Below are 288,358 nucleotides of genomic sequence, written 5' to 3' on the forward strand. Positions count from 1 at the left end.
GAAGTTCGTGCGGGTTCGGATTCAAAGAAACCGAACCCGCTCATCTCTAATATATTTATGAAGGGGCATTCCCCCGGTGGGCCCTACATGCTCCAGTCCGACACTGGTCACTTATCATTGTATTTGTTAAATGGACAATGCAGTAAGTGGCGTTAAGTCGCCTTTAAATGAAACGAAGACGAAGAAACTGCTCCAAGTAAAATAAAAATCTAAACTGATGTTATAAATACCTTTGAACCTCAAAATGACTTTTAACTATTTTCCAAAGACAAATGACCTCTCAAACTTTATTTTACTTCAGTGAGGGCATTTTAAATCCGCTATTCAAAACAAGGAGAATATTGAGGAAACACCCCAAAACCTGCTGATTCTTAATCAATAATCTATCATTAAAACATATGGTGCTAATTGTAATTTGATATTTACTTATACTTTACACTGTATTCAACCTATTCAACCTATACAGAGTGACGTGTCTCCAAACACACAATGGGGCAGATGTATTAAGCCTGGAGAAGGGATAAAGAAATGATAAGTGCAAGGTGATAACACAATAGCCAATAGCTCCTAACTGTAAATGTACATGTTGGAGCTGATTAGCTGGTGCGTTATCACCTTGCACTTATCACTGCTTTATCACTTCTCCAGGCTTAATACATCTACCACAGGCACTGCCTCCCCTTTCATTAATGATTCAAATAATACAAAGAAGATACTTATGACACAGATTTTGTGTCATAAGTATATTTATATTATTTTAATAATTTTTATCCGTGTTAAAAGTGTTTCGGGGGCACCGCTGTCGGTGCCTCCCGCTGACAATGTAAAAGGGCCGGAAGTGGGGGGCAGGGCCAAGTAGCGGGGAGTAAAATCCCATTAAAAATAAGCCCTGTAAGCGGCACTAGTATAAGTGCCTCTTTAACAGGGGCGTGCTTTCAGCCCATATGAAGGCACGCCCCTGTCACTGTGGAGGAGGTGATTGGGCGCCGATACTGTAGGGGCGCTGCTGAGTCTGTCTACCTCAAAGAGACATCCTTTTACATGGCATTGGTGGCGGCTGTAGGTATATCACCCACAGCCGCTGCTATGCCAGACCACACTTGTGATTCGGAGCGGGGGGGGTTGTAGGCACCGGTAATAGAAATAGCAGCGGTGCACTGCAGTCAGAGACGCGGCATGAGCTATACGCAGAGCTGCTGCTGGGAAGGGGGGCGGCCAGCCCATAGTGACCACTGCTCCCTGCATGTCTGTCCTGACCAGTTGGAGATCTCGACAGGGGTAGTGGTCAGGTGGGCAGTGGCGCTAGATTGGAGTTACCGTACCAGGATAATCTGGTCTGCTACCAGGAAGGTATCCAGCTGCTGTTACAAGCCCTCAAGGGTCTAGGGCATTGCAGATCATGGGGTCCCTGCTACAACTATGATTGCTTGCGAAGTCCCGTCCCGTCTCTAATTCCCCCCCCCTCCGGGCCACATATACATAATACATACCACGATCACCCGGTCCTCCACTCTTTCTCCAATGATGGATTCCTGTTCAGGCTGCTCTTGTCACCGGCGATCCCCGGAGTTAACACCAAAGGAGGAGCAACGCTGCAGTTCCAGGCCCAGGTCCATGTAAGTAAATAGCACTATAATTGTCTTTCACTGCCTGTCCCCATTACCCTTTCCTTCTCTCTTTTACACTCTCACCCACTGCTACTGCTGCTAACCTTTCCCTGGCATCACCCACTCCCTGTCACCCACTAATGTCGCCCTCTCCTTAGTGTCACCCTCTCCCTGTCACCCACTACTGTCACCCTCTTCCTGTCATCACCCTCTCCCTGGCGTCACTCCCTGTCACCCACTGCTGCCACCCTCCCCGTCACCCTTTCCCTGGCATCACCCACTGCTGTCACCCTTTTCCTGGCGTCACGCTCTTCCTGTTACCCTCTCCCTGGTGTCACCCTCTTCCTGTCGTCACCCTCTCCCTGGCGCCCTCTCCCTGTCATCACCCTCTCCCTGGCGTCACTCCCTGTCACCCACTGCTGCCACCCTCTCCCTGGCATCACCCTCCCCATCACCCTCTCCCTGGCATCATCCACTGCTGTCACCCTCTCCCTGGCGTCACGCTCTTCCTGTCACCCTCTCCCTGGCATCACGCTCTTCCTGTCACCGTCTCCCTGGTGTCACCCACTCCCTATCACCCACAGCTGTCAGCCTCTCTCTGGCGTCACCCTCTCCCTGTCACCCACTGCTGGCTATTTTGTTGTCCAGGGCTTCCATTAACTTAATAGCGCCACACCCATGGTGCTATTAAGTTAATAGAAGCCCTGGACAATAAAATTGCATTCATGTTCTCCTCCCACTCCCTCCCCAGTCCCAAACACTAATTTATTTATTTTCTATAAAAATTTACAATATATTAGCCGCCTGCTCATCACAAGTTTAATGGGCAGGCAGGCTGCGGGCATTGGCGGCGGTGGCGGCATCGGACTGAGATGCAAATTAGTGGTGGAGGGCCTGGGCAGTTGATGTGTGGGTGAGTTTGTAAGCCATTGGGGTAGCGGGCATCAGCTCAGGGGTAGTAGCGGGCATTGGCTCAGCGGCGGTAGGGGTCATCGGGGGGATTCGGCGGACATTATGGCTGCAGTGCCTCACCAGCCACTACCCTCACCGCACGCCACTGATCTGCCCCACTACTGTTCTATACGGGTGTGGTATTGAAAGTCGACAGTAACTAGGTCGACCACTATTGGTCGACAGTAACTAGGTCGACAGGGTGTCTAGGTCGACAGGGTCTTTAGGTCGACAGGTCAAAAGGTCGACATGAGTTTTTCATGTTATTTTGGTGTCGTTTTCTTCGTAGAGTGACCGGGAACCCCAATTAGTGCACCGCGTCCCCGCGCATGGCTCGCTTCGCTCGCCATGCTTCGGGCATGGTGCCTTCGCTCCGCTACCGCTTCGCTCGGCACAGATTACCGTTCCAATCGTAGTCCACGTGGATCGTTAAGTATGAAAAGGTTCAAAAAAAGAAAAAAATTGTGAAAAACTCATGTCGACCTTTTGACATGTCGACCTTGAACAGGTCGACCTAAAGACCCTGTCGACCTTGGCACCCTGTCGACCTAGTTACTGTCGACCAATAGTGGGCGACCTAGACATTGTCGACCTAGTTACTGTCGACTTTCAATCCGGATCCCGTTCTATACAGCCCAACACATAAAAAAAACTCATAGAAAGTCACAGAAACCTATGTATGAAATATGATACAAATGACATTATATTAGCAGTCACACAGTATTGTCTCACAGCCAATGGTCTTGTCTTCCATCTCACTGCTGAAATCCTTGCTGGAGACAAGACTAGCCCTTCCCTTTGCACTTGTGAATCCCAGGATGCTCCGCGCTAGAGCAGACCCTGACATTTGTACCATCCACCTGCTATCACATGCATCAATCCTTCGCCCGCCTGACAGTACCGGTCCCAGCGCTGGGCAAAAATTGATACCACACAGCTGTTGTCCGTTTTTGCTTTTTGTTTTGCCAACAGCAGTTTTGTCCTTGAAGTACAGTAATGCCACTGATGTGGAATCGTGTTTGAGTTAGCTAATAATGGCGATAAAGAATAGCTCTTTGAAAAATAAACCTCAAAGGCACAAAAGCATGTATAACATCTAACAATATAAATGATTTCTCGCACAGAAACTCCAGAGAATGTAATGTAGCCACTTGAGTATGGCTTGACTTGAAAGCTCCTCGGATGGCCATGGTATCACATGCAGTTGGCATAGCACCCAGACCTCTGATCTCCGAATCTCTGACTTTGCCCTTTGTTAGCAATTTTACATTCCACCGTGAGCACTAAATAAAAACATTACCCCGTATGTTCAGCCGCTGGTCAAATCGCTGCACAGCAGTTTTTGATTCAGCTCATGTGTATATTAATAGAGCTTAGCCCATCGAAACCCACCAGCTGAAACACAATAAATACATTTTTTTATGCTGTTATTATTATAAACCCCCGTGGTGCTCGTATAACTTGTATTGGAACTAAGAAAACAACCTTGAAGCGATTATATGTCTCAAACTTAATTTTTCTTCGCTGGCTTTTGTTGTTAGAAGTTTAAATTAACTGTCGTATTCTTTTACTGTGGATTAATCCGAGGCTCTTCATAGACTAATGCAGCGCAATCTGATATTTTACAATTGCTTTGTAGTTTTGCACTTGATATAATCCCACAGTTATATAAAGATTGGGGCTAAACAATTTAGCAATCCAGGTCGATTCATCAAAACACAATTTTCATGTGCAGGAGAACGCAAATCACTTGGAATGTCTTTAAATTAAATTATTAATGTATAACTAGGTCTATAATTAATATATATTTGGGGGCTGTAAGGCTGTCAGATTTATATTAGCTGCTGTAGCCTATGGGCAACATAATGCAGAAATCCTCAGGAATCCCCCCGGAAGTGGCTGCCACACATGCCTGGTCAGGAGAATACACATGCGCAGAACGGTTCTGGCTCCCAAACGAATAATTGCACAGAACGGTTCTGGCTCCCAAAGGGATAATTGCTTTTGCAATCATTTCACTTCTTACATATTGCAGGGACGGGCTCCATGTCCCTGCAGCTGATCATTAGTACATCTGGGCAATCAATCATTTATCATTGCTGTGAAGTGTGTAGCAATACGGGAAAAAATATATGGGCGTGAGGGAGAGGTGGCAAGACACAGTTCTAAGGCAGGTCTACTAGAGCGAAACAGAGAACATTTTGATATTTGAGGTGTATGAAGAGGAGGTATGTTGAGGGTTTTGTAGTGAGTAACTTGGGTTGTATTCTTGAGTAAATAGACAATGTGACAGTGCATGTGGAGTGGTGAGAGCGGATATGCAGTATGCACTACTTTCTATACTGTATGTCATACTTGCCTACGCTCCCTCGTTCTGCAGGAGACTCCCTGAAATAAAAGCAATCTCCCTGACTCCCTGAATAGTCCAGTCCCCATTATGTAGCTGTTACATTCTTTTGGGGGGGCGGGGATAAATCACAGATACAGTACATTCAAATGGGAACATCAGTGCCATTTCCCTGCATTGGTTATAAGACACAATTGTCCTTATTTATCAATGAGTGATACATTTCACTGTGAGTGATAAATTGCACCAGCCAATCAGCTCCTAACTACCATTTTTCACACACAGCCTGTGACATGGAAGCTAGGAGCTGATTGGCTGGTGCAATTTATCATTCACAGCGAAATGTATCACTCATTGAGGGTAAAAGGGGTCAGAACAGAGCCTTGTGGGATAACACAGAGTAGAGAGGAGAACAGCATTGATGCTGAAGGAGCAGTTGAATAAATAGAAAGTAAGCAGAGGGGTCCAGGAGGATGAGTACGGAGAGTCATTGCTGTCAAAGTAAAGCACCTCTGTGAGTGTGGTCTCAGTAGGATGTTGGAGTGGAAGCCCATTTTCAGAGAGCGGAGAAGGGAGAGAGAGGAGAGAAAGCGAAATAGATGGTTGTATACAAGTTGCTCGAGAAATTTGACCACTAAATGGCCAATTTTTAATTGATTGCAAATGCAATGTGATCTAGGCGTGATATAGTAGCACAGAGGAACGCATTGCAACATGCAATCATATTGGGTGGATATATTATTCAGCACCCACAGGGACAGAGGCTCCAATAGGAGCCCATCCCTACAATGTGCTGTGAGGTCTGCCGGAGCTTCTGCGCACAAGAAGCACAGAGGCCACTTCTGGAAACCCTCCGCCGGTTACTAACTCAGTGTGTAGCCAAAAGGCTACAATGGGCTACCGCCATCTTCAGATGTGGTAGCTGCAGGGTTCAATATCGGGAGTGCTTAGCAGTCCAGATATTGATACCCTGGCAGCATTGTATCCCCCATAGAAACCTATTGGAGATATCTGCTGCGGCACCTCCTACATACTTAGTATTTTTGGCTAACCCCCGATAGTGTTTTCAGGTAATAATAGGGTCAAATATTATTTGATAATGGGCCCCAAAAAGACGTGAGGAATAATGTCATGGAGAGAGGTGGGTTATTTACGTACATTTTATCTATGTATGTTATGAACAATTGTTGTGAAGAGAATGATGCAGCACAGATTACACCCGCCACTGATTATTTCAATTTAAAACAGCAACTTGGGATGTTTTACTTTTAACATGATTGCCGTTTTAAATTTCAGGGTTAAATGCGTAGAGAAGCGTCAGTTTGCCAAATCTGCTTGTGTGAAAACTGACCCCATTGTCTGTTTGTTCATGTAGCCCTGTTTTATTATGGCGGAATCCCAATTGTAAAGCCCCGTGGAGTGCGCTGACACTGCATAAATATATTTTATTAATAATAATAATAACAATCAAATTCACAGTTCTGCACTTTCACTGTAACATCCTCCCACGCCTTGCTCCTGTCCGCTCACTGCCTCATTTTAGCCACTGTGTAGCTATAACCGGCACAGAATGTACAGTAGCACAGCGATTATAGTATATATATATATTTGTGAAAAGTGTGATGGGGAAATTGTGCAGCCAGAGAGGTTGCAGGGAGGCTGACCCCACAAGTGGGTGCTTCTTGATTGCCGGCCAAGCCCTTGTCAGCTGCAGGAAAGAGCTAAATTGACAATGAACACGTATGGAGCATAGATCATGCGTTCCCCTCCTCTGATGTAACAGAACACTGCACTAGCGGAACAATCAGCCCCCTCCGTCCCATGCAAGCGATTGTTTGATACAGCTAAACATTAGCATGAAATCTAATATTACTTTCCTGCTATTCCAATTATATTCCTCAACCAACGTTTCTTCATTTCCCCTGAAGAATTTGGAGAGTTGCTGCAGTATTTATTTGAAATTGAACAGTTCAAACGAATGTGGTGAATCATGAGAATTGGAGCAGGCAGCCCCGGGTAACCGGTATTTCGGCATGTAAATCTCTCTCATTACATTCCTCCACTTTGTCTTGTATCCAAATGTAATGATAGTGCAGCTTCACTGAGAGAACTGGAATTATTAGGTCAGGATCAGATCTAAATAGAAAGTAGAAATGTACAAATGGTTCAGTGAAAATAAATAAGAGGTCAGACAAAATAATTCACCACAAATCACGTGCCTAAGGGCCTAATCCAGACCTGATCGCAGCAGCAACATTTCTATCTAATTTATTTTATTTATTACCAGTTATTTATAATAGCGCACACATATTCCGCAGCGCTTTACAGAGAGTATTTTGCCCATTCACATGGGCAAAATACCCAGTGGAGCTTACAATCTAATGGGCAAAACCATGTGCACTGCAGGTGGGGCAGATATAACATGTGCAGAGAGAGTTAGATTTGGGTGGGGTGTGTTTAAACTGAAATCTGTATTGCAGTGTACAAATAAAGCAGCCAGTATTTACCCTACACAGAAACAAAATAACCCACCCAATCTAACTCTCTCTGCACATGTTATATCTGCCCCACCTGCAGTGCACATGGTTTGGCCCATTAGAGAAAGATTTTGTTTTTGCAATCAGGTCTGAATTAGGCCCTAAAATCTGTACTTGGTCACTTTTTAATTATTATAAGTATGTGTCGATGTGAGAGCATACAGCATAGATGAAGTTTTCTCTTCATTGCCTTATGCCTGTGAGTGGCTGGTGTTTTATCCTGGAAGGGATAATCTTTGTATGCATTTGGAAGCGGTGCAATATGAGAAATGATAGTAGAAAGACGAGGATGACTCCAGTGATGGAGAAGAAACCATCTGGCTATATGTCTTACTGTAGGAAAGGTTTCTATAAAGTTTAGTGGAAATGTTTTACCTAAGGCCTTCTGAAGAGCATGGCTAAGTCATATCACTGCCAAGTGAAGAAGGTCCATGGTTTATCTAGTGATGGTCATGTTGAGGATCCATGTAGTTTGGGTTATATGGGGTCTATGCAAGATAGGGAAGGCTAGTTATCGTTAGATGCTACTGTACGCCCTGGCCCAAAGACTGGGGGAGCAGGTTGGGAATTCTCCTCATCAAAGTTCTGAAGTGTCCAGATGCCTACAGTACATCATCCTCTTGTAAAACTCTCCAGTAGACACAACCTAGCAAAGTGTCATGTATACAGTTTCCCACTATTCAGGAACAGAGGATAGATCTCCACAGTGTTTAGTACAGTATATACCAACTGAACTGTCCATCACTTGGAGGTATAGTTCCCCTTGTTCTTACATATTCCCTGTCCAACATTTCTCAATATTGATGTGCCAACACTGTATATGGTAAGCTTTGTAGCAGTGCCGTTTATTGCGGCGGGCGAGCCGTGCAACCGCACGGGGCGCCCGCCACGGCACTTTGCGGGTCCTTGTTTCCCCCTCTTCCCGAGTACTCCTGCTCAGGGGGCGGAGTTTCACGGAATGGCACGGTTGCGTCGTGACGTCACAACGCAATCGCATCATTCCGCAAAACTCCGCCCCCCGAGTGGAGTACTGATGACAAGAGGAGGGGGAGCCAATCTATTAGAAGGAGGAGGCGGCCTGCGAGAGGAGGGAGAGGCGGCCCGAGGAGCGGGAAGAACCGCTACAAATGTATGTAGTCTCTCTCTCTCTCTCTCTCTCTCCCACCCTCTCCCTTCCTTCCCCCCCACTTGACACTTGCCTGCCTAATGTATAAAATGGGGACTCTTGCCTGCCGTACTGTGTAAAATGGGGACACTTGCCTGCCGTACTGTGTAAAATGGGGACTCTTGCCTGCCATACTGTGTAAATTGGGGACTCTTGCCTGCCGTACTGTGTAAAATGGGGACTCTTGCCTGCCGCAATGTTTAAAATGGGGACTCTTGCCTGCCGTACTGTGTAAAATGGGGACACTTGCCTGCCGTACTGTGTAAAATGGGGACTCTTGCCTGCCGTACTGTCTCTTGCCTGCCGTACTGTGTAAAATGGGGACTCTAGCCTGCCACAATGTGTAAAATGGGGACTCTAGCCTGCCGCAATGAGTAAAATGGGGGATTCTAGCCTGCTGCAATATGTAAAATGGGGATTTAATGTATCAAGGGCATTGCGGTGTATGGCATAATATATATATATATATATATATATATATAATTATTATTTTTTTCCTGTGGTGGCCGTGATCTGTTGGTGCAAGGTCAAAAACTGGGTTGTAAGGTAGTCTTTTCAGATGAGGCACGCCCATTTTAATGAGACCATGCACATACACTGGGCTCCACAGGGAATGGCATTGGGGTGTAGAGTAGGATCTTGATCCGAGGCACCAACAGGCTAAAAGCTTTGACCTTCTTCCCAGAATGCATAGCGCCGCCTCCTCTATAACCAGCCTCCGTGCACAGGAGCTCAGTTTTTGTTAACCAGTCCAATGCAGTAGCAGTTAAAAGAGACGACAACCGTTAGTAGCCACATACACCATATTCTCTCGACAGGAGAAGGTGTCAGCGGTTAATGCCTTACCAACCCAAAGAAGCTAAGTGCGTCAGGGTGGGCGCCCTGTGGAGCCCAGTGTACCTCGCAGAAAGAGATTTGACAACGGTAAGTTCTTACCATAAATCTTGTTTTCTGCTGCGGGGTACAATGGGCTCCACAGGGAATGACATTGGGGATGTCCTAAAGCAGTTCCTTATGGGAGGGGACGCACTGTAGCGGGCACAAGAACCCGGCGTCCAAAGGAAGCATCCTGGGAGGCGGAAGTATCAAAGGCATAGAACCTTATGAACGTGTTCACTGAGAACCACGTAGCCGCCTTGCACAATTTTTAAAGGATCGCACCACAGCGGGCCGCCCAAGAAGGTCCAACAGACCAAGTAGAATGGGCCTTAATGGTAGCAGGAGCTGGAAGGCCAGCCTGTACATAAGCATGTGCAATCACCATTCTAATCCATCTGGTCAGGGTCTGCTTGTGAGCAGGCCAGCCACGTTTGTGAAAACCAAACAGTACAAAGAGAGAATCAGACTTCTGAAGGGAAGCAGTTCTCTTTACATAGATAAGGAGAGCCCGTACCACAGCCAAAGACCGCTCTTTGGAAGACAAGTCAGGAGAGGCAAAGGCTGGAACCACAATCTCCTGATTAAGGTGGAAAGAAGACACCACCTTAGGTAAATACCCAGGACGTGTTCTAAGAACCGCCCGATCATGGTGAAAAATCAGATATGGTGACCTACAAGACAAGGCACCCAAATCCGATACCCGTCTAGCAGAGGCAATAGCCAGCAGAAACAGTACCTTAAGAGAAAGCCACTTAAGGTCTGCAGATTGTAGAGGCTCAAACGGAGACCCTTGCAACGCCTTCAGAACCACCGACAAGTCCCAAGGAGCCACAGGCGGGACATAAGGAGGTTGAATCCGCAACACACCCTGAGTGAACGTATGCACATCAGGTAAGGTTGCAATTTTTCTGTGGAACCAAACCGACAAGGCAGAAATATGAACCTTGATGGAGGCCAGACGAAGGCCCAAGTCCATGCCCTGTTGTAGAAAGGCCAAAAGTTTGGCCGTACTAAACTTGTAAGCATCATGATTGTTAGATGCGCACCAAGCAAAATAAGAATTCCAGACCCTATGGTAAATCCGAGGAAGAAGCCAGTTTACGGGCCTTCAACATACAGTAGTTTGAATGACTGCCTCAGAAAATCCTTTGGCCCTCAAGACGGAAGCTTCAAGAGCCACGCCGTCTAAGCCAACCGGGCTAAATCCTGATATACACAGGGGCCCTGAACAAGGAGATCTGGGCGCTGTGGAAGTAGAAGGGGACGCTCTATCGAGAGACCCTAAAGGTCTGAGAATCAATGCCGTCTGGGCCATGCGGGAGCGATTAGAAGTAGGAATCCTCCTTCTTTCTTGAACTTCCTTATTACTCTGGGCAGGAGTGACACTGGAGGGAACACCTACGGCAGCTGAAAGTTCCATGGAAATGCCAGTGCGTCCACGAACGCTGCTTGAGGATCTTTTGTCCTTGCTCCAAAGACCAGAACCTTGTGATTGTGTCGACATGCCATCAGGTCCACATCTGGAAGGCTCCACCTGTCCACGAGGAGTTGAAACACTTCTGGATGGAGGCTCCACTCTCTAGCATGTACGTCCTGACGACTGAGAAAGTCCGCTTCCCAGTTTTGGACCCCCGGAATGAACACTGCCGATATGGCTGGCAGATGGCGTTCCGCCCACTAAAGAATCCTTGATACTTCCCTCATTGCCATGCGGCTTCGGATGCCGCCTTGATGATTTATGTACGCCACCGTGGTGGTGTTGTCCGACTGTACTTGAACAGGCCTGTTCTGTATTAAATGCTGGGCCAAGTTCAGAGCATTGAACACTTCCCGCAGTTCCAGAATGTTTATCGGGTGGCCTTCTTGGTCCACTGACCTGAAGGGAGTGTTGCTCCAACACCGCGCCCCAACATCTCAGACTGGCATCCGTTGTCAGAAGGACCCAGTTGGAGATCCAGAAGGGACAACCCCTGCTCAATCGTTGGTCCTGAAGCCACCAGCTCAGCGACAGACGGACCTCCAGAGACAAGGAGATCATTTGAGACCTTATCCGGTGAGGCAGGCCATCCTACTTGGCAAGAATCAGCTTCTGCAGAGGGCGGGAATGGAATTGAGCGTACTCCACCATGTCGAAAGCCGACACCATGAGACCTAGTACTTGCATTGCCGAATGTATCGACACTTGCGGACGAGAAAGGAAGCATCGAATCCTGCCCTGAAGCTTTAGGACCTTCTCCTGAGACAAGAACAACCGCTGATTGTGAGTGTCCAACAACGCCCCCAGGTGCACCATGCTCTGAGCAGGGACTAGGGAAGATTTCTTCCAGTTGATGAGCCACCCGTGGGCTTGCAGAAACCGGATAGTCAGATCCAGATGGCGTAGGAGAATTTCTGGGGAATTTGTCAGGATCAACAAGTCATCCAGATATGGTAGGATCCTGACCCCTTGACGGCGGAGTACAGCCGTCATTACTGCCATGACCTTGGTGAAGACTCGTGGAGCCGTGGTCAAACCAAAAGGTAACACCCGAAATTGTTAATGGAGGTTGCCAACCGCAAACCTCAGGTATTGCTGATGCGACATTGCAATAGGAATATGCAGGTAAGCATCCTGTATGTCCAGGGAGACCATATAATCGCCAGGTTCCAAGGCCAGAACAAAAGAGCGAAGAGTTTCCATACGAAACTTGGAGACCCTCACAAATTTGTTCAAGGACTTGAGGTTGAGAATGGGCCGGGAAGACCCATTCGGTTTCGGGACTAGGAACAGCGGTGAATAGTACCCCTTGCCTCTCTGAGCCAGAGGCACCTGTACTACCACTCCTATGTCCAGGAGGGACTGTACCACCGAATTAAGAGTTTTTGCCTTCACCTGATCCGAATGGACATCTGTCAGGCAAAATCGATGAGGGGGACGATTTTTGAAGGATACAGCGTAACCTCGAGTGACGACTTCTCGTACCCAGGCATTGGAAGTGATCTTCAACCATTCCTGGGTATACCCTAGAAGTCGGCCCCCCACCCTGGGATCCCCCAGAGGAAGGCCCGCCCCGTCATACGGCAGGCTTGTCAGTCTTGGAAGCAGGCTGACGGCAGCCCAGGCCCGTTTGGGTTTGGGCTTATTAGGTTTGGAAGTGTGAATCTGTTTCGGGTACGCCTGACCCTTTGCTTTCCCTGAAGGACGATAGGAGCGAAAGGAAGTACTCTTAGCCTTCGGTACCGAAGGGGCAGTACTAGGTAGACATGCTGTTTTAACAGAAGCTAAGTCAGCCACTATCTTGTTGAGGTCCTCTCCGAAAAGAATGTCTCCCTTAAAAGGGAGCACCTCCAGGCAGGGGCGTTTTAAGAGAGTAGGAGGCCCGTGTGCAGCCTTCTGCTTCAGGGGCCCCCTCCTCTCTGACCGAGGCACAGCATTTAATACTTACCTCTCCTGGGTCCCCCGGCGGTGCCATCCTTCTCCGCAGCGGCAATAGAGTCTGAGACCAAACCCTATTGAGCATGCGCAAACCTCCGGGAACACTGCGCGGCGGCCATTTTCTTGAAGATTTTGCTACTGCGCATGCGCAAAACTCCGGAAAAATGGCCGCTATGCCATCTTTCTGGGGTTTTCAGCAGGCGCAATAGAGTTTGTTCCCCCTAGTGTTCAAACTCTATTGCGCTGCCGAAAAAGGGATGGCTTCGACGGGGGGACTTCAGAGAGGTAAGTATTAAGCAAATGGGTGCAGTGTGTGCGGGGTGGGCCCCCCTGGACCTGGGGGCCCGTGTGCCTCGCACACACTGCACCCATTATAGAAACGCCAATGCCTCCAGGGTTTTCTTAGAGTCCAGATCCACTGACCAGGACAGCAACCAGAGAATCCGGCGAGCCAGTATGGACATAGTAGAGACCTTGACCAGCAGAATACCAGCATCAGAAGCCACCTCCTTAATGTAATGAGAGGCAGTGACAATATACGATAGACATTGTCTAGCATGATCAGAAGCGTTGGAAGACATCTCAGCTTTCAACTCCTGAGCCCACGCTTCAATAGCCTCTGCAGCCCATGTCGCTGCAATAGTGGGTCGATGCACAGCACCTGCTAGGGTGTAGATCGCCTTTAAACAACCCTCCACACGCTTATCTGTCGGTTCTTTCAGAGACGTGATGGTAGTTACAGGCAGAGCAGAGGAAACCACCAGCCGCGTCACCTGCGAATCCACTGGCGCGGGTGTCTCCCAATTTCTACTAAGTTCCGCAGCGAGGGGATAGCGAGCCAGCATCTTCTTGTGAGGTGTGAATTTCTTTCCTGGATTTTCCCAGGATTCCTGACGTATGTCAACTAAATGGTCAGAATGAGGTAGAACTTGTTTAACCACTTTCTGACGTTTAAACCTGTCCGGTTTCTTAGGGGCAGCATCTGGCTCTGGGTCATCAGTAATTTGAAGAATTAGCCTGATAGCCTCCAACAAGTCAGGAACATCCACCTGTGAGACAGATTCCCCATCAGAAGCATCAGGATCAGAATCTGTGGGGTCAGTATATACGCCATCCTCATGAGACGAGGAGTCTGGGATGTTGGTGGATTGTGAGGAAGTAATTGCCCTCTTAGAGGACCCCGTGATCTTGGGCGGGCAAGGGTTAGATTTCTGTTTAGTCAGTGATTGGTTCAATTGCTGTAACTGAGAGGACAGTTGATCTGCCCATGGCGGATTAACCACAGGGACCATAAGCGGTTGTACCGGCACAGGAGGTCCCATAGGGGGTGCAAGTCCAGATACTAGTGTACTCTATAGCGTGGAAAAAGTAGCCCAAGGCGGATTATTTTGAACCCCCGTTGCTACGGTCCCACTGGGGGGTAAGGAACCCCCAGAACCAGAACCCTCAGCTGCTATATACTCCTCAAACGTGTCTGCAGCGTCACCACCATGCAATGTGGGATCAGCCCCAGCTCCGTCGCCCCTTGTAGCTGACATATCTGAAAGCTCAATGTGACGCAATCCAGTACAATATCAGCAGCACAATACCTGACAAGAACCCCCTGTGTAGTGTATTTGCACAAACAGAGAATTCCAGAGGTAAATGGTGACTAAAATTCACAGAGAAAAATACAGAATAAGTATATCTTGTGAAACACCTATATTAGATAATAACCCTGATGCACGTAGCCCCCTCAGGTTATAGAATATAGGGATAGCAATCTGAGTGAGATACACGAAATGGAGGTCACACAGCAGCTATATACACACAAACATAGTCACATTGTACAATGCAGAAATTCTGACATGCAATAAAACTGTACTGGACTAGCAATACAGAGTAATACTAGTAAGTATAGCTATACATTCAATAGATATATCAATGCACAGTAAATACTGGATGTATATCACAGGGTACTTGTACTACATAACCCTGACTAAATGCACTCTTTCTTAACTAAGACTGTCAGCACTGCAGACATGTAGAATACTTAAGTGTCCTGTAAAATGCACAGCGCTGACATGCAGGCGGCTTTACAGGGGAGGATTTGCCCAAACAGTCCCAGGATCAGCTCAGCTTGTCCTTATGGCGCCCAAACGCTGACAGGGAGTGAGGGAGAGAGAGATGCAGCTCCAGGGTGGGAACATTTACTCTAAATGGCGCCCTGGGGCTGGGGGAGGGGCTACAGGTCAAAGCCTTATCCCCCTGCTGGACTTCACCACCGGGTACTGTGGGCTGTATAATAAACGTTTTTTAATAAAACCGACCTGTGCCCTTGCCCTGGTGATCTAGTCGGGTCCCTGTACTGCCACAGTGTCCACGCCAGCACACGCGGCCCGCCTCCCACCAGCCGCGCCAGATCGCGATTTCCCGCGGGTCCCGCCTGGGGGACCCTCTTACCTCCTCCCTGTGTGCGGCCACGCGATCCAGGAGGGCAGCGGTTGTGTGTGTGACTGACAAAGAAGAACCAGAGCATCCGCTGTAGGTACCCGGCAACCAGGGCGCGGGAAAGTACAGCGCCACTCGGGAGGTGATGAAGCTGCAGCAGGAGATATCTGACTGACATCTAACACATACAGTGCCTCTGCTGCAGCCCTTGAAGTCTTCATTTTTCACTTTGAAAAGCTCTTCTCAGGGCTGCTGGAGCAGCCCCCTGTTGTGTGCCTGCACTGCATGGCACCAACTACAAATCTGAGCTCCTGTGCACGGAGGCGGGATTATAGAGGAGGCGGCGCTGTGCATTCTGGGAAGAAGGTCAAAGCTTTTAGCCTGTTGGTGCCTCGGATCAAGATCCTACTCTACACCCCCAATGTCTTTACCTGTGGAGCCCAGTGTACCCCGCAGCAGAAAAAGTACCAACAAATCAGCTCCTAACTCCCATGTTACAGGTTGTGTTTGAAAAATGACAGGAGCTGATTGGTTGGTATTTTATATCTCTCCAAGGCTTAGTACATCTGCCCCTTATTCCTATATAGTAGATACAGTAGAGAGGCTTATGTCAGTGTAGCCAGAAGTCAGAAGTGTCACACTTTTGTCACTTTGAAAGTTGAAATATAGTCCAGTTTACAGTCCCCCAGTGTCCAGTATACAGCCATTTCCTCAGTATCCTTTAATCTCCCTCCTTGACTGACTGCTCCAGTCCACTAGAAAGGGATTGCATGGTCCTTCTCCAGCAGATCTGCTAAATTGAAGATAACGAGCTAACAGTATCTGTCCTGAAAGGGGGAGTATGCTCGGGCGTAGGTGATAATAAAATAACATTTTATGCATTCCTCCCAACTTTTCAATTCCGCTAATAGAGATACATCAGAATGAGGGCACGTCATGTCACATCATTTTAAAGCCTTAAATTCTCACAGGCATTGTACATTCACCAGGGCTGTAAGCTGCCCTATCCGTCAACATTTCAGCAACCAGGATAAAAATGCCAATGGCTGGTTAGACCCCACAAACATACTCTGTCCTGCCTGAACTGGCACAGATGGGAGTTACTGTGGGCGGGATGTATTAAGATACATTGCCGCCCCTCGCCGCTTACCGCAGCGATGTTGATTGCATATGTACTAACATATGCAATCAATATCGCAATGCGGTGACAGAGGCCCCCCGCGATACCTGTGAGGGGGTGTGCGGGGGGTCTCCGTCATGTCCCTCGGCTCTCCAGACTCTCCAGACTGCCTAGCCGCCGGGAAGCAGCAGCAGGCTGCCCCCAGCGCCTCCTCCTCCCCCCTGCAGCCGGAAGGACCTCCAGCTGCGTTGCTAGGGAGAGGAGGAGATTACCTTCCGGGTCCAGGGCAGTCTGGAGGAAGGTATGCCGGGGGGAGGGGGGTCGGCGATACCCTGGACGGCGAAAACACGGCGGTAGGGTCGTTTTCGGGGGTTTTACCGCATTTTTCCTTTAGTACATCCCGTCCACTGTTTTAGGTGTTTGTTCCTTCCAAAGTACTGTACATCTATGGCCCTCCCTACCTTCCATCCCCTCATTCCTCTGGATTTGGTTTCCTTTGTTATAGCTATACAGTAGCTGCCTTTTCTGTTGATATATTTATTGTTCCTCTCTCCCTTATCTGTATTTAGCTCCCTTTCCCCCCTGCTGATAGTCCGGTGCTGCGCAACATGTGGTGCTATATTAATGCACGATGATGATGATGAGTTGATGATGAGGACAATGATGATGATAAACTGCATATTTGGCTAGCTGTGCAGGGGTTAAACAGCATTACCTGCCTGGAGAGGAAGCAGTAGAACACTGACTACTGTACATTGCAAACCGACAAATTATTTGTGACAAGCTGTTATTTTCCTGCAGAAGAGATTAGGCATTTCCAGCAGCCAGGAACGGAGCGAGTGTTTCATGCATTGTTTTAGGTTTATGAAGCACCTCGTTACTGTGCGGGAGCTGTGTGTTATTCCTGTGACTTCTGTTCATGCAAAGGGAGCGCAGCAGCAAGTATTGCCATCGGCAGTCTGTGAGTCTATGTAAATGACCTACACGCTCCTTCTATTGTCTACATCCGTGCGGCCGAATGTGCAATGGCTGAGACGCCTGCGAACACTGTAATACCGATTGCTGCGTCTTTATACATCACCATCGGTCACACCATGGAAATTTACACATGTCCTATGGCTGGTGCAGTGTCTCTGTCTGACAGCGGCCTCCTATGCCTGTGTCATTGCGTCTGGGAATGCTGCCGCTTGCAGTGACACTCCTGCGTCACTCCCATAACACGCCCACTGAACGGAACATGTTTGTGTGCACTAGTCACCGCCCAGCAGCGCCCATCACTTTTCTTCCACCTTTTTGTTACTGTCTGTCCCAAATTGCAGCAGCACCCACTGTATGTGCGTACACTTATAATAATCAAATAATCGCCCAACTACGTGAATTTGGGCGCTGCGTGCTCCCCAGAATAGACCCTATGGGCGGTAGTCAAATGATATATCACGCTGAATCTCCTTTCTAAAGTTATCCCCGTTATCGTGCATATAATAATCAGGTTTAACTGCGTAAAGGGTTAGGGTGCTGAAGTGATGATACCACGCCCGTCAGCAGAAACAGAACGGGGGTGGAAAGAATTGAATACCGCCCAATGTGTCTAGATGTATATGTGTAGTTTTTTGGCACATCACATCTGACTTCTGCTATGTGACAGTGGTCAGTGCTATGCTATCACCTGGACTGAAATAAAGGTGTTGGGGGCTTTCAGTCTGAAATGCGGAACAATAAGTGGAATTATACAGTAATTAACGCACTCATTTGCTGTTCAAAGTTCTATTTATTATGCCCAAAGTATCCCCTGAAACTATGGCGGTTCCCGCTTGCCATACGCCACATTGTTTTCTGAAACTAAAAGTTTTTCATGCAACGTTCAGCAGTGGAGGACTCATTGCTGCTTTCAGCAACCTTGCTTTTCTAGCAATTATGGAACTACATGTTGCAGCAGGCGGTTCCAGTCAGTGAATGCCATTGCTTGTAGTTCTTCACTAACTATATTATACAACTTAAGGTACCCCACTCCGTCCGTCCACACCAGCCAGCTCCTACATATGGTGCCCAGCAGCAGGAACCATGCTGCAGCCGCGGCCCTGCTCACCACCCCCCGCCGCCGGCTCCTTCATAAAGGGTGCCCGGCTGCAGGGAACATGCTGCAGCCACAGCCACGCTCAGTGATTACATTCAGTGTGCGCTCCCCCCTCCGCAGAGATTACAGCAAGTGTGGCTCCGCCCATAGTCCAGCCGTTTAGCACAGTGGCTGCCCGGCTGCGTAGATCGCTCTGCAGCTGCTGACCCCCTACCCCTGCTGCACAAGCTGCCATGTAAAGGGCAAATTGTGAAGAGATTTGGAAGTTGTTCACCATCTCAGAATGGCGAAAAGTTTTACAGTCAGCTCCGTAAAAAATGCTTTTCCGGAGTTTGATGAATGTCACAATTTCTACATCTCCTGCGGAGTGCAGAAATTGTGACATTTAAGTGATAATGAATACGCTCCCATAACAAAACACAATACCACGTAATGTAAAATAAAAGCCCAGATTTACCAAGCCTGGAGAGTGATAAATTGCACAGTGATAAAGCACCAGACAACCAGCTCCTAACTGTCATTTTTCAAACACAGCCTATAACATGGCAGTTAGGAGCTGATTGGTTGGTACGTTATCACTGTGCAATTCATCACTCTCCAAAGGTTGATAAATGGGGGCCATAGCCTGTAACATGGCAGCAGGGCCGGTTCTAGACCTCGTGGCGCCCAGGGCACGCGTCAAAAATTGGGGCGTGGTTTCATAGGGAAGCGGCGTGGCCACAGTTGCGCCCCCTGTAGTTGTGCCCCCAGTAGATTTGCCCCCAGCAGTGGCGGAACTAGCGAGCAGTGGGCCCAGGTGCGACAAAATGCTTTGCCGACGCCCCCCCCCCCCCCCCCTCATCCCTTCCAAGTCCACCCCCTCACCCCTGGAGAGGATCTGGTGAGGGGGACCTGCTCAGGGCCAGAAAAATGGATACCTAGCTACAGTGCCGTAACTAGACATTTTAGCACTGTGTGCAAGAAACGGCATCGGAGCCCCACCCCTGCATGCAAAACAGGGGCAGTGCGCCCGTAGGCGCGCGCAAAAATACATAGGGGCGTTGCTTTGTGGGGAAGGGGTGTGGCCACAAAATAATACCAATTCATAAAACGGTGCACAGTAGTCTCCATTATTCAAATTATGCCGCCCAGTGGTGCTACTGGGCGGCATAATTTGCCGCCCAGTAGCACCAAGTAGAGACCCTTTTACACCTTACGGTGGACAGATTCCCCTTTTTACACATTACGGCAGACAGCATCCCCTTTTTACACATTACGGCAGACAGCGTTCCCTTTTTACACATAACGGCAGACAGCATGCCCTTTTTTTACACATAACGGCAGACAGCGTCCCCCTTTATACACATAACGGCAGACAGCGTCCCCCTTTTTACACATAACGGCAGATAGTGTGCCCTTGTTGCACATAGCGGCAAACAGCGTGCACTTTTTACACATAACGGCAGACAGCGTCCCCTTTTTACACATAACGGCAGACAGCGTGCCCTTTTTACACATTACAGCAGACAGCGTCCCCCTTTTTACACATAACGGCAGACAGCATGCCCTTTTTACACATAACGGCAGACAGCGTCCCCTTTTTACACATAACGGCAGACAGCGTGCCCTTGTTACACATAGCAGCAGACAGCGTCCCCTTTTTACACATAACGGCAGACAGCGTTCCCTTTTTACACATAACGGCAGACAGCGTGCCCTTTTTACACATAACGGCAGATAGCGTGCCCTTCTTAAACATTTTTACACATAACGGCAGACAGCGTGCCCTTCTTACACATTACGGCAGACAGTGTGCCCATCTTACACATTACGGCAGACAGCGTGCCCTTGTTACACATTAAGGCAGACAGCATCCCCTTTTTACACATTACGGCAGGCAGATTCCCCCTTTTTACACATTACGACAGACAGCGTCCCCTTTTTACACATTACGGCAGGCAGATTCCCCCTTTTTACACATTACGACAGACAGCGTCCCCTTTTTACACATTATGGCAGGCAGATTCCCCCTTTTTACACATTACGTCAGACAGCGTCCCCTTTTTACACATTACGGCAGGCAGATTCCCCCTTTTTACACATTACGGCAGACAGCGCCCCTCTTTTTACACATTACGGCAGACAGTCCCCCTTTTTGCACAGAAAGAAAGAAAGAAAGAAAGAAAGAAAGAAAGAAAGAAAGAAAGAAAGAAAGAAAGAATTATACTTACTCTCTCCGCTGGCTCAGGCTTCTCGGTGCAGCTTCTGGCAGAGATCCCGAGCAGGAGAGAAGGAGGAGGAGGGAGGTGGAGGAGGGAGCCGCAGCAGCGCTGTGTTATTGGTGGAGGCGCTGTTGCTGCTGTCCCTCTGCTTCACTATAGGCTGTTCTCCGCCGCTGTGAATGCTAGGATGCGCTTCACTCCTCCACCTCCCTCCTCCTTCTTCCACCCGCACCCCCCCCTGTGCCGCTGCGCTCCTCTCCGGGCGGCTGTGTGCTGCGGGCAGCGGTTGCCCGCAGCACACAGCGGCATGTAATGAGTTAGTTTAACTCATTACATTCTTTGGGCCCCTGGACAGTGGCGGGCCCCAGTGCAACGCACTGGTTGCACTGGCGGTAGTTCCGCCTCTGGCCCCCAGTAGTTGTGCCCCCTGTAGTTGTGTCCCCAGTAGATTTGCCCCCAGTAGGTGTGCCCCCTGTAGTTGTGCCTCCAGTAGATTTGCCCCCAGTAGTTGTGCCCCCAGTAGATTTGCCCCCAGTAGTTGTGCCCCTTGTAGATGTTCCCCTGTAGTTATGCCCCCTAGTAGTGCCGCTCACAAACACACACAAAAGAAAATAACCAATACTCACCAGCTCTGCTCCTGCTTCCCAACTGCTGCAGCCCTCCGTCTCTGGCCGCCCGCTCCTCTCTATGGGAAAGACGTCATGATGTCTCTCCCATAGCGCCGCACAGACACTAAAGGTCAATTATGACCTCTAGCGTCTGACAATGGTGCCGGCTGCAGCGGGCGCCCACACAGCCCACGGTGCCTGTTGCAGCCGGTGTGTGAGCGGGCGTCGGGTGCCTGTGGGCTGACTGCGCCCGCAGGCCGCAGCTCCCCGGGCCCCGCCCGGCTTGCCCGTGCCTAGATCCGCTCCTGCATGGCAGTTAGGAGTTGGTTGGTACTTTATCACTGTGCAATTTATCACTATCCAAGGCTTAATAAATGTGGGCAAAAATATTCTATCTTCTCCTCTCTTCTATCTAGTTATTGAAAATGCATTTCTTTGTAACTGGTACATAAATATATATGGGGAAGTAACTGTAACCATATAATACCTGCTCTGTTATCTTGGGAGGCGTTCACGAGACCACCTGTCGGGATCCCAGCTGTCACAATGCCAATGCCGGAATCCCGACAGGCGGTGAAATCCCGCCACAGGGATACCAGGCTTCATAGGCTTTTCTCCCTCTATGGGTGTCCACCGTGCCCGCAGCATGGTGAGCGCAACTAGCCCGCGAGGCCCGCTGCTGGCATACTGGGATCCCGCTGTCAGGATCATAACAGCCGAGTTACCCGACCGCCAGTAAAACATATGTATTCCGTTATCTCCATTGCTGCCTTTTCAGGGTGATGACAAAAAAATGCATAAAAAATGCTTTATGATCAGATTTATTTATTTATTTATTGTTTGAATATATATTTTACACGTTTTTTTCACTTTTAAAATTAATGTAATCTCTTTTAGACAATTTTTTGGGAATTCAAGCCAAATCTGTAGAAACTGGCACAGTGCAGCGAACAGGCCACAGATGGATGGAGATAAAGTACCAAAAATTACAGGAGCTGGGTGGCTGATACTTTTGGGTCTATTCATAAAGCAGTGAAAAGAGTGGGGCAGTGAGCCTGTGGAGAAGTTGCCCATGGCAACCAATCAGTTGCTGGTATGCAAATTATAAATGTTACTTCAATGCTGATTGGTTGCCATGGGCAACTTCTCCACTGGCTCACTTCTCCACACTTTTCACTGCTTCATAAATAAACTCTTATCTCTCTCCACTTTATCACTCTCCAGGGCTTTGTATGTCTGCCTTATGTAATAAAACTAAGAAATAACTATAAGATGGGCTGCATGCTCCTTTTACCTTCTTCTCCAGGCTAGATTACTTTCCTGTATAAAATAGGTACTGCCAGCCACAAGCTAGTCACTGCAGGGCTGGAGCCAATATATGGAGGGGCCACGAAAGCCTAACCCACCTCGCCTCTACTTTCTCAGAGGCTACGAGCCCAAACTGAAAGGCCCTTGGGCTCTTCCTGACTCTCTGGGCTGTGGAGCCAGGTAAATTAACTTGTTTTGGAGCCGCTGATTATTATACCAATGGAGTAAAAATTAAAAACACACATGATCATTAAATAAATATATTATTAAATAGTTGGCTTCGCAAGCCCTGGTCCACCACTGTATGGAAGTAATGTGATTTAAACCTGGAAAAAGATAATCTCCCACCCACTATGAGATGAGTGATCACCACAAATAGGGTTGGCCATCAACCATCGATGGATCCCAACTATTAATGATCTGATGGCGATGTTGAGTGCTTTCACCATAAATGGGAGGCCATTGATGATAAACTTTGGTGGCTGACCTTTGATACTGAGTGACAAGCCCACAGGCGCCATCGGCATAGACTGTCTGGGATGGGCGGTTTTGGCTGGACAGAAGCCATAGGGTATGAGGACATCGTTACCTGTTTAGGTCATTGCTTCTCTGTCCTTGCTACTGAAAGTAAGATGAAAACATTTTATTTTGTGAACAAGGAATAAGGAGCAATTTATGCATTTAAAGATTACTTTGAATATCATATTGTGTGTGTGTCTTATGCTTTTGACATCAGGGACAGGGGTTTTATGCCACCCCGTCAATTATACTGGTTCCAGCCTGGGACTGGTATCCACTGTAGCAGGGGCACCAGACGAATCTAGTTCCCCAATGTTAGTGGAAAACAGTCCAGGCTCTCTAGCACTGTGCCTCCCCGAGGATTTGGGAAGGAGCACGCTGCCCGCTTTTTTTTTAAAAGGAAAAAGTGCACCGAAACCATCAAACACATTACATCATATAATACTGGAATAATATTTACACAATACATACCCATAACACATTACAATAATCATCACACTTTTCAAGTTGCTATGGATCAAAGATTGATAGCAAGGCACAAACTACAGCGGTGCATTGTGCGCCCAGTGGAGGCGCCGCACTTTGCCGCTTGTCAGATAAGTGACAGCAGGACACAAGGACGAATCGGTCTCAGGGAGCCATTGAGATCTGATCGTAGATGTGCTAAATTAGCACAGTTACTCAGACATGTGGGGGGGGGGGGGTCGCCCAGCACAGGGCTAGTGCACCCTGCATGTCTGGCCCTCACCCCTCACCCCCCACGGGTACGAAAGCATAGCACGGCAGCGATTCTTTTGCACCTGCCGAGTATCTCCTTACCTGAGCGGCCTAGCTGCGTTGGCAGGCGGCTACCCGTGTCGTCACGCAGCCGCCGCAGCCTGCCCCTGCAACGGTCCGGACACGCCTGCATTCTAATACCATTGGCACGCCCCCTCCTGGCCCACAACCGCCTCTGCCTGTCAAGCAGGCAGAGGCGATGGCAGCCCTTAGATGCTTTTAGCGTGCGCATTCCACAAAGGGCTTCAGACTGCAGCGATCCAGTCTAAATGACCCCCGTTGTCCCTTACAGCAGAGGGGTTCTTGCTGCAATCAGGATAGTGAGCCTGATTTGGAGATAGTTACAGAGTCTGGCGATTATTGCTGGACTGCGAATGCATTCTGGCGGCGCTGTGCACGTGACAAGGTACCTCTGTGATGCCGCCCGCAGTGAGGTTTTATTTGCATAGTGATTGACAGTCAGGGACCGTTTGGGGGAGGTATCAAGCTGCAAAAGCGTATCCTGAATGTAGAAAACATGGCGCTGACGGCTCATTTCCCACACCCAGTCTGAGCGAGAACGTAGGGTTACTCCGGGAATCGATTATCCAAGGATCTGCGACCACCGCTCTGCATTTGTTCCTAATTGCTTGGATGTGCAAAGCCACTGGTGGGCGTCTCAATACTACAGCACTAGCGTATGTTCAGGCCCCAGTGGCCGGAGGACGTACAGTATCTGCATCTGCAATAATCTCTCCGTCTCCTCCAGGCTTTATCTTCGCTAAGTATTCTCTTTGGCAATCTTTGAATTTGGAAACGATCCAACAGCGTTCATTCTAGAAAACTTTGTTTTGTCAACAAGGATATTGTTCAAGCACGCTAGCAGTCTTGGCTTATAATGGGATAATTGGGGGGAGAAAGGGAATATAGGCGTGCTCTGCAAAACGCTGGATAACATCAGCATAGCCTGAGACCATCATTACTATGACAATAGAACCTGGCTCTGTATATAACTATTTGTCTATCCAAACACATGATGCTCATTGGAATTTTTATTATTTTTATTCCTTATAATAATAATAATAATAATAATAATAAAAAAAAAAGATAGTAATATAAACTAATATCAGCTAGTTTACCTGCCAGCCAGGAATGTCTGTGTGTGTATATACTGTATATTGCCTCTGGCACAGAGAGCCGGTGCAGAAAGATCTGTGACTGCAGGTGTTAGTCCTCCCTCCGTAGCGAGCAGATGTTTCTGTAGCCGGGTGATGTCATTATTTTCAGGGTACTCTTTTGAAGCTAAAAGCAACGCTTGGGATACATGATAATGTGACGTGTGATTTTTCACCACCTGTACAATTACGGTTTGGTGTGTGTTTTGCTGTCGTGCTGCTGAGTAATGTCATTTACCAACAGTTCTGGATTGCTGACAAACTTTTCCTCCATTTCTGTTTTATAAATGTCTCCTATTAAAGAATGTCTCCGCTCTATTTTTGGATCAGAATAACTCTGAAATTTGTATATAGGAAACTACACCCCAACATGACCTGACCCCTGCACATGATCATAATACACTTCTATTACACTCTATACAGAGTCAGACATAGGACACTACACCCCAACATGACCTGACCCCTGCACATGATCATAATACACATCTATTACACTCTATACAGACAGAGGACACTACACCCCAACATGACCTGACCCCTGCACATGATCATAATACACATCTATTACACTCTATACAGACAGAGGACACTACACCCCAACATGACCTGACCCCTGCACATGATCATAATACACATCTATTACACTCTATGCAGACATAGAACACTATACCCCAACATGACCTGACCACTGCACATGATCATAATACACTTCTATTACACCCTATACAGACATAGGACACTACACCCCAACATGACCTGACCCCTGCACATGATCATAATACACTTCTATTACACCCTATACAGACATAGGACACTACACCCCAACATGACCTGACCACAGCACATGATCATAATACACTTCTATTACACTCTATACAGAGTCAGACATAGGACACTACACCCCAACATGACCTGTCCCCTGCACATGATCATAATACACATCTATTACACTCTATACAGACAGAGGACACTACACCCCAACATGACCTGACCCCTGCACATGATCATAATACACTTCTATTACACTCTATGCAGACATAAGACACTATACCCCAACATGACCTGACCCCTGCACATGATCATAATACACATCTATTACACTCTATGCAGACATAAGACACTATACCCCAACATGACCTGACCCCTGCACATGATCATAATACACATCTATTACACTCTATGCAGACATAAGACACTATACCCCAACATGACCTGACCCCTGCACATGATCATAATACACTTCTATTACACCATATACAGACATAGGACACTACACCCCAACATGCCCTGACCCCTGCACATGATCATAATACACTTCTATTACACTCTATAAAGACATAGGACACTACACCCCAACATGACCTGACCACTGCACATGATCATAATACACTTCTATTACACTCTATACAGACATAGGACACTACACCTCAACATGCCCTGACCACTGCACATGATCATAATACACTTCTATTACACCCTATACAGACATAGGACACTACACCCCAACATGACCTGACCACTGCACATGTCCATAATACACTTCTATTACACCCTATACAGACATAGGACACTACACCCCCAACATGACCTGACCACTGCACATGATCATAATACACTTCTATTACACCCTGTACAGACATAGGACACTATACCCCAACATGACCTGACCCCTGCACATGATCATAATACACTTCTATTCCACCCTATACAGACATAGGACACTACACCCCAACATGACCTGACCACTGCACATGATCATAATACACTTCTATTACACTCTATACAGACATAGGACACTACACCCCCAACATGACCTGACCACTGCACATGATCATAAATACACTTCTATTACACTCTATACAGACATAGGACACTACACCCCAACATGACCTGACCACTGCACATGAACATAATACACGTCTATTACACCCTATACAGACATAGGACACTATACCCCAACATGCCCTGACCCCTGCACATGATCATAATACACTTCTATTACACTCTATACAGACATAGGACACTACACCCCAACATGCCCTGACCCCTGCACATGATCATAATACACTTCTATTACACCCTATACAGACATAGGACACTACACCCCAACATGACCTGACCACTGCACATGATCATAATACACTTCTATTACACCCTATACAGACATAGGACACTATACCCCAACATGCCCTGACCCCTGCACATGATCATAATACACTTCTATTACACTCTATACAGACATAGGACACTACACCCCAACATGCCCTGACCCCTGCACATGATCATAATACACTTCTATTACACCCTATACAGACATAGGACACTACACCCCAACATGACCTGACCCCTGCACATGATCATAATACACTTCTATTACACCCTATGCAGACATAGGACACTATACCCCAACATGCCCTGACCACTGCACATGATCATAATACACTTCTATTACACCCTATGCAGACATAGGACACTACACCTCAACATGACCTGACCCCTGCACATGATCATAATACACTTCTATTACACCCTGTACAGACATAGGACACTACACCCCCAACATGACCTGACCACTGCACATGACCATAATACACTTCTATTACACCCTATACAGACATAGGACTCTACACCCCAACATGACCTGACCCCTGCACATGATCATAATACACTTCTATTACACCATGTACAGACATAGGACACTACACCCCAACATGACCTGACCCCTGCACATGATCATAATACACTTCTATTACACCCTATACAGACATGATAGGACACTATACCCCAACATGCCCTGACCACTGCACATGATCATAATACACTTCTATTACACCCTATGCAGACATAGGACACTACACCTCAACATGACCTGACCCCTGCACATGATCATAATACACTTCTATTACACCCTGTACAGACATAGGACTCTACACCCCAACATGACCTGACCACTGCACATGATCATAATACACTTCTATTACACCCTGTACAGACATAGGACTCTACACCCCAACATGACCTGACCACTGCACATGATCATAATACACTTCTATTACACCCTATACAGACATAGGACACTATACCCCAACATGCCCTGACCACTGCACATGATCATAATACACTTCTATTACACCCTATGCAGACATAGGACACTACACCTCAACATGACCTGACCCCTGCACATGATCATAATACACTTCTATTACACCCTATACAGACATAGGACACTACACCCCAACATGACCTGACCACTGCACATGATCATAATACACTTCTATTACACTCTATACAGACATAGGACACTATGCCCCAACATGCCCTGACCACTGCACATGACCATAATACACTTCTATTACACCCTATACAGACATAGGACACTACACCCCAACATGACCTGACCCCTGCACATGATCATAATACACTTCTATTACACCCTATACAGACATAGGACACTATACCCCAACATGACCTGACCACTGCACATGATCATAATACACTTCTATTACACCCTATACAGACATAGGACACTACACCCCAACATGACCTGACCCCTGCACATGATCATAATACACTTCTATTACACTCTATAAAGACATAGGACACTATACCCCAACATGACCTGACCACTGCACATGATCATAATACACTTCTATTACACTCTATACAGACATAGGACACTACACCTCAACATGCCCTGACCACTGCACATGATCACAATACACTTCTATTACACCCTATACAGACATAGGACACTACACCCCAACATGACCTGACCACTGCACATGATCATAAATACACTTCTATTACACCCTATACAGACATAGGACACTACACCCCAACATGACCTGACCACTGCACATGAACATAATACACTTCTATTACACCCTATACAGACATAGGACACTATACCCCAACATGCCCTGACCCCTGCACATGATCATAATACACTTCTATTACACTCTATACAGACATAGGACACTACACCTCAACATGCCCTGACCACTGCACATGATCATAATACACTTCTATTACACCCTATACAGACATAGGACACTACACCCCAACATGACCTGACCACTGCACATGTCCATAATACACTTCTATTACACCCTATACAGACATAGGACACTACACCCCCAACATGACCTGACCACTGCACATGATCATAATACACTTCTATTACACCCTATACAGACATAGGACACTACACCCCAACATGACCTGACCACTGCACATGATCATAATACACTTCTATTACACCCTGTACAGACATAGGACACTATACCCCAACATGACCTGACCCCTGCACATGATCATAATACACTTCTATTCCACCCTATACAGACATAGGACACTACACCCCAACATGACCTGACCACTGCACATGATCATAATACACTTCTATTACACTCTATACAGACATAGGACACTACACCCCCAACATGACCTGACCACTGCACATGATCATAAATACACTTCTATTACACTCTATACAGACATAGGACACTACACCCCAACATGACCTGACCACTGCACATGATCATAATACACTTCTATTACACCCTGTACAGACATAGGACTCTACACCCCAACATGACCTGACCACTGCACATGATCATAATACACTTCTATTACACCCTATACAGACATAGGACACTATACCCCAACATGCCCTGACCACTGCACATGATCATAATACACTTCTATTACACCCTATGCAGACATAGGACACTACACCTCAACATGACCTGACCCCTGCACATGATCATAATACACTTCTATTACACCCTATACAGACATAGGACACTACACCCCAACATGACCTGACCACTGCACATGATCATAATACACTTCTATTACACTCTATACAGACATAGGACACTATGCCCCAACATGCCCTGACCACTGCACATGACCATAATACACTTCTATTACACCCTATACAGACATAGGACACTACACCCCAACATGACCTGACCCCTGCACATGATCATAATACACTTCTATTACACCCTATACAGACATAGGACACTATACCCCAACATGACCTGACCACTGCACATGATCATAATACACTTCTATTACACCCTATACAGACATAGGACACTACACCCCAACATGACCTGACCCCTGCACATGATCATAATACACTTCTATTACACTCTATAAAGACATAGGACACTATACCCCAACATGACCTGACCACTGCACATGATCATAATACACTTCTATTACACTCTATACAGACATAGGACACTACACCTCAACATGCCCTGACCACTGCACATGATCACAATACACTTCTATTACACCCTATACAGACATAGGACACTACACCCCAACATGACCTGACCACTGCACATGATCATAAATACACTTCTATTACACCCTATACAGACATAGGACACTACACCCCAACATGACCTGACCACTGCACATGAACATAATACACTTCTATTACACCCTATACAGACATAGGACACTATACCCCAACATGCCCTGACCCCTGCACATGATCATAATACACTTCTATTACACTCTATACAGACATAGGACACTACACCTCAACATGCCCTGACCACTGCACATGATCATAATACACTTCTATTACACCCTATACAGACATAGGACACTACACCCCAACATGACCTGACCACTGCACATGTCCATAATACACTTCTATTACACCCTATACAGACATAGGACACTACACCCCCAACATGACCTGACCACTGCACATGATCATAATACACTTCTATTACACCCTATACAGACATAGGACACTACACCCCAACATGACCTGACCACTGCACATGATCATAATACACTTCTATTACACCCTGTACAGACATAGGACACTATACCCCAACATGACCTGACCCCTGCACATGATCATAATACACTTCTATTCCACCCTATACAGACATAGGACACTACACCCCAACATGACCTGACCACTGCACATGATCATAATACACTTCTATTACACTCTATACAGACATAGGACACTACACCCCCAACATGACCTGACCACTGCACATGATCATAAATACACTTCTATTACACTCTATACAGACATAGGACACTACACCCCAACATGACCTGACCACTGCACATTAACATAATACACTTCTGTTACACCCTATACAGACATAGGACACTATACCCCAACATGCCCTGACCCCTGCACATGATCATAATACACTTCTATTACACTCTATACAGACATAGGACACTACACCCCAACATGACCTGACCCCTGCACATGATCATAATACACTTCTATTACACCCTATACAGACATAGGACACTATACCCCAACATGCCCTGACCCCTGCACATGATCATAATACACTTCTATTACACCCTATACAGACATAGGACACTACACCCCAACATGACCTGACCCCTGCACATGATCATAATACACTTCTATTACACCCTATACAGACATAGGACACTACACCCCAACATGCCCTGACCCCTGCACATGATCATAATACACTTCTATTACACCCTATACAGACATAGGACACTACACCCCAACATGACCTGACCCCTGCACATGATCATAATACACTTCTATTACACCCTATACAGACATAGGACACTATACCCCAACATGCCCTGACCACTGCACATGATCATAATACACTTCTATTACACCCTATGCAGACATAGGACACTACACCTCAACATGACCTGACCCCTGCACATGATCATAATACACTTCTATTACACTCTATACAGACATAGGACACTACACCCCAACATGACCTGACCACTGGACATGACCATAATACATCTATTACACCCTATACAGACATAGGACACTACACCCCCAACATGACCTGACCACTGCACATGTCCATAATACACTTCTATTACACCCTGTACAGACATAGGACACTACACCCCCAACATGACCTGACCACTGCACATGACCATAATACACTTCTATTACACCCTATACAGACATAGGACTCTACACCCCAACATGACCTGACCCCTGCACATGATCATAATACACTTCTATTACACCCTATACAGACATAGGACACTATACCCCAACATGCCCTGACCACTGCACATGATCATAATACACTTCTATTACACCCTATGCAGACATAGGACACTACACCTCAACATGACCTGACCCCTGCACATGATCATAATACACTTCTATTACACTCTATACAGACATAGGACACTACACCCCAACATGACCTGACCACTGGACATGACCATAATACATCTATTACACCCTATACAGACATAGGACACTACACCCCCAACATGACCTGACCACTGCACATGTCCATAATACACTTCTATTACACCCTGTACAGACATAGGACACTACACCCCCAACATGACCTGACCACTGCACATGACCATAATACACTTCTATTACACCCTATACAGACATAGGACTCTACACCCCAACATGACCTGACCCCTGCACATGATCATAATACACTTCTATTACACCCTGTACAGACATAGGACACTACACCCCAACATGACCTGACCCCTGCACATGATCATAATACACTTCTATTACACCCTATACAGACATAGGACACTACACCCCAACATGACCTGACCACTGCACATGATCATAATACACTTCTATTACACCCTGTACAGACATAGGACACTATACCCCAACATGACCTGACCCCTGCACATGATCATAATACACTTCTATTCCACCCTATACAGACATAGGACACTACAACCCAACATGACCTGACCACTGCACATGATCATAATACACTTCTATTACACTCTATACAGACATAGGACACTACACCCCCAACATGACCTGACCACTGCACATGACCATAATACACTTCTTTCTCTTACGTCCTACCATGGGGTATAGACGGGTCCACTAGGAGCCACTGGCACTTTAATAGTGTGGGCTGACTCCTCCCTCTATGCCCCTCCTACCAGACTCAGTTTAGAAAATGTGCCCGTAGGAGCCGGTCACAGCTAGGGGAGCTCCTAGAGCTTCTTTATTTTTATTTTTTTCTAAGCGCTAATTAGGCACATGGAGGCTGCAGGCAACAGCCTCCCTGCTTCGTGGGACTAAGGGGAGGAGTAGTGTCTGCCCTGAGGGGTTCGAGCCACTATCTCCGCTGACAGGACACTGAGCTCCTGAGGGTGATGATCGTTAGCCGCCCCAGGCGACCCCTCACTCCCGCAGCATGCCGCCACCCCCTTACAGAGCCAGAAGATTCCAGTGGCGAGTGAGTCACCGGCCCCCCAGGCAAGCGGGGAGCTGGTGTGAAGATGGCGGCAACAGGGTGGGAGCGCAGTACTCTAGCTGCACTCCGGAGGATCAGCGGTACATAGTGCAGCGCTGTGAGAGGCGCCCTGAGCCAGCGCCTATACCCTACACTGGTCACAAGCCTGTCAGAGACCTCGGTTAGGCTACCAGCAACATTCCTCAGGTCAGTATAAAGAAGTGAAGAGCGGGAAGCAGCGCCATGTTCAGGGGGCGGAACTTCTCCCCAGAGCTGACCCAGCAGCATTCAGCGCCATTTTCCTGCCTGCAGATCCAGTACAGAGACGCTGACAGGGAGAGCTGTCCCTCCACGCAACTCCAGCTATCCTGTGCGGTAGCAGAGGGTTGTAGAAGGTGGGGAGACTGTGTAAATAATACTGTGTAGTCTATTAAGGTACACAGTAAGCGCCAGGTAGTTGTATTATATCTACCTAGGGAAGCGCTGTGTGTGGGTTGGCTCCAATCTCTGTGTTTCTCTGTGGCATACTTGGGGGAAAACTGTGTCTGACATTTTCCTGTGTGTGTGTGTGTGTGTGTGTGTGTGTGTGTGTGTGTGTGTTGTTTCTAACATAGCCATGTCTAGGGACTCTGTGTCTTATGCTGCAGAGGACATTTCCTCTCAGAAGGAATCCATTCCATGTGCACAGGAATGTAATGTTTTGTTTCAGATCCCTATTACTGAGCCTGAGTGGTTGACCTCTATTAAGGGAATGATCTCTCAGATCTCTACTAGGGTAGCGCATACTGAGACTGAAACTCAGGTATTAAAGCAGCCTATGGCTCTCATATATTTTGCAGATGCTGCCATTACGCCTTGCAAAAAAAAGACTGTAGGTCTGTAAATTTCATGTTCTCTAAATTCTTATGGGGGGGGGAAGAAACCAAGGATTCCTTATGCTAAACTTCAGATGCCAAGGGTCGGAGGTGGGGCTGGGGATTCCAGACTTGGTGCGTTTAGTAGAGCGGTGATGTTCCGCTATGTCACAGACTGGTTATGGCAGCGTTCTTGTTTTACCAATTATACATTGGAGGAGGAACTGTTTGCCCCCTTCTCTCCCAGCGCCCTCCTTCACACCTCAAGGAACAAGCTGCCAGCATCACTCAAGGCGAATATTATCCTTTCAGATACTCATGGAGCCTGGCACTATTCCAATTCAAAATTACATAGAAACCCGACCTCTTCCCGTTACACAACTTTCTGGGGGAATCCCTGCTTCAGTCCTGGGCTGGAAAATGCTAACTTTAAGCAGTGGCGGGAGCGGGGAATTTCGTCTATTTGAGACGTATTTGACCCTGGTGGAAGGCATATGCTCTCCTTTGAGGAATTAAAGTCCAAATATGGTATAGCAAACTCAAATTTGTATATGTACCTGAGTGCAAGCCCGACATTTTGTCACTACTATGGCTGTCCCTATGACCTCGCCAGACAAACAGGATCCGATAGCCACTCTCCTCACTCTTACGAATGCCTCAGCTTATCGTTTATCTTATTATTATGACCATTTACGGGTGGTACAGGCGGAAAAACTATGGAAACGTACGGTTTCTAATTGGGAGGGGGATGTACCGGACTTCCCGGCGCAACCAATTCTACTGAAATCCTGTCAGTATACATTTAAATATCTACACTCGGCTCAGCTTCAGGAAGTGTACTTTAAGTTATTACACAGGGCTTACATAGCCCCAGCCCAAAGAGTGCATATGATCCCGGATGGGAATAGTGAATGTTTAAAATGCCACATGTCAAGGGCCTCCTTTTTTCATTGTTTTTGGACATGTAGGAAGATTGCCAAGTTTTGGAACAAAGTTATTGTATTTATTAATAGAACTCAATCATTGAGGGTCGCCAGAGACCCCATAGCTTGTTTATGCAACTGTTTTGCGGGTTGACCTCTTGGCCCGGATGGGAAGCGAGTTACGCCCATTCTCACGGTCAGCCTCACGGTGGCTAATAAGGTTATTTTGAACCATTGGACGAAGAAGTCATCTCCCTCTTTAGGGGAATTAAAAAAATGTTCTTTTACGGGTTCTCTATTTCGAGCGCCAAGCCACCTGGCCAGACATTGAGAGGGGAGTCGCTCGCTTTTACTCGAAATGGGAGTCTTACATTGACAGTCTAGACATTGATACACAGGGCCACATTGAAAAGCTCTTTGAAAATACCTCCTGGGTTCTTCACAAACATGTAGATGCTAATTGATATGAGTTAATACCTTGCTATATTGAGGTTGATGGGCACATGGAATGGGGTAATGCATGTATGTATGCCACGCGACTAAGGAGTGAACTGTCTTGTCTTGTCTTGTCCCCCTTCCCTTTTCCCGTCTTGTGTTCTCCCTTATTATTTTATGATGTTTATAAGTGGGTGATGATAGTTTACAGTGTATAAGTATAGGATATGCGAAATTAAGTGGTACGAGTTGCAAGGCACAGAGACACTCGCAGTACTGTTAATGCTGAAATGTATGTATGTATCTTGGCCATTCCTATCTTTTTTCATTTTGACTCACCACTGTATGTAAAATTTTACATTATAAAAATGAAAAAATAAAAACAGTTTTACAAAAAAAAAAAAGCAGCCTATGGCAATTTGGTCAGGTTCTGTACCTATTCCTTCAAAATCCCCTAGCATATTCCCACAAAAACGTGCACTTGCCCATATTATGCAAGATAACACGGATATCGACTCTGACACGGCAGACGGTGATGGGGATGTGCTGAGGGGGGCGGCGTCCCTGGCTAAGGGGTGCAGCTCATGATTGAGGCTATTAGAGATGTGTTAAACATTTCTGACACAACACTAGAGATGAGCGGGTTCGGTTTCTCTGAATCCGAACCCGCCCGAACTTCATGGTTTTTTTCACGGGTCCGAGCAGACTCGGATCCTCCCGCCTTGCTCGGTTAACCCGAGCGCGCCCGAACGTCATCATGACGCTGTCGGATTCTCGCGAGACTCGGATTCTATATAAGGAGCCGCGCGTCGCCGCCATTTTCACACGTGCATTGAGATTGATAGGGAGAGGACGTGGCTGGCGTCCTCTCCATTTAGATTAGAAGAGAGAGAGAGAGAGAGAGATTGACCTGATTTACTGGAGCTTAGGAGTACTGTAGAAGTGTAGAGAGTGCCGAGTTTACTAGTGACTGACCACAGTGACCACCAGACAGTGCAGTTTTATTTAATATATCCGTTCTCTGCCTGAAAAAAACGATACACACAGTGACTCAGTCACATACCATATCTGTGTGCACTGCTCAGCCCAGTGTGCTGCATCATCTATGTATATATATCTGACTGTGCTCAGCTCACACAGCTTATAATTGTGGGGGAGACTGGGGAGCACTGCAGTGCCAGTTATAGGTTATAGCAGGAGCCAGGAGTACATATTATATTAAAATTAAACAGTGCACACTTTTGCTGCAGGAGTGCCACTGCCAGTGTGACTGACCAGTGACCTGACCACACTGACCACCAGTATAGTTAGTAGTATACTATATTGTGATTGCCTGAAAAAGTTAAACACTCGTCGTGTGACTTCACTTGTGTGGTGTTTTTTTTTTTATTCTATAAAAAACTCATTCTGCTGACAGACAGTGTCCAGCAGGTCCGTCATTATATAATATATACCTGTCCGGCTGCAGTAGTGATATATATATATTTTTTATATCATTATTTATCATCCAGTCGCAGCAGACACAGTACGGTAATTCACGGCTGTAGCTACCTCTGTGTCGGCACTCGGCAGTCCATCCATAATTGTATACCACCTACCCGTGGTTTTTTTTTCTTTCTTCTTTATACATACATACTACTACATCTCTTTATCAACCAGTCTATATTAGCAGCAGACACAGTACAGTACGGTAGTCCACGGCTGTAGCTACCTCTGTGTCGGCACTCGGCAGTCCGTCCATAATTGTATACCACCTACCCATGGTTTTTTTTTCTTTCTTCTTTATACATACATACTACTACATCTCTTTATCAACCAGTCTATATTAGCAGCAGACACAGTACAGTACGGTAGTTCACGGCTGTAGCTACCTCTGTGTCGGCACTCGGCAGTCCGTCCATAATTGTATACCACCTACCCGTGGTTTTTTTTTCTTTCTTCTTTATACATACATACTACTACATCTCTTTATCAACCAGTCTATATTAGCAGCAGACACAGTACAGTACGGTAGTCCACGGCTGTAGCTACCTCTGTGTCGGCACTCGGCAGTCCGTCCATAATTGTATACCACCTACCCGTGGTTTTTTTTTCTTTCTTCTTTATACATACATACTACTACATCTCTTTATCAACCAGTCTATATTAGCAGCAGACACAGTACAGTACGGTAGTTCACGGCTGTAGCTACCTCTGTGTCGGCACTTGGCAGTCCGTCCATAATTGTATACCACCTACCCGAGGTTTTTTTTTCTTTCTTCTTTATACATACATACTACTACATCTCTTTATCAACCAGTCTATATTAGCAGCAGACACAGTACAGTACGGTAGTCCACGGCTGTGGCTACCTCTGTGTCGGCACTCGGCAGTCCGTCCATAATTGTATACCACCTACCCGTGGTTTTTTTTTCTTTCTTCTTTATACATACATACTACTACATCTCTTTATCAACCAGTCTATATTAGCAGCAGACACAGTACAGTACGGTAGTTCACGGCTGTAGCTACCTCTGTGTCGGCACTCGGCAGTCCGTCCATAATTGTATACCACCTACCCGTGGTTTTTTTTTCTTTCTTCTTTATACATACATACTACTACATCTCTTTATCAACCAGTCTATATTAGCAGCAGACACAGTACAGTACGGTAGTTCACGGCTGTAGCTACCTCTGTGTCGGCACTCGGCAGTCCGTCCATAATTGTATACCACCTACCCGTGGTTTTTTTTTCTTTCTTCTTTATACATACATACTACTACATCTCTTTATCAACCAGTCTATATTAGCAGCAGACACAGTACAGTACGGTAGTCCACGGCTGTAGCTACCTCTGTGTCGGCACTCGGCAGTCCGTCCATAATTGTTTACCACCTACCCGTGGTTTTTTTTTTTCTTTCTTCTTTATACATACATACTACTACATCTCTTTATCAACCAGTCTATATTAGCAGCAGACACAGTACAGTACGGTAGTTCACGGCTGTAGCTACCTCTGTGTCGGCACTCGGCAGTCCGTCCATAATTGTATACCACCTACCCGTGTTTTTTTTTTCTTTCTTCTTTATACATACATACTACTACATCTCTTTATCAACCAGTCTATATTAGCAGCAGACACAGTACAGTACGGTAGTCCACGGCTGTAGCTACCTTTGTGTCGGCACTCGGCAGTCCGTCCATAATTGTATACCACCTACCCGTGGTTTTTTTTTCTTTCTTCTTTATACATACATACTACTACATCTCTTTATCAACCAGTCTATATTAGCAGCAGACACAGTACAGTACGGTAGTTCACGGCTGTAGCTACCTCTGTGTCGGCACTCGGCAGTCCGTCCATAATTGTATACCACCTACCCGTGGTTTTTTTTTTTTCTTTCTTCTTTATACATACATACTACTACATCTCTTTATCAACCAGTCTATATTAGCAGCAGACACAGTACAGTACGGTAGTTCACGGCTGTAGCTACCTCTGTGTCGGCACTCGGCAGTCCGTCCATAATTGTATACCACCTACCCGTGGTTTTTTTTTCTTTCTTCTTTATACATACATACTACTACATCTCTTTATCAACCAGTCTATATTAGCAGCAGACACAGTACAGTACGGTAGTTCACGGCTGTAGCTACCTCTGTGTCGGCACTCGGCAGTCCGTCCATAATTGTATACTAGTATCCATCCATCTCCATTGTTTACCTGAGGTGCCTTTTAGTTGTGCCTATTAAAATATGGAGAACAAAAATGTTGAGGTTCCAAAATTAGGGAAAGATCAAGATCCACTTCCACCTCGTGCTGAAGCTGCTGCCACTAGTCATGGCCGAGACGATGAAATGCCAGCAACGTCGTCTGCCAAGGCCGATGCCCAATGTCATAGTACAGAGCATGTCAAATCCAAAACACCAAATATCAGTAAAAAAAGGACTCCAAAACCTAAAATAAAATTGTCGGAGGAGAAGCGTAAACTTGCCAATATGCCATTTACCACACGGAGTGGCAAGGAACGGCTGAGGCCCTGGCCTATGTTCATGGCTAGTGGTTCAGCTTCACATGAGGATGGAGGCACTCAGCCTCTCGCTAGAAAAATGAAAAGACTCAAGCTGGCAAAAGCAGTAGCACCGCAAAGAACTGTGCGTTCTTCGAAATCCCAAATCCACAAGGAGAGTCCAATTGTGTCGGTTGCGATGCCTGACCTTCCCAACACTGGACGTGAAGAGCATGCGCCTTCCACCATTTGCACGCCCCCTGCAAGTGCTGGAAGGAGCACCCGCAGTCCAGTTCCTGATAGTCAGATTGAAGATGTCAGTGTTGAAGTACACCAGGATGAGGAGGATATGGGTGTTGCTGGCGCTGGGGAGGAAATTGACCAGGAGGATTCTGATGGTGAGGTGGTTTGTTTAAGTCAGGCACCCGGGGAGACACCTGTTGTCCGTGGGAGGAATATGGCCGTTGACATGCCAGGTGAAAATACCAAAAAAATCAGCTCTTCGGTGTGGAGGTATTTCAACAGAAATGTGGACAACAGGTGTCAAGCCGTGTGTTCCCTTTGTCAAGCTGTAATAAGTAGGGGTAAGGACGTTAACCACCTCGGAACATCCTCCCTTATACGTCACCTGCAGCGCATTCATAATAAGTCAGTGACAAGTTCAAAAACTTTGGGTGACAGCGGAAGCAGTCCACTGACCAGTAAATCCCTTCCTCTTGTAACCAAGCTCACGCAAACCACCCCACCAACTCCCTCAGTGTCAATTTCCTCCATCCCCAGGAATGCCAATAGTCCTGCAGGCCATGTCACTGGCAATTCTGATGATTCCTCTCCTGCCTGGGATTCCTCCGATGCATCCTTGCGTGTAACGCCTACTGCTGCTGGCGCTGCTGTTGTTGCTGCTGGGAGTCGATGGTCATCCCAGAGGGGAAGTCGTAAGACCACTTTTACTACTTCCACCAAGCAATTGACTGTCCAACAGTCCTTTGCGAGGAAGATGAAATATCACAGCAGTCATCCTACTGCAAAGCGGATAACTGAGGCCTTGGCATCCTGGGTGGTGAGAAACGTGGTTCCGGTATCCATCATTACTGCAGAGCCAACTAGAGACTTGTTGGAGGTACTGTGTCCCCGGTACCAAATACCATCTAGGTTCCATTTCTCTAGGCAGGCGATACCGAAAATGTACACAGACCTCAGAAAAAGAGTCACCAGTGTCCTAAAAAATGCAGCTGTACCCAATGTCCACTTAACCACGGACATGTGGACAAGTGGAGCAGGGCAGGGTCAGGACTATATGACTGTGACAGCCCACTGGGTAGATGTATGGACTCCCGCCGCAGCGCATTCATAATAAGTCAGTGACAAGTTCAAAAACTTTGGGTGACAGCGGAAGCAGTCCACTGACCAGTAAATCCCTTCCTCTTGTAACCAAGCTCACGCAAACCACCCCACCAACTCCCTCAGTGTCAATTTCCTCCATCCCCAGGAATGCCAATAGTCCTGCAGGCCATGTCACTGGCAATTCTGATGATTCCTCTCCTGCCTGGGATTCCTCCGATGCATCCTTGCGTGTAACGCCTACTGCTGCTGGCGCTGCTGTTGTTGCTGCTGGGAGTCGATGGTCATCCCAGAGGGGAAGTCGTAAGACCACTTTTACTACTTCCACCAAGCAATTGACTGTCCAACAGTCCTTTGCGAGGAAGATGAAATATCACAGCAGTCATCCTACTGCAAAGCGGATAACTGAGGCCTTGGCATCCTGGGTGGTGAGAAACGTGGTTCCGGTATCCATCATTACTGCAGAGCCAACTAGAGACTTGTTGGAGGTACTGTGTCCCCGGTACCAAATACCATCTAGGTTCCATTTCTCTAGGCAGGCGATACCGAAAATGTACACAGACCTCAGAAAAAGAGTCACCAGTGTCCTAAAAAATGCAGCTGTACCCAATGTCCACTTAACCACGGACATGTGGACAAGTGGAGCAGGGCAGGGTCAGGACTATATGACTGTGACAGCCCACTGGGTAGATGTATGGACTCCCGCCGCAAGAACAGCAGCGGCGGCACCAGTAGCAGCATCTCGCAAACGCCAACTCTTTCCTAGGCAGGCTACGCTTTGTATCACCGCTTTCCAGAATACGCACACAGCTGAAAACCTCTTACGGCAACTGAGGAAGATCATCGCGGAATGGCTTACCCCAATTGGACTCTCCTGTGGATTTGTGGCATCGGACAACGCCAGCAATATTGTGTGTGCATTAAATATGGGCAAATTCCAGCACGTCCCATGTTTTGCACATACCTTGAATTTGGTGGTGCAGAATTATTTAAAAAACGACAGGGGCGTGCAAGAGATGCTGTCGGTGGCCAGAAGAATTGCGGGACACTTTCGGCGTACAGGCACCACGTACAGAAGACTGGAGCACCACCAAAAACTACTGAACCTGCCCTGCCATCATCTGAAGCAAGAAGTGGTAACGAGGTGGAATTCAACCCTCTATATGCTTCAGAGGTTGGAGGAGCAGCAAAAGGCCATTCAAGCCTATACAATTGAGCACGATATAGGAGGTGGAATGCACCTGTCTCAAGCGCAGTGGAGAATGATTTCAACGTTGTGCAAGGTTCTGCTGCCCTTTGAACTTGCCACACGTGAAGTCAGTTCAGACACTGCCAGCCTGAGTCAGGTCATTCCCCTCATCAGGCTTTTGCAGAAGAAGCTGGAGACATTGAAGGAGGAGCTAACACGGAGCAATTCCGCTAGGCATGTGGGACTTGTGGATGGAGCCCTTAATTCGCTTAACAAGGATTCACGGGTGGTCAATCTGTTGAAATCAGAGCACTACATTTTGGCCACCATGCTCGATCCTAGATTTAAAGCCTACCTTGGATCTCTCTTTCCGGCAGACACAAGTCTGCTGGGGTTGAAAGACCTGCTGGTGAGAAAATTGTCAAGTCAAGCGGAACGCGACCTGTCAACATCTCCTCCTTCACATTCTCCCGCAACTGGGGGTGCGAGGAAAAGGCTCAGAATTCCGAGCCCACCCGCTGGCGGTGATGCAGGGCAGTCTGGAGCGACTGCTGATGCTGACATCTGGTCCGGACTGAAGGACCTGACAACGATTACGGACATGTCGTCTACTGTCACTGCATATGATTCTCTCACCATTGAAAGAATGGTGGAGGATTATATGAGTGACCGCATCCAAGTAGGCACGTCACACAGTCAATACTTATACTGGCAGGAAAAAGAGGCAATTTGGAGGCCCTTGCACAAACTGGCTTTATTCTACCTAAGTTGCCCTCCCACAAGTGTGTACTCCGAAAGAGTGTTTAGTGCCGCCGCTCACCTTGTCAGCAATCGGCGTACGAGGTTACATCCAGAAAATGTGGAGAAGATGATGTTCATTAAAATGAATTATAATCAATTCCTCCGCGGAGACATTGACCAGCAGCAATTGCCTCCACAAAGTACACAGGGAGCTGAGATGGTGGATTCCAGTGGGGACGAATTGATAATCTGTGAGGAGGGGGATGTACACGGTGATATATCGGAGGATGATGATGAGGTGGACATCTTGCCTCTGTAGAGCCAGTTTGTGCAAGGAGAGATGAATTGCTTCTTTTTTGGGGGGGGTCCAAACCAACCCGTCATATCAGTCACAGTCGTGTGGCAGACCCTGTCACTGAAATGATGGGTTGGTTAAAGTGTGCATGTCCTGTTTTGTTTATACAACATAAGGGTGGGTGGGAGGGCCCAAGGACAATTCCATCTTGCACCTCTTTTTTCTTTTATTTTTCTTTGCGTCATGTGCTGTTTGGGGAGGGTTTTTTGGAAGGGACATCCTGCGTGACACTGCAGTGCCACTCCTAAATGGGCCCGGTGTTTGTGTCGGCCACTAGGGTCGCTTATCTTACTCACACAGTCAGCTACCTCATTGCGCCTCTTTTTTTCTTTGCGTCATGTGCTGTTTGGGGAGGGTTTTTTGGAAGGGCCATCCTGCGTGACACTGCAGTGCCACTCCTAGATGGGCCCGGTGTTTGTGTCGGCCACTAGGGTCGCTAATCTTACTCACACAGCTACCTCATTGCGCCTCTTTTTTTCTTTGCGTCATGTGCTGTTTGGGGAGGGTTTTTTGGAAGGGACATCCTGCGTGACACTGCAGTGCCACTCCTAAATGGGCCCGGTGTTTGTGTCGGCCACTAGGGTCGCTAATCTTACTCACACAGCTACCTCATTGCGCCTCTTTTTTTCTTTGCGTCATGTGCTGTTTGGGGAGGGTTTTTTGGAAGGGACATCCTGCGTGACACTGCAGTGCCACTCCTAGATGGGCCAGGTGTTTGTGTCGGCCACTAGGGTCGCTTAGCTTAGTCATCCAGCGACCTCGGTGCAAATTTTAGGACTAAAAATAATATTGTGAGGTGTGAGGTATTCAGAATAGACTGAAAATGAGTGGAAATTATGGTTTTTGAGGTTAATAATAATATGGGATCAAAATGACCCCCAAATTCTATGATTTAAGCTGTTTTTTAGGGTTTTTTTAAAAAAACACCCGAATCCAAAACACACCCGAATCCGACAAAAAAAATTCGGTGAGGTTTTGCCAAAACGCGGTCGAACCCAAAACACGGCCGCGGAACCGAACCCAAAAACCAAAACACAAAACCCGAAAAATTTCAGGCGCTCATCACTACACAACACCTGAGTAGGTTGAGGAGGCTTACTTCCCAGATAATAAGAAAGCCTTGCTAACCTTCCCTGCGTCTAAAGAATTAAAGCTTTATTTGAAAAATCCTGGGAAAACCTGGAGAAAAAATTCCAGATTCCCAAAAGGGTTTTGGTTGCCTTTCCCTGCCCTGAGGAGGATAGAAAAAAAAGGGGAAATCAACCCAAAGTCGACGCTTCTGTTTCCAGACTGTCAAAGAAGGTGGTTTTACCTGTCTCTGGATCTACCGCGTTATAAGAACCGGCTGATCATGAGATTGACACTACACTCAAATCCATATACACTGCTTCAGGGGTGGCATTAAGGCCTACTATTGCCTTAGCATGGATTTCAAAAGCTATAATAAAGTGGTCAGGCACATTACTAGAGGACTTGGATACAATGGACAGAAGTGACATTGAACTGTTTTTACGTAACATACAGGATTCTGCGGGATTCATGGTGGAATCCATGAAGGACCTGGGTACGTTGACTGTAAGACTATCTTCCATGTCTGTCTCAGCTCGCCGGGGACTCTGGCTACGCCAATAGTCTGCATACACAAAATCCAGGAGAAGTGTAGAGAACCTACCCTACACAGGTCAGGCTCGATTTGTGGAAGCATGGGATGCGTGGATTTCCATGGCAACCGCGGGTAAGTCACCTTTTTTCCCTCAGCTATGCCTTCTACGAAGAAACCCTTTTCTTCATCTGCTTCGCAGTCCTTTCGGACGGCTAAGACAAAAAAGTCCAAAACTCCTACCACCTTCTTTAGAGGTGGTTGTGCAAAATCCAAAAAATCCTGCACCCGCCGGCTCCCAGGACCAGAAGCCTGCTTTTGCTTCCTCAAAATCCTCAGCATGATGGTGGACCGCGAAGCCTGGAAGACGGACTGGTGGGTGCGAGGCTCAGACATTTCAGCCACGTCTGGGTGTCCTCCGGCCTGGATCCCTGAGTACAGAACATTGTGTCCCAGGGGTACAGACTGGAGTTTCAAGAACTCCCGCCTCACCGATTCTTCAAATCAGGCTTGCCGGCTTTGCTGGCAGACAGGGCCATCCTACAGGAGGACATCCAAAATTAGAAAAGTCAGAGGTCATTGTCCCTGTTCCACCTCATATGCAAAACAAGGGTTACTATTCAAACCTTTTTGTGGTACCGAAACTGGATGGTTCGGTCAGACGGATTTTGAACTTGGAATAGTTAAATCCTTATCTGAGGGAGTTCAAGTTCAAAATGGAGTCTCTGAGAGCGGTGATCTCAGGTCTGGAGGAGTGAGAGTTTCTGGTATCCCTGGATATCAAGGATGCGTACCTCCACATTCCGATTTGGCCGCCGCACCAGGATTATCTCAGATTTGCACTGCTAGACAGTCACTATCAATTTCAGGCACTGCCATTCGGCCTCTCCACAGCACCAAGGGTGTTCACCAAGGTGATGGCAGAGATGATGGTCCTCCTCCGCAGGCAGGGGTTGTACATAATTTCATATCTGGACGATCTGCTGATAAAGGCATAGACCGGAAAAGTTGTTACGGTCGAATGCTCTCACGACTCGTCTGCTCAGGGAACATGGTTGGATCCTGAACATTCCAAAGTCACATTTGGAGCCGACAAGGAGGTTGTCTTTCCTGGGGATGATCCTCGACACGGAAGTGCAGAGGGAGTTTCTACCGAAGGAGAAAGCGTTGGTGATTCAAACTATGGTCCGGGATTTCCTGAAGCCAGCCCGGGTATCGGTTCATCAGTGCATTCGCCTTCTAGGGAAGATGGTTACCTCCTATGAGGCTCTACAGTACGGAAGATTTCATGCTTGATCCTTCCAACTGGATCTCCTGGACAAATTGTCGAGGTCTCATCTACATTTACACCTGAGGATACGTCTGTCGCCGAAAGCAAGGATTTCACTCCTCTAGTGGCTGCAACTGTCTCACCTTCTGGAGGGCCGCATGTTCGGGATTCAGGACTGGATCCTCCTAACCACGGATGCAAGTCTCCGGGGTTGGGGCGCAGTCACTCAAGGGAAAACCTTCCAAGGAAGATGGTCAAGTCTGGAATCCAGTCTTCCAATAAACATTCTGGAACTAAGAGCCGTGTACAACGGTCTTCTTCAGGCGGCTCATCTTCTGCGAAATCGAGCCGGATAATGTAACGACGGTGGCCTACATAAATCGACAGGGCGGAACGAAGAGCAGGGCTGCAATGTCAGAGGTGACAAGAATCATCCTCTGGGCAGAAAAACATGCGTTGGCGCTGTCCGCAATCTTCATTCCGGGTGCAGACAACTGGGAAGCGGATTTCCTCAGCAGACACGATCTCCATCCAGGAAAGTGGGGCCTCCAACCAGAGGTGTTTACGGAGGTGACAGATCTTTGGGGGGTTCCTGAAATCGACATGATGGCCTCCCGCCTCAACAAGAAGCTTCGGAGGTATTGTTCTAGGTCGAGAGACCTGCAAGCAGTGGCGGTGGACACCCTGGTAACTCCGTGGGTGTTCCAGACCATGGGCCTAATTCTGAGTTGATCGCAGCAGCAAGTTTGTTAGCAGCTGGGCAAAACCACTGCAGATGGGGCAGATATAACATGTGCAGAGAGAGTTAGATTTGGGTGGGGTGTATTCAAACCGAAATCTAAATTGCAGTGTAAAAATAAAGCAGCCAGTAATTTACCCTGCACAGAAACAAAAAACCCACCCAAATCTAACTCACTCTGCAAATGTTATATATGCCCCCCTGCAGTGCACATGGTTTTGCCTAACTGCTAACAAACTTGCTGCTGCGATCAACTCAGAATTACTCCCTATGTACGTGTTTCCTCCACTTCCACTAATCCCAAGGGTTCTAAAGCTCATAAGGAAAACAAGAGTTCAGGCAATCCTCATTGCCCCGGACTGGCCAAGAAGGGCTTGGTACGCAGATCTTCTGGATCTACTGCTGGAAGATCCGAGGCCTCTTCCTCTTCGGGAGGACCTGTTACAACAGGGGCCATTCACTTATCAAGACTTACCGTGGCTACGTTTGACGGCATGTAAGTTGAACGCCAGATATTAGCTCGGAAGGGCATTTCGAACAAAGTCATTCCTACTAGAGATGAGCGCCTGAAATTTTTCGGGTTTTGTGTTTTGGTTTTGGGTTCGGTTCCGCGGCCGTGTTTTGGGTTCGAACGCGTTTTGGCAAAACCTCACCGAATTTTTTTTGTCGGATTCGGGTGTGTTTTGGATTCGGGTGTTTTTTTCAAAAAACACTAAAAAACAGCTTAAATCATAGAATTTGGGGGTCATTTTGATCCCAAAGTATTATTAACCTCAAAAACCATAATTTACACTCATTTTCAGTCTATTCTGAATACCTCACACCTCACAATATTATTTTTAGTCCTAAAATTTGCACCGAGGTCGCTGTGTGAGTAAGATAAGCGACCCTAGTGGCCGACACAAACACCGGGCCCATCTAGGAGTGGCACTGCAGTGTCACGCAGGATGGCCCTTCCAAAAAACCCTCCCCAAACAGCACATGACGCAAAGAAAAAAAGAGGCGCAATGAGGTAGCTGTGTGAGTAAGATTAGCGACCCTAGTGGCCGACACAAACACCGGGCCCATCTAGGAGTGGCACTGCAGTGTCACGCAGGATGTCCCTTCCAAAAAACCCTCCCCAAACAGCACATGACGCAAAGAAAAAAAGAGGCGCAATGAGGTAGCTGACTGTGTGAGTAAGATTAGCGACCCTAGTGGCCGACACAAACACCGGGCCCATTTAGGAGTGGCACTGCAGTGTCACGCAGGATGTCCCTTCCAAAAAACCCTCCCCAATCAGCACATGATGCAAAGAAAAAGAAAAGAAAAAAGAGGTGCAAGATGGAATTGTCCTTGGGCCCTCCCACCCACCCTTATGTTGTATAAACAGGACATGCACACTTTAACCAACCCATCATTTCAGTGACAGGGTCTGCCACACGACTGTGACTGATATGACGGGTTGGTTTGGACCCCCCCCAAAAAAGAAGCAATTAATCTCTCCTTGCACAAACTGGCTCTACAGAGGCAAGATGTCCACCTCATCTTCACCCTCCGATATATCACCGTGTACATCCCCCTCCTCACAGATTATCAATTCGTCCCCACTGGAATCCACCATCTCAGCTCCCTGTGTACTTTGTGGAGGCAATTGCTGCTGGTCAATGTCTCCGCGGAGGAATTGATTATAATTCATTTTAATGAACATCATCTTCTCCACATTTTCTGGATGTAACCTCGTACGCCGATTGCTGACAAGGTGAGCGGCGGCACTAAACACTCTTTCGGAGTACACACTTGTGGGAGGGCAACTTAGGTAGAATAAAGCCAGTTTGTGCAAGGGCCTCCAAATTGCCTCTTTTTCCTGCCAGTATAAGTACGGACTGTGTGACGTGCCTACTTGGATGCGGTCACTCATATAATCCTCCACCATTCTATCAATGTTGAGAGAATCATATGCAGTGACAGTAGACGACATGTCCGTAATCGTTGTCAGGTCCTTCAGTCCGGACCAGATGTCAGCATCAGCAGTCGCTCCAGACTGCCCTGCATCACCGCCAGCTGGTGGGCTCGGAATTCTGAGCCTTTTCCTCGCACCCCCAGTTGCGGGAGAATGTGAAGGAGGAGATGTTGACAGGTCGCGTTCCGCTTGACTTGACAATTTTGTCACCAGCAGGTCTTTCAACCCCAGCAGACTTGTGTCTGCCGGAAAGAGAGATCCAAGGTAGGCTTTAAATCTAGGATCGAGCACGGTGGCCAAAATGTAGTGCTCTGATTTCAACAGATTGACCACCCGTGAATCCTTGTTAAGCGAATTAAGGGCTCCATCCACAAGTCCCACATGCCTAGCGGAATCGCTCCGTGTTAGCTCCTCCTTCAATGTCTCCAGCTTCTTCTGCAAAAGCCTGATGAGGGGAATGACCTGACTCAGGCTGGCAGTGTCTGAACTGACTTCACGTGTGGCAAGTTCAAAGGGCATCAGAACCTTGCACAACGTTGAAATCATTCTCCACTGCGCTTGAGACAGGTGCATTCCACCTCCTATATCGTGCTCAATTGTATAGGCTTGAATGGCCTTTTGCTGCTCCTCCAACCTCTGAAGCATATAGAGGGTTGAATTCCACCTCGTTACCACTTCTTGCTTCAGATGATGGCAGGGCAGGTTCAGTAGTTTTTGGTGGTGCTCCAGTCTTCTGTACGTGGTGCCTGTACGCCGAAAGTGTCCCGCAATTCTTCTGGCCACCGACAGCATCTCTTGCACGCCCCTGTCGTTTTTTAAAAAATTCTGCACCACCAAATTCAAGGTATGTGCAAAACATGGGACGTGCTGGAATTTGCCCATATTTAATGCACACACAATATTGCTGGCGTTGTCCGATGCCACAAATCCACAGGAGAGTCCAATTGGGGTAAGCCATTCCGCGATGATCTTCCTCAGTTGCCGTAAGAGGTTTTCAGCTGTGTGCGTATTCTGGAAACCGGTGATACAAAGCGTAGCCTGCCTAGGAAAGAGTTGGCGTTTGCGAGATGCTGCTACTGGTGCCGCCGCTGCTGTTCTTGCGGCGGGAGTCCATACATCTACCCAGTGGGCTGTCACAGTCATATAGTCCTGACCCTGCCCTGCTCCACTTGTCCACATGTCCGTGGTTAAGTGGACATTGGGTACAGCTGCATTTTTTAGGACACTGGTGACTCTTTTTCTGAGGTCTGTGTACATTTTCGGTATCGCCTGCCTAGAGAAATGGAACCTAGATGGTATTTGGTACCGGGGACACAGTACCTCCAACAAGTCTCTAGTTGGCTCTGCAGTAATGATGGATACCGGAACCACGTTTCTCACCACCCAGGATGCCAAGGCCTCAGTTATCCGCTTTGCAGTAGGATGACTGCTGTGATATTTCATCTTCCTCGCAAAGGACTGTTGAACAGTCAATTGCTTACTGGAAGTAGTACAAGTGGGCTTACGACTTCCCCTCTGGGATGACCATTGACTCCCAGCGGCAACAACAGCAGCGCCAGCAGCAGTAGGCGTTACACGCAAGGATGCATCGGAGGAATCCCAGGCAGGAGAGGACTCGTCAGAATTGCCAGTGACATGGCCTGCAGGACTATTGGCATTCCTGGGGAAGGAGGAAATTGACACTGAGGGAGTTGGTGGGGTGGTTTGCGTGAGCTTGGTTACAAGAGGAAGGGATTTACTGGTCAGTGGACTGCTTCCGCTGTCACCCAAAGTTTTTGAACTTGTCACTGACTTATTATGAATGCGCTGCAGGTGACGTATAAGGGAGGATGTTCCGAGTGGTTAACGTCCTTACCCCTACTTATTACAGCTTGACAAAGGGAACACACGGCTTGACACCTGTTGTCCGCATTTCTGGTGAAATACCTCCACACCGAAGAGCTGATTTTTTTGGTATTTTCACCTGGCATGTCAACGGCCATATTCCTCCCACGGACAACAGGTGTCTCCCCGGGTGCCTGACTTAAACAAACCACCTCACCATCAGAATCCTCCTGGTCAATTTCCTCCCCAGCGCCAGCAACACCCATATCCTCCTCATCCTGGTGTACTTCAACACTGACATCTTCAATCTGACTATCAGGAACTGGACTGCGGGTGCTCCTTCCAGCACTTGCAGGGGGCGTGCAAATGGTGGAAGGCGCATGCTCTTCACGTCCAGTGTTGGGAAGGTCAGGCATCGCAACCGACACAATTGGACTCTCCTTGTGGATTTGGGATTTCGAAGAATGCACAGTTCTTTGCTGTGCTGCTTTTGCCAGCTTGAGTCTTTTCATTTTTCTAGCGAGAGGCTGAGTGCTTCCATCCTCATGTGAAGCTGAACCACTAGCCATGAACATAGGCCAGGGCCTCAGCCGTTCCTTGCCACTCCGTGTGGTAAATGGCATATTGGCAAGTTTACGCTTCTCCTCCGACAATTTTATTTTAGGTTTTGGAGTCCTTTTTTTACTGATATTTGGTGTTTTGGATTTGACATGCTCTGTACTATGACATTGGGCATCGGCCTTGGCAGACGACGTTGCTGGCATTTCATCGTCTCGGCCATGACTAGTGGCAGCAGCTTCAGCACGAGGTGGAAGTGGATCTTGATCTTTCCCTAATTTTGGAACCTCAACATTTTTGTTCTCCATATTTTAATAGGCACAACTAAAAGGCACCTCAGGTAAACAATGGAGATGGATGGATTGGATACTAGTATACAATTATGGACGGGCTGCCGAGTGCCGACACAGAGGTAGCCACAGCCGTGAACTACCGCACTGTACTGTGTCTGCTGCTAATATATAGACTGGTTGATAAAGAGATAGTATACTCGTAACTAGTATGTATGTATAAAGAAAGAAAAAAAAACCACGGTTAGGTGGTATATACAATTATGGACGGGCTGCCGAGTGCCGACACAGAGGTAGCCACAGCCGTGAACTACCGCACTGTACTGTGTCTGCTGCTAATATATAGACTGGTTGATAAAGAGATAGTATACTCGTAACTAGTATGTATGTATAAAGAAAGAAAAAAAAACCACGGTTAGGTGGTATATACAATTATGGACGGGCTGCCGAGTGCCGACACAGAGGTAGCCACAGCCGTGAACTACCGCACTGTACTGTGTCTGCTGCTAATATATAGACTGGTTGATAAAGAGATAGTATACTCGTAACTAGTATGTATGTATAAAGAAAGAAAAAAAAACCACGGTTAGGTGGTATATACAATTATGGACGGGCTGCCGAGTGCCGACACAGAGGTAGCCACAGCCGTGAACTACCGCACTGTACTGTGTCTGCTGCTAATATATAGACTGGTTGATAAAGAGATAGTATACTCGTAACTAGTATGTATGTATAAAGAAAGAAAAAAAAACCACGGTTAGGTGGTATATACAATTATGGACGGGCTGCCGAGTGCCGACACAGAGGTAGCCACAGCCGTGAACTACCGCACTGTACTGTGTCTGCTGCTAATATATAGACTGGTTGATAAAGAGATAGTATACTCGTAACTAGTATGTATGTATAAAGAAAGAAAAAAAAACCACGGTTAGGTGGTATATACAATTATGGACGGGCTGCCGAGTGCCGACACAGAGGTAGCCACAGCCGTGAACTACCGCACTGTACTGTGTCTGCTGCTAATATATAGACTGGTTGATAAAGAGATAGTATACTCGTAACTAGTATGTATGTATAAAGAAAGAAAAAAAAACCACGGTTAGGTGGTATATACAATTATGGACGGGCTGCCGAGTGCCGACACAGAGGTAGCCACAGCCGTGAACTACCGCACTGTACTGTGTCTGCTGCTAATATATAGACTGGTTGATAAAGAGATAGTATACTCGTAACTAGTATGTATGTATAAAGAAAGAAAAAAAAACCACGGTTAGGTGGTATATACAATTATGGACGGGCTGCCGAGTGCCGACACAGAGGTAGCCACAGCCGTGAACTACCGCACTGTACTGTGTCTGCTGCTAATATATAGACTGGTTGATAAAGAGATAGTATACTCGTAACTAGTATGTATGTATAAAGAAAGAAAAAAAAACCACGGTTAGGTGGTATATACAATTATGGACGGGCTGCCGAGTGCCGACACAGAGGTAGCCACAGCCGTGAACTACCGCACTGTACTGTGTCTGCTGCTAATATATAGACTGGTTGATAAAGAGATAGTATACTCGTAACTAGTATGTATGTATAAAGAAAGAAAAAAAAACCACGGTTAGGTGGTATATACAATTATGGACGGGCTGCCGAGTGCCGACACAGAGGTAGCCACAGCCGTGAACTACCGCACTGTACTGTGTCTGCTGCTAATATATAGACTGGTTGATAAAGAGATAGTATACTCGTAACTAGTATGTATGTATAAAGAAAGAAAAAAAAACCACGGTTAGGTGGTATATACAATTATGGACGGGCTGCCGAGTGCCGACACAGAGGTAGCCACAGCCGTGAACTACCGCACTGTACTGTGTCTGCTGCTAATATATAGACTGGTTGATAAAGAGATAGTATACTCGTAACTAGTATGTATGTATAAAGAAAGAAAAAAAAAACACGGTTAGGTGGTATATACAATTATGGACGGGCTGCCGAGTGCCGACACAGAGGTAGCCACAGCCGTGAACTACCGCACTGTACTGTGTCTGCTGCTAATATATAGACTGGTTGATAAAGAGATAGTATACTCGTAACTAGTATGTATGTATAAAGAAAGAAAAAAAAACCACGGTTAGGTGGTATATACAATTATGGACGGGCTGCCGAGTGCCGACACAGAGGTAGCCACAGCCGTGAACTACCGCACTGTACTGTGTCTGCTGCTAATATATAGACTGGTTGATAAAGAGATAGTATACTCGTAACTAGTATGTATGTATAAAGAAAGAAAAAAAAACCACGGTTAGGTGGTATATACAATTATGGACGGGCTGCCGAGTGCCGACACAGAGGTAGCCACAGCCGTGAACTACCGCACTGTACTGTGTCTGCTGCTAATATATAGACTGGTTGATAAAGAGATAGTATACTCGTAACTAGTATGTATGTATAAAGAAAGAAAAAAAAACCACGGTTAGGTGGTATATACAATTATGGACGGGCTGCCGAGTGCCGACACAGAGGTAGCCACAGCCGTGAACTACCGCACTGTACTGTGTCTGCTGCTAATATATAGACTGGTTGATAAAGAGATAGTATACTCGTAACTAGTATGTATGTATAAAGAAAGAAAAAAAAACCACGGTTAGGTGGTATATACAATTATGGACGGGCTGCCGAGTGCCGACACAGAGGTAGCCACAGCCGTGAACTACCGCACTGTACTGTGTCTGCTGCTAATATATAGACTGGTTGATAAAGAGATAGTATACTCGTAACTAGTATGTATGTATAAAGAAAGAAAAAAAAACCACGGTTAGGTGGTATATACAATTATGGACGGGCTGCCGAGTGCCGACACAGAGGTAGCCACAGCCGTGATCTACCGCACTGTACTGTGTCTGCTGCTAATATATAGACTGGTTGATAAAGAGATAGTATACTCGTAACTAGTATGTATGTATAAAGAAAGAAAAAAAGAAAAAAAAACCACGGTTAGGTGGTATATACAATTATGGACGGGCTGCCGAGTGCCGACACAGAGGTAGCCACAGCCGTGAACTACCGCACTGTACTGTGTCTGCTGCTAATATATAGACTGGTTGATAAAGAGATAGTATACTCGTAACTAGTATGTATGTATAAAGAAAGAAAAAAAAACCACGGTCAGGTGGTATATACAATTATGGACGGGCTGCCGAGTGCCGACACAGAGGTAGCCACAGCCGTGAACTACCGCACTGTACTGTGTCTGCTGCTAATATATAGACTGGTTGATAAAGAGATAGTATACTCGTAACTAGTATGTATGTATAAAGAAAGAAAAAAAAACCACGGTTAGGTGGTATATACAATTATGGACGGGCTGCCGAGTGCCGACACAGAGGTAGCCACAGCCGTGAACTACCGCACTGTACTGTGTCTGCTGCTAATATATAGACTGGTTGATAAAGAGATAGTATACTCGTAACTAGTATGTATGTATAAAGAAAGAAAAAAAAACCACGGTTAGGTGGTATATACAATTATGGACGGGCTGCCGAGTGCCGACACAGAGGTAGCCACAGCCGTGAACTACCGCACTGTACTGTGTCTGCTGCTAATATATAGACTGGTTGATAAAGAGATAGTATACTCGTAACTAGTATGTATGTATAAAGAAAGAAAAAAAAACCACGGTTAGGTGGTATATACAATTATGGACGGGCTGCCGAGTGCCGACACAGAGGTAGCCACAGCCGTGAACTACCGCACTGTACTGTGTCTGCTGCTAATATATAGACTGGTTGATAAAGAGATAGTATACTCGTAACTAGTATGTATGTATAAAGAAAGAAAAAAAAACCACGGTTAGGTGGTATATACAATTATGGACGGGCTGCCGAGTGCCGACACAGAGGTAGCCACAGCCGTGAACTACCGCACTGTACTGTGTCTGCTGCTAATATATAGACTGGTTGATAAAGAGATAGTATACTCGTAACTAGTATGTATGTATAAAGAAAGAAAAAAAAACCACGGTTAGGTGGTATATACAATTATGGACGGGCTGCCGAGTGCCGACACAGAGGTAGCCACAGCCGTGAACTACCGCACTGTACTGTGTCTGCTGCTAATATAGACTGGTTGTTGATAAAGAGATAGTATACTACTAATATTATATATACTGGTGGTCAGGTCACTGGTCACTAGTCACACTGGCAGTGGCACTCCTGCAGCAAAAGTGTGCACTGTTTAATTTTAATATAATATTATGTACTCCTGGCTCCTGCTATAACCTATAACTGGCACTGCAGTAGTGCTCCCCAGTCTCCCCCACAATTATAAGCTGTGTGAGCTGAGCAGTCAGACAGATATATAATATATATAGATGATGCAGCACACTGGCCTGAGCCTGAGCAGTGCACACAGATATGGTATGTGACTGACTGAGTCACTGTGTGTATCGCTTTTTTCAGGCAGAGAACGGATATATTAAATAAACTGCACTGTGTGTCTGGTGGTCACTCACTATATAATATATTATGTACTCCTGGCTCCTGCTATAACCTATAACTGGCACTGCAGTAGTGCTCCCCAGTCTCCCCCACAATTATAAGCTGTGTGAGCTGAGCAGTCAGACAGATATATATAATATTATTTATATATAGATAATAGATGATGCAGCACACTGGCCTGAGCCTGAGCAGTGCACACAGATATGGTATGTGACTGAGTCACTGTGTGCTGTGTATCGCTTTTTTCAGGCAGAGAACGGATTATAAATAAAACTGGTGGTCACTGGTCACTATCAGCAAAACTCTGCACTGTACTGAGTACTCCTAATGCTCCCCAAAATTAGTAAATCAAGTGTCTCTCTAATCTATTCTAAACGGAGAGGACGCCAGCCACGTCCTCTCCCTATCAATCTCAATGCACGTGTGAAAATGGCGGCGACGCGCGGCTCCTTATATAGAATCCGAGTCTCGCGATAGAATCCGAGCCTCGCGAGAATCCGACAGCGTCATGATGACGTTCGGGCGCGCTCGGGTTAACCGAGCAAGGCGGGAAGATCCGAGTCGCTCGGACCCGTGAAAAAAAACATGAAGTTCTGGCGGGTTCGGATTCAGAGAAACCGAACCCGCTCATCTCTAATTCCTACCCTTATACAGGCTAGGAAAGGAGTAACGTCTAAACATTACCATCGCATTTGGAAAAAGTATGTGTGAATCCAAGAAGTTTCCTACGGCGGAGTTTCAGCTTGGACGGTTTCGCCTCTTCCTGCAAGCAGGTGTGGGCCTGAGGTTGGGGTCCGTAAAGGTCCAGATTTCGGCCTTGTCCATTTTCTTCCAGAAACAGCTGGCTTCCCTCCCTGAGGTTCAGACTTTTTCGAAAGGGGTTCTGCACATCCAGCCTCCCTTTGTGCCGCCTACAGCACCCTGGGATTTTAACGGGGTGTTACAGTTCCTCCAATCGGATTGGTTCGAGCCTCTACCGGAGGTTGAAGTCAAGTTCTCATGTGGAAGGCGGTCACTTTGTTGGCCTTAGCTTTTGCTCGACGTGTGTCGGAGTTGGGGGCTTTGTCTTATAAAAGCCCCTTCTTGATCTTCCATGAAGATAGAGCTGAGCTTCGGACGCGTCAGTAGTTCATTCTGAAGGTTGTGTCGGCTTTTCTTACCAACCAACCTATTGTGGTGCCAGTTGCTACTGACTCCTCAATTCCATCAAAGTCCTTGGATGTTGTAAGGCAGAGCTGGCCAAACCAGTCCTCGAGATCTACCAACAGTTCACATTTTCCAGACCTCCTAGCTGGTGCACAGGTGTAGTAATTACTAATTAAGATGTGCTGCATTCATTCCTAACTGACAATTCTACAGATCTCCAGGAGGCCTGGAAAACATGAACTATTGGTAGATCTCGAGGACCGGTTTGGCCAGCCCTGTTGTAAGGCCTCTAAAAATCTATGTGAAGAGGACTGCTCGTCACAGAAAATAGGACTCTCTGTTTGTCCTGTATGATCCCAAGAAACTTAGGTGTCCTGCTTCTAAGCAGACGATCTCTCGCTGGATCAGGATCTCTATCCAGCATGCATATTCTACGGCAGGACTGTCGTGTCCAAAATCTGTTAAGGCCCACTCTAATCGTAAGGTGGGTTCTTCCTGGGCGGCTGCCCGGGGTGTCTCGGCGTTACAGCTTTTCCAAGCGGCAACTTGGTCTGGATCGAGCACGTTTGCTAAGTTCTACAAGTTCGATAATTTGGCCTCTGAGGACCTTAAGTTTGGTCAATCAATTCTGCAGGAGTCTCTGCACTCTCCCTCCTGTTCTGGGAGCTTTGGTACATCCCCATGGTACTAATGTGGACCCCAGCTTCCTCTAGGACGTAAGAGAAAATAGGATATTAATTACCTACCGGTAAATCCTTTTCTCGTAGTTCGTAGAGGATGCTGTGCACCCGCCCAGCGCTTCATTATCCTGCAGTGGTTACTTGGTTCAGTACTGCTTTGTTCTTTGTTAAGTACTGTGTTATGACTTGATTCAGTCATGTTATTCAGCTGTTGCTGAGTTTCAAGCTTGTTTGCCTTGTTTGTGTGGCTGGTGTAAATCTCGCCACTATCTGTGTAAAATCCTTCTCTCGAAGTTGTCCATCTCCTCGGGCACAGTTTCTAGACTGAGTCTGGTAGGAGGGGCATAGAGGGAGGAGCCAGCCCACACTATTAAACTCTTAAAGTGCCAGTGGCTCCTAGTGGACCCGTCTATACCCCATGGTACTAATGTGGACCCCAGCATCCTCTACGGACTACGAGAAAAGGATTTACCGGTAGGTAATTAAAATCCTATTATTACACCCTATACAGACATAGGACACTAAACCCCCAACATGACCTGACCACTGCATATGACCATAATACACTTCTATTACACCCTATACAGACATAGGACACTACACCCCCAACATGACCTGACCACTGCATATGACCATAATACACTTCTATTACACCCTATGCAGACATAGGACACTACACCCCCAACATGACCTGACCACTGCACATGACCATAATACACTTCTATCACACCCTATACAGACATAGGACACTACACCCTCAACATGACCTGACCACTACACATGATCATAATACACTTCTATTACACCCTATACAGGCATAGGACACTACACCCCCAACATGACCTGACCACTGCACATGATCATAATACACTTCTATTACACCCTATACAGGCATAGGACTCTGCACCTCCAACATGAACTGACCACTGCACATGATCATAATACAACCTATTACACCCTATACAGACATAGGACACTACACCCCAACATGCCCTGACCCCTGCACATGATCATAATACATCTATTACACTCTATACAGACATAGGACACTACACCCCAACATGACCTGACCCCTGCACATGATCATAATACATCTATTACACTCTATACAGACATAGGACACTACACCCCAACATGACCTGACCACTGCACATAATCATAATACACTTCTATTACACCCTATACAGACATAGGACACTACACCCCAACATGACCTGACCCCTGCACATGATCATAATACATCTATTACACTCTATACAGACATAGGACACTACACCCCCAACATGACCTGACCACTGCACATGATCATAATACACTTCTATTACACCCTATACAGGCATAGGACACTACACCCCCAACATGACCTTACCACTGCACATGATCATAATACACTTCTATTACACCCTATACAGGCATAGGACTCTGCACCTCCAACATGAACTGACCACTGCACATGATCATAACACAACCTATTACACCCTATACAGACATAGGACACTACACCCCAACATGCCCTGACCCCTGCACATGATCATAATACATCTATTACACTCTATACAGACATAGGACACTACACCCCAACATGACCTGACCCCTGCACATGATCATAATACATCTATTACACTCTATACAGACATAGGACACTACACCCCAACATGACCTGACCACTGCACATAATCATAATACACTTCTATTACACCCTATACAGACATAGGACACTACACCCCAACATGACCTGACCCCTGCACATGATCATAATACATCTATTACACTCTATACAGACATAGGACACTACACCCCCAACATGACCTGACCACTGCACATGTCCATAATACACTTCTATTACACCCTGTACAGACATGGGACACTACACCCCAACATTACCTGACCACTGCACATGATCATAATACACTTCTATTACACCCTATACAGACATAGGACACTACACCCCAACATGACCTGACCACAGCACATGTCCATAATACACTTCTGTTACACCCTATACAGACATAGGACACTACACCCCAACATGCCCTGACCCCTGCACATGTCCATAATACACTTCTATTACACCCTATACAGACATAGGACACTACACCCCAACATGACCTGACCACTGCACATGATCATAATACACTTCTATTACACCCTGTACAGACATAGGACACTACACCCCCAACATGACCTGACCACTGCACATGTCCATAATACACTTCTATTACACCCTATACAGACATAGGACACTACACCCCAACATGACCGGACCACTGTGCATGACCATAATACACTTCTGTTACACCTTATACATAGGACACTACACCCCAACATGCCCTGACCACTGCACATGTCCATAATACACTTCTATTACACCCTATACAGACATAGGACACTACACCCCAACATGACCTGACCCCTGCACATGTCCATAATACACTTCTATTACACCCTATACAGACATATGACACTACACCCCAACATGACCTGACCACTGCACATAATCATAATACACTTCTATTACACCCTATACAGACATAGGACACTACACCCCAACATGACCTGACCACTGCACATGTCCATAATACACTTCTATTACACCCTATACAGACATAGGACACTACACCCCAACATGACCTGACCACTGTGCATGACCATAATACACTTCTGTTACACCCTGTACAGACATAGTAACATAGTAACATGGTAATTAAGGTTGAAAAGAGGCAATTTGCCCATCGTGTTCAACCTGTATTAAGTTGTGATGAATCTTCATACCCGTTGAGTAATGTTTTATGACTAGTTAACTACTATAACTCATATAACCCCCGGATTAACCATTTTGATATTTTAAATATTATAACCTTGGATATCATTTTCATTCAGAAATGTATCCATTCCTTTTTTAAATCCATTTACAGAGTCCGCCATTACCACCTTCCCTGGCAGGGAATTCCACATCCTAATTGCCCTAACAGTGAAGAACCCTTTCCTCCATTGCGTTCGGAACTTTCTCTCCTCCAGCCGCAGCGAATGCCCACGTGTCCTAAACTGTGTTCTTTTAATAAATAATTCCTCTGATAGCTCTTTGTAATGCCCCTTTACATATTGGAAGATATTAATAATATCCCCTCTTAGACGCCTCTTTTCTAGTGTATACATATGCAACCTATTAAGCCTTTCCTCATAATCCAGTCCCTCTAGGCCATTAATCAATTTAGTAGCTTGCCTTTGAACCCTTTCGAGTTCAACGATATCTTTTTTATACAGTGGTGCCCAAAATTGAACACAATATTCCAGGTGCGGACGTACCAATGCTTTATACAGCGGCAGGATTACATCCGAGTCCCTTGACTCAATTCCCCGTTTTATGCACGCTAGCACCTTACTTGCCTTCATTACCGCGCTTTGACATTGTGTATGGTTATTATTAATGAGTACCCCCAAATCCTTTTCCAAATCTGTTTTACCTAGCCATTCCCCGTTAAGTATGTAGGCTGCAAGTTTGTTTTTAGTCCCAAAATGCATAACCTTGCATTTGTCTGTATTGAACTTCATTTTCCATTTAGACGCCCAGAGTTCAAGTTTAGATAGATCATTCTGTAAGGACTCCACATCCAATTCTGAGTTAATTACCTTACACAGTTTAGTATCATCTGCAAAGATTGACACTGTGCTTTCCAGGCCTATTTCTAGGTCATTGATAAATATGTTGAACAGTAGTGGGCCGAGTACGGACCCTTGTGGTATACCGCTGACTACTGGGGACCAGGTTGAGTACTTCCCGTTGACCACTACTCGCTGTACCCTGCTATCCAACCAGTTGCTTATTCATGTGCAAATAGTTTTTCCTAGGCCAATCTCCTTTAATTTGATGATCAGTCTCCTGTGAGGCACTGTATCGAATGCTTTTGCAAAATCTAGGAAGACTACATCCACTGCTTTTCCCTGATCAAGATTATTGCTCGCCTCCTCATAGAAGCTAATTAAGTTAGTCTGACATAGGACACTACACTCTAACATGACCTGACCACTGTGCATGATCATAATACACAGGGCCGGTTCTTGGCCTTGTGGCGCCCCGGGCAAAGTATAGGGGCGTGGCTTCAAATGGGAGCGTGGTCAGTTACTCCCCCATTTATGCCCCCTGTAGCGACGCTGAAAGAAAAAAATAAAAGAAAAAAAAGTATACTTACCATCCCCGTTCCTGATCCAGACCGCTGCAGACCTCCTCCGCCGGCGGCGCCGCTCTTCTCCTCTCCTCTCCTCTCCTCTCCTCGATCTATGGGAGAGACGTTATTACGTCTCTCCCATAGAACAGCATAGACACTAGAGGTCAATTATGACCCCTAGTGTCTGTGCCACTATGCTGTGCGGTGCGCGATGACGTCATCGCGCACCGCACAGCAAAGGTCCTCTACATGAAGGGAAACTAGACGCTACGCGTCTGGTTCCCTTCAAAGCGGGGGGGGCACAGCGGGGCACTGCAGGGGGCACAGTGGCGGATCTTGCCCTGGTGCGGCGCCCTCCGGATGGCGCCGGCGCCCTCCGGAAGGCGGCGCCCCGGGCAAAAGTACCGCTTGCCCGTGGCAAGATCCGCCACTGATAATACACTTCTATTACACCCTATACATACATAGGACACTACACCCCAACATGCCCTGACCACTGCACATGACCATAATACACTTCTATTACACCCTATGCAGACATAGGACCCTACACCCCAACATGATCTGACCACTGCACATGATCATAATACACTTCTATTACACCCTATACAGACAGAGGACACTACACCCCAACATGACCTGACCACTGCACATGATCATAATACACTTCTATTACACCCTATACAGACATAGGACACTACACCCCAACATGACCTGACCCCTGCACATGATCATAATACACTTCTATTACACCCTATACAGACATAGGACACTACACCCCAACATGACCTGACCCCTGCACATGATCATAATACACTTCTATTACACCCTGTACAGACATAGGACACTACACCCCCAACATGACCTGACCACTGCACATGATCATAATACACTTCTATTACACCCTGTACAGACATAGGACATTACACCCCAACATGCCCTGACCACTGCACATGATCATAATACACTTCTATTACACCCTATACAGACATAGGACACTACACCCCAACATGCGCTGACCACTGTGCATGACCATAATACAATCTATTACACCCTATACAGACATAGGACACTACACCCCAACATGCCCTGACCACTGCACATGATCATAATACACTTCTATTACACCCTGTACAGACATAGGACACTACACCCCAACATGACCTGACCACTGCACATGATCATAATACACTTCTATTACACCCTGTACAGACATAGGACACTACACCCCAACATGACCTGACCCCTGCACATGATCATAATACACTTCTATTACACCCCATACAGGCATAGGACACTACACCCCCAACATGACCTGACCACTGCACATGATCATAATACACTTCTATTACACCCTATACAGACATAGGACACTACACCCCCAACATGCCCTGACCACTGTGCATGACCATAATACACTTCTATTACACCCTATACAGACATAGGACACTACACCCCAACATGCGCTGACCACTGTGCATGACCATAATACAACCTATTACACCCTATACAGACATAGGACACTACACCCCAACATGCCCTGACCACTGCACATGATCATAATACACTTCTATTACACCCTGTACAGACATAGGACACTACACCCCAACATGACCTGACCACTGCACATGATCATAATACACTTCTATTACACCCTGTACAGACATAGAACACTACACCCCAACATGACCTGACCCCTGCACATGATCATAATACACTTCTATTACACCCCATACAGACATAGGACACTACACCCCAACATGACCTGACCCCTGCACATGTCCATAATACACTTCTATTACACCCTGTACAGACATAGGACACTAAACCCCAACATGACCTGACCCCTGCACATGATCATAATACACTTCTATTACACCCCATACAGGCATAGGACACTACACCCCCAACATGACCTGACCACTGCACATGATCATAATACACTTCTATTGCCAGGGTCAGTCTAAACTAAATAGAGCCCAGGGCGAAAAGTTCCTTTGTTGCTCCCCGTAAAAAAATGTATACTGTTTTTTTTGTGGGTACTAAATAAAAATACACCATACCTACATAGTGTTTTTTCTGCAATGGGGAACCTCTGAAGAAACTGTTCTGCACTGGGCAGACAGTATCTGCAATCACATTCACTATTCATGGCCCAGAAATTTGTGTATAGGAATATACTGTAACCATCATCATCATCATCATCATACACCAGAGGTTCAACTAGAATCGTGCCCTGTATCACCTCCTGCCCCATGTGCATTTAGTTCCTGCCCCCTGTGTCTCTCCAGCTTCCTGCCCCCTGTGTTTCTCCAGTTCCCTGCCCCCTGTGACTCTCCAGCTTCCTGCCCCCTGTGTTTCTCCAGTTACCTGCCCCCTGTGACTCTCCAGCTTCCTGCCCCCTGTGACTCTCCAGCTTCCTGCCCCCTGTGTTTCTCCAGTTTCCTGCCCCATGTGTCTCTCCAGCTTCCTGCCCCCTGTGTTTCTCCAGTTCCCTGCCCCCTGTGACTCTCCAGCTTCCTGCCCCCTGTGACTCTCCAGCTTCCTGCCCCCTGTGACTCTCCAACTTCCTGCCCCCTGTGTCTCTCCAGCTTCCTGCCCCCTGTGTCTCTCCAGCTTCCTGCCCCCTGTGTTTCTCCAGTTCCCTGCCCCCTGTGACTCTCCAGCTTCCTGCTCCCTGTGTTTCTCCAGTTCCCTGCCCCCTGTGACTCTCCAGCTTCCTGCCCCCTGTGTCTCTCCAGTTTCCTGCCCCCTGTGTTTCTCCAGTTTCCTGCCCCCTGTGACTTTCCAGCTTCCTGCCCCCTGTGTTTCTCCAGTTTCCTGCCCCGTGTGTCTCTCCAACTTCCTGCCACCTGTGTTTCTCCAGTTTCCTGCCCCCTGTGACTCTCCTGCTTCCTGCCCCCTGTGTCTTTCCAGCTTCCTGCCACCTGTGTCTCTCCAGCCTCGTGCCCAGTATTTCTATTGCCCCATCACTTCAGCCTCCTGTCTTACCTGCCTGCTGCCCAGTGTCATTCCAACCTCCTGCCCCATGTTACTCCAGCCCCATGTGTTTCCAACCTCCTGACCCTGTATCCTGTCACTCCAGCCTCCTGTCCCATCACCCTGTCACAAGGGTGTGATATGAAAAGCCAACACAGGATTTCGGCACCTGTCACCTGACCGTCGGCATATACCCCACCAGGATGCTGACTGCATCCCTGTCACACTACCCCCAGTTTACTCAATTTTACAGATGTTCATTTAAAGATTCAGATTAGAGATTTGTGAAGATGCAGAGAAATGTCAAATGGAGATTTGCTGCAGGACAGGCTATTTTACAGGCATTCAATATCCCACGAGGCAGTCTTTTAGTCCGTTTTGAGTCACCATTTCATGGCATACCATGCCACACATATTTGTATATTCATGTGATACTGCAGTCTAATCCTGAAGTAACCACTTTAGGCTTGTAATCTTTGCTGTGCTACCAGTGGCGTCACTGGACTTGGTGTCACCCAGCGCACTGTACTCACCTTGTCACCCCATGTGCGAATCCTCTCGCGTGCTACAGCAGAGGGACACACAGCGTGGGATCATCCTGCCATAAGAGCAACCAGCCCCAAAAAGTCAATCCAGGGCTCAATTACACTGGGACCCAAAAAACATGGGGGTACCTCTCCTGAGGATCTACTGGCCCTGGGCTAAAAGCCCAGTGCTATTCCCCACACCCCTGGTGGCTGTGGGATTAATGGTTAAAGAATAGATAATATTGGGGTAGATGTAATATAGCGGAACATATCGTGCTGCTATAGCTCTTCCTGCTCTGCCTCTTTATACCGAGGTGAACCAGGAAGATACATCGACTAGGTGTAAGAACATGTCAATGTAGGGAAGTGAAATGTGCGCTGATCCCACTTCTCCCCCATATCGATGCCGCATCCATGTACACCATTGTTCATTACAGGTCCCAGCAAGCCGTTCCCAGCATGCATTAACTTGTGAAACAACATGTGCCGGCATGCCTGGATATTTAGGCCCCACTGGCACCTATAGTCTGTCTATAAGGACTACATTAAAATAACCACAGGGCAGGTACAGTGGCTGTGGTAGTATTTTAAATGAAAAATATTACATACTACCAAAACCCTTGAACGACCTCATCTTTGGCCCAAGTATGCATAAAATAGTCGTGTTGAAATAACAAACTGCAATAAACCCAGCAGGGCATGCAGTGTGCAGTGTGTACAGTGCCTATGCGAAATGACGGGTCACTGGCAGACACTGCCATTGAAATGAATGGGGAAGCGCTGATTAGCATGGGAATGGTTGCTATGGCAGTGACCGCTCTCAGCCAATCAGCCCACATCAGGAGAGATCCAGCCCGGAAATATTAAAATATGCACATCCGCAGTTTGCTACAAATTTCTATTTGCAGATTTATAAGGAGCTGCATCCAATTCAGAACCAGGCCCAGTGTGAAGTGAAGATGTCAGTGTACAGTAGAAATGTTAATACAATCAATAGTTATTGGATTATTTTATGTACATTTGTGGATATGCCATTTTATTAGCGATTCATGGGACGGTACGGATGGTGTAATGGTTAGCATTACTGCCTCACAGCACTGATTCCCACCATGGCCCTAACTGTGTGGAGTTTGTATATTCTCCCTGTACTTGCGTGGGTTTTCTCCGGCTACTCCGGTTTCCTCCCACAATCCAAGAATATACAGGTAGGTTAATTGGCTCCCAACAAAATTAACCCTAGCGTGAATGTGTGTACATGTGGTAAGGAATATAGGCCCTCATTCCGAGTTGTTCGCTCGCAAGCTGCTTTTAGCAGCTTTACACACGCTAAGCCGCCGCCTACTGGGAGTGAATCTTAGCTTCTTAAAATTGCGAACGAAAGATTCTCTAAATTGCGACCACACACCTCTTAGCAATTTCTGAGTAGCTAAAAGGGGGAAGACGTGTAGTCTATAGGGCTGTGCACAGGCTTAGTTGATATATACAGAAAATAGGAAAAAGCAAATTAACATAAAAACCAGCAATAAGAGTCAGATTGGAGAGGCAAAATGCCATTACCCATTTATATTTGGCTGGAGGTGCACCTGTAAGCAATTAAACAATGTCTAAATAGAAAAGAGAGGAAGATGACCATAAGACGGTCATCTGCCAAAGGAGGCTTACTTTGTGGTGCACTCTTTTGTTTCTATCAAATATGAAATGATTATAAAGTTTAAAACTTAACATTTATTAATTATTTTTAATATTGTGGCCAAAAGATGGACATGAACAACATATGACGGTCAGTATCGACCTGTAGGTATATATAAGCATTTTAGGTTTAGCTAGTAAAAATAATAATATTAGGTTAATACCCCTTTAGCAAAAAACCACACCTATATTATAGCTTTAATGAACAATAAGTGAGAATATAAATCAATTATAGCGGGTAGATAAATTAATAACAGTGATATTTCAAAATAGTTTTACCTAGATCTCTATTTAATTACCCGATTTGCGGTCCTCGTTGTCTCAGTAATAGCACTCTTTCTTTAGATAGAAAATGAAAAGTAATGTCCTCTAATTAGGCAAGAGCAGTGGGTATTGATTAAATCACATCATGTGATATTTACCAGCACACCATGAAGCCTTTAGAGTATTGATTGGATTACTGATTTGTAATGCAATATCCCAGATATGAGTCGGGGAAGTAAATGCACCTTAATCATCAGAATAAATTAATATTATTGACACTGTTCTTTTGGCCTGCATGTATTTTAAAACATAATTGGCAAAGCAAACAATTTTCTGTGCAATAGATGTCTTATGGTGGATACAAGTAACCGATAAAAATCAGTATCAATCAGATCATCTGACAATAGTTTTCTTTATAGTAGATGTCTAATGGTAGATACAAATAGCTGATATGGGTCAATATCAATCAGATCATCTAGCAACACAGTAGATGAACAGGTGTCATTATAATAAATGACTGGACGCCAATATACACTGCAAAGAGATAAGGGTTCAGTGTTAAAGGTCGGTGTCAATCAGATCATCTGGCAACACAGTAGACAAACAGGTGTTATTATAACAGGTAGCTATTAGCCAATATGCACAGTAAAAAGATGGGGGTTCCGTGCCAGCAAGATTATCTACACAGGGTAATATCTCCAAAAGGTTTTGAGACATTTAACAGTATAAACCCTGTAATGTTTTGTTTAAACATGCCAGCCTGTGAAATTAAACCTTTTTCCAATCATGCTGTGTCATTCTGTCTAAACGTACCAGATTATGCAAAATATATATAGAGAAACCTTTGTCTAAATCAGGCTGCACTGATACAGTTCAGAGAAGCACATATCCCCAAATCAAAAATCCGTAAAACATTCACATGGATGATACGGTCTATGCAGATGACCATGAATACACACTGCAAGGAGATAGGGGTTCAGTGCTAAAGGTCGGTATCAATCAGATCATCTGGCAACACAGTAGACAAACAGGTGTTATTTATAACAGGTAGCTATTAGCCAATATGCACAGTCAAAAGATGGGGGTTCCGTGCCAGCAAGGTTATCTACACAGGGTAATATCTCCAAAAGGCTTTGAGACATTTAACAGTATAAACCCTGTAATGTTTTGCTGAAATATGCCAGCCTGTGAAATTAAACCTTTTTTCCAATCATGCTGTGTCATTCCGTCTAAACGTACCAGATTATGCAAAATATATATAAGGAAACCTTTGTCTAAATCAGGCTGCACTGGTACAATTCAGAGAAGCACACATCCCCAAATCAAAAATCCGTAAAATATTCACATGGATGTTACGGTCTATGCAGATGACCATAAATGTAGATACATGTCTGAATTTTTCTGAGAAAGGTGCAAGTGTCCCAGCAAATATCGGCCAATCTCCCTATCTACTGTCGTCCCATGTGAATCAAATCAGTGAATGGGAACGATGAGAGTTCAGGTATTACCGTTTACTGGGACAGAAGGAAGAAGTGCGAGTTGCTTCTGCTGTCCTTGAGCTGGACTTCCACTCCCCTGTTGTGTCGCCACAGTGCAGGGGCAGTGGGAGACCTGCCATGGATGAGAGAGCCGCTCTGAGTTACATAGATAGCGGGTATGTCTCGTTAATCGTTAGTGCACGGTGAGTGCAGAAGACCGCTCACGTGACCGGACGCCGGGTCGGGTTTGAAAATTCCACGCTCCCGGAGACAGTGTGCGTCTGGTTAATCAATTGATGACGTACGTTTCACCACAGGCTTGTTCACATCAGTATCTGACAAGTCTGCCAGAATTGTTTAAATAGTAAGGTTTTCAATGACACAGTTTTCAATTATACTGATTGATTGAGCAATAAGATCCTAATATATATGTGTAATGGTCCAATACTATTTCTGGACAAAGAGAGTGCGTTGAGCTTCAGATTAGAAGTTAATTCTATTATTTTTAGTAACAATCATAATTTTGACGGACAGATAAATTGACTAAAAAAATTAACTGGATTAATTAACCTGATTGCAGGGTATGGATACAATCTAGATATAATTTGTATCAGTCAGGGACTTGAATGGTAGTACGGAAAACCATAGTTAGTGCTAATCTACAAGCATATTATACTATATAGAATTGAGAAACATCCTGAGGACCGGTAAACAATTTCAAGGATTAATGATTGTTATAATTGGTATAGATAATAGGCAAAGTCTCTGTGTATTCAGGTGCTGTGTTTGTTAATTGGCCAAATAAAGTAATACTTCTTTTAAAGATTTGTAACCTACGGTATTCTGATATACGGACCTATAGTAAATTAACCGGGTTTTTTTTAAATTACCCAATTTTGGCAAAAAGCAGAAAAAAGGGGGAGCCTAACAAGGGGGAAAGAGAAGAAAAACGCAATGAGAAGATAGGGGAGGAAAGACAGGTAACAATAAGGAACACAGAAATTTTTTAAAATTAAATTGATTTATTATATTCTTTAATAATTATTTTTTATACTTTATGCCTAATGCGAGGTTTAATATGCATTTAATCCATGAGATGAATGCACTGTATGACAATGTCGATCTATCTGATAAACACAGAATCTTTTTAAAAAATATACATGCACATAATATCTACAGGAAAGCGGAACCTTATTGAAACACTTATGCTTATTCTACTCAAACAGATTCATAGACTGGGTTAATAAAGAGTAGAGGGTCAGTCTAGAGAAAGGTGTATTGAGTATTAACCCTACATTATAAGGGGAGATAACATCATCCCCCATGAAGTGAGTTTGAGGCGTGTTCTAGCATTTTAAGTGCAAAATTGGATAGGAAAACGTATTGTTGGTGAGAGAGTGTGCCTAAATGTACAATTATATTGCTGTTTTAGGGTCTAGTCTGCACGATTATATTTGGCTAATGTGACCAATATGCGTAAAGATCTTGAGAATTATATGTCAAAACTTTATTTTGATTAACTTACTGGTACCTGTGTATAGAGATAATAGGTATATGTATATATATGAGTAGTTGCTCCTCCACTGATTAGTGGTTTCTAAACTGCTAAACATATAGCGTAAAAACAGTTTAGAGGGGTACTTAAAACCATGTCCAAAAATACTTGATAGCTTGGATTTGTAATGATGTATTGAGAATCTATTTATGCAGACATTTAAATAGTAAGCTTTGTTCTGTTTTATTCTTGGATTAGTAAACAGAAACAATTACAGAACAGTAGGTATGTAGAGTATTTCACGTTGGTAAAAAGACACTATAATTTATACTCTCATTGAGGCCACCTGGGGCAACCGTATTTAACCTGAAAATCCATTCACTTTCCAATTTTTGCAATTCTCTCTCAGAGTCACCACCTCTAATACCCATTTTCAGTTTGTCCAAGCAGAAGAATTTGAGTCCATCAGTGGATTTGGAGTGCTGGTAATAGAAATGTCTGGCAACTGTCGTTATTTGCCTAAATCTTGCCAGGTCTGATTCTACATTTCTAATATTACCCATATGTTCCATGATCCTCACTTTGACCATTCTTGTGGTCATGCCCACATACAACTTCTTGCAGGGACATTGAATGCAGTAAATCACATTAGATGACTGGCAATTAGTGAACTCCTCTATTTCAATCTTCTTGCCATCCCTATCTCTGATAATAGGACTATTGTCCACATACTCGCACACCTTGCAATTCCTACAGGGATAGGTTCCTTTGATTGTAGGTTTCCGCTTGGGTGTTTGACAAAAGTGACTTCTTACTAATTTGTCCCTGAGATTAGGTGATCTTTTCCAACTCATTGACACTGATGAGTCAAGGTTGGCGGAGAGATCCGGATCATTAAGGAGTATGGGCCAGTGTTTATTAATGGCACCCTTGATCTCACGCCATTCTTGGCAAAAATTACCTACAAACCTAGGTTTGGGTTTGCCACCTTCCTTTTGTTCCTTTCTTCTCCTACTCTCTTGGAAAATTAAAGTATGTCTATCGATGTTTAGGAGCGCCCTGCTGGCTTTTTTGATACAGCGCTGACTGTATCCCCTTTCCTTCAGCCTGGCGGCGAGCTCCTTACTTTGGATTCTGTAGGTGTCATCTTCTGTGCAGTTTCTCCTCAATCTAAGGAATTCTCCTCTTGGTATATTTTGTATTGTGGCTGGGAGGTGAGAACTTGTTTTCAGTAGCAAACTGTTACTAGCTGTTTTCTTTCTAAACAGTTTTGTTGCCACCATATCATTGTCATCTCTGTAGATCCTCAGATCCAGGAAGGAGATTTCATCTTTGTCCATCTCATATGTTAGCCTTAAATTGAGAGCGTTGTTATTCAATTTCTTGATGAAGTCGACTAACTGTTCTTCTTCCCCTTCCCAGATGATAAAAATATCATCTATATATCTCATCCATGAGATGATACATCTGGTGGACTCTTCATTCTCCTCACTGAAAACCACTTCTCGTTCCCACCATCCTAAGTATAGGTTTGCATAAGTAGGTGCGCATGCTGCGCCCATTGCTGTTCCTCGTATTTGTGTGTAAAATACGTCGGCAAATGTGAAACTGTTTTTGTGGAGAACAAAGTGTAATAATTTCAATAGAAAATCATTAAAGTCGCTAGGTCCTTCCATTTCCAGGAAATATCTGACCGCGGAAATGCCCTTTAGATGGTCAATACTGCTGTATAACGATTCGACGTCAAGACTTGCTAGAATATGATTTCGTTCTAGCTTTACGTCATGCAGTTTCATAATCACATCCCCAGTGTCCCGCACATATGATGGTAGACTTGTGACATGTCTACGTAGGTGAGTATCTATAAAAATACTCGCCTTCTCAGAGACTCCCCCGATCCCAGAAACAATAGGTCTACCTGGAGGGGTTTTAAGATTCTTGTGCACTTTGGGTAGCAGGTAGAAGGTGGGGGTCTTTGGGTGTTCCACTCGAAGATATTCGCCCTCTTGTTTCGTTATCACTTCCTCTGCTAAAGCTTTATCGATGATCCGATTTAAAGATAATCTACAGTTGTCTGTTGGGTTGAAGAGAGTTTTATTATAGCATAAAGGGTCATTAAGTTGTCTCTTGGCCTCTTTGATATACATCGCCTTGGGCCAGATGACAACATTGCCCCCTTTATCGGATGGTTTGATCACCACATCCTCCCATTTGCTAATCTCATTGAGTGCTGTCCTCTCTTCACGTGTCAGATTATCCTTATATCTTGTTTTTCGTGCACAGATCTTGTCCAGGTCACGACTTACCATATCTGTGAAAATCTTTACCTCAGGACATATCTGGTCCTGAGGGTAAAAAGTAGATTTCTTTTTACAGATAGTCCTCCCTGTTGTTCTGGTGTCGGCGGCCTTGGTTTCTGATAATTCCTCCAAAATGGAAATCATTTCCTGATCACGTTCATCAAGGCCTATCCTGTTTCCTAGGGACAAAGTGGGACCTGTAACCTCCCTTTCCGTAATAGATTGTGAATACTGGGGTGAGTCATATCTCCCATCTAAATTTCCTTGTGTGTGGTATTTTGTTAATAGCAGTTTGCGTCCAAACAGTTTTATGTCCTTCTCCCATTGGAACCGATTGCAGCTTTTTTGTGGGGCAAATGACAAGCCCTTCTTCAGGACCTCCTCTTGTCCTTTAGTTAAAATATGCTCCGACAGATTGACAACCTTCAATAAGGTGTCCTCTTCTAATATTTCTTTTTGTAGTTCACCTTCCTTTTGGGATATCTGTCTGTCACTGGTGTCTCCCATCTCTGTGTTTCGTATCTTCCTCTTTGACCCCCTCCTCGTCTTTCTTGTGCGGGGAAACCTCTTCCTCCCCGCTTGCCCCCTAAAAAAGGGTCCTGGTCACTATTGATCTGTTTTCTGGGGTCTGGACCTTGGGTGTCGTAAGTCTCCTCTCCTCCTGAGGATTCTATCTCAGAGGATGTATATGATTCCTGATATATCTGTCGTCTGTTAGGGTCCTTGAGTCCTTTATTCCATTTGAAGATTTTATTATTTGAGAAATCTCGCTTGTCACGCATATATTTGTTCCTCTTCCTTTCTATCACAGTATCCTCATATGTTTCTAGTTCTTTTTCCTGTTTTTCAAACGCTTTTTGAAATTGTGTATCTTTTTCCCATATTTCCAATGTTTTGGTAAGTTTCTCCACTTCCTTATCAACCTCCTCCAAAACCAGATTGTCATGTTTCACTAGGACATTCATTAGTTCCTGTGAACATTTGAGGAGACAATTCTCCCATTCTTTGTTCAGGTTCTCAGTAATCAGATCAAAGGCTGGAAATACCCTTGGCCTTAAACCTCGGGGGGAGATCTTTTGTTTTAAATAGTTTTCCAGACTGGTGAGGTCCCAGTTGATGCGTATTTGTTTCTGTAGTAACAGCTTTAATTTCAATAGATCCTGGTCCCATCTGGACTCATTATCTTGTTCGCACGAAGTGTCCGGAAAAATATTACTCAAATCTGTCATTTTTCGTCGCCCGCTTAGGGCATTCTTTACTGAAAAATTTGCCATTATCGATATTACTAATTGTATATTGAATTGGAAAGTAACCTACTTGTTTATATCAATCCTTTGGACTAAAGGTATATATAATGTGCAAGCTACGCCAGTGAATATTAGTTTGCCGTGCAGACTAGCCTGAAACTGAGACTAGGGCTCAGTATATTTAAGATTTCTAAAAGGGGGAAGACGTGTAGTCTATAGGGCTGTGCACAGGCTTTGTTGATATATACAGAAAATAGGAAAAAGCAAATTAACATAAAAACCAGCAATAAGAGTCAGATTGGAGAGGCAAAATGCCATTACCCATTTATATTTGGCTGGAGGTGCACCTGTAAGCAATTAAACAATGTCTAAATAGAAAAGAGAGGAAGATGACCATAAGACGGTCATCTGCCAAAGGAGGCTTACTTTGTGGTGCACTCTTTTGTTTCTATCAAATATGAAATGATTATAAAGTTTAAAACTTAACATTTATTAATTATTTTTAATATTGTGGCCAAAAGATGGACATGAACAACATATGACGGTCAGTATCGACCTGTAGGTATATATAAGCATTTTAGGTTTAGCTAGTAAAAATAATAATATTAGGTTAATACCCCTTTAGCAAAAAACCACACCTATATTATAGCTTTAATGAACAATAAGTGAGAATATAAATCAATTATAGCGGGTAGATAAATTAATAACAGTGATATTTCAAAATAGTTTTACCTAGATCTCTATTTAATTACCCGATTTGCGGTCCTCGTTGTCTCAGTAATAGCACTCTTTCTTTAGATAGAAAATGAAAAGTAATGTCCTCTAATTAGGCAAGAGCAGTGGGTATTGATTAAATCACATCATGTGATATTTACCAGCACACCATGAAGCCTTTAGAGTATTGATTGGATTACTGATTTGTAATGCAATATCCCAGATATGAGTCGGGGAAGTAAATGCACCTTAATCATCAGAATAAATTAATATTATTGACACTGTTCTTTAGGCCCCAAGTAAAGTATAAAAAATAATTATTAAAGAATATAATAAATCAATTTAATTTTAAAAAATTTCTATGTTCCTTATTGTTACCTGTCTTTCCTCCCCTATCTTCTCATTGCGTTTTTCTTCTCTTTCCCCCTTGTTAGGCTCCCCCTTTTTTCTGCTTTTTGCCAAAATTGGGTAATTTAAAAAAAACCCGGTTAATTTACTATAGGTCCGTATATCAGAATACCGTAGGTTACAAATCTTTAAAAGAAGTATTACTTTATTTGGCCAATTAACAAACACAGCACCTGAATACACAGAGACTTTGCCTATTATCTATACCAATTATAACAATCATTAATCCTTGAAATTGTTTACCGGTCCTCAGGATGTTTCTCAATTCTATATAGTATAATATGCTTGTAGATTAGCACTAACTATGGTTTTCCGTACTACCATTCAAGTCCCTGACTGATACAAATTATATCTAGATTGTATCCATACCCTGCAATCAGGTTAATTAATCCAGTTAATTTTTTTAGTCAATTTATCTGTCCGTCAAAATTATGATTGTTACTAAAAATAATAGAATTAACTTCTAATCTGAAGCTCAACGCACTCTCTTTGTCCAGAAATAGTATTGGACCATTACACATATATATTAGGATCTTATTGCTCAATCAATCAGTATAATTGAAAACTGTGTCATTGAAAACCTTACTATTTAAACAATTCTGGCAGACTTGTCAGATACTGATGTGAACAAGCCTGTGGTGAAACGTACGTCATCAATTGATTAACCAGACGCACACTGTCTCCGGGAGCGTGGAATTTTCAAACCCGACCCGGCGTCCGGTCACGTGAGCGGTCTTCTGCACTCACCGTGCACTAACGATTAACGAGACATACCCGCTATCTATGTAACTCAGAGCGGCTCTCTCATCCACGGCAGGTCTCCCACTGCCCCTGCACTGTGGCGACACAACAGGGGAGTGGAAGTCCAGCTCAAGGACAGCAGAAGCAACTCGCACTTCTTCCTTCTGTCCCAGTAAACGGTAATACCTGAACTCTCATCGTTCCCATTCACTGATTTGATTCACATGGGACGACAGTAGATAGGGAGATTGGCCGATATTTGCTGGGACACTTGCACCTTTCTCAGAAAAATTCAGACATGTATCTACATTTATGGTCATCTGCATAGACCGTAACATCCATGTGAATATTTTACGGATTTTTGATTTGGGGATGTGTGCTTCTCTGAATTGTACCAGTGCAGCCTGATTTAGACAAAGGTTTCCTTATATATATTTTGCATAATCTGGTACGTTTAGACGGAATGACACAGCATGATTGGAAAAAAGGTTTAATTTCACAGGCTGGCATATTTCAGCAAAACATTACAGGGTTTATACTGTTAAATGTCTCAAAGCCTTTTGGAGATATTACCCTGTGTAGATAACCTTGCTGGCACGGAACCCCCATCTTTTGACTGTGCATATTGGCTAATAGCTACCTGTTATAAATAACACCTGTTTGTCTACTGTGTTGCCAGATGATCTGATTGATACCGACCTTTAGCACTGAACCCCTATCTCCTTGCAGTGTGTATTCATGGTCATCTGCATAGACCGTATCATCCATGTGAATGTTTTACGGATTTTTGATTTGGGGATATGTGCTTCTCTGAACTGTATCAGTGCAGCCTGATTTAGACAAAGGTTTCTCTATATATATTTTGCATAATCTGGTACGTTTAGACAGAATGACACAGCATGATTGGAAAAAGGTTTAATTTCACAGGCTGGCATGTTTAAACAAAACATTACAGGGTTTATACTGTTAAATGTCTCAAAACCTTTTGGAGATATTACCCTGTGTAGATAATCTTGCTGGCACGGAACCCCCATCTTTTTACTGTGCATATTGGCTAATAGCTACCTGTTATAATAACACCTGTTTGTCTACTGTGTTGCCAGATGATCTGATTGACACCGACCTTTAACACTGAACCCTTATCTCTTTGCAGTGTATATTGGCGTCCAGTCATTTATTATAATGACACCTGTTCATCTACTGTGTTGCTAGATGATCTGATTGATATTGACCCATATCAGCTATTTGTATCTACCATTAGACATCTACTATAAAGAAAACTATTGTCAGATGATCTGATTGATACTGATTTTTATCGGTTACTTGTATCCACCATAAGACATCTATTGCACAGAAAATTGTTTGCTTTGCCAATTATGTTTTAAAATACATGCAGGCCAAAAGAACAGTGTCAATAATATTAATTTATTCTGATGATTAAGGTGCATTTACTTCCCCGACTCATATCTGGGATATTGCATTACAAATCAGTAATCCAATCAATACTCTAAAGGCTTCATGGTGTGCTGGTAAATATCACATGATGTGATTTAATCAATACCCACTGCTCTTGCCTAATTAGAGGACATTACTTTTCATTTTCTATCTAAAGAAAGAGTGCTATTACTGAGACAACGAGGACCGCAAATCGGGTAATTAAATAGAGATCTAGGTAAAACTATTTTGAAATATCACTGTTATTAATTTATCTACCCGCTATAATTGATTTATATTCTCACTTATTGTTCATTAAAGCTATAATATAGGTGTGGTTTTTTGCTAAAGGGGTATTAACCTAATATTATTATTTTTACTAGCTAAACCTAAAATGCTTATATATACCTACAGGTCGATACTGACCGTCATATGTTGTTCATGTCCATCTTTTGGCCACAATATTAAAAATAATTAATAAATGTTAAGTTTTAAACTTTATAATCATTTCATATTTGATAGAAACAAAAGAGTGCACCACAAAGTAAGCCTCCTTTGGCAGATGACCGTCTTATGGTCATCTTCCTCTCTTTTCAATTTCTGAGTAGCTCCAGACTTACTCGGCATCTGCGATCAGTTCAGTGCTTGTCGTTCCTGGTTTGACGTCACAAACACACCCAGCGTTCGGCCAGACACTCCTCCGTTTCTCCAGCCACTCCCGCGTTTTTCCCAGAAACGGTAGCGTTTTTTCGCACACACCCATAAAACGGCCTGTTTCCGCCCAGAAACACCCACTTCCTGTCAATCACACTCCGATCACCAGAACGAAGAAAAAACCTTGTAATGCCGTGAGTAAAATTCCTAACTGCATAGCAAATTTACCTGGCGCAGTCGCACTGCGGACATTGCGCATGCGCATTAGCGACTAATCGCTCCGTTGCGAGAAAAAAATACCGAGCGAACAACTCGGAATGACCCCCATAGATTGTAAGCTCCACTGGGGCAGAGACTGATGTAAGTGGCCAAATATTCTCTGTAAAGCGCTGCGGAATATGTGTGTGCTATATAAATAACTGGTAACAATATACTGTATACTTTTGGTTTTGTTTTGCTTTAAGGCAATGAACAACACTAACATGAGAATAAAACCTGACAAAGGCCCCCATTTATCAGGCCTCGGAGAGTGAAAAATAGCATGTGATAAAGTACCAACCAATCAGCTTCCATGTCACAGGCTGTGTTTAAAAAATGACAGGAGCTGATTGGTTGGCACTTTATCAACGTGCTATTTATCACTCTCCAAGACTTGATAAATCTGGGCCAAAGTGTGATACTGTTGGCTTAAAAGTCACTATCTTTTTTTTAAATATTGCAATCTTTAGGCAGGAGAACATACACAATGGCATAGTAACCATAGAACAATACAGTTGTATGTAGCACAAAGGCCATTAGCCGTAAATAATATACAGCAGGTCAAATGTTTCCGATTAAGATGCTGCATAGTTGTAGATAGAGATGTGCGGCGGGCACTTTTTGTGTTTTGGTTTTGGGTCTTGTTCCATCCTCGTGTTTTGGAGCTGGATTGTTTTTTTTTTTACAAAACCAGCCTTTCGTGTTTTGGTTTTGGATCTGGATGATTTTTTTAAAAAAACCTAAAAACAGCTAAAATCACAGAATTTGGGGGTAATTTTGATCCTACGGTATTATTAACCTCAATAACATTCATTTCCACTCATTTCCAGTCTATTCTGAACACCTCACACCTCACAATATTGTTTTTAGGCCAAAAGGTTGCACAGAGGTGGCTGCATGACTAAGCTAAGCGACACAAATGTGCGACACAAACACCTGGCCCATCTAGGAGTGGCACTGCAGTGGCAGACAGGAGGGCAGATTTAAAAAATAGGCCCAAAACAGCACATCATACAAAGAAGAAAAAGAGGTGCAATGAGGTAGCTGGATGACTAAGATAAGCAACACAAGTGTGCGGTACAAACACATGGCCCATCTAGGAGTGGCACTGCAGTTGCAGACAGGATGGCACTTAAAAAAACTAGGCCCCAAACAGCACATCATGCAAAGAAGTAAAAGAGGTGCAATGAGATAGCTGTAGGACTAAGCTAAGCGACACAAGTGTGCGGCACAAACAACATGGGACGTGCTGGAATTTGCCCAGATGTAATACACGCACAAGGGCCCTCTTTCCGAGTTGATCACTAGCTGCCGTTGTTCGCAGCGCAGCAATCAGACTAAAAATCGGCACTTCTGCGCATGCGTATGTGGCGCAATGCGCACGTGCGACGTACTTTCACTAAAGCCGATGCAATTTCACACAAGGTCTAGCGACCCTTTTCAGTCGCACTGCTGACCGCTGAGTGACTGACAGGAAAGGGGCGTTTCTGGGAGGTAACTGGCCGTTTTCGGGGAGTGTGTGTAAAAACGCAGGTGTGTCGGATAAAAACGCAGGCGTGCCTGGGGAAACGTAGGCATGGCTGGCCGAACGCAGGGCGTGTTTGTGACGTCAAACCAGGAACTAAACAGTCTGAAGTGATCGCTAGCTAGGAGTAAGTCTCGAGCTACTCAGAAACTGTACAATCTTTTTTTGTAGCAATGCTGCGAACCTTTCGGTCGCACTTCTGCTAAGCTAAGATACACTCCCAGAGGGCGGCGGCTTAGCATTTGCACTGCTGCTAAAAGCAGCTAGCTAGCGATCAACTCGGAATGAGGGCCAATATTGGTGTCACAGGAGAGCATACCCCTAACCCCCCCCCCCCCCAACACACACACACACACACGGCAAAGCCTGTAAAATTAATTTGGATAATAATAACCCTTTTACTTGGAGCTATTATAATAATATGCAGCACAGGCGAGCGTACCCCTACACCACACAGGGCAAACCCTGTCAAAATTATTTGGATAATAATGTAAGTAATGTATATAACCATTTTATTTGGAGTAAATAATATACAGCACAGGACACCACCACTGGACTTAAGGCGCCACAAGATACCACCACTGGACTGATGCAGCACAATACAGCACCACTGGACTTGACTTATATGGCAGTACCCCTGGAGTTGTACGGCAGTGTCAGACATGATGGCACTTTAAAAAACTAGTCCCCAAACAGCACATGATGCAAAGAAGAAAAGGAGGTGCAAGATGGAATTGTCCTTGGGCCCTCCCACCCACCCTTATGTTGTATAAACAGGACATGCACACTTTAACAAACCAATCATTTCAGCGACAGGGTCTGCCACACGACTGTGGTTGAAATGACTGGTTTGTTTGGGCCCCCACCAAAAAAGAAGCAATCAATCTCTTCTTGCATAAACTGGCTCTACAGTGGCATGATGTCGACCTCATCCTCATCCTCCAATTCCTCACCCCTTTCACTGTGTACATCCTCCTCCTCACAGAGTATTCATTCGTCCCCACTGGAATCCACCATCACAGGTCTCTGTGTACTTTCCGGAGGCAATTGCTGGTAAAGGTCTTCTCGGAGGAATTTATAATTCATTTTGATGAACATCATCTTCTTCACATTTTGTGGAAGTAACTTCCTACACACTGGAGGGGGGCAACTTAGGGGGGCAACTTAGGTAAAATAAAGCCAGTTTGTGCAAGGGCATCCAAATTGCCTCTTTTTCCTGCCAGTATACGTACGGACTGTCTGACATGCCTAATTGGATGCTGTCACTCATATAATCCTCCACCATTCTTTCAATGGTGACAGAATCATATGCAGTGACAGTAGACATGTCAGTAATCGTTGGTAGGTCCTACAGTCTGGACCAGATGTCAGCACTCGCTCCTGACTGCCCTGCATAACCGCCAGCGGGTTGGCTCGGAAATCTTATCCTTTTCCTCGCAGCCCCGGTTGCGGGAGAAAATGAAGGAGGAGCTGTTGATGTGTCACGTTCCGCTTGACTTGACAATTTTCTCACCAGCAGGTCTTTGAACTTCTGCAGACTTGTGTCTGCCGGAAAGAGAGATACAACGTAGGCTTTAAACCTAGGAACGAGCACGGTGGCCAAAATGTAGTGCTCTGATTTCAACAGATTGACCACCCTTGAATCCTGGCAAAGCGAATGAAGGGCTCCATCCACAAGTCCCACATACATTGCGAAATCGCTCCTTAGTCTGCCTTGTTTCACTTGTCCACATGTCCGTGGTTAACTAGACAGTGGGTACAACTGCATTTTTTAGGACACTGAGGACACTTTTTCTGGCATCTGTACATTCTCTGTATCGTCTGCCTAGTGAAGTGGAACCTAGATGGGATTTGGTAGTGGGGACACACTACCTCAAACAATTCTCTAAGTCCCACTGAACTAATGGCGGATACCGGACGCATGTCTAACACCAACATTGCTGTCAAGGCCTCAGTTATCCACTTTGCAAAAGGATGACTGCTGTCATATTTCATCTTCCTCACAAAGGACTGTTGGACAGTCAATTGCTCAGTTGAAGTAGTACAAGTGGTCTTCCGACTTCCCCTCTGGGATGACAATTGACTCCCAGCAGAAACAACAACAGCGCCAGCAGCAACAAGAGGTGTACCACTCAAGGAGCCTCCGGAGGAATCCCGGTTAGGATAGGACTCCTCAGTATTGCCAGTGACATGGCCTGCAGGACTACTGACGTTCCTGACTGAGGAGGAAGTTGACGTTGCGGGAGTTGGTGGTATGGTTTGGAGAAGCTTGGGTACAAGAGGAAGAAGGGATTTAGGTGTCAAACGACTGCTTATGCACTTACCCAAAGTTTCACAACTTGACATTGACTTATGATGAATACGCTGCAGGTGACGTATAAGGGAGGATGTTCCTAGGTGGTTAACGTCCTTACCCCTACTTATTACAGATTGACAAAGGCAATAGACGGCTTGACACCTGTTGTCCAGATTTGTGGACAAATAATTCCACACCGAAGAGGTGGCTTTTTTTGAACTTTGCCCAGGCATCACAATGGGCTTATTCATCCCACAGACAACAGGTGTCTCCCCCGGTGCCAGATTTAAACAAACCACATCACCATCAGAATCCTCATCGTCAACTTCCTCCTCAGCATCAGCAACACCCATATCCTCATACTGGTGTACTTCAACAGTGACATTTTCAATTTGAATATCAGAAACTGGACTGTGGGTGCTACTTCCAGCACTTGTAGAGGGCATGCAAATGGTGGAAGGAGCCACCTTTTCCCGTCCAGTGTTGGGAAGGTCAGGCATCGCAACCGCAGACACACTTGGACTCTCCTTGGGGATTTGTGATACCATCTTAGAACGCATAGTTCTTTGCCGTGCTTTTTCCATCTTAACTCTTATCATTTTTCTAGCGGGAGGATGAGGGCTTCCATTGTCATGTGAAGCTGAACCACTAGTCATGAACATAGGCCAGGGCCTTAGCTGTTCCTTGCCACTCCGTGTCGTAAATGGCATATTGGCAAGTTTACGTTTCTCCTCAGACCATTTAAATTTATTTTTTGAAGTCTTTTTACTGAACTTTTGCTTTTTGGATTTTACATGCCCTTTACTATCACATTGGTGCTTCGGCCTTGACAGACAACGATGATGGGATTTCATCATCTATGTCATGACTAGTGGCAGCAGCTTCAGCACTAGGAGGAAGTGGTTCTTGATCTTTCCCTATTTTATCCTCCAAATTTTTGTTCTCCATTATTTTTCTGGAGTCATATAACATTATGCGGTACAGGAGAGCATACCTCTACACCACACAGGGCAAACCCTGTGAAAATTATTTGGATTAAATATTAATAACCCCTTTTATTTGGAGTAAATAATATACAGAACAGGACAGCACCACTGAATTTATATGGCAGCACCACTGGACTGTTCTTATACGCCAGTATCACTGGACATATACGGCAGTATCACTGGACTGGACTTATACGTCAGTACCTATGGAATTATAAGGCAGGATCACTGGAATTATATGGCAGAATCGTTGGATTTATATGCTAGTACCACTGGCATTATACGACAGGATCACTGGAATTATACGACAGGATCACTGGAAATATACGGCAGGATCACTAGAATTATACGCCAGTACCACTGGAATTTATACGGCAGGATCACTGGATTTATATGCCAGTACCACTGGAATTATACGGCAGGATCACAGGAATTATACGGCAGTACCACTAGACTTATACGGAGATACCACTGGACATATACGGCAGTATCACTGGACTGGATTTATACGTCAGTACCACTGGAATTATACGGCAGGATCACTGGAATTATACTGCAGGATCACTGGATTTATATGGCAGAATCACTGGACATATACGGCAGTATCACTGGACTGGATTTATACGCCAGTACCACTGGAATTATACGGCAGGATCTCTGGAATTATACGGCAGGATCACTGGATTTATACGGCAGGATCACTGGAATTATACTGCAGGATCACTGGATTTATACGGCAGGATCGCTGGAATTTTTATGGCAGGATCACTGGATTTATACGGCAGGATCACTGGAATTATACGGCAGGGTCACTGGATTTATACGGCAGATTCACTGGAATTATACGGCAGGATCACTGGAATTATATGGCAGGATCACTGGATTTATACGCCAGTACCACTGGAATTATATGGCAGGATCACTGGACTTATACGCCAATACCACTGGACTTATACACCAATACCACTGAAATTATACGGCAGGATCACTGGAATTATACGGCAGGATCACTGGATTTATACGCCAATACCACTGGAGTTATACGACAGTACCACTGGAATTACACGGCAGGATCACTGGATTTATACACCAGTATCACTGGAATTATACGCAGGATCCTTGGAGTTATATGGCAGTACCTCTGGATTTATATGGCAGTACCACTGGACATATATGGCAGTATCACTGGACTGGATTTATACGGCAGGATCACTAGAATTATACGGCAGGATCACTAAATTTATATGGCAGGATCACTGGAATTATACGGCAGGATCACTGGAATTATATGGCAGGATCACTGGATTTATACGCCAGTACCACTGGAATTATATGGCAGGATCACTGGACTTATACACCAATACCACTGGACTTATACACCAATACCACTGAAATTATACGGCAGGATCACTGGAATTATACGGCAGGATCACTGGATTTATACGCCAATACCACTGGAGTTATACGACAGTACCACTGGAATTACACGGCAGGATCACTGGATTTATACACCAGTATCACTGGAATTATACGCAGGATCCTTGGAGTTATATGGCAGTACCTCTGGATTTATATGGCAGTACCACTGGACATATATGGCAGTATCACTGGACTGGATTTATACGGCAGGATCACTAGAATTATACGGCAGGATCACTAAATTTATATGGCAGGATCACTGGAATTATACGGCAGGATCACTGGAATTATACGGCAGGATCACTGGATTTATACGCCAGTACCACTGGAATTATACGGCAGGATCACTGGAATTATACGGCAGTACCACTAGACTTATACGGAGATAGCACTGGACATATACGGCAGTATCACTGGACTGGATTTATACGTCAGTACCACTGGAATTATACGGCAGGATCACTGGAATTATACAGCAGGATCACTGGATTTATATGGCAGAATCACTGGACATATACGGCAGTATCACTGGACTGGATTTATACGCCAGTACCACTGGAATTATACGGCAGGAACTCTGGAATTATACGGCAGGATCACTGGATTTATACGGCAGGATCACTGGAATTATACTGCAGGATCACTGGATTTATACGGCAGGATCGCTGGAATTTTTATGGCAGGATCACTGGATTTATACGGCAGGATCACTGGAATTATACGGCAGGGTCACTGGATTTATACGGCAGATTCACTGGAATTATACGGCAGGATCACTGGAATTATATGGCAGGATCACTGGATTTATACGCCAGTACCACTGGAATTATATGGCAGGATCACTGGACTTATACGCCAATACCACTGGACTTATACACCAATACCACTGAAATTATACGGCAGGATCACTGGAATTATACGGCAGGATCACTGTATTTATACGCCAATACCACTGGAGTTATACGACAGTACCACTGGAATTACACGGCAGGATCACTGGATTTATACACCAGTATCACTGGAATTATACGCAGGATCCTTGGAGTTATATGGCAGTACCTCTGGATTTATATGGCAGTACCACTGGACATATATGGCAGTATCACTGGACTGGATTTATACGGCAGGATCACTAGAATTATACGGCAGGATCACTAAATTTATATGGCAGGATCACTGGAATTATACGGCAGGATCACTGGAATTATATGGCAGGATCACTGGATTTATACGCCAGTACCACTGGAATTATATGGCAGGATCACTGGACTTATACGCCAATACCACTGGACTTATACACCAATACCACTGAAATTATACGGCAGGATCACTGGAATTATACGGCAGGATCACTGGATTTATACGCCAATACCACTGGAGTTATACGACAGTACCACTGGAATTACACGGCAGGATCACTGGATTTATACACCAGTATCACTGGAATTATACGCAGGATCCTTGGAGTTATATGGCAGTACCTCTGGATTTATATGGCAGTACCACTGGACATATATGGCAGTATCACTGGACTGGATTTATACGGCAGGATCACTAGAATTATACGGCAGGATCACTAAATTTATATGGCAGGATCACTGGAATTATACGGCAGGATCACTGGAATTATACGGCAGGATCACTGGATTTATACGCCAGTACCACTGGAATTATACGGCAGGATCACTGGAATTATACGGCAGTACCACTAGACTTATACGGAGATAGCACTGGACATATACGGCAGTATCACTGGACTGGATTTATACGTCAGTACCACTGGAATTATACGGCAGGATCACTGGAATTATACAGCAGGATCACTGGATTTATATGGCAGAATCACTGGACATATACGGCAGTATCACTGGACTGGATTTATACGCCAGCACCACTGGAATTATACGGCAGGAACTCTGGAATTATACGGCAGGATCACTGGATTTATACGGCAGGATCACTGGAATTATACTGCAGGATCACTGGATTTATACGGCAGGATCGCTGGAATTTTTATGGCAGGATCACTGGATTTATACGGCAGGATCACTGGAATTATACGGCAGGGTCACTGGATTTATACGGCAGATTCACTGGAATTATACGGCAGGATCACTGGAATTATATGGCAGGATCACTGGATTTATACGCCAGTACCACTGGAATTATATGGCAGGATCACTGGATTTATACGCCAATACCACTGGACTTATACACCAATACCACTGAAATTATACGGCAGGATCACTGGAATTATACGGCAGGATCACTGGATTTATACACCAGTATCACTGGAATTATACCAGGATCCTTGGAGTTATATGGCAGTACCTCTGGATTTATATGGCAGTACCACTGGACATATATGGCAGTATCACTGGACTGGATTTATACGGCAGGATCACTAGAATTATACGGCAGGATCACTCAATTTATATGGCAGGATCACTGGAATTATACGGCAGGATCACTGGAAGTAGAATCAGAATCAGAATCAGAATCAGCTTTATTGGCCAGGTATACTTACGTATACTAGGAATTTGTCTTTGGTTTGCTATACAACAGCCAAGTAGGTAACAGGTAAGCAGGTGTGTGTGTGTGTGTGTGTGTGTGGGGGGGGGGGCAAGTAAAGTTACACAGATAGGTATACCGTAGGGACACAAGTGATTTACATGTACGTCTAGTCAGTCAATGGTCAGGAGTTCAGCAGGCGGACAGCTTGGGGAAAGAAACTTTTGAGGCTTCTGGTGGATCTGGCGGGGACAGCCCTGTAACGCCTGTCTGAAGGAAGCAAGTTAAACATACTGTGGCCAGGGTGTAGCTGGTCTTTTACTATCTTCATTGCCCGCTTTTTAGCTCTGGACAAGTACAGGTCCTGGACTGAGGGAAGGTCAGCCCCGATGATCTTCTCTGCGGTTCTGACCACCTTTTGGAGCCTGCATATGTCCCTCGCGCTGGCGGAGCTGTACCATACGAGTATCGAGGAGCACAGTACCGACTCCACAATCGCGGAGTAGAAGAGGAGCAGGAGCTTCTGTGGGATGTTGAACTTCCTTAGTTGCCTGAGGAAGAACAACCTCTGATGCGCTTTCCCAACAGTGGCGTCAGTGTTGGACCCCCATTTAAGGTCCCTGGAGATTGTGGTCCCTAGAAACTTGAAGGAGTCCACTAGCGATACCACACTGTCAGCAATCGTTAGCGGAGGTGCACTAGATGACTTCTTCCTGAAGTCCACTATCATCTCGACAGTTTTGAGGGGGTTGAGGTCAAGGTTGTTGTGGATGCACCACTGGGCCAGCCGGTCTACTTCCCGTCTATAAGCCGATTCGTCCCCATCCTTGATGAGGCCGATGACGGTGGTGTCATCGGCGAATTTGATGATCCTTACTGATTGCGCCTCTGAGGTACAGTCATTTGTGTACAGGGAGAAGAGCAGGGGTGAGAGGACACAGCCCTGAGGGGCCCCTGTACTGATGGACCGCGCTTGAGAGGTGAATTCCCCCGCTTTCACCACCTGTGTCCTATCTGTCAGGAAGTCTATTATCCAGGAACAGGTAGCTTCTGGGACCCCTAGGCGAAGTAATTTGGGGTGGAGGATGCTGGGGACGATTGTATTGAAGGCCGAGCTGAAATCGACAAACAGGACCCTCGCGTAGGTACTGGGAATGTCTAGGTGCTGTAGAATGTAGTGCAGGCCCAGGTTGACTGCATCCTCGACACACCGATTCGAGCGATAGGCGAACTGCAGGGGGTCCAGTTGGGGGCCAGTCACAGTTTTCAGGTGATTCAAAACCAGACGCTCGAACGTTTTCATGACCACAGACGTCAGTGCTATCGGCCTGTAGTCGTTCAGGTTCGTGATAGTGGGTTTCTTGGGGACCGGGACTATAGTAGACCTTTTGAGGCAGGAAGGGACTTTCTGTAGCTCCAGCGATTTATTGAAGATCTTGGTGAATATGGGGGCGAGCTGACCCGCACATGCTCTTAGGGCAGATGGTGACACTCCGTCAGGACCCGGAGCTTTCCTGGTTTTGGTCCTTTTGAACAATGCCTCCACCTCTTCTTGGGTGACTTGCAGTGCCTGGGGTTGGCCGTCGGTGTTCGGGGCATCGTAGAGGTGATTGTTTGGGTTGCAGGGGACTTCTTTTGCGAACCTGCAATAAAATTGGTTCAGTTCATCTGCAATTATACGGCAGGATCACTGGATTTATACGCCAGTACCACTGGAATTATACGGCAGGATGACTGGAATTATACGGCAGGAACACTGGAGTTATACGGCAGGATCACTGGAATTATACGGCAGGATCACTGGATTTATATGGCGGGATCACTGGAATTATACGGCAGGATCACTGGAATTATACGGCAGGATCACTGGATTTATACGCCAGTACCACTGGAATTATACGGCAGGATCACTGGATTTATACGGCAATTCCACTGGAATTATATGGCAGGATCACTGGACTTACACGCCAGTACCACTGGAATTATACAGCAGGATCATCGGAATTATACGGCAGTACCACTGGAATTTTACAGCAGGATCATTGGAATTATACGGCAGTACCACTGGATTTATATGGCCGTACCACTGGACATATACGGCAGTATCACTGGACTGGAATTATATGGCAGTACCACTGGATTTATACGGCAGTACCAGTGGATTTATACGGCAGTAGCACTGGACATATACGGCAGTATCACTGGACTGGATTTATACGCCAGTACCACTGGATTTATACGGCAGGATCACTGGAATTATACGGCAGGATCACTGGATTTATACGGCAGGATCACTGGATTTATACGGCAGGATCACTTGAATTATATGCCTGTAACAATGGAATTATACCTCAGGATCACTGGATTTACACGCCAGTACCACTGGAATTATACGCCAGTACCACTGGAATTATACGGCAGGATCACTGGATTTATACGCCATTACCACTGGAATTATATGGCAGGATCACTGGATTTATATGCCAGTACCACTGGAATTATACTGCAGGATCACTGGAATTATACGGCATTACAACAGGAGTTATATGGCAGTACCACTGGACATATATGGCAGTATCACTGGACTGGATTTATATGCCAGTACCACTGGAATTATATGGCAGGATCACTGGAATTATACGGCATTACCACTGGATTTATACGGCAGTACCACTGGACAGATACGGCAGTATCACTGGACTGGATTTATACGACAGTACCACTGGAATTATACGGCAGAATCACTGGAATTATATGGAAGGATCACTGGATTTATATGGCAGGATCACTGGAATTATACGGCAGGATCACTGGGATTATACGGCTGGATCACTGAATTTGGAGAACTGATAAATGATGACGAAATAAAAGCGGAAATACTGAACAATTTTTTTTCATCAGTATTCACCAGAGAAGAACTGATGGTGGGAGTAGAGCATAACAATTGTGACAGTAAAGATCCATGGTTGGAAACTTGTTTAAGTGAAGAAGTAATCAAAGAGAGACTAAGCAAAATTAAGGTTAATAAATCACCTGGTCCTGATGGACTTCACCTGAGGGTTCTTATGGAGCTTAGTTCACAACTAGCACGACCCCTATACTTGATTTTCAATAGTTCAATTAGATCAGGCATGGTACCGAAGGATTGGCGTATAGCTGAGGTAGTGCCATTATTTAAAAAGGGATCCAAAAATCTTCCGGGTAACTACAGACCAGTTAGTTTGACATCTATAGTGGGGAAAATATTGGAAGGAATTCTAAGGGACAGCATACAGGTGTATCTACAGACCACTAGGATTATTAGCAAGAACCAGCATGGGTTTGTGAAGGACAGGTCATGTCAGACTAACTTAATTAGCTTCTATGAGGAAGTGAGTAATAATCTTGATCAGGGAAAAGCAGTGGATGTGGTGTTCCTAGATTTTGCAAAAGCCTTCGATACAGTGCCTCACAGGAGACTGATCATCAAATTAAAGGAGCTTGGCCTAGGAATAACTATTTGCACATGGATAAGCAACTGGTTGGATAGCAGGGTACAGCGAGTAGTGGTCAACGGGAAGTCCTCAACCTTGTCCCCAGTAGTCAGCGGAATACCACAAGGGTCCGTACTCGGTCCACTACTGTTCAACATATTTATCAATGACCTAGAAATAGGCCTGGAAATCACAGTGTCAATCTTTGCAGATTATACTAAACTGTGTAAGGTAATTAACTCGGAATTGGATGTGGAGTCCTTGCAGAATGATCTACCTAAACTTGAACGCTGGGCGTCTAAATGGAAAATGAGGTTCAATACAGACAAATGCAAGGTTATGCATTTCGGGACTAAAAACAAACTTGTAGCCTACATATTAAATGGGGAACGACTAGGTAAAACAGATTTGGAAAAAGATTTGGGGGTACTCATTGATAATAGGCTTAATAACCATACACAATGTCAAAGCGCAGTAAAGAAGGCAAGTAAGGTGCTAGCGTGCATAAAACGGGGAATTGAGTCAAGGGACTCGGATGTAATCCTACCGCTGTACAAATCATTGGTACGTCCGGACCTGGAATATAGGGGGTCATTCCGAGTTGTTCGCTCGTTATTTTTTTGTCGCAACGGAGCAATTATTCGCTAATGCGCATGCGCAATGTCCACAGTGCGACTGCGTCAAGTAAATTTGCTATGCAGTTAGGTATTTTACTCACGGCATTACGAGGTTTTCTCTTCGTTCTGGTGATCGGAGTGTGATTGACAGGAAGTGGGTGTTTCTGAGCGGAAACTGGCCGTTTTATGGGTGTGTGCGAAAAAACGCTACCGTTTCTGGGAAAAACGCGGGAGTGGCTGGAGAAATGGAGGAGTGTCTGGGCGAACGCTGGGTGTGTTTGTGACGTCAAACCAGGAACGAAACTGACTGAACTGTTCGCAGATGCCGAGTAAGTCTGGAGCTACTCAGAAACTGCTAAGTAGTGTCTATTCGCAATTGTGCTAATCTTTCGTTCGCAATTTTGATAAGCTAAGATTCACTCCCAGTAGGCGGCGGCTTAGCGTGTGCAAAGCTGCTAAAAGCAGCTTGCGAGCGAACAACTCGGAATGACCCCCATTGTGTTCAGTTTTGGGCACTACTGTATAAAAAAAGATATCGGTGAACTCGAAAGGGTTCAAAGGCGAGCTACTAAATTGATTAAAGGCCTAGAGGGACTGGATTATGAGGAAAGGCTTAATAGGTTGAATATGTATACACTAGAAAAGAGGCGTCTAAGAGGGGATATTATTAATATCTTTAAATATGTAAAGGGACATCACAAAGAGTTATCAGAGAAATTATTTATTAAAAGAACACAGTTTAGGACACGTGGGCACTCGCTGCGGCTGGAGGAGAGAAAGTTCTGAACGCGACGGAGGGGCAATTAGGATGTGGAATTCCCTGCCAGGGAAAGTGGTAATGGCGGACTCTGTAAATGGATTTAAAAAAGTAATGGATACATTTCTGAATGAAAATGATATCCAAGGTCATAATATTTAAAATATCAACGTGGTTAATCCAGGGGTTATATGAGTTATAGTAGTTAACTAGTGTAACACTGTAGGGGTGCAAGGTGCCTTTTCCTGGGGAATATGGCAGCCCGCAGCAGCTGAGGAACAACACAAGTCCAGTTTCTGGTACAACCGACCCCGGCCAGTTTTATTGAAACAGAAAATAAAACAAACCCCAAAATAAAAATACCTTGCCTGTCCGGCACTAACTAAACATAAGATGTTCCTAACTGTCACTAAACAAAACACAGAGTTCTTCAGTACATACTGTATAGCTTACTTGCATCAGAAAGCGTGTCTCTCACACACAGATCCTGCAGCCTTCCCAGGCAGTCTGCCCATACTAATCAGGTTAGAAGCACTATATCACTCTTACACAGCTGAAACCCTGATTAGCCCTCTGTGAGGCCAAAGACCCGAACTGGGCCCAATGTCTAGAACTCGCCTTATCTCTCTCTCAGAGCCTTTTCCCAGCTTTTACAGCAAACTGAAAAGGTTCAGACAAAACAAAAAGCATTTTTCCTAGAAGTTAACATTTTCTAAAACATGTAAGACAAGAACCTGGAACAAATATACCTGCCCTCAAACACTATCCCAGTGTTCTTGTCACATATCCCCCTCCCCTGTTTCGACCTAGGGGCCGGAACACTTGTAGCCCCCAAACAGAAGATGCGAGACAATGCATCTGCGTTGGCCAATTGTGTTCCCGGTCTATGTTCGACAGTAAACTTAAAGTCCTGCAACGCTAGAAACCATCTAGTTACACGAGCATTCTTGCCTCTATTTACATACATCCATTTTAAAGGGGCATGGTCTGTCACTAGTCTGAATTGTCTACCCAAGAGGTAATATCTCAAGGTATCTAGTGCCCACTTAATGGCCAAAGCCTCCTTTTCCACAATGGCATACCTTTTTTCATGCTCATTGAGTTTCCTACTCAAATAAATGATAGGGTGTTCGTCCCCATCTCTGGTTTGGGACAGCACAGCACCTATCCCTACCTCTGAGGCATCTGTCTGTACCACAAATTCTTTTGAAAAATCTGGTGTTATCAACACCGGTTGTGAACACAAAGCCACTTTTAATGCTTGGAACGCCTTTTCTGCATCAGGGTTCCATTTCACCACATTTGACTGCTTCCCTTTGGTAAGGTCTGACAACGGCACCGCTGTGGTCGCAAAATTAGGAATAAACCGTCTATAGTACCCAGTAATTCCCAAAAAAGCCCTTACCTGTTTTTTATTCACTGGACGAGGCCAGTTTTGAATAGCATCAACTTTATTCAATTGGGGCCTAATCAGACCTCTGCCTATGGTGAAGCCCAAGTATTTGACCTCCTCCATTGCGAGGCAGCACTTCTTTGGGTTAGCAGTTAACCCTGCCTCTCTGATTGAGTCCAGTACTGCTTGTACTTTAACCAAATGGGACCCCCAGTCTGTACTGTGAATTACCACATCATCCAAATAGGCAGCTGCATATTTTCTATGGGGCCTCAAAATTTTATCCATCGCCCGTTGAAAGGTTGCTGGAGCCCCATGCAACCCAAAGGGTAACATCTTATACTGGTACAGCCCCTCCGGAACCGAAAAGGCTGTTTTTTCTTTGGCGCTATCAGATAAAGGTATTTGCCAGTAACCTTTGGTCAGGTCCAATGTGGTGAGAAACCTGGCTGTTCCCAGCCTTTCTACAAGCTCATCCACACGGGGCATGGGGTATGCGTCAAACTTGGACACCTCATTTAACTTACGAAAGTCATTACAGAAGCGTATGCTACCGTCGGGCTTCGGGATGAGCACTATGGGACTGGACCACTCACTGTTAGACTCCTCTATGACTCCAAGTTCTAACATGGTTTTAACTTCCTTAGAAATAGCTTCTCGCTGAGCTTCAGGAATCCTATATGGCTTTAAATGAACCCTGACCCCTGGTTCTGTGACAATGTCATGTTTTATTATGGTCGTTCGGCCAGGCAGCTCTGAAAATACCTGCCTATTTTGGATGAGAAATTCTTTAACCTGATTGTTCTGATCAGCTGATAATGTCTCTGACACCTTCACTGCGGGAAGCAACCGGGGTGAAGACACCGAAGGGCAAGGCTCCGCTGACAGAGACAACCTATCTTTCCAGGGTTTGATTAAGTTAACATGGTAGATCTGTTCGGGTTTTCTCTTTCCCGGCTGGTATACTTTGTAATTAACCTCATTCACTTTTTCCCTAATCTCAAATGGACCCTGCCATTTAGCTAGGAATTTGCTTTCCACAGTGGGTACCAAAACAAGAACTCTATCTCCAGGAGCAAATTCCCGTATCTTGGCACTCCGGTTATAGACCCTCTGTTGAGCACTTTGGGCCTGTTCCATGTGCTCTCTGACAACAGGTACCACGGCTGCAATCCTATCCTGCATTTGTGTTACATGCTCAATAACGCTTCTATAAGGAGTGGGCTGTCCTTCCCACGTCTCTTTGGCAATATCCAACAGCCCTCTGGGGTGTCTACCATACAACAAATCAAATGGAGAAAACCCCGTAGAGGACTGAGGTACTTCTCTGATGGCCATTAACAAGTAGGGCAACAAACAATCCCAGTTTTTCCCATCTCTCTCAACAACCTTTTTTAACATACTTTTTAATGTTTTATTAAACCTTTCCACCAACCCGTCAGTTTGGGGATGGTAGATGGACTTCCTGAGGTGAGTGACCTTAAATAACTTGCACAATTCTTTCATGATCCTTGACATAAATGGAGTACCTTGGTCAGTCAAAATTTCTTTTGGTATTCCCACTCTACTAAATACCTGCACCAGCTCCCTAGCTATCGCCTTGGTTGTGATAGTGCGTAAAGGGACAGCCTCAGGATATCGAGTGGCATAGTCCATAATTACCAGGATATACTGATGGCCCCGAGCAGACTTTAACAAGGGCCCCACGAGATCCATGGCTATTCTGTCAAACGGGACCTCTATAATAGGCATGGGAACTAGTGGGCTCCTGAAATGGGGTCTAGGGGCATGATACTGGCATTCAGGACAGGAAGAACAATATTCAGACACTTCTTTATAAACCCCTGGCCAAAAGAACCTTTGTAAAACTCTTTCAGTGTTTTTTTCTGCCCCTAAATGTCCTGCGGTAACGTGACTATGAGCTAAATCTAGTACCGTTCTCCGATAAGGCTGGGGAACTACCAGCTGTTCCACCACATCCTCACCCCTTTTGACAATGTGGTACAAGAGCTCATTACAGATGGCCATGTGGGGATACGTAACCCTGTCACCAGGTACCACAGGTTCCCCATTAACAATCTTAACATTCTCTCTAGCCTTTATTAAGGTAGGATCCTTTAACTGTTCAGACGCAAACAGATCCTTCTTTACCTCCAGGTCAGGCACGCTTTCAGTTCTAACTACTATGTCTCTGTTCCCGGCAAGAGGGTCCTCACTGGACTCCCCATCTGTCACTTCCCCAGCCAAACTAGCAAAAGGCAAAGGGCCAGAAAGTTCCGAAGACCCACGTACATCCATAAAATCACCGGTATTATCAACTGGCTTTTTACTTCTCACATCTGTTGATAACCGTGATTCCCACAGTTTCCAAAAATGAGGAAAATCCCTCCCTATTATGGCCTCATGCACCAAGGTAGGGACCAGTCCCACTTTAACCATTGCTGACCCACAACAAGTTTCTATATTCACCTCAGCAGTGGCATAATGTTGGGTATCCCCATGTATGCAAGTTACCCCAATAGGTATTTGCTGGACCTTTAAGGGGTTCACTAACCCAGCTTTCACGAGGGTAACTAAACTTCCTGAATCTAGCAAGGCCTCTACCCGGTTACCTTCTAAGAACACATCACACATTTGTTTTTCCAGCTCAGGTGAAGGTACCACAGTACAAGCTAACCTAGCAAAGAAAGACATTCTGCGACATTCAAAGGCAGCATCACATTGCATGGGTTCTTGCGTGACTGGGCAATTGGCAATAACATGACCTGGCATACCACACCTAAAACATTTAACCACACGATTATCAACCCATTTGGGCAGCATAGACCGTTCTAGCCCCATTGGCCTGTTTCCAGGGCCAGTGTTTACAGTCTCTCCAGCCTTGCGTTCTCTTAACCGCCCAGCAACGTTTTCCCACGGAACAGTCTTACCAGTCTTTACTGAAGGGCGCTGTCGAGGACCTATGGGTTGCTGGGTGGTCATCAGTAGTTCCTCTGCTGCCAAATACCTCTCTACCATGTCCACTAACTGGTCAGCAGTACCCGGGTTTCCATGGCTCACCCACTTGCGCAGGACCATGGGCAAAGATCTCAAGTAGCGGTCCATGACGACTCTTTCCACCATCTGGGGACCAGTTAATGTCTCTGGCTGCAGCCATTTTTTTGTTAGCTGAATAAGGTCGTGCATCTGGGAGCGCGGAGGCTTCTCCATGGCGTACAGCCAACGGTGCACCCGTTGCGCTCGTACTGACAGCGTGACTCCCAGGCGGGTCAGGATCTCAGTCTTTAGTTTATCATAGTCCCGAGCCTCAGCAGGGCTTAAATCAAAGTAAGCTTTTTGGGGCTCACCTGACAGGAAAGGTGCCAGCAGACTGGCCCACTGTGCTTTCGGCCAGTTCTCACGCTCGGCAGTCCTTTCAAACGTGGTCAGATAGGCCTCCACATCATCAGCCTCTGTCATTTTCTGCAGGAAGTGACTGGCTCGTATAGAACTAGAGCTGGTTGGAGCACTGACGGCCACATCTCCAACCCGAGCTGCAAGTCTCTGCACCACTTCTGTTAAGGCCTCTCTATCCTGACGCTGTTGCCTGTAAAGTTCATCAACAACTGCCTGCTGTTGTCTCTTATTTTCCTCCATTGCCACCTGCTGTAGTCTCCAATTTTCCTCCATTGCCACCTGCTGCTGTCGGTTGGCCTCCTGCTGAGCCGCTGTAGCTTGCAGCAAGGCTTTAAGCAGATCCTCCATGTCAACAGATTTTTCAGGCGGCTTTGCAGCTGCTTTCACCCAGGACATATATCAAACCCTCAGGGGTGAGTCTCAGTAACTTCACACTGGGCTGTATCTGCATAAACCACCGTTTTCTGCAGGCCTCACAAAGCTGCTGCTTTCACTTATGCGCAGAACGGCCTGCTCGCATTCTCCACCAAGTTGTAACACTGTAGGGGTGCAAGGTGCCTTTTCCTGGGGAATATGGCAGCCCGCAGCAGCTGAGGAACAACACAAGTCCAGTTTCTGGTACAACCGACCCCGGCCAGTTTTATTGAAACAGAAAATAAAACAAACCCCAAAATAAAAATACCTTGCCTGTCCGGCGCTAACTAAACATAAGATGTTCCTAACTGTCACTAAACAAAACACAGAGTTCTTCAGTACATACTGTATAGCTTACTTGCATCAGAAAGCGTGTCTCTCACACACAGATCCTGCAGCCTTCCCAGGCAGTCTGCCCATACTAATCAGGTTAGAAGCACTATATCACTCTTACACAGCTGAAACCCTGATTAGCCCTCTGTGAGGCCAAAGACCCGAACTGGGCCCAATGTCTAGAACTCGCCTTATCTCTCTCTCAGAGCCTTTTCCCAGCTTTTACAGCAAACTGAAAAGGTTCAGACAAAACAAAAAGCATTTTTCCTAGAAGTTAACATTTTCTAAAACATGTAAGACAAGAACCTGGGACAAATATTAGAGATGAGCGCCTGAAATTTTTCGGGTTTTGTGTTTTGGTTTTGGGTTCGGTTCCGCGGCCGTGTTTTGGGTTCGAACGCGTTTTGGCAAAACCTCACCGAATTTTTTTTGTCGGATTCGGGTGTGTTTTGAATTCGGGTGTTTTTTTCAAAAAACACTAAAAAACAGCTTAAATCATAGAATTTGGGGGTCATTTTGATCCCAAAGTATTATTAACCTCAAAAACCATAATTTACACTCATTTTCAGTCTATTCTGAATACCTCACACCTCACAATATTATTTTTAGTCCTAAAATTTGCACCGAGGTCGCTGTGTGAGTAAGATAAGCGACCCTAGTGGCCGACACAAACACCGGGCCCATCTAGGAGTGGCACTGCAGTGTCACGCAGGATGTCCCTTCCAAAAAACCCTCCCCAAACAGCACATGACGCAAAGAAAAAAAGAGGCGCAATGAGGTAGCTGTGTGAGTAAGATTAGCGACCCTAGTGGCCGACACAAACACCGGGCCCATCTAGGAGTGGCACTGCAGTGTCACGCAGGATGGCCCTTCCAAAAAACCCTCCCCAAACAGCACATGACGCAAAGAAAAAAAGAGGCGCAATGAGGTAGCTGTGTGAGTAAGATTAGCGACCCTAGTGGCCGACACAAACACCGGGCCCATCTAGGAGTGGCACTGCAGTGTCACGCAGGATGTCCCTTCCAAAAAACCCTCCCCAAACAGCACATGACGCAAAGAAAAAAAGAGGCGCAATGAGGTAGCTGTGTGAGTAAGATTAGCGACCCTAGTGGCCGACACAAACACCGGGCCCATCTAGGAGTGGCACTGCAGTGTCACGTAGGATGTCCCTTCCAAAAAACCCTCCCCAAACAGCACATGACGCAAAGAAAAAAAGAGGCGCAATGAGGTAGCTGACTGTGTGAGTAAGATTAGCGACCCTAGTGGCCGACACAAACACCGGGCCCATCTAGGAGTGGCACTGCAGTGTCACGCAGGATGTCCCTTCCAAAAAACCCTCCCCAATCAGCACATGATGCAAAGAAAAAGAAAAGAAAAAAGAGGTGCAAGATGGAATTGTCCTTGGGCCCTCCCACCCACCCTTATGTTGTATAAACAAAACAGGACATGCACACTTTAACCAACCCATCATTTCAGTGACAGGGTCTGCCACACGACTGTGACTGATATGACGGGTTGGTTTGGACCCCCCCAAAAAAGAAGCAATTAATCTCTCCTTGCACAAACTGGCTCTACAGAGGCAAGATGTCCACCTCATCTTCACCCTCCGATATATCACCGTGTACATCCCCCTCCTCACAGATTATCAATTCGTCCCCACTGGAATCCACCATCTCAGCTCCCTGTGTACTTTGTGGAGGCAATTGCTGCTGGTCAATGTCTCCGCGGAGGAATTGATTATAATTCATTTTAATGAACATCATCTTCTCCACATTTTCTGGATGTAACCTCGTACGCCGATTGCTGACAAGGTGAGCGGCGGCACTAAACACTCTTTCGGAGTACACACTTGTGGGAGGGCAACTTAGGTAGAATAAAGCCAGTTTGTGCAAGGGCCTCCAAATTGCCTCTTTTTCCTGCCAGTATAAGTACGGACTGTGTGACGTGCCTACTTGGATGCGGTCACTCATATAATCCTCCACCATTCTATCAATGTTGAGAAAATCATATGCAGTGACAGTAGACGACATGTCCGTAATCGTTGTCAGGTCCTTCAGTCCGGACCAGATGTCAGCATCAGCAGTCGCTCCAGACTGCCCTGCATCACCGCCAGCGGGTGGGCTCGGAATTCTGAGCCTTTTCCTCGCACCCCCAGTTGCGGGGGAATGTGAAGGAGGAGATGTTGACAGGTCGCGTTCCGCTTGACTTGACAATTTTGTCACCAGCAGGTCTTTCAACCCCAGCAGACTTGTGTCTGCCGGAAAGAGAGATCCAAGGTAGGCTTTAAATCTAGGATCGAGCACGGTGGCCAAAATGTAGTGCTCTGATTTCAACAGATTGACCACCCGTGAATCCTTGTTAAGCGAATTAAGGGCTGCATCCACAAGTCCCACATGCCTAGCGGAATCGCTCCCTTTTAGCTCCTTCTTCAATGCCTCCAGCTTCTTCTGCAAAAGCCTGATGAGGGGAATGACCTGACTCAGGCTGGCAGTGTCTGAACTGACTTCACGTGTGGCAAGTTCAAAGGGCATCAGAACCTTGCACAACGTTGAAATCATTCTCCACTGCACTTGAGACAGGTGCATTCCACCTCCTATATCGTGCTCAATTGTATAGGCTTGAATGGCCTTTTGCTGCTCCTCCAACCTCTGAAGCATATAGAGGGTTGAATTCCACCTCGTTACCACTTCTTGCTTCAGATGATGGCAGGGCAGGTTCAGTAGTTTTTGGTGGTGCTCCAGTCTTCTGTACGTGGTGCCTGTACGCCGAAAGTGTCCCGCAATTTTTCTGGCCACCGACAGCATCTCTTGCACGCCCCTGTCGTTTTTTAAAAAATTCTGCACCACCAAATTCAAGGTATGTGCAAAACATGGGACGTGCTGGAATTTGCCCATATTTAATGCACACACAATATTGCTGGCGTTGTCCGATGCCACAAATCCACAGGAGAGTCCAATTGGGGTAAGTCATTCCGCGATGATCTTCCTCAGTTGCCGTAAGAGGTTTTCAGCTGTGTGCGTATTCTGGAAAGCGGTGATACAAAGCGTAGCCTGCCTAGGAAAGAGTTGGCGTTTGCGAGATGCTGCTACTGGTGCCGCCGCTGCTGTTCTTGCGGCGGGAGTCCATACATCTACCCAGTGGGCTGTCACAGTCATATAGTCCTGACCCTGCCCTGCTCCACTTGTCCACATGTCCGTGGTTAAGTGGACATTGGGTACAACTGCATTTTTTAGGACACTGGTGAGTCTTTTTCTGACGTCCGTGTACATTCTCGGTATCGCCTGCCTAGAGAAGTGGAACCTAGATGGTATTTGGTAACGGGGGCACACTGCCTCAATAAATTGTCTAGTTCCCTGTGAACTAACGGCGGATACCGGACGCACGTCTAACACCAACATAGTTGTCAAGGCCTCAGTTATCCGCTTTGCAGTAGGATGACTGCTGTGATATTTCATCTTCCTCGCAAAGGACTGTTGAACAGTCAATTGCTTACTGGAAGTAGTACAAGTGGGCTTACGACTTCCCCTCTGGGATGACCATCGACTCCCAGCGGCAACAACAGCAGCGCCAGCAGCAGTAGGCGTTACACGCAAGGATGCATCGGAGGAATCCCAGGCAGGAGAGGACTCGTCAGAATTGCCAGTGACATGGCCTGCAGGACTATTGGCATTCCTGGGGAAGGAGGAAATTGACACTGAGGGAGTTGGTGGGGTGGTTTGCGTGAGCTTGGTTACAAGAGGAAGGGATTTACTGGTCAGTGGACTGCTTCCGCTGTCACCCAAAGTTTTTGAACTTGTCACTGACTTATTATGAATGCGCTGCAGGTGACGTATAAGGGAGGATGTTCCGAGGTGGTTAACGTCCTTACCCCTACTTATTACAGCTTGACAAAGGGAACACACGGCTTGACACCTGTTGTCCGCATTTCTGGTGAAATACCTCCACACCGAAGAGCTGATTTTTTTTGTATTTTCACCTGGCATGTCAACGGCCATATTCCTCCCACGGACAACAGGTGTCTCCCCGGGTGCCTGACTTAAACAAACCACCTCACCATCAGAATCCTCCTGGTCAATTTCCTCCCCAGCGCCAGCAACACCCATATCCTCCTCATCCTGGTGTACTTCAACACTGACATCTTCAATCTGACTATCAGGAACTGGACTGCGGGTGCTCCTTCCAGCACTTGCAGGGGGCGTGCAAATGGTGGAAGGCGCATGCTCTTCACGTCCAGTGTTGGGAAGGTCAGGCATCGCAACCGACACAATTGGACTCTCCTTGTGGATTTGGGATTTCGAAGAATGCACAGTTCTTTGCTGTGCTGCTTTTGCCAGCTTGAGTCTTTTCATTTTTCTAGCGAGAGGCTGAGTGCTTCCATCCTCATGTGAAGCTGAACCACTAGCCATGAACATAGGCCAGGGCCTCAGCCGTTCCTTGCCACTCCGTGTGGTAAATGGCATATTGGCAAGTTTACGCTTCTCCTCCGACAATTTTATTTTAGGTTTTGGAGTCCTTTTTTTACTGATATTTGGTGTTTTGGATTTGACATGCTCTGTACTATGACATTGGGCATCGGCCTTGGCAGACGACGTTGCTGGCATTTCATCGTCTCGGCCATGACTAGTGGCAGCAGCTTCAGCACGAGGTGGAAGTGGATCTTGATCTTTCCCTAATTTTGGAACCTCAACATTTTTGTTCTCCATATTTTAATAGGCACAACTAAAAGGCACCTCAGGTAAACAATGGAGATGGATGGATTGGATACTAGTATACAATTATGGACGGGCTGCCGAGTGCCGACACAGAGGTAGCCACAGCCGTGAACTACCGCACTGTACTGTGTCTGCTGCTAATATATAGACTGGTTGATAAAGAGATAGTATACTCGTAACTAGTATGTATGTATAAAGAAAGAAAAAAAAACCACGGTTAGGTGGTATATACAATTATGGACGGGCTGCCGAGTGCCGACACAGAGGTAGCCACAGCCGTGAACTACCGCACTGTACTGTGTCTGCTGCTAATATATAGACTGGTTGATAAAGAGATAGTATACTCGTAACTAGTATGTATGTATAAAGAAAGAAAAAAAAACCACGGTTAGGTGGTATATACAATTATGGACGGGCTGCCGAGTGCCGACACAGAGGTAGCCACAGCCGTGAACTACCGCACTGTACTGTGTCTGCTGCTAATATATAGACTGGTTGATAAAGAGATAGTATACTCGTAACTAGTATGTATGTATAAAGAAAGAAAAAAAACCACGGTTAGGTGGTATATACAATTATGGACGGGCTGCCGAGTGCCGACACAGAGGTAGCCACAGCCGTGAACTACCGCACTGTACTGTGTCTGCTGCTAATATAGACTGGTTGATAAAGAGATAGTATACTCGTAACTAGTATGTATGTATAAAGAAAGAAAAAAAAAACACGGTTAGGTGGTATATACAATTATGGACGGGCTGCCGAGTGCCGACACAGAGGTAGCCACAGCCGTGAACTACCGCACTGTACTGTGTCTGCTGCTAATATAGACTGGTTGATAAAGAGATAGTATACTCGTAACTAGTATGTATGTATAAAGAAAGAAAAAAAAACCACGGTTAGGTGGTATATACAATTATGGACGGGCTGCCGAGTGCCGACACAGAGGTAGCCACAGCCGTGAACTACCGCACTGTACTGTGTCTGCTGCTAATATATAGACTGGTTGATAAAGAGATAGTATACTCGTAACTAGTATGTATGTATAAAGAAAGAAAAAAAAACCACGGTTAGGTGGTATATACAATTATGGACGGGCTGCCGAGTGCCGACACAGAGGTAGCCACAGCCGTGAACTACCGCACTGTACTGTGTCTGCTGCTAATATAGACTGGTTGATAAAGAGATAGTATACTCGTAACTAGTATGTATGTATAAAGAAAGAAAAAAAAACCACGGTTAGGTGGTATATACAATTATGGACGGGCTGCCGAGTGCCGACACAGAGGTAGCCACAGCCGTGAACTACCGCACTGTACTGTGTCTGCTGCTAATATAGACTGGTTGATAAAGAGATAGTATACTCGTAACTAGTATGACTATAAAGAAAGAAAAAAAAACCACGGTTAGGTGGTATATACAATTATGGACGGGCTGCCGAGTGCCGACACAGAGGTAGCCACAGCCGTGAACTACCGCACTGTACTGTGTCTGCTGCTAATATATAGACTGGTTGATAAAGAGATAGTATACTCGTAACTAGTATGTATGTATAAAGAAAGAAAAAAAAACCACGGTTAGGTGGTATATACAATTATGGACGGGCTGCCGAGTGCCGACACAGAGGTAGCCACAGCCGTGAACTACCGCACTGTACTGTGTCTGCTGCTAATATAGACTGGTTGATAAAGAGATAGTATACTACTAATATTATATATACTGGTGGTCAGGTCACTGGTCACTAGTCACACTGGCAGTGGCACTCCTGCAGCAAAAGTGTGCACTGTTTAATTTTAATATAATATTATGTACTCCTGGCTCCTGCTATAACCTATAACTGGCACTGCAGTAGTGCTCCCCAGTCTCCCCCACAATTATAAGCTGTGTGAGCTGAGCAGTCAGACAGATATATAATATATATAGATGATGCAGCACACTGGCCTGAGCCTGAGCAGTGCACACAGATATGGTATGTGACTGACTGAGTCACTGTGTGTATCGCTTTTTTCAGGCAGAGAACGGATATATTAAATAAACTGCACTGTGTGTCTGGTGGTCACTCACTATATAATATATTATGTACTCCTGGCTCCTGCTATAACCTATAACTGGCACTGCAGTAGTGCTCCCCAGTCTCCCCCACAATTATAAGCTGTGTGAGCTGAGCAGTCAGACAGATATATATATAATATTATATATAGATAATAGATGATGCAGCACACTGGCCTGAGCCTGAGCAGTGCACACAGATATGGTATGTGACTGAGTCACTGTGTGCTGTGTATCGCTTTTTTCAGGCAGAGAACGGATTATAAAGTAAACTGCACTGTCCTCACTAGTAAACTCTCTCCACTCAGTCTCTACACTTCTACAGTAACAGTACTCCTCCTAGTCAGCTCCAGTAAATCTCTCTCAGTCTCTTATAATCTAAATGGAGAGGACGCCAGCCACGTCCTCTCCCTATCAATCTCAATGCACGTGTGAAAATGGCGGCGACGCGCGGCTCCTTATATAGAATCCGAGTCTCGCGATAGAATCCGAGCCTCGCGAGAATCCGACAGCGTCATGATGACGTTCGGGCGCGCTCGGGTTAACCGAGCAAGGCGGGAAGATCCGAGTCGCTCGGACCCGTGAAAAAAAACATGAAGTTCTGGCGGGTTCGGATTCAGAGAAACCGAACCCGCTCATCTCTAACAAATATACCTGCCCTCAAACACTATCCCAGTGTTCTTGTCACACTAGTCATAAAACATTATTCAGCGGGTATGTAGATTCATCACAACTTAATACAGGTTGAACACAATGGACAAATTGCCTCTTTTCAACCTCAATTACTATGTTACTATGTTACTTAGATGCCAGTACCACTGGAATTATACAACAGGATCATTGGAATTATAAGGCAGTAGCACTGGATTTATACTGCAGTACCAGTGGACATATACAGCAGTATCACTGGATTTATACGCCAGTACCACTGGAATTATACGGCAGGATCACTGGAATTATACGGCAGGATCACTGGATTTATACGGCAGTACCGCTGGACATATATGGCAGTATCAATGGACATACTGTATACTGCAGTATCACTGGACATATACGGCAGTACCACTGGACATATACAACTGCACAGGAACACCACCACTGGACTGATGCAGGACACCACAGCACCACTGCAATGCACTGGATTTATACAGCAGCACTGGACATATGGCAGCACAGGACACCACCACTGTGACTGGACTGATGCAGCACAAGACACCACCACTGAACTGATGCAGCACAACACAGCACCACTGGACTGGACTTATACAGCAGCACTGGACATATGGCAGCAGAGGACACCACCACTGGACTGATGCAGTACAAGACACCACCACTGGACTGGACTTATACAGCAGCACTGGACATATGGCAGCAGAGGACACCACCACTGTGACTGGACTGATGCAGTACAAGACACCACCACTGGACTGATGCAGCACAACACAGCACCACTGGACTGGACTTATACAGCAGCACTGGACATATGGCAGCAGAGGACACCACCACTGTGACTGGACTGATGCAGTACAAGACACCACCACTGGACTGATGCAGCACAACACAGCACCACTGGACTGGACTTATACAGCAGCACTGGACATATGGCAGCAGAGGACACCACCACTGTGACTGGACTGATGCAGTACAACCGGATTCGGTTTTACTCGGTTTTACTCGGTTCTCAAAACCGAATCTTATTGGCTATCCAAAACACGTGACATCAGTGAGCTAATAAGATTCGGTTTTGAGAACCGAGTAAAACCGAGTAAAACCGAATCCGCTCATCACTAAGTACAAGACACCACCACTGGACTGATGCAGCACAACACAGCACCACTGGACTGGACTTATGCAGCAGCACTGGATATATAGCAGCAAAGGACACAACCACTGTGACTAGACTGATGCAGCACAATACACTAACACTGGACTGATGCAGGACACTGAGGACGGAGACACGTCCTCTCTCTACACTCTCCAATGCCGGAGTGAAAATGGCGGCGACGCGCGGCTCCTTATATGGTATCCAAACCCCGCGAGAATCCGACAGCGGGATGATGATGTTTTGCCGCGTTCTGGTTTCCGAGTCAGGCGGGAAAGCCCGAGCCGGGCTCAGATCCGGACTCGGGACGTGAAGTTCGGTAGGGTTCGGTTCTCGTAGAACCGAACCCACTCATCTCTAGTTGTAGATGACTGTAAGAATACAGGATGTTAATATTTAATGATATAAAAGAAATAATACTCTCCAACTCATTTCTGATAAACAATTCGGTTTTTATTAGTGAAACTTCTAAAAGTAAATTGTAAATAAATATTTTTTAACTGTCTGAAAGAAAAAATATATACTTGTGTATTTTGTTCTCATGCAAGTTCATGATTAAGGTCCATTCGAGACCGAAACGCGTCGGACGACTGTACTGTGAGTAGTTTTCTGGAAAAAGGGAATAATCACGCCGATTATTATCTCAAATTTTGCCTTTGGAATTTTTATTGTACTTTTAAATTTTTACTTTTTTATTTTTTCTGTCACCATGTGTGGTGATTTCTTTGTATGAATTTGGACTATGTCTGGAATAAAAAACCTGTTTTAGAAAGAAGGATTTTTTTCATGACTCTGGTCTGGCATTTGGGAGAAAGAGTTCCTTTTCCTCTTGTGGATCCACCAAAGGGATACCAGTGAATCTATTTAAAGAAACCTTTATAGGAGTCATTCATCGTTTACTGAGTGAGTTGGGGTACGCACCTGAGGATTTTTGTTGATATAAAGAAACCGTTATATGAATGTTCTGGCTTTGCTCTGTGTAAGTGAGGGTACGCATTGAAATTGCCTCAGACACTACCCCTACGTGTTTACAGTACCCCATGTGGTGTGAGATTCAGGCACGCTTAATTACGTGAACCTAACCTGAGGGGATTGGAGAAAAAAACTAGCAATAAAGATACCTTTACGGGAACCCACTTACTTGTTTCTGTGTGAGTGGGGTACGCCCTTAAAAACTTTCATTGTGTGGAATTCTCGATTCTAGCTGTTGTAAACGGTGCTAGACATTTCTTTTCTCTCTTATTTCTCTCCATTTTGACATGAACTGGGAGCCATTTATAACGAGAAGATTCACCTGAATGAAAGAACTCATAGGCCTGCATAATCTGGAGAAGACATCATATACCCATTTGACAAGGGATGTGTTAAGTTTCATTACCTTTTTCTTTTTTTACGCGCCCTGGACACAGATAAATACCAACACTTGCTTCTTCTATATATTGTTTTGGTAAAATCGGTGATTTTTACATAGGTATTTTGTCAGTGGACGGGCTGCTGTGCGCCAAACTTGTAGACCCTCCCTATTTTCTCCTTTTTTTTCTACCAAGTACAGTGCATTGTTTGTACGTTTACTCAGTTTACAACATTCTGTAATGAAGAAATAAATAAAATACAAAACTTACTACTACGCTTCTTTTTAAATTAGCAATCACAGGAGAAAAAAACAATTAGGTGTCTTAAGAATGTTGGTTATTACCATTTTCCTTGGTTTGTTTCTTCAGGCTGCTATAAATGATTTATAATTCTTCAGGGTTTGCACAGAGTCACGTGACTACCAGGGCAACCACAGTTACATAGTACACGCTGTCATGGAAACAGAGGGTAAAAGTAGATTATTATTTGTAGGACAGGTTAGAACCTACTGGCACCAATACCAGCAGACAGGGCTGTATTGGCCCACAGGTGTACGGGAGAAATCCTTGGTGGGCTCCACTGCCTGAGGGCATTATGGATGAACGTGGGGGTAGGTATGAATGGTCGACCATGTTATGGTCGACAGTCATTAGGTCGACCACTATTGGTCGACATTGACATGGTCGACATGGACACATGGTCGACACATGAAATTGTCGACACATGAAAGGTCGACACATGAAAAGGTCGACAAGAATTTTTGTAACTTTTTTTGGTGTCGTTTTTTGCGTAAAGTGACTGGATACCCCAATTAGTGCACCGCGTCCCCTCGCATGGTGCCTTCGCTTCGCTCGACACAGATTACCGTTCCAATCGTAGTCCACGTGGATCGTAAAGTATGGAAAAGTTCCCCAAAAGAAAAAAAAGTTGAAAAACTCATGTCGACCTTTTCATGTGTCGACCATTTTCATGTGTCGACCATGTGTCCATGTTGACCATGTCAATGTCGACCAATAGTGGTCGACCTAATAACATGGTCGACCATTCATACCAAAACCTTTTAAAATATATACTTTTATTTTAGTAATAGTAATTTATATAGTGCACGCATATTTTCAGCAGCGCTTTATAGAGAATACTTGGCCCAGTGGAGCTTACAATCTATACGCCTCACCAAATGCACACACACATATATAATACAGGTTTTGGGGGGATTTTTCAGAATCCAATTAACCTACCAGCATGTTTTTGGATGGTGGGAGGAAACTGGAGCACCTGGAGGAAACCCATGCACACATGGGGAGAACATACAAACCCATACAGTTAAGACCTTGGCAGGAATTAATGCAAAGACCTCTGTGCTATAAGACAGTAATGCTAACCATTACACCAACCATGCTTCCCAAATACTGTCCCTTATTTAACACATCATCAGGGGCGTTTCTACAGAGGAGGGGGCCCGTGCGCACCTCCGGGTGGGCCCCCTCCTCTGTACGGCGCTGTAGACTCCGGCATTGTGCCGGAGTCTACTGTGCATGTGCAGGTCTCCGGAAACATGGCGCCCGCCATGATCCGGAGACCAATTTGACTACCGTGCATGCGCGGCGGCCATTTTGGCGGAGATTTCTGCCGCGATTGCAGGTTCCGGCGCTGGACTCCGGAAAGGTAAGTGTTAAAATGGGTGCAATGGGTGCGGTGTGGGGCCCCCATGGACCCAGGGGCCCGTGTGCACCGCACCCATTGCACCCATTATAGAAATGCCAATGCACATCCTATTGCAGAGACTCTGTGGGCCACACATTGAGTTGGAGCTATATCAGTGCATGAACTACAGATTTCCGTACTGCACATAAAATACAGACCCATATGTCCACATGCTGACTTATTCACAGCTTGCACTTGCCACGTCTCACCACTGAAGAGGCAGGGTGGGGGAGTGAAAGATTGGGCACATGTAAGCTGTGTATATTAAGGTTCTGACCTGACAATTTGGGATTGAGGTTGCCCTCTGCAAAGGCATCAACAGGACTGGTGACACCCGGTGTGCACTCCATATACCTGCCACGCACCGGAGATGAGCGTGCCTGAAAAGGGGATGTGGCCTAACATAAAGGGGTGTGGCCTTGCAGGAAGTCCCGCTTGCATAACTCTATGGGCGTGCTACAGGAGAATGTCACACTGCAGCACCCAGCTCCTATCAGTGCGGAGGAGCCAGCATTTTGGTGTCACCCTTCCGAGGCTGACACCCCCCCGTCTGAGGGTGACACCCGGGTGGGGTTGGCACTGGCCCTGTGCCTGAGGACTTATGCAACAAGATGCATCTGATTGGATGACTTCCGATGGCCTCTCCAGCTGACATTACTTTCTATGGAGGTTGAAGTATCAAGCAGTGAAAATAGAGGAGCAGCAGAGCGGTTCCTATAGTAACCAATCAGCATATAATTGTCATTTTATAGAATGTACTTAATAAATGCTTCCTCACAGCTGATTGGTTACCATGGGCAACTTCACGGCACTTTTATCTCTGCTTAATACACCAAATTATAATAACATTATACAAGCAGAAAGTTTACAACTGGAGAGCATCTAATAATTTTAAAATGGTTGCGCTCACTCCTGCACACCGTGTGTTTCCTCCACTTTGCGTTATTAGCCCATCATTTATTATTTATTTATTGCCAGTTATTTATATAGTGCACACATATTCCGCAGCGCTGTACAGAGAGTATTTGTTCCTATCACATCAGTCCCTGCCCCAGTGGAGCTTACAATCTATATTCCCTACCACATGTACGCACAGACACATTCACACTAGGGTATATTTTGTCGGGAGCAATTAACCTACCAGTATATTTTTGGATTGTTGGAGGAAACCGGAGTACCCGGAGGAAACCCACGCAAGCACGGGGAGAATATACAAACTCCACACAGTTAGAGCCGTGGTGGGAATGGAACCCATGACCTCAGTGCTGTGAGGCAGTAATGCTGGGTACCAGTGGCGGATTTAGCGGGGGGCGATTAGGGCGAACGCCCCCCCTACATGTACCGGCACCGGCATGGAGGCCGGGTCCCGCTGCGGTGGTGGGAACGGGGTGGAGAGCGGTGCATCACGGCGGGGGAAGGGGAGAGAGAGAGAGCGTCCTGACACGCGTACAGCGGCCTCTGTTTTTACCACGCCCACTCCTCCCTATATGCGCGTCAGGACGCTCTCTCTCCTCGTCCCCCGCCGCGCTGCACAGCTCTCCACCCCGTTCCCAATACCGCGGCGGGACCCGGCCTCAGGCTCCATTCACTGTCAGGTGTGTGTGTGAGTGTGTGTCTGTCAGGTGTGTGTGTGAGTGTGTGTCTGTCAGGTGTGTGTGTGAGTGTGTGTCTGTCAGGTGTGTGTGTGTGTGTGTGTGTGTGTGTGTGTGTGTGTGTGTGTGTGTGTGTGTGAATTTCGCCTCATACATTGTGCTATAATGTGCATTTAGGATCATTCAGTGTGCTATAATGTGCATTTAGGATCATTCAGAGTGCTATAATGTGCATTTAGGATCATTCAGTGTGCTATAATGTGCATTTAGGATCATTCAGTGTGCTATAATGTGCATTTAGGATCATAAACCTCACACGTCAGATGCTTCCACGCGCCACTCAAGCACACTTATCTTATGAAATAAAGACACCACAACTGTAGTTGGCGTGAAAGGGGTCAGCTTTTATTTTCTGACTGAGAGGGAGGCCTATTAAATACTAAAACTAAAATGCAGACTTCCCTCTCTAACTAAAGGTGGCGAGGAGAAGAACGGTTAAACATAATAAATGTAACATGGGTGATAAACATTATAAAAAACAAGCAGTAAAAAACATATGTGTTAGGGAGCCTCCTGCCCCAGATGTTCCGGGATCGGCCTGCTGCCTCCATCCCAGACATCGAAAATCAAAAATCCAAGGACAGGGGTCGACCTTCTGCCACTACCCCTGTCCCCCAACGGTTGCAGGGACGGAGGTACGCTCCGCCCCTACGGGATAAAAGTTGGGCCACCGGCCCCGACATCCACATATGTTTTATACTAATTATATGGGCCCACTTGCGAAAATGATGCCCGTAAACTAATTCTAAAAGATATAAGTTACCTATAAATACACCCAAACTGACTAACTGTGAACTCATCATTAAACTTAAGTAACCGTTCTGAAAACCGGCCAACTGCCAGGTTACAAACCTGCCACCGCCACCGAACTAAAAACCCACACAACAAAAACAGAAAAACTAACTAGAGAGACTTAAGAAAGCATATCTATAGGGACCTAAGAATGTAAATAATGTCCTCCAGGAAGATAAGCATGCCAGCCGGGGACAAATGCACCCCGTCAGACCGGTATTGTGTCGGATCACGGTAGGAAATACCCCCGTGCGGCACAACCAGCCCGCCATGCTGGAGGACAGCACGACCAACGACCGAATTGACCCTCCTCCGAACCAGGTCAATCGCCCCGGGGTTAAAGGCTCCGCGCCAAGACCGCCGAGGAACGATGTCCGACCAGAGGATGAGGCAAAAAAGGCCAGTCAGCCATGAGTTCCAGTAGCTGGCACCTGATTTCGAGGCGAATGTCGAGCCCTGTGCGGCGTACCAGATCATTGCCCCCCAGATGCAAGACCAGAATAAGGGGGTACCCAAATCGGCCAACTGCCGCCCGAAGCCAGTCCCGCAGGCCATCCCAGCGGAGGCCTCTACGCCCCAACCAGCGCACAGCCTGCAGCTCCGGAAACCGGGCGGTGTCGCAAGCCAGAGCCGACACGGACAGCCAGTAGATGTAGGAATGGCCGACAAACCATAGAAAGTGCGGATCTAACCGCCGCCCTGCAAAATAAGGTGTGCTAAGGTTAGGAATGATATAAATAAGGTATGTAAATGAGAAACCTGACTGCAGCCCTAACAGGGGGGGGGGGGGAGTGTGGGGGGGGGGGGCCGCCCAATTTGACTTGAGGCAAAAACGAAACTTCGTTAGCCGGCAAAAGCCGAAATTAAAACCAACGATAAAACAAAAATTCCTCAAGGCCCCCGCAATCACAAAGTGCAACTGCGACGAGCGGCTAGTCCTCAAAGGGGCGCACTGGGAGGAAAAGGCCTGATATAGCGTCTGACTGCACCAGACCTCCACCTACCCAGTGCCCGGACTTCGACCTCGGACCAACCCGCCGCAGCGGCCGCTGAAGCAGCGCCGATGCGGAAAGAGTGAGTCCCATAGTCGGCCGGAGATAGACCCAGGTACAAAATACAACGCCCCAAAACCGACCGGAATTGATATCTGGTCAACGGGGCGCCGTCACAATGGACGAGCCACCCGGTGGGCGTTGGAGGCCGTATGGACGAATATGCCCGGGCCGCGGAAACTGGACAAATGCCCCGCGCACGAGCCGGACCCATTCGAACCCACTGCCCCCTGCCGGCTACGTCAGTCTTGGATCGCTGAATTTTGCACCATAAACCGTCGGGGCGGATAACGACGTGGGCCTCCAGCATGGGCGAGACCGAAGCCCGAGAGACGGACACCAGCTCACCCACCCTGAACGCACCGTGGAAGGCCATAGTAAAGGCCGCCCGGAAGAGGCGAACCTCGTATCCCGAAAAGCAAATGCTCGGTAGGGATACCAAAATCCGCCTCAGCAAAGCACCGGTGATCGGCTGGCGGGTATCCGGGAGGGGCGGGGTGGCCCGAGCCCAACCTTTCAACACCCGCCGGAGGAAAAAGGACTTCGTAAAATCCGCTTCCCCCCGTAGCTGGAGAAAGTAAGAGATACCTGCCAGAACCCTGTTAACAGACGCCCGCGAAATACCGTCGGAGTACAGAACCCAGATGTAATCTAAAAGTAAATCATGAGAGGTCTTACCACACTGGCCTCTCTCCCGGATGAAGCGACACCACCGCTCCCAGGCGGCCCGATAGGCCGCAAAAGTTGCAGGGGCCAATGACCTGTGGGCTAACGCCTCCATTCCGGGTGGATGACCTGCCACACAGAAGCAGGACATAATTCCCCATGGAGGAGAGCTGCAGGAGCCAAGCGCCTAAATCGCTGCAAATCGCCGCGTGACAGGGCATCTGCAATTTCGTTACGCACGCCAGGGACATGTTTGGCTCGCAACGTAATGTTGTTGACCAAGCATAACAAGACTATCTGCGCAATGACCCGCAATACCGGCAAGGACGTGGATTTTTGGCGGTTGATGGCAAAAACCACGCCCAGATTGTCGCACCAGAAGACAACATGTTTATTACGCAGGGCATCGCGCCATAAGTCTAAAGCGACCAGAATAGGAAAAATTTCCAGCAACAGCATGTTCGTAGTGAGGCCCATGCGAAGCCAGGCATGCGGCCAAGGAGAGGCACACCAACGACCCGCAAAGTAAGCGCCAAACCCGAAAGCGCCGGAGGCGTCCGTGAAAAGCTCCAGGGTCGGGCTAGACACGATCGCCTCCTGCCAAATACAGGTGCCGTTGAAACGAACAAGAAATTCGTCCCAAATGCTTAGATCCCGACGGATTTCGAGGGACAACCTGAGGAAATGATGCGGGCGTCTAACCCCCACGGTAGCCCGTTCCAATTTTCTACAGAAAACCCTGCCCATGGGGATCACTTTGCAAGCAAAGTTAAACAGGCCCAATAGGGATTGGGCCTGTTTGAGAGTGAGCTTGCCCGCGGACAGCGCATATATGATACCGTCACGTAAACGCAACACCTTGTCCGAAGGAAGCCTACAGAGACCCCTGACCGTATCAATCTGGATCCCGAGGTAAACCAAGGAGGCGGAGGGTCCCTCCGTCTTCTCTGGTGCAACCGGAACCCCGAAGCGCGCAAAGAGGGCCAGAGCCCCCTGCAGCAGGTTGACGCAGCGAGGGGAGTCTGAGGGGCCGATAAACAGAAAATCGTCCAAGTAGTGGGAAATTCCCCGTTCTCCCGTTGCCTGCTGGAGACACCAGTGGAGGAAGGAACTGAATCTCTCAAAGTAGGCGCAAGAGATAGAACAACCCATAGGGAGGCACCGATCTATGTAGTACCCATCGTCCAGCTTAAAACCCATAAACCTGAAGGCGGAAGGGTGCAGCGGAAGGAGACGAAACGCAGACTGGATGTCCAACTTACACATAACTGCCCCTGGGCCAAAAGACCGTACGGTGTCAATGGCCGAATCAAAGGACAGGTAAACGACCCTACACTGGTCAGCAGGGATAGCGTCATTAACCGAGGACCCCGCAGGACAGGAAAGGTGTTGGATGAGGCGAAATTTGCCCGCTGTCTTTATGGGCACTACGCCTACGGGGGACAAGACCAAGTCAGGCAAGGGGGGCTCCCGGAAAGGGCCTATCATCCTCCCTAAGGTCACCTCCGCCCCTACCTTGTGCCGGAGCACGTCCGGAAACTCCCGAGCCGAACGCAGGTTAGTACCCGCCCCAGGACCCACCCGTCCATGTATCGGCAAGGGGAAACCCGACGCGAAACCTGAGTGTAAAAATCGGGCGTCCCCCAACCGCGGGTATCGTCGCAGCCAGGGAATGAGCGCGCAAAGTCTAATTGGGGTGGGAGCTGTGGCTAGCGCCGGTGGCCGCGGGAGCGCGACTCTGTCGGGGCTGCGAGCCAAAAGCACTTCCGGTCCCAGGACTGGGGCAATCTTTAATGCCGTGGCCCCCGCCACATCTGATACAGGAGTGGCGAAAACGACATCGCCCCCCCAAGTCGCATTGTGCATTATTAAAAGCGAAGCATTTCCCATGCCCCGTGCGCCCTGCGCCTCCGCGAAAGCCGGCAGAACGAGAGGCCGGTTTTTTTGCCCATCGTCTTGCCGAGCCGCCGTCATCTGTGGCGGGCGGACCTTGTGTCAGTTCAGAGCACAATTCCACGTCTTTTTTACCAAAGTTATAGATCTCCCGGCCATGTTGTTTGCGTCGGAAATCCTCGTCGTAGCGCCGCCAGGCAGACCCTTTGTACTTATGGTACAGAACGTGTATAAGAAATTGATAGCGCACCACGTTCATATGTTCATCCGGGCGCGTCTCTAGGTAACACGCCGCAAAGATCAACATGCAGCGGACCCAATTCTGGTAGGACCTCAAAGTGTCCTCGCTACCCTGCCCCTTTTTCTTAGCCGAAAGCAAGGCTTTGCGATCGTCGCTGGTAAGGGCAAAAATGTTCACATATTGGCCCTTACGGATACGGTCCCGGATCCGGGGCCTGAGTCCACGTTGCACCGCCGTATTGGCGCAGTGCACGGTGTCTGATTCCACCGATACTTGGGACGCGGACGAGGTGGAATCCCGCCGCTTGCGTTGTCTACGCCGCTTCACCCTGTGCAAGCCGCCATCTGAGGAGGACAGACCCTCCGAGGAAGTAGAGGCAAGGGAGGAATCTGTGCCCCGACGCCTGCGCCTACTGCGCTTGCCGGAAATCCTACCTGCGCTGCTACCTATGCTAGAGGCGCTGGAGCGAGTACCCGAACCCAAGCCGCTAGCGCTCCCCTTGGACCAGTCAGGGTCCGAGGAAGACTCACCTGCTCGAGAGGGCACGCCGTCCGCGCCTCCGGCCACCGAACGACTCGTGGATACACCGGCGGATTCCATTGCCGATCCGACTACCGTGGCTGGGGAGACAAAAGAGACATTGTTCCCCTGCACCGCCACCGGTCCCGCAGCCACCGGGAGCGGGGCAAAAGGGGGGGTAGTTACCCCAGTAGACAGAAGTGGAATAAGGGATTGCGCAATGCTATCCGCCAAGGAAGCGGTGGGCCGCCCCAGTCCCCCGGGTACGGAGGATAACAAGGGAGCCACCGCTGACACTACAGCGGCACAAATGGCGGACAAGACGGAGGCGTCCACCAAGGGTGCAGTCGCAGGGGCAGGTGAAGTAAGGACGGACCTCCTCCGCGCGTCACGCGCCCGACGTGCGGTACGCAAACCTCCCGTCGGGAGCAAGGATCCGGAGGATCCCTCACTGTCGGGAATCATGGCGCCACCGTCTGGCTGCGCCAGACCGCGTATAGACTGCCGACCCCTCGACTGTCTACCGACCCGAGCGTCGGCCACAGGGGGAGAAGCCGGAGAGTCGTCGCCACTAGAAGGGAGGAGTCCGCCGTCGGACTGAGAGCTGACCGCGGAAGCGTCGGCAGTTGAAAAATGGATGCGGGGAGTGGGTGCTGGGTCGTGATCCGCCTGCGCACGCCGCCCCCTAGTGGGGTGATTAGCTGGCAGGCGCGACCCCGCCCGCTGTCTGCCAGGAGGCGCGCGGCCGCGGGCGGCGGCCGAGCCACTTGCCAAGGCGGGCGTCCTGGATGGGCCCGACGCCCCGGGCCCCACCGCGGAAGGGGAGGTCGGACGGGCAGGCACACCGCGGGCGGGCGCGGGCCGCCCCCGTACGACCGGCCCCGCAATGTCTGTAATGGATAATGCCCCCCCCGCTGGCGTGGAGCGGGGGCGACGCCCCACCCCAACGCGGGAGGGCGCTGACCGCACGGGTGGGGGGGGGTAGTGGCACAGAGGGGGTATGCCTCATGTGGGCCCCCCTGCTGTGCGCCATGATTGCTGCACGCGCAGGCAGTATTCCAGCTGCCGCGCGACCCCCCACCCGCCCATTAACTGAGGCAGCCGTGTTTGGAAGTGGGGAGAGCCGCCGGGCCGCCGGGCGGGAGCTCCGCCCCCGCCCCACGTGACCCGCGCGGCCACCCGCTGTAAGAAGCGGCGGGGCCAGGGACGGTAAAACACCGTCCCTGGCAGGCCGCCTGAGGCTTCTCCTGCTCCCCGGCGCTCCGTCCCCCGCCGCAGCTTGCAGCGGGGAAGGAGACGGGGAGGAAGCACGTGGGGGAGCGCGGGCGGGCGGCCGAGCTCGGCCGCGCACAGCCCTGGTTTCTATGGTAGCCACAGCCGCTCCTTCCCCCGCCGCTGACCGCAGCGGGGAAGGAGACGGGGAGGACACACGTGGGGGAGCGCGGGCGGGCGGCCGAGCTCGGCCGCGCACCGCCCTAGTCTCCCTCACAGCTACAGCGTCCGCAGCAGCCGCAGCAGCAGGGCTTCCCCGACCCGGCGGAACATCAGGGGAATCCAACAGCCGGGCGGGGAGGCCAGCGCTGTGTGCAGGACGGGAGCGGGGGTTCACCATGTCCAAAGGAGAGGGAAAGGCTGAGGAGTACACCAAATACCAAATAACCTCTAGGAGAGGAGAAACACAGAATAGAAGAGTTAGGAAATAGGAAGTAGGAGTATAGGAAAGATAAGAAATGAAAAAGAGAAGGAAAATTCAAAGTATAAATTACTGAATGAATGAATATACTTGCACTGCCTGCGTGAAGACACTGAAAGAGGCAGGAAATGGTGGGTTAGCCACCTATATCCAGGCTGTACAGCCCCTTTCCACAATCCGGCCAATGGCCTACCAGTTCCTCACACAACGTTCTTCCCACTACAAAAAACCTTAACCCCTTCAGGCCAAAGTGATGCACCAAGCAGCGCTCTGCAAGCACAGACGGCGTGTTTATGCTGCTGCTATCATATTATATTCCTTACGCAGTCTTTCAGTGTGCTATAATGTGCATTTAGGATCATTCAGTGTGCTATAATGTGCATTTAGGATCATTCAGTCTGCTATAATGTGCATTTAGGTCAGGATCATTCTGCGTGCTATAATGTGCATTTAGGATCATTCAGTGTGCTATAATGTGCATTTAGGATCATTCAGTGTGCTATAATGTGCATTTAGGATCATTCAGTGTGCTATAATGTGCATTTAGGATCATTCAGTGTGCTATAATGTGCATTTAGGATCATTCAGTGTGCTATAATGTGCATTTAGGATCATTCAGTGTGCTATAATGTGCATTTAGGATCATTCAGAGTGCTATAATGTGCATTTAGGATCATTCAGTGTGCTATAATGTGCATTTACGATCATTCTGCGTGCTATAATGTGCATTTAGGATCATTCTGCGTGCTATGATGTGCATTTAGGATCATTCTGCGTGCTATAATGTGCATTTAGGATCATTAAGTGTGCTATAATGTGCATTTAGGATCATTCTGCGTGCTATAATGTGCATTTAGGATCATTCAGTGTGCTATAATGTGCATTTAGGATCATTCAGTGTGCTATAATGTGCATTTAGGATCATTCAGTGTGCTATAATGTGCATTTACGATCATTCTGCGTGCTATAATGTGCATTTAGGATCATTCTGCGTGCTATGATGTGCATTTAGGATCATTCTGCGTGCTATAATGTGCATTTAGGATCATTAAGTGTGCTATAATGTGCATTTAGGATCATTCTGCGTGCTATAATGTGCATTTAGGATCATTCAGTGTGCTATAATGTGCATTTAGGATCATTCAGTGTGCTATAATGTGCATTTAGGATAATTCTGCGTGCTATAATGTGCATTTAGGATAATTCAGAGTGCTATAATGTGCATTTAGGATCATTCAGTGTGCTATAATGTGCATTTAGGATCATTCTGCGTGCTATGATGTGAATTTCGGATCATTCTGCGTGCTATGATGTGCATTTCGGATCATTCAGTGTGCTATAATGTGCATTTAGGATCATTCTGCGTGCTATGATGTGTATTTCGGATCATTCTGCGCGCTATGATGTGCATTTCGGATCATTCTGCGTGCTATGATGTGCATTTTGGATCATTCTGCGTGCTATGATGTGCATTTCGGATCATTCTGCGTGCTATGATGTGCATTTAGGATCATTCTGCGTGCTATGATGTGCATTTAGGATCATTCTGCGTGCTATGATGTGCATTTCGGATCATTCAGTGTGCAATGATGTGAATTTCGGATCATTCAGTGTGCTATGATGTGAATTTCGGATCATTCAGTGTGCTATGATGTGAATTTCGGATCATTCTGGGGGATATGATGTGCATTTCGGATCATTCAGTGTGCTATGATGTGAATTTCGGATCATTCAGTGTGCTATGATGTGAATTTCGGATCATTCTGCGTGCTATGTTGTGCATTTAGGATCATTCTGCGTGCTATGATGTGAATTTTGGCTCATTCTGCGTGCTATGATGTGAATTTTGGCTCATTCTGCATGCTATGATGTGAATGTCAGCTCATACAGTGTGCTATAATGTGAATTTCAGCTCATTCAGTGTGCTACAATGTGAATTTCAGCTCATTCACTGTGCTATAATGTGAATTTCAGATCATACTGTGTGCTACATTGTGAATTTCAGCTCATTCAGTGTGCTATAATGTGAATTTCGGCTCATTCTGTGTGCTGTAGAAACAGAATTTGTCGGCAGATAAGAACCACTTGGCCCATCTAGTCTGCCCCTTTTTTTTTTTTTTTTTACATTATTTTTATCTCTAACCTTATCTGATCCTTATTTCTTTGTAAGAATATCCTTATGTCTATCCCATGCATGTTTAAATTGCCCTACTGTCTTAGCCTCTACCACCTCTGATGGAAGGAATGGCGATTCGCCAGTCTGTATCACCAGTGCGCAGGGTTCTCTCCACTAACTGGCAACATTTTATTAGTAATGGCAACAATAGGAAATTTTAGAAGCGAACGGGAAGGGCATTGCTAAGTGGGAGGGGCTATGATTAGGGGGAGGGGTCATAATTCTTAAACCGCCCCCCCTAAAAGTTAAGTCTAGATCCGCCACTGCTGGGTACACACCTAAAGATATATCTGCAGATCAATTGATCTGCATATATATCTAAAGCCGGATCGGGCAGTGTGCTGTGCATACACACTGCCTGATCAGTCGGGGACTGACGTCACGAATTGGGCGTGCATTTACACACACCAGCCCAGTTCAGCTGTCAGTCACCGCCGGCTCCTGCAGCCAATATATCTAACGATATATTGGTCGTCGGCAGTGCAGCACATATGGAGATATTCAACCATAGGACATTCTTCCATACATGCAGAGTGGCTGCCACATTTCATATTGAAACAACTCATGTTTTAGGTTTTATTGTTCCGTAATTTATTTTCTCCCAATCCCAGTTCAGACTCCTGCTTCCACAAGAAACAAGGATATAACAAAGACACATGGGACTCATCACTAGCTATGTTATGTCACAGCACACTGTCAATTCTTCAATCACACAATGTGTACATACAGTAGCTATATCATAAACTCATCACATAATAGTGACTTTTTGAATGATCTCAGGTTAATTTAGTTCAATGAATTTTCTTTTAAAGTGAAATTTTGCAACTGTTAACAGTGTTAAATCGTTTTCAACTGACTATATATCTCCATACTATCTTGATACATGACTATGGGGTCTATTTACTAAGCCTTGGATGGAGATAAAGCGGACGGAGATCAAGTACCAGCCAATCGGCACCTGTCATTTTTCAAACACAGCCTGTGACATGACAGTTAGGAGCTGATTGGTTGGTGCTTTGGACCTAATTCAGACCTGATCGTAGCCATGCAAAATTTTGCACGGATGCGCTCAGCCACCCTGACATGCGAGGGGACACCCAGCACAGGGCTAGTCCGCCCCGCATGTCTAGTTCTCCCCCCGCCGCACAAGTACAAAAGCATCGCACGGCGGCGATGCTTTTGTACCTGAAGAGTAGCTCCCTACCAGCGCAACTCCCTCCCAGCTACCCGTTGCAGCGGCTGCGTGTGATGTCACGCAGTTGCAGCGGCTGCGTGGGATGTCACGCAGTTGCAGCGGCTGCGTGGGATGTCACGCAGCCGCCGCGGCCCGCCACCCGCACGGTCTGGGCATGCCTGCATCTCTGGCATGCGCCGGAGCACTGTGGCGCATGCGCAGTTCAGACCTGATCACCCGCTGTGCAAAAACGCACAGCAGCGATCGGGTCTGAATTAGGCCCTTTCTCTCCATCCACTTTATCTCTGTCCAAGACTTAGTAAATAGAACCCTTAATCTCAATGCATTGTCATTGTTTTTAATTGAATTCACCTTGCAAGGGTTTAATCGCATTATTTTATCATTTCATGAGTCCTCGCAATATAATTATAATTTTTTCCACATTTCTATGATTATTCCGCTACGCCAAGTGTTGCCTTTCTTCTCTTGCTTTGTATTCATGTGAAATATTAGAGGGTGACTACTTACTTCCTTGGTATAAGCTGCCAACAAGGTGTAGTACGGCTGACCGGCGGTTTCCTGACCGCCGGTCAGCTTACCGACGCCGGGATCCCGGCGGGGAGGGGCGAGTGCAGCAAGCCCCTTGCAGGCTCGCTGCGCTCGCCACGCTGCGGGCACGGTGGCGACCTGCGGTCGCCACGGGTTCTATTCCCACTCTATGGGTGTCGTGGACACCCACGAGTGGAAATAGTCCCTGTTGGTCGGCATGCCGACCATCGGGACAGTGACCCGTCGGGCTGGTGGAGGAGGTCATGTGACTGTCGTTCAGCTGACCGGCGGTCACATGAATACCACCCCCCTTGGATAAGCAATTGGGTATTTTATTTGAATATTATCACCGTTTCCACATGTTCCCTAGCATCTATGAAATGGGACTTTATCTTTTTGTGTCATAAACAGTTAATGCTTCCCTAACGCTGACCAGTCACAAACCCTTTTGGGTAATTGCCATCTAAAAAAAAGCTGCTTGGGAATACAAGGCACCATACCAAAAGATCGCCCAACACGGCGTTACACTTCTCTCTGTCCCAGCTGACACTCTCCCCTGGACTATAAATACATTCTTTTTTTTACCTTTAGACCTGATGATTAATGTATAGACGCGCAAAGAGATTTAGGGGCTAATATTTTACTTTGGGTGACAGATGCTTATATAGCGAATGGGTTAATGATTTATTGGCCTTAATTTAGTCTTTCTCCTCAGAGTATCACAGATCGGTTCGGTGGCGTCTCCTGCGTATACCCATCACTGTCAATATTCTTGTTGCAGAGGTAGTGAAAGCACAATTAATTTAGCATAGCAGAGCTCATAAACCAAAAAGAGAAAAACATGACCACGTTGGCACATTGGTCACAAATTGGTCATCCTCTGCTTAAATGCCTTGTAAAAGTTATTTGTAAATTAAGAGAGTTAAACTCAGCTGGTGGCCTCATCTGTATCTGCCAGGACATACATGGATGAACAGTAGCTTGCCTGGCACGTGATGACCTTGCTGGAGATAGGCACGCCTTGTATTCAGGAGTTTAACTACTAAATACAGAATAAGGTCAATAATCCAGGGGCTCTAGTATCATAGTTACATGTACGTGACTAAGCAAACATGTATCTATAAGTATACAAAACGTGCGTCGTGTTCTGAAAAATCTGGTGTATTCCCACCTGTCGGTGATGGGTCAGACGTATCGGAACTGTTTGTCCTATGATGTTGGAACCAGAAGGACAGAAAGGACTTCATAAAACAAGACTGTGAAGACTTTGTTCCAAGCAATCATAGTCTGATGCAATGACATGTAGCCTTTTCAATAAGTAGGGGAGATGTATAAAATCTTTGAGAATAATAAAGTGGAGATGTTGCCTATAGCAACCACTCAGCAACCAACTGTCATTTTACAGACTGTGCTAGAAAAGTACAGGTATAAGCTGATGGGTTGCTATGAACAACTCCTCTTCTTTCGCTCCAAGATTTCATAAATCTCCCTCCTTATACTTTAAACTCCAATGGGGGTGCATAGTCTAAAATGAAGGTTGGAGTCTGCAATGGACAAATTATCCACTTTATTTCTCTCAAAGGTTTGACACATGTCCCCCCATAGTCACTATTTCGACATCTGTAGCACATTGTTACAGGAAGTAAAAAGAAAAACACTAAGGGGGACATGTACTAAGCAGTGATAAAAGTGGAGAAATGAGCCAGTGGAGAAGTTGTTTATGGCAGATGGAGATGTGAAGAAAAGAAGACGACTCTTTTGGCTGGGGCATTCTTTTATAGCATACTTTTATTAAATGAGCGCCACCAGCAAAAAGAGTCTTCTTCTTTTCTTTGAATCAGCTATCGTATGACTCTTGGGAGCACCACCAACAGAGTGATGCTATAGGATCAAATCCAAACAGATGATGTGTTATATGTTGATCTGACAGATTATGTGATAAGATATCTCGGTATCAGGTCTGAGCGGAATCTCACCAACCCTTTGTTAGAAATGGGGAGATGTTTCAAGCCCTGGAGAGAGATAAAGTGGAAAAGTTGGCCAAAGCAACCAATCAGCATACTGTGCTAGATAATTGACAGGTGGAAGCTGATTAGTTTATTTGGACAACTTCTCTTCTATATCTCTCACCAAGGCTTGATACATCTTATAGTCTCTCCAACCTATGAAATGACTTGCATTTTAATATTACAATTTATATATATGACATAAGTCTTCTTTTCCACGTGACTGATCATATATGCCATATAAAATAGCAGTTGACATTGGTAATTAAAGATAGAGAGAGAAACTAATTTTATACTAGCTTACTTTACACAAGTGGTGAAGTGCTACATATATCGGTATGCGGTTAAATTACTGACTGTCAGGATACTGACGCTGGAATCCCGACAGCTAGAAAATTGCTGGTGGTCGGAATCCTGACCCAAGCACGGTATTCCCACTCAGGTGATGGTCCATGACTCCCCGAGGAGGAATATAATAGTGTGGAGTCCAAAGGTTGCCACCATGCCCAAAGATTGGACACACTGCGCTCACTGCCGGAATTCTGGCTGTCAGATTCCCGGCGTCGGTCTCTTGACGTCCGGGGTCCCGACCTTTGGGATCCCATACCGATCCCCATATATATTTTTTTAAGTTTGATTATATTAAACTGGACGGGAGGGGAGAGTGACATGTCCTGTAATTGCAAATAATGAGTCAGGGCCGGACTGGCCCACAGGGGTAACCACTGGTGGGCCCCACTGCCTGAGGGCCCACTCCTTCCTCTAGGGATCAGGTTCCAGACTGTGCACTTGTATTATACATGGTAGATATGTTGCATTATACTGCACTAGACTATTGTGCATTTCAAACCTCTGTGGACGCTGGCCACACCCCCTTTATATGCTGGTCACACCCCTAAATATGGGCCCCTATCACCGCATTCCCCCGGTGGGCCCTTCATACCCCAGTCCGACACTGTAATGAGTTATTGTCTGATTTAGCCACGCACTTGTGTGCTCTATTGGACAGTCAGCTAGTTGCTTGCTGCTTGGCAATGTGCCCTTTCCACATTAATATACTGCAGACAGCACAGTGGCACATGATTACAATAACTGCCTGGCAGCACTGAGGTCATAAGTTCGATTCCAAACAGGTTTTAAATTGGTGTGGAGTTTGTATGTTCTCCTCGTGTGTTTCTTCCGCATGCTCCAGATTCTGCCCATGATCCAAAATCATACAGTTAGGTTCATGGGCTTCTGGCAAAACAAATTAACTCAAGGCAATATTATTGCCCATGTGGTAGGGAATATAGAGTGTAAGCTCCACTGGGGCAGGAACTGAAGTGAACGATTAAATATTCTTTGTAAAGCGCTGCGGAGTATGTGTGCGATATATAAATAACCGCTATAAATAACATACAATTTAAACTTTTAAAGACTCAACAAGGTAAATGATAACACCTCAACGTTTGCAAAGCCATTCTTTATTACATTTACCCCAAAGACTCATAAAACAATACTGATGGGAACTGAGATTTTCACTCATTCTGTATTATCTGTGAATATTATTCTGTTGTAGCAATAAACGTGCACAGACTCCCGTGTTTTGATTTAGGTTTTGGTTCTAAATCATCACCGTGTTTTTGGGTTTCTTAAAACCACCGTCAAGTGTTTTGATTTCGCATCTGGATTTCTTTAATATTGATAAAAACAGCTATATCATGAAATTTGGACCTGTTTTTGTTCCTATAATATTATAACATTTATTTCCAGTCATTTTAAGTGTGAAATTGCACCTGAAATCACAAGGTAAGGACTTATATTCCATCCAAAGCATATGAGATTCGTTTTTTAGATCCAAGATCAGAACTTGGAGGGATGACCCGAGGCGGGACTCAGTTTGACTCGAAACTTCAAAGTTCCATTGTGTTCAGCAAAACCAAACCGCTCATCTCTAACTATCAACGTGATGTTTTGTGTTTTTATTTAACCAAATCTATTTTGGAGGTATCTAAACTGATTAATTAATTTTTTTTACTTATTTCTATTGATAGTAAAGTTATTGTTTTGTTTTGTTTTTTAAATATATGTGTTATATGTGTTTTTTTAATATATATGTGTTAATATATTGATGTTACTTTTTGCGTTAAACATCATTTAATGGAAAGCATATTAAACATGCATTGCCTTTGAGACAGTGTTGCCATTGACACCATCTATGCTGGTCCATAGTTAGTGCCTGTTGCCCAGAATACCTGTGATCTGTAGTTCAGCACGTTACAATGTGAAGCCGGACAGCTGCTACCCGCAATATAGAATGCCCATGTGCTTATCACAGGACCCCAAGGAGTGACAGATATCCCATTACCATGATTCATATAGTCACATTACGACGACCAACACATATATTACATTGTGATGGGTAGTTGGCAAAAAATAACTACTCGTCATCAGTAGTCCTGTAATAAATATTATTTTTTTCCTATTGAACAGAAGTTTATTTTCTCGCATATAATTTTATTAGTATTGGTTTACTGCAATTAAAAGGTTATACTACTAGATTTTATATTGCATTTTGATCACAATACTTTGTATAAATTATGTTATAGGTTTTATTTGAAAGAATATTACTCTACATGTTTCATTCAGGCAAATGAAGAACAGATGTGTATGAGACACTGAAATATTAATATATTAATACGTACAGTAATACTATTAATTAAAACGTCCAACACAATTCAACAAAAATTGTATGTATCTGTGCGTGTAAATGACATGTATTGAATACTATAGATTTTCTTAGATTATTTGTAATTAAAATTTGCCCATAAAACATTACAGAAATGTTACTTTTAGATGATTTGTAATTAAAATTTGCCCATAAAACATTATAGGAATGTTACAATAAATGCTTAAAGATCACATCATATTAGGCAATTTTTTTGCAGTAAATGCAATAAGAAATTTTATATTTTTTTTACGTCTTGTTGACCTTCAGTCCGTATTTCTTCCTTCTATTTTTTTTGTTAAAATAAATTAAAATATGTATCTGAGTTCATCGTACACTTTGTATTTTAATAAAAAAAAACAGCTCATTTAATATTATTTAATAGTAAATAGATATTTAATTAAAATGTATTATGCTCTACCACATTACTGTTAAATTTGGTAATTTTTATAATATTTGTAAATTTCGAAAATTGTACAACGCTAAAAAAAAACATCATTGTAGTAATAAACTCTAGAGTAAACACAATGAAGACATAAATCAGACTTTAAGTAAGCCATACAAAAACATACAATTTCAGATAGAGAGATATTGAGATTTTTAGATGTTTGTTTAAAATCAGAGAGAAATAGATTTTGGAAACAGGCCCATATCTGTTGGCAAAGTTCTTTACTGTTATTATTTTTATTAATTCATAATTAAATATATATTTTCTATATGCTGTATTATAAATGTATGCATATGTCCATATTGTATATTTAATTTGCTTAAAAATGAGGTCACAGTAATATTTTTTACATTGGCCAGGTTAGGGTACAAGAAAAGTGGTGGTCTTCTCGTAGTGTTTCGCAGCTAAGTTTATTTTATACCTTCCCATTTCCAATTTTCTATACAGAGCTGCAAACTGCAGATGTAGAGCTGCAAAACACTAATTCAAAGCTGCAAACTGCAAACAGGAAAAGGAATCTACAAAGTGAAAATACAGAAATAATGCTATCACTGAATTAGCTGTGACTTTGCAGTCCCATGTAACATTATTATAAAACAGGCCTAGTTGGGAGGCTTTAAGAAGCCACTAAATATAATTAATTTTAAAACAATATTGCTATTACATACTAAATAATTTATTTCTGCATTGAGGTAGATATAATAATGATTTAAACTCCAATATCTACAAGCTTACTGTGTATAATATGGTAATATAAACCTGTGCTACTGTGTATAAGGCCATGCAGCTAATGGCCAAACCCATAACTTCAGATATTTGTAAATTATAGCACATGCTGGTGAAAAGTAATCATTTTCTGAAGATGCAAAAGATAGTCCAATGCAAAAAGTAAGGATTTTGGCAACGCTCATGTATCACACATTTGTCTCTTGCAGTAGCACACAGAATTTAAACAATTACATTTTTTTGTTTTTAATATTTCTAATTAACATTTTTTATGCAATGATACTCTCAAAACATCTTAAAGCTTGTACAGGAGACTTTTGTTGACATTTCATTACAATTGTTTAGTTTGTAAGCCCTGCTGAATATTCATAACCTGGCTGATTTACTATTTAATAATTGTAGTAGGGGAAATAATCTATAATTCTATATATTATATAATTACGTGGAGAAGAAAATATTATGCATTATGCATTATTTATTATGCATTATTTATATATCATATATTGTATACACAGTAATATATATATATATATATATATACATAATAAGAAAGCTTCTCATAACTGATTGCTATGTGCAAATATCTAGTTTTTTTTTGTTACATATTTAGCCCTGTCAGTTGTAAAAAAAAAAATGATTAACCTAAAGACGACCCTGAGTAAATAGTAATTGGGCTCTGGAAAACTGTGATCAGTTGAAATACACCCCGTGTATCCTAAATATTTCAGTCTAAAGACTAAATGACAAGTTTATTTGAATTATTCTGGCTTAATACCAGGAAAATCACCTTGAAACTGTCAGTCTGACGTTTCACTGATTCACAAGTCTTCCAAACATCTTGCATTAATCTATTGCTGCCTAAAAATAAATACTGTCAACTATTATAGGGCTACTATTTGCATGCACTAATTATTGGTATATATTATGCAATCAATATGTGGCTTTTCTATGTTTGCATATACAGTCTACGTACACAGACTGGTCAGTTTATTAGGCGCACCTGTCTTACCCATGTATGTGACACTTCTACGGGTGTCAGCATAATACAGATATAGCAAGACTTGGCCAATCGTGTCATCCACAGTTAACTGCTCACACATCCATCATAGCAAACATGGGGCGGGTGATGGTAATGTGGTGGAAACAATCCAGCACCTCACTTCGGGAGGAGCTAAATTGTGCAATAAGCTAGAATAAGTCCTGTTCTAACTTTATGTGCAGGCAATAAGTTCCGATGTATGGTGTATATAGAGTTCACAGGCAGCGTGGGCAAGAAATAAAGTTTAAGTGACGTTAGATGTGGCATGTGGCTGTGTTAGTGCATCAGAGACAGTAACATTAGTGGGGTTAGTACATAGGCTAGTATCACGAGGGTACTGAAATTTGGCCACCACCTGAATAATATACAGCCAAACACAATTCCATGTTTAGAAAGTATATTGTTGAGAAGGAAATATGTTATACGACCTGAAGATGGAGCTGCAAAATTATTTGAGAGCAGCTGTAAAGGGAGGGTGTCAAACTCCAAGCCTACAGATTGGTCCACAGTTATCTTGACTAGTTTTCTGCGCCTAGGCACAACATGACTTATTAGCATAAACCCTTCATCTATTGTTCTCAACTGCAATACAATACAGAGCACAGTGCAGCAGGGGATTAAGTCATTACAGCAGCGGATTAAGTCCGACTGGATAGTCTCAGTTAATCCTATTAAAGGTCAATATAAATGTGGACCCATCTGTATGTTTATACTGACTCCTTGCCTTGCAGATATCTGTTGGAATCCTTTGAGCTATTGCGCAACCAGGACGTCATACACTATTCAAACCACTATCATCCAGGTTCCGGACCAGTGCAGGGTTCATCTTTACATGCCAGTTCTAGGGGATTCCAACAGACATATGCATGGTGCACACATCTTGCTAAAAGGACTATTTGGATGTTCTTCTCCTACAAACTGATAATATACCAATATCTATAGAAACTGGATTATCCGGATTACTTTAAAAGCAATAATGTTTATGTTATTTTTATCAAGCAAGATGTGTGAAACTCAGTGAACAGATCTGGATCTGAGAGGCATAGACAATACATCTCATAGCACATTGGGCCTTATTCAGGTTTCTTAGCAAACCAAAAAATCAAACTAACTGGCAAAACCATGTTGCACTGCAGGTGGGGCAGATGTAACGTGTGCAGAGAAAGTTAGATTTGGGTGGGGTGTGTTCAAACTGAAATCTAAATTGCAGTGTAAAAATAAAGCAGCCAGTATTTACCCTGCACAGAAACAAGAAGGTGCAATTTTAGTGGGCTAAAGAAAAAAAACGTTGTGTATTGGAGAATTGGAAAATATTGGATTCCTCGTGGGAGGATCAGGATATTGTGAAAATCTCATGAACTTTGGTTCCATCCGTCCAAGTGCCAAGAATGGAGATTGGTGTTGGTGGTGGCTGTGTTGGTAAAACACAGTAGGTCCACATTAGTGGAACAATGTTACAGCATATAGTAACCAATCACTTTATTCCTGAAATAACAGCAGTGCCTCAAGGTAATTCTCAGAATGGTTCCAGCAACATGACAGTGAATGAAACCTATAAAAGTGGCCTTCCGAGCTACCAGACCTCAGTCCGATCCAGCTTCTCCAGTATGAGACAGAATGAGCTATTCTTTGAAGGAATCCCAAACCAGCTAATTTGCAATAACCGTAAAGTGGAGTCAACATGGACTAAGGTGGTCATTCCGAGTTGTTCGCTCTGTAATTTTCTTCGCATCGCAGTGATTTTCCGCTAACTGCGCTTGCGCAATGTTCGTACTGCGACTGCGCCAAGTAAATTTGCTATGCAGTTAGGTATTTTACTCACGGCATTACGAGGTTTTTTCTTCGTTCTGGTGATTGTAATGTGATTGACAGGAAGTGGGTGTTTGTGGGCGGAAACTGGCCGTTTAATGAGAGTGTTTGAAAAAACGCTACCGTTTCTGGGAAAAACGCGGGAGTGGCTGGAGAAACGGAGGAGTGTCTGGGCGAATGCTAGGTGTGTTTGTAACGTCAAACCAGGAACGACAAGCACTGAACTGATCGCACTGGAAGAGAAAGTCTCGAGCTACTCAGAAACTGCACAGAGAAGTCTTTTCGCAATATTGCGAATCTTTCGTTCGCAATTTTGCTACGCTAAGATTCACTCCCAGTAGGCGGCGGCTTAGCGTGTGCAAAGCTGCAAAAAGCAGCTTGCGAGCGAACAACTCGGAATGAGGGCCTAAGATCGTAGAGCTGCACTTCTCTCACCATGTTTAATGAAAGTGGGAAATATTTATATTTTGGTGCGATTACTGGTAGTGTAGTTACCATGCTCTTGCTATCCAGAACATTCCCATTCATTCCTATGGCAATGTCCATGTGCAACCAACTGCTGCTGGCTTGTGGCGGGATCTGGGATTTAGAAATCAATGGACATTAATGGCAATTTATAAAATGACATCAAATGTGAAGCTTAGTAAACACTGCATGCTGGCACCCAAGCTCCTGGCAATGCCTATCAGTTTCCAAATGCCAACCAACAGCACATCACTACATACATTATCTATAAAATGATACATGGATGTGAAAAACTAGGTGACATGTGTGGTTGAGTTCAGGGGTATAGAGAGTGGTGTCGGGCCCCAGTTCTTTTTGGGGGCATAGCCTAATTGCAGGACGCATGGCTATTCCCTCTAAGGTAAAAAGAGTATGGCTTGGCACGCTGAAAAGAGGGGTGGCACCATGTCCCCTCAGCATTGGGAAATCCAGGGGAGAAGGTGATCAGTGTGATCGCTCCCCCTCTTCCGCACTTCCTACCCGTACTGCAGTCGAGCACGCTACCGCTGCTGACAGTTAAGAGGGGAGGTGGTGGCGGACCCATCCCATCCAATTAAGCCAAGCCAAGGTAGTTACTGCTCCCCCCAGCCTCTCAGTGGCCCTGGTTGAGTTTTTTAGGGGCATATTTATTATGAAATGCACCCAGCACCTAAAATGAAGAGTCCTTATCGTAGCATATTGTGGCAATAAGGATTCTTTTTTAGGGGACTGTACCAGTCTCTTCCACTGGAACATGAGCTCCGATAGGAGCTCATCCTGGGAATCGGTAAGAAGAGATTGCATATGTAATTACTCTTTCTTCCATGTTTTGGAGCTGACACACCAGAGAGGGATCACAAGGTCCCTCTCTTGCAAGGCTGCACCATTGAAGCTAGCGTGCTAATGCCATCTGAAGATGGCATTTGCCTACGCATGCAAGATCTGAAAAGCTACACTTCCTGGATCTTGTTAAATACCATCCACATAGTCTTCAAAGTTATGAGGGATGGTGGCTGGAAAGCAGGAGATATCTCCAATATCTACTTCTTACTTCTTATTATACACCAGCCACACTTAATTCTGCCCTTAAACATGCAGAAACAGCAGTTTCCATATATTTTAAGGGCAGAATGGCTTGGTAAAGGCTTTTCATGACATGTGTGTTTGTGAGTAATCAAAACTGTATGAATTATCTATCCATAAATTTGAATGGTTATTTCATGTCTATGGTGGTCATTCTGAGTTGATCGCTAGCTGCATTCATTCGCTGTACAGCGATGAGGCAAAAAAAACAGCACTTCTGTGCATGCGTATGCGACACAATGTGCACATGCGACGTACTATTACAATGAACTATGTAGTTTCACACAGGGTCTAGCGAAGCTTTTCAGTCACACTGCAGGCCGCAAAGTGATTGACATGAAGTGGGCAATTCTGGGTGGCAACTCACCGTTTTCAGGGAGTGTTCGAAAAAACGCAGGCGTGCCAGGAAAAACGCAGGTGTGGCTGGGCGAACGCAGGGCGTGTTTGTGACGTCAAAACAGGAACTGAACAGTCTGAAGTCATCGCAAGCGCTGAGTAGGTATTGAGCTACTGTAAAACTGCACAAAAAAACTTTGCCGCCGCTCTGCGATCCTTTCGTTCGCACTTCTGCTAAGCTAAAATACACTCCCAGTGGGAGGCGGCAAAGCGTTTGCACGGCTGCAAAAAACTGCTAGCGAGCGATCAACTCGGAATGACCACCTATATACAGTAGTTTGCTTACATATAATATTTTGCCATAGAATACCACATGTGGCAAGCTATGGTATCAAATGCATACTGTGATAAAGGGTACATGAAATAAACCAATTGTGTCAACTGATACATTATTAACACTACTATTAGTTTAAGTTGTACCATTTAGTATATTGTGTATTTCTATATAATCCCTGACAACACATGAGCCAGGGACCTGATATTCTCATTTCAATCCTGCAATACTTACAGTATGAATAATTGTAGTACATTGTCATTTGTTAATATCAACAATTATACCATGACTTTAATACCTGGTAACAAGTGGTAAATACAATGTAATTTATATATTATTATTTTTTTCAAACACTTCTGTTGTAATCCTCTAATTCAAACTAATTCACAATGATTTTAGAATTTGTTGCAGCAAGTTGCATGAGACTTTCCCATGGGATATTTTTTTAACAAGCAACTTCCAACATAAATCAACACAACTTAGAATTCTGCCATCATAAATACAATTTATGAGGCAGTACAAACTATTAAAACGTAATTCAATAATAAAAATCCCTGCCGCCAAACCACTTTGGTCATATTTTCTTTTTCTTTTTCTGTGCAATAGTTTATTGTACATTTTTATATTAATCCTCATTTGAACATCTAGAATGTGAGATTTCTACCACTGTCTAAAGAACATCTGGTGGATGTTTTAATTGTACCTAAGACTAACCACAAGATTGTCTCCTGGACGGAAACCTAGAATTCCCTCTAAGAACTCACATTTGGGAATGTTATGACTTAGATTTAGAACAGGTTCAATAACGCTAGCTTCAGCAGACTGTATGACCACCATGCAATAACTAAAATTGACCATGCAATAATTAAAAATGACATCCTTGCATTTTTATATGTTGAAATACCTAGCAACACAATAACAGCAACAACCATAATTCCTTTATTTTGAAATCAAGCTAATACATTTTCTAATAACACAAACTGTGACATATATTACAATACACATGTATTAATACGTGACTGTGAATAAACCTGCAATAAATGTTGATTTCTCCCTTTAAACATATTTATATCATCGCTATCCAGTACCGTATCAGTTAGCTAATACAATTTTTAATTAACAAGTTATGATTATATAATTGCGTTAGATCTAGTTATAGTATTGCATTTTGAGACATTGAAATACATACAACTGTCTTAGCAATGTTTAGGCTATGGATATATTTTATAAGTATGAGCAAACAGAATACAAAAAAGTACAAATAAATGAATAAAAATCAATAACTATAAACACTAATTATAAACTTGTAAATCAATTATAACAAACACAAAATATTAATAGCAATTAGCAGTCGAGGTACCTGTCCAGGCAACACTCCTACATGTATTTGTCCCAGCAAAGACCATCTCATGTTTTTTTTTACATGCCAAATGGGCACCAACCAATCAGATGTGTGTTACAGTATTTATTATACATATTATTTTACCCAAAGAAATAATTGCTCGGGCTTGTAAATGCCTCAACTCTTCTTCAAAAGCCTGAGCTCACTTTGCACAGAGGGAGATCAAAGCCAGTGGCCGGGCGCTTCAGCTGTCTTTGCAAGGCATGTGACATTAAGCGAGTGCAGACCATTCAAGGACTGTGTATATTTCAAATGTGCCAGACATCTCGCTCTCAATAATTCAGTGAATGTAACTTGTTATTTTTTTTCCGCCTCCCTGTGTGTATGTAAGATAAAATAGCTGCTTAATTATTATAATCCCCTTCTCCATAAACAAATAAAAGTTTGTCTTTTCATGTGCTGCGATGTCCTTGTGGGGCTTCATTCAGATACCTATTATTAACTGTCGTTTGGAATTAGTACTACCATCAAAGTCTGCCGTCTTTTTCGGGAGTCTGGAGCACAAGAAGATAAGATGACTTCCCCAAGGTCACTGATGGGAGACGTTAAACTAGTCAGGAGGAAAGGATTGCAACTGATTATAACATTATTCTTATTATTATACAGTATACAAATGATTGACAGAAACTGTCTTTACTTAAGAACTACAGATGCTCATAAAGAAGATAAAGCAAATGGTTTTGGTACGAAATGTCGACAGTCATAATGTAGACAGTGTGCTGACATTTTGACGTGTTAGAATGTTGACATTCCATCCTGGTGTTCCAGTTGTTACTTACCTTCTACAGGCGGCTCCAGCGGCATCTTCCAAGTCCTTTGGTCATGTGATCGTTACTTCCAAGTGAGACCTGCAGTCAGCGCCGTTTCTTGCGGCGGACGAGCCATGCAACCGCACGGGGCGCCCGCCGCGGCACTTTCTCCCCTTACTGCTCCACCTCCTCTTCCCAAGTACTCCGCTTGGGGGGCAGAGTTTCACGACGTGGTTGCATCATGGCATCACTACGCGAAACTTGGGAAGAGGATGGAGGAGGGGGAGCATGATATCAGTGCCTGCCAGCATTCCCCTTGACAATGAGCATTCCCCTTGGCAATGAGCATTCTCCCATGGCAACGAGCATCCCCCTTGGCAATGAACATTTCCCTTGGCAACGAGCATGGATCCCAGAGTATAAAACCATTGGCAACGAGCATTTTTTACTGTTCACACTGGGACCATAATTGCCTAGAAATGGCCCTGCCTGCAGTCCTTCAGGATTCCAGTAAGTATATTTCACCTGTCCCTAACCCTCCCACTAGTGCCTATCTCTAACCCCCACCCCCTGCATCCTAACCCGGCTTAACCATAACCAATCCACCTGCAACCTAACCTTACATGTTTTAACACTGTTGACATTGTAACTGTTGACATTGTGGTGTTGATAATGTTATTGTTGACCTTAAGACTAAATTCCCAAAGCAAACTTTTTTTTTATTGTGCCTGGTTTATTTATCTAATGACTGGATGCAGGGCTTAATTATGACTTACTAGGTGCTTCATCGCGCCCTACGGGCGCTCTTCACACCGTTGCAAGGGGCTACGCCCCCTTAACCCTTGCATGCCTTTCTGGGGTTTAATATTTGTATTATATGGAGTATTACCTGCATTCCTTTGTTAGTGGTTAAATATTGCACAATGAAAGGGCGTGCGATGGTGAAGGAGGCGCAGCCCCTTGCAACGGCGTGAACAGCACCTGCAGGGCACGATGTACAGAATGTAGCGGGTGCGGGGGGGACTGCGGATGGTGTCTGTAGATGCTGCGGGTGGAGGGGGGGCAGAAGTGGGGGTGGGGCCCGGATGGGGAAGGTTCGGGAGGTGCTGCGGTGGGGGAGGGGCAGAGGAGTAGGGGATGCAGGTGGGGGAGGGGCAGGGGAGCCACGGGTGGGAGAGGGGCAGGTGTGGGGATGTTGTGGATGGGTGAAGGGTTCCGGAGGTGCTGTGGGATGGGAAGGGACGGGAGTGCCGGGGGTGGGGTAGGGGACCGCAGGCACCATGGGTAGGGTAGGGGCAGGTACGGGTGGTGCGGCGAATGGGAAAGGAGGTCCGGAGGTGCTGCAGGTGGTGGAGGGGCAGGTGCGGAGGTGCCATTGGTGGGGGAGGGGTGGGTGAGGGGGGGACCGCGGATGGAGGAGGGTGTCTGCAGATGCTGCGGGTGGAGGGGGGCAGGTGTGGGGGGAGACATATAAGGGGGTGAATGGTGGAGGGGGCCTGGAGGTGCTGTGGGTGGTGAAGGGGCGGAGGAGTGGGAGCTGCGGGTGGTGTAGGGGGTCTGGAGGCACAGCATGTGGGGGAGGGGTGGAGTGCCGCATGTGGTGGAGGGGAAGGTGTGGAGATGTGGTGCATTGGGGAGAGGTCTGGAGGCGCTGCGGGTACTGTACATGCCATAAAAGGTAGTTAGAGGGTATGCAGTAACAGGGCCAGGACAGGGGTGACAGGGTCAGAACAGGGTTGACGGGGCCAGGACAGGGGTGACAGGGTCAGAACAGGGGTGACGGTGCCAGGACAGGGGTGACGGGGCCAGGACAGGGGCGACGGGGCCAGGACAGAAATGACAGGGACAGGATAGGGGTGACAGGGCCAGGGTAGGGGCGGCAGGACCAGGACAGGGGTGACGGGGCCAGTATAGGGTTGACAGGGCAAGCACAGGGGTGACAGGGCCAGGATAGGGGTAACAGGGCCAGCATAAGGGTGACAGGGCCAGGATAAGGGTGAAAGGGCCATCATAAGGGTGAAAGGGCTAGGATAAGGGTGGCAGGGCAAGGCCAGGGGTGACAGGGACATGACAGAACACAGGGCACGGGAGAGATTGGTATTAGGGACAAAACAGTGGTGACAGAAAGATGTGTCTTACCGGAGTCACTGCTGCTGGCTGCTGCTGTTCCTCTCCAACCTGTTGGGATCTGCTGCTGCTGGAGACTTGGCATGGCTGACTCTCTCAGGCTGGAGTCCTGCTTCCTCTGCCCGTCCGCATCCCTCCCCCCCTCCTCAGTCACACACCGCAGACCTTGCGCAGCTGCCGGGCACTGTGGTAAGGTGAGACTGGAAATGACTGGTTAGCCCACAGGAGATGCTGCGGCTGGAGGGAGGAGGGGGTCATAGCATGCACGTGGCGCGGACCTCGCGGCTGCCGGGCACTGTGGTAAGGGGAGACTGGGAGTGACTGGTTAGCTCCCAGGAGATGCTGCGGCTGGAGGGAGGAGTGGGTCGGAGCCTGCAAGCAGCTCGGATTTCTGCAGCGCTACCCGCCAGCTAAAGTGTGTGAATGAGCTGGGCGCACCTCACTGCGGGTGGCAGCGCTGCAGCTAGCGGTGGGGTTGCCGGGGCTGTAGATAACAGAGGCAGTACGGAACCTGCACAGCGGCAGGTGCCCCACAAAACTGCAGCTAAGAAGCGTGGAGTGTGCTAGAAAGTGACGCTCCTCTGCGCCAGAGAGACCCTGAGTATGCTGATGTGGGGGGTCAAGCACACAGTGAGCCGGTGCCCGTCTGTTTGTATGACATACCCCTCACAAACCCCCATACCTCCCAAATGTTTCCGATTTTCGCGGGACAGTCCCATTTTTTGGGGTCTGTCCCGCTGTCCCACCCGCGGGTCGCAGTGTCCCGCGGTGGGGGGGGGGGGCAGTTGGAAAGCTCCTGTACTCGCTGTTCTGCTTAGCAGAGCAGCGGTGAATAGTGGAGACAGAGAGTGAGGGGGCATCAGGGGGTACGGATTAAGGGGGGGTTCCAGCAGCAGAGACGGATTAAGGGGGGGCAGGGGGTACGTACCGTTGGCCCCACAGTTTTAGGGGGCCCCCCGGCTGGAGTAGCTCTATCCCAGCTCAGAAGCTCCCCCCCCCGCGTCCTGCCATCAACAACGGCAGCATTGTGCTACAGTCAGCACACGCTGCTGCGTGTTGGCAGGTCTGTGGTGTTACAGGGAGGCAGCAGTCTCCCTGCTTTCTTCTGCCTGTGCGGGTGTGTAGGGGGGAGCGACCACCTCCTCTGGATTTAGCCCTAGCTGAGGGGCCAAAATCCCATTAAAAAAAGAAAAATAAAAATCGGAATTTGCATAAGGGGGCGTGGCCGCGCGTCCCGCAATTAGGCCACGCCCCCAACCCCACAGCAGGCACAGCAATGAGATAGGGCTCCCCTGTCTCAAGTGCCCTGGGCCCCCCAGACTCATAATCAGCCCCTGGGGCATGCCAGCAGCTCACAGAGCGCTGGGCATGCCCCCTCACTGACGAAAACGGGGACCCTCCCGTGAAGCCATGCCCCCTTTTCGCTGAGTGTGTGTGTGTCCCTCCTTCTGCCTGAAGAAAGCTCCTGCAGAAAGCTGGGAGGTATGCACCCCTGCCTGTGCCATGCCCATACTATCTGCTTCTGCTCCTAGTCTCCTATAGATTTGGCCAGATCTGTGACTCATTTGACTAACTCCGCCCAGTGTTGTGACTCCGCCCAGCGTTAGCAAATGAATCACAAAGTCACAGATCTGGGCTATTATATAGGAGATGAGGCCCCATTTAAAGTTTTTCCTGGTGGATCTGTTCAAGTTCTGCACAAACCGCTACAGGAAGAGTGAACTCACAGACCAATAAGAAGAGACGACAGGGAGGCAGTAAGCATTCTATCATTACCATCGGACTCAATTTCCTTTGAAGCTCCCCGGCAGCTCCCCAGGAGGGCTTCATACGATTTGGCACTTGATGTGCCATTTTTTACATACGATAAATCGCATGCCATTTATCGCATGTAAAGGACTCCCGGGGAGCTACCGGCGGGGAACAGGCTGTGGTAGCGGTGGGAGGCAGGAGATTTTGAAACTGCTATTCAAATGAATGGGCTGGCTCTCTCAGCCAATCAGCGTCCGCCCATTCATTTGAATAGGAGTTTTGAAATCTCCTGCCTCCCGCCGCTACCGCAGCCTCACTCTCCGGCGGGGGGACATGGAGGAGCAGAGCGGGGAGAGCGCCTCTCCTGCCCGGCGCTCTCCCGCTCTGCAGACTATAGGTGTGTGCCTGCAGTGCGGCCTGCTGGCAAACACCTACGGCCCTGATCAGATGCAATACATCACGGGTGCTAAAAAGCACCTGCGATGTGTCACCGATGCATCCGATTCCAGAGATCGTATGTGCTGCACATATGATCTCCAGGCTCCAATCAGATGTGCGCAGGAACATGCAAAGACACCAGATTTTGCCTGTTTTCATCCGATATATCGGCCCGGTCCTTCGGAATTGGCTGAAAACAGGTCAAATCAGACCTGTGTATGGGGGCCTTAAGACTTTCCAATTTCTTTAAAACACCCTAACACTCTGATCCTGGCTACAATTAAATTTTTTTAAAAATCAATTACAAATAAACTTTTATATATATATATAGAGAGAGAGAGAGAGAGAGAGAGAGAGAGAGAGAGAGAGAGAGAGAGAAAGATAAAACAGAGGAAGCGCATAGTGCGTAAATGTTTTAATTAAAAACACTCTCCTTTAGCCCTGCGGCTCTAGCCGACATCTGCAGGGTCCTAATGTCCCACTCTCTCTTTCGCTGCTCTCTCTCTTTAGTTTATTAGGGGTATCAAACCTCTTACTTAGTAGGCTGGCTGCTGCATATTTTTTATTACTCTGAGTCTGCAGCAACTTCTTTTCTCTCTCCCATGCCATGTAGCCCTGCCCCCGGACTCAACATCCCTCTTTTCTAGTCCTGCTCTGCACTGCAACGGGGGCGACCCATTTCCGGAAACGCCAGTCGCTTCCGCCCCCGTGCCTCCCCCCAAGCGCCTCTGCCTGTCAGCGTTCCCGATCTTGCGATGCGATCGCAGGACCCATTCTGCATATGAACATCCTGTGCATGCGCAGTTCCTGATTATGAGATCCAACCTGAATAATCCCTACAGTCTCCGAATCCTTGATGGAATTGACCCATATCATTGATCCTTCCCGTGTCCTTCTATTCATGAGCATTCTTTCATTAAGAGCTTTCCATGTTAACATTTTGTACCAAAAAAACTTTTATTGCAATTACTCTCGGGACATATCATTCCAAGTTTGCTGGACATAAATGATAACAGAGGAAATTGGGAAAATAAATCACAGTTTTTGGTGACCAAGTAGCCAAAATAATTTCTGCCTTTTGGATGGGTGTGAAAGAAAAAGGGTCCAGTTGAGAGTTGAAAGCAAGGCGGCCATACTTACAAAGTGAATCCCTGGTGCCCAAGATCACCCACAACTCCATTTACCCATACTTGCCCTTGCTACACCTTGGCTGCGTGTGAACGCCCCATTTGAACCCACAAGTGGAAATGCGATTAATCCTCCACCAACCCCATTAGTCTTCTGCATGAAAGTTGTTACCCCTTCCCATACCTAACAAACCATGGACTCATATGGAGAAGCAAGGTTAGTGCAAGCGTAAGCCCTACTGCCTCACCACAGTGAGGTCATGAGTTCGATACCAACCTTGAGCCTAACTGTGTGGAGTTTGCATGTTCTCCCCGTGCTTGCGGAGAATTCCTTTGAGTGCTCTGGTTTCCTCCTACACTCCAAAAATATACTGGTAGGTTAACTGGCTCCCAACCAAAATGAACCCTACTTTGTATATGTGCGGGGATATAGACCATACTTGCCTACTTTTGAAAACTAGTTTCAGGGAGACTGTAGGTGTAAGCAAAATGTGGTGCACTGTCAAGGGGGCATGCCATGTTCAGGCAAAAAGGGGGCATGGCTTTGAGTAAAGAAAGCATGACTCTAGGGAAGTGGATGTGGCCTCTGTTAAAGGGGGTGAAGTTTTGTGGGAATGTCACACTCGCGAGCCACACCCCCATATTTGTCACTGTTGGGGCATGCCCAGCGCTCTGGGAGCAGCTGGTTATGCCCCCAGCCTCTCTGTCAACAGTGAATAGATGCTGTGTGCATGCGCTCAACATCTATTTACCACTGCTCTGCTCCCAACTGCCCCCCTCCCACCCACCGTGGGAAACTGTGGCCCATGGGTGGGACAGCACCAAAAAACATGACTGCCCAGTGAAAATTGGGACAGTTAGGAGGTATGGGATTGGATGAGATAGTAAAAATTTCTCTCCTGACTTCTAAATCCTTCCAGCCTTCATTCCTAGCTAGGACCCAGTATGGAGCAGTAAACAATCTACCAGAGCAGTAAACAATCTACCAGAAACCACCATATTACCATCAAGCAGCCTGAGAGAGTCATTATGCTATAGCATGAGTGCAGTGAAATTTAAAAAGGGTATGATAAAAGCAGCCTCCTCACTTTAAGAGCTAAGTCGAGCTGATCACTGCTGTGAGTTTTCGCACAGCGGGCAATCAGGTCTGTACTGTGCATGCGTATGCACCGCAATGTGCCGGCGTGTCGGACCGGGCATCGGTGCATAGCGTCGGGTTGGTGTGAAAAAAATGCATTGCACGGGTGATTGCAAGGTGACTGACAGGAAGAGGCCGTTTGTGGGTTGCAACTGACCGTTTTGTAGGAGTGTCCGGCAAAACGCAAGAGGATCCAGGCGTTTGGAGGGAGGGTTTCTGACGTCAGCTCCTGCCTTGATCATCGCAGCGGCAGAGTAAGTCCTGGGCTGAGCAGAGACTGCACAAACTGATGTTTGTGCAGCTCTGTTACAAATGCGAATGCACACCTGCACACACACCATACCCTCGCCCTGTAGGCAGCGACTACCTGATCGCAGGGCTGCAGAAAACGTACCCTAGCAATCAGGTCTGAATTACCCCCAATATTTAAAGCTGCTGCCACCACCACTGTTGAGTAAAGAGGCTGCCGCTGCTGACACTTCATCTTTGCGGCTCCGCCTCTCATGTGCACTAAAGCGGCCAACGCTAACAGATAACCATAAGCCCGAGGCCGACACTTAAGTGGCACCACATCACCTGTTGTACCATTCCTGTGCAGGCTCCTCCCCCAGCCCTTTCGTACTAGCACATGCGCAGTCATCATTCTGATAGGCATTTTGAAAAATCGGGAGGACCCAGAACATTTGCGGGGCAGCGGAAGGCTCAGGCAAAAAATTTTAGCCTCCCGCTGAATGCAGGATGGTGTAGGCAAGCCTGATATAGACTGTAAGCTTCGCTGGGGCAAGGACTGATGTGACTGGCCAAATATTGCTGTGGAACATGTGTGCACTATGCTGTACATAAATAACTAATAATAAATTAAATCAATGGTCTACCTGTCATAAATGAATATTTTGTTTAGCACCCTATCCTCCTGTCTAATGTCTCTACTATACAAATATACAGTTGGGTCAATTTCAGCAGAAGCCAATTAACCTACCAATATGCTGTTGGATTGTACAAGGAGGCCAACGCACAGACGCGGGGGGAGAACATACTGACGTCACATAGATAGTGACAGGGTTGGGGTAGAAGCCGTGGCCTTGAAAACTGTGAGAACCTGTTCAATTTTCTTGAGACCTTTGAAGTGTATTTGTGAAGTTCAGGCTCTACCACCTCTATAGTTATTTGATGTGAACTAAATATAATAGAGTACCAGAACATTAGTGTTCCCATGCCATCACAAATCACAAGAACAATAGCTACGCACACACACAGCTTTGTAAATGACATGTCAGGTGACTGAGACACAATGGCGTCTCCATTGTCTGTAGAGCACGGGGAACATTAAATCAATATGCCGCTCCCTCCTCTTTGAGGTTTGTCTGTTGCAATAATCCTCTGAATCTCTCTAAATTACTAGCTACCTGAATAATCATTTTCATATCACTGTTCCTGTACTGTAAGTAACAAATGTTGTAAAACCCATACGCTTGCTAATTGTGTCTGTGCGCCAGGAGTCTGTATTCTAAAGGAGTATTAGTAAGTAACATTGCTTAATGTTGAAATCTGCAGTAAGCCTATAGTAACCAATCGTATACTTGCCTTTAATAAAAGTTTGTCACTTTATGTATGAAGTCCACTAAATCCTCTGTTTTACCCAGTGGTGCAAGTAGAAATTTTTTCTTAGTGGTACTGATAGTAAAAATGGGCGTGGCCATGTGTCATGAGGGGGCATGGTCACACAAAACTAGGGGAGTGGCTGCATGACAATAGGGGTATGGCGACATTATGCCACATACCGTAATGCCTCTTACACTTTATGCCAAACACCGTAATGGCCATTACACATTATGCTAGACACCGTAACACCCATTACACATTATGCCACACACCGTAATGCCCATTACACATTATGCCAGACACATAACACCCATTTCACATTATGCCACACACCATAATGCCCATTACACAATACGCCAAACACCGTAATGCCCATTACACATTAAGCTAAACACCGTAATGCCCATTACACATTATGCCACACACCGTCATGCTCATTACACATTATGCCACACACCGTAATGCTTATTACACATTATGCCACACACCGTAATGGTTATTACACATTATGCCACACACCATAATTCCCATTACAGATTATGCCAGACACCTTAGCACCCATTACACATTAAGCCACACACCGTAATGCCCATTACACATTATGGAACACACCGTAATGCCTATTACATATTATACCACACACCCTAATGCCTATTACATATTATGCCACACACAGTTATGCCACTGACACCATTTTACAAGAATGCCCCTTATAAATTATACCCCAGTGGTGGGCTGGTACTGCATACAACCACCATATTTCTTAATGGTACTCCATTCCACCCTACTGTCAGCACTGGTTTTACCACTAACAGTACTTTGCTGGTGGTCACCTACCTCTCTGTGAAGAGGAGCGCAGCTGTAGATAGCGCCACTGCTGCAGGAGAGCCAGAAGAGACTTACCGTTAAGATTAGGCCCAGGAGGAGCGTTAGTCCGCCTTGAGAAAGTCACCGGCTTTGATGGAGCACAGAGTGGTAAGTTGCTGCTGTCTCGTAGCATTGGAATTTCCTGAATATGTGAAGATTGAAATTCTTCCAATGGGAATTCAAGGCAGCATGCCAATCGGAGCTAATGAAGTTGGTGTTAACGGTGAGCTAATCGTGACTTTGCTGCATCATGTGTCCAGTCCCTCACAACCTGGTCAGTGTGGGTCTGGAGCCACCATAGTGGTCCAAAAATAAAGTGTGCCCCACCTACTGGAAACTGCCATCTACATTCTGGAAAGCACGGGGGCTCTTCCCGTCATCACTGTTGGCTGCACAGGCTGTAGGCAAAGCTTGCACATCCCTAGTTGTGGCCTTGCACACACTCAAACTTCCTCATCATATAGCAAGGTACCAATTACTCACATTTATTATTTTTTTATTTATTAGCAGTTTCTTATATAGCGCAGCATATTCCGTTGCGCTTTACAATTAGAATGGGGCATGCAGTTGTAAGAAACATGCTGCAGGCTACATTACATTGGGGGAGATTTATAAAAGGGGTTCACTACGATCTGCCGGCGGCCGGCCTCCCGGCGACCAGCATACCGGTGCCGGGAGGCCGGCCGCCGGCTTACCGACAGTGTGGCGAGCGCAAATGAGCCCCTTGCGGGGCACACTATTTTATTCTCCCTCCAGGGGAGTCGTGGACCCCCACGAGGGAGAATAAGTGTCGGTATGCCGGCTGTCGGGCTCCCGGCGCCGGTATGCAGGTCGCCGGGAGCCCGACCGCCGGCATACTGAAGACCACCCTTATAAAAGGTTAGAGAAAGATAAAGTGAAGAGAGATAAAGCAGTAACCAATCAGCTTCTGTCATTTTGCAGGCTGTGTTTGGAAAATGACAAGAGCTGATGATTGATTGAATGAGTGATTGATGATTGATTGATTGATTGATTGATTGATACTTTAGCTCTCTCCACTTTATTACTTTCCAAGCTTTGATACATCTCCCCTCATAGAACACACTGAGGAAGGAGGAGTGAGAAGCACATGTAACACCCTCTAGGTGATGTTATTGGGTAAAACACCCCTCAGTGTTAATATTGCTGTCTATTGCAGATACTGCATGCTCGAGATCCCATAAAAGGGGTGTGACCAAATGAGTGTGTGTGTGTGTGTGTGTGTGTGTGTGTGTGTGTGTGTGTGTGTGTGTGTGTGTGGGAAAAGGGGCGTGGTCAAGTAGGAAACGTCATGAAAGGGGAGGGGAGCCATGGCTGTTAAGTGGACAGGTTTTCCTGCCTTTAAAGAGACATCTTAGAGCTGGGGAGCAGAGAGGCTTCCCCAGGTGTGGGATAAGGGTGGGTCCACAATGCCACTCTAACTCCCAGGGATACAGAGTTCTGGAGAAAGACCACAGAGATAAAGCCTGACAGAGAGAGCTAGAAGCCTGCAGTGTAAGCTGCCCAGTAAGGTCTCCATCAAGCCCCCAGCAGCCATTAGAGGAGGACCACAGTTGGAGTAGTGTGGCTATAGGAGACATCCCTGTTGGAGAGAGGTTGTCTGCAGCTGAGAGTACACTGCTGAGATTCAGGTCTGCATTGGAGGAGTCTGTATATACTGCTGTCCCATGTGAAGGAGAAGGGGTGCAAAGAAAGGCAGATACAGTGCCTTGCTAAAGTATTCACCCCCTTTACATTTTTTATGTTTTGTTGCCTCACAACCTGGAATTAAAATGGATTGTTTGAAGGTTAAAGGTTTGCATCATTTCATTCACAGAACATGGCTACAACTTTGAAGATTTTTTTTTTTTTATTACTGTGAAGCAAACAACAAATAGGACAAAATAACAGATAACTTCAGCGTGCATAACTAAAGTCAGTACTTTGTAGAGCCACCTTTTGCGGCAATTACAGCCATGGCCAGCAACAGAAATCTTGGGGCCCCGTACACCCTTGTACACTAACTCAGCACCCCCCCCCCCAACCTTGACCTCCGACCCACACATCCCTCCCCAGGGGCGGATCCAGAACAAAATGACAGGGGGGGCACCATTACAGGGAAAGAGGGGGTTGGGGTATTCTTTTATGTGCGCCAAAGGCACGCGCGCTCCTGGAAAAGTGGGTGTGGATCCGCAACAAGGGTCATGGCCTCAAAAGCAATGCCCTATCCACAAGCCATGCCCCCATTTTCATCACACCTTCTAACCCTTCCTCATCCATTCCAAAGCTCATGCCTACCTTTTCCTCCACAGTACTCACCCAGTCCCCTCACCAGTCACAGCCAGGCTCCCCTTCCCAGCCTCTAGACTCCGAGTAACCGTCCTCTCTTCCACCTCCTGACCCCTTTTCCCGCACCCACCACTGCTCAGCTCCTCACCTTAATCTCAGACTGCTGTTCTGTATACACGGAGAGCCAGTGGGCGACTTAGAGTATGATGGAGAGAGGCAGTGGGTGACAGGAAGAGGGTGGCAGAAGGGAAAGGTGACAGGGAGAAATAGTGGGAGATGGAGAGGCAGCGGATGATAGGAAAGGGTGATGGCAAAAGACAGTGGGTGACAGGGAGGTGACGGGGAGAGGAAGTAAGTGACAGGGAGAGGCAGTGGGTACCAAGGTAAAGCAGAGGGTGACGGGGAGAAGGTGATGCCTTGCAGAGTCAGAGTATGACAGGAGAGGCTGACAGGGATATAGTGACTCAGGGGAGAAGCAGAGGGTGAGGGTACGGGGAGAGACATAGAGGCAGTGGGTGACAGGGAGAGGCAGTGGATAGCTAGGAACCCCTTGGCCCATCTATTCTGTCTTTGTACATGCACTATTATACAGTAGAGTTCATTTTTGTCACAAGCCAATTTATTAACCAGTATATTTTTGGATTGTGGGAGAAAACCGGAGTACCCGGAGGATACCCACGCAAGTACGGGGAGAATATACAGGCTCCACACAGGGAATGGAACCCAAGTGCTCAGAGGCAGTAATGCTAACCACTACACCATCTGTACTGCCCGATGCAGCGAGCACATTACTATCCCCAGTACGTTACCCCCCCCCTTCAAGGAGTGCAGCAAGCATATACCCCTCACTAGTAGACCAGTATGTATGTCCGCACCCAGAGCAGCACAGTGAGCACATACCCCCAACCCAGTAAAGGAGGGAATGTGCCCCCATTCAGGTGCTGCAGCTAAAAAAAAAAAATATATATATATATACACACACATGCACATTTTCTATATATATATATATATATCGAAGAAAATGTATAGACTAGTGCGCTTCTTCAGGGATCGACCGTAAAGTGGAATCCTTTTCCGTGTAGGTAAAGTTGCTGATACAATATCCTCAAATGGCTAATAACACAGTCTTACAAGCTTAAATAAGTCTTAATAGGCACCCTCCACTCTTCAGGGCGGCAGCTCAGTTCCTCAGTATACCAAAGGTATATGGCATGGGTTCTGTAGCAAAAAGAGGAGAAGAACAAGCGCCTATGGTGCAATAAGTTTTTATATGTGTTGGATGACACTGTAGCGAAATATATATGCGTACCAGATAATTTCTTTAAACCACGTCAAAATAGATAGAAGTCAGTCAGAATATTTCTTGCTGGCAACACCATCTAAGAATCAAAGAAGACGAAATCGCCACATGGCGTAGTATTTCAGGGTAAACGGCAGTCTCCCCCAAAAACTTATATATGCATACCAGATAATTTCTTTAAACCACGTCAAATAAATAGATGTCAGTCAAAATATTTCTTGCTGGCAACACCATCTAAGAATCAAAGAAGACGAAATCGCCACATGGCGTAGTATTTCAGGGTAAACGACAATCTCCCCCAAAAAAACTTATTAGGCGTACCAGATTTAGATGTATAATCAGCATAAACATCTAGTAATCGTGTGTCCAGAAGTCTCCCATTCAATCCAGTACACAAAGTATTTGTAAAACCAGTCGGAAGACTAGGAAATTTATTCAAATTAATGGCTATAAAACATCAATCAAGTAAAAAAATATAGATCAGTTAAAAGAGTGATAAATAAAGCTTAGCTTAGTAGCAGTGTAAGGTTCTGCTCAGGTCTCAACGCGTTTCGCCAATCAAGGCTTCCTCAGGAGATAAAAGTGCAGTCCAAAGCAATGTCTTTTTAAAGCTCACTGAGCCAGTTTGACCCTCTACTTCCGGTTCACGGGACTCCCGGAACCGGAAGTGACGTGTATTACGTCAAAAACGAAAGTAAAACACATTACTGATGTAATATGACTATTGACTCATAATAGTGAAATTATAAGGTTGGTGGGAACATAAACGATGATTTCCAATTGATGGTAAATAAAAAATCTCAGGTGTAAGGTTCGTGCATATTTTCACTATACCCGGAAGTGACGTCACTTCCTGTCTACGTAATTTTTATTCTGATGTGAGAGAGTAATAGTGACATATTGGTGGCATCATAGATACATGTCTACGTAATTTTTATTCTGATGTGAGAGAGTATTAGTGACACATTGGTGGCATCATGGATACCTTAATACTGAAAATTCAAGCTAGATAGACGGCTTGTATTAGGCGCCGTCCGCGCTTGAAGTTCCGTGCGGTTCACCATACCGGAACCGGAAGTGACGTCACTTCCCGTTCTCGGTGGGGATATTTTAATATTTTTTGCACACAAATCAGATTGGTGGCATCGTGGGTGCACTAGGAGAGTGTGTCATATATGCCTCATAGATGGCCTGTATTGAGGCGTCGTCTAGTTATATAAGTTGACGCGAGGTAACGCTCGATAACCGGAAGTTACGATATCCATGTTGTGAGCGTCACTTCCGGTTTACAGATCGGCAGCTGGGAATACTATAGGTGCTAATTAATAAAGATTCTTATAGGCACTAATTATCACATATATATGGTACAGAGCAGAGTAATAACAATATTAAGACAATCTATTCGAAATATACATTTATGACCATAATTGAATTGAGATGCGTCCACCGGAAGTGACGCGATATACCGGGAATTAGCATACATAAACACCCAATTTACTTTGCTGACTGTCACACAGTTTAAGGACGTATTTATATGTAAGCTAATTATATATATAGACAAATGAGAGGGCGAGGTAATTAATAGACATGATCATAGGTGCCTTGGTAAGTATTTACCATTTACACCAAAGAGCCAATGTTGGAATATTAATATACTGAGGCACCAAGTTAGGCACTGATTAAAAGGTGCTTCACATCACCTAGTTAATATATAATAGAGGTATGTGATCATAAATTATAAATACCAAAAATTACATATTATACACTAAAGTCAATAAAAGAAAGAAAATGATAAAAAAAAAAAAAATTGAGAAAAGAAACAAGCTAGGTAAAAGGAATTTTATAAAAAAGGTGCGATTTCATATCCTTCATTATGTCCATGTGGGGACATGGTGTTCAAAGTGAAGATCCAGTACATCTCTCGTTGGGATAGTTTCCTTAGCAAGTCTCCGCCTCTGGTACCCAGCTTTACATGTTCTATCGCCTTGAAGGTCAATGAATCCGGTTTCGAATTGTGGACCTCTGTGAAGTGTCTGGAAAGAGGGTGGCTTTCAACATTATTTTTTATGTTGCGAACATGTTCTTGAACACGTAATTTGAGGGCTCTCTTCGTTTTCCCTATGTATTTCCGCTGACAACCACATTCAATCATATATACTACTGATGTAGTGTTACAGTTTATGAAGTCCTTTATCTTGAATTCCTTCTTATTATTTGTGTCTGAGAAGGTTCTTCTATTGGGGTGTACATACTTGCACATAATGCAGTGTCCACATTTATACATCCCTTTGCATTTGAGGAATCCTGTAGTTTCATTTTGTGATTCTTTGAGCAAACTTGGTGCCAATATTTCCTTTAAATTATTGGATTTCCTGAATATTACCTCTGGTTTTTCTGGTAGTATCTCCTTCAATATCGGATCCATCTTGAGGATGTGCCAATGTTTATAAAAAAAATTCTTTTGATTTTATGCTCTTCACAATTGATTTTGGTAATGAATGGTGCTATTAGCTTTTTGCTATGGTCTTTAGTTTTCGGTTGTAAGAGGGATTCTCTGTCAAGTTTTTCGCCACGATCCACAGCTTCCTTTATAATGTGTTCAGGGTAGCCTCTTTCCCTAAATCTATCCGCGTAGATGTTTGATTGTTCATGAAAAGTTTCGACATTGGTGCAGTTTCTTCTAATTCTGTACATTTGGGAATAAGGGATATTGTTTTTCCACTGAAGAGTATGGCCACTGTCGTAGTGCAGGTAGCTGTTGGTATCTACTGTTTTAATGTAGTTTTTTGTGATGATTGTTTCACTGTTGTTTGTGAGTATTAAATCTAGGAATTCCACTTTTTCCTTGCTCGCTGTGCTGGTGAAAGTGAGATTAAAATCGTTCTTTTGGATCCCTTCCATGAATTGATTGAAGCTTTCTTGATTTCCATCCCAAATTAGGATGATGTCATCTATATATCTTTTATAAAACCGTATATTGGTGACGAACCAAGGGCTATCGTAGATGTTGATCTGTTCCCACATTCCCATTAGGATATTCGCGTAGCTAGGCGCGAAAACTGTACCCATTGCGGTACCGCACACCTGTAGGTAGAATATATCTCTGAATTTGAAATAGTTGTGTGTTAGAATGAAATTGATCAGTGTACATAAGAAGTCACAATGTTGCTGCGAATTGTTCGGGTCCGATACTAATTTCGCACGACAAGCCTCTATTCCCTTCTCATGGGTAATACTTGTGTAGAGGGACTGTACGTCGATAGTTGTCCACATGTATGTCTCTTTCCATTTAAAGTCTTTTAAAAGACTCAGGACACTGGTGGTGTCCTTGAGGTAAGACGGTAAATTTTGTACATGCGGTTTTAGAAAGAGATCTACATATTCGGAAAGGTGTGCCGTTATGGAGTCTATGCCCGCAATGATGGGTCTTCCTGGCGGAGCGTCTAGTCTTTTATGTATTTTTGGTAAGTGGTACATGATAGGTATCACTGGATTACTGTTCATGAGGTATTGGTACTCATCCTTGGTAATTAAATTCTTGTGTAAGGCTGGTACTAGGGTCAGTCTTAATTCATTAATAAATCCTTCCGTTGGATCTTTGGGTTGTGGTTTATATGATGCCGTGTCACCAAGCAATCTTAGTGCTTCCTTGATGTAGTCCTCTTTGTTTTGAATCACTAGACCTCCACCTTTGTCCGCCGGTCTTAGGATAATTGTATCAATACTTTTCAATTCCTTTAGTGCATGCTTTTCTGAGTTTGTCAAGTTGCATTTCTTCACTTTAAAATCCCCACTCTCGATTAAATCCTTTTTCACCAGATCATAGAAAATGTTAATATGTGATCCTTTTGATTCTAATGGATAGAATTTTGAAGGGGGTCTTAGCCCAGATTTTGAAGTATTATAGTTGGTCATAATGGCTGTGTCTTTCCTTGCAAAATGTCTTTTCAGTGTCAAATTCCTCACATATTTATTAAGATCAATAAACATGGAAAATTTGTCCGGTTTTTGTGTTGGTGCGAATGTTATCCCCTTACTGAGTAGGGAGATTTGGGGTTGTGTCAATTTATGATTTGATAAATTGAAAATTCCTTTGTCCTGTGGATTAGCTACTGGTAGTATCTTTTTTTGGGGTTTTCTTCTTCGTCCTCCTCGTTTTCCCCTTCTTGTAGTCTTCTTTTTAAGGGTAAGGCTGTTTTGGTAACTTCTTTTATTCTTGTATGGAGATCCTTGTCTCTGTAAGGTCTCTGTGGTCTTTGTTCTAAAAAACGTTCCCCTGCTTCAGCTTGCGTACTTGTAGATGATTGTTCCAATGCAGAGTAACGGTTTTCTGTCCTTATTATATCATTCCTTTGCCTAGGTGGTTGTTTGTGGGTGGAGGGTGAATCGGTTCTAGATTTTAGCCGATTTTGTGAGGCGTCTCTTGTTTGGAAGGGTATTCGTCCTCTACTTCTATCCTGAGGTCGGAGTCTGGACCAGTTTTTGATGTTATTAGTCTCATAGTCTTTTTTGTCTCTCAGGAATTTGTGTTCTTTATTTTTGATAACCTCTTCTTCCACTCTCTCCAGTTTTTTGTTCAGGACTTTTTCGTTTATTTTAAACTCCTCATTATCTTTAAATTTAGTGAGTACCTCGTCTTTAGTTTTGAGTTTGTCTTCTATAATTGAGAGTTCGTTTTTCTTCTCTTTTATAATTAATTTCATGAGATTAATGGAACAATCATGGAGGATTTTATCCCATTCGCCCATAAACTCTGTCCTGTCTGTACCAAATGTCGGGTTCTTCATAAGTCTTAGGCCTCTTGGCACTCTGTTCACTTTGAGATAGTGCTCTAAGCCTTTTATGTCCCACCATGTTCTAATTTCTTTGATCAGTGTTTTTTCTATGTCCCAAAAAAGAGAGTCAATATTTTCATTTATTGTTATGTTACCCAGGGATTTTTCCTCATTGAAGACATGTTGGCAAAGTTCTGATCTTTTTTTACTCAGGCCACACAAACGTAACATTTTTACAGCAAAAAAGAAAGAGTATCTAGTATGATATTGAAGGTCGAATATTGAAGAGCTGCTCCAGTCTAAGGTACCAAATAGTAAACAGAAGAAAATGTATAGACTAGTGCGCTTCTTCAGGGATCGACCGTAAAGTGGAATCCTTTTCCGTGTAGGTAAAGTTGCTGATACAATATCCTCAAATGGCTAATAACACAGTCTTACAAGCTTAAATAAGTCTTAATAGGCACCCTCCACTCTTCAGGGCGGCAGCTCAGTTCCTCAGTATACCAAAGGTATATGGCATGGGTTCTGTAGCAAAAAGAGGAGAAGAACAAGCGCCTATGGTGCAATAAGTTTTTATATGTGTTGGATGACACTGTAGCGAAATATATATGCGTACCAGATAATTTCTTTAAACCACGTCAAAATAGATAGAAGTCAGTCAGAATATTTCTTGCTGGCAACACCATCTAAGAATCAAAGAAGACGAAATCGCCACATGGCGTAGTATTTCAGGGTAAACGGCAGTCTCCCCCAAAAACTTATATATGCGTACCAGATAATTTCTTTAAACCACGTCAAATAAATAGATGTCAGTCAAAATATTTCTTGCTGGCAACACCATCTAAGAATCAAAGAAGACGAAATCGCCACATGGCGTAGTATTTCAGGGTAAACGACAATCTCCCCCAAAAAAACTTATTAGGCGTACCAGATTTAGATGTATAATCAGCATAAACATCTAGTAATCGTGTGTCCAGAAGTCTCCCATTCAATCCAGTACACAAAGTATTTGTAAAACCAGTCGGAAGACTAGGAAATTTATTCAAATTAATGGCTATAAAACATCAATCAAGTAAAAAAATATAGATCAGTTAAAAGAGTGATAAATAAAGCTTAGCTTAGTAGCAGTGTAAGGTTCTGCTCAGGTCTCAACGCGTTTCGCCAATCAAGGCTTCCTCAGGAGATAAAAGTGCAGTCCAAAGCAATGTCTTTTTAAAGCTCACTGAGCCAGTTTGACCCTCTACTTCCGGTTCACGGGACTCCCGGAACCGGAAGTGACGTGTATTACGTCAAAAACGAAAGTAAAACACATTACTGATGTAATATGACTATTGACTCATAATAGTGAAATTATAAGGTTGGTGGGAACATAAACGATGATTTCCAATTGATGGTAAATAAAAAATCTCAGGTGTAAGGTTCGTGCATATTTTCACTATACCCGGAAGTGACGTCACTTCCTGTCTACGTAATTTTTATTCTGATGTGAGAGAGTAATAGTGACATATTGGTGGCATCATAGATACATGTCTACGTAATTTTTATTCTGATGTGAGAGAGTATTAGTGACACATTGGTGGCATCATGGATACCTTAATACTGAAAATTCAAGCTAGATAGACGGCTTGTATTAGGCGCCGTCCGCGCTTGAAGTTCCGTGCGGTTCACCATACCGGAACCGGAAGTGACGTCACTTCCCGTTCTCGGTAGGGATATTTTAATATTTTTTGCACACAAATCAGATTGGTGGCATCGTGGGTGCACTAGGAGAGTGTGTCATATATGCCTCATAGATGGCCTGTATTGAGGCGTCGTCTAGTTATATAAGTTGACGCGAGGTAACGCTCGATAACCGGAAGTTACGATATCCATGTTGTGAGCGTCACTTCCGGTTTACAGATCGGCAGCTGGGAATACTATAGGTGCTAATTAATAAAGATTCTTATAGGCACTAATTATCACATATATATGGTACAGAGCAGAGTAATAACAATATTAAGACAATCTATTCGAAATATACATTTATGACCATAATTGAATTGAGATGCGTCCACCGGAAGTGACGCGATATACCGGGAATTAGCATACATAAACACCCAATTTACTTTGCTGACTGTCACACAGTTTAAGGACGTATTTATATGTAAGCTAATTATATATATAGACAAATGAGAGGGCGAGGTAATTAATAGACATGATCATAGGTGCCTTGGTAAGTATTTACCATTTACACCAAAGAGCCAATGTTGGAATATTAATATACTGAGGCACCAAGTTAGGCACTGATTAAAAGGTGCTTCACATCACCTAGTTAATATATAATAGAGGTATGTGATCATAAATTATAAATACCAAAAATTACATATTATACACTAAAGTCAATAAAAGAAAGAAAATGATAAAAAAAAAAAAATTGAGAAAAGAAACAAGCTAGGTAAAAGGAATTTTATAAAAAAGGTGCGATTTCATATCCTTCATTATGTCCATGTGGGGACATGGTGTTCAAAGTGAAGATCCAGTACATCTCTCGTTGGGATAGTTTCCTTAGCAAGTCTCCGCCTCTGGTACCCAGCTTTACATGTTCTATCGCCTTGAAGGTCAATGAATCCGGTTTCGAATTGTGGACCTCTGTGAAGTGTCTGGAAAGAGGGTGGCTTTCAACATTATTTTTTATGTTGCGAACATGTTCTTGAACACGTAATTTGAGGGCTCTCTTCGTTTTCCCTATGTATTTCCGCTGACAACCACATTCAATCATATATACTACTGATGTAGTGTTACAGTTTATGAAGTCCTTTATCTTGAATTCCTTCTTATTATTTGTGTCTGAGAAGGTTCTTCTATTGGGGTGTACATACTTGCACATAATGCAGTGTCCACATTTATACATCCCTTTGCATTTGAGGAATCCTGTAGTTTCATTTTGTGATTCTTTGAGCAAACTTGGTGCCAATATTTCCTTTAAATTATTGGATTTCCTGAATATTACCTCTGGTTTTTCTGGTAGTATCTCCTTCAATATCGGATCCATCTTGAGGATGTGCCAATGTTTAGAAAAAATTCTTTTGATTTTATGCTCTTCACAATTGATTTTGGTAATGAATGGTGCTATTAGCTTTTCGCACCTTTTTTATAAAATTCCTTTTACCTAGCTTGTTTCTTTTCTCAATTTTTTTTTTTTATCATTTTCTTTCTTTTATTGACTTTAGTGTATAATATGTAATTTTTGGTATTTATAATTTATGATCACATACCTCTATTATATATTAACTAGGTGATGTGAAGCACCTTTTAATCAGTGCCTAACTTGGTGCCTCAGTATATTAATATTCCAACATTGGCTCTTTGGTGTAAATGGTAAATACTTACCAAGGCACCTATGATCATGTCTATTAATTACCTCGCCCTCTCATTTGTCTATATATATAATTAGCTTACATATAAATACGTCCTTAAACTGTGTGACAGTCAGCAAAGTAAATTGGGTGTTTATGTATGCTAATTCCCGGTATATCGCGTCACTTCCGGTGGACGCATCTCAATTCAATTATGGTCATAAATGTATATTTCGAATAGATTGTCTTAATATTGTTATTACTCTGCTCTGTACCATATATATGTGATAATTAGTGCCTATAAGAATCTTTATTAATTAGCACCTATAGTATTCCCAGCTGCCGATCTGTAAACCGGAAGTGACGCTCACAACATGGATATCGTAACTTCCGGTTATCGAGCGTTACCTCGCGTCAACTTATATAACTAGACGACGCCTCAATACAGGCCATCTATGAGGCATATATGACACACTCTCCTAGTGCACCCACGATGCCACCAATCTGATTTGTGTGCAAAAAATATTAAAATATCCCCACCGAGAACGGGAAGTGACGTCACTTCCGGTTCCGGTATGGTGAACCGCACGGAACTTCAAGCGCGGACGGCGCCTAATACAAGCCGTCTATCTAGCTTGAATTTTCAGTATTAAGGTATCCATGATGCCACCAATGTGTCACTAATACTCTCTCACATCAGAATAAAAATTACGTAGACATGTATCTATGATGCCACCAATATGTCACTATTACTCTCTCACATCAGAATAAAAATTACGTAGACAGGAAGTGACGTCACTTCCGGGTATAGTGAAAATATGCACGAACCTTACACCTGAGATTTTTTATTTACCATCAATTGGAAATCATCGTTTATGTTCCCACCAACCTTATAATTTCACTATTATGAGTCAATAGTCATATTACATCAGTAATGTGTTTTACTTTCGTTTTTGACGTAATACACGTCACTTCCGGTTCCGGGAGTCCCGTGAACCGGAAGTAGAGGGTCAAACTGGCTCAGTGAGCTTTAAAAAGACATTGCTTTGGACTGCACTTTTATCTCCTGAGGAAGCCTTGATTGGCGAAACGCGTTGAGACCTGAGCAGAACCTTACACTGCTACTAAGCTAAGCTTTATTTATCACTCTTTTAACTGATCTATATTTTTTTACTTGATTGATGTTTTATAGCCATTAATTTGAATAAATTTCCTAGTCTTCCGACTGGTTTTACAAATACTTTGTGTACTGGATTGAATGGGAGACTTCTGGACACACGATTACTAGATGTTTATGCTGATTATACATCTAAATCTGGTACGCCTAATAAGTTTTTTTGGGGGAGATTGTCGTTTACCCTGAAATACTACGCCATGTGGCGATTTCGTCTTCTTTGATTCTTAGATGGTGTTGCCAGCAAGAAATATTTTGACTGACATCTATTTATTTGACGTGGTTTAAAGAAATTATCTGGTACGCATATATAAGTTTTTGGGGGAGACTGCCGTTTACCCTGAAATACTACGCCATGTGGCGATTTCGTCTTCTTTGATTCTTAGATGGTGTTGCCAGCAAGAAATATTCTGACTGACTTCTATCTATTTTGACGTGGTTTAAAGAAATTATCTGGTACGCATATATATTTCGCTACAGTGTCATCCAACACATATAAAAACTTATTGCACCATAGGCGCTTGTTCTTCTCCTCTTTTTGCTATATATATATATATATACACACACACACATATATATATATATATATATCCTGTCACACTGAGGGGGAATGAGCAGCAGTTAGATTGGAGAATCACATGGCCTCCCCTGCCATCCCCTGGTCCAGTGCACTGCACACCCCCAGCGCAGCAGCACCCGCACCCCGGTCACCTCCCCTTGAGTATGATTACAGTTATTTCAAAAGGATGGAGGCTGCGCTCACAGTGGGGGGGGGGGGGTTTCCAATCTGTGCTGCTGAACCTGAAGGTGTCCTACCTCCTATAATTGCTAATAATGGAAAGGTTAGCGCACTGATTGGTTAGGAATGTGGATATAGTATGTGGCTGTACTTTGTGTTTCGCCGTGAATCTGCATGTGAGAGAGTGATCACTCTTGGAGAATGGGTATTGTAACTTTATTGGTGTATATGATACCCAGAACAATGTGTCATTAGTCCTACTGGCAACCTCTTTGAGGTATGTGTGGATGGTTTGTTTCAGTTGTTCACCGTTGTCAGGTGTGTCCTGCAGACTACCCTTTGCAAGGTATACCTTCCTGATGGTATACAGGTTTGACTCCAGCTCAGGCAAATGTCAGGTGTACCTTATGGGTCACCTTTACCATAGGGGTGGTGAGTGCCTATGTCCCCTCTGAGACTGGGTGTCAGGTGGTGCTGATAGTGTGTGAACAGTGCGGCGTCCCGCCTGTCACCAATAATCTGTGTGTAGCGCTGAGGTATGGGGCCGTGGGCTGCGTGTCTTTGGACTTAACGCCGGGGGCAGGTGCTTTCCTGCCGCCGGTGAGCCGCGTCTCCTCCTCCCCAACCTCAGGTTACCTGTCCTCGATGTCTTCTATTTCCCTCGGTCCGCGCGTTGTCCAACGGCCACCGGTCTCCTCCTTCTCTTCCTCGCCTGTGTCTCGTCCCGTTACTTCCGGGTTTGCGCGTCACGTCCCGTGTCACGTGAGCGCTGTGTGTTTTGCAGTAAAAGTGCCGGCACTTTTACTGCAAAACACACAGCGCTCACGTGACACGGGACGTGACGCGCAAACCCGGAAGTAACGGGACGAGACACAGGCGAGGAAGAGAAGGAGGAGACCGGCGGCCGTTGGACAACGCGCGGACCGAGGGAAATAGAAGACATCGAGGACAGGTAACCTGAGGTTGGGGAGGAGGAGACGCGGCTCACCGGCGGCAGGAAAGCACCTGCCCCCGGCGTTAAGTCCAAAGACACGCAGCCCACGGCCCCATACCTCAGCGCTACACACAGATTATTGGTGACAGGCGGGACGCCGCACTGTTCACACACTATCAGCACCACCTGACACCCAGTCTCAGAGGGGACATAGGCACTCACCACCCCTATGGTAAAGGTGACCCATAAGGTACACCTGACATTTGCCTGAGCTGGAGTCAAACCTGTATACCATCAGGAAGGTATACCTTGCAAAGGGTAGTCTGCAGGACACACCTGACAACGGTGAACAACTGAAACAAACCATCCACACATACCTCAAAGAGGTTGCCAGTAGGACTAATGACACATTGTTCTGGGTATCATATACACCAATAAAGTTACAATACCCATTCTCCAAGAGTGATCACTCTCTCACATGCAGATTCACGGCGAAACACAAAGTACAGCCACATACTATATCCACATTCCTAACCAATCAGTGCGCTAACCTTTCCATTATTAATGATTACAGTTATGGCGGCGGCGGCAGTGATCTCCGGGCACGGGAGAGACTGGTGGCCGCTCAGACGCCTGAGTTTCCGGAAGTGCCTCCCACTGCTTCATGAGGGTGCCCGCTGCGGCGCTGTGTCCTGACAGTGAATGTCAGAGCGCAGCCGCGGCAGCAGCCAACCGCACAAACCACTGGACCACCAAGGTAGATGCGGCCGGGGGAGCATTATTTGATTTATCCTTTTAAAACAATCTCCGAAATGACAGGGGGGGCACGTGACCCCCCCCCCCCCCCCCCCCCCCCCCCCCCGCTGAATCCGCCACTGTCCCTCCCTGTATTTGCCAATATATGTACTGACAAATATTTGACACTGTAATACCATGATTGTGTAAGTACAGGGAGATGTACAATTTTGGGGTCAATGGGCACTTACGCACATTACGCCAGGTACAGCCCCTTATGCACATTATGCCAGGTACAGTCCCTTACGCACATTACACCAGGTACAACCCATGATTATACACATTACGCCAGGTACAGCCACTTACACTTATTATGCCAGGTACAGCCGCTTACACATATTACGCCAGGTACAGCCGATTACACGCACATGCCAGGTACAGCCGCTTACACATATTACGCCAGGTACAGCCGATTACACGCACATGCCAGGTACAGCCGAATACACATATTACACCAGGTACAGCCCCTTACGTGCATTGCACCAGGTACAGCCACTTACACATATTACACCAGGTACAGCCACTTACACATATTACACCAGGTACAGCCACATACACTTATTACGCCAGGTACAGCCCATTATACACTTTATGCCAGGTACAGCCACTTACACATATTATGCTAGGTAGAGCCGCTTACGCACATTACACCAGGTACAACCACTTACACATATTACACCAGGTACAGCCACATACACTTATTACGCCAGGTACAGCCCATTATACACTTTATGCCAGGTACAGCCACTTACACATATTATGCTAGGTAGAGCCGCTTACGCACATTACACCAGGTACAACCACTTACACTTATTACGCCAGGTACAGCCGCTTACACATATTATGCAAGGTACAGCCGCTTACACATATTACGCCTGGTACAACCCATTATACACATTACGCCAGAGCAGGCGCAGGTGGATGTGCTGCTCCTCCATCTGTGCACTCCACCCCCCACCTCCCTGGCAGGCACCTTACCTCCCATACCCCCCCTCCCCCAATCCCCCACACACTGATTGTGGAGCTCCATTGGCAGCAGCACACTGGCAGACACCTCACCTCCCATACACCCCCACCCCACCACGACACAAATTGATTGTGGACAGATAAAGACACAGGTAAATACAGCACTCACTGTCTACAATCTGTCTCCTTCACAGTCCTCTCACAGACTTGCAGTGCCGCCGCCTGCTCCTCTAGGTTGGCCCCACAGCAGAGACAGGGTGGGCAGGGAGGAGAAGATGGGAGGACGCAGCATCACGCACAGCACGACGCCAGTGCACACGGGGAGTTCCGGACAGCTGACCTGGGGCTGGGGGGGCCGCTGTAGTAGTACAAATACCTACTACACAGTGGGCGGCCAGCACGATACCGCGATCTATATCGCAGCATCCATCCATGTTGCAGCCGCCGTCGGACCTTGGGGCCCCTCACAAAGTTGTGGCCCAGAATGGGTGTCCCCTTTGACTCCCCCCTGTCGCTGGGCCTGATTACTCGCTTGCCACATCTTGCCACTGGGATTTTTGCCCATTCCTCAAGGCAAAACTGCTCCAGCTCCTTCATGTTGGATGGTTTCTGCTTACGAACAGCAATCTTCAAGTCTGACCACAGATTCTCAATTGGATTGAGATCTGGGCTTTGACTAGGCCATTCCAACACATTTAAATGTTTCCCCTTAAACCACTCGAGTGTTGCTTTAGCAGAATGCTTCGGGTCATTGTCCTGCTGGAAGGTGAACATCCGTCCCAGTCTCAAATAACAGGCAGACTGAAACAGGTTTTGCTCAAGAATATCCCTGTATTTAGCACCATCCATCTTTCCCTTGACTCGAAACAGTTTCCCAGTCCCTGCTGCTGAAAAACATCCCACAGCATGATGCTGCCAGCACCATGTTTCACTGTGGGGATGGTGATCTTAGGGAGATGGGATGTGTTGGGTTTGCGCTGGACATAGAGGGTAATTTAGAGTTGATCCCAGCAGCAAATTTGTTAGCAGTTGGGCAAAACTATGGCCCTCATTCCGAGTTGTTCGCTCGGTATTTTTCATCGCATCGCAGTGAAATTCCGCTTAGTGCGCATGCGCAATATTCGCACTGCGACTGCGCCAAGTATCTTTGCTATGAAGAAAGTATTTTTACTCACGGCTTTTTCATCGCTCCGGCGATCGTAATGTGATTGACAGGAAATGGGTGTTACTGGGCGGAAACACGGCGTTTTATGGGCGTGTGGCTGAAAACGCTACCGTTTCCGGAAAAAACGCAGGAGTGGCCGGAGAAACGGGGGAGTGGTTGGGCGAACGCTGGGTGTGTTTGTGACGTCAAACCAGGAACGAAAAGCACTGAACTGATCGCACAGGCAGAGTAAGTCTGAAGCTACTCTAAAACTGCTAAGTAGTTTGTGATCGCAATATTGCGAATACATCGGTCGCAATTTTAAGATGCTAAGATACACTCCCAGTAGGCGGCGGCTTAGCGTGTGTAACTCTGCTAAATTCGCCTTGCGACCGATCAACTCGGAATGAGGGCCTATGTGCACTGCAGGGGAGGCAGATATAACATGTGCAGAGAGAGTTAGATTTGGGTGGGTTATTTTGTTTCTGTGCAGGGTAAATACTGGCTGCTTTATTTGTACACTGCAATTTAGATTTCAGTTTGAACACACCCCGCCCAAATCTAACTCTCTCTGCGCATGTTATATCTGCCCCCCGCAGTGCACATGGTGTTGCCCAACTGCTAACAAATTTGCTGCTGCAATCAACTCTGAATTAGGCCCATAGTGTTTTCCTTGGTGGCCGAAAAGTTCAATTTTAGTCTCATCTGACCAGAGCACCTTCCTTCATACATTTGGGGAGTCGTCCACATGCCTTTTGGCAAACTCAAAACGTGCCTTCTTATTTTTAACACTAAGTAATGGCTTTTTTCTGTCCACTCTTCCATAAAGCCCAGCTCTATGGCGTGTATGGCTTATTGTGGTCACATGCGCAGAGATACACCAGTCTCTGCTGTGGAACTCTGCAGCTCCTTCAGGGTTACCTTTGGTCTCTGTGCTGCCTCTCTGATTAATGCCCCCCTTGCCCGGTCTGTGAGCTTTGGTGGCCGGCCCTCTCTTGGCAGGTTTGTTGTGGTACCATGTTCTTTCAATTTGTAGATGATGGATTTGATGGTGCTCCGGGGGAATCAAAGATTTGGATATTTTTATTAGTGATGTGCACCGGACATTTTTCGGGTTTTGTGTTTCGGTTTTGGATTCGGTTCCGCGGCCGTGTTTTGGATTCGGACGCGTTTTGGCAAAACCTCACCGAAATTTTTTTGTCGGATTCGGGTGTGTTTTGGATTCGGGTGTCTTTTACAAAAAACCCTAAAAAACAGCTTAAATCATAGAATTTGGGGGTCATTTTGATCCCATAGTTTTATTAACCTCAATAACCATAATTTCCACTCATTTCCAGTCTATTCTGAACACCTCACACCTCACAATATTATTTTTAGTCCTAAAATTTGCAATGAGGTCGCTGGATGGCTAAGCTAAGCGACACAAGTGGCCGACACAGACACCTGGCCCATCTAGGAGTGGCACTGCAGTGTCAGGCAGGATGGCACTTCAAAAAAATAGTCCCCAAACAGCACATGATGCAATGAAAAAAAGAGGCGTACCAAGGTCGCTGTGTGACTAAGCTAAGCGACACAAGTGGTCGACACAAACACCTGGCCCATCTAGGAGTGGCACTGCAGTGTCAGGCAGGATGGCACTTCAAAAAAATTGTCCCCAAACAACACATGATGCAAAGAAAAAAAGAGGCGCACCAAGGTCGCTGTGTGACTAAGCTAAGCGACACAAGTGGCCGACACAAACACCTGGCCCATCTAGGAGTGGCACTGCAGTGTCAGGCAGGATGGCACTTCAAAAAAATTGTCCCCAAACAGCATATGATGCAAAGAAAAAAAGAGGCGCACCAAGGTCGCTGTGTGACTTAGCTAAGCGACACAAGTGGCCGACACAAACACCTGGCCCATCTAGGAGTGGCACTGCAGTGTCAGGCAGGATGGCACTTCCAAAAAATTGTCCCCAAACAGCACATGATGCAAAGAAAAAAAGAGGCGCACCAAGGTCGCTGTGTGACTTAGCTAAGCGACACAAGTGGCCGAGACAAACACCTGGCCCATCTAGGAGTGGCACTGCAGTGTCAGGCAGGATGGCACTTCAAAAAAATTGTCCCCAAACAACACATGATGCAAAGAAAAATTAAAGAAAAAAGAGGTGCAAGATGGAATTGTCCTTGGGCCCTCCCACCCACCCTTATGTTGTATAAACAGGACATGCACACTTTAACGAACCCATCATTTCAGCGACAGGGTCTGCCACACGACTGTGACTGAAATGACTGGTTTGGGCCCCCACCAAAAAAAGAAGTAATCAATCTCTCCTTGCACAAACTGGCTCTACAGAGGCAAGATGTCCACCTCATCATAATCCTCTGATTCCTCACCCCTTTCACTGTGTACATCCCCCTCCTCACAGATTATTAATTCGTCCCCACTGGAATCCACCATCTCAGGTCCCTGTGTACTTTGTGGAGGCAATTGCTGCTGGTGAATGTCTCCACGGAGGAATTGATTATAATTCATTTTGATGAACATCATCTTCTCCACATTTTCTGGAAGTAACCTCATACGCCGATTGCTGACAAGGTGAGCGGCGGCACTAAACACACTTTCGGAGTACACACTGGAGGGAGGGCAACTTAGGTAGAATAAAGCCAGTTTGTGCAAGGGCCTCCAAATTGCCTCTTTTTCCTGCCAGTATACGTACGGACTGTCTGACGTGCCTACTTGGATGCGGTCACTCATATAATCCTCCACCATTCTTTCAATGGTGAGAGAATCATATGCAGTGACAGTAGACGACATGTCAGTAATCGTTGGCAGGTCCTTCAGTCCGTACCAGATGTCAGCACTCGCTCCAGACTGCCCTGCATCACCGCCAGCGGGTGGGCTCGGAATTCTTATCCTTTTCCTCGCACCCCCAGTTGCGGGAGAATGTGAAGGAGGAGATGTTGACGGGTCACGTTCCGCTTGACTTGACAATTTTCTCACCAGCAGGTCTTTAAACCTCTGCAGACTTGTGTCTGCCGGAAAGAGAGATACAACGTAGGTTTTAAATCTAGGATCGAGCACGGTGGCCAAAATGTAGTGCTCTGATTTCAACAGATTGACCACCCGTGAATCCTGGTTAAGCGAATTAAGGGCTCCATCCACAAGTCCCACATGCCTAGCGGAATCGCTCTGTTTTAGCTCCTCCTTCAATGTCTCCAGCTTCTTCTGCAAAAGCCTGATGACGGGAATGACCTGACTCAGGCTGGCAGTGTCTGAACTGACTTCACGTGTGGCAAGTTCAAAGGGTTGCATAATCTTGCACAACGTTGAAATCATTCTCCACTGCGCTTGAGTCAGGTGCATTCCCCCTCCTTTGCCTATATCGTGGGCAGATGTATAGGCTTGAATGGCCTTTTGCTGCTCCTTCATCCTCTGAAGCATATAGAGGGTTGAATTCCACCTCGTTACCACCTCTTGCTTCAGATGATGGCAGGGCAGGTTCAGGAATGTTTGGTGGTGCTCCAGTCTTCTGTACACGGTGGCTGAATGCCGAAAGTGGCCCGCAATTCTTCGGGCCACCGACAGCATCTCTTGCACGCCCCTGTCGTTTTTTAAATAATTCTGCACCACTAAATTCAATGTATGTGCAAAACATGGGATGTGCTGGAATTTGCCCAGATGTAATGCACGCACAATATTGCTGGTGTTGTCCGATGTCACAAATTCCCAGGAGAGTACAATTGGGGTAAGCCATTCTGCGATGATCTTCCTCAGTTTCCGTAAGAGGTTGTCAGCTGTGTGCCTATTCTGGAAAGCGGTGATACAAAGCGTATCCTGCCTTGGAACGAGTTGGCGTTTGCGAGATGCTGCTACTGGTGCCGCCGCTGCTGTTCTTGCTGCGGGAGGCAATACATCTACCCAGTGGGCTGTCACAGTCATATAGTCCTGAGTCTTCCCTGCTCCACTTGTCCACATGTCCGTGGTTAAGTGGACATTGGGTACAACTGCATTTTTTAGGATACTGGTGAGTCTTTTTCTGAAGTCTGTGTACATTTTCGGTATCGCCTGCCTAGAGAAATGGAACCTAGATGGTATTTGGTACCGGGGACACAGTACCTCAATCAAGTCTCTAGTTGGCTCTGAATTAACGGTGGATACCGGAACCACGTTTCTCACCGCCCAGGCTGCCAAGGCCTGAGTTATCTGCTTTGCAGCAGGATGACTGCTGTGATATTTCATCTTCCTCGCAAAGGACTGTTGGACAGTCAATTGCTTACTGGAAGTAGTACAAGTGGTCTTCCGACTTCCCCTCTGGGATGACGATCGACTCCCAGCAGCTACAACAGCAGCGCCAGCAGCAGTAGGCGTTACACTCAAGGATGCATCAGAGGAATCCCAGGCAGGAGAGGACTCGTCAGACTTGCCAGTGACATGGCCTGCAGGACTATTGGCTTTCCTGGGTAAGGAGGAAATTGACACTGAGGGAGTTGGTGGTGTGGTTTGCAGGAGCTTGGTTACAAGAGGAAGGGATTTAGTGGTCAGTGGACTGCTTCCGCTGTCACCCAAAGTTTTTGAACTTGTCACTGACTTATGATGAATGCGCTGCAGGTGACGTATAAGGGAGGATGTTCCGAGGTGGTTAACGTCCTTACCCCTACTTATTACAGCTTGACAAAGGCAACACACGGCTTGACACCTGTTGTCCGTATTTGTGTTGAAATAATTCCACACCGAAGAGCTGATTTTTTTTGTATTTTGACCAGGCATGTCAATGGCCATATTCGTCCCACGGACAACAGGTGTCTCCCCGGGTGCCTGACTTAAACAAACAGCCTCACCATCAGAATCCTCCTTGTCAATTTCCTCCCCAGCGCCAGCAACACCCATATCCTCATCCTGGTGTACTTCAACAGTGACATCTTCAATTTGACTATCAGGAACTGGACTGCGGGGGCTCCTTCCAGCACTTGCAGGGGGCGTGCAAATGGTGGAAGGCGCAAGCTCTTCCCGTCCAGTGTTGGGAAGGTCAGGCATCGCAACCGACACAATTGGACTCTCCTTGGGGATTTGTGATTTAGAAGAACGCACAGTTCTTTGCTGTGCTTTTGCCAGCTTAAGTCTTTTCATTTTTCTAGCGAGAGGATGAGTGCTTCCATCCTCATGTGAAGCTGAACCACTAGCCATGAACATAGGCCAGGGCCTCAGCCGTTCCTTGCCACTCCGTGTCGTAAATGGCATATTGGCAAGTTTACGCTTCTCCTCAGATGCTTTTAATTTAGATTTTTGGGTCATTTTACTGAACTTTTGTTTTTTGGATTTTACATGCTCTCTACTATGACATTGGGCATCCGCCTCGGCAGACGACGTTGATGGCATTTCATCGTCTCGGCCATGACTAGTGGCAGCAGCTTCAGCACGAGGTGGAAGTGGATCTTGATCTTTCCCTATTTTAACCTCCACATTTTTGTTCTCCATTTTTTACTGTGTGGAATTATATGCCAGTATCAATAGCAATGGCCTACTACTATATATACTGCGCACAACTGAAATGCACCACAGGTATGGATGGATAGTATACTTGACGACACAGAGGTAGGTAGAGCAGTGGCCTTCCGTACCGTACTGCTATATATAGTATACTGGCGGTCACTGTGTCAGCAAACTGCAAAACTAAAATGCACCACAGGTATAGAATGTAGATGGATAGTATACTTAATGACGACACAGAGGTAGGTACAGCAGTGGCCTTCCGTACTGCTATATATAGTATACTGGTGGTCACTGTGTCAGCAAACTGCAAAACTAAAATGCACCACAGGTATAGAATGTAGATGGATAGTATACTTAATGACGACACAGAGGTAGGTACAGCAGTGGCCTTCCGTACCGTACTGCTATATATAGTATACTGGTCGTCACTGTGTCAGCAAACTGCAAAACTAAAATGCACCACAGGTATAGAATGTAGATGGATAGTATACTTAATGACGACACAGAGGTAGGTACAGCAGTGGCCTTCCGTACCGTACTGCTATATATAGTATACTGGTGGTCACTGTGTCAGCAAACTGGAAAACTAAAATGCACCACAGGTATAGAATGTAGATGGATAGTATACTTAATGACGACACAGAGGTAGGTACAGCAGTGGCCTTCCGTACCGTACTGCTATATATAGTATACTGGTGGTCACTGTGTCAGCAAACTGCAAAACTAAAATGCACCACAGGTATAGAATGTAGATGGGTAGTATACTTAATGACGACACAGAGGTAGGTACAGCAGTGGCCTTCCGTACCGTACTGCTATATATACTGGTGGTATATTTTATATATTATATATTAGCCTGATATATTATATATATATATATATTATATTATAAATAATATATATTAGCCTGATCGCTGCGATACGAACAACGGCAGCTAGCGATCAACTCGGAATGACCCCCTAAGAGCAGACATGATCAACATCTACAAATATATAAGGGGTCAATACACAGAACTTGGGAGGGACCTGTTTTCTATAAGATCAGCATAGAGGACACGTGGTCACTCGCTTAGGTTAGAGGAGAGGAGTTTCCACACATTGAGGCGAAAAGGTTTTTTCACAGTAAGGACAATACGTGTTTGGAATTCCCTGCCTGACAGAGTAGTAATGGCGGACTCAGTCAACACCTTTAAGAATGGGTTAGATAAATTCCTATTGGATAAAAATATTCAGGGTTATGGTGCGTAGGCAGGGCCGGATTAAGCCTTGGGGGTGCCCGGGGCACTTTAGACAGGAGGGGCCCCGGTGGAGTGGGCAGGGGCTGTATATAATTGTGCATACCCCCCAATATGACCCATTCCAGGAGGGACAAATGCTCTTTACATGGACTTCCCTCTTAATATATGATTGGTGTCTCCTGTGTTGAACTACGGTATTTAATTGATAAGAAAGGTGTTTAAACACAGGTGATTGCAATCATAACTTAAGAAGGAAGTCCAGGTAGAGAGCACGTTGTCCCTCCTGGAATGGGTCATGGTGTGAGGTATGGATTGTGTATATTACATTTAGCCCAGTGGTGTATATTAGATTTTAACTAATAGTTTAATAATGCCTGGGTACTGTTTATAGCTCCACCTAGTTGAAAAACAACTATTTTTTTAAAATTTTCTTGTAGTGGAACAAAGACAGCGTAACCTTAAAACACACATAAAAATAAAATCTATAATTTATCTTGTCACATGCGAAAATAGCAGCAGCCTCTGTACTGCTTACACACTGGAACAGGACACAGGAGGACTCTGTGTGTTTCTCTCTAGACCCTCATTAGATAATAAGTTATACAGGACTCAGACACCCAGGTGTTTAGAGAGCTGTAAGTGACACAGGGAGCCCACTGTGTCACTTTCAGCTCTCCCTCTGTTTGGGAAGCTCTGTCGATAGTTCATGAAACATGATACTCCTGTGTCTCTACCTGCACTGCATACTGTCCTGCTGGCATTCTGGCTGCTGGTTCTGCTGCTGCATTAAAGGGAAAGCTACTGATGTCAGTGTGCTCTGGCCAGGGGGCCCCCTGACAGAGGGGTTTTCAATATGGTGCACGTTCTTTGATATTTTTCGTGTTTTATGTCTCCTCATGTACCATGATAACATGCCTTTGGCATATGCTTGTCTGTATTAGGGTGGGATTTGAAGGCTGCTGCTCTGTGTACTAGACATCTGTTGTCCTGTTGTAGAGCAGGGATCCGGTCAGGATCACGGTGGTCGGGACTGATCCCGGCAATCAAAATGCATACGCCGGAATCCTAAAATGTCTTGGAATGCTGACTCCAGCATCCCGACAAGGCACACAACACCGGTGCGGGGATCCCTACTGCCGGGATTCCTACCGCAGGGATCCGGAATGATAGTCTGTGGAAGCCGCCGGAGAGGTGAGCCACGTGGGTTGGGTAGCTTTAGGCTGCGGGGGGAGGGTTAGGGTTAGGCTTTGGGGAGGGAGAGTTAGGTTTAGGTTGCGTAAAAGGGGCATTAGGTTAAGGCGCCACCACGGATGGATAAGGTCATACCCCTTTCACACAGACCAAAATTTCCCGGGTTATTGCACATGAATGCACATCAACCCGGGAAATTTCTCAGTGTGAAAGGGTACAGGGACAAAATCCCGGGATTCCTGCCCCAGCATTTCAACCCTGCAATCGACCAGGGTTGGTCCCGGGATCTTCCCGGGAACCTGGTCAGTGTGAACGGTGCAGGGACATGTCCCGCCTTCCCGGGTTGCATCTGCTGATGCTGATTGGCTATTCAGGGCACTTCCTGGTCTTGTGTTTTTTCTGAGACGCCCATTCTCAGAAAATGCAGGGCCATCCCGGGTTCAGTATGAAAGGTGCCATCCCGAGATGTCCCGGCTCCAAATGCTGGTATAAAAGGCCCCAACCCGGGAATGTCCCTGCATGATTCCCGGGTAGAATTCCCGGGTTTAGGCCCTGCATTTTCGGTGTGAAAGGGGTATCAGTTTGCGGGGTGGGGTGGTGTTAGGTTTAGGCTGTGGGAAGGGAGGATTAGGGTTAGGGGGCGATGGGGGCAGGTAAGTATTCTTACCTTCCCCATGTCAGGATTCTCACTGTCGTAATGTCGCGGTTGGTATTTTGACCACTGGTATCCTGACCGCCGGCATTTCGATCCCAACCCTTACAGCATTTTGCCAGGCAATCCTCATGTGTCCTTGCTTCTACTTTTGTGGTTCTGACATCACTGTAAGAATGCAATTGAAAATATTATTCTCCTGTATTTCTACAGTCCAGTGCATTATATAGCAGTGATGAAACTACACTACAGCCATAGCAGAGGGGATCCAGTCAGGGGTAAGGGCCTCTACCTGGTGTTACCTGTATAAGGGTCTCTACCTGACGTTATGTGTATAAGGGGCTCTACCTGGCATAACATGTATAAAAGGGGCTCTACATGGTATAATGTGTATAAGGGGCTCTACCTGGTGTAATGTACTGTGTATAAGGGGCTCTGCTGTACTGTGTTGTAACGTGTTTAAGGGGCTCTAACATGGCATGATGTATATAAGAGGTACTACTGTGCAGTGTAACGTGACTGATAGACAATACTGAGCAATGTAATGTGAATTGGTACTATTCTGTGGCCACACCCCTTCCCCATGAAGCCGCGCCTCTATATTTTGCGCACTGTCCCTATTTTGAATTTGGGGAGTGAGGTGCCAAAGGAAACTTTCACCCTGGGTGCCACAAAGTCTAGAACTGGCCTGATCCCTGCCTTTATGTCTTTGTTGTGTATTCTCAGTTCGGGTTCACTACGGCTGGCCGGCGGTCGGGCTCCCAGCGACCAGCATCCCGGCGCCGGGAGCCCGACCGCCGGCTTACCGACAGCTTGGCGAGCGCAAATGAGCCCCTTGCGGGCTCGCTGCGCTCGCCACGCTACGGTCACGGTGGCGCGCTACGAGCGCCACACTATTTTATTCTCCCTCTATGGGGGTCGTGGACCCCCACGAGGGAAAATAAGTGTCGGTATGCCGGCTGTCGGGCTCCCGGCGCCGGTATACTGAGCGCCGGGAGCCCGACCGCCGGCAAACAGAAGACCACCCCTCAGTTCTGTGCTGTCAGCTCATCAGAAGGTTAAGAGGGGTTGCTGTAAGGTGGAACTGCTGCACTTCTTGTCTAGCAAACCTAGATTACAGGTAACACAAACATGCTTTACAGATGTAGCCATGTTCATCTTGCTCTGCCTCACGTCACCACACATCACTGTTGTATAAGAGCAGCAGAAAGTGTATAATCAAATAAGAACTTTTTATTTATGTATAAACAGGATTAAACACATGCTTCAAACATACACATGTAGCCATCTCTACTGCTGCAATGCGGTATGCTGTGATTATTTGCAGTCGGCGATTGCTCCATTAAGGAATTAATGGAGTGAAAGCCGGCTGCAAATGGTTGCAGCCTGGGACGTGGCGTCCCAGGCTGCAACCATTTGCAGCCGGCTTTCACTCCATTAATTCCTTAATGGAGCAATCGCCGACTGCAAATAATCACAGCATACCGCATCGCAGCAGTAGAGATGGCTACATGTGTATGTTTGAAGCATGTGTTTAATCCTGTTTATACATAAATAAAAAGTTCTTATTTGATTATATACTTTCTGCTACTCCTATACAACAGTGATGTGTGGTGACGTGAGGCAGAGCCTTTCCTGTCACACTCTAGTATACGCCAGAGTATTGACTATATAAATTATATAAAAAATACAAAGAAGAATATATTATAAATATCTTCTATGTATTATTCTAATCATTTTTATAGTCAAAACTCTGTAGTAAAAAGTCTATGGCAGGAGAGGCAGAGCCCCCCCGCCTACCTATTCTGCACATATCTGATCATCATAGCTCACCAAATATTCAGCAGTATATACTGCTGCACCTGTGTATAATGCACACATGTATATACTGCTGCACCTGTGTATAATGCACACATGTATATACTGCTGCACCTGTGTATAATGCCCACATGTATATACTGCTGCACCTGTGTATAATGCCCACATGTACCCTTGGGTCATATATTGGGTGTAACTCTGGCTCTGATACCAGACAGTGCCTCTCCAGCCATTTACCTCACCGCATGTCCCCGCTATACAACATGTCTGTTCTTCTCTTGTGCAGGTGACACGATCCCTATATAACAATTATACACTCTTTACATTGGATCTACAGCCCCAGTGCCAGAGATACAAGTCGCGGGGTAGTAGAGATTGTTGATGGTAAAACAGATGAGGGGCTTCTAGAACAAATATGTTATATGAGGTACAAGAATCAGAGCTGTGGTATCAGCAGTGGTGTCGAAAGAGGGGGGGAGAGGGTACAAATTACCCGGGCCCAGGTCTGATGGAGGGGCCCAGTGAGGTTACAGTAGGGGCCCAGGCCCCCTCCCCCTTACCTGGCAGCAGCAGCTGCAGCTCTTCTCCTCAGCTAAGCACACACTGCTGTGTACTGGGCTGCAGTGTGGCCATGGAGGTGATTAAAATACAATTTTTTTCAGTATTTTTTTCTAAGGGTACATGACCACACCTCCTGTGATTAGGCCACACCCCTTGAAAAGTACCTGGACCCAGCCCGGCTCTCGACTGCTCTGGGTATCAGCCTATGTATTACACCTGTAGGAAAGTTGGACACATACAGAAGAGGAAACATTAAACCCCATTAAAATAAACGCTTTTACACACAGCAAGACAAGTGGGGTAATTCCACATAATGAAATGACAGATGTCTCCTATACATTCATTAATGCCCTCATCTGTTACTAACCCTGCAATGACGCTGAAGGCGTAGGAGGTGCCGTTTATACATTTCATTATACAGGGGCTACCGTCTCCATTATAAATACACACACCAAATTCCTCATTATAGGGAAAGCAGTGCAAGTAATGGACGTATGCAGTAGCGGATCTTGCCACGGGCAAGCAGGACTTTTGCCCGGGGCGCCGCCTCCCGGGGGGCACAGGGCGCCATCCAGAGGGCGCCGCACCAGGGCAAGATCCGCTGCTGCTGTGCCCCCCGCTGGCCGATGTGAAGGGAAACTAGACGCGTACGCGTCTAGTTTCCCTTCGTGGAGAGGTCCTTTACTGTGCGGTGCGCGATGACGTCATCGTCACAGTAGTCTGTACAGGGGGCGTAAATGACCACGCCCCCTGTATGAAGCCACGCCCCCTATTGGCACCCGGGGCACACAGAGCCCCAGAACCGGCCCTGGACGTATGTATTACATCTCTCAGTGGAATACATATGATTTAACGGTGGGCGAGATGCCGGCTGTCCATATCCCAACAGCGGCATCCCTCTCGCCAGAATGCCAGCAGTGGGGCGAGTGCATAGAGTCCGCTTGCACGCTCTCACCACGCTGTGGTCTCGGTGGCTCGCGCCCATCTCCACTGGATCTATTCCCACTCTATGGGTGTCGTGGACACCTACGAGTGGGAATAGCCCTGTTTTGCTGGGATTTCGGCTGGCGACATTGCATACCTCCCAACATGACCCTCTCCAGGAGGGACACAATGCTCTGCTTCTGGATTTTTTCTCAATGAATGATAATCAGCACCTGTGTTGAACAGGTTAATGGATAAGAAAGGTGTTTCAGCACAGGTGATGGCAATCATAAATTAAGAGAAAAGTCCAGGAGCAGAGCATGCTGTCCCTCCTGGAGAGGGTCATGTTGGGAGGTATGACATTGCCAAAGTGGGATTACGGCGTCGGTATCCTGACCGCAGGGATCCAGAGTTCCAGACAGTCGGCAAATTGAACGGATCCCCTCTCAGCTAAGGCTACAAATAGGCCGGCTTTCTGCGGAACCATGGGGATAATTCCAAGTTGATCGCAGCAGGAATTCTGTTAGCAATTGGGCAAAACCATGTGCACTGCAGGGGAGGCAGATATAACATGTGCAGAAAGAGTTAGATTTGGGTGGGTTATTTTGTTTCTGTGCAGGGTAAATACTGGCTGCTTTATTTTTACACTGCAAATTAGATTGCAGATTGAACACACCACACCCAAATCTAACTCTCTCTGCACATGTTAAATCTGCCTCCCCTGCAGTGCACATGGTTTTGCCCAACTGCTAAAAAAATTCCTGCTGCGATCAACTTGGAATTACCCCCATTGAGTCTTGCTTCCCCCACAGCCACAATATACCTAATAAGAAACAACCTGCTATTTCACACAGGCACTAAAGATTTACTCATTACATGGTGTAAGTGGCCTGACTAAGGGGGTAATTCCAAGTTGATCGCAGCAGGATTTTTGATAGCAATTGGGCAAAACCATGTGCACTGCAGGGGAGGCAGATATAACATGTGCAGAGAGAGTTAGATTTGGGTGGGGTGTGTTCAATCTGCAATCTAATTTGCAGTGTAAAAATAAAGCAGCCAGTATTTACCCTGCACAGAAATAAAATAACCCACCCAAATCTAATTCTTTCTGCACATGTTATATCTGCCTCCCCTGCAGTGCACATGGTTTTGCCCAATTGCTATCAAAATCCTGCTGCGATCAACTTGGAATTACCCCCTATGGGGGTAATTCTGAGTTGATCGCAGCAGGAAAATTTTTAGCAGTTGGGCAAAACCATGTGCACTGCAGGGGAGGCAGATATAACATGTGCAGAGGGACTTAGATTTGGGTGTGGTGAGTTCAATCTGCAATCTAAATTGCAGTGTAAAAATAAAGCAGCCAGTATATACCCTGCACAGAAACAAAATAACCCACCCAAATCTAACTCTCTCTGCACATGTTATTGTGATACCCTGAAACTGCAGCCCAAATCAACTGTGGCACTACAGGTGCCAGCATGACTTTAAAAAAAAAAATGTTTGCTGGAGTTGCATAGCACTGTGCCAGCAGCCTACAGCTTGCAGCACAGAAGGAGTTAACAGCACAGCTCATAGCAATACAGATCAGTCTGCAAAATGCAAAGTGCATGACTCACCCATTTGCAGACTAAGATTGGGAAATCCCAGATAGAATGTGTTCCTGGGAATGCAAAGTTATAAAAGGGTTGTCCTGCAGCAGCCTGCAGAACAGTGAGCTGAGGAGAGTGAGCAGGCAGTGAGGAGACTGAGAGAACAGTGAGCTGAGGAGATCGGGGCAGAGGCGGGAAGACGGAGAGAGAGAGGACCGCGGTGTGAGGGGAACGAAGAGAGCGCGCCCACCCGCTGGAATCGCTGCTGCCTGCCACGGCCAGAGAGAAGGAACAACACCGCTGCGTGGACAAGAGAGGGAGGTGGCTCAGGTCACGGAGGCTTCCTGACACCTGCCCAACATCAAAGACGCCGCGGCACAAGGGCTCGAGATCCGGAAGGGGGGAGATCTCGTGGGAAGAGGATCCCCCTAATAACAGTCATACGGGAGAGGCTGCAGTGATTGGGAGCACGGCTGCAGACAGCAGGAGCAACGAATATACCGCAGGTACTCTCACTTATCCCCAATATCCCAGCTATCCGGGTTACAGGAACCCCAAGTACAGAAGCACTGTACCTGGGTCTTCATAGATGTTTCCACGTAAAGTAGAGGGTTATCATTAACTGCCGCCTGTCAGAAAGGGGGACGCCCCTAACCCTAAACAGCTCCGTCAAAGACTCGCCCTATGTAATAGCGCCTCCTAACGGGTCCATGTTATGACCTTCACACTTATACTGCACCCGGTTGTTACAACACAGTTCAACAAAAGGTAACAGGACTGTGCAAACCCCTGTTCTTACTGTACAAGCCAGAACTGGTCTGTTTACTAGTTTATATCACTGGAGGATAACTGACTTACCTTTCTGTGGATACAAATGCGGTTGGTACCGAGAGACTTTACTGCTGTTCTGTATTATGGAGAAAGTGGTTTTGCATGCCTGTTTACAACTGTTTACCTTGCGTCCACTGACGCCTTCTTAGAAGTCCTCTGTTTCAGTATAAGCAGTCTATTAGAGAGACATTGGCTGCAAACGCCCCCCCTCGTGGACAGTTTAGGGAGGGCTCCCGCGTTACTGCCAGGACATACTTTACCCTAATAGGACATTATTCTCCAAATGATTGGTAGTACGGGTGAAGTATTTGATTGTTTGATTTGGTCAAAGTTACACCTTCGAGGTGTTAAAACTGTGAATGCTGTTATAAGACAGGGAAAGACTCAGGATATTGTAATAATGTTCAACCTATGCAACTGTGTTTAATGAAAATTGAGTTACAGCGGTGACTGATATCGTCAGTGCAATAAATGGTTGTCACCGTCTCCATGTGTTGTGGTCCTTGAGCACATTGGGTTTGGGTTGCCCTTCTGGGGTTCTCCTGGTCCTTCTGCCCCAGCCTTACAGGTGAGGAGAAGAATAGACGCTGGCCAAGACATCGTTGAAGAGTGGATATGGCCGATTACGAGACCGACAGAGTTTCAGGTACGAACCCTTTTATAGAGATATTACACTTGGCGTCCGCGAACAGGATCGTTTCAAGATGTCGAACCCAGATGTTCCGGAGTCATCCTCGGCACAGGGACAACCACCAGCGGCACCCGGAAATCCGACAGGGACAACGGCATCACCGATCACCATGCCATATTACTTTGGGGCCTCATGGTTGCCGACATATGCAGGAAAACAAGTCCCTGGCTCAAGTACTTTCAAAGCATTCAAAGACAAAATGCTCTCCATGTTCCGCCTATATACGCTCACCGAAGAACAAAAAGTAGAGATCCTGAAGGGGCAATTAACCGGCCCAGCACTGAGGGAGGTAGAAGCATGGGAGGATACGGAGAAGAAGAGTGCAGATTGTATACTCCAGAAATTGAGGAACATATTTGAATGCAGAACGGTAGCAGAACTAAAGAGCCATCTGTACGCAAGAAAGCAACGACCAGGCGAATCTCTACGGGAGTTTGCACTAGGCCTACAGGAAGCCTTGAGGGCTGTACGAACACTAGATCCACTGGATGCCGGACTGACCGATGACACCCTAATTAATTTATTTATGGAAGGAGCACAAGGTGAAGCGATTCGGTCACAATTACGAATGTGGAAACGCCAAAAACCGGACAGTTCCTTCTCTGCATTTAAAGAAGATGTTCTACAGATCTTAGGAATGAATCAGGGCAACGAGGCTGAAGACGACGAGACACCAAGGAAAGTGGACGAAGAAAGCCTCCAGAGCACCCCTTCGTACCAGAATGTAGACACCACTACCCGAGCGGGGGCAGTCCTTCAGCAGGCACAGGCCCCAACAGGGCCAGATCCTATCGAAACCCTTAACCGACAGATGTCAGAAGTGACGCTCAGCCTGTCTCGGATGAGCCAGAAGCTGGAAGAACTCGGCAAAGAACCAAGTGGAAGCCGACGCAGAGAAGGGCGTCAAGAACGCGGTGGAAGACGCCACCCTCGATGGGAGGTCACGAGGGAGTCAGGCCGAAGGCCTACCGATCGGTTTGACTCACAGGGTCGACCGATTTGTAGGGGATGTCACCAGAGCGGACACATCGAACGGAACTGCCCACTTGACCCTTTAAACGGGGGGACCCCGAGGCGAGGGACCGACCCTCGGGAGGAGAACCACTGACAGGTCCGCCATCGCGGGATTGGTGGCCCCAGTATGTAGGAGAGTGCCCTCACCTGAACATCCGCATCAATGGGATCGAAATACCAGCTCTCTTAGATACGGGCTCACAAGTCTCTACAATCCGATTCACGGAGTTCCTCCAACACTGGGACGAAGCTACCATTGTGTCCCCACCCACTACATGGCTCCACTTGCTAGCCAGCAATGGACAACCCATCGCCTTCCAAGGCTACTGGGAAGCCGACGTGGAAGTAGGAAACGCCGCCTTGACCCGCCAAGGATACCTCATCACCACTGCGCCCAACGCACACTTGCCACCCGTGATCCTAGGCATGAACATTCTGCAAAACTGTCCAGAGGAACTAGTAGAAGCCCTGCGACACGAGATGAAGACCGCGACCCCTAAGGAGCGAAAGGCCCTGCAGCAGACCGTCAAAGTACTAGAGGGCCGAAGGAAATTCATTAATGGTCAGGGTGAGATTGGAAAAGCCCGAATCACCGACCGCCAACCTGTTCTGTTGAAACCGAATTCGGAGCAAGTGGTGTGGTGCAAAACGAGAATTGGTCCGGGGGGAAGAAACTACGAGGCTCTGGTGGAACCCTGTGACCGGGACGGACAACAGCCGTTCGCTGTGGCGAGGACACTAGCCAAGGTGGTACACGGGAGGGTACCAGTCCGTCTTCTGAACCCACACTCGTATGCCATCAGACTCTACAAGTATTGTCCGGTGGCGAAGGTCAGTTGGATCGACTTCCAAGACATCGTGAGACAGGGGGTAACCATGGCTCAATCAGGAGCGGCAGACGGCGAAAAGTCGGCGGCTGAGGAAGAACCCCCATGGTGGGCCGAGATCCAGATTGGCGATGTTGACACCCCCACTGACCAAAGAGATGGAATATTACAGCTGGTGCGACGCAACATTGCTGCATTCAGCCAACACCCTTCGGATTTTGGTCAAGCGGATGAAGTGTATCATCACATTCCCACCGGGACAACCCCTCCTATCAAGGAACGCCACCGGCCCCTCCCCCCAACTATGTACCAGCCAGTGAGGAACATGATTGCGGAAATGAAAGAGGCTGGAGTCATCCGCGAAAGCCACAGCCCATGGGCCGCTCCACTGGTGATAGTGAAGAAGAAGGACGGTAGCCTGCGCTTCTGCGTAGATTATCGCAGGCTCAATGCTGCAACTCACAAGGACGCCTATCCGCTTCCCCGAATCGAAGAATCTCTGACAGCCTTGAAGACGGCGGCGTATTTCTCCACACTGGACCTCACCAGCGGCTACTGGCAGGTCCAAATGGCCCCTGAAGACATTGAGAAGACGGCCTTCACTACGCCAATGGGCTTATTCGAATTCTTAAGGATGCCATTTGGACTCTGCAACGCCCCGGCCACCTTCCAACGTGTCATGGAGCATTGTCTCGGACACCGCAACTTCGAGATGGTCCTGCTGTACCTCGACGATGTGATAATCTTCTCCAGAAACTACGAGGACCATCTGCGACATTTGGAAGAAGTGTTCCAACAGTTGATCCACTGCGGCCTGAAGCTTAAACCGAGCAAATGTCACCTGCTCAAGCCCAAGGTCCAGTATCTGGGGCATGTCGTCAGCGCTGAGGGCGTGATGCCCGATCCGGAGAAGATCAGAGTCGTTCAGGACTGGCCAGTCCCCAAGACCGTCAGAGATGTCCGAAGCTATTTGGGATTTGTGGGGTACTATCGACGCTTCATTGAACAATTTGCCGCAGTGGCAGCCCCGTTGCACGAATTACTCAGAGGCCAATCGGGTCATGAGCGAAGAGGGTCGTCCCTGGTATGTTGGGGAGAGGAACAGCAGCGAGCCTTTCATCGGTTGAAGACGTCCTTAATCGAAGCCCCGTTGTTGGCCTATCCCGATTATGAACAACCATTTCAAGTTTACACAGACGCTAGTCACCGGGGTTTAGGGGCCGTACTCTCCCAGGTGCAGGACGGGCGGGAAAGAGTGATTGCATACGCCAGCCGGGGCCTCCGCAAGACCGAGCGTAACTGTGAGAATTACAGCGCATTTAAGCTAGAGTTACTCGCCCTCATCTGGGCTGTCACCGAGAAGTTTAAACACTATCTGGCCGCCACGCCGTTCGTCATCATGACGGACAATAACCCGCTGGCACATCTGTCCACTGCTAAGCTCGGAGCCCTGGAACAGAGATGGGTATCCCGATTAGCAAATTTCCAGTACACCGTATCCTACCGAAGTGGGAAGTCCAACGGGAACGCCGATGCCCTCTCCCGATTACCCACTGTGGACATTACAGAGGAAGATAGAGATGTGGATGAGGATGTCGAAACCCCGGTGTTTAAAGTCTCTCGAAAGGGACGAACGGTCACGTCAGACCCCCTATCCGTCACCGGACCTCCACGAGTGGAGAATGCCCTACTGGATGCTCCCACAGTCGACTGGCGCGAGAAGCAGCGGAAGAATCCAGTGCTGAGGGAACTTGTGGCCTTGTTGCACCAGCGGCGCCCATTGACCCGGGCCCAACAGGATAAAGCCGACCCGGAATTGATAAAGTTACTACGGCATAGGGACCGCATTCACTTGGAGGAGGGGATCCTAGTGCGTACCAGCATAGATCCAAGTACCCACAAACCAGTCACTCAGGTGGTTGTATCCAAAGATCAAGCTGCTCTTCTGCTCACGGCCTACCATGACAAGTCCGGGCACTTCGGCACACAAAAGACTGGAGCTATCCTACGCACACGGTATCTCTGGGTGGGCATGCGAGAGGATGTAGAAAGATGGTGCCGCGACTGTGTTCCATGCACAAGGAAAAGGCAGGCCGACATTACCCAAAAGGATCCTCTGCATCCCATTAAGAGTCAACATCCACTGCAAATTGTTGCCCTGGACCACGTGAAATTGGAGCCGAGCACCAATGGATATCTGTATGCCCTTACAATAACGGACCATTACAGTAAATTCCTAGTAGCCGTCCCGGCTAAAGACCTCACTGCAAAAACCACTGCTGAACTGTTTTTGAAGCACTTTGCCAGGCCCTATGGGTATCCAGACTGCATCTTGACCGACCAAGGCCCTGCCTTTGAGTCGCAGTTGTTTCACGAACTGTGTTCCTACTACGGCTGTCGGAAAGCTCGGACCACAGCCTATCACCCACAAGGGAATGGATTGTGCGAAAGAGCTAACCAGACCCTCATCGGGATGCTCCGGAGCCTGGTGGCAGAAGATCGCACCAAGTGGCCGACCGTACTCCCCGAATTAACCTATCTTTACAACAACACTGAACATTGCTCTACCGGCTTCACACCGTACTACCTCATGTTCGGCCGACGAGGCAAATTACCCCAGGACCTGGAATTGGTCCCTGCTGTGGTCCCTCCCATCGACCCAAAGACCGACTGGGTCCGTGAGCACCAGCGGAGGATAGAAGCTGCCCGAGAAATTGTAATAAAAAGAATTGAGCATGCCCAGCAGCGCCAAGAGATAAACTACAATGCCCACATCCGACCGGAGGCACTGAAGACTGGGGATCTTGTCTGGAAGAAACGGAATCACCGTACCAGCAAGCTTGACGCTATGTGGGAAAGTTGCCCGTACGTCGTGATCAGTGTTCCTGAGGGCGACCGACACACCTACAAGATCCGTAAGGGCCCGGAAGGTCCAGTCAGCGTGGTACCAAGGGACCAACTCAAGCTCTGCACCGTAGAGTTACCAATGAGAAGCGCAGATCCACCTGTGGCAGAGGGACGGGAGACCCTAGGGGGCATACCCTTACACGATCCCATGGAGCTCTTAGTGTTTATGGGTGGACTACCACCACCGCATTCAGCCCCACCCATAACGCCAAACCCGGTGTTCAATGGGCCTGTTGAAGACCAGGATCGGCCTAGCATAATTACCGCTCCTGACGAGAGCGACATCCCTGGGGTTGAGACCAGAAGGTCGGGACGCAGCACCCAGGGCGTCCCGCCTTTAAGGTATATGGAGTAAACTGTTAACCGTTTCCACTGTATACTTATATCCGATTTGTTTACACCTGTTTATTTTTATGCTTAAATTGAGATCTATATTAGAGACTTTGGCCTGCTGCCATAGGCGTGAGGACACGCAAGATTTTAGCTGGGGTGCATGTGAAACCCGGAAACTGCAGCCCAAATCAACTGTGGCACTACAGGTGCCAGCATGACTTTAAAAAAAAAAATGTTTGCTGGAGTTGCATAGCACTGTGCCAGCAGCCTACAGCTTGCAGCACAGAAGGAGTTAACAGCACAGCTCATAGCAATACAGATCAGTCTGCAAAATGCAAAGTGCATGACTCACCCATTTGCAGACTAAGAGCGGGAAATCCCAGATAGAATGTGTTCCTGGGAATGCAAAGTTATAAAAGGGTTGTCCTGCAGCAGCCTGCAGAACAGTGAGCTGAGGAGAGTGAGCAGGCAGTGAGGAGACTGAGAGAACAGTGAGCTGAGGAGATTGGGGCAGAGGCGGGAAGACGGAGAGAGAGAGGACCGCGGTGTGAGGGGAACGAAGAGAGCGCGCCCACCCGCTGGAATCGCTGCTGCCTGCCACGGCCGGAGAGAAGGAACAACACCGCTGCGTGGAAAAGAGAGAGAGGTGGCTCAGGTCACGGAGGCTTCCTGACACCTGCCCAACATCAAAGACGCCGCGGCACAAGGGCTCGAGATCCGGAAGGGGGGAGATCTCGTGGGAAGAGGATCCCCCTAATAACAGTCATACGGGAGAGGCTGCAGTGATTGGGAGCACGGCTGCAGACAGCAGGAGCAACGAATATACCGCAGGTACTCTCACTTATCCCCAATATCCCAGCTATCCGGGTTACAGGAACCCCAAGTACAGAAGCACTGTACCTGGGTCTTCATAGATGTTTCCACGTAAAGTAGAGGGTTATCATTAACTGCCGCCTGTCAGAAAGGGGGACGCCCCTAACCCTAAACAGCTCCGTCAAAGACTCGCCCTATGTAATAGCGCCTCCTAACGGGTCCATGTTATGACCTTCACACTTATACTGCTCCCGGTTGTTACAACACAGTTCAACAAAAGGTAACAGGACTGTGCAAACCCCTGTTCTTACTGTGCAAGCCAGAACTGGTCTGTTTACTAGTTTATATCACTGGATGATAACTGACTTACCTTTCTGTGGATACAAATGCGGTTGGTACCGAGAGACATTACTGCTGTTCTGTATTATGGAGAAAGTGGTTTTGCATGCCGGTTTACAACTGTTTACCTTGCGTCCACTGACGCCTCCTTAGAAGTCCTCTGTTTCAGTATAAGCAGTCTATTAGAGAGACATTGGCTGCAAACGCCCCCCCTCGTGGACAGTTTAGGGAGGGCTCCCGCGTTACTGCCAGGACATACTTTACCCTAATAGGACATTATTCTCCAAATGATTGGTAGTACGGGTGAAGTATTTGATTGTTTGATTTGGTCAAAGTTACACCTTCGAGGTGTTAAAACTGTGAATGCTGTTATAAGACAGGGAAAGACTCAGGATATTGTAATAATGTTCAACCTATGCAACTGTGTTTAATGAAAATTGAGTTACAGCGGTGACTGATATCGTCAGTGCAATAAATGGTTGTCACCGTCTCCATGTGTCGTGGTCCTTGAGCACATTGGGTTTGGGTTGCCCTTCTGGGGTTCTCCTGGTCCTTCCGCCCCAGCCTTACAGGTGAGGAGAAGAATAGACGCTGGCCAAGACATCGTTGAAGAGTGGATACGGCCTATTACGAGACCGACAGAGTTTCAGGTACGAACCCTTTTATAGAGATATTACATTATATCTGCCTCCCCTGCAGTGCACGTGGTTTTGCCCAACTGCTAAAAATTTTCCTGCTGCGATCAACTTGGAATTACCCCCATTGTCACAGCAGGTGGGAGTTCCTCAGCGAGTCGGCCAAACACCAACCCTGATTCCACTGCCCATAGTATGAGATGTGTCTATAGTACAATTGCACTGAAACACAGATTTTAAAGCGGTTACCTACTGTATTAAGACAGTGCAGTGTCTAGCCATCATTTATCTAGAAACAGAATTTGACGGCAGATAAGAGCCACTTGGCCCATCTAGTCTGCCCCCTTTTTTTATCCTTTAGGTAATCTCAACCTTTTTTGAACCTTATTGTAGTTCTCATAAGTAGTACATACAAGGATTGTTACACATTAGTCTCAGCTACTGGTGATCACCTCAGAAGTACAATATGGCAAATATTATACATGGCTCTACTGCCCTTTTATACAGTTAGAGAAGGCAGTCTCCAGCTGACAGGCGGCTTTGTGACCAGTTTCTATGCTCAGAAGATCTGTGAAGCCGGCTGCCCTGTAATCTGTATATAGTAGAACTCAGCACTCCCATCCCTCCCCTGACCCCGCACATGCTGCAAACATGTGACCCTGCTGCCCATGTCCCTCTGTGACATCATAATGTGTGACATCACAATGGGGGTGTGGCCTGGGAGCATTTATCTGGTCACTAGGCCAGAGGGTGACATTTGTTGCTTGGTCTTAGTGCCGGTAACTGCGTGCTTATCATGGAGCTGTCTTATGCGCGGCGATGCCGCAGGCGAGTGGCCCGTTGGATCCCGGTGGTCTTTATCACAATGGGAGCGTGCTGGGGCTACTTTGCCTATGTGTTTGGGCTGTGTATAGCCACAGTCACATCACACAATAAAAGAGTCATCTACTTGGTGTTCTTTCACCCGCTCTTTGTAATGTCTCTGGTCTCCTATTGGACAACGTTATGTGCTAGACCAGTAAAACCACCCAAAGAGTTTTGTTTATCGGAGGCTGACAAGGAGCTGTACAAGGAGCAGGAGACGCAGGAAGACAAGCAGCGTGTTCTCAGGGAAGCTGCTAGACACTTGCCCATCAGCACCATCCCAGAGATCAGATACTGTGAGAGATGTCAGCTGCTGTAGCCGGATCGGTGCCACCACTGTTCTACCTGTGATGTGTGTGTGCTGAAGCAGGATCATCACTGCCTGGCGCTGAATAACTGCGTAGGATATTCCAATTACAAGTCCTTCCTGCTGCTGATCATGTACTCCTTGCTGTCCTGCCTTTTCGTTTCTGGGACGACTCTCCGCTTCTTCATTCTAACGTGGACGGATGAGCCCCAGGTCACTGAAAGAACTAGTGACATCCGCGTCCTGTTCTGTCTATCTACAGCGTTTTCCATCTTATTGCTGATGTTGTTCATCTGTCACTGCTGTCTCTTAGTGAGGAACAGGACGACGATAGAATTCCGCTATGGAGATGCCTCCTCTGGAGGAGATGGCCGTCCTCTTGGATTCAAGAACTTCCAAGATGTATTTGGGCAAGAAAAGAGATATTGGCTACTACCTGTAGACACAAGCCAGGGAGACGGATATTTTCGGCCATCTCTCCCTCATGATCCAGAGAAATATGCAGAGTAGAGCTGGCCTCACCTCTCTGGAGCTGCTGCACCTGGTCTCTCCCTACATAGAGAAGGATGACACCTACCTACAGAGATCCACACCTACAGAACAACGCCTGGGGGTTACCCTGCCTTTCCTGGCTACTGGACGGCCCCTGGCAGATCTCGAGTCTAGCCCCCTCATCTCACCGCAGGTCTATCAGAGACACCAGTACAGATCTGAGACACATCAGAGGTGGGGGTAACACTGCTGACTTTCCATTTGGTGATTGGACCTGATATAAAGGACGGAGGTGCAGTAGAAATAAATATCATGAGAAAGAGATACGTTTATTGTCTGCGTGTTTTATATTCTAACAATCAATGCTTTTACTACTGTGCTGCCAATGTATATCATATTCTAGCATATAACGCTTTTATACTGTGTTATTATAGTTTTTGGTATTTAACGGATATTTGACTGTAAAAATAATGACAGCACTTGTAATTTATGTTATATAATAATATTTGAATAATTTCCCTTTGTTTCTTCATAATAATAATACAACTGTGTTATGTCATACTTGCCTAGCTGACCCTCTCCATGAGGGAGAAAATGCTCTGTTCCTGGACTTTCCTGGTAATGTATGATTGCCATCACCTGTGGTGAAACGCCTTTCTTATCAATGAACTAGCTCATGGTAGTATATTTGATGTTAATATTTGATTTTAATATTGATTGATATATTTCAAATTTACAACTGCCAGCCATTTGCTGTGTATGGTATAGTTCATAGGTTCTCACACTCCGTCCGCAGGACCCCAAACAGAGCATGTTTTCCAGGTCTCCTCACAGAATCATAAGTAAAATAATTAGCTCCACCTGTGGGTCTTTCAAAATGTGTCAGTGAGTAATGACTCCACCTGTGCTCCTGCTGATTGACCTAGACCAGGGCTGGCCAAACAGGTCCTCGAGATCTACCAACAGTTCACATTTTCCAGACCACCTAGCTGGTGCACAGGTGTAGTCATTACTAATTAAGATGTGCTGCATTCATTACTAACTGACAATTCTACAGATCTCTAGGAGGCCTGGAAAACATGAACTGTTGGTAGATCTCGAGGACCGGTTTGGCCAGCCCTGACCTAGACAATGTGGGTTGTTTGCGGTGCTGAGGACTAAAGACCTCAATCAGAGATGGATGCAGATTGTTGCATATGCAGCCAGATCTGCGTCCATCTCCTCACATGCTGGGGACCGCCCAGCACAGGGCAAGGACGCCCAGCATGTGTAGCGCCGTTCACGATGTGTAGCGCTGCCTCATGGAATTAAGGTTGACACCTGGCAGTGGCCAATGAAAATGCCCCCCAATGGTGCCAGATACACATATGCTCTCAGTAGTGCAGTGCCAGATACACATATGCCCCCACAGTGTCAGATACACAAATGCCCCGACAGTGCCAGATACACATATGCCCCGACAGTGCCAGTTACACATACTGTATGCCACCCCAGTGCCAGATATGCCCCTAGAGTGCCAGATACATATATGCCCCACAGTGCCAGATACATGTATGCTCCCAGGGCCAGATACACATATGCCCCCACAGTGCCAGTTACACATATGCCCCACAGTGCCAGATACGCCCCTACAGTACAAGTTACACATATGCCCCAACTGCCCCACAGTGCCAGTTACACATATGCCCCAACTGCCCCACAGTGCCAGTTACACATATGCCCCCACTGCACCACAGTGACTGGTACACATATGCCCCCACTGCCCCACAGTGACAGTTACACACATGCCCCCACTGCCCTACAGTGCCAGTTACACATATGCCCCCACTGCCCCACAGTGCCAAGTACACCCCCCCCCCCCCCCGCCACCCGTGCTGCTTACCACACACGAAATAATGATCACAATGCTATGGTAGGATAACCTCATCACTGTCAATGGTGACAACCACTTTATATAAGAAACTGCTAATAAATAATATACAGAAAGAATAAACAGAAATACAATGGATAAGATAACAGAAACAAATCTAAATTCATTGCCAGAGGCACCATCAGTAACCCTTCAGCGTCAGGGCAGGCAGCACAGAATTAAAAGTCAAACTGAAGCCAGACTCCAGGAGACATAGGAGAACCGGTCAGGAGCACAGGTGAAACTTACTGAGCAGGATACTATAACTGGCACATGTGAAATTGCAAGGCAGCTATTTAATTCTGTAGAACCAATGAAGTGGAGTCTGGATTCCAGTTTACTAGTACTAATGTATAATCAGCAGCTCCTGAGAGACAGCCCAGCGAAGAAGAGCAGTAGCCTGTGTAACTATCCACGGCAATCTGCATGGGAGTTTGGCTTTTCCGAACACTAGTTAATCAACCCCTAGCTGAATACAGAGTTGTAGTCATATTGTCACACATTGGTGTCTTAGTCCCACTTTTCATGTCCGGCTGTGCCGTCTCATGGTCATCCATTCATCCCCTAGTCATCTGCAGCATTCCTGAGCACTGTATTACCATTTGTTTACAAACAGTCTAGCTGCATGGGTCCTGCCATATTTGTTTCTGTCAGGTGATCATTACAATCCAATCAGATCTCAGGAGCTGTGCTCATACGATCAGTTCACACAATAGGCACTGGGAACATCATATTTAAACAGCTCCTGGGTGAGGTTCATTGCCAGAACCCCCTTCTCCTGATGTGGATTCCCTGGATCTGGGCTTCAGTTGCTTCTGCTCTGTTCCTCTATTCTACAAGCATTCCTGTTACACAAAGTGCCTGTGTGTTAAAGCTAAGACTGCATTTACTACAGCCTGCTTCCTCAGCTCAATGCCTGTTACATTATTGTGCCTACTCTGTTGCAAGTACCCCCAGATCACTGGTATCATTACTAGCATTCCATCGGCGGTAGGTGACAGGTTTGGATTGGGTTTACGTGACCGGCGGTCGAGATCCCCGCGATCACCATACCGATGCCAGGATCCTGGCCGCCCGAATGCAGGCAGGGATGCGAGCGCAGCGAAGGGGGAATAGTCCTGGGCCCCCTGCCGGCATTCTGCCAGCCAGGATCCCGGCGTAGCTATGCTGACCGCCAGGATCCCGACTGCTGCGATGGTGACTACATCCCCCAGGTTTCCCTATTCTGAGGATCTGGTCACTAGGGTTAGCACTGAGCCTCAGGTTCCAATTCCAAGTCTGTGTACCAGTGTTTGGGTTCCAGGTCTGCGCACCTGTAGTATTATTATTATTATTATTATCCTTTATTTATATGGCGCCACAAGGGTTCCGCAGCGCCCAATTACAGAGTACATAAACAAATAATCAAACATGAAAACAGCAACTTACAGTTGATGACAATATAGGACAAGTACGGGGAGAATAAACATAGTTACATCAGCAGATGACACTGGAATAAGTATCAGGTGGCAGAAGACTGTTGGATTTGGTGCAGCTGAAGATTATTAAAGTAAGAAAGGATAAGCACATGAGGGAAGAGGGCCCTGCTCGTGAGAGCTTACATTCTAAAGGGGAGGGGGAGACAGACAGGGGTGAGACAGATGGGGTACATAGAGAGCGTGGAACAGAGGTTTAGGATGAGATTTGGCTGGGTTTGGTGAAGAAGTGGGTCTTGAGAGCCCATTTGAAGTTTTGTAGAGAGGTGGAGAGTCTGAGGGGGAGAGGTAGGGAATTCCAGAGAAGTGGTGCAGCACGTGAAAAATCTTGGAGGTAGGAGTGGGAGGAAGTAATCCGTAGGCAGGAGAGTCGGCGTGCATTAGCAGAGCAAAGAGGACGGGTGGGAGTGTAAATCGAGATAAGGTCAGAGATGTAGATGGGAGAGGAGTGGGTGAGGGCTTTGTAAGCAAGTGTGAGAAGCTTGAAATGGATTCTGAAAGGGAAGGGGAGCCAGTGAAGGTCTAGTAAGAGAGGAGAGGTGGACGTAGTGCGTTTGGTGAGGAAAATGAGCCGGGCAGCAGCATTGAGGATAGATTGGAGTGGAGAGAGGTATTTGTCAGGAATGCCAGTCTGGAGGAGATTACAGTAGTCCAGTCTGGAGATGACCAGTGAGTGGATAAGAGTCTTAGTAGCATCCTGGGTCAGAAAGGGTCTGATCCTGGAAATATTTTTTAGATGAAAACGGCAGGTTTGTGAGAGGTGCTGAATGTGTGGTTTGAAGGAGAGGGAGGAGTCAAGGATTACTACAAGACAGCGCACTTGGGGGGTAGAGGAGATAGTAGTGCCATCAATAGATAATGAGATTGAAGGAGGTGAGGTTATGCTGGAGGGAGGGAAGATAATCAGCTCGGTCTTAGACATGTTAAGTTTAAGAAAGCGCTGGGACATCCAGGAAGAGGTAGCAGAGAGACAGTTGGAGATACGAGTGAGGAGAGCAGGGGAGAGGTCTGGAGAGGAAAGATAGATTTGAGTGTCATCAGCATAGAGATGATATTGGAAACCAAAATAACTATGAGCTTACCTAGTGAGGACATATAGAGAGAGAAGAGAAGAGGACCAAGGACAGAACCTTGGGGTACCCCTACAGTTAGTGGAAGTGAGGGGAAGGTGGAGTCATGAGAGGAGACAGAGAATAAACGGTCAGAAAGGTAGGATGACAACCAAGAGAGGGCAGTGTCACGCAGACCAATGGAGTGAAGGATTTGCAGTAGGAGAGGATGGTCCACAGTGTCAAAAGCAGCAGAGAGATCAAGTAGAATAAGTAGAGAGTAGTGTCCCTTAGATTTAGCAGCATGGAGGTCATTGCATACTTTTGTAAGGGCAGTTTCAGTGGAGTGGAGAGGATGGAAGCCAGACTGGAATGGGTCAAGCAGTGAGTGTGAGGAAAGAAAGGAAGTAAGGCAGCTGTAGACAATACGCTCAAGGAGTTTGGAGGCAAAAGGGAGGAGAGAGATGGGTCGGTAGTTGGAGAGAGTGTTTGGATCAAGGGTAGGTTTTTTTAAGAATAGGAGGGATGAGTGCATGCTTGAAGGCAGAGGGGACAGTGCCTGATGAGAGGGAGAGATTGAGAAGGTGGGAAAGATCGGAACAGGCAGAAGGAGAGAGGTAGCAGAGGAGTCTTAGTCAGCTTACAGGCCCTGAGTTCTCCTTCTCTACTAGGTACAGCTCTGAGTCTTGAGTACTTGATTCCAGTCTAGCTTCATGCTGTTCTGAGTTTCTAGTAATTACATTTTCTGAGTTCTCAGTAATGAGTGCCGGCCCAGAGTTTCTGGAATTAGGTTCCAGGTTGAGTTCACTACGATGTGTTCCAGCCATAAGTGCCAGAAAGGGGGAGGGTCAAGGGAGGGACAGACGTAACACACAGGTTTTATTATTAGGCTGCCCTTCATTGATTTGTTCGGTTTGACAAAAGTTAGGAAAGCAGCAGACTTTGGGGGACATTTACTAAGCAGTGATAAGAGCGGAGAAGTGAGCCAGTGGAGAAGTTGACCATGGCAACCAATCAGCACTGAAGTAACATATAAAAATATACAGAGCTGCTGAATGGTTGATGGGGCAATTTCTACACTGGCTCACTTCTCCGCTCTTATCACTGCTTAGTAAATGTCCCCCTTTGTGTTGCATGATGGTCTCTGTAGTCTTAAAGTGAGGTATCAGTGCCCACAGCAATAAGCTCCTAAACCTACAAATCCTGGCAGCACGCTGGTAACCGTCCTCCTCTCCCGGCGCTGGTTGGATATCCTGTCTGTACAGGGATGCGCTATTGGCTGCATGTGTCCCCAGAGCTGCATGGTAGCTCTGCGTCAGTGTTGTGTGTCTGTGAGTGAGTAGAATGGGAGAGTACAGCAATGTCTGAATACAGATGCAAAAGCAGAGACCCCTCAGGCTTACTGATCTCTGTCATCAGGTGGTGTGGCGGGGTTACCCCACCTTCCTCTGCAGGGGCAACATTCAACAATTTAAGGGCACTAAATTGAAATGAGTTATTTAAATAAATAATAAAATAAATATCTTGGCCTCCCCAACCTAAAAATGTTCCAACGCTCCTGCTGTCACTCCGGACTGGTGCTCCACCTTAAAAGATCGCGCTGCATATCAATCCCAGCTCTCAGAGGGGAAGGGGCGGATTAAGGGTGGTGGGGGCCAAGGGGTGTGTGTGTGTGTGTCCAGGCCCATTAGCGGGTCATGTGACCTACCCGAAAGCAGCATTCATTGGGATTCACGGGAGCTGTCATTGAAGCCACTGCTGGAAGTTTTCCTCAGTGCAGAAAGCCATGCTGCACACAGCGCACTCTGCCAGTTTGGGATTGCCTGTGCACAGCCTTCAGCTGCAGCAGACGTTGCCGCCTCAGTGTATTGTGGGAAGTCACTGTACAATCCCATGTCACTCACTATACAGGGATGAGCGGCCCGGCGACCACTGTTAATGAACACCTGAGTCACCTGAGTGAGGCTCCTCCAAATTAAACAGCAATGTGGGGACCCCTAATGTGTGGGGGCTCAGGGACAACCACCCCAGTCACCTCTGCTTTAATCCGGCTCTGCAGAGGGGTCTCCCCAGACGTTGTTGTACTGGCTGGAAAGGGAATCACCTCAGTTGGTCCCACTCCTGTTACAGTCCTGACATCCTATCTAGAAGGTACCAGGGGGCTGATCACAATCTCTGCTGCCCCGTCACCCACTCTCCTCTCAGGTCCCCTCACAAATGGCTCCAACTGTCACTCTGCAGCCTCCTGTTATACCCTATTGTCGCGAGCCACGTCCATTCCCACTCTCCTCGTGTGGACGGCTGGCACCAGAGCTTCCAGAGAAACCTAGGACGTCCTTTCCTTACACCCCTGGCTGCTTATCTGCAGGAGTTATCACCATTAACCAAATAAATGCCGTTATACATTTCTCTCACACTTAAATTATGTAATACATTACTGTACTCACCACCGACAGACAGGAAAACACTTTATATGTTTATAAACAACTTCAAGTACTAAGTGGGATTTTTTCGAAAATACAGAAGGGTGTCTATTACCTCTTGGATGCTGGTGCTTCTTATATTGCAGCTAAAGTAAGAAAATATATCTGTGATTTATTTCTACACCGCCAAGATTCATCACAATAAAAGTCCACTGGTGGTAAAAAGACACCATTCCGTGTCCGGTCAGACGTATACTAACGCGTTTCACCTCCTGAAACAGAATATCAGCAGCTTCATGAGTAGATTCAAATACAATTCTACAGTATATTGTAATTCTTCAAAACCATCCAAGCAGTGTAAGCAAATTCTAAGGGTGGAATTCAATTGTTTGAAAAGTCGGCTTGGTGTCTTTTTTTCCCTGTCTATTAGATAGGAAAAAACAGACACCCAAGTGACTTTTCAAACAATTGAATATCTCCCAAAGTGTTTATTTTAGAAATCAAAGGCTACAATATAACAGTCAGAGCGCAAACATTTTCTCAAGTGGCCCAAACGTAAGGCAGCTATCGGGGTAATTACTCGTTCTAACTATACCTGGGTTGAGGATCAGGGAAATCCAACATGTTGGAAATTCCAAAAATGATGGGAATCTGCGAGTCTGGGATTTTTAGTATGATCGGATCTGCATCACCAGGACAGGGGAGCATGGCCATTATTACACTGAAGGGTTTATTTACTGAAGGTTCCTTTTAATCGGTTTGAAATTGATCTAAATCGATGTGATTCAGGGGCTAAACTGCATTTATTAACATTTAAAAGTCAATATCAAAAATCGGCTGTTAGTAAATGTTAATTTTAGCAACTGAAACACAACATTGATTTGAATTGATTTTGATAAATTTGAAGTCACTTGAAATTGAAATTTAGTAAATATACTCCTGACTAACTAAAATCAGATGTCCTGAATGTACAGTATGCCTCCACATTGACTCATAGTAGCAAACATTGACAGTTTTATTTGTAGGCTAGCAGGGCAGCCACCCCATCTGCTGCCCACACCACACAAAGTGTATAAGAGGCTCTACCTGGTGCAGTGTGTATAAGAGGCTCTACCTGGCTCAACGTGTATAAGGGACTCTACCTGGCATAACATGTATAAAAAGGGCTCTACCTGGCGTAATGTGTAAAAGGGGCTCTGCTCTACTGTGGTGTAATGTGTGTAAGGGGCTCTAACATGGCATAATTTGTATAAGTAGTATTGTGTAGTGTAATGTGACTGACGTACACTACTGTGTGGTCTAATGTGAATTGGTACTATTTTGTGGATACGCCCCTACGGCGCACACTGTCCGCACACTGGGCGCACACTGTCCCTGTTTTCAATGAGGTGGGGCACCAAAGAAAACGTTCTCCCTGGATGCCACCAGGTCTAGAACCGGCCATGCAGCTATGCTGTCAGATTTACCAAGCTCCAGAATGTGAAGCTTCATCCACTTTTTGTTGAGAGATCAATGTTTCATGCTATTCTAGATTTCTTGATGAGGTTCTCTGAGCCTATTCTTGCTGGCATTACCATGAACAGGTGCTCATATCACGTGTTGTGCAATACATACAATAACTCCATGGCCTAGTTTGTATTTCTGTCTGGGGAATTCTTGCTTCTAGGGCAGGACTACTGCTGAAATGGGAGTGCCAGAGCGGACACCTGTAGATCGTTATCACCCAAAGGTACAACTGACCTGAATCTCACCACTCTTACCCCACCAATACACCAGGGAAAGGGGCGCTTTAAGAGAGGAGGTGGCCCGTGTGCAGCCTCCTCTGTTTGGGCCTCCTCCTCTTTACCCCAGTGCCCGGTAGCAGAGCAGCGCTGTAGAAAGCCTGAGTAGTAGACTACTCAGACCTTAATGCGTATGCACAAATCTCCGCCATTTTCCCTGTGATTTCTGCAGCGGTGCTGCCTTCTATGCTGGTCTCCGGAGGGGTAAGTATTCAAAAAGTGGGTGCAGCATATGCGGTGTGGGTCCTCCATGACCCATTCTAAATACACCAGTGACCAGGGCCCCACAACACCACACCCTGTTATTTAAAGCTTTGGGCTACTTACAGTCCACACAATGCAAGGACACTCTTGCGTGTAACGAGGCTGGGTGCGAACCTTGCTCAGGATCACCCTCCTAAGCCAGGTTAGACAGAAGGTACATTGTGAATCCGTTTATTATTGTGAACTAACTAGAAAGGAATCAGTGCTGCTTGTATTTGACATGTTGGGAGTATGTAAAGCATGTACCATAAAGAGCCATATGTGGACAATTCCATGACAAATAGCTCACCAACCGTTTACAACAATTGCTTATTACAACATTCATCAAAGCCTCTTTAGCATATTAAGGGCCGGAGATTAATTCAGCTCCGATTGCAGAGGCTTCTCGTGATTATCAGCAGATTGCGCATGCGTTGCAAAAAGCAACTGCATGGTGAGGGTGCACCGCACAATTCATACATTGATGGAGTATACAATAGTAGCCATTATGCTCCCTGTGTGGCTGGATCTCCATCTGTGAAATAGACATTTCCGTGCGGCCATGTCTGGGGTGGGGGTTTGTAGACAGAGGGAGGACAGAAAGTCAATGGATGGTGTGGCTATACTGTAAGCATAAAGATGGAGAGATACTCTCATTAGCATAATGCTGCCCCTGCCATCTGCATTTGCAGTGGCGGATCCAGGGGAGGCGAACTGGGTGATTGTCTGCCGTAACACAGCCAAAGTAACACAGGGCAGCTCCAGCTGGGCAGGGCTACTGTGAGATGGGGCCAACCCGAGGCAGATACTGGCGACACACCCCATCACAGGAAGATGAGTGTCAGCCGGATGTGCTGACCTGGTGGTCCTATACTGTCTACAGACTCTGCCTACCTACACCATATCAGCATTTGCAATTCTAACTTTAAGCTCACAATTTATTTTCTTTGTGACCTAGCACTGCTGTTTCATTTTCCCTTTATCTAGGTAGTTGCAGCCACCTATCAGTAGCTGCTTCTTCACAATTGTTTCCCCGCTCATCCTCCCCACTCTCCTCCAGTCCTTCCTACTAAGTATTTATGTTTGCCCAAGCGCCTACGTTATCCTCTCTACCACTGTGTGTGGTGTTTCACTGCATCTGTGATGTGAATAAGATGCAAAATTGAAAGAAAGAAATGGTACGCTGACCCTCTCGGAGCATCTCATACCCCTTTTCCACTAGCTCCTTAAAACACGGGTAAATGTGCGGGGGCGCGCATTTTTCCCTAGTGGAAACGGGTCCCCCGGCAAATTCCCGGATCAAGTGATCCGGGAATCCTACCCGGGTAGCTAGCCGGGTTGAACACGTGTTCACCCAGCTAGCTGTCTAGTGTGAACGGGAGCCGTGTCGAGGCGACACGGCTCCCGTTCACAGTGCATAGGCGGGGGGGGGGGGCGGCGCTGGGAGATCATGTGATCTCCCAGTGCCGCCCCTGCCGCGTCGCTAGCAGCGTCACCAAACCGGCAATATGCCAGGTTGGTGAGCGCTGCTGAAAGGGGCTGTAGCACGAGTCGCAGCCGTGTCAGGCGACACGGCTGCGACCCGTGCTTATAGTGGAAAAGGGGTATTAGTTGCGCCGGCCTTCTTGTGCTGTATTGTGTATAGACGCTAGGTCTATGAGGACACATCTGTAGTATAGTGTATTACCCTCAGGGAACCCTCATAAGAAGCTTATACAGTATTATATATACGTATAATATATGCCAATGGGCTGATTGACATGAAAGCATGGCTGAGCAGCTCCATCTCCCAGCATGCATGGGGACAGAGAAGTTCCACCTATGGCTCACGTATAAAGGGGGTCATTCTGAGTTGATCGCTAGCTGAATTTGTTTGCAGCGCAGCGATCAGGCTAAAAATTGGCAGTTCTGCGCATGTGTATGCGGCGCAATGCGCACGCGCGACGTACGGGCACAAAGAACGATGTCGTTTTGGACAGGGTCTAGCGATGCATTTCAGTCGCACTGCTTGCCGCAGAGTGATTGACATGAAGTGGGCGTTTCTGGGTGGCAACTGACCGTTTTCAGGGAGTGTGCGGAAAAACGCAGGCGTGCCAGGAAAAACACAGGCATGGCTGGGCGAACGCTGGGCGTGTTTGTAACGTCAAATCTAGAACTGAATAGTCTGAAGTGATCGCAAGCGCTGAGTAGGTTTTGAGCTACTCTGAAACTACCCAAAAAATGTTTGCAGTCGCTCTGCGATCCTTTCGTTCGCACTTCTGCTAAGCTAAAATACACGCCCAGTGGGCGGCAGCTTAGCGTTTGCACGGCTGCTAAAACTAGCTGGCGAGCGATCAACTCGGAATGACCCCCAAAGAGTCATAGTCCCAGAATGATAGTAGAATCACAGCCCTAGTCTGTCCCTGCATACACACACTTAGGTAGTCATAAACTCCAGAACAGAGATATTACTGTGTAAATTGAATACATAAACATATAAATTAGTTACTTTTCTTCAAACAAAAAAAAGAATATAAATATAGAAAATGGAATAATCCACCAAAGGGAAAAAAAAGAACAACTGTAAAGGGGAGGAGTTGGGACAAAACTGGGAAGGTGACAGGACATAAAATAGGAGGAGTCAGGAGTAATCATTAAACCCCCCCCCCACACACACACACACACACACAAAAAGAGAAGTGTAGATCACCTGTTTGCATCAGACCCAGAATCAGTCAGTAAATGTACTGCTGCCATATTAGTGAGGACTGCAGAGCATATATATATTTATTTTATTCATTTATTTACAGTTTCTTATATAGTACAGCATATTACGTTGCACTTTACAATGTGTGTGTCTGTGTATGTATATATATATATATATATATATATATATATATATAGTGTAAAGTATATAAATAACCTACTTTCTGGCACAACCTCAGTTTCCACTAGCTGAATGCGACTAGGCAAAGTATAACTGCGACATGAAGTCAGTATTACAACATGAGACGCTGCAATTGGATTGTTCCTAATGGGGGCAATGAAAGACCTGTTTTATAACCTTGTCACTTCCTTAACAGCCTTATATGCAATCATGTCTGCATTCAATTTCCTGTACATGTGTACAACAGGGCGCCCCAGGGACCCGCCGCTCTCACCTCTCCGGTATCAGAACAAGCCGCTTCAGCTGCTGGACAGCAAAAAAACACAGATAATATACTCTTGTTTTCTAAAAGGTAATAACCTCTCTGTATTCCTGTGGTTTCCCACTGAATAAATATTGTTCATGACTTACTGTAAAGTATGTTAATATATTCTAGACTGTAAAGTAAGTTATTAACATCTAAGTTGAGCTGGAGGCAGCTGTTTTGTGGACGGACCTTTTATTCCTGATAGTACTAGTGGCATACCCATGAAGAGTGAGGGCGGGCTATACAGAGCAGAAGGGCCTATGCGTCAGAAGGGCCCTGTGCCGGCTAGAATGACAGGAAGTGGTGGCGGGGGGGAGGGTCCTGGCGACACTGGTAAATGGTTCTTCCTTATTACTGGCTCCTCCCCATGGAGCAGCGACCACATTACAGCGGGAGTTAGCCCCAGCTCCGGATTGGCTAAGCTTCCTGTCTAATTCATGTTTGTACGCAATGACGATGTTCACGCAACTGAGCGATTATCGGCGGACTACACGTATGCTACAATCACACTGCCAAAGTACATTTGCGATGCCGCTCGCAGTGAGATTTTTAATGCAGAGTGATTGACAGGAAAGGCCAGTTTGGGGGGATGCAATCATGTAAGTAGAGAAACACGGCGCCAGCATCGCTACTGCCGCTGCCAGTCTGCCTGACCATAGACTCACTCGGGAAATCGATGTACCTCATTACTGCGCCGGTGCTCCCTGTGTGTACGCAGCCGATGAGGATTTTGCAATGGCCCCGGTGGGCGTCTATGTTTTTTTCTGGGCGGCAGCTTCACTTGCGATGACATGAATTAGGGGCTTAGTTCTGGGCCTAATTCAGACCTGATTACAGCAACAGCAGCAAAATATTTCTCTAATGGGCAAAACCATGTGCACTGCAGTGGGGGCAGATGTAACATGTGCAGAGAGAGTTAGATTTGGGTGGGGTGTGTTCAAACTGAAATCTAAATTGCAGTGTAAAAATAAAGCAGCCATTATTTACCCTGCACAGAAACAAAATAACCCACCCAAATCTAACTCTCTCTGCACATGTTACATCTGCCCCACCTGCAGTGCACATGGTTTTGCCCATTTGCTAGTAAATTTGCTGCTGCGATCAGATCTGAATTAGGACCTATGGTGGTCATTCAGAGTTGATCGCAGCCAGCAACTTTTTGCTGCTGCTGCGATCAACTAGTACACGCCTATGGAGGAGTGTATTTTAGCTTAGCAGGGATGCGATCGCTTGTGCAGTCATGCTAAGCTAAAAAAAACTTCAAGCAAAAGAAGACTAGGCCTATACATACTTACCCTGTGCGACAATCCCTGCAATGCTGGAGCCAGCTTTGACGTCATACATCCGCCCTCCGTTCTCCTGGACACGCCTGCGTTTTACTCACCACTCCCCGAAAACGGACCAAACGGTCCTGATCCGCCCTGGAATGCCTTCTTCCTGTCAATCTTCTTTGCGGTCGGCTCTGCGACCACTTCCTTCGTTAGCCGCGACGTAACCTGGCGACCCCTGTCGCCGGACAACGTCGCGCATGCACACTGAGGCCTCCGCGCATGCGCATTCCGTACCCGTTCGCACCGCAGTGATAAACCGCTGCGTGCGAATGGGTCGGAATGACCCCCAATGTTCTTAGAACAGATAATTCTACAACCACATACTGAAAAAAAACTAAATAAAATAATATACAGATGTAGCCACCTTTATCTTGACCGATTCTCCGCCTAGACGGACGTTTAGTCACGCTAAGGCGATAGCTTAGCTTGCTGAGTTTAATCACAGGCAGGCGCGTTGAGGCGATTCTAGATACTCAGCATGCATTACACATCTCCACCACTGGGTGGCTCATGCTCCACTAATCCAGTACTTTCGATCGTATAGCGCGGATTGATCTACAACTCTGGCAAATGGTCAGTGACGACTGTAATGTTAATAGATGGTGACCAATGGTCAGACGGTGAGAGTTCTCAATATAAATAAATCGTTTATACAGACACAAACGAACATGTTAAAACACTTGTGTATGCAGACGCAAGATTGTGTATGGAGACACAACTAATTGTGTAAAAGGAAGTATGTACAATGCATAAACACCGTGCTTTTGAAATACATGTACAGTATGAGCTTCCGAGTTCCCGTGACATTCACTTATGTCGTCACTCGCTCCATAGCTGAGTGCTGACACAAGGTGGATGTTCATGTGCCTTGGACATTTTGCACTTTGTGATGCGATGGGGTCTGGGGTATCGTTAAGTGCATAGACCTCGCTTATCCCTATCGACCCTGTGTATTTTAGCTAGGGTATTCTGACGCTCCTTCAGCATTGCCCCGTGACCTACAAAATCTGTGCTGTTACTTGCTCCATAGCCGAGGGTGTCCATGGGGCAAGGAGTCACAGGCGGTAGCCATTTCAATTGAGTCTGCCCTGCTACAGAATTGTATGTGTAACGTACGGTGCATAGAACCTTAACAGTACAACCGCTCCTGCAGCTTTGCCCTGGTTTATGTGAATAACTTCCTCCCTGTCTACTGCATGACCTGTGCAGGCTCCCAGGGGGGAAGGGCGATGGGCTAGCAGGAGGCGGTGGAAAATACCATGCTTTTGAAATGCAAGTACTGTATGAGTCCGAGTCCCCAGTATGTTCTTCTAGTGTACTAATTAGCACAGACAGCTTGTAACGTACAGTGGCAAGTTTAATCTTTCTATGTATAATGGAGAGATAAAAGCTCCTCCCTAAGTTCCTAGATGCCAAATCACCATCCTTAGTATCTCTGTACAGTATGTTCTACTAGTGTACTAATTAGCACGAACAGCTTTTAACTGGATGCCAAATCACCATACTTAGTATCTCTGTACAGTATGTTCTATTAGGGTACTAATTAGCACGAACAGCTTGTAACGTACAGCGGCAAGTTTAATCTTTCTATGTATAATGGAGAGAGATAAAAGCTCCTCAGTAAGTTCCTGGATGCCAAATCACTGTACTTAGTATCTCTGTACAGTATGTTCTATTAGGGTACTAATTAGCTGTTCGTGCTAATTAGTACCCTAATAAAAAATACTATACAGAGATACTAAGGATGGTGATTTGACAACCTGAACTTAGAGAGGAGCTTTTATCTCTCTATATTATACATAGAAAGATTAAACTTGCCACTGTACGTTACAAGCTGTTCGTGCTAATTAGTACACTAGTAGAACATAGAGTACAGAGATACTAAGGACGGTAATTTGGCACCCAGGAATTTAGGGAGGAGCTTTTATCTCTCTCCATTATACTTAGAAAGATTACAATGGAGAGAGATTAAAGCTCCTCCCTAAGTTCGTGGATGCCAAATCACTGTACTTAGTATCTCTGTACAGTATGTTCTACTAGTGTATTAATTAGCACGAACAGCTTGTAACGTACAGTGGCAAGTGTAATTTTTCTAAGTATAATGGAGAGAGATAAAAACTCCTCCCTATGTTCCTGGATGTCAAATTACCATGCTTAGCATTTCTGTACAGTATTTCCTAGCCAGAAACCCTGCATCCTGTGCAAGCTAGGCGGACAACTGGAGGGGACCCGATACACGGTTGCTTCCCAATCCCCTTTCCAGTGTCACATAAACTAGTGGTTGATCTGCCCCGAAAGCCAAGAGTCTCCTCTTTTGTTTGGTACCAGTCCTGAGTCTCTGGGACACCCAGAACCAGAGATATCAGTACGCAAAGTGGACCCATTTTCCCATAGACTATAATGGGCCCGTTAATTCAGACCCACCATGGGATTCCGACGCTTGCTATGAGCCTTGTGGGGGTCACAGAAACTTGGGGTTTGTACCCTCCGGTAGCTAATTGTCTCCCCTTCCAAACCAACCTAGCGATGAAGGCTCCCACCTCCCATACTGAGAGTCCCAGGTTTGAGTCCCAAAGTGCCAACCTTTTTTTTTTTTTTTTTATATATGTTCCCGTGACATTCACTTTATTATTATTTTTCTTTGTTATACATTCAATGAAAGGGTGCACACAGGTTTCACATAAATCAAAGTAAATCTGCAGCAGCGATTCATTCCGCTATATACAAATACACAGCGGTAATGAGTATAAATTAGTGTATTCCGACGCAACTAACTGAGCAACACAGTACTGTAGATCATCGGCATTTGTGTATTGTACCTGACCTGAACTCCCTCCCTGTCCACTGCATGACCTGTGCAGGCTCCCAGGGGGGAAGGGCGATGGGGGTAGGGAGAGGCGGTGGAAAATACCGTGCTTTTGAAATACAAGTATTAGCATCCGAGCCCCCTAAGGCATAAACCAACACCAATGGGAAGGAAGTGCCAACCTTTTTTTTTGTGTGTTCCTGTAACATTCACTTTATTATTATTTTTCTTTGTTATACATTCAATGGGGGGGTGCACAAAGGTGTCACATTAATTAGAGTGGGTGGGGGATTTTCCTACATACAGTAGTATACTGTTGCACATGTCTTGTAACCTGATCGGAACTCCCTCCCTGTCTACTGCATGTACTTTGCAGGCTCCCAGGGGGTAAGGGGAAAGTGGGATGGGGGTAGGGCAAGGCAATGGAAAATACAGTGTTCAAAGAAAAGGCATAATCAAAACCATGGGGAACTTTGCGGTGTATCGTTAAGTGCATAGACCTCGCTTATCCTTATCACCCCTGTGTATTTTAGCTAGGGTATTCTGACGCTCCTTCAGCATGGCCCCGTGACCTACAAAATCTGTGCTGTTACTTGCTCCATAGCCGAGGGTGTCCATGGGGCAAGGAGTCACAGGCGGTAGCCATTTCAATTGAGTTGCGATGGGGTCCGGTGTATCATTATGTGCATAGACCTTATCTCTATCGCCCCTGTGTATTTTAGCTAGGGGATTGTGACGCTCCTTCAGCATTGCCCCATAGCCTGCAAAATCTGGACTGTTACTTGCTCCGTAGCCTAGGGCCTCCGTGGGGCAAGGAGTCATAGGTGGTAGCCGTTTCTATTGAGTCTGCCCTGCTACAGAATTGTATGTGTACTGTACGGTGTATAGAACCTTAACAGTAGAACCGCTCCTGCAGCTTTGCCCTGATTTATGTGAATAAAAATAATAATAAAGTGTCTGGAAAAAACTAACATGCATTCGTACTTTAGGAATCGAACTCGGGACTCTGAGTATAGGAAGCGGAACACTTCACCACTTCGCCGCAGACAGATTAATAAATCCATTGGTTTTGATTATGCTGTAATGGCTACGGGATTAGAACGCTAACATACTGTACAAAATTCCTAATCTCAAGAGGCAATAGTGAACTTCTAACACGTCCATTTGCGACAGTGTACACTACTGGTTTTATGTTGTTTTGTCTGCGGGACTTGGACGCTCACATATTCATAAAGTACTGTAGATGGATCATATACTGCATGCTGTTCTATTTGCGTCTGTACCATATATACTGTATAAAATAATGCAGCATAATGAGTATTTACTGTATTAAATAATGCAGCGTAATGAGTATTTACTGTATGCAGCGTAATGAGACGCCTTAGTAAAGTAGTCCTTATTATATATTTCAGTATTGTATTTTACGGGAGACCACACGCATGCGCAGTGGTGATTGTAAAAAGCGACATCTGGTGGATGATTGCAGGTATTACACGTAAAGGTAACGCCAAACGCTCTGTCTGCCTCCATGCGATTAGGTACTCCTCTCTGTGACTAGGCGCGCCTCCCTACGCCCCGGTACGCTGCGTATGCTCGATCGGGACAAACGCCTCAGCCAGTCAAGATAAAGGTGGCTACATCTGTACTGTGTAATACACTGTTTTAGTTTTAAAGATTTTTAAGACGGTATTATACTAGTCAGATGGCTGTGCTATAATTTATATCTTTGGGGTGAAACTCATCATCAAGGATTGAACTTTTGGAAAATATGATATGAAATTAGTGAAGGACAAGTTTGTGAGACATAGAGTAGATGATAAATGTAGTCTTGTAAGGTTGAGACCAGGGCTGTAGGTGTTGCGAGACCTTTCCTTGGAATTTATAGAACTTTCACATTTTCTCTGAATTAAATCACAAGGGTGTAAATTTGTTATTAAAAATGACTACACTATTGGGCATTTTTATCACAATTCACATTTTTAATGCAGACGTGATACTGTAAATATTTATCATCCACATTCGCAATGTGAAAATGTATATTTTCACGCAAATTAATTGCAATGCTTTTCCCAGGAAATGGATTCCACTAAGAGCCCGTCCGTGTGAAGAGCAGGAAGCAATGTGATAAAGTAATGTAATGTGATCACACTTCTTCTGGGTGGTATCCATACTTAGGTCAACAGTCACTAGGTCAACCACTATTGGTCGACACTGACATGGTCAACAATGACAAATGGTCGACACGAAAAATGGTCGACACATGAAAAGGCCGACATGGCTTTTTAAAAAATATATAGATTTTTTTTTTACTTTTTCATACTTTAGCATCCACGTGGACTACGATTGGGAATGGTAACCCGTGCCAAGCGCAGCAGTAGCGGTGCGAGGCACCTTGCCCGCAGCATGGCGAGCAAAGCACTGCGGTATACAGGGGTTCCTGGTCATGTTACGGAAAAAATGACTCCAAAAACAGTTCAAAAGTCCATCTTGACCTTTTCATGTGTCGACCTGTCCCGTGTTGACCGTTTTCATGCATCGACTATTTGACCACGTCGACCATGTCAATGTCGACCAATAGTGGTCGACCTAATGACTGTCGACCTTAAAATGGTTGACCATTCATACCAGAACCCTTCTGGGTTTGGGTCCCCAGCAGCCAGTGCTGCCATGTATGATGTATTTTGTCTTGTTTCCCGTGAAGCTGGAGTGTTAGCTATAGTAAGGTGAACTGGAAGAACACAGGGGGTAATTCCAAGTTGATCGCAGCAGGAATTTTGTTAGCAGTTGGGCAAAACCATGTGCACTGCAGGGGGGGCAGATATAACATGTGCAGAAAGAGTTAGATTTGGGTGGGGTGTGTTCAAACTGAAATCTAAATTGCAGTGTAAAAATAAAGCAGCCAGTATTTACCCTGCACAGAAACAATATAACCCACCCAAATCTAACTCTCTCTGCACATGTTACATCTGCATCCCCTGCAGTGCACATGGTTTTGCCCAACTGCTAACAAAATTCCTGCTGCGATCAACTTGGAATTACCCCCACAGTGACAAATGTAAACGCATTAATTTTTCTGTTCATTTCTGTATTTGTTTAGAAATACTTTGGGGGGATTTCAAATGTTTGAAAAGTTGGTTGGGTGTCTTTCTTTCCCTGTCTATTAGATAGGAAAAAACAGACACCCAACTGACTTTTCAAACAATTGAATATCCCCCTTTGAGTTTTATTAGGTTGCACTTTTTTTGTTATTTGCAATTTGTGCTGTTTCCTTCCCAAAAATGGGTCCGGACAGGCTGCACAGCAGTCAGCTCCAGGGGCTGGTCTGCTCCTCCTCTTCAGTTTGGCTGTCTCCTCTCCTGTCACTGTACTCCCCCTTTCTCCCCTCTTCTTCACCCCTCACCTTTCCCCTTCTGCTTCTCACATTCCTTATCTTGCACCTGCTTCTTTGTTCCCCGGTAGGCTTACCACCTAGCTGCAGATGCTAGGTGGCAGACAAGCCTCCCAATTATAGCTGAAACAAGGTAAAGTGAAAACGGGGTAAGAAGCGATTGATGAAAAGTTGGTTCTTTCAATTTTCTCTATCAATGTATTGTATCCCGATGACCTCCAGGAAACACCTACATTTTTTTTTTTTTCAGTTTGTACTGGAATGTGCTGTATGCAGTTTTATGTCTCAATGTACTATGAAATTAAAATATAGAACAAATAAACAACTGGAGATAAAAACAAACAAAAACAAACCAGAATTATTCTGTTTAACATAAGTTTATCTAAATCTAAAAAAGAAAAAAACAACTTTTACATTTAGATAGCAAAAGTCTAGAAAAAGAAAAGTTTATTTCAAGTTTTGACTCATTAAAACAGCCTCCTTTTACAGATATGGAAATGTAAAATGGAAGGGAGGGATCATTCTATTCTACAAAAATATATCTAAAGTGAGAGCCAAACTACCTGGAGTCACCCCTAGGTCCTCCAAAGGGCACTACAAAACCTTATTGCTAATACCCCATGGTATGCTGGGGAAAATATGTATTGTGTATTTTTCTTGTTTAGAATTACTCCTCCCTTTTTAAGTACCTGAGGGGTAATACTAAATTGTTTGAGCAACTTCCATTTTATATTGCAGTTCTGAGAGGTACAAATGGGACCAGAATTTGGAGAGCACGCTGGATCTTTTTGTGCCATTTGGAGGACCTAAGGCAGGCATGTCCAAACTACGGCCCTCCAGCTGTTGTGAAACTACATATCCCAGCATGCCCTGACACAGTTTTGCTGTCAGAGAATGCTAAAACTGTGTCAGGGCATGCTGGGATGTATAGTTTCTCAACAGCTGGAGGGCCGCAGTTTGGACATGTCTGACCTAAGGGTTACTCCAGATAGTTTGGTTCTCAGTTTAGATATACGAGTATACCTGTATGTGGTATTATCATGTGGATGATTAGGCAATTATATGACCCAGAGTGAGTGCTGTTATCATGTAGTGTTCTGACCACCAGTATCAGAGAAGCCTTGACGTTGGCCTGACCAAAGAAAAGCAGATGGGTGTGCTAGGGCTGTGAGGGGGTCACTGTGAGCTGTGAGGGGGACAGTGTGAGCTGTGAGGGATCAGTGTGAGCTGTGAGGGGGTCACTGTGAGCTGTGAGGGGGACAGTGTGAGCTGTGAGGGGTCAGTGTGAGCTGTGAGTAGGTCAGTGTGTTAGGGTCTCCTGCCCTGTGCTGCCACGTCGTCATGGCAACTGGGAGACAAGTGCTAGTGGAGTAACCTGAGCGCAGCTGATACTCCGGTTCGGGTCTTTTGCTGTGCAGTGGTTATAGGCTCTGTGCACGGCAGGGGATCCGGTGCTGGTTTTTGTGCTCACAGTCTGTGAGGTCTGAGTGGGGCGTGGACAGCACCTGCTTTATAAGGCCTCTTTTCAGGGTAAGCAGATGCTGCTGAATCTCTGTTGGTTAGTCAGTTCATGAAAGTTAGCCAGTACTGTGTAGCTTTGTATTTGTTTGTTGCTTACTGCAAATAGGCCTGGGGATTTGGTATTACACTCTGCCAATCCAGACCTAGCAGTAAGACTGGAGTCAGTCGTTTAGCTTGCTGGGGTTCTGTTATTACTCTGTGAACTTAGCAAGTTTGCGGCTGTATTCTAACACTTGCCTGTCTAATCCTGTCTCACTGTGCTAGGTGTCAGGGGTCAGTTTAGTGGCAGTAAGCTTAAACCTGTGCACTGCAAGTGAGAATCAGGATTGTGGAGGCTCTCCTTGTGTCTATCATTCCATCTCTGACCAAGGAGTTTACTGCCACACCCGTTGGTAACCCTTTAGGGTTTTGCTGTTGCCCTTAGCAACAGCATTTCGGGTTCTCTACGTATTAAAACACAACATCTTGCTTTTTACATCTGAGCAGTTCTAATACAAGGGAGATACCCAGTTCCTTAGCCTCTGGGCTTCTCTGTTCACTGTGTGTGTATTTTGTTACCCTATCACCTTCTGTGTACGTTATGTCATATTCCCCAGTTTGTCTGTGAGTCCATTTGTTTTGCATAACAGTTCAAACACCAGTACATTCCTGCAGACACTGGAGTGCATAACAGTTCTGACACTAGTACTTTCCTGCAGGCACTGGTGTGCATAACATATTCAGCAGCCTAATACTCCTGTTGAAATTTTGTGGGAATATGGAGCATACCCCTCAAAATACGTTGCAACAGGTGGTCGATCAGGTGCAGGTCCTGACTCGGCAATTTAATGATTTGTCCATTAAAATGCACACCTCCCAGGCTGCTGGCGGAGCTCCCGCAGCAGCAGCACCTGCAGGGGTTAAGGAGCCGAAAGTAAATCTCCCGGATCGTTTTTCTGGAGATCGCTCGCAGTTCTTTTGTTTCAAGGAGAGCTGCAAGCTATGCTTCCGGCTTAGGCCTCAGTCTTCTGGGTCGGAGATTCAGCGGGTGGGCATAGTGATTTCCTTGCTACAAGGAGACCCACAGGTCTGGGCATATGGGTTGCAGCCTGACTGTCCGTCGCTTAAAAGTGTTGATGCTTTTTTTACGGCACTGGGCATGTTGTATGATGACCCTGACAAGACGGCCTCAGCCGAGGCTCAGATTTCGATTCTTAAGCAAGGGCGAAGGCCAGTTGAGGTTTACTGTACGGAGTTTCGGAGGTTGGCCCATGATACCCAGTGGAATGACCCAGCCCTGAGACACCAGTACCGAAGAGGTCTTTCTAACCAGATAAAGGACCAACTGGTACAATATCCCTTGCCTGATAGCTTGGATCAGCTCATGCAGTTATCCATCCGGGTGGATAGACGGCTGAGAGAGCGTAGGCTTGAAAGGGAGACTGAGATTTCCTTCCTTCCCAAGGGAACCTCAGACTCTGAGGAATTTTCTGAGGAGCCTATGCAGATTGGGGCTACCCGCCTCTCCTCGCGTGAGAAGACGCGGAGGAGACAGCAGGGGTTGTGTTTGTACTGTGGGAATAAAGGTCATGTGGTAGTATCATGCCCAGAAAAGCCGGAAAACTTCAGGGCCTGAGGGTGATGGGAAATATCCTGTCAGGCCAGAAGTCAGAATTTCCCAAGAAGACTTTTATCATTCCGGTGACCTTGAAGATCCTCGGTCAAACTGTCAAGACTGAGGCCTTTGTGGACAGTGGGGCCGACGGGGTTTTTATGGACCGCCAATTCGCCCTAAAACACTCTGTTCCCTTAGTACCCTTGGCATCGGAAATTGAGATTTGTGGGTTAAACGGGGAACCATTATCCCAAGGTAAAATTACCTCTTGCACTAGCCAGATTTCTTTGTTTATTGGAGCCACACACTCTGAAAAATTGTCCTTTTATGTGACTGTCTGTACTTTTGCCCCATTGGTGTTGGGGTTACCCTGGTTAAGGGCCCACAATCCTCAATTTGACTGGGTCTCTGGGGAGATTCTTAGTTGGGGTACTGATTGTTTCAGGAGTTGCTTGAGCCTTCCAGTCAGGCTCTCGCAGCTAAGTTTGCCAGGATTGCCAGGGTGTTATGCAGATTTTGCGGACGTGTTCTCCAAAAAAGTTGCAGAGGTACTACCTCCCCATCGCCCCTATGACTGTGCCATTGATTTGTTGCCAAATGCTAAGCTTCCCAAGAGCAGGTTGTACTCCCTGTCACGTCCTGAGACTCAGGCTATGGCAGAGTACATTCAGGAGAACTTGGCTAAGGGATTTATCAGACCTTCACAGTCTCCAGTTGGGTCGGGGTTCTTCTTCGTGGGTAAAAAGGACGGTTCGTTGCGACCCTGCATCGACTTCAGGGAATTGAACCGTATCACGATTAAAAACTCATACCCACTGCCTCTCATTTCGGTCTTGTTTGACCAGCTTCGTACTGCCACCATTTTTTCTAAGATTGACCTACGCGGTGCGTACAATCTAATCCGAATAAGAGAGGGGGATGAATGGAAGACTGCCTTTAATACCCACTCAGGGCATTATGAATATTTGGTGATGCCTTTTGGGCTCTGTAATGCCCCGGCAGTCTTCCAGGATTTCATGAATGATGTGCTCAGGGAATATTTGGATAGATTCTTAGTTGTATACTTAGATGACATCCTAATCTTCTCCCATTCCCTGGAGGAACATCGGAAGCATGTACGCTTAGTCCTCCAGAAACTCAGAGACCACCGGCTTGGGGCGAAGCTGGAGAAGTGCGAATTTGAAGTTCAGCAAATCGCATTTCTAGGATATATTATCTCCCCAGAAGGTTTCCAAATGGAGGGTTCCAAGGTACAGGCAGTCCTGGATTGGGTGCAGCCCACTAGTTTGAAGGCGCTTCAGCGTTTCCTGGGCTTTGCGAATTTTTATAGACGATTTATCGCTGGATTTTCGTCTATAGTGGCGCCCTTGGTGGCACTCACTAAGAAAGGGGCGGATGTTGCTCACTGGTCTTGTGAGGCTAAAGCGGCTTTTGCCCGTCTCAAAAGGGCATTTGTTTCGGCCAAGGTGCTGCGACACCCAGATCCAGAGCGTCCTTTTGTGGTGGAGGTGGATGCCTCTGAGATGGGTATTGGGGCAGTGCTTTCTCAGATGGGAGTGTCTGATAATCGCCTTCATCCCTGTGCTTACTTTTCCCGTAAATTTTCGCCTGCCGAGATGAATTATGACGTGGGTAACCGGGAATTGTTGGCTATTAAGGATGCACTCGAGGAGTGGAGACACTGGCTTGAGGGGGCTAAGTTTGTGGTCTCAATTCTCACTGACCATAAGAATCTGGCATATTTAGAGTCAGCGAAGCGTCTCAATGCCAGGCAGGCACGATGGGCTTTGTTTTTTGCTCGCTTTAATTTTTTGATAACATATCGCCCTGGGTCAAAAAACATCAAGGCTGATGCGCTCTCGCGGAGTTTTGCTCCAATCCAGGAGACCACCGAGGAGCCGTTGCCCATTGTTTCCCCATCATGTATTAAAGTGGGCATTACCCAGGACCTCTTATCATTAGTCCTTAGAGCACAGGAGCAGGCTCCTCCAGACCTTCCGGTAGGTCTTTTGTTTGTGCCTCCTAGGTTAAGACAGCGAGTGTTCCTGGAATTCCATGCCAAGAAGTCGGCAGGTCACCCGGGTATTGCCAGAACTCGGGAGTTGCTATCTAGGGCGGTGTGGTGGCCCTCGGTGGCTAAGGATGTGGATCAGTGGGTTCGGGCATGTGACATCTGTGCCCGAAATAAGACTCCTAGAGGGGTTCCTGTTGGCCCATTACATCCACTCTCTATCCCATCTAAGCCATGGACCCACATTTCAATGGATTTTGTGGTGGACTTGCCCAAATCCTCGGGGATGACAGCCATCTGGGTTGTCGTTGACAGGTTTTCGAAGATGGCGCACTTCGTTCCACTGGTTGGGCTGCCATCAGCCAGACGCCTGTCTGAATTATTTATGCTGCATGTTGTGCGTCTCCACGGGTTGCCACTTGATGTGGTCTCTGACCGCGGATCCCAGTTTGTGGCCAAATTCTGGAGGGCATTTTGTTCCGATCTCCAGATTTCTGTCAGCTTGTCGTCAGGCTACCATCCGCAGTCTAATGGGCAGACTGAAAGGGTGAACCAGTCCTTGGAGCAGTTCCTCAGGTGTTATGTCTCCAAGTGTCAGACTGACTGGGTTGCTCATCTGTCCATGGCGGAGTTTGCCTATAACAACGCGGCTCACTCTGCTACAGGGATCTCTCCCTTCCTTTGTGTGTATGGGCATCATCCTAAGGCCAATTCTTTTGACCCCCTGGACTCCACGCCTGGTGGTTCCTCTGTGGTTTCGGTCCTTAGAGGTATTTGGCGGAAAGTGAAGAAAGCCCTTGTGTCTGTGTCATTAGTGACCAAAAGGGTTTTTGATAAGCGGAAAAGACCCTGCAGCTTCAAATTAGGAGACTTCGTCTGGTTGTCTACCAAGAATTTGAAGTTGAGACAGCCATCTCATAAGTTAGGGCCCCGGTTCATCGGCCCTTATAAGATCACCAGGGTTATCAATTCGGTGGCATTTCAGTTAGATCTGCCCCGTTCTTTGGGTATCAATAAAACATTTCATTGTTCCCTTTTAAAACGGGCGATTAGTAATCCTTCTTCCAGTGGAAGACCTTCCCCTCTTCTGATACGTGGCCAGAGGGAGTTTGTTGTTGAAAGGATTCTTGACTCCAAGGTGGTTCGGGGTCGGCTGTCATTTTTGGTGCACTGGAAGGGGTATGGCCCGGAGGAGCGGTCGTGGGTGCGCAGTTGTGATCTTCATGCCCCCAGACTGATACGCTCTTTCTTCTCGCAGTTCCCCGATAAACCCGGTGGTAGGGGTTCTTTGACCCCTCGTCAGAGGGGGGGTACTGTTAGGGTCTCCTGCCCTGTGCTGCCACGTCGTCATGGCAACCGGGAGACAAGTGCTAGTGGAGTAACCTGAGCGCAGCTGATACTCCGGTTCGGGTCTTTTGCTGTGCAGTGGTTATAGGCTCTGTGCACGGCAGGGGATCCGGTGCTGGTTTTTGTGCTCACAGTCTGTGAGGTCTGAGTGGGGCGTGGACAGCACCTGCTTTATAAGGCCTCTTTTCAGGGTAAGCAGATGCTGCTGAATCTCTGTTGGTTAGTCAGTTCATGAAAGTTAGCCAGTACTGTGTAGCTTTGTATTTGTTTGTTGCTTACTGCAAATAGGCCTGGGGATTTGGTATTACACTCTGCCAATCCAGACCTAGCAGTAAGACTGGAGTCAGTCATTTAGCTTGCTGGGGTTCTGTTATTACTCTGTGAACTTAGCAAGTTTGCGGCTGTATTCTAACACTTGCCTGTCTAATCCTGTCTCACTGTGCTAGGTGTCAGGGGTCAGTTTAGTGGCAGTAAGCTTAAACCTGTGCACTGCAAGTGAGAATCAGGATTGTGGAGGCTCTCCTTGTGTCTATCATTCCATCTCTGACCAAGGAGTTTACTGCCACACCCGTTGGTAACCCTTTAGGGTTTTGCTGTTGCCCTTAGCAACAGCATTTCGGGTTCTCTACGTATTAAAACACAACATCTTGCTTTTTACATCTGAGCAGTTCTAATACAAGGGAGATACCCAGTTCCTTAGCCTCTGGGCTTCTCTGTTCACTGTGTGTGTATTTTGTTACCCTATCACCTTCTGTGTACGTTATGTCATATTCCCCAGTTTGTCTGTGAGTCCATTTGTTTTGCATAACAGTTCAAACACCAGTACATTCCTGCAGACACTGGAGTGCATAACAGTTCTGACACTAGTACTTTCCTGCAGGCACTGGTGTGCATAACACAGTGTGAGCTGTGAGGGGTCAGTGTGAGCTGTGAGGAGGTCAGTGTGAGCTGTGAGGGGGACAGTGTGAGCTGTGAGGGGTCAGTGTGAGCTGTGAGGAGGTCAGTGTGAGCTGTGAGGGGTCAGTGTGAGCTGTGAGGAGGTCAGTGTGAGCTGTGAGGGGGACAGTGTGAGCTGTGAGGGGTCAGTGTGAGCTGTGAGGGGGACAGTGTGAGCTGTGAGGGGTCAGTGTGAGCTGTGAGGAGGTCAGTGTGAGCTGTGAGGGGGACAGTGTGAGCTGTGAGGGGGTCACTGTGAGCTGTGAGGGGGACAGTGTGAGCTGTGAGGGGGACAGTGTGAGCTGTGAGGGGGTCACTGTGAGCTGTGAGGGGGACAGTGTGAGCTGTGAGGGGGGCACTGTGAGCTGTGAGGGGGGCACTGTGAGGGGAACAGTGTGAGCTGTGAGGGGGTCAGTGTGAGCTGTGAGGGGGGCACTGTGAGGGGAACAGTGTGAGCTGTGAGGGGGTCAGTGTCAGCTGTGAGGGGGGCACTGTGAGCTGTGAGGGGAACAGTGTGAGCTGTGAGGGGGTCACTGTCAGCTGTGAAGGGGACATTGTCAGCTGTGAGGGGCTCAGTGTCAGCTGTGAGGGGAACAGTGTGAGCTGTGAGGGGGTCACTGTCAGCTGTGAAGGGGACATTGTCAGCTGTGAGGGGCTCAGTGTCAGCTGTGAGGGGGTCAGTGTGAGCTGTGAGGGGGGCACTGTGAGGGCAAAATATTTAAGAGTCATCAGTCAAAGTATTGGCTCGTGGGGAGCAGTGCGTCCGCCATCTACAATTAATATGGGCAGTGTCAGGAGTAAGCTAATATCCTCTTCTTCCTATTCCCTCCCCACAGCCCTTCTCTGTCTGCCTCCAGGGCCCTACTCCCCCCTGCACCCAGCTTCAACACCTACAGTGTGTGCCTAGTTACTGAGGGCTGACTACTCCTCTCGGACCATTCCTGTGACCTTATCACCTCCCACTTCATATGTTCCTCACCTCTGCCCCCTCAGCTCCCTGTTGACCTCCCACCCTCTCCCCTCGTGGTACCCCCTGTCCTCCCCCCATTTCCAACCAGGTTCAGCTGAAATGTACCCTGTAAAGTCTCATTACCTTCCATGCACAGGCTCAGGCAGGGCGTGTGCTCCTGTATCTTTGTTTTCTACATAAAGTCACTCACATGTTACAGTATGTTTTTGGGGCATATTTATTATTATACACATTTTGTGGGAAATTACCCAAAAAATGAGGATACCCATAAAATGTAAGTGTCCTCTAAAGCTTTACAGGGGTTCTGCAGCAGATATCAGCTATATCTGCTGCGCTTTTCCTGTTTCTTATCTCTGTTATCAGGTAAGTGGTGTGGCAGGTAAGTCCAGCTGCCTTTGAGGGGGTGATTTAGGAGCACCAAAATGAAATTATATCTTGACCCACTCCCCAACCAAAATGTTTGTGGCCCCCCTAGTTGGGCCGTACAGCTAGCGCCATCCACAGATGCTCATAGTTGCGGCTCTTGTGGCAGCTGTTTGTCTGCGAGCCAGGCAAGTGGCGCGCCACATGTGGAACTGAGGGGTTTTTCATAGGGGCAGATAACAGGCAGCCATGGTGCCCTCATGCTTTGCACCCTGGTGGAAGCACGGCCCGCTGTGCCCTAATTACGGCTCTAGTTAATTAGAGATGAGCGGGTTCGGTTTCTCTGAAACCGAACCCGCACGAACTTCATGTTTTTTTCACGGGTCCGAGCAGACTCGGATCCTCCCGCCTTGCTCGGTTAACCCGAGCGCGCCCGAACGTCATCATGACGCTGTCGGATTCTCGCGAGACTCGGATTCTATATAAGGAGCCGCGCGTCGCCGCCATTTTCACACGTGCATTGAGATTGATAGGGAGAGGACGTGGCTGGCGTCCTCTCCATTAGAAATTAGATTAGAAGAGAGAGAGAGATTGTGCAGAGTCAGACAGAGTTTACCACAGTGACCAGTGCAGTTGTTGTTAGTTAACTTTTATTTATTTTAATATATCCGTTCTCTGCTATATCCGTTCTCTGCCTGAAAAAAAACGATACACAGCAGCAGCCAGTCACACAGTGTGACTCAGTCTGTGTGCACTCAGCTCAGCCCAGTGTGCTGCACATCAATGTATAAAAGGCAAAGCTTATAATAATTGTGGGGGAGACTGGGGAGCACTGCAGGTTGTTATAGCAGGAGCCCCCAGGAGTACATAATATTATATTAATTTAAAATTAAACAGTGCACACTTTTGCTGCAGGAGTGCCACTGCCAGTGTGACTAGTGGTGACCAGTGCCTGACCACCAGTATAGTAGTATATTGTTGTATGTATTGTATACTATCTCTTTATCAACCAGTCTATATTAGCAGCAGACACAGTACAGTGCGGTAGTTCACGGCTGTGGCTACCTCTGTGTCGGCAGTCGGAACTCGGCAGGCAGTCCGTCCATCCATAATTGTATTACAATATATACCACCTAACCGTGGTATTTTTTTTTCTTTCTTTATACCGTCGTCATAGTGTCATACTAGTTGTTACGAGTATACTACTATCTCTTTATCAACCAGTGTACAGTGCGGTAGTTCACGGCTGTGGCTACCTCTGTGTCGGCAGTCGGCAGGCAGTCCGTCCATCCATAATTGTATTATTATTATAATATATACCACCTAACCGTGGTTTTTTTTTCATTCTTTATACCGTCATAGTGTCATACTAGTTGTTACGAGTATACTACTATCTCTTTATCAACCAGTGTACAGTGCGGTAGTTCACGGCTGTGGCTACCTCTGTGTCGGCAGTCGGCAGGCAGTCCGTCCATCCATAATTGTATTATTATTATAATATATACCACCTAACCGTGGTTTTTTTTTCATTCTTTATACCGTCATAGTGTCATACTAGTTGTTACGAGTATACTACTATCTCTTTATCAACCAGTGTACAGTGCGGTAGTTCACGGCTGTGGCTACCTCTGTGTCGGCAGTCGGCAGGCAGTCCGTCCATCCATAATTGTATTATTATTATAATATATACCACCTAACCGTGGTTTTTTTTTCATTCTTTATACCGTCGTCATAGTGTCATACTAGTTGTTACGAGTATACTACTATCTCTTTATCAACCAGTGTACAGTGCGGTAGTTCACGGCTGTGGCTACCTCTGTGTCGGCAGTCGGCAGGCAGTCCGTCCATCCATAATTGTATTATTATTATAATATATACCACCTAACCGTGGTTTTTTTTTCATTCTTTATACCGTCGTCATAGTGTCATACTAGTTGTTACGAGTATACTACTATCTCTTTATCAACCAGTGTACAGTGCGGTAGTTCACGGCTGTGGCTACCTCTGTGTCGGCAGTCGGCAGGCAGTCCGTCCATCCATAATTGTATTATTATTATAATATATACCACCTAACCGTGGTTTTTTTTTCATTCTTTATACCGTCGTCATAGTGTCATACTAGTTGTTACGAGTATACTACTATCTCTTTATCAACCAGTGTACAGTGCGGTAGTTCACGGCTGTGGCTACCTCTGTGTCGGCAGTCGGCAGGCAGTCCGTCCATCCATAATTGTATTATTATTATAATATATACCACCTAACCGTGGTTTTTTTTTCATTCTTTATACCGTCATAGTGTCATACTAGTTGTTACGAGTATACTACTATCTCTTTATCAACCAGTGTACAGTGCGGTAGTTCACGGCTGTGGCTACCTCTGTGTCGGCAGTCGGCAGGCAGTCCGTCCATCCATAATTGTATTATTATTATAATATATACCACCTAACCGTGGTTTTTTTTTCATTCTTTATACCGTCGTCATAGTGTCATACTAGTTGTTACGAGTATACTACTATCTCTTTATCAACCAGTGTACAGTGCGGTAGTTCACGGCTGTGGCTACCTCTGTGTCGGCAGTCGGCAGGTATCCAATACTAGTATCCAATCCATCCATCTCCATTGTTTACCTGAGGTGCCTTTTAGTTCTGCCTATAAAATATGGAGAACAAAAAAGTTGAGGTTCCAAAATTAGGGAAAGATCAAGATCCACTTCCACCTCGTGCTGAAGCTGCTGCCACTAGTCATGGCCGAGACGATGAAATGCCAGCAACGTCGTCTGCCAAGGCCGATGCCCAATGTCATAGTACAGAGCATGTCAAATCCAAAACACCAAATATCAGAAAAAAAAGGACTCCAAAACCTAAAATAAAATTGTCGGAGGAGAAGCGTAAACTTGCCAATATGCCATTTACCACACGGAGTGGCAAGGAACGGCTGAGGCCCTGGCCTATGTTCATGGCTAGTGGTTCAGCTTCACATGAGGATGGAAGCACTCAGCCTCTCGCTAGAAAACTGAAAAGACTCAAGCTGGCAAAAGCACCGCAAAGAACTGTGCGTTCTTCGAAATCCCAAATCCACAAGGAGAGTCCAATTGTGTCGGTTGCGATGCCTGACCTTCCCAACACTGGAGGTGAAGAGCATGCGCCTTCCACCATTTGCACGCCCCCTGCAAGTGCTGGAAGGAGCACCCGCAGTCCAGTTCCTGATAGTCAGATTGAAGATGTCAGTGTTGAAGTACACCAGGATGAGGAGGATATGGGTGTTGCTGGCGCTGGGGAGGAAATTGACCAGGAGGATTCTGATGGTGAGGTGGTTTGTTTAAGTCAGGCACCCGGGGAGACACCTGTTGTCCGTGGGAGGAATATGGCCGTTGACATGCCAGGTGAAAATACCAAAAAAATCAGCTCTTCGGTGTGGAGGTATTTCACCAGAAATGCGGACAACAGGTGTCAAGCCGTGTGTTCCCTTTGTCAAGCTGTAATAAGTAGGGGTAAGGACGTTAACCACCTCGGAACATCCTCCCTTATACGTCACCTGCAGCGCATTCATAATAAGTCAGTGACAAGTTCAAAAACTTTGGGTGACAGCGGAAGCAGTCCACTGACCAGTAAATCCCTTCCTCTTGTAACCAAGCTCACGCAAACCACCCCACCAACTCCCTCAGTGTCAATTTCCTCCTTCCCCAGGAATGCCAATAGTCCTGCAGGCCATGTCACTGGCAAGTCTGACGAGTCCTCTCCTGCCTGGGATTCCTCCGATGCATCCTTGCGTGTAACGCCTACTGCTGCTGGCGCTGCTGTTGTTGCCGCTGGGAGTCGATGGTCATCCCAGAGGGGAAGTCGTAAGCCCACTTGTACTACTTCCAGTAAGCAATTGACTGTTCAACAGTCCTTTGCGAGGAAGATGAAATATCACAGCAGTCATCCTACTGCAAAGCGGATAACTGAGGCCTTGGCATCCTGGGTGGTGAGAAACGTGGTTCCGGTATCCATCATTACTGCAGAGCCAACTAGAGACTTGTTGGAGGTACTGTGTCCCCGGTACCAAATACCATCTAGGTTCCATTTCTCTAGGCAGGCGATACCGAAAATGTACACAGACCTCAGAAAAAGAGTCACCAGTGTCCTAAAAAATGCAGCTGTACCCAATGTCCACTTAACCACGGACATGTGGACAAGTGGAGCAGGGCAGGGTCAGGACTATATGACTGTGACAGCCCACTGGGTAGATGTATGGACTCCCGCCGCAAGAACAGCAGCGGCGGCACCAGTAGCAGCATCTCGCAAACGCCAACTCTTTCCTAGGCAGGCTACGCTTTGTATCACCGCTTTCCAGAATACGCACACAGCTGAAAACCTCTTACGGCAACTGAGGAAGATCATCGCGGAATGGCTTACCCCAATTGGACTCTCCTGTGGATTTGTGGCATCGGACAACGCCAGCAATATTGTGTGTGCATTAAATCTGGGCCAATTCCAGCACGTCCCATGTTTTGCACATACCTTGAATTTGGTGGTGCAGAATTTTTTAAAAAACGACAGGGGCGTGCAAGAGATGCTGTCGGTGGCCAGAAGAATTGCGGGACACTTTTGGCGTACAGGCACCACGTACAGAAAACTGGAGCACCACCAAAAACTACTGAACCTGCCCTGCCATCATCTGAAGCAAGAAGTGGTAACGAGGTGGAATTCAACCCTCTATATGCTTCAGAGGTTGGAGGAGCAGCAAAAGGCCATTCAAGCCTATACAATTGAGCACGATATAGTGGGTGGAATGCACCTGTCTCAAGTGCAGTGGAGAATGATTTCAACGTTGTGCAAGGTTCTGATGCCCTTTGAACTTGCCACACGTGAAGTCAGTTCAGACACTGCCAGCCTGAGTCAGGTCATTCCCCTCATCAGGCTTTTGCAGAAGAAGCTGGAGGCATTGAAGAAGGAGCTAACACGGAGCGATTCCGCTAGGCATGTGGGACTTGTGGATGCAGCCCTTAATTCGCTTAACAAGGATTCACGGGTGGTCAATCTGTTGAAATCAGAGCACTACATTTTGGCCACCGTGCTCGATCCTAGATTTAAAGCCTACCTTGGATCTCTCTTTCCGGCAGACACAGGTCTGCTGGGGTTGAAAGACCTGCTGGTGACAAAATTGTCAAGTCAAGCGGAACGCGACCTGTCAACATCTCCTCCTTCACATTCTCCCGCAACTGGGGGTGCGAGGAAAAGGCTCAGAATTCCGAGCCCACCCGCTGGCGGTGATGCAGGGCAGTCTGGAGCGACTGCTGATGCTGACATCTGGTCCGGACTGAAGGACCTGACAACGATTACGGACATGTCGTCTACTGTCACTGCATATGATTCTCTCAACATTGATAGAATGGTGGAGGATTATATGAGTGACCGCATCCAAGTAGGCACGTCACACAGTCCGTACTTATACTGGCAGGAAAAAGAGGCAATTTGGAGGCCCTTGCACAAACTGGCTTTATTCTACCTAAGTTGCCCTCCCACAAGTGTGTACTCCGAAAGAGTGTTTAGTGCCGCCGCTCACCTTGTCAGCAATCGGCGTACGAGGTTACATCCAGAAAATGTGGAGAAGATGATGTTCATTAAAATGAATTATAATCAATTCCTCCGCGGAGACATTGACCAGCAGCAATTGCCTCCACAAAGTACACAGGGAGCTGAGATGGTGGATTCCAGTGGGGACGAATTGATAATCTGTGAGGAGGGGGATGTACACGGTGATATATCGGAGGGTGAAGATGAGGTGGACATCTTGCCTCTGTAGAGCCAGTTTGTGCAAGGAGAGATTAATTGCTTCTTTTTTGGGGGGGGTCCAAACCAACCCGTCATATCAGTCACAGTCGTGTGGCAGACCCTGTCACTGAAATGATGGGTTGGTTAAAGTGTGCATGTCCTGTTTTGTTTATACAACATAAGGGTGGGTGGGAGGGCCCAAGGATAATTCCATCTTGCACCTCTTTTTTCTTTTCTTTTTCTTTGCATCATGTGCTGATTGGGGAGGGTTTTTTGGAAGGGACATCCTGCGTGACACTGCAGTGCCACTCCTAGATGGGCCCGGTGTTTGTGTCGGCCACTAGGGTCGCTAATCTTACTCACACAGCTACCTCATTGCGCCTCTTTTTTTCTTTGCGTCATGTGCTGTTTGGGGAGGGTTTTTTGGAAGGGACATCCTGCGTGACACTGCAGTGCCACTCCTAGATGTGCCCGGTGTTTGTGTCGGCCACTAGGGTCGCTAATCTTACTCACACAGTCAGCTACCTCATTGCGCCTCTTTTTTTCTTTGCGTCATGTGCTGTTTGGGGAGGGTTTTTTGGAAGGGCCATCCTGCGTGACACTGCAGTGCCACTCCTAGATGGGCCCGGTGTTTGTGTCGGCCACTAGGGTCGCTTATCTTTCTCACACAGTCAGCTACCTCATTGCGCCTCTTTTTTTCTTTGCGTCATGTGCTGTTTGGGGAGGGTTTTTTGGAAGGGACATCCTGCGTGACACTGCAGTGCCACTCCTAGATGGGCCCGGTGTTTGTGTCGGCCACTAGGGTCGCTAATCTTACTCACACAGCTACCTCATTGCGCCTCTTTTTTTCTTTGCGTCATGTGCTGTTTGGGGAGGGTTTTTTGGAAGGGACATCCTGCGTGACACTGCAGTGCCACTCCTAGATGGGCCCGGTGTTTGTGTCGGCCACTAGGGTCGCTTATCTTACTCACACAGCGACCTCGGTGCAAATTTTAGGACTAAAAATAATATTGTGAGGTGTGATGTGTTCAGAATAGGCTGAAAATGAGTGTAAATTATGTTTTTTGAGGTTAATAATACTTTGGGATCAAAATTACCCCCAAATTCTATGATTTAAGCTGTTTTTTAGGGTTTTTTGAAAAAAACACCCGAATCCAAAACACACCCGAATCCGACAAAAATAATTCGGTGAGGTTTTGCCAAAACGCGTTCGAACCCAAAACACGGCCGCGGAACCGAACCCAAAACCAAAACACAAAACCCGAAAAATTTCAGGCGCTCATCTCTATAGTTAATGGCAAATAATCTGCAGCCTGCAAACTACGGGAGCACTGTAATGTCCATGACAAAGACACAGGGAGGAATGAAGGTGTAGGGACGATTTTTGCACCAGTTCCAGTGGTTTTCCTGGTGCAATAATCTGCACTACACCTAGGGGGTAATTCCAAGTTGATCGCAGCAGCAAATTTTTTAGCTGTTGGGCAAAACCATGTGCACTGCAGGGGAGGCAGATATAACATTTGCAGAGAGAGTTAGATTTGGGTGGGTTATTTTGTTTCTGTGCAGGGTAAATACTGGCTGCTTTATTTTTACACTGCAATTTAGATTGAACACACCACACTTAAATCTAACTCTCTCTGCACATGTTACATTTGCCTCCCCTGCAGTGCACATGGTTTTGCCCAACTGCTAAAAAAATTCCTGCTGCGATCAACTCAGAATTACCCCCCTTATTTACTTTCAATGGCCAGTCTTGCAGTTTGTGCCCATAACATGAGATCCAGTTTGGTTAGATCCCAAAATATCCTGTTTATTAACTCTATACTGGGAATAAATTGTCAGACACCTTTTTATACAGAACTGTCTGGATTACATAAGATTAACTATAGGGAGGAAAAAAAAGTTTTTGATTACTATGTTTGCCTGTACTCTTCCCTACATCCCGTACTGGGATCCGGTCAAGAGCCTGGTGGTCAGGATCCCGGCAGTCTAAATACCGACAGCGGGGGTCTGACACTACTCGGAATACTGACCATCGGGATCCCGAACGATCGTCTACTGGCTGCCAGGAGAGGTAAGTTGCCGGGGGAGTGTTCGGCGTAGGCTGCGGAGGAAGGTGTGTGTGTGTGTGTGGGGGGGGGGGGGGGGGGGGGGGTTAGGGTTAGGCACCCTCCCCGAGGGTTAGGCTTAGGCTGCGGGGGAGGGAGGGTTAGGGTGTGGCTGCAGGGAGGGAGGGTTAGGGGACCGTATACTTACCTACTCCTGTCGGGATGCCGCGGGCGGGATTCTGACCGCCGGCATCCCCACCACCGGCATATTCTACCCAACCCCCCGTACTTTAAATACAAATATGCAGAATGGTACTATAAGATAGGCCGCAGTCACCACCAAAAATATTACTTCCATTTGGATTTAGACTATGAAATAGAAAGTTATTCCCATGAAACATGGAAATTGGTCTGGTGACCGAGGGGGAGAGTTATCAAAGCTTGGAGAGAGATAAAGTACCAACCAATTAGCTCATAAGTGTCAGTTTTCAAACACAGCCTGTCACATGGCAGTTAGGAGGAGCTGATTGATTAGTACTCTATCTCTCTCCACTTTATCTCACCCCAAGGCTTAGTACATCTGCCCCAAAGCCTGTAACATAACAGTTAGGAACTGATTTGTCTGTACTTTATCTCTCTCCACGCTATAATACATCTCCCCCCTGAGACACAAATATAACCAGATATGGAGTTTTTAAGAATATTTTTATCTCAGTAAATACGTACAAGCTGTGACAGATTTCCAGGCACCAGTTAATATTAGAGATGAGCGGGTTCGGTTTCTCTGAAACCGAACCCGCACGAACTTCATGTTTTTTTCACGGGTCCGAGCAGACTCGGATCCTCCCGCCTTGCTCGGTTAACCCGAGCGCGCCCGAACGTCATCATGACGCTGTCGGATTCTCGCGAGACTCGGATTCTATATAAGGAGCCGCGCGTCGCCGCCATTTTCACACGTGCATTGAGATTGATAGGGAGAGGACGTGGCTGGCGTCCTCTCCATTAGAAATTAGATTAGAAGAGAGAGAGAGATTGTGCAGAGTCAGACAGAGTTTACCACAGTGACCAGTGCAGTTGTTGTTAGTTAACTTTTATTTATTTTAATATATCCGTTCTCTGCTATATCCGTTCTCTGCCTGAAAAAAAACGATACACAGCAGCAGCCAGTCACACAGTGTGACTCAGTCTGTGTGCACTCAGCTCAGCCCAGTGTGCTGCACATCAATGTATAAAAGGCAAAGCTTATAATAATTGTGGGGGAGACTGGGGAGCACTGCAGGTTGTTATAGCAGGAGCCCCCAGGAGTACATAATATTATATTAATTTAAAATTAAACAGTGCACACTTTTGCTGCAGGAGTGCCACTGCCAGTGTGACTAGTGGTGACCAGTGCCTGACCACCAGTATAGTAGTATATTGTTGTATGTATTGTATACTATCTCTTTATCAACCAGTCTATATTAGCAGCAGACACAGTACAGTGCGGTAGTTCACGGCTGTGGCTACCTCTGTGTCGGCAGTCGGAACTCGGCAGGCAGTCCGTCCATCCATAATTGTATTACAATATATACCACCTAACCGTGGTATTTTTTTTTCTTTCTTTATACCGTCGTCATAGTGTCATACTAGTTGTTACGAGTATACTACTATCTCTTTATCAACCAGTGTACAGTGCGGTAGTTCACGGCTGTGGCTACCTCTGTGTCGGCAGTCGGCAGGCAGTCCGTCCATCCATAATTGTATTATTATTATAATATATACCACCTAACCGTGTTTTTTTTTTCATTCTTTATACCGTCATAGTGTCATACTAGTTGTTACGAGTATACTACTATCTCTTTATCAACCAGTGTACAGTGCGGTAGTTCACGGCTGTGGCTACCTCTGTGTCGGCAGTCGGCAGGCAGTCCGTCCATCCATAATTGTATTATTATTATAATATATACCACCTAACCGTGGTTTTTTTTTCATTCTTTATACCGTCGTCATAGTGTCATACTAGTTGTTACGAGTATACTACTATCTCTTTATCAACCAGTGTACAGTGCGGTAGTTCACGGCTGTGGCTACCTCTGTGTCGGCAGTCGGCAGGCAGTCCGTCCATCCATAATTGTATTATTATTATAATATATACCACCTAACCGTGGTTTTTTTTTCATTCTTTATACCGTCGTCATAGTGTCATACTAGTTGTTACGAGTATACTACTATCTCTTTATCAACCAGTGTACAGTGCGGTAGTTCACGGCTGTGGCTACCTCTGTGTCGGCAGTCGGCAGGCAGTCCGTCCATCCATAATTGTATTATTATTATAATATATACCACCTAACCGTGGTTTTTTTTTCATTCTTTATACCGTCGTCATAGTGTCATACTAGTTGTTACGAGTATACTACTATCTCTTTATCAACCAGTGTACAGTGCGGTAGTTCACGGCTGTGGCTACCTCTGTGTCGGCAGTCGGCAGGCAGTCCGTCCATCCATAATTGTATTATTATTATAATATATACCACCTAACCGTGGTTTTTTTTTCATTCTTTATACCGTCGTCATAGTGTCATACTAGTTGTTACGAGTATACTACTATCTCTTTATCAACCAGTGTACAGTGCGGTAGTTCACGGCTGTGGCTACCTCTGTGTCGGCAGTCGGCAGGCAGTCCGTCCATCCATAATTGTATTATTATTATAATATATACCACCTAACCGTGGTTTTTTTTTCATTCTTTATACCGTCGTCATAGTGTCATACTAGTTGTTACGAGTATACTACTATCTCTTTATCAACCAGTGTACAGTGCGGTAGTTCACGGCTGTGGCTACCTCTGTGTCGGCAGTCGGCAGGTATCCAATACTAGTATCCAATCCATCCATCTCCATTGTTTACCTGAGGTGCCTTTTAGTTCTGCCTATAAAATATGGAGAACAAAAAAGTTGAGGTTCCAAAATTAGGGAAAGATCAAGATCCACTTCCACCTCGTGCTGAAGCTGCTGCCACTAGTCATGGCCGAGACGATGAAATGCCAGCAACGTCGTCTGCCAAGGCCGATGCCCAATGTCATAGTACAGAGCATGTCAAATCCAAAACACCAAATATCAGAAAAAAAAGGACTCCAAAACCTAAAATAAAATTGTCGGAGGAGAAGCGTAAACTTGCCAATATGCCATTTACCACACGGAGTGGCAAGGAACGGCTGAGGCCCTGGCCTATGTTCATGGCTAGTGGTTCAGCTTCACATGAGGATGGAAGCACTCAGCCTCTCGCTAGAAAACTGAAAAGACTCAAGCTGGCAAAAGCACCGCAAAGAACTGTGCGTTCTTCGAAATCCCAAATCCACAAGGAGAGTCCAATTGTGTCGGTTGCGATGCCTGACCTTCCCAACACTGGAGGTGAAGAGCATGCGCCTTCCACCATTTGCACGCCCCCTGCAAGTGCTGGAAGGAGCACCCGCAGTCCAGTTCCTGATAGTCAGATTGAAGATGTCAGTGTTGAAGTACACCAGGATGAGGAGGATATGGGTGTTGCTGGCGCTGGGGAGGAAATTGACCAGGAGGATTCTGATGGTGAGGTGGTTTGTTTAAGTCAGGCACCCGGGGAGACACCTGTTGTCCGTGGGAGGAATATGGCCGTTGACATGCCAGGTGAAAATACCAAAAAAATCAGCTCTTCGGTGTGGAGGTATTTCACCAGAAATGCGGACAACAGGTGTCAAGCCGTGTGTTCCCTTTGTCAAGCTGTAATAAGTAGGGGTAAGGACGTTAACCACCTCGGAACATCCTCCCTTATACGTCACCTGCAGCGCATTCATAATAAGTCAGTGACAAGTTCAAAAACTTTGGGTGACAGCGGAAGCAGTCCACTGACCAGTAAATCCCTTCCTCTTGTAACCAAGCTCACGCAAACCACCCCACCAACTCCCTCAGTGTCAATTTCCTCCTTCCCCAGGAATGCCAATAGTCCTGCAGGCCATGTCACTGGCAAGTCTGACGAGTCCTCTCCTGCCTGGGATTCCTCCGATGCATCCTTGCGTGTAACGCCTACTGCTGCTGGCGCTGCTGTTGTTGCCGCTGGGAGTCGATGGTCATCCCAGAGGGGAAGTCGTAAGCCCACTTGTACTACTTCCAGTAAGCAATTGACTGTTCAACAGTCCTTTGCGAGGAAGATGAAATATCACAGCAGTCATCCTACTGCAAAGCGGATAACTGAGGCCTTGGCATCCTGGGTGGTGAGAAACGTGGTTCCGGTATCCATCATTACTGCAGAGCCAACTAGAGACTTGTTGGAGGTACTGTGTCCCCGGTACCAAATACCATCTAGGTTCCATTTCTCTAGGCAGGCGATACCGAAAATGTACACAGACCTCAGAAAAAGAGTCACCAGTGTCCTAAAAAATGCAGCTGTACCCAATGTCCACTTAACCACGGACATGTGGACAAGTGGAGCAGGGCAGGGTCAGGACTATATGACTGTGACAGCCCACTGGGTAGATGTATGGACTCCCGCCGCAAGAACAGCAGCGGCGGCACCAGTAGCAGCATCTCGCAAACGCCAACTCTTTCCTAGGCAGGCTACGCTTTGTATCACCGCTTTCCAGAATACGCACACAGCTGAAAACCTCTTACGGCAACTGAGGAAGATCATCGCGGAATGGCTTACCCCAATTGGACTCTCCTGTGGATTTGTGGCATCGGACAACGCCAGCAATATTGTGTGTGCATTAAATCTGGGCCAATTCCAGCACGTCCCATGTTTTGCACATACCTTGAATTTGGTGGTGCAGAATTTTTTAAAAAACGACAGGGGCGTGCAAGAGATGCTGTCGGTGGCCAGAAGAATTGCGGGACACTTTCGGCGTACAGGCACCACGTACAGAAAACTGGAGCACCACCAAAAACTACTGAACCTGCCCTGCCATCATCTGAAGCAAGAAGTGGTAACGAGGTGGAATTCAACCCTCTATATGCTTCAGAGGTTGGAGGAGCAGCAAAAGGCCATTCAAGCCTATACAATTGAGCACGATATAGTAGGTGGAATGCACCTGTCTCAAGTGCAGTGGAGAATGATTTCAACGTTGTGCAAGCTTCTGATGCCCTTTGAACTTGCCACACGTGAAGTCAGTTCAGACACTGCCAGCCTGAGTCAGGTCATTCCCCTCATCAGGCTTTTGCAGAAGAAGCTGGAGGCATTGAAGAAGGAGCTAACACGGAGCGATTCCGCTAGGCATGTGGGACTTGTGGATGCAGCCCTTAATTCGCTTAACAAGGATTCACGGGTGGTCAATCTGTTGAAATCAGAGCACTACATTTTGGCCACCGTGCTCGATCCTAGATTTAAAGCCTACCTTGGATCTCTCTTTCCGGCAGACACAGGTCTGCTGGGGTTGAAAGACCTGCTGGTGACAAAATTGTCAAGTCAAGCGGAACGCGACCTGTCAACATCTCCTCCTTCACATTCTCCCGCAACTGGGGGTGCGAGGAAAAGGCTCAGAATTCCGAGCCCACCCACTGGCGGTGATGCAGGGCAGTCTGGAGCGACTGCTGATGCTGACATCTGGTCCGGACTGAAGGACCTGACAACGATTACGGACATGTCGTCTACTGTCACTGCATATGATTCTCTCAACATTGATAGAATGGTGGAGGATTATATAAGTGACCGCATCCAAGTAGGCACGTCACACAGTCCGTACTTATACTGGCAGGAAAAAGAGGCAATTTGGAGGCCCTTGCACAAACTGGCTTTATTCTACCTAAGTTGCCCTCCCACAAGTGTGTACTCCGAAAGAGTGTTTAGTGCCGCCGCTCACCTTGTCAGCAATCGGCGTACGAGGTTACATCCAGAAAATGTGGAGAAGATGATGTTCATTAAAATGAATTATAATCAATTCCTCCGCGGAGACATTGACCAGCAGCAATTGCCTCCACAAAGTACACAGGGAGCTGAGATGGTGGATTCCAGTGGGGACGAATTGATAATCTGTGAGGAGGGGGATGTACACGGTGATATATCGGAGGGTGAAGATGAGGTGGACATCTTGCCTCTGTAGAGCCAGTTTGTGCAAGGAGAGATTAATTGCTTCTTTTTTGGGGGGGGTCCAAACCAACCCGTCATATCAGTCACAGTCGTGTGGCAGACCCTGTCACTGAAATGATGGGTTGGTTAAAGTGTGCATGTCCTGTTTTGTTTATACAACATAAGGGTGGGTGGGAGGGCCCAAGGATAATTCCATCTTGCACCTCTTTTTTCTTTTCTTTTTCTTTGCATCATGTGCTGATTGGGGAGGGTTTTTTGGAAGGGACATCCTGCGTGACACTGCAGTGCCACTCCTAGATGGGCCCGGTGTTTGTGTCGGCCACTAGGGTCGCTAATCTTACTCACACAGCTACCTCATTGCGCCTCTTTTTTTCTTTGCGTCATGTGCTGTTTGGGGAGGGTTTTTTGGAAGGGACATCCTGCGTGACACTGCAGTGCCACTCCTAGATGTGCCCGGTGTTTGTGTCGGCCACTAGGGTCGCTAATCTTACTCACACAGTCAGCTACCTCATTGCGCCTCTTTTTTTCTTTGCGTCATGTGCTGTTTGGGGAGGGTTTTTTGGAAGGGCCATCCTGCGTGACACTGCAGTGCCACTCCTAGATGGGCCCGGTGTTTGTGTCGGCCACTAGGGTCGCTTATCTTTCTCACACAGTCAGCTACCTCATTGCGCCTCTTTTTTTCTTTGCGTCATGTGCTGTTTGGGGAGGGTTTTTTGGAAGGGACATCCTGCGTGACACTGCAGTGCCACTCCTAGATGGGCCCGGTGTTTGTGTCGGCCACTAGGGTCGCTAATCTTACTCACACAGCTACCTCATTGCGCCTCTTTTTTTCTTTGCGTCATGTGCTGTTTGGGGAGGGTTTTTTGGAAGGGACATCCTGCGTGACACTGCAGTGCCACTCCTAGATGGGCCCGGTGTTTGTGTCGGCCACTAGGGTCGCTTATCTTACTCACACAGCGACCTCGGTGCAAATTTTAGGACTAAAAATAATATTGTGAGGTGTGATGTGTTCAGAATAGGCTGAAAATGAGTGTAAATTATGTTTTTTGAGGTTAATAATACTTTGGGATCAAAATTACCCCCAAATTCTATGATTTAAGCTGTTTTTTAGGGTTTTTTGAAAAAAACACCCGAATCCAAAACACACCCGAATCCGACAAAAATAATTCGGTGAGGTTTTGCCAAAACGCGTTCGAACCCAAAACACGGCCGCGGAACCGAACCCAAAACCAAAACACAAAACCCGAAAAATTTCAGGCGCTCATCTCTAGTTAATATAAAGTTAGAAAGACCCAATCGAGGGGCTAAATGAAAATTCTAGTGAGAGCTGATGTAGAGCTGCCCAGAAAAGCAGCACTCCATAGATCTGCTGCACAGCAATAAAGCACTTTGCTGATCATTTTCTCTCATGGTCTATAATGAGCAAGGTGAACACAACTTCCTTCCTCCGAGCCTTCATTCCAGACAATGCAAACTGACAGCAAATTATGCCGTCACCCATCACACTGACAGGTTCCCCAATTTCCTCCTCCAACTGGAGTGACACTTGCTTTATGAGTTTATTCTGAGACTTACAAATAAAGTCCTGGCAAATTATACAATGTAAACGCTTTACATGATCTAATTTCCTGCCATTGTGTATAGGTGTAATCAGCAATGATTGTTTTACCTTTAGAAAGCTGATACGTTTCACTATATTGAAGAACTGAGGCAGCGGGGAAATGTTCCTGTAAAGTTTTGAAAGTTAGAGTTGAAATAAATCTGACAAGCGTTCACTTCATAAAAAAACAGATTCCGTACTGTACCCGGTCGGAATGAAAGGTGAGACAGAGAGTAGTGTACATTGGCTGGCCAACAAACATATTTAACAAGCGCCAGATGAACTCCTTTCAAACAGTTCCTTGAAATGTTTGAAGCCTAACCCCCGACGCCAGCAGTAAGGAAAGTTCAGTGGTTATATAATATTTTATACCCACGATGAGAAACGCCAATATGGATAACGTTTGCTTGGTTCTGGCAGGAAATGATACGGTGGATGAAAGCGGTAGGGCACACATTTGCTCCTTGATCTGCAGACCTATACTGTAGATACAAAACAAATACAGTAAAATATGTAGGTCAAGGAAAAATTCAGGGAATTTCGCTGGAGAAGATATTCCAGCCTTGCTTTAGATCAGACTAAAAAATCACACAGAAAAGAGCCAACAAATTAAATGATCTTCAGTTTCTCCCAATTTAATTTTCCATAGACCTAAAGAAAAAAAAGGACAAGATGTTGAATATGTATGTACTATTTGGTACTGTTTGGTGGTAATATGCAGAGTAACTAGTATACATTCACCAGCGGGATCACCAGATACACCACGTAACCCAAGACTTCACCAGTGCTTTGGTTCATTGTGCAGTAGTGTGATTGTACTCACTGTTACACACACTCAGTGGGATCGGTATGTTATCCCGTCGCTGGGGATGCCGAATGTCAGTATAACAACATCAGCTTCCTGAGTGGTGGAATGCCAGCAGGGGGTGCGAGCGCAACAAAGCTCCTTGCGGGCTTGCTGCTGGAGCGGTGTCGATCGTACAGGTTCTATTCTCCCTCTATGGTTGTTGTGGGCACTCATAGAGGGGGAATCATCTACCTCGCCAGTATACCGGCGGTGATATAGTAACCTAGTAGGGATCCCGGCATTCATATTGTGACAGCTGGGATCCCGACGAGCGGTATGCTGACCACATACCCACTCAGTGCCTGGATGATGGAGCGGAGCATAAGTATATCACCAGCCGGTGCTATTTTTGGGTAGTGGCGCATATAATAGTGGTAGTGGTGCGCAGCAATAGCGGGTGTCAGTCTCTCTTCCTCTAAGATATAATCTTAGGGTCTCACCGGAGCTAAGTAGAACACGCCCATGCCCCACTGTGGCACTCATTCACAGACACAAGATGGCACCGCACATGCAAAGAAGAGCAAACGGTGAGCATCCTGGTAAGGGATTGATGCCTCCTCAAAGTAGCATCATGGAGATAGACATGTCAGTGCTCCGCATATCTTAACACAATGAAGATTGTAGAACCATGAAGAGAATCAGGGGAGGTGCAGATATTTTAATTTTTGGGCTCCATTTAAATATCTTCTTAAATATTTAACATTTGTTATTCAGTGTACAGGAGCAAAACTACATTGATCAGATAAAAAAAAAAAAAGACTGAAAGAAGAAAGAATAAGTAAAAAAGGAGAGTAGAGTTAGAAGGGCAACATGTAGGTACTCTACACATAGGGCAAGACGTACTACACATTGCAATTAAAATTTACAAAATAGCTGTCCCTTGCAATAGAAGGACTTCCAGGTTTATGACCCCCAGAGCCCTTCTGCACAGACGCAGAATCTCAGAATGATGCGCGAGCTGACAGAGACACTGGGAGGGATATGATCCATCTCAGAACAAGGAATGAGAAAATAAGCATATAGACTTCTATTGGGCAACACCCTCTAAAGATGGAATTGCCCACCGGATCCGACCTCCGGAATGTATCGCATTCCAGAGCTTGATATATGCGGGAATGCGGACAAAAGTCTGAAAATTGCATTTTCAGGTTTAGTACATCCCACCCATATAGTGATGGTATTAGCACTAGCCAGGTGCCCATCATTCTGAGATAATCACCTTGATGTTTTCTTAGATCTATGCAATACATAAAGGGTTTACAAGCGCATTTTACACTTCACTGAATCAGCGGGAGAGACATGATTGCAATCCTAAATGTGGATTGGGCAAATCACATAACTGACTCCGAAAACCGGGAACTGAGCAACACGGTTATGGCATAATACGCATTTGTAACAAATAAAATAAGCATCCTATTCTTCAGCTGCGCAACGCATTTCGCATATAACTCCTGCTTGCGTTTCTGACAAACCCCCTGTGCATTTGCAGAGGTACCATAGAAATCAATGCAATTGTTCTAAATGGTTTATTGTAGCAGGCTTGTGTTTTCTTTACCATAATTCCAATGAACTAACTAAGCAAAGATGATATTAAACGGTAAGGTGCGCAGCCGGACATTGGGATGGTATCCGGTGACAGCTGCTGAGACTTCATTAAATGAAGGCCAGAAATGAATATGTCCATATTTGGTATTTTAAAAAAAAAAAAAGTTTTATGTATATTTTAGAATTTTACCAACTATAACAGTGATTAAACAGCCTATCCCTGTAAGCTACATACAATGTATCCTTCAAGCTATAACCGGTAGTATTTCTCCAGCGGCTGTAATTAATTAAGTTATCCTACCAGACTATATATAGCGGTAATATGTGCAGCCAGGATTCATTTAAGTATGTTGAAAATGTTGCAACTTGTTTAGACAACAAATAGGTGTTTAGTGCCTTGCCATATTATCCCACTCCTAAAATGTATTCTAGGCTCTATCCTTTTGTTATCCCTCGTCTCATAGCAGGTGCACACGTCCCTTTTCAGAGGGAGAAGGATCCTGCTGTTTCCTGGCGTAACGTAAGACCTATGCTGGTAAGTGTAGGCGATGGGGGGATTAATATAGTCAAGTAAAAGAAAGTAGCTCACAAAATGCAATGTTCTCTTCCCATGTATTTTCTTTGTTACTGGGGTCTACTCTATTGTCATTTATTGTAGAGCATATATACAAGTTCTGCAAAATAAGTTCATGCCTTGTAGAGTTAATGGTAGAGATGAGCGCCGGAAATTTTTCGGGTTTTGTGTTTTGGTTTTGGGTTCGGTTCCGTGGCCGTGTTTTGGGTTCGACCGCGTTTTGGCAAAACCTCACCGAATTTTTTTTGTCGGATTCGGGTGTGTTTTGGATTCGGGTGTTTTTTTCAAAAAACACTAAAAAACAGCTTAAATCATAGAATTTGGGGGTCATTTTGATCCCAAAGTATTATTAACCTCAAAAACCATAATTTACACTCATTTTCAGTCTATTCTGAATACCTCACACCTCACAATATTATTTTTAGTCCTAAAATTTGCACCTAGGTCGCTGGATGACTAAGCTAAGCGACCCTAGTGGCCGACACAAACACCGGGCCCATCTAGGAGTGTCACTGCAGTGTCACGCAGGATGTCCCTTCCAAAAAACCCTCCCCAAACAGCACATGACGCAAAGAAAAAAAGAGGCGCAATGAGGTAGCTGTGTGAGTAAGATAAGCGACCCTAGTGGCCGACACAAACACCGGGCCCATCTAGGAGTGTCACTGCAGTGTCACGCAGGATGTCCCTTCCAAAAAACCCTCCCCAAACAGCACATGACGCAAAGAAAAAAAGAGGCGCAATGAGGTAGCTGTGTGAGTAAGATAAGCGACCCTAGTGGCCGACACAAACACCGGGCCCATCTAGGAGTGTCACTGCAGTGTCACGCAGGATGTCCCTTCCAAAAAACCCTCCCCAAACAGCACATGACGCAAAGAAAAAAAGAGGCGCAATGAGGTAGCTGTGTGAGTAAGATAAGCGACCCTAGTGGCCGACACAAACACCGGGCCCATCTAGGAGTGTCACTGCAGTGTCACGCAGGATGTCCCTTCCAAAAAACCCTCCCCAAACAGCACATGACGCAAAGAAAAAAAGAGGCGCAATGAGGTAGCTGTGTGAGTAAGATAAGCGACCCTAGTGGCCGACACAAACACCGGGCCCATCTAGGAGTGTCACTGCAGTGTCACGCAGGATGTCCCTTCCAAAAAACCCTCCCCAAACAGCACATGACGCAAAGAAAAAAAAGAGGCGCAATGAGGTAGCTGTGTGAGTAAGATAAGCGACCCTAGTGGCCGACACAAACACCGGGCCCATCTAGGAGTGGCACTGCAGTGTCACGCAGGATGTCCCTTCCAAAAAACCCTCCCCAAACAGCACATGACGCAAAGAAAAATGAAAGAAAAAAGAGGTGCAAGATGGAATTGTCCTTGGGCCCTCCCACCCACCCTTATGTTGTATAAACAGGACATGCACACTTTAACCAACCCATCATTTCAGTGACAGGGTCTGCCACACGACTGTGACTGAAATGACGGGTTGGTTTGGACCCCCACCAAAAAAGAAGCAATTAATCTCTCCTTGCACAAACTGGCTCTACAGAGGCAAGATGTCCACCTCATCATCATCCTCCGATATATCACCGTGTACATCCCCCTCCTCACAGAGTATCAATTCGTCCCCACTGGAATCCACCATCTCAGCTCCCTGTGTACTTTGTGGAGGCAATTGCTGCTGGTCAATGTCTCCACGGAGGAATTGATTATAATTCATTTTAATGAACATCATCTTCTCCACATTTTCTGGATGTAACCTCGTACGCCGATTGCTGACAAGGTGAGCGGCGGCACTAAACACTCTTTCGGAGTACACACTTGTGGGAGGGCAACTTAGGTAGAATAAAGCCAGTTTGTGCAAGGGCCTCCAAATTGCCTCTTTTTCCTGCCAGTATAAGTACGGACTGTGTGACGTGCCTACTTGGATGCGGTCACTCATATAATCCTCCACCATTCTTTCAATGGTGAGAGAATCATATGCAGTGACAGTAGACGACATGTCCGTAATCGTTGTCAGGTCCTTCAGTCCGGACCAGATGTCAGCATCAGCAGTCGCTCCAGACTGCCCTGCATCACCGCCAGCGGGTGGGCTCGGAATTCTGAGCCTTTTCCTCGCACCCCCAGTTGCGGGAGAATGTGAAGAAGGAGATGTTGACAGGTCGCGTTCCGCTTGACTTGACAATTTTCTCACCAGCAGGTCTTTCAACCCCAGCAGACTTGTGTCTGCCGGAAAGAGAGATCCAAGGTAGGCTTTAAATCTAGGATCGAGCACGGTGGCCAAAATGTAGTGCTCTGATTTCAACAGATTGACCACCCGTGAATCCTTGTTAAGCGAATTAAGGGCTCCATCCACAAGTCCCACATGCCTAGCGGAATCGCTCCGTGTTAGCTCCTCCTTCAATGTCTCCAGCTTCTTCTGCAAAAGCCTGATGAGGGGAATGACCTGACTCAGGCTGGCAGTGTCTGAACTGACTTCACGTGTGGCAAGTTCAAAGGGCATCAGAACCTTGCACAACGTTGAAATCATTCTCCACTGCACTTGAGACAGGTGCATTCCACCTCCTATATCGTGCTCAATTGTATAGGCTTGAATGGCCTTTTGCTGCTCCTCCAACCTCTGAAGCATATAGAGGGTTGAATTCCACCTCGTTACCACTTCTTGCTTCAGATGATGGCAGGGCAGGTTCAGTAGTTTTTGGTGGTGCTCCAGTCTTCTGTACGTGGTGCCTGTACGCCGAAAGTGTCCCGCAATTCTTCTGGCCACCGACAGCATCTCTTGCACGCCCCTGTCGTTTTTTAAAAAATTCTGCACCACCAAATTCAAGGTATGTGCAAAACATGGGACGTGCTGGAATTTGCCCATATTTAATGCACACACAATATTGCTGGCGTTGTCCGATGCCACAAATCCACAGGAGAGTCCAATTGGGGTAAGCCATTCCGCGATGATCTTCCTCAGTTGCCGTAAGAGGTTTTCAGCTGTGTGCGTATTCTGGAAAGCGGTGATACAAAGCGTAGCCTGCCTAGGAAAGAGTTGGCGTTTGCGAGATGCTGCTACTGGTGCCGCCGCTGCTGTTCTTGCGGCGGGAGTCCATACATCTACCCAGTGGGCTGTCACAGTCATATAGTCCTGACCCTGCCCTGCTCCACTTGTCCACATGTCCGTGGTTAAGTGGACATTGGGTACAACTGCATTTTTTAGGACACTGGTGAGTCTTTTTCTGACGTCCGTGTACATTCTCGGTATCGCCTGCCTAGAGAAGTGGAACCTAGATGGTATTTGGTAACGGGGGCACACTGCCTCAATAAATTGTCTAGTTCCCTGTGAACTAACGGCGGATACCGGACGCACGTCTAACACCAACATAGTTGTCAAGGCCTCAGTTATCTGCTTTGCAGCAGGATGACTGCTGTGATATTTCATCTTCCTCGCAAAGGACTGTTGGACAGTCAATTGCTTACTGGAAGTAGTACAAGTGGGCTTACGACTTCCCCTCTGGGATGACCATCGACTCCCAGCAGCAACAACAGCAGCGCCAGCAGCAGTAGGCGTTACACGAGAGGACTCGTCAGAATTGCCAGTGACATGGCCTGCAGGACTATTGGCATTCCTGGGGAAGGAGGAAATTGACACTGAGGGAGTTGGTGGGGTGGTTTGCGTGAGCTTGGTTACAAGAGGAAGGGATTTACTGGTCAGTGGACTGCTTCCGCTGTCGCCCAAAGTTTTTGAACTTGTCACTGACTTATTATGAATGCGCTGCAGGTGACGTATAAGGGAGGATGTTCCGAGGTGGTTAACGTCCTTACCCCTACTTATTACAGCTTGACAAAGGCAACACACGGCTTGACACCTGTTGTCCGCTTTTCTGTTGAAATACCTCCACACTGAAGAGCTGATTTTTTTGGTATTTTCACCAGGCATGTCAACGGCCATATTCCTCCCACGGACAACAGGTGTCTCCCCGGGTGCCTGACTTAAACAAACCACCTCACCATCAGAATCCTCCTGGTCAATTTCCTCCCCAGTGCCAGCAACACCCATATCCTCCTCATCCTGGTGTACTTCAACACTGACATCTTCAATCTGACTATCAGGAACTGGACTGCGGGTGCTCCTTCCAGCACTTGCAGGGGGCGTGCAAATGGTGGAAGGCGCATGCTCTTCACGTCCAGTGTTGGGAAGGTCAGGCATCGCAACCGACACAATTGGACTCTCCTTGTGGATTTGGGATTTCGAAGAACGCACAGTTCTTTGCGGTGCTTTTGCCAGCTTGAGTCTTTTCAGTTTTCTAGCGAGAGGCTGAGTGCTTCCATCCTCATGTGAAGCTGAACCACTAGCCATAAACATAGGCCAGGGCCTCAGCCGTTCCTTGCCACTCCGTGTGGTAAATGGCATATTGGCAAGTTTACGCTTCTCCTCCGACAATTTTATTTTAGGTTTTGGAGTCCTTTTTTTACTGATATTTGGTGTTTTGGATTTGACATGCTCTGTACTATGACATTGGGCATCGGCCTTGGCAGACGACGTTGCTGGCATTTCATCGTCTCGGCCATGACTAGTGGCAGCAGCTTCAGCACGAGGTGGAAGTGGATCTTGATCTTTCCCTAATTTTGGAACCTCAACATTTTTGTTCTCCATATTTTAATAGGCACAACTAAAAGGCACCTCAGGTAAACAATGGAGATGGATAGATACTAGTATACTTATGGATGGACTGCCGAGTGCCGACACAGAGGTAGCTACAGCCGTGGACTACCGTACTGTACTGTGTCTGCTGCTAATATAGACTGGTTGATAATGAGATGTAGTATGTATAAAGAAGAAAGAAAAAAAAAACACGGGTAGGTGGTATACAATTATGGATGGACTGCCGAGTGCCGACACAGAGGTAGCTACAGCCGTGGACTACCGTACTGTACTGTGTCTGCTGCTAATATAGACTGGTTGATAATGAGATGTAGTATGTATAAAGAAGAAAGAAAAAAAAAACCACGGGTAGGTGGTATACAATTATGGATGGACTGCCGAGTGCCGACACAGAGGTAGCTACAGCCGTGGACTACCGTACTGTACTGTGTCTGCTGCTAATATAGACTGGTTGATAATGAGATGTAGTATGTATAAAGAAGAAAGAAAAAAAAACCACGGGTAGGTGGTATACAATTATGGATGGACTGCCGAGTGCCGACACAGAGGTAGCTACAGCCGTGGACTACCGTACTGTACTGTGTCTGCTGCTAATATAGACTGGATGATAATGAGATGTAGTATGTATAAAGAAGAAAGAAAAAAAAACCACGGGTAGGTGGTATACAATTATGGATGGACTGCCGAGTGCCGACACAGAGGTAGCTACAGCCGTGGACTACCGTACTGTACTGTGTCTGCTGCTAATATAGACTGGTTGATAATGAGATGTAGTATGTATAAAGAAGAAAGAAAAAAAAAACACGGGTAGGTGGTATACAATTATGGATGGACTGCCGAGTGCCGACACAGAGGTAGCTACAGCCGTGGACTACCGTACTGTACTGTGTCTGCTGCTAATATAGACTGGTTGATAATGAGATGTAGTATGTATAAAGAAGAAAGAAAAAAAAACCACGGGTAGGTGGTATACAATTATGGATGGACTGCCGAGTGCCGACACAGAGGTAGCTACAGCCGTGGACTACCGTACTGTACTGTGTCTGCTGCTAATATAGACTGGATGATAATGAGATGTAGTATGTATAAAGAAGAACGAAAAAAAAAACCACGGGTAGGTGGTATACAATTATGGATGGACTGCCGAGTGCCGACACAGAGGTAGCTACAGCCGTGGACTACCGTACTGTACTGTGTCTGCTGCTAATATAGACTGGTTGATAATGAGATGTAGTATGTATAAAGAAGAAAGAAAAAAAAACCACGGGTAGGTGGTATACAATTATGGATGGACTGCCGAGTGCCGACACAGAGGTAGCTACAGCCGTGGACTACCGTACTGTACTGTGTCTGCTGCTGATATAGACTGGATGATAATGAGATGTAGTATGTATAAAGAAGAAAGAAAAAAAAACCACGGGTAGGTGGTATACAATTATGGATGGACTGCCGAGTGCCGACACAGAGGTAGCTACAGCCGTGGACTACCGTACTGTACTGTGTCTGCTGCTAATATAGACTGGTTGATAATGAGATGTAGTATGTATAAAGAAGAAAGAAAAAAAAAAACCACGGGTAGGTGGTATACAATTATGGATGGACTGCCGAGTGCCGAGTGCCGACACAGAGGTAGCTACAGCCGTGGACTACCGTACTGTACTGTTTCTGCTGCTAATATAGACTGGATGATAATGAGATGTAGTATGTATAAAGAAGAAAGAAAAAAAAACCACGGGTAGGTGGTATACAATTATGGATGGACTGCCGAGTGCCAACACAGAGGTAGCTACAGCCGTGGACTACCGTACTGTACTGTGTCTGCTGCTAATATAGACTGGATGATAATGAGATGTAGTATGTATGTATAAAGAAGAAAGAAAAAAAAAACCACGGGTAGGTGGTATACAATTATGGATGGACTGCCGAGTGCCGACACAGAGGTAGCTACAGCCGTGAACTACCGTACTGTGTCTGCTGCTAATATAGACTGGTTGATAATGAGATGTAGTATGTATAAAGAAGAAAGAAAAAAGCACGGGTAGGTGGTATACAATTATGGATGGACTGCCGAGTGCCGACACAGAGGTAGCTACAGCCGTGGACTACCGTACTGTACTGTGTCTGATGCTAATATAGACTGGATGATAATGAGATGTAGTATGTATAAAGAAGAAAGAAAAAAAAACCACGGGTAGGTGGTATACAATTATGGATGGACTGCCGAGTGCCGACACAGAGGTAGCTACAGCCGTGAACTACCGTACTGTGTCTGCTGCTAGTAGACTGGATGATAAATAATGATATAAAAAATATATATATATATTCACTACTGCAGCCGGACAGGTATATATTATATAATGACGGACCTGCTGGAGTGGACACTGTCTGTCAGCAGAATGAGTTTTTTAATTTTTATAGAATAAAAAAACATTACACAAGTCACACGACGAGTGTACTTTTTCAGGCAGACATTCAATCACAATATACTATACTGGTGGTCAGTGTGGTCAGGTCACTGGTCACAGTGGTCAGTGGTCAGTCACACTGGCAGTGGCACTCTGGCAGCAAAAGTGTGCACTGTTTAATATGTACTCCTGGCTCCTGCTATAACCTATAACTGCTCCCCAGTCTCCCCCACAATTAAGCTGTGTGAGCACAGTCAGATATTATACATAGATGATGCAGCACACTGGGCTGAGCACAGATATGGTATGTGAGTGTGACTGAGTCACTGTGTATCGTTTTTTTCAGGCAGAGAACAAGAACAGAACGGATTATTAAATAATAATAAATTATAAAACTGCACTGGTGGTCAGGTCACTGGTCATCAGTCACTAGTATAACTCCTCCTAAGCTCCAGTAAGTAAATGAAGTGTCTCACTCTCACTCTCCTATCTATTTTAATTTCTAAACGGAGAGGACGCCAGCCACGTCCTCTCCCTATCAATCTCAATGCACGTGTGAAAATGGCCGCGACGCGCGGCTCCTTATATAGAATCCGAGTCTCGCGATAGAATCCGAGCCTCGCGAGAATCCGACAGCGTGATGATGACGTTCGGGCGCGCTCGGGTTAACCGAGCAAGGCGGGAAGATCCGAGTCGCTCGGACCCGTGTAAAAAAACATGAAGTTCGGGCGGGTTCGGATTCAGAGAAACCGAACCCGCTCATCTCTAGTTAATGGTCCTTTGGCCTAAATGTATCAAGCCTTAAAAAGTGATAAAGTGGAGAGTGATAAAGGGGGACATTTACTAAGCAGTGATAAGAGCGGAGAAGTGAGCCAGTGGAGAAGTTGCCCCATCAACCAATCAGCAGCTCTGCATAATTTTATAGTATGCAAATTATAGATGTTACTTCATTGCTGATTGGTTGCCATGGGCACTTCTCCACTGGCTCACTTCTCCGCTCTTATTACTGCTTAGTAAATGTCCTCCAAAGAGTGATAAAATGCCAGCCAATCAGCTCTTAACTGCCAGGTTACAGGGTGTGTTTGATAAATGACAGGAGCTGGTTGGCTGGTACTTTATCACTCTCCACTTTATCACTTTTTAAGGCTTAATACATTTGGGCATTTGTTCTTCATATGAAGTCCAAAATAACTACTCAGATCATTAATGTCCCACTTTCAGTACATTTTACATATCGTACCGTCACCTGTAAACTGTAGTAAAGATGATAAACATTATTTACCAGGTCAGTGTGTGTAATGGAGAGAGTGAGGAACATTGACCTGGTAGGAATCTATTTGTATTGGGTATAGGGTTAGAGTTGGATGTAAATCCATAAGTGCTAAGTTAAAATACCTCATACACAGGTCCCCATTTATCAAGCCTTGGCGAATGATAAATAACACGGTGATAAAGTACCAGCCAATTAGCTCCTAACTTCTATGTCACAGGCTGTGTTTGAAAAATGACAGTTAGGAGCTGATTAGCTGGTACTTTATCACTGAGATATATATCATTCTCCAAGGCTTGATAAATCTGGGTCTATGCATGAAACAAAACAGAAGTTCATATGTACGGTAACATGTATCCTGCACTTACAGCCAGGGTCAGACTGGCCCACAGGGGAACAGGGGAAACCACCGGTGGGCCCCACTGCCTGTGTTCCCTGCTACTCCTCTAGGGATCAGGTTCCAGACTCTATCCTAGTGCACTTGAATTATGCATTATACATATGTTACATTATACTTCACAAGAATATGGTTTATTATATATTTACCAAGGGGAACAGAAAATGTACGGTTAGCCAAACCTCTGTGGTGACTGGCCACGCCCTCAAGCATGGGCCCCTACAACAGCATCCCGACACTGCTTACAGCCCCTTGCACCTAGAGAGACAGGTCAGGTGTGCTCACATGCCAATAGAGTACTGGCACTCACACTCAAGGACAATACTGAAGAGTGTGTTGGTGCAATATAAATGTTAAGAACTTAATAATAAGCAACTACCTTATTTTCAGATACAAGTATCTTCAGAAGCGACTGTTACAGTAGGTGGGTTCTCTATTGTAGGCCACAAGCCTGGTGCAAATTTCCAGTCGCGGCCAAAAATCCTATAGTCATGGATGAGACCCATCTTACTGCAACTCAGCGCTGGGCCGGCCCTATCTACTGTAAGTGCAGGGGAACCTGATGGTTTGTTCTCCCTCCACCCAGAGGATGAGGATCAATGCTGTGTAGGCCTAGGCTTCTAGAAAATGGAGGGGGTAAAACAGGATGCTGATCCTCTGATGTTGCCAGGTGGTTTGGCATAAAACCTGAATGGAACTGAAATCAGCACTTGCTGTGCAGAGGAAAAATTCCCTTTTATGAGTTCCTCGACCCCAAGTCTCCTGCTGTAATGAGCGTTACGCTTTCTATTCATAAAGAAAACACACAGTAGTAACAAGATGGCTATTATAAGATCTCTCCCTAGTACACTAGCAGTGCGTAATGTAGAGGAACCTTCACAGTTATCTCAGCATATTCATATCCCGAAACAGGCAATACAACTGGTGTCATCAGGAGGGGATCCGGACGAGAGGTCGACACTAATTAGGTCGACAGTCTCTAGGTTGACAGCTACAAAAGGTTGAAATGTAATAAGGTCAACACGTAAAAGGTCAACTATGTCTAAGGTCGACAGGTACAAAAGGTCGACAGTTGGAACTAGTCGACACACCATTTTTAAAATATTTTTTACCATTTCCATATTCTACCATCCACATGGACCACAACTGAGAATAGAAACCTGCCACGAGGGGGTGGGGGGTTGGGAGCCGGAACACTTCAGTGTGAACATTATTTTTTTTTAAATTCTTAAAAATTTTTGTTTACCTTTTTTGTGTCCACCATTTTCATGACGATCTTTTTGTCCTGTCGACCTTTTGTACGTGTCAAGCATAGACCTTGTCGACCTTTTCACCCTATCGACCATGTTCATGTCGATGATATGGGGTCGGCCTATTGACTATCGATCTAATATGGGTTAACCACATCGATTCATACCCCATCAGGAGACCTCTTGTCTTTGTGAATATTTAAAACCCTCCTGCTAACAGTATGTTTAATATGTTCCATTCCCATGACCCTAAGAGGCTCTTCACTGGGACACACCACAAAGAATTATATCACATTATGGGCCTGATTAATAGGTGGAGGCTGCTACGCTCTTGAGTCTGTTTCCAGAGTCGCGGCTGCAATAATATGCAAATATCAGTTTCAGCCTCCCCCCCTCCCCCCCCCCCCGGTGTACGACTGAATGTACACATCCTGACACGCCCACTTCCTGCATCTCTGCACACTGTAACACCGCCACTGATCCTGGACATGCCACCATCGGCGCATCATCATCACGTGCACTATCGACACTTGCCCCACCCCTGTGGCAGGTGCAGTTTTTCCATCTCAGGATGGCCTCTGTGGCAGCAACTGTGTGTCTGGTAATGCAGCAGCTGCCACTGACACACCCTTGGCAGTCCCGTTACACGCCCATGTTCACTGCAGGCCGCCTCCCAGTCACCGCCCAGGATCGCCCATCATGTTGCTGTCCCATTTCTGATACCGCCTGTCCTGATTGCAGCAGCACCTCAGTGTAATGCACGCCCCATTTCTGATACCGCCTGTCCTGATTGCAGCAGCACCTCGGTGTAATGCACGCCCCATTTCTGATACCGCCTGTCCTGATTGCAGCAGCACCTCGGTGTAATGCACGCCCCATTTGGGTTTTTGCATTTTTTGCACATGTGCATTTGCCAATAATCGCTCAACGTGTGAATATTAGCCTGCGTGGGCCACTAGGGGGATGGAAATTATGTCTGCAAATAGAAGCCCATAGGATTTTATAGGCAACACCGTCTATAGAAGGAATTGCCTTGTCTACCACAGGCTCTGCAAAGTTTTGCTTTCAGTAGCTTGATACATATGGGGATTGCGGCACACAGCAGAAAATTAAAAAAAATTTGAGATTTGCTCAGCACATCGCACCATTACATAACAGATCTTGAATATGGGCCCTCATTCCGAGTTGTTCGCTCGTTCTTTTTCATCGCATCGCAGTGAAAATCCGCTTAGTACGCATGCGCAAAGTTCGCACTGCGACTGCGCCAAGTAACTTTACTATGAAGAAAGTATTTTTACTCACGGCTTTTTCTTCGCTCCGGCGATCGTAATGTGATTGACAGGAAATGGGTGTTACTGGGCGGAAACACGGCGTTTTAGGGGCGTGTGGCTGAAAACGCTACCGTTTCCGGAAAAAACGCAGGAGTGGCTGGAGAAACGGTGGGAGTGCCTGGGCGAACGCTGGGTGTGTTTCTGACGTCAACCAGGAACGACAAGCACTGAACTGATCGCACAGGCAGAGTAAGTCTGGAGCTACTCTGAAACTGCGAAGTAGTTTGTAATAGCAATATTGCGAATACATCGGTCGCAATTTTAAGAAGCTAAGATTCACTCCCAGTAGGCGGCGGCTTAGCGTGAGCAACTCTGCTAAATTCGCCTTGCGACCGACCAACTCGGAATGAGGGCCATTGGCCCTCATTCCGAGTTGTTCGCTCGGTATTTTTCATCGCATCGCAGTGAGAATCCGCTTAGTGCGCATGCGCAATGTTCGCACTGCGACTGCGCCAAGTAACTTTGCTATGAAGAAAGTAATTTTACTCACGGCTTTTTCATCGCTCCGGCGAACGTAATCTGATTGACAGGAAATGGGTGTTACTGGGCGGAAACACGGCGTTTTAGGGGCGTGTGGCTGAAAACGCTACCGTTTCCGGAAAAAACGCAGGAGTGGCCGGAGAAACGGTGGGAGTGCCTGGGCGAACGCTGGGTGTGTTTATGACGTCAACCAGGAACGACAAGCACTGAAATGATCGCACAGGCAGAGTAAGTCTGAAGCTACTCTAAAACTGCTACGAGGTTAGTGATCGCAATATTGCGAATACATCGGTCGCACTTTTAAGAAGCTAAGATTCACTCCCAGTAGGCGTAGGCTTAGCGTGTGTAACTCTGCTACATTCGCCTTGCGAGCGATCAACTCGGAATGAGGGCCATTGAATTGTATCTTTAAGACGAGACAAGTGCTGTTTAAGCTTAAAACTATGGCCCTCATTCCGAGTTGGTCGGTCGCAAGGCGAATTTAGCAGAGTTGCTCACGCTAAGCCGCCGCCTACTGGGAGTGAATCTTAGCTTCTTAAAATTGCGACCGATGTATTCGCAATATTGCTATTACAAACTACTTCGCAGTTTCAGAGTAGCTCCAGACTTACTCTGCCTGTGCGATCAGTTCAGTGCTTGTCGTTCCTGGTTGACGTCAGAAACACACCCAGCGTTCGCCCAGGCACTCCCACCGTTTCTCCAGCCACTCCTGCGTTTTTTCCGGAAACGGTAGCGTTTTCAGCCACACGCCCCTAAAACGCCGTGTTTCCGCCCAGTAACACCCATTTCCTGTCAATCACATTACGATCGCCGGAGCGAAGAAAAAGCCGTGAGTAAAAATACTTTCTTCATAGTAAAGTTACTTGGCGCAGTCGCAGTGCGAACTTTGCGCATGCGTACTAAGCGGATTTTCACTGCGATGCGATGAAAAAGAACGAGCGAACAACTCGGAATGAGGGCCTATATACTGAATGAGTCCTTCATTTTCTTGTAATTGGTTTAGAATTTGTCATCTGTTACTAGGTAGATTAGGACTGGGGATTTTTGTGGTTGGTCAGGATTGGCCTATGAGGGAGCCTTAGTGAGTGGCTATGCGTGTGCTTTATAAGGCTAGTGGTAATTCTGGCAACCATCTTGCTGGATGGTGCTTGTCCCTCCCCCTTTCTTCTCTTCTTCCTTTGCGTTTTATGTTTTAGAAAAGCTTTATAAGCGCTGTTGGGCAGGAAAGCGTTACACACCAGCAGCCACGTAAGCAGTAAGAGGCACATACCCTTGGAAGGGCAACTAGTATGGCCTACCTCTGCGGGAGGACTTTGGGCGCCTGTCTCTGCAGACACGCTCGCACTATAATATAGTTGTAATATGGTTGCAGGGGATACACCTAGAACTTCCACTCAACAACTTCAAGAAATAATAGAGGGAAAACAATCCTTCTCCTTTTTGTGTGTCGTTTTCACAGTTTGCTGTGCGCACACAAAACCCTGAGCTATGGAGTAATCTATTTTTCCAATTTATCCTGCAGCACCCTGTCCCAGAAGGTGAACCAGCACCAGGGCCGGTTCAAGGGCGCTCTGCGCCCCGGGCAGGAAATGGGGCGTGGCCTAATACAGGGGGCGTGGTCAATTACGCCCCCTGTACATTAAAAGCGCCGCTTGAATGCTGAGCGGTGCGCGATGACGTCATCGCGCACCGCACAGCAAAAGGTCCTCTCCACGAAGGGAAACTAGACGCTATGCGTCTAGTTCCCTTCGTAGAGAGGACCTTTGCTGTGCGGTGCGCGATGACGTCATCGCGCACCGCTCAGCAAAGTTACTCTCCAGGAAGGGAAACTAGACGCATAGCGTCTAGTTCCCTTCAGGAGGCGGACGGGGATGGGGACGGCAGCGGGCAGCGGAGGCGGACGGGGACACAGCGGGCAGCAGTGGCGGATCTTGCCACGGTGCGGCGCCCTCCGGAGGGCGCCAGCGCCCCGGGCAAAAGTACTGCTTGCCCGTGGCAAGATCCGCCACTGACCAGCACCATGCTTGTCAACACAGTGATGGAGCCTTTTTTAGGCATAAAAAAACCCAGCATGCACTTGGGTCTTCCTTGCACCTGTAGGTTGTCAGACCAGAATAATGGAAAAATCAAAGCCATAGGATGGTCACTGTTTCTAGTGATGTGCAACGGACATTTTTCGGGTTTTGTGTTTTGGTTTTGGATTCGGTTCCGCGGCCGTGTTTTGGATTCGGACGCGTTTTGGCAAAACCTCCCTGAAACTTTTTTGTCGGATTCGGGTGTGTTTTGGATTCGTTTTTTTTTTACAAAAAACCCTAAAAAACAGCTTAAATCATAGAATTTGAGGGTCATTTTGATCCCATAGTATTATTAACCTCAATAACCATAATTTACACTCATTTTCAGTCTATTCTGAACACCTCACACCTCACAATATTACTTTTAGTCCTAAGATTTGCACCGAGGTCGCTGGATGGCTAAGCTAAGCGACACAAGTGGCCGACACAAACACCTGGCCCATCTAGGAGTGGCACTGCAGTGTCAGGCAGGATGGCACTTCAAAAAATATGTCCCCAAACAGCACATGATGCAAAGAAAAATGAAAGAAAAAAGAGGTGCGAGATGGAATTGTCCTTGGGCCCTCCCACCCACCATTATTTTGTATAAACAGGACATGCACACTTTAACGAACCCATCATTTCAGCGACAGGGTCTGCCACACGACTGTGACTGAAATGACTGGTTGGTTTGGGCCCCCACCAAAAAAAGAAGCAATCAATCTCTCCTTGCACAATCTGGCTCTACAGAGGCAAGATGTCCACCTCATCATCATCCTCCGATTCCTCACCCCTTTCACTGTGTACATCCCCCTCCTCACAGATTATTAATTCGTCCCCACTGGAATCCACCATCTCAGGTCCCTGTGTACTTTCTGGAGGCAATTGCTGCTGGTGAATGTCTCCACGGAGGAATTGATTATAATTCATTTTGATGAACATCATCTTCTCCACATTTTCTGGAAGTAACCTCGTACGCCGATTGCTGACAAGGTGAGCGGCTGCACTAAACACTCTTTCGGAGTACACACTGGAGGGAGGGCAACTTAGGTAGAATAAAGCCAGTTTGTGCAAGGGCCTCCAAATTGCCTCTTATTCCTGCCAGTATACGTACGGACTGTCTGACGTGCCTACTTGGATGCGGTCACTCATATAATCCTCCACCATTCTTTCAATGGTGAGAGAATCATATGCAGTGACAGTAGACGACATGTCAGTAATCGTTGGCAGGTCCTTCAGTCCGGACCAGATGTCAGCACTCGTTCCAGACTGCCCTGCATCACCGCCAGCGGGTGGGCTCGGAATTCTTAGCCTTTTCCACGCACCCCAGTTGCGGGAGAATGTGAAGGAGGAGATGTTGATGGGTCACGTTCCGCTTGACTTGACAATTTTCTCACCAGCAGGTCTTTGAACCTCTGCAGACTTGTGTCTGCCGGAAAGAGAGATACAACGTAGGTTTTAAATCTAGGATAGAGCACGGTGGCCAAAATGTAGTGCTCTGATTTCAACAGATTGACCACCCGTGAATCCAGGTTAAGCGAATTAAGGGCTCCATCCACAAGTCCCACATGCCTAGCGGAATCGCTCTGTTTTAGCTCCTCCTTCAATGTCTCCAGCTTCTTCTGCAAAAGCCTGATGAGGGGAATGACCTGACTCAGGCTGGCAGTGTCTGAACTGACTTCACGTGTGGCAAGTTCAAAGGGTTGCAGAATCTTGCACAACGTTGAAATCATTCTCCACTGCGCTTGAGTCAGGTGCATTCCCCCTCCTTTGCCTATATTGTGAGCAGATGTATAGGCTTGAATGGCCTTTTGCTGCTCCTCCATCCTCTGAAGCATATAGAGGGTTGAATTCCACCTCGTTACCACCTCTTGCTTCAGATGATGGCAGGGCAGGTTCAGGAATGTTTGGTGGTGCTCCAGTCTTCGGCACGCGGTGGCTGAATGCCGAAAGTGGCCCGCAATTCTTCGGGCCACCGACAGCATCTCTTGCATGCCCCTGTCGTTTTTTTAATAATTCTGCACCACCAAATTCAATGTATGCGCAAAACATGGGACGTGCTTGAATTTGCCCAGATGTAATGCACGCACAATATTGCTGGCGTTGTCCGATGTCACAAATCCCCAGGAGAGTCCAATTTGCGATGATCTTCCTCAGTTTCCGTAAGAGGTTGTGAGCTGTGTGCCTCTACTGGAAAGCGGTGATACAAAGCGTAGCCTGCCTAGGAACGAGTTGGCGTTTGCGAGATGCTGCTACTGGTGCCGCCGCTGCTGTTCTTGCTGCGGGAGGCAATACATCTACCCAGTGGGCTGTCACAGTCATATAGTCCTGAGTCTGCCCTGCTCCACTTGTCCACATGTCCGTGGTTAAGTGGACATTGGGTACAACTGCATTTTTTAGGACACTGGTGACTCTTTTTCTGACATCTGTGTACATTTTCGGTATCGCCTGCCTAGAGAAATGGAACCTAGATGGTATTTGGTACCGGGGACACAGTACCTCAATCAAGTCTCTAGTTGCCTCTGAATTAACGGTGGATACCGGAACCACGTTTCTCACCGCCCAGGCTGCCAAGGCCTGAGTTATCTGCTTTGCAGCAGGATGACTGCTGTGATATTTCATCTTCCTCGCAAAGGACTGTTGGACAGTCAATTGCTTACTGGAAGTAGTACAAGTGGTCTTCCGTCTTCCCCTCTGGGATGACGATCGACTCCCAGCAGCAACAGCAGCAGCGCCAGCAGCAGTTGGCGTTACACTCAAGGATGCATCTGAGGAATCCCAGGCAGGAGAGGACTCGTCAGACTTGCCAGTGACATGGCCTGCAGGACTATTGGCTTTCCTGGGTAAGGAGGAAATTGACACTGAGGGAGTTGGTGGTGTGGTTTGCAGGAGCTTGGTTACAAGAGGAAGGGATTTAGTGGTCAGTGGACTGCTTCCGCTGTCATCCAAAGTTTTTGAACTTGTCACTGACTTATGATGAATGTGCTGCAGGTGACGTATAAGGGAGGATGTTCCGAGGTGGTTAACGTCCTTACCCCTACCCCTACTTATTACAGCTTGACAAAGGCAACACACGGCTTAACACCTGTTGTCAGCATTTGTGTTGAAATAATTCCACACCGAAGAGCTGATTTCTTTTGTATTTTGACCAGGCATGTCAATGGCCATATTCGTCCCACGGACAACAGGTGTCTCCCCGGGTGCCTGACTTAAACAAACCACCTCACCATCAGAATCCTCCTTGTCAATTTCCTCCCCAGCGCCAGCAACACCCATATCCTCATCCTGGTGTACTTCAACAGTGACATCTTCAATTTGACTATCAGGAACTGGACTGCGGGTGCTCCTTCCAGCACTTGAAGGGGGCGTGCAAATGGTGGAAGGCGCAAGCTCTTCCCGTCCAGTGTTGGGAAGGTCAGGCATCGCAACCGACACAATTGGACTCTCCTTGGGGATTTGTGATTTAGAAGAACGCACAGTTCTTTGCTGTGCTTTTGCCAGCTTAAGTCTTTTCATTTTTCTAGCGAGAGGATGAGTGCTTCCATCCTCATGTGAATCTGAACCACTAGCCATGAACATAGGCCAGGGCCTCAGCCGTTCCTTGCCACTCCGTGTCGTAAATGGCATATTGGCAAGTTTACGCTTCTCATCAGACGCTTTCAATTTTGATTTTTGGGTCATTTTACTGAACTTTTGTTTTTTGGATTTTACATGCTCTCTACTATGACATTGGGCATCGGCCTTGGCAGACGACGTTGATGGCATTTCATCATCTCGGCCATGACTAGTGGCAGCAGCTTCAGCACGAGGTGGAAGTGGATCTTGATCTTTCCCTATTTTAACCTCCACATTTTTGTTCTCCATTTTTAATGTGTGGAATTATATGCCAGTATCAATAGCAATGGCCTATTACTATATATACTGCGCACAACTAAAATGCACCACAGCTATAGAATGTAGATGGATAGTATACTTGACGACACAGAGGTAGGTACAGCAGTGGCCTTCCGTACCGTACTGCTATATATACTGGTGGTCACTGTGTCAGCAAACTGCAAAACTAAAATGCACCACAGGTATAGAATGTAGATGGATAGTATACTTGACGACACAGAGGTAGGTACAGCAGTGGCCTTCCGTACCGTACTGCTATATATGCTGGTAGTCACTGTCAGAAAACTGCAAAACTAAAATGCACCACAGGTATAGAATGTAGATGGATAGTATACTTGACGACACAGAGGTAGGTACAGCAGTGGCCTTCCGTACCGTACTGCTATATATACTGGTGGTCACTGTGTCAGCAAACTGCAAAACTAAAATGCACCACAGGTATAGAATGTAGATGGATAGTATACTTGACGACACAGAGGTAGGTACAGCAGTGGCCTTCCGTACCGTACTGCTATATATACTGGTGGTCACTGTGTCAGCAAACTGCACAACTGAAATGCACCACAGGTATAGAATCTAGATGGATAGTATACTTGACGACACAGAGGTTGGTGCAGCAGTGGCCTTCCGTACCGTACTGCTATATATACTGGTGGTCACTGTGTCAGCAAACTGCACAACTGAAATGCACCACAGGTATAGAATCTAGATGGATAATATGCTTGACGACACAGAGGTAGGTACAGCAGTGGCCTTCTGTACCGTACTCCTATATATTATATACTGGTGGTCAGCAAAATTATGCACTGTACTCCTACTATATACTGTCTACAATGCAGCACAGATATGGAGTGTTTTTCAGGCAGACAACGTATACTGGTGGTCACTGGTCAGCAAAACTCTGCACTGTACTCCTCCTATATAATATTATACTGGTGGTCCCCGGTCCCCACAATAAAGCAGCACACTGAGCACAGATATGGAGTGTTTTTCAGGCAGACAACGTATACTGGTGGTCACTGTCAGCAAAACTCTGCACTGTACTCCTGCTATATAATACAGCTGCTCCCCAGTCCCCACAATTAAGCAGTGTGAGCACAGATATATGCAGCACACTGAGCACAGATAAGGAGCGTTTTTTTCATGCATAGAACGGATAAAACTGGTGGTCACTGATCAGCAAAACTCTGCACTGTACTCCTCCTATATTAATATACAGCTGCTCCCCAGTCCCCACAATTAAGCAATAAGTAAAGCAAGCACAAATATTTGCATCAACAATACACGGAGAGGATGCCAGCCACGTCCTCTCCCTAACATTTCCAATGCACGAGTGAAAATGGCGGCGACGCGCAGCTGCTTATATAGAATCCAAATCTCGCGAGAATCCGACAGCGGGATGATGACGTTCGGGCGCGCTCGGGTTAACCGAGCCATACGGGAGACTCCGAGTATGCCTCGGACCCGTGTAAAATGGGTGAAGTTCGGGGGGGTTCGCTCATCACTAACTGTTTCCACTGTACACTTATCCTGTACCGGTGCAGAAAGGTCCTCTGTCTTTGAGTGGTCTGTACTCACACAGTAGACAGAAGTTGATTAGGATGACTGGTGAATTTTTGCTCCAAACACATCTCTATGAAAAAAGGGCACACTGGCTGATCACTGTATGAAACAAAGGTAAGGAAAAAAATAGGATTTTGGTACTTACCAGGTAAATCCTTTTCTTTGAATCCATAGGGGGCACTGGGGTACTCTTGGGATATGGACGGTTCCGCAGGAACAAGGCACTGAATAAATAAAATTTGGAACTACTCCTCCCCTCCATATCCCAGAGTTATAGAGAGCTATAGAGAGGTTGACAATGGAGAATTACATATAACAAAACGGACAACAATAAAGTTGACACATAACGTTACTGACAACTAACAGTTGACACCATAACCGATAGAACTTGATAATTTGAACCAGTCGGTGAGAGTGTGTTACCATAAGATTCTCTGAACTTACCACAAACCAGGTAAAACTGCTCTGGGTTGGCGTCCAGTGCCCCCCATGGATTCAAAGAAAAGGATTTACCTGGTAAGTACCAAAATCCTATTTTCTTTTTCATCCACTAGGGGTCACTGGAGTACTCTTGGGACGTACCAAAGTTTCCCCCGTGGGCGGGAGAGCTGTTTGGCACCTGTAACACTAGGCGGCCAAAGCTAGATGCTGATGCCGCAAAAGTATCAAACTTGTAAAAGCGCACAAACGTGTGCACTGAAGACCATGTAGCCGCACGGCAAAGCTGTGTCTTAGAAGCTCCACGACCAGCTGCCCATGACGTTCCCACAGAACGTGTGGAATGAGCTGTTACTGATGTAGGTGGCTGTAACCTAGCATGAAGGTGTGGTCAGTTTTATCCATCTGGATAAGGTCTGCTTAGAAGCTGGCCAACCCATCTTGGCAGCATCATAGAGAACAAATAACGTATCTTACGAACTGTAGACGTTCGGGATACATAAACGCGTAGTGCGCGTACCACATCCAAGGTTCCAGAATCTCCTGTTGACACAGGAACTACTATTGGTTGATTGATGTGAAAAGAGGACACTACTTTTGGTAGGAAAGCGGGATTCGTCCGAAGTTCCGCTCTGTCATCATGAAACACTAAATACGGTGGCTTGCATGACAAGGCACCCAAATCTGAAACACGCCTTGCCGAAGCTAAGGCTAGGAGAAATTTTTTTTCCAAGTGAGAAACTTAATATCCACTTGTTGTAAGGGTTCGAAATATAAAGACTGTAAGAAATCTAAAACCAGATTCAAGTCCCATGGCGCAGTAGGTGGAGTGAATGGAGGCTGTACTCTGAGGACACCTTGCAGAAAAGTGTGTACCGACGGCAATAGAGCCAATCTTCTTTGAAAGTAAATTGACAACGCCGATATCTGCACTTTTAGTGTGGATAAACGCAGACCTCCATCTAACCCCATCTGTAGAAATAACAAAAGACGGGATAACTTGAAAGATGAAGTTGGAAACTTCCTAGCTTCACACCAACCTATATAGGCACGCCAAATTCTGTAATAATGAGCTGCCGTAACCGGCTTCCTAGCTCGTAACATGGTTGGTATAACCGATTCTGGAATGCCCTCTCTTCTTAAGAGGGCTGTCTCAACAGCCACCCCGTCAAACGCAGCTGTGCTAAATCGGGGTAAAGGAACGGACCCTGTTGTAACAGGTCCGGACGTAGTGGGAGCGGCCAAAGATCGTCTGCGAGTAGTCCGCGGAGATCCGAGAACCAAGCTCTCCGAGGCCAATGAGGCGCCACTAGTATGACTGTGACGGACTCTCTTTTGATCCGTTTTAGCAACAGAGGGAGCAGCGGAAACGGTGGAAACAGATACACGAGTCTGTACGGCCACGTGATTGTGAGAGCATCCACCGCCACTGCCTTTGGATCTCTCGTTCTGGACACGTACTGGGGCGTTTGATGATTGTGGCGAGATGCCATCAGGTCCACTTGAGGGTAACCCCACCTCTGGACCAGCATGTGAAACTCCTCTGGATTTAATGCCCATTCTCCTGGATGAAAATCCCGACGGCTGAGATAATCCGCCTCCCAGTTGTCCACTCCCGGAATGAATACTGCCGACAATATCACTTGGTGATACTCGGCATAATTGAGGATTCGAGCTACTTCCCGCATTGCCATGCGGCTTTTCGTTTCTCCTTGTTTGTTGATGTATGCGACCGCCGTCGCATTGTCTGACTGCACCTGAACAGTCTGAGACCGAAGCATGTGCACTGCTTGTCGTAGCGCATTGTAAATTGCCCGGAGTTCCAGGACATTTATAGACAGCAATCTTTCGTGATCCGCCTAGAGACCCTGGAGCTGATCATTTTGAACTCCAGCTCCCCAGCCTCTGAGACTCGTGTCCGCCGTGAGAATTATCCAATTCCAGGCGCCGAACCGTTTCCCTGCGGTTAGATTCTGTACTTTGAGCCACCAGAGTAGAGACACTCTGGCCCGTGGAGACAACCTCACCCTGCGGTAAATCTGCAGATGCGAGCCCGACCACTGTGCGAGCACATCCAGTTGAAAAGGACGTGAGTGAAGTCTTCCGAACTGAAGCGCTTCAAAAGCCGCCACCATTGTGCCTAAGAGGCGAATGCACAAATGAACCGAGACTGTGCGTGGCTTGAGCACTAATTGTACCAGATGACGAATGACCTGTACTTTCTGTTCTGGTAGTTAAATTCTTTGATTTACCGTATCGAGAATCATACCTAGGAATTGAAGTCGTTGAGACGGAATTAGATGTGATTTCTTGAAGTTGACAATCCAACCGTGGTGAACCAGTACATTGTATGTTAGCAACGCCTGTTGGAGGAGCATTTGTTGAGACGGAGCTTTGATGAGCAAATCGTCCAAGTACGGAACTATTATCACTCCCAGGGATCTGAGATGAGCTATCATCACAGACATCACCTTGGTGAATACCCGAGGCGCTGACGAGAGGCCAAACGGTAAAGCCTGAAACTGGTAATGATTCTGCCGTATTGCAAACCGCAAGAACCTCTGATGAGGTGGCCAAATCGGAATGTGTAAGTACGCATCCTTGAGATCCAGTGCAATCATGAATTCCTGTGGTTCTAGACCGGCAATTACTGAACGCAGAGATTCCATCTTGAATCTGTAGTAAGTGACGTACTGATTGAGACCCTTTAAGTTCAATATTGGCCTGACCGAGCCATCAGGCTTTGGTACCACAAACAGACTGGAATAATAACCCTGACCCTGTTGGTGTACATTGACCGGAATCAAAACTGCTGCATCCAGCAGAGACTGAATGGCAATCTGCAGAACCGCCTTCTTGTCGTCCGACACAGGCAGTCCTGTCTTGAAAAACCGCATTGGCGGGAGACAGTCAAACTCTATTTTGTAACCTTTTAAGACTAAATTGCGGATCCACCCATCTGTGGACGTCTGAAGCCACGCCAACTGGAACGTCTGAAGGCGTGCTCCCACAATTGGAGATCCGAGATGGGCTGGGAGCCCGTCATGCCACTGGCTTGCCGGTGACCTTAGCGTCCTGACGAGTGGTGTTGGTTTGTTGGAAACCATGTCCCCGACCTCGTCTACCAGGTGTGGCCGTTTCTCTGCCACGCCCGCAAAAGGACTGAGGTCTAAAGGATTTGAACGCAGGTCCAGAATATCTCCTTCTAGGTACTGTTGGAGGCAATGGTAAGAAAACAGACTTTCCTCGCGTGGCCTCAGAAATACATTTGACCAATTCAGGACCAAAAACTTCTCGCCACCGTAAGGTAACGCCTCTATACCTTTTTTGACCTCCGCTTGCCAAGAACGCAGCCAGAGTGCTCGTCGTGCTGTAACTAGCGATGATGAAAGGCGAGAAGTGAGCTGACAGACGTCAGTAGAAGCTGTACATAGATAGTCAGCAGCTTCCCAAATTTGATCAGCGAGAAGTATAAGGTGATCATCACTTAAGGCAGACTTGAGTTCTGTTATGCATACCATTAGCGCCTTAGTTACCCAAATGCCAACCAACCCAGGTCTAAGCAACACCCCTGCTGCTATATACATGGACTTTAGCATAGCTTCTATTTTACGGTCCGAAGGGTCCTTAAGCGTAGTAGCAGTTGGTACTGGTATGGTTAATTTCTTTGTAAGTTTAGACACAGACGAATCCACCAATAGCGGATTCTCCCATGTAGCTGTTACAGACTCTGGAAACGGGTAACTAGACTTAAATCTGTGAGGTATAGAAAACCGTTTATCCAGATTCTTTCGTGTTTCTAGTAACATCTTACTAAGAGATTCCGAAACAGGAAAACACATTGGAGTTCTCTGTCGTTTAGTAAAGACGACCTCATCATTTGTCAGGGGCTCCTCAGTTTCTGTAAACTTCAGAGACTGACGCACCGCTCTGATGAGATGATCAATGCCCGGGCTGTCAAAATCGTCACCATCTGACTGCTGGTCTACTTCGCCCTCCTCACCCTCATCTTGCGCAGTGAGGTCTGGCATAGAATCGTCAGAAAGCAACATAGCAGAAACCGGTAAATTATAAGACAAATGAAACTTATCCCTTCTATCCAAAGAGGACTTGGACTTTTGGTAAGGCTGAGTCCCCTCCGGTTGTTCTAGTGGTCTCACCCTAGACTCCGATCTTGCCGCCTCCCGCTCTTGCCGAGTGGCGGCCAATTCTGATTGCAATCCAGCCAGGACATCTGCTAGCATAGCCCATGGAGGGTCCGGGAATGAAATTGGCTTTGAAACCGGAGCGGAAATTGTATTTGTAGCTGAATTCACAAAACATACTGTACATGTGGTAGATCCATCCGGTAACACACTGTTACAGACCTTGCAGTGAAACTGCTTTTTAGTTTTTGCTGGTGTCTTACTCATTATGCTGCTGCTAAGAACACACTTCTCCCTCCTTGCTGTGTGCTTCCCGCCCCCTGTGCTCCGTGTACCGCTCTCTATTACACGGAGCCGGGGCTTACATACGCTGAAGAGGGAGCCGGGAAGCGGCAGTGGGAGCCGGGGAGCACGCTGCATAGAGCCGTGGAGTGGCCTATGCATGAAGAACGTGGCCGGCGCGGCTCAGGGAGCGGCGGGAGGCAGCGGTGACCAGGTAGCGGCGGCGGGCGCTGGAAGCGGCGGCGGGCGGCTGGAAGTGGCGGCGGGCAGCTCACACATAAACACAGTGTCCCCACACAGCGGGGTGGCAGCGTGAGCTGACCGCCCCGTCCCAACATACCTGGACCCTGTGGTGAGGGCTATGACGGGGCTTCTTCTGTAAGCTCCGTCCAGCCTTTCCTGCAGGTAAGTCCTGCACGTGGTTGTGAGGGAGCTCTTTCAGAGAGGCCCGACACGCCACAGCTGCTTGTAGCAGCTTCCACTATCCCGGACCCACGCCTATTGGAAGGGGGGAAGGGATGTGGAACAGTTGAAAAAAAGAAAAATCAAAAATCCAAAAAGTATGGATAAGCTCCACACAAGCCTTGTTGCTACTGTGAGCACCGAAAAAAACATTGGGGTACTCTGGGATATGGAGGGGAGGAGTAGTTCCAAATTTAATTTATTCAGTGCCTTGTTCCTGCGGAACCGTCCATATCCCAAGAGTACTCCAGTGACCCCTAGTGGATGAAAAAGAAATAAGTAAAACTTACCTGCACCAAGGGACAGGTGATCGGTGACCCGGTGAGGGCAGCCAGTCTACTGATCGCTTTGCTCCTGCTGGGACACCCGGTGAAGTAAAGTGATAGTGTAAAGCTGGCATCTCACTTTACAGCATTTGGGGTCACAGCGGAGCACAGGGTTAGATGATCAGCTGTCCTCACCGGATTTCAGGTCCCTGGGGGCAGATAAGTGTAAGCATGGAGGGGGTCACGAGGATTAGTCGGCGGCAGAGCATTCGCAATCACAATCTCAGGGTATATTTCAAGAAAAATAACCAGAGAATTGCAGTAAGAGGATTCGCAGGGACAGAGCTTCCTTGCAAGCTATGTCCCTGCATGCAATAATTAATACATCCTTGCAATGTACTCAACTATCCACAAAATGGTAAGCTGCTCAATCAGATTGTGATGTCACTCAGGTGCTAAAAGGGAGGGGTAATTCTGTGTAGGAAAAAACAATGTGTTCCCTAATGCACACCGAGTGAAAAATATTTTACTACATAATAGTCAGATAATACGGAGATCTTAGTTGCGTATATCTGCAGTTATAGGGTCACTGGTGATGGAGAAGCCTTGTCGATAGGCCTGGGGGCTTAACCCTATATCTGCAGATATACGCAACTAAGATCTCCGTATTATCTGACTATTATGTAGTAAAATATTTTACACTCGGTGTGCATTAGGGAACACATTGTTTTTTCCTACACAGAATTACGCCTCCCTTTTTGCTCCTGAGTGACATCACAATCTGATTGAGCAGCTTACCATTTTGTGCATCGTATTTAGAGAGGCATGGATGGGTCAGCATTAGGAGGGATTGCTGACTCCAGAGTGCCATAGGAGAAGCTAGGGGTATCTCCAGGTAAGCTGGCTCTCAGATGCTGTAGGAGCCATTACCATGTGGCCTTACACTGGGAATTTAACCCAGACATATTTGTAATTATTTATGGGGTGGGTGTGGGGTGCGGTGGCCCTTGTGTCGGTATGGCTAGGCTGCTTCAGGTCGGCACACCCTAATACTTTATTAACACTTATGATTTTCCCTATCACTTTGTATATATTTTTGTATTATTTTAATCACACCACTTGCATAGCACTTCTGTGCTTCTTATTAACCCTTATTAATTCTCACCTGTGTGCTGACCTGGGGTAGCCGACCTGTGTCGACGATATGGGGTCCTGCACCCCGGACCCATACCTAGTATTAGGGAGCCCCCAGTGACGGAGAAGCCTTGTCGATCGGCCTGGGGGCTTAACCCTATATCTGCAGATATACGCAACTAAGATCTCCGTATTATCTGACTATTATGTAGTAAAATATTTTTCACTCGGTGTGGATTAGGGAACACATTGTTTTTTCCTACAATGTACTCAACTATCGTAATGCAAATTTATCACAACCCATCCGCATCTGAGATACGGATTGTGATAAATATACCCATTATGGTTGGAAGGGGCATGTCCTAGCTTAATTCTAAGTTTCCGTGTAAGAACAAAGCTGGCCAACATTTGTTTCACCACATGCAAAAGCAGCCAGTATTTTCCCTACATGCATTTTTTTTTTAAATGCATTTGCAACCCTTGGATAGCAATATTGAAAATTTCTGCTTATTTTCTTCATTTGATCCTAAATCTATGTAAGATCCCAAAGCAGAAATGAAATATGCAAAATACATACCCTTTTATATCTATATATATGCTGTAAATGGAACTGACTGACTGACTCATCACTAATTCTCTTACTCATGATATGTTAGGAAGCTGAAATTTAACACAGGAATTTTTCAGGTGAGAATTAGAATTTTAATAAACCTCCCCTAAGGGTATGAAAAGAGGGTTGACATAATGACATCATTACTGATGTGTGGCTTGCATTGCGTGAACGATAACGCCCAAACGGACAATCGCATCAAAATTTGAACTGCATCTCCAGGGTGTAGAATTTAATAAACTACAAAAATCGTCCTGTCACTTTCTACCGAAACTCCTCGGGTAACGCCAAGAACCATGGATTAATATTTACTTACATTAAGACGTCTCAAATTTACAGCTCTATAGATTTACCAAATGTTTACAATTTGCACTACTGATCTGCTATTCTGCACAGTTGGAAGGTAAAAGTGGCCTAAATCTGTGTTTGAACCCTTAAACCCTCACTGATACTGATCTTTGAAATTAGTGTCACTACACATTAAATAATTCCACAACCTTTTCCTCAGAGAACAAATACAACATTCTTTTACGTAACTTCATACCTCTCCGAACCAGAACACAGTTATAATATATTACTTAATTCAATGTTGACCTTACAGAACATTTGGGCGCCTCCTGTTGGGGAGTTTCTTGAATTACACTGGATGCGCACAGAGTAAATAACTTTTTGATGGAATGGCCCTGATCATTCAACTATTCTGGTCTATACATATTGGACAAATATGCTTGTTAATCCACTAAACCATGGTAGTGTTTATACAAAGTCAATTTAGGGTGTCTTTTATAGCAGGAAAATGTTAGATGCCTGGAAGGCTCCTGGAAGTGACCGCAAGTTCTTTCCTCAGGCCTAGGAATTTGTGGATGGAAAAGATTAGACTTGCTGGCTCTTGAGGAATGTGTTGACAACCCAATAACTGTGCAAGTCTTCCCTATTTATTCAGAGTGCTGTAAACCTTCAAGTTCCCAACTTCCAACTCCCTTCTCATGTGTTTCTACTTCTCAACACTAGTTGTCATAATACATAGTTCTTAAAGCCATCTATGCTGGTACACGCTGACTCTCTTTTCCAACCATACCAGAGGTGTCCATTGGCCGGGAACGTCTATTTTTACTTTCCTGATCCAGGTACATTAGCAGTTTGGGGGAATTTAATTCCTATGGCCATGTGCATATCTGAACCCCTGGGTAAACTGGGCCCATGCTAAGGGGCCAGGTGATGAGTATTAATCTGTTCTGAAGGCCCCCCCTGCACTGCTTTTATTAGAATGCAATGGGGATGGTGAATACGCGGCAGCGGAGCACGGTTTGGGCTTTAAATTCAAGAGCAGACAGTAGATAAGCACAAATAAAGCAATTGCTATGGGCCAAGCAGTAGCGGATCTTGCCACGGGCAAGCAGGACTTTTGCCCGGGGTGCCGCCTTCCGGAGGGCGCGGCACTATGGCAAGATCTGCCACTGTGCCCCCCGCAGTGCCCCCGCTGGTCCCCCGCTGCGAAGGGAACCAGACGCTACGCGTCTAGTTTCCCTTCGTGGAGAGGACCTTTGCTGTGCGGTGCGCGATGACACCATCGCGTACCGCACAGCACTGTGGCACAGACGCTAGGGGTCATAATTGACCTCTAGTGTCTATGCTGTACTATGGGAGAGACGTCATGACTGACGTCTCTCCCATAGATCGGAGGAGAGGAGAGGAGAAAAGCGGCGCCGGCGGAGGTCTGCAGCGGTCTGGAATCAGGAGCGGGGATCGTAAGTATAATTTTTTTTTTTCAGCGGCGCTTCAAGGGGGAAAAATGGGGGCGCAACTGACCACGCCCCCATATGAAGCCACGCCCCAATATTTTTGCTCGGGACGCCACAAGGGCAAGAACCAGCCCTGGGGCCAAGGCAATGGCTTGCTAAGCCTCTGCACTGGGCTCTTGTATAAATAAACACAGAAGATTACCTTAGGAAAGCTGCAAGAATGCGGCCCGTAGTGCAATTTACTATAGAGCTTACAGAGCAGCTGCCTCTCGCTGGCTCCCTGGTTCAGGTAAGACGTGGGCCCAGTGAGATGAATCCCCACAGATTTCTATAGGTAAGACATGTGAGATAAGGAAGGGGGGGGGTTCTCTAGAAGTGGACTTCCCCTGTAAGGAGCCAGAATTAAAGCATATCATCTTTCATTTTCATTACCATATTTTTGGTAAGTTTTGCTGATCAGCGATGCATGTTTTAGCAGTTTTGTCTGAGGTGTTGATTTTCACCTTGGGATGTAATCAAAGTGAGGTAATTGTGTAAGGGGACCAGTGATCTCATGTTTCAATTAAAATTCCTGTCTCCAGCTGCAAGTTGTGAAACTGAGTTCACAGGTCTTAAGTTTTACTTAGCAATCCAGCATATAGCATCAAACACTCTGGGGAAGGTTCATCAAAGCTTGGACAGGGATAAAGTGGAGAGTACCAGTCAATCAGCTCCTGTAATTTTATAGCATGTACTTGATAAAGGATAGCTAGAAGCTGAATGAGATGGCCATCAGAAAATCGAAGGTTTCAACATCATAGGAATTTTTTTTCCTTTTGATGCAAGGTTTTAAATGGTTTCCACCATCGCATGCTTGTTTCCGATGCTCATCGGATGGTGCATTATGCAAATTCAGCTGTGGACACCCAGAAAAAGTGTCTGCGGCACAGCTCTTTGGCACATGTGCAGATTTTTGGTTAGACAGTGCATGCATCTTAAATAACCATGGATGGCTAAACCATCAAATGGTCACCTTGCAATGGCGACATGCCATGATGTTTTGCTCTGCACTCAAACTACACGCCTCTTCCACTCTTTCCAATCAGGGTCATATATTCTGAAGCCTCTCTAGCAGTTTTGGATAACGGGGGTGATTCCGAGTTGTTCGCTCGCTAGCTGCTTTTAGCAGCATTGCACACGCTAAGCCACCGCCCTCTGGGAGTGTATCTTAGCTTAGCAGAATTGCGAACGAAAGATTAGCAGAATTGCGAAAATAAATTTCTTAGCAGTTTCTGAGTAGCTCGAGACTTACTCACAAATAGCGATCAGTTCAGTCAGTTTCGTTCCTGGTTTGACGTCACACACACGCCCAGCGTTCGGACAGCCACTCCCCCGTTTCTCCAGACACTCCCGCGTTTTTCCCTGGCACGCCTGCCTTTTTCCGCAAACTCCCAGAAAACGGCCAGTTTCCGCCCAGAAACACCCACTTCCTGTCAATCACACTCCGATCACTTCAACGATGAAAAATCTTCGTTCGGGCGTGAGTAAATCTACTAAGTTTTGTGTTAAAATACTAACCGCATGCGCACTGCGTACCATGCGCAACGACCGAACAACTCGGAATGACCCCCAACATCCAATATTACAGTTTTTGGCTTGCTGGATTAGTTATCCTGTAATGAGCATCATCCGCAGACAAGTAAAAGGCATGTGATACAGTATGTTGCATGGCCCCTTAAATATTTTTTAACATGTATAATAAAACATTAAGCAACCAGAATGTTGATACTACAATTGTGCTGTATAATGTGATGCTATCAGCTACATGAAACACTGCCGAGTGTCACGCCTGACTTAGGGGTTCGGTAGTTTTTAATGAAAACAAGGTTATTGGCGTTTTGCCACCAATTGTAGATCTTTGATATGTTACCTCTTATGACCTGATGACAGCCCTAACTGTGTATATTGAAATAGATTGTATGGAATGGAAATGTTAGTCTTCTTTTAAAATGGAAAGTGTACTGTACCTGGCAGTTTTAAAAACTTGAATATTACTAGAGTATATCTTTTACTCAAGTCTCATTTTAATGTAAATCTACATACAACATAAATAGAAAACATGTCCTCAGTGTGTAATAATAATTAATAATAATAATAACAATTCAGTATAAGAACAACTGCATCAGCTCCTCCCATGAGCTCCACTCCAGCATTGTGTCTTGAAAACAAACACTCACCTCCTCTGTCATAGGGATGGCCATTGGTGAATTATGCATCGATGGCCACCATCGATGGATAACCTCGATGGTGTAAAACCATCTAGAGGAGATCCATTGATGGTTTTATGCATCGATGGTCACTGCTGTGTTCCTGTACAATGAAATGCGGACCAATCAGAACCTCTGCCCTGACACTTTGAGATTATTATTTTTTTCGGTAGCACTGAACCTTTGTGGCGGGAAACCATCTGGTTCTCCCCTATTGATCGTAAAAGTATTCAACATCGGTCATATACCATCAATTATTCTGAATCATCGATGGTCGATGGCCATCCCTACTTTGTCAGCAATGCCTCACGGATTATAGGGCTGAATGAAAAGTCGGCTGTAAGGCCTCCCCTATTGCGTGCACGAAGCAAAATGTGTGTATACGCCTGTGTGCAGTTGTATGTTTCAGTCGTCTCATACCCGTCACTAGCAGTGCGACTTCCACATCCCTGCTTCAAAAGATACATCTAACAGGCATATTTATGGTTCCAGCCGCATCGTCACACACTTGGAGAACATTGCCTAAATCAATCACCCCAATCAGGAATTGTAATCTCCAATGGTAAATGTGGATTTCCCAAACTGACAGATCTAAGCTAGTATCCTTCAGCAAATGAAATTACAGCTCTTATAGAAGGCAGGGTCGGGGAAAAAGGGGAGAGACAGTATAGTGTGTGACAGCTTCTGGACATCTAAAGTCTCATTGGTTTCAAAAGTTTGCTTCAAAAATTGTAAAAAATAACAACAAAATAAAAGTAAAAATGTGACAATTAAGGATTTGGGCAAATAAAAATGTAATTGCTCATGGGCGTAACTTACGGGGTAGAACTTTGACGGCCACATAGCAGTACTTTGAAGGACCACCAATGCCTCTAGGGAGACTCCTGTCCCCAGCAGTTGTTATGCCCCGGTATAGTGCCCTAGTGAATTTTATGCCACACAGTGCCTCAGGTCACATTGTAATGCTTTGTCGTTGTCGTCGTCCCCCCCAGATCACATTGTACAACACAGTGCCTCCAGTTAATATTAAGGGGTCTATTCATGAAGTGTGGCGAAGTTGCCCATGGCAACCAATCAGCATTGACGTAACATTTATAATTTGCATACTTATAAATTATACAGAGCAGCTGATTGGTTGCCATGGCCAATTTCTCCAACTGGTCCTTTTCCCCGCTCTTTCACTGCTTCATCAATAGACCCTCTATGTTACCTGTTCTCACCACCCTAAAGCTGATGTGGGCTGGATGCAGGGGAGGCGGAACTACGTCTCCGGGCCCCATAGCGATAACTCTCCCTGGACCCACTATAGTTACGGCCTTGAGTATACTGTGCATTGCACTATGAGCCTTGCTCACTGCACTGCCAGCGATGACATAAGCATACAGGTCACACGGGAGGCACGCATAGATGTGTTCGGGTCAAGATGGAAAACAGATTATACTGTACATTTCAGCAGACTGTTGGTTCTGATCCACAGCAGGACATACTTCTCTCTGCTGAAACTGTGTAAGTATTTGGCAGCCCCTCTCGCTGTGTCTGTGAAACATGACCTGCACACTGCATCTTCCTATAGTAGTTCTGTCTGGGGGAACATCTGTTTCATCTCCCAGCTGCTAAAGCGCTTCCCTGTGCAATGCTGTCCTCATGACATCTGCGCCTTGCGCTGATAATATTACATCCTTGGACACTGGGAATCTTGTACCATTTTGCTTATTTTCTCACAAGCTCACAAACGCAGACATTACTTAAGCCCCCCGTCTAATTCTCTGCAAGGATAGGGGGATCAGCGTGTGTGATGTCATTCTTAAAATCCCTCGTAAATCAGAAACAAAGTGAGCGGATTTCATGCACTGAACACGGCCAAATTAAGAGATTAGACAAGGTTTTCTCTCTTTTATTTTTTGTACCACCTAAGACAGTTGTCATGCAATCTGCAGCAAGTGGGGGACATATATCAAGTATAAATCAAGGAACAGGCACTATTTTCTCCCATCCATTCATTGCCTGTGGTGCGCTGACTTATAATACACATGTGCAGGTACATCGCGTTTCGCCAGCAGTCAGATAATTCTGCTCTCTGCTCACCCAATGCCAAGGCTCCGTTAGCTTGTAAGACGGAAGTAAACATGTCATGGGCCTGGTTCAGCGTTGCATATAATTACCAATGTGGCCGCACAGTGATTTTTCAGCCAACTGCGCATATGCCAAGCATCTCCAAGCGATGTTTCATTGGCCATAGTGATGTGCACCGGAAATTTGTCGGATTTTGTGTTTTGGTTTTGGATTCGGTTCCGCGGCCGTGTTTTGGATTCGGACGCGTTTTGGCAAAACCTCCCTGAAATTTTTTTGTCGGATTCGGGTGTGTTTTGGATTCGGGTGTTTTTTTTACAAAAAAAAACCCCAAACAGCTTAAATCATAGAATTTGGGGTTCATTTTGATCCCATAGTATTATTAACCTCAATAACCATAATTTCCACTCATTTCCAGTCTATTCTGAACACCTCACACCTCACAATATTATTTTTAGTCCTAAAATTTGCACCGAGGTCGCTGTGTGACTAAGCTAAGCAACACAAGTGACCGACACAAACACCTGGCCCATCTAGGAGTGGCACTGCAATGTCAGACAGGATGGCAGATTTAAAAAATAGTCCCCAAACAGCACATGATGCAAAGAAAAAAAGAGGTGCAATGAGGTAGCTGTGTGACTAAGCTAAGGGACACAAGTGGCCGACACAAACACCTGGCCCATCTAGGAGTGGCACTGCAGTGTCAGACAGGATGGCACTTCAAAAAAATAGTCCCCAAACAGCACATGATGCAAAGAAAAAAAGAGGTGCACCAAGGTCGCTGGATGGCTAAGCTAAGCGACCTAAGTGGCCGACACAAACACCTGGCCCATCTAGGAGTGGCACTGCAGTGTCAGACAGGATGGCACTTCAAAAAAATAGTCCCCAAACAGCACATGATGCAAAGAAAAAAAGAGGTGCAATGAGGTAGCTGTGTGACTAAGCTAAGCGACCCAAGTGGCCGACACAAATACCTGGCCCATCTAGGAGTGGCACTGCAGTGTCAGACAGGATGGCACTTCAAAAAATAGTCCCCAAACAGCACATGATGCAAAGAAAAAAAGAGGTGCAATGAGGTAGCTGTGTGACTAAGCTAAGCGACCCAAGTGGCCGACACAAACACCTGGCCCATCTAGGAGTGGCACTGCAGTGTCAGACAGGATGGCAGATTTAAAAAATAGTCCCCAAACAGCACATGATGCAAAGAAAAAAAGAGGTGCACCAAGGTCGCTGGATGGCTAAGCTAAGCGACCCAAGTGGCCGACACAAACACCTGGCCCATCTAGGAGTGGCACTGCAGTGTCAGACAGGATGGCACTTCAAAAAAATAGTCCCCAAACAGCACATGATGCAAAGAAAAAAAAGAGGTGCAATGAGGTAGCTGTGTGACTAAGCTAAGCTAAGTGGCCAACACAAACACCTGGCCCATCTAGGAGTGGCAATGCACTGTCCTCCTACTATATATACTGCGCATAACAACTAAAATGCACCACAGGTATGAATGGATAGTATACTTGACGACACAGAGGTAGGTAGAGCAGTGGCCTACTGTACCGTACTGCTATATATTATATACTGGTGGTCAGCAAAATTATGCACTGTCCTACTACTATATATATACTGCGCACAACTTAAATGCACCACAGGTATGGATGGATAGTATACTTGACGACACAGAGGTAGGTAGAGCAGTGGCCTACTGTACCGTACTGCTATATATTATATACTGGTGGTCAGCAAAATTATGCACTGTCCTATTACTATACATATATATACTGTGCAAAACTGAAATGCACCACAGGTATGGATGGATAGTATACTTGACAACACAGAGGTAGAGCAGTGGACTACTGTACCGTATTGCTATATATATTCTGGTGGTCAGCAAAATTCTGCACTGTCCTCCTACTATATACTACAATGCAGCACAGATATGGAGCGTTTTTCAGGCAGAGAACGTATAATACTGGTGGTCACTGGTCAGCAAAACTCTGCACTGTCCTCCTACTATATAATACTGCTGGTCCCCAGTCCCCACAATAAAGCAATTAGCACACTGAGCACAGATATTTGCAGCACACTGAGCACAGATATGGAGCGTTTTTCAGGCAGAGAACGTAGATATTTGCAGCACACTGAGCACAGATATTTGCAGCACACTGAGCACAGATATTTGCAGCACACTGAACATAGAAACTGAGAGAACGCCAGCCACGTCCTCTCACGATCATCTCCAATGCATGAGTGAAAAATGGCGGCGACGCACGGCTCCTTATATAGAATACGAATCTCGCGAGAATCCGACCACGGGATGATGACGTTCGGGCGCGCTCGGGTTAACCGAGCAAGGCGGGAGGATCCGAGTCTGCTCGGAACCGTGCAAAAAAGGGTGAAGTTCGGGGGGGTTCGGATCCCGAGGAACCGAACCCGCTCATCACTAATTGGCCACATCTTAAGGCCCGTTCACACTGGTCGATATATCGGCCGTTCTCTTGAACGGCCGATATATCGTGGGACCGTCGGCCAGTGTGTACGGCCGATACGTCTGTGAACTCCGTCGTTCACAGACGTATCGCGTCGGCCGCGCAGCACAGTCGACGGCCAATATATCTACATATATATTGGCACGTCGCTGTGTGTGTATGGGGCGGTCGGCCGACCGCCCGTACACATGCTGCGGCGGCCAGTGGTGATTGACAGCTGAACTGGGCGGTCGTGTGTACACGCCCGCCCAGTTCATGACGTCAGTCCCCGACGGATCGGGCAGTGTGTATGCTCAACACACTGCCCCATCCGTCCATAGATATATCTGCAGATCAATTGATCTGCAGATATATCTATTAGTGTGTACCCACCTTAAGTCTCTTCTCGCTGATGGCTGAATGAGGGTTACTGGGTGACAATGGGGTGTATGCACATAGGAGAAGCATCCCATGGGTGTTTCTTGGGTGAGTAGACAGAGTTGTGACCTGTTCTGGGTTGGGCTGTTCTGCACCAAGGCTGGGGTAGATGGAAGTGCCGTGACTAGGGATGACTGCTGCTCTGGGGGCCAGTGGATTGAAAGCGGTGCGCCTCAGAATACAGGGGTTTATTCGCTGGAAGTGGCTGGAATCAGGCCCTGTGTGTCCTAGGACTTATAAGCAATGGATTAGTTGTTTTATGGAAGACCAACTTTGAAGTTCTTCTTAATACAGCATTAGCACTAAATTAAATTAGTGTCAGCGGGTGTCAGTGAGGCGGGGATGTGCTGCTGTCAGTGAGAGGGGATGTGTTGCTGTCAGTGAGGCGGGGATGTGTTGCTGTCAGTGAGGTGGTGATGTGCTGCTGTCAGTGAGGTGGGGATGTGCTGCTGTCAGTGAGGCAGGGATGTGTTGCTGTCAGTGAGGTGGTGATGTGCTGCTGTCAGTGAGGCAGTGATGTGCTGCTGTCAGTGAGGCGGGGATGAGCTGCTGTCAGTGAGGCGGGGATGTGCCGCTGTCAGTGAGGCAGTGACGTGCTGCTGTCAGTGAGACAGGGATGTGCTTTGTCAGTGAGACAGGGATGCGCCGCTGTCAGTGAGGCGGGGATGTGCTGCTGCTAGTGAGGCAGGTATGTGCTGCTGTCAGTGAGGCGGAAATTTGCTGCTGTCAGTGAGACAGGGATGTGCTGCTGTCAGTGAGGTGGGGATGTGCCGCTGTCAGTGAGGCAGTGATGTGCTGCTGTCAGTGAGGCGAGGATGTGCTGCTGTCAGTGAGATAGGGATGTGCTGCTGTCAGTGAGGCGGGGCACGGCCGAAACTAGGGGGGCCCTAGGGGGTCACGTGCCCCGGGTGCTGGACTGTAGGGGGTGTTAATGAGTCCAGTTCTTCTGCAGCGATGGCTTCCACTGGCTCCCCGACAGCAAGTGATCTGCTGTAGGGTGCCAGCAGCATTAGACGAGGCTCCCTGCACTTCCGGGATGCGGACGCCTGCACATCGCGCGTGTGACATCATGACGTGTGACAAACATTGCAGACTAGTCTTGCATTGTATTATAGATGCTATTATGTTCTTGGCCAAGCAGGGGAGTCCCGTGAGAAGATCTCAAGAAAGTTGTGATTTTGGGAACCCCAACAGTGGCAAATTTCTAAACACCATAGACCTTATATCACACTACCATGCTCCTTTGCGTGAACACATAGAACGGCACAAGAAAGGCCAAGTGAGCTACTTTTCTTCAGCGATTCAAGGCGAATTCCTTAAAATAATTGCAGGAAAAGTAAGACAAGATATACTGAATGAAAGCTAGATATTTTGCGCTCATGTTTGCACTCCAGATGTGAGCAAACTTGAACAAATGACGGAGGTAATTAGATATGTCAAAGTAAGCGAAAATGGACCAGAAATTTTAGAAAGTTTTATTGACTTTTTTTGTAGTTTCTGACAAGACAGGCCTTGATCTGAGTGAAGAAATCCTCAAGAAAGTGCAAGATGATGGTTTAGACATGGATTTGCAGAGGTCAGTCATATGATAATGGAGCAAACATGGCTGGAGTTTATAAAGGCGTCCAGGCAAGAATACTCCAAGAAAACAAATTGGCATATTTTGTCCCTTGTGCGACACACTCACTAAATTTAGTAGGAGTACATGCTGCTGATGTATCTCCTGAAGCACAGACCTTCTTTGGGACACTTCAGTCTCTTTATCTGTAGTTTGCAGCATCAACTTCAAGATGGGAAATTTTGAAGAAACATGTCCCAACCTCACTAAAATCACAAAGTAAGACCAAAAATGGGCAGCGAAGGTGGAAGCTGTTGAGGCAGTATACAAACATTTAGATAAAGTTATGAAGGCCCTGAAAGAATTCTCCAGAAACTAAGTCAGAGGCAAACTCTCTGTTAAAACACATAAGCAAGTTTGAATTTATCATCAACACTTGTTTCTGGTATGGAATTCTAAGAAAGATCGACCGTGTGAGTCAGTATCTACAGAGAGATGATGTAACAGTCGACAAGGCAGTAAGAAATATATGTGCTCTGATAAACCTGATTCAGTCAGCAAGAGAGAGTGTTATGCCCGAAGCTATAGCTCAGGCTAAAGATATAGCACACACTAACAATCTTACAACTGATTTTAAAGAAACAAGAAGAAAGAAAAAGAGGATGTTTGATGAAAGTGAAACTGCTGGTGATGATGCATCTAACATCTCACAGGAAAAATTGTTTAGGATCTCACTATTGGAAATTATTGATCGAATAATGGGGGTCATTCCGAGTTGTTCGCTCGCTAGCAGATTTTAGCAGCATTGCACACGCTAGGCCGCCGCCCTCTGGGAGTGTATTTTAGTTTAGCAGAATAGCGAACGAAAGATTAGCAGAATTGCGAATAGAAAATTCTTAGCAGTTTCTGAGTAGCTCCAGACCTACTCACAGATTGCGATCAGCTCAGGCCGTTTCGTTCCTGGTTTGATGTCACAAACACGCCCTGCATTCTACCAGCCACTCCCCCGTTTCTCCAGACACTCCCGCGTTTTTTCCTGGCACGCCTGCGTTTTTCCACACACTCCCAGAAAACGGCCAGTTTCCGCCCAGAAACACCCACTTCCTGTCAATCACACTCCGATCACTTCAACAATGAAAACTCTTCGTTCGGACGTGAGTAAATCTACTAAGTTTTGTGTTAAAATACTTAGCGCATGCGCATTTTAGCCTTAATCGCTCCGTTGCAAAAATCGGCAACGAGCGATCAACTCGGAATGATCCCCAATAAGTGAACTTAATAAGAGATTTCTAGCACTAGAAAAAATCAATGAAAAATTTGGATTCATACATGGAATGGAACTACAGAAAACAGAAACAAAGCATCTGAAAACACAAGCAAAGGAACTGGCACATATTTACATATTTACAATGAAGATATAAATGAAGAAGAGTTCCTCCATGAAATCGAGAGTTTTAAATTTCATGCATTAGAAGTCGACGAAAAGATGAAATCATCCCCTCCAGCGACCATCTTGACCCTTATCTACAAACATAGGCTTGAAGAGGCATATCCTAATATCACTACAGCACTACGAATTTTTATAACACTTCCAGTCTCTGTCGCCTCAGGGGAAAGGAGTTTTAGTAAATTAAAACTTATTAAAACCTACCTAAGGAGTACCATGGGTCAGGAAAGGCTGACAAACCTCAGCATAATTTCAATTGAACACAAGAGAGCCTCCACTCTTTGCTATGAAGACATTATAAAAATATTTGCTGCGAAAAAAGCGCTGAATTACTGCCTTGCCCCGGGTGACAGAAATCCTAGTTTCGGCCCTGGGTGGGGATGTGCTGCTGTCAGCAGTGGCGTAACTAGAAATTTTTCTCCCCCAAGCAAAAAAAAATCTTCGGCGCCCCCCCCCCCCCCCCCCCGCCCCCCCTTCATGCTCCATAATTGGGAGCAAGACAGGGATAAATATGCGCGTGCCGAAGGTGCGCGCAGCAAAAAAAGGGCGTGGTTTCGTTGGAATGGGCGTGGTTTCGCATAAAGGGGCGTGGCATTGCAGGAAAAGACTACCTTATACCCCAGTTTTGCAACCTGCACGCCCATACGTTGGCCACCACAGGAAAGAAAAATAATCCTGATTCATGCCCCTTACATTATTTGTCATTTTTCCTCCTTATAGTAATGCCCAGTATACATTATGCCACATACTGCAATGGCCCTTAGACATTATGCCGCACTCAATAATGCACATGACACAATATGCACACACTGTAATGCCCCCGACACATTATGCCACACACCGTAATGCCTGTGACACATTATGCCACACACTGTAATGCCTGTGACACTTTATGACAGGAATCGCAATGCCCGTTATACATTATGCTACACACTGCAATGCCCCTGATACATTATAGCACATACAATGTCTGTGACACATTATGACACACACCGCAATGTCCGTGATACATTATGCCACACACTGCAATGCCCGATACATTATAGCACATACAATGCCTGTGACACATTATGCCACACACTGCAATGACCTTGAGACATTATACCACAATGCCCGTGATATAGTATACCATACACCGTAATGCCTGTGACACATACCGCAATGCCCTGCCCGTTATACCCTATGCCACACACCGCAATGCCAGTTATGTATTATGCCACACTGCAATGACCCTGAGACATTATACCACATACCACAATGCCCGTGATATAGTATACCACACACCGTAATGCCTGACACATTATGACACACACCGCAATGTCCGTGATACATTATGCCACACACTGCAATGACCCTGAGACATTATACCACATATCACAATGCCCGCGATATAGTATACCATACACCGTAATGCCTGTGACACATTATGACACACACCGCAATGTCCGTGATACATTATGCCACACACCGTAATGCCCATTACACATTAAGTCCTACAGTAAGGCTTCTAATTACTTTTCAATTACCTGCTCGTTGTCAGGGGTTTCATGCACTGTGTGTCATGCTCGTTGCCAGGTGTTTCATGCACTGGGTGTCATGCTCGTTGCTAGGAGGTAGTCCTTGTTGCTAGGGCTGTGCTCCCAGTGCCACATATGTCCCCAGTGCCAGATATCCCCCCAGTGCCATATATTCCCCCCCAGTGCCAAATATGCCCCCAGTGCCATATATGCCCCCTGTGCCAGATATTCCCCACCAGTGCCATATATGCCCCCAGTGCCAGATATTCCCCCCATGCCATATATGCCCCCAGTGCCAGATATTCCCCCCCAGTGCCATATATGCCCCCAGTGCCAGATATTCCCCCCCCCAGTGCCATATATGCCCCCAGTGCCAGATATTCCCCCCCCCAGTGCCATATATGCCCCAGTGCCAGATATTCCCCCCAGTGCCAGATATTCCCCCCAGTGCCATATATGCCCCAGTGCCAGATATTTCCCCCCCCCCAGTGCCATATATGCCCCCAGTGCCGCCGCCGCCGCTTTTTGGAGGGACACGGAGGGCACAGCTCGCCTCTCCTGTGTCCCTCCTGCTGCATCATCTCCGGCGGCCGCGGGTCTAATAGAGGGAAGTGCCGGTTCGTGAGCCAATTAGAGCTCACGGACGGCACTTCCCCCTATTAGACCCGCGGCCGCCAGAGATGATGCAGGAGGGACACAGGGAGGCGCGCTGTGCCCTCCGTGTCCCTCCAACAAGCGGCGGAGGGAAGGAGACTGCAGACTGACATGCGGACGCTCGTCCGCATGTCAGTCTGCTGTAAATCAGTGGCGCCCCCGCAGCCCCTCGCCCCCAAGCCACCGCGAGGGCTGCGGGGGCAGTAGTTACGCCACTGGCTGTCAGTGAGACAGGGATGTGCTTTGTCAGTGAGGCAGGGATACACCACTGAGGCCGGGATGTGGTGCTGTCAGTGAGACAGGGATGTACTGCTGTCAGTGAAGCGGGGATGTGCTGCTGTCAGTGAGACAGGGATGTGCAGCTGCTAGTGAAGCGGGTATGTGCTGCTGTCAGTGAGGCAGGAATGTGCTGCTGTCAGTGAGGCGGGGATGCACCTCTGTCAGTGAGGCGGGGATGTACTGCTGTCAGTGAGGTGGGGATGTGCTGCTGCTAGTGAGGCAGGGATGTGCTGCTATCAGTGAGTAGTGTCCCTGTGACTGATATTGTTTATAGTTGTGGAGTGCTAGTGCTATGGCTGCAGAGGAGGAACTACCGCCAGTGCAACCAGTGCGTTGCACTGGTGCCCGCCACTGTCTAGGGGCCCAAAGCATGTAATGAATCAAACTGACTCATTACATGCCGCTGTATGCTGCGGGCAACCACTGCCCGCAGCACACAGCCGACCGGAGAGAGAGAGGAGAGGAGCGCAGCGGCACAGGGGGAAAGAGGAGGAGGGAGGTGGAGGAGGGAGCCGCAGTAGCGCTGTGTTATTGGTTGAAGCGCTGCTGCTGCTGTCCCTCTGCTTCACTATAGGCTGTCTTCCGCCGCTGTGAAGCACATCCCAGCATTCACAGCGGCGGAGAACAGCCTATAGTAAAGCAGAGGGACAGCAGCAGCAGCGCCTCCACCAATAACACAGCGCTGCTGCGGCTCCCTCCTCCACCTCCTTCTCTCCTGCCCGGGATCATTGCAAGAAGCTGCACCGAGGAGCCTGAGCCAGCGGAGAGAGTAAGTATAATTCTTTCTTTCTTTCTTTCTTTCTTTCTTTCTCTCTTTCTTTCTTTATGTGCAAAAAGGGGGACTGTCTGCCGTAATGTGTAAAAAAGGGGGAATCTGCCTGACGTAATGTGTAAAAAGGGGGAATCTGCCTGCCGTAATGTGTAAAAAGGGGACGCTGTCTGCCGTAATGTGTAACAAGGGCAAGCTGTCTGCCGTAATGTGTAAAAAGGGCACGCTGTCTGCCATAATGTGTAAAAAGGGGACACTGTCTGCCGTTATGTGTAAAAAGTGTACGCTGTCTGCTGCTATGTGTAACAAGGTCATGCTCTCTACCGTTATGTGTAAAAAGGGGACGCTGTCTGCCATTATGTGTAAAAAGTGCACGCTGTCTGCCGCTATGTGTAAAAAGGGCATGCTGTCTGCCGTTATGTGTAAAAAGGGGAACGCTGTCTGCCGTTATATGTAAAAAGGGGGACGCTGTCTGCCGTAATGTGTAAAAAGGGTAATCTGTCCGCCGTATGGTGTAAAAGGGTCTCTACCTGGTGTAGTGGTGCTACTGTGCGGCGTAATTTGAATAATGGAGACTACTGTGCACCGTTTTATGAATTGGTATTATTTTGTGGCCACACCTCTTCCCCACGAAGCCATGCCCTACGTATTCTTGCGCGCGCCTACGGCGCACACTGCTCCTGTTTTGCATGCAGGGGTGGGGCTCCGATGCCGTTTCTTGCACATAGTGCTAAAATGTCTAGTTACGGCACTGTTGCTAGGTATCCATTTCTCTGGCCCTGAGCAGGTCCCCTTCACCAGATCCTCTCCAGGGGTGAGGGGGTGGACTTGGATGGGATGAGGGGGAGCCAAAGCATTTTGTTGCACCTGGGCCCACCGCTCGCTAGTTCCGCCACTGTGTGGCTGTGATGAGGTTTTGGCGACAGTTGGAAGTAGCACAGGTGCGCGGTTACAATGAGAGGTGCGAGATTGCTGGGAAATAATACACGGTCATGTGATCTAGTGTGTCCAATCATGTTAGTGGATTTCTGTCATCGTAAACACATAGGCCAAGATTTATCAAGCCTTGGAGAGTGATAAATTGCATGGTGATAAAGTAGCTAAACAGCTCCTAACTGCTATTTTACAGGCTGTGTTTGAAAAATGACAGTTGGGAGCTGATCGGTTGGTACTTTATCACCGTGCAATTTATCAATCTCCAAGGCTTGATAAATCTGGACCATCATTTTATAAATAATAATAATCTCTTGATTTATGAAACTGTGAAGACTGAGTAGTAGATCTGGCACAAGGCCAGACATTAAGGTGACTTGGGAGCCGATTCCTACTCCAGAAACCATTTTCAGTGGAAAGATGATGACATACTGTATTATGCTTAGAACTGCCGAGGAGAGGTATTAGGGCCGTAACTAGGTGTGCGCAGAGAGGGCACCGCACATAGCGTTGCAGGGTAGGGGGCGCTGTTGCAGCACTTGTCAATTACCTGTTTTTATTAATTTCACTTGCAGCTTCCCCCCTTTTTTTGAATCCCAGCATCCCTGTCTCCTACCCTGACCCCTTCCGTGGCTAATACCTATACAGCAAGGGTATTAAACTCGAGGCCCACGGGCCGCAAGCGGCCTCTACCGTATCCTTTTGTGGCCCCTGGCCAGGGGTCCTTATGTGGTCCGTTGGCAGGGAATTGAGCCAGAACGCTGACCAGGTTAGCGGTGCCCGGCTCCGGCCTCCGCCCCAGGATGTAGCCCACCTCGTCCGGGCTCTGTAGGATGACAAGGGGCCGAGTCAGCAGCCACCACCACCCAGCCCCAGCGGTGGCAGCAGCAGCACCGCGGACAGGAACGGACTCTGGACAGCAGCAGAGACCGAGGAGGGGAGTGGGCTGGAGCAGGGTCAGCAGGCCGAGAAGGAGGCTCTCGGCACAGACCAGCAGCACAGCCCCCAGCACACACAGCACGGCCATCAAGAGCAGCGAGCAGGGGAGCGACTCCATCACCTCCCGCCCAGCATCTCACCTGCAGCACGGTGCGGCTCTGCTCACCTGCCCGGCCTCTTATATCATCCGGCCCCGCTCCTGGCAACCCAGTGGTGTCCCTGTTATTAACAGAGCGCTTGTTTGTATGTGAACGCACACCTATGGGGGGAAAAATTGTTAGATAATACTGTTTACAGCTCTTTTAAGTGTGAGGATTAGAGAGTCCACAGATTAAAAGCTTTAAGGGTTCCAATGTATTACCGTTGGTGGATGAGCGGGAGCGGAAGCAGGTACTTACAGCCACTATCTCTCCCCTCCATTTATAGACACCCAAAGGCAGAGCCGTGCGCCCCACCCCGGGAATTGCCACTGGGTCGCTGATGTTTTCTCACCTCTTCACGCCTATATGAAGAGGTGAGAGAACATCAGCGACTCTGCGGCAGTTCCCGCGGGGAAAGGTGGGGGCGCACGGCTCTGCCTATAGGTGTCTATCAGCGGAGGGGGGTGCGGCCGTCTGTGTGAGTGCGGTGCGAAACTGGGTGGGGGATCGGCAGTGTGCATGCAAGTAAAGGGAGGGCAGGGTTCCCGGGAGGGCAGGGTTCCCGGGAGGGCAGGGTTCCCAGGAGTGTGTGCGTCAGGGAGGGTCTGATCTCCACCTCCTGTGACAGGATCCTCCTGCTGGCGCTGTGACTGCCTACCAGTGCAATGCCTCACCCACTGGTGTGATCTCCACCTCTTGTGACAGTACCCTCCTGCTGGTGCTGTGACTGCCTACCAGTGTAATACCTCACCCACTGGTGTGATCTCCACCTCTTGTGACAGTACCCTCCTGCTGGTGCTGCGACTGCCTACCAGTGTTATACCTCACCCACTGGTGTGATCTCCACCTCCTGTGACAGGATCCCCCTGCTGGCGCTGTGACTTCCTACCAGTGCAATACCTCACCCACTGGTGTGATCTCCACCTCCTGTGACAGGATCCTCCTGCTGGCACTGTGACTGCCTACCAGTGTAATACCTCACCCACTGGTGTGATCTCCACCTCCTGTGACAGGATCCTTCTGCTGGCGCTGTGACTGCCTACCAGTGTAATACCTCACCCACTGGTGTGATCTCCACCTCTTGTGACAGTACCCTCCTGCAGGTGCTGTGACTGCCTACCAGTGTTATACCTCACCCACTGGTGTGATCTCCACCTCCTGTGACAGGATCCCCCTGCTGGCGCTGTGACTGCCTACCAGTGTAATACCTCACCCACTGGTGTGATCTCCACCTCCTGTGACAGGATCCTCCTGCTGGTGCTGTGACTGCCTACCAGTGCAATACCTCACCCACTGGTGTGATCTCCACCTCCTGTGACAGGATCCTCCTGCTTGCACTGTGACTGCCTACCAGTGTAATACATCACCTACTGGTGTGATCTCCACCTCCTGTGACAGGATCCTCCTGCTGGCACTGTGACTGCCTACCAGTGTAATACCTCACCCACTGGTGTGATCTCCACCTCCTGTGACAGGATCCTCCTGCTGGCGCTGTGACTGCCTACCAGTGTAATACCTCACCCACTGGTGTGATCTCCACCTCCTGTGACAGGATCCTCCTGCTGGCGCTGTGACTTCCTACCAGTGCAATACCTCACCCACTGGTGTGATCTCCACCTCCTGTGACAGGATCCTCCTGCAGGCGCTGTGACTGCCTACCAGTGTAATACCTCACCCACTGGTGTGATCTCCACCTCCTGTGACAGGATCCTCCTGCTGGCGCTGTGACTTCCTACCAGTGCAATACCTCACCCACTGGTGTGATCTCCACCTCCTGTGACAGGATCCTCCTGCAGGCGCTGTGACTGCCTACCAGTGTAATACCTCACCCACTGGTGTGATCTCCACCTCCTGTGACAGGATCCTCCTGCTGGCGCTGTGACTGCCTACCAGTGCAATACCTCACCCACTGGTGTGATCTCCACCTCCTGTGACAGGATCCTCCTGCTGGTGCTGTGACTGCCTACCAGTGTAATACCTCACCCACTGGTGTGATCTCCACCTAATGTGACAGGATCCTCCTGCTGGCGCTGTGACTTCCTACCAGTGCATTACCTCACCCACTGGTGTGATCTCCACCTAATGTGACAGGATCCTCCTGCTGGCGCTGTGACTGTCTACCAGTGCAATACCTCACCCACTGGTGTGATCTCCACCTAATGTGACAGGATCCTCCTGCTGGCGCTGTGACTTCCTACCAGTGCAATACCTCACCCACTGGTGTGATCTCCACCTCCTGTGACAGGATCCTCCTGCTGGCGCTGTGACTGTCTACCAGTGCAATACCTCACCCACTGGTGTGATCTCCACCTAATGTGACAGGATCCTCCTGCTGGCGCTGTGACTTCCTACCAGTGCAATACCTCACCCACTGGTGTGATCTCCACCTCCTGTGACAGGATCCTCCTGCTGGCGCTGTGACTGTCTACCAGTGCAATACCTCACCCACTGGTGTGATCTCCACCTCCTGTGACAGGATCCTCCTGCTGGTGCTGTGACTGCCTACCAGTGTAATACCTCACCCACTGGTGTGATCTCCACCTCCTGTGACAGGATCCCCCTGCTGGCGCTGTGACTTCCTACCAGTGCAATACCTCACCCACTGGTGTGATCTCCACCTCCTGTGACAGGATCCTCCTGCTGGTGCTGTGACTGCCTACCAGTGTAATACCTCACCCACTGGTGTGATCTCCACCTCCTGTGACAGGATCCTCCTGCAGGCGCTGTGACTGCCTACCAGTGTAATACCTCACCCACTGGTGTGATCTCCACCTCCTGTGACAGGATCCTCCTGCTGGTGCTGTGACTGCTACCAGTGTAATACCTCACCCACTGGTGTGATCTCCACCTCCTGTGACAGGATCCTTCTGCTGGTGCTGTGACTGCCTACCAGTGTAATACCTCACCCACTGGTGTGATCTCCACCTCCTGTGACAGGATCCACCTGCTGGTGCTGTGACTGCCTACCAGTGCAATACCTCACCCACTGGTGTGATCTCCACCTCCTGTGACAGGATCCTCCTGCTGGCGCTGTGACTGTCTACCAGTGCAATACCTCACCCACTGGTGTGATCTCCACCTTATGTGACAGGATCCTCCTGCTGGTGCTGTGACTGCCTACCAGTGTAATACCTCACCCACTGGTGTGATCTCCACCTAATGTGACAGGATCCTCCTGCTGGCGCTGTGACTTCCTACCAGTGCAATACCTCACCCACTGGTGTGATCTCCACCTCCTGTGACAGGATCCTCCTGCTGGCGCTGTGACTGCCTACCAGTGCAATACCTCACCCACTGGTGTGATCTCCACCTCCTGTGACAGGATCCTCCTGCTGGCGCTGTGACTGCCTACCAGTGCAGTACCTCACCCACTGGTGTGATCTCCACCTAATGTGACAGGATCCTGCTGCTGGTGCTGTGACTGCCTACCAGTGCAATACCTCACCCACTGGTGTGATCTCCACCTACTGTGACAGGATCCTCCTGCTGGTGCTGTGACTGCCTACCAGTGCAATACCTCACCCACTGGTGTGATCTCCACTTCCTGTGACAGGATCCTCCTGCTGGCGCTGTGACTTCCTACCAGTGCAATACCTCACCCACTGGTGTGATCTCCACCTCCTGTGACAGGATCCTCCTGCTGGTGCTGTGACTGCTACCAGTGTAATACCTCACCCACTGGTGTGATCTCCACCTCCTGTGACAGGATCCTCCTGCTGGCGCTGTGACTGCCTACCAGTGTAATACCTCACCCACTGGTGTGATCTCCACCTCCTGTGACAGGATCCTCCTGCTGGTGCTGTGACTGCCTACCAGTGTAATACCTCACCCACTGGTGTGATCTCCACCTCCTGTGACAGGATCCTTCTGCTGGTGCTGTGACTGCCTACCAGTGCAATACCTCACCCACTGGTGTGATCTCCACCTCCTGTGACAGGATCCTTCTGCTGGCGCTGTGACTGCCTACCATGCTGCATTGGCCTTGCTTACTACTATTGTGGCTAATGCTAACAATGTGCTATTCCAATATTGGGCCCCGCTTATAGCTGACTTACTCCAACCTACATGAGGCCACTTTTCATATTTTATCAGGGCCACGTTAAGTTCCCAATCCTCCCCTGTCTGGCATGGAAGAAACGTGAATGATAAATAAAAGTAAATGTATCAGGAGGGTATTGACAAGCCATTAGAAAGTTATCGGAAGATGGAAACCCTCTTTAACATTATCTTATGATGTGAATTTCTTACCCTGTTTCCAAGACAAAGACATTGTCAATTATTAATTTAACCTGTTAATTAAGTGAAAGGGAGACAAGATATTTTCCTGGAGATATATCACCCGTGGAGAGAGGTAAAGTTGAGAATTTGATGCTTCTATCTACAGGTATCATTTCATGTACTGTGCTAGATAAGTGACAGAAGATGATTGGGTACTTTAGACATCTCTACTTTATCTCTCTCCAGGCTTGATACATACCCCCAAGAGTGCTGTATATAAAATATATGTCTCGCTGCTATACAGCAGGTCAGGAGCACCAGCAGGACAGTAGAGTAACAATCATATCAGTAATAATTTGTGGACCCTGTGAAATTAGCATTCAGTAGAGACGGGAGACTACGTCAATGAATACATAAAACATTTTTTAGTTTATGTTAAAATATACGTTATGGTAAGAACTTACCGTTGATATCGGTATTTCTCCTATGTCCACAGGTTCCACAGGATAACAATGGGATATGATGAAGCGATAGCGGATTGGCACCAAACGTGACACGCTTGGCGTAAGTTGGGGTTCCGACAAACGAGTTTTGGCTGAAGGGATAGCTACCTGTGAGGAGAGTAAACACGGTGGCTGAATGTAATTCCTCCTCATGGGGTGGAAGACAAACTAAGTGTTAACGTTGGCCGGAGGGCGTAAAGAAAAGGAGGACTTCGTAGGAAGATAACTGTAGTTTTGATGAAGTTGAAGAACTCCAGTAAAGAAGAACTGAAGACTGTGTTTTATGATTAAAAACGAGGCTGAAGTACTTGGACTTTGAAGAAATGAAGACTTAGTTTGTTGTTGAAAGACGAGGCTGAAGAACTTGGACTTTGAAGAAATGAAGATGTCTGCGGGAACCGCCGTTAACACCTGGAACTCCTCTACGACCTGGGACCCCGTGAGCGCTTCCACGAGTGGCAACGGACTTAGACAGCAGGACTGCAGCAGCGTTTAGGTAACTGATGGATGATAGCAACCAGGACCAGGGAACCAGAAGTAACCTGGGAGCACACAGCTGGAGAACCTTTCACAAGGAGGTAACGTGAAGCACTGGCACTCTCCCTCTGAGCCAGCCCCCTTTTGTAAGGGGAGAACACGCAGGATTGGCTGGACACAGATTAGGAACTTCATTGGTAATACTCTGGTCTCCAACATGGCTGCCCCCAGCACAGGAGACATACTTAGCTGTTAGCATACAGCTTTAGCCAGCTTCTGTCTCTGACACACTATACTGTGTCACCACCAGAGGACCTTACCACAGCGATCCCCGCCGCAGCGCCCGGCTCTCCAGACCCTTGGCCCCCGGCCCTTGGCAGCCGCACATCCGTCCAGGAGGACCCGCCGCCAGCAGCTCCCTGCCACCGCAGCCGTGCCAACCAGCGGGACGGTAACCTGTGGGAGCACCTACCGGTGGTAAGGCTCCGGAGCCTGACAAAACGATCACAAGCTTTCAGTCCTCCTAGGATGCAATGGGCCCGTCCATATATCCCCGCCCACTGGCTCAGGCAAATCAGTTGGATTCCAAAGCAATTAGGCAGGAGCATCATGTAGAGCCCTATTCAGGCGAGAAGAACACACACATGCACACCCTTCTGTACAAGAAGGAAGAGGTTTAGTGAGTAGAGAGATCATCAAATCAGGTGCGTCAGGGTGGGATCCCTTTACACATTTTAAGCCTGTTTTATATTATATGTGAATGTATTAATGTGAAAATCACCGTTTTGCATATTTGCACAAAGTCAGATTTCAGTTCACGGTTTATTGATGGTTGCCATGGTGACTCTGTTCATAGCCCCAACACGCTGGCTGGTCGGGCCGGGATGTCGCACTTCCGGTGAGACAAGTCCGGAATCCGGGCGACGTGGTTGGAGGCCGAGTGGAGTATCCTCGTGGAAGCAGGTATTTACACACTGTTTTTTGGTTATGCATGTTATCCTGACGAAGGGGCTGCGAACCCCAAAACGTAGAGTATTGCATTAAAACACTTTATGCACTGTACAAGTCTCCGAGTACCATCGACTTCTGTACGGTTTTAAATGTGTGAACACCAGGGCAATGTTGGGCCCAAAAAAAGATGCTTCACAAGGCGAGGCACACAGTGCGAAAGGCTCCACAAAAAGAGGTCCAAAGGCAAAGAAGAAGACAACCTAGTGTTTAATCTATCACAAAGGGACTTGACGTTAGAAGAACTGTCCGTTTTAAACAAAGGACTGTCATTTATTCCGGTATCTACGTTCGATGAGTTCCAGTGGAAAGTGGACTCGTATAAAGTCAATAGACGTTTACGGTTACAGGAACATTTTGCGCATAGTGTTAGGTCTGAGCAGGTGGATGATGTCCCCAGTAAACTTAAACCTAAGTCATGTTTTGATCCACAGCGTAGCAATGCTTCTTTAAAATGTTTCGCCAGGGTCTTAGACTCTAGGGTTAAGGAATCAGCTAAGAAGCAAGGGCGAAAGGGAAGCGTTGCATACCCTTAGTAAAGATCAACAGATTGTAATCCGCCCAGCGGACAAGGGTGGGGGTATCATTGTGCAGGATGTTCAACAATATAGGAAAGAGGCATATAGACAACTCAGCGAGGTAGCAGTATACAGGCAATTGGATGGGGACCCCACTACTACCTATAATGAAGAGCTTCGATTGAGGTTGATGCAAGCAGTCAGGGATAATGTCATTTCGAAGGCTGTGTCTGATGCCTTGATACAGGACCACCCGGTGGCACCAGTATTCTATACGATTCCGAAAATACACAAGAATGCACGGGTGCCGCCGGAGAGGCCAATTATCTCGGCTCGGGACTCGGTATATTACAAGGTCTCGCAATATATTGATCACCACTTTCAACCGGTGGTGCAATCTTAACCAACATATCTAAAAGACACGACATCACTTATCAACAAGTTGGCTGAGCTGCCAATATTGCCAACCCATAGCTTGTTATGTACTTTGGACGTGGTAACCCTCTACACCAATATCCCACATGATAGAGGTGTAGAGGCAGCCAGACGGTTACTGTCCACTAGTACATTATATAGTGGGCCAGACATGACTTTTTTTCTAGAATTACTTAAGCTTACCCTTACCCGAAATTATTTTTTGTTCGATGGTAAGTGGTTTGAACAGAGGCAGGGATGTGCAATGGGCAGTTGTGCAACCCCAGCCTTTGCAAACTGGTTTATGTTCGAAATTGAGAAAGATATTTTTTTCACAGATCCCTATATTTCTAGCAGGATAATATTTTTTGTTCGTTATATAGATGATCTATTTTTGATTTGGTTACGCACGCAAAACGAATTTGAGGGGGCACTATTGAGGATTAACCGGATGGACCCTAACATCAAATTTACAGCATGCAGCAGTGTACAAGAGGTCAACTATTTGGATGTTACTATTTTGGTTAATGAGGGTCGGATTCATACTAATTTATTCAAGAAGCCAACGGATCGTAATACACTCCTGCATGCTGCAAGTTTCCATCCGCCGTCCATCAAATATAGTCTCCCATACTTCCAATTCCTCAGGGTGCATAGGATCTTGGATAGTAAGGCAAACACCGAGGCTGAGATCCATTAAATGGCCCTGAGATTTAAAGCTAGGGGATATGATTGGGCAGAACTTATGCGGACCAAGGCTAAGGTTCTTGAGATGGACAGAGGCAATTTATTAAAGGAATGTAGGGAGGAAATAACTCCAATGCATGATAAAATTCCATTTGTACAGAAATGGTCCACAGTCAGTAAGGAGGTAAAAAAACATATGAAGGATAGCTGGCCGGTTATTACAACAGATAAGAAGTTGGGCACTTTGAGAGAAAAAACATTACTACAGAGCTATACGAGGAACAAAAATTTAAAGGACCTGTTGGAGCATAACGATATCTCTAATTTTAAGGCTGCCCCGATCAAAACTTTTCTTAGCAAGAAACCTGGGTGCTACCGATGTATTGGCTGCACCACATACAGCTATATGGAGGTGAAACTGGGTTTCTCACACCCCCATACAGGCAAGTTCATTAAAATTAATAATTTATCAAGCCTGAAATATAAAATTATAGATCAGGAACCTAAAAAATTAGGAGGGGCAATAGAGAGAAAATTCTACTACAACGAGAGGCAAGATGGATTCATTTCCTTAATACACAGTCGCCCGGGGGGGTTAAATGAGCAAATGCCCCTGAATTGTTTCCTATAGACAATCAATTTGTTGATATATTGGTAATGGTGCCCTTGATTCATATGGTGATGATATTGTAGTGAGGCCAGTTTGATTGTGGGATTCCAATAGGCGGATGCAGGTTTATTTGAGCAATGGTTCATATATGTTTGACATAGTATTATGATAAGGTCAATATTACTGTTAGTGCACGATGATGTTTAGTAGGTACTTTTGCTATATAGTATTAGGATTAGCATTGCTGACCTCATTATTTAAGATATTATGTATTGTGGTGTTATCAACGCGGAATTCACTTTATGTCTTGTTGATGTGATGCACAATGTTATATTTGATTATCTGTTCCCTAGGTGACCGGGGCCGGGCAGGATGAAGGAGCGCGTCCCTCAGCCGGGACGTGATGATGTCATTGGCCTCTGCTGACGTGCAGGACTGCAGGGAGGATTGGAGGAAGTTGGCAGTGAAAGGCCGCGAGGCGGAAGGCGGGACTAGATCACGCGGCTGAGGTGTGACAACGTCATCTATCCCCGCCACTGCACCGGACCAGGGAGGAGTGAGCATCAGGTGTGGGGTAAGGTATAAATGTCTGTTGAATGTTCATATGTGTTTGGTCTGACGAAAGCTAAAATATAGCTGAAACGTTACCAGAGCTTGGTCTCTCGCTATATTTAATTTGCTGTTAAAGTTCCTCGTGAGTGCCACCCATTTCACACGAAGTATATATATATATATATATATATCATCTACCAACTGTCCCAATTTTATGGGAGGCTTCTGTCAATCGCTGTTCTGCTGCAGAGCAGCGGTGAATAGACGCTGTGCGTATGCGCATACAGTGTCTATTCATGAAGACAGAGTGCTACAGAGTGTTACATACATAACACTGCCGCAGGCTCCGGCGTCTGGCCTCTTCCGGCTCCCCCTTATTCAGCCGCAGTGAATCCTCCGCAATGCCTCCCCCTCCCCCGCGAGGTAACGCATTACCCCCGCTAATCCATCGCCGCCGGCAGGTTTTTGTTATGTTTTGAAGCTAAGCCATGTGACACGGCAGCTGCCTCTGGTATCTCCTCAGTGACAGGCCAGGCAGAGAAGCTTCCTGCAGCGGCAGCGTGCCGCCAGTTCCTTTGGGACTCTGAGAGCTGTCCCGCAATGCACTCTTCTTCAGTCCCCCGGAAAGGCTTCTGTAACAAGCTGCACTGTATGTGTGGCAAATGTGCTGTAGTGTAGTGAGGTGGTGCTGCACTGCAGGGGGGCTATTTTTTACATGATGGTAGCGGTGTGTGTCAGCAGGGCTGTAACTAGGTGTGTGCCGAGTGTGCTCAGCCCACAGCGCATAGGCACTGGCCCAGTTTTAGGTATGGATGGAGGGGGTAAGGGGGCACGCACCAATTTTCTGTCTGGCACAGGGCACCAAAATGTCAAGTTACGGCTCTGCAAAGTATACTGTGTCATTGCAAAATCAGTGTAATTTAATGTACAGCCAGGCCCGCCATCAATGGGGGACAGTGGGTACTCCAGTCCTGGGCCCTGACTGAGATAGGGCCCGGGTGGTTGTAGTCAGGATCAGGGACACAGGTCACCTGCCTGCTTGCACATCGGCAGGCGGCCCTGCCTCTGTCCCTCTGTGGCTGCCTGCCGATGCACAGGCAGGCAGCTGACCTGGCCCCTTGACGCTTCGGTGTTGTAAAATACGTAATTGCTTGTATCTACTGCAAGCTGAGTTAGGAAACTTGCAGCAATTTTTGATGCATTGCATGTGTACTCTCATAAGTGGAGCATGTTGTGGATGGCGTTAATGTGATCATTAAAAACTTGTCTAGTAATATGGGTATTAAACCATTTATCACAAGTGAACAAGGCATGGTTTGAATATCTGAGTATATGCAGGGCAATTAGTGACCATGTGCAACTATACACATAACCCTAACATCTCTCCTCTGCGGGGTGCAAAGAAAAATCTGCATGGTTGGCCACTAGGTGCCTGAGAGGGTTGTCGCAATGTCACTTTATCACCGCCGACCTGGCCCCTTGACCCTGACTACAACCACCCGGGCCCCCTCAAAAGGTAAAATTTGGGGAATGCAGGGAAGAGGGGGGATCGGACAGTGTGTGTGGTGGTGGTGGTGATGGGGGGCCTGCCTTGTGAGGGTCAGTCCCGGGCCTTATCATTTCTGATGGCAGCCCTGTGTACAGCTAACCATAACGCCACAGAATCAGAAATGGGAGCATTATATAACAAGCTTGCTGACAAAGAACAATTATTAAAATATAAAAAAATGTTTAAAAAATCTAGTGAAATTAGTTACAGTATTTACTGCGATAGTGACTGATCGGATGGGAAAATGAAAGAACAAGAACCAGGGAAAATAAAAGGAAAATAAAAATATTTTACCCTGTTTCCACCATGTAAAACAGCAGGGGGTAGCCTGAAACACCAGGTGTATTACTGCAGGAAATCAACGTTTTGGAATTTCCTAGATAAACTGTTTGAACCCTGTATCACCTCCAGTGAAGTGATTGGACCACACAGAGGTATTCCTTCCAGCAGACCTTGTGAGTAGTGAAGCAGATGGAGTAGAATATAGGCTTAGAATAAAATTCAAATCTGGTTTGTTTTTCTCTGAAACAAGAACCGCTTGTACGTTTAGACAGTTTCAATATTGGTGAACCTTATACAGAATGCTAATTGGGGCCCCTTCAGGGTGTAAGATCTAGGCAATGACGCAGAGTAGTAAACTGATGTAAAAACAAGATAGGAAAAACAGCGCATTTCTGACTATGGGAAACTTCTCCACTCTTAGAAAGTTTGATACATTTCCCCCTAATGGAGACCTACAGCAGTAGAATTTTAAAGGGAACTACCAAGTCAGAGCTGTCCTCCCACCAGCTGTGGCTACAGTAGGTGAGGCCTCCTATAGAACACAACGGAGGAATCTACAATCTGTGACCTGTCTGTGGCAAACACCTATCCCAATATGACATTCCCGCCAGTTGCATCTTATTGCAAATCTACATAACTCATACACGAGCCTACTGATCAAAAAAATATTTGCGGCCACAAGTATATAGTATCACCTAAATGTATGTAGTATGGACTACAGCAGATATCTTCTATACCTGCAGCAATACCGCCGTTTCCACCGGCAGCTGCATCCTCCTTAGGTTTCTATGGTGCATGCGATGTTGCCAGATTTACCGGAGATTGGTCCCCCGCAGCTACTGCCATCTGAAGATGGTGGTAGCCCATTGTAGCCTATGGGCTACACATCACAAACATTTGGTGGCAGTGGGTTCCTCCAGAACCCTCCCCGGAAATGTGGTGCGAATATTTGGTCAGCAAGACGTGCATGCACAGTAGTCCCGATTCCACACTGAGTATATCGCTGGGACGGGCTCTTTTCAGAGACCCTGTAACTGGGGCAAGAGGCATCACAAAGGGGGCGACACAAAATGCCAACTCCTACACAGTGACAGAAGCCGGGTGCTGCAATCAGAGTGTTTTCACATTATTGCTTTTAGTATGGTGGCATGGTGGTTAGCATTGATGAAATCTCTGCACATGTGAGGCCACAATGTCATGGAAGAGATGGGGTTGGCAGCATGGATCTGGGCAACGGGCACCTCTCTGAGCAGCTAAATTCCCATGCAGGCACATCAGAAGCCTGATATTGATGTCAATGGACAGTGCCACCCCTCAGTCTTGCACCATTAGTGGCAGCATCGGCCACTCACCTATGGTTGGTTATAGCCCAGGACTGGAGACAGGATCTAAGCTATGAGGATACAGTAAGAGATAAGGGCCTCAGTCAGACGCCGTTCCCCTGATACCCAGCATGCAACAGTGTATCAATTAGAGGAGCCCATGCTTTCCCTACCAGAGTTGCTTCAAGAACTTTGGACAATTACTAGAGATGAGCGGGTTCGGTTTCTCTGAAACCGAACCCGCACGAACTTCATGTTTTTTTCACGGGTCCGAGCAGACTCGGATCCTCCCGCCTTGCTCGGTTAACCCGAGCGCGCCCGAACGTCATCATGACGCTGTCGGATTCTCGCGAGACTCGGATTCTATATAAGGAGCCGCGCGTCGCCGCCATTTTCACACGTGCATTGAGATTGATAGGGAGAGGACGTGGCTGGCGTCCTCTCCATTAGAAATTAGATTAGAAGAGAGAGAGAGATTGTGCAGAGTCAGACAGAGTTTACCACAGTGACCAGTGCAGTTGTTGTTAGTTAACTTTTATTTATTTTAATATATATCCGTTCTCTGCTATATCCGTTCTCTGCCTGAAAAAAAACGATACACAGCAGCAGCCAGTCACACAGTGTGACTCAGTCTGTGTGCACTCAGCTCAGCCCAGTGTGCTGCACATCAATGTATAAAAGGCAAAGCTTATAATAATTGTGGGGGAGACTGGGGAGCACTGCAGGTTGTTATAGCAGGAGCCCCCAGGAGTACATAATATTATATTAATTTAAAATTAAACAGTGCACACTTTTGCTGCAGGAGTGCCACTGCCAGTGTGACTAGTGGTGACCAGTGCCTGACCACCAGTATAGTAGTATATTCATTGTTGTATGTATTGTATACTATCTCTTTATCAACCAGTCTATATTAGCAGCAGACACAGTACAGTGCGGTAGTTCACGGCTGTGGCTACCTCTGTGTCGGCAGTCGGAACTCGGCAGGCAGTCCGTCCATCCATAATTGTATTACAATATATACCACCTAACCGTGGTATTTTTTTTTCTTTCTTTATACCGTCATAGTGTCATACTAGTTGTTACGAGTATACTACTATCTCTTTATCAACCAGTGTACAGTGCGGTAGTTCACGGCTGTGGCTACCTCTGTGTCGGCAGTCGGCAGGCAGTCCGTCCATCCATAATTGTATTATTATTATAATATATACCACCTAACCGTGGTTTTTTTTCCATTCTTTATACCGTCGTCATAGTGTCATACTAGTTGTTACGAGTATACTACTATCTCTTTATCAACCAGTGTACAGTGCGGTAGTTCACGGCTGTGGCTACCTC

At 46.5% G+C, this 288,358-nt stretch overlaps 1 long non-coding RNA gene and 1 pseudogene across 1 annotated transcript; one reads left to right on the top strand and one right to left on the bottom strand.

Annotated features, from left to right (window-relative positions):
• Nucleotides 1-6,835: 6,835 nt before the first annotated feature.
• LOC135004653 (uncharacterized) lies at nucleotides 6,836-134,146 on the bottom strand. The gene is made up of 2 exons (XR_010205434.1): nucleotides 133,560-134,146; nucleotides 6,836-7,041 (listed from the first exon to the last, which is right to left on the bottom strand). It is a non-coding gene; the product is annotated as an uncharacterized LOC135004653 (long non-coding RNA).
• A 49,334-nt stretch (nucleotides 134,147-183,480) lies between these two features.
• Nucleotides 183,481-184,618, top strand: LOC135004913 (palmitoyltransferase ZDHHC20-A-like; annotated as a pseudogene).
• Nucleotides 184,619-288,358: the final 103,740 nt, after the last annotated feature.

Source organism: Pseudophryne corroboree, chromosome 1 (assembly GCF_028390025.1).
Source record: "Pseudophryne corroboree isolate aPseCor3 chromosome 1, aPseCor3.hap2, whole genome shotgun sequence".
In the NCBI taxonomy this organism is placed as follows: Eukaryota; Metazoa; Chordata; class Amphibia; order Anura; family Myobatrachidae; genus Pseudophryne; species Pseudophryne corroboree.